At 44.7% G+C, this 288,358-nt stretch overlaps 10 protein-coding genes across 16 annotated transcripts; 5 read left to right on the top strand and 5 right to left on the bottom strand.

Annotated features, from left to right (window-relative positions):
* Positions 1-29,437: 29,437 nt before the first annotated feature.
* dctn4 (dynactin 4) lies at positions 29,438-40,641 on the bottom strand. Its single transcript, XM_036547956.1, has 13 exons — positions 40,499-40,641; positions 39,692-39,762; positions 38,263-38,441; positions 37,822-37,865; positions 37,410-37,517; positions 36,209-36,282; positions 35,610-35,722; positions 34,815-34,924; positions 34,156-34,229; positions 33,998-34,052; positions 32,501-32,608; positions 31,925-32,022; positions 29,438-31,567 (listed from the first exon to the last, which is right to left on the bottom strand). Exons 1-13 carry the CDS (start codon positions 40,631-40,633, stop codon positions 31,354-31,356), a joined length of 1,383 nt encoding a protein of 460 aa, XP_036403849.1. The 5' UTR covers positions 40,634-40,641; the 3' UTR covers positions 29,438-31,353.
* A 9,680-nt stretch (positions 40,642-50,321) lies between these two features.
* tnip1 (TNFAIP3 interacting protein 1) lies at positions 50,322-77,482 on the bottom strand. Of its 4 annotated transcripts, none has more exons than XM_036548855.1 (18): positions 77,441-77,482; positions 66,025-66,205; positions 64,935-65,084; positions 64,095-64,183; positions 63,733-63,792; positions 62,018-62,212; positions 60,971-61,065; positions 60,118-60,256; positions 58,618-58,731; positions 58,365-58,430; positions 57,086-57,217; positions 56,034-56,162; positions 55,449-55,580; positions 54,648-54,773; positions 52,079-52,159; positions 51,278-51,472; positions 51,044-51,128; positions 50,322-50,434 (listed from the first exon to the last, which is right to left on the bottom strand). In XM_036548855.1, exons 2-18 carry the CDS (start codon positions 66,167-66,169, stop codon positions 50,376-50,378), a joined length of 1,992 nt encoding a protein of 663 aa, XP_036404748.1. In that variant the 5' UTR covers positions 66,170-66,205; positions 77,441-77,482; the 3' UTR covers positions 50,322-50,375. The 4 variants fall into 4 exon arrangements, with proteins under 4 accessions (XP_036404748.1, XP_036404746.1, XP_036404750.1 ...); XM_036548853.1 differs by lacking the exon at positions 77,441-77,482 and adding an exon at positions 72,969-73,066; XM_036548857.1 differs by lacking the exon at positions 77,441-77,482 and adding an exon at positions 72,969-73,066 and having other exon boundaries at positions 58,618-58,710.
* A 6,134-nt stretch (positions 77,483-83,616) lies between these two features.
* anxa6 (annexin A6) lies at positions 83,617-101,536 on the bottom strand. The gene is made up of 25 exons (XM_036547854.1): positions 101,335-101,536; positions 99,262-99,311; positions 97,272-97,356; positions 96,178-96,272; positions 95,492-95,605; positions 95,267-95,357; positions 95,010-95,089; positions 94,708-94,764; positions 94,348-94,441; positions 93,742-93,837; positions 93,576-93,634; positions 93,052-93,174; positions 92,745-92,803; positions 91,988-92,066; positions 91,413-91,494; positions 91,049-91,143; positions 90,522-90,635; positions 90,322-90,412; positions 88,604-88,683; positions 88,349-88,402; positions 86,974-87,067; positions 86,715-86,810; positions 86,473-86,531; positions 85,018-85,140; positions 83,617-84,112 (listed from the first exon to the last, which is right to left on the bottom strand). The coding sequence occupies exons 2-25, from the start codon at positions 99,268-99,270 to the stop codon at positions 84,053-84,055; spliced, it is 1,989 nt and encodes a 662-aa protein (XP_036403747.1). The 5' UTR covers positions 99,271-99,311; positions 101,335-101,536; the 3' UTR covers positions 83,617-84,052.
* Positions 101,537-107,256: 5,720 nt separating this feature from the next.
* On the top strand, positions 107,257-114,436 carry LOC118791211 (cationic amino acid transporter 2-like). Its single transcript, XM_036548507.1, has 12 exons — positions 107,257-107,626; positions 108,076-108,231; positions 108,321-108,486; positions 108,616-108,752; positions 109,148-109,370; positions 110,154-110,290; positions 110,867-110,969; positions 111,132-111,256; positions 111,389-111,555; positions 112,381-112,489; positions 112,580-112,731; positions 114,389-114,436. The coding sequence occupies exons 1-12, from the start codon at positions 107,257-107,259 to the stop codon at positions 114,434-114,436; spliced, it is 1,893 nt and encodes a 630-aa protein (XP_036404400.1).
* Positions 114,437-114,739: 303 nt separating this feature from the next.
* Positions 114,740-118,591, top strand: LOC118791210 (platelet-derived growth factor receptor-like protein). The gene is made up of 6 exons (XM_036548506.1): positions 114,740-114,797; positions 115,321-115,636; positions 116,213-116,364; positions 117,009-117,302; positions 117,794-117,933; positions 118,373-118,591. The coding sequence occupies exons 1-6, from the start codon at positions 114,740-114,742 to the stop codon at positions 118,589-118,591; spliced, it is 1,179 nt and encodes a 392-aa protein (XP_036404399.1).
* A 2,454-nt stretch (positions 118,592-121,045) lies between these two features.
* n4bp3 (NEDD4 binding protein 3) lies at positions 121,046-162,505 on the top strand. 3 transcript variants are annotated; one of them, XM_036547857.1, is made up of 5 exons: positions 121,046-121,196; positions 154,429-154,893; positions 156,832-157,428; positions 159,026-159,289; positions 159,849-162,505. In XM_036547857.1, exons 2-5 carry the CDS (start codon positions 154,462-154,464, stop codon positions 160,380-160,382), a joined length of 1,827 nt encoding a protein of 608 aa, XP_036403750.1. In that variant the 5' UTR covers positions 121,046-121,196; positions 154,429-154,461; the 3' UTR covers positions 160,383-162,505. The 3 variants fall into 3 exon arrangements, with proteins under 3 accessions (XP_036403750.1, XP_036403748.1, XP_036403751.1); XM_036547855.1 differs by lacking the exon at positions 121,046-121,196 and adding an exon at positions 136,688-136,953; XM_036547858.1 differs by lacking the exon at positions 121,046-121,196 and adding an exon at positions 139,634-139,759.
* A 5,174-nt stretch (positions 162,506-167,679) lies between these two features.
* rmnd5b (required for meiotic nuclear division 5 homolog B) lies at positions 167,680-177,072 on the bottom strand. Of its 2 annotated transcripts, XM_036547860.1 has the most exons (11): positions 176,996-177,072; positions 173,944-174,039; positions 172,964-173,154; positions 171,620-171,762; positions 171,185-171,322; positions 170,952-171,052; positions 170,672-170,838; positions 170,400-170,565; positions 169,494-169,596; positions 168,782-168,936; positions 167,680-168,363 (listed from the first exon to the last, which is right to left on the bottom strand). In XM_036547860.1, exons 3-11 carry the CDS (start codon positions 173,100-173,102, stop codon positions 168,300-168,302), a joined length of 1,176 nt encoding a protein of 391 aa, XP_036403753.1. In that variant the 5' UTR covers positions 173,103-173,154; positions 173,944-174,039; positions 176,996-177,072; the 3' UTR covers positions 167,680-168,299. The 2 variants fall into 2 exon arrangements, with proteins under 2 accessions (XP_036403753.1, XP_036403752.1); XM_036547859.1 differs by lacking the exons at positions 167,680-168,363; positions 168,782-168,936 and having other exon boundaries at positions 169,552-170,565.
* A 1,466-nt stretch (positions 177,073-178,538) lies between these two features.
* LOC118791663 (ras-related protein Rab-24-like) lies at positions 178,539-187,592 on the top strand. The gene is made up of 10 exons (XM_036549122.1): positions 178,539-178,753; positions 179,816-179,861; positions 180,539-180,980; positions 181,234-181,302; positions 181,575-181,653; positions 182,738-182,805; positions 183,970-184,069; positions 184,356-184,406; positions 185,122-185,184; positions 185,741-187,592. Exons 3-10 carry the CDS (start codon positions 180,864-180,866, stop codon positions 185,803-185,805), a joined length of 612 nt encoding a protein of 203 aa, XP_036405015.1. The 5' UTR covers positions 178,539-178,753; positions 179,816-179,861; positions 180,539-180,863; the 3' UTR covers positions 185,806-187,592.
* Positions 187,593-191,974: 4,382 nt separating this feature from the next.
* nsd1a (nuclear receptor binding SET domain protein 1a) lies at positions 191,975-215,090 on the bottom strand. Its single transcript, XM_036548499.1, has 25 exons — positions 214,536-215,090; positions 212,894-213,798; positions 210,713-210,854; positions 209,777-209,949; positions 207,286-209,287; positions 206,956-207,077; positions 204,631-204,895; positions 204,039-204,130; positions 203,049-203,120; positions 202,712-202,772; positions 201,784-201,917; positions 201,510-201,602; positions 200,940-201,063; positions 199,990-200,190; positions 199,464-199,643; positions 198,636-198,792; positions 198,044-198,249; positions 197,801-197,913; positions 196,960-197,229; positions 196,387-196,503; positions 195,684-195,825; positions 195,221-195,327; positions 194,598-194,799; positions 192,301-192,878; positions 191,975-192,037 (listed from the first exon to the last, which is right to left on the bottom strand). Exons 2-25 carry the CDS (start codon positions 213,638-213,640, stop codon positions 191,975-191,977), a joined length of 6,363 nt encoding a protein of 2,120 aa, XP_036404392.1. The 5' UTR covers positions 213,641-213,798; positions 214,536-215,090.
* Positions 215,091-252,146: 37,056 nt separating this feature from the next.
* LOC118790619 (fibroblast growth factor receptor 4-like) lies at positions 252,147-270,564 on the top strand. Its single transcript, XM_036547592.1, has 23 exons — positions 252,147-252,758; positions 254,797-255,028; positions 258,418-258,599; positions 258,719-258,851; positions 259,091-259,281; positions 259,366-259,504; positions 259,757-259,801; positions 260,202-260,465; positions 260,581-260,697; positions 260,801-260,967; positions 262,155-262,278; positions 263,412-263,602; positions 263,688-263,826; positions 264,165-264,358; positions 264,461-264,606; positions 264,750-264,871; positions 265,027-265,137; positions 265,393-265,583; positions 266,715-266,837; positions 267,251-267,321; positions 267,718-267,855; positions 268,232-268,337; positions 268,723-270,564. The coding sequence occupies exons 2-23, from the start codon at positions 254,935-254,937 to the stop codon at positions 268,882-268,884; spliced, it is 3,150 nt and encodes a 1,049-aa protein (XP_036403485.1). The 5' UTR covers positions 252,147-252,758; positions 254,797-254,934; the 3' UTR covers positions 268,885-270,564.
* Positions 270,565-288,358: the final 17,794 nt, after the last annotated feature.

Here is a 288,358-nt window from a genome sequence, read left to right as displayed (position 1 = left end):
CATCTCCAGAATACTGCAGCTGTTTTGTGCAAGTAATCTCTGCTCAAGCCTCCTATATGGGGGTGGCCACACATTTCACCTGAGGGCTGGAATGGGATGTGGTCTATAAATGGCAAATTTTTCTGTATAAGGACAGGGATGCATTATGTTTCTCTTTCAGACATTTTGTTGCATATTGCAGCAGGCTTAATTTTAGATTTCCAAGGGGAGAAAATATATGCATTTATACATGTTTCTAACATGAAAGTTTATAACCTTCTACCTAGGAAGTACCTAATAAGTCTTTTCCTGTTCTTCATCAGAAGCTATTGAGCACTGGAATGACATCTTGTCTAATGTTTGCCTGGCTGCAGGATTTCCTGCAGTCTCATTTCAGAGATTGTCAGCAGATTTCAGATAATAATCAATCATTTATTCTCTCATGTGTGTTAAAACCATATTGCACACTCAACACGCCATCCACAAACAGAATTTTACAGTCGGATAGTTGTAATGTAAGAATCCATTTCCCGTTCAGTTAAACAACTAACCAGGAAATTGACAGGTCTTGTTGAAGGATCTATAAGAAAATCCATGAAAAGGGCCTTTCCCATGAAAACCTATTAACTTCGCAGATGTATCAGACCACACCTGCCATCCCACTGATTCTTTATGCATCACTTACTGTACATCTACCCTGTTTGCATTCACCTCCAGTGCTGAAAAAAAGATGGAGTTGTAATCTTGTGGTCTTGGTCTCAAGAGGTCTTGGTCTCGCTCTTGGTGTAGGGTCTTAGTCAAGAGTGTGGTCTCTTTCCAGCATGTTCCAGACAATGATCACTTACTTCCACCACTAGACTGTGGCATATCATTGCCACCATCCAGAATTAATTGCTTCCAAGCTTTTTTTGTTGTGTATACAAGTGGTTCTACTTGAAGATGACAGTGAAACATTTTGTTTATTGGACCCATTAACTGCAGGAAATTACATAAATTATGGTCTGGTAACACCCAGAATTTAGCTGAGTACAGTCATGAACCATCCATGATCCAGCATCCGCGTGATGAATAATCTATAGATAGCCAGCTATGTTAAAAATATATTGCCAAATACATTAGCTGAAGTTGTGGCAACAAAAAGGCTGGCAATACTCAAAATGAAGACATTGCAGATTTTTAGAAATTGCATGCTCAGATGGCTGCTCCCTCCTTAAATTTCAAGCTAACTGGAATAAGCAGCAATGTCTGAGATCAGCATCACGTAACTGAACAAGCTGTGTACGTAAACAAACCAGATTTTTTAACATAAATTAGAAATGAAGTGTCAGACTCTGGGTCTTGGTCTCAAGAGCACATAAACATGGCCTTTTGTCTGGATCTGGTCTTGACTCCAACTCTGGGTTAGAAACACTGATGCTGCCTTTCCTCAGGCAAACAGGAAGTCTAATGTAAACCAGCACTGATGTTCTATTGCAAGCTGCCGCTGTGGTAGAGCTCTGAACTGTAGCAGTGGAGGCAATGAGCAGTGATTAGCAGGCACAACATCAGACTTTCCTGGAATAATTTTTTACCAGAGACATTATTTCTTAAGCCACTGTGTTGGCCAACACAGCACTCATAAAACAGAAGCAGAAGTTACAGAAGTAATACATTTTTAAAAATTCAGGAGGACCAGGAACCAGCCTTAACAGAGTCATAGATCAAAGGAACTGCTTCAGCAAAAGCACCTGTTTTTAAGCATTTAAACATTACTGATTAGACAGGTGTGGCTCGTTACCCAGTGCATGGTCTTTACCCACACACATGCACACAATGACAATCACACTGATTGAAATGAAGTTGTCTAACAGAGATCTGCTACAGTTAATATGACAAATGGAAAACAGGGATCCTTAAAAAAATGCACATTAATTCTAAAACTCACGAAAACAAATACACATACAAATGTACAGAAAAACATGCTACTAACAACCTCAAATTTTTTTTTGTTAGTTTTAGTTTTATCTTAGCTTAGATTAGCACAGTTCTAGCCATCTTACATGGTATGGGACAAGTGTAATTCCTGTTTTGTGTTTTCCACAAATGCATTTCTGGCATTAAAGCCCTGGCTTGGGGCAAGTTTGTCAATGTGTGCACAATGTATCTCGTGTTATCAATATTAATACTATATAGCTGGCCTCTGTCCAGTTTTAAGAAACCCTGCACTGTAGGCATAATGTTCAGTTTATTAGCATTCAAACAGTGCTATAGCATTTCATGAAATGTGTTCTTTTAATAACACATTTCCCTGTAATATGTGATTGCAGCAATTATGTGTAATATAAGAGGGAAATGTCAGGATTCAGGAAAGAATAAAAATTCTGAGTCCACCGAGAGCATCGGATTATATATAAATGATGTGTCACCTTTTCACATCTGTTTACCATATTGCAGCCCACAGGGCCTGAAATAAACTTTTCCAGTCTTTCACATTCAACACTATGGGTGAAGAGGCCTGTGCGTATACATAAACATCCCGCTGAACCTCAACTTCTCCTTTCAACTAAATTGCTTTCCACCAGGCGTGATGCTGTCGAAAGAATGTTTGCTTTCAAGTAACCTGTTTCCCTAGTTCCTTCCAGGTGGTTCCAGTTAGCTGTTAAAAGCACTCTGACCAGCATTGTTGGACCAGTGGCAAACGTGAGATTAGATTTAGATGTCTTCAGCTTTTTTGTGAAAGATACAGGGCTTGAGCCACGACCAAATGGGGCGGTTCTTCTACTGCAGAAACAGTTCTGAGATGAAATATTATGAGGTCAACCTTTAGCTTCAGTACATGAAAGAATGGAGGCAGACGTGCGTGGGTGGTTTTATGCAGAGAAAAATGCTGGAATGATGGCCAAAATCACCGTTCCATTATAGTTCACTAGAATAAAAATGGATTCAAACAGTTTCCGTGACTGTGTAATTTATTGTATGGAAGTTAGCATACAGGAGTTAAATATGCAGCTCAATAGTTTCTTCACAGAGAAGGGGCTATCAAACTTTTTACCTTCACGTCAAACAACAAGGTTTGCACTAAGCAATTATACTAATTAATACTAATTATATGGTCATTAACCCCTGTTTAACTTCAGTTCAACCAGGTAGAGTTATTTTTCAGAGTAAAGTGATTTTTATTACGATTGAAATTGAGCACATTTTAACATGGGCTGCCCTGCAAGAATTTGAAGGAGAATGCTGTGTTTTTTTAATAATCAAAAAGATCTCATATAATGCTAGTTTTTCTTATTTGAAAATATGCGAAATGGATAAAAATACGTATCTCTTATTATGCTCATACCCACCCAAATCATACCCACCTCAAAATTTACCCCAAGAAAGGAAAAAAATTCCTGCATTGATGCGTACAGTGTGCTTTTTTGTACATAATTGTATATAAATCAGAATTAAGTTATCATTTATCTTATAAATCCACAAAACCTCTAATGTGCTTTCAATCTGTCAAATAGATATACAACCAATAATGGCTATGCCCTGGGATTTTGAAGTTGGTAACACCACAAATAACTGTATGTTACTTCGGTCACCCGAACATACTGTGTTCATTTGCCCATTACATATGGGCTCCAGACATTCTCAAGCATTTACTTCAGAGCGTTTGCTCGTTAGAAGATTAATTTCACTTGATTAAGAACTGTAGAGGGAATAGCTTTTATTTAGAAAACACATCTGGCCCATAGAATGCATTCTTTCCTTGTTTATTCTTGTTCCCTTTGTGAATCACTGACTCAAACAAATACAGAACAAAAAACTAAAAAATGAGCTAGAACTCTGGTAACAAATGAAGAAAATATATCAACCGCCACAACATGATGTAAACGGTCTCAAATTTGCTTGTACATTCCAAACACAATTTGCCCCCACAAGCAGACTTTTTTCACAGCATATGTGTCTTTCTCTCTCATCCATAAGATTAATTGCGGTGATACAAAAATATCTTTCTTCGCGAAGGATCCAAGTATAACATGACCTATCATGAAGTCTGTGACTAAAAACCCCGCCGTCAAACACGATCCCATCTACAACTCGATCTCCTGTAAGATCCTGTCCAGATGAGGCCCAGTTTCCCCTGGCCTCCGTCAGAGCAGTCCCCATAGACTGTAACGCAGCAGGGACAGTGGAGCGGCTCATTGTGCTCTGTGACTCAGACAGGGAACACCACGCCCACGGCTGAACAGGCCACAATGTGGGATCGGTTAGCGCAGCACTGACGGCAGTTCCTAAAATACGGATGACTTCAAAGCCTTGTCCGCTTGCCAGCCGCCCCCTGAATGATGTGCAGAGTAACTGAATCCTCTCTGTCCTCCCTCCAAACATTTTATCTTTCCCAGGTTCCTTCTCAGCCTTTTCACAGTCGGGCCGACATTGACGGTCCAGCGCCGGCCGTAGTCTGCTGTGAGGCACCGTTCCGATGCCGGGCGCGCTTTGTGAATGATTTTGTTGTTGTTCGTCTCCACGGACGCGGGCAAAGATGAAAGTTGTTTGACAAATAGCGCGCAGGTGCTACTTTTTGTGATCTCTGACATTTGAGACTGGCTTTTGAAATTGCTCCCCTGCGTCCCCAAATTCAGTGATTTGGACGATTAGAAGCTCACTCTGAGCGTCTGCTTGCCTTTCTTTCATCCTCACATCACAGGCGAAAGTCAGATTCCAGCTACAGAGGAGGACTCCTCGCAGGAAGATGCATTTGGAAAACATTACTCCCGTGTTTACATTTGCCTCATGCTGCAGCAATGGCGCGAGAGTGTCAGATCTGCGTTCGCGAAACACATGAACAACAGATGCAGAGAGAGAGCCTCCAGCAGCCAACGCCATGGGGTTTTCAACAGTGATTCCGCCCCAGACACTTTCTGTCCAGGAGCTCTCCTCGAAACAACACAAATTAGTGTGAAGTGATTAGAAGCCCGCCAGTACATCTGTCATATCTCAACACACCCTACTGTGCTGGTCTGTGGACTGCATTTAGTGACACAACAAACTGTGTAAAGGCCTGACATTTACATAAACTGTTACAAGTCAACACGAGAGCTGCCACCACCCCAGTGACAAAAGAGAGGATTTTCTTTTGCAGTTTTTTCTTTGTGTCTCCTCTTTCTTTTTTTCTACCGCTGCCAGTGAACCCTAGGGAGGCTTGGCCAGGAGTGAGGCCCTCTCTTGTAGATGGTGAGTTCACCGTTCACAGTACACTGGATCTGGCCATAAGGCACACACAGCCCCCCCACGGTCCCGGTGGATCAGGGGGGTTCTGGCTGGGTTTATATCCTGCCACTCATTAGTCCGACTTGGCTCGGCTGAGCGGGTCTGGGGGTCGACGCACAATGCCTCACTCTGTCTGTGGGATCCAGCCCAGTGGCTCCTGTGTGGTGGCAGATGTGGGGAGATTTGGGGGGTTTGGGGAGCGGGGCTAACATGATGAAACCAAAAAGTGTCACGTTACAACATTACAGCACAGTTACACCTTTATCGGGAAATTTCCAAAAACCTAACATGGCACTCTTGACTAGATCCTTTTGATTCCAATGAAAATTAAAAGCAAAAAGTGCAAAACGTTGGCCTGTGTGAATTAAAGTTCCCTACTGGTGTGCTGCTGTTGGCTTCCTTTTAGAAGTGGAATTTTGTTAGTGTTATCCTTTTTATTGCTGTTACTTGCTGGTTGTCGAAAGTGACACCCCCGATTACCAAGCCGAACCATGAAATTATTCAGGTCTACAGTTGAAAAGAACCCGTTTAACAAGGTGTTAAGGCTTCAGTCCTTGTGTAGCTGATTCTGTGTACTGTGGTTTGCGGTTTACAGGCATGTGCTACAGTTCCCCACCCAAATGGCTGTTAATCGTATTTATAGGCAAAAGCAAATAAAATGCAGAAGGAGCTGAGCTGTTTTCCGACCACCACACAGCTTTGCTCTCTTCCAGCCTTTTCTCAATGTTTGCTGTGTGTTATATTACAAAAGTCCGTAAACAGGGAACTTTGTGAGAAAATAGGGAAACATAGACATTCTCAACAGGAGACACATGCGAGTAAATGTCTTATCTGTCATATAACACAACGTCCCAGGGCAAATGGGTTTCACTGCATTTCTGTATAACTGCTGTCATCTGAAACAAAAAAACAAAGTGACTGTGAAAGAGAAGGTTCCAAGTCCTATAAAATTTTAGGGCTACATCAATGTACAGTATTCTCACAGTCAATGTTACAACACAAAATGCCAGAACATTTGTTAATACAGTCCAGACTTCCTTTCTTCTTTCCCCTCTTGCCTCTTCCCGGATTAAAATGCAAAACATCAGTTGAAAATGGTATAGTAGCCTAGCAAGTAAAAGAAATGCCATATGTTAACCTAGTTATTTCCACAAGCCCTTGCAATGATTCCAATACAGGAACTTCTTAAAGCACATCAGCAAATGCAAAAAGAAAGTCACCATGGTGCTTTTAGGTTACTAAAAAGTCAATGCAGCCCTACGTGGGAGCACTTCATAGAAGAGAACACAGCTTTGGTTCTGTGCAGTAGCAACAGCGGCTACACACTGTGATCTGGAAACAGATGTCAACAGTGTGTGTTGTCATGGCAATGCACCACTATCCCTCAGGCCAAGCAGACCAGTGACGGTCACATCGCTGTCCCCAAGGTCCTGGTGTCTAGGGTTACTAAGTCTGGCATGGCTCCTGCTTTCTGTCCCACCCTACATGCAGCTGCTTTATTTTTCTATTCGACATCTAATCAGGCCAAAGGTAAACAGGGTTAGTGAAAGGGGCGCAGGCACCAAAGATGAAAACCAGGCTGAGCTGTCACTGGTTACCCTGCCTGTAGCAATTTTTACTCATGATGTGCGTGTCCTGAAGTGTTAGGAACGGACAGGAGGAAGAAACTTGTCCATCGGGTAGAGCTTGCCACTTTCTAAAGCAGCTCCAGGTATGAAGACTTTCACAGTGACACGACACTGTCAGGCAATTAACTTCACATTGAAAGCTCTTCGGCCAGCAATATTAGCAGGTCAGATAAACAGAGTTGACCTGCCCCCTGCTCCCAGCAGACTTCTGTCTATCAGCACTCTCACCTCAGCAATTGGGAGGAACGGGACAGCCCAGCGCGGCGTAACTTCAGCATGCTCCTGGCAGGTCGTCCTATCAGCAAATGGTTTCACTGTATACACAGCCTCCAACAGGTGATTTGTCAAGCTGAGCCAACCAGTCAAAAAGCAACACAGCCCGGCCTTTCAGCAAACTCAGGGACTAATAGGAACAAATTGCAATTTATAGCATGTCAAAGCATACCCTGTCAGGTTTGAGCAAATGTGGTAAATGAGGCGGGAACCTTTCTTGAAAACTGGTGAAGTAATAACAGTTACATAGAAGAAGAAGGTAAGCAGCTGTTGGAAATTAAATACTACAGAGCTACAGGGAGCTTGTTTTTCCATTCTCCACCTTACAGCAGGACTACAGCAGTGGAAGCATAATGATTGAATTTTAGTCTTCTTCAGGCAACAATCAGGGAGGCCAAGCAGCACCCGCTGAATGTTACCTGAAAACCTTCAACAGAGGCTCCATGATTAAGTAGGGAATGACAGTGGACCGCAAGGCCTAAAGAGCGTGCTGCACTTTCACGTGATAAATGAGACTTCTCGGGTGCGTAACCACGTGCCACGACAATGAAAATGATAAACACCATCAGACATAAACATCAGGAAATCAGTTTTGCTCTGGTTGTGGGGCCCAGGTTTTCAGATTTCAGCATCATTAATTTTAAAATCAACATGTTCAAAATGAATCCCCTTCAGCATTTCAGTAAAATAAAATAGCTTCTACTTTCCAATGCCTGTATGTGAGACAAAAATTAACAAAAAAAAAAAACTTTGAACAAAAAATATTGTGTTTGAGAAAGAAGGAGCCGCTTTGATTTTTTTCCTCTACTGAGACAATATGTAGAATGTCTTGCATACATGTATTATTATTCTGAGAAGACTAATCTTATCTTGGAATATTATCTTGACAGAAATGTCTTGCTTGCACCGCAGTGCTGCCTGTGATGTGTTGTAATGAGAGGACCGAGCCCAGAGTGGATTGTATTCCCCTCTGTGACTCAGGGCGATACAGTGATGCCACGCCAGCCCTCCGCTCTTTAAAAAGAATTACTGGCCCACACTCCTCTAATCGCCCTTAATGCCTAATTAGTTTAATAGGTGCTCATTCCAAATAAGTGCTGCACTGGGAATACACATGGCCCTCTTCTTTCCTTCCCTGGCATCGTGCTGGGTTTTTCTTTTTTTTTTATTATTTTATTTAAGGAGAACGACGTCATTATTTCCATTCCGAGATCGAGATGGTAGTCGGGCTGCCCTGCTGGATGCTGTGAGATGCATACCCAAACCATGAGAATCACCCCTGTGAGAACCATCTGCAGTCCAGGTGGGAAAACATTTGACTGTGGGTTGAATATTGTAGTGTCAGGCTATCACCAAGTTTATCTCATGGAAATCTTTTTCAATTCACAGTGAAAAAAAGCACTAGTCTGATTTAGCGCTCTAGACGATTATGTAAACAGATATGCATTCTGTGTCAGTTACATCAGATGAAAAAGTGCGCAAGAGGAAGTTTGGTACCAGAAAAATGAGAGGCCAAAGTAAAATATATGTTTTCAGAAATGTGCTGTGAGGGTGTGGCACAAAAAAAACATGTATTTTAAAGCTATGCAGTTTTCATTCACTTTTAGCCTTTCTAGCAAAATGAGACTGGAGACATATTCAGCGGTTATTTCAGTCTGACGACCTCAACAGCATTGTGGGAGTCAATCCAACCAGAAACGGAATGAAAACCAAAAGCAACACGCGCTGGACGCCACAGTCTCAGACAATCGAGTCGATACAAGGGGGAGAGTGCACGCCAGGGAACGCAAACATGTTATTTCAGTTTTGAGGATCAAAGCGGTGGACAGTAACGATTTGTTCAGTATACAATCCAAGCTTGCACTTGCTTCCTGAATTCCACTCGGTAACCATTTTGCGTGCTTTCACAAAACCCAAACTAATTACAAACTACTCTGAGGTTGGATAACTGCTTTGGCTCCGAGATATTTCCCCTCATAAACCTGAAAACATTTATCCTGCATTTTCGCTGTTTGAAATCACCCAGATTAAACATTTTGTTGTTATGGTATAGGCCATTTAACCAAAAGAAAAATTCAAAGATATGGGCATCTGCCGAAAAGAAATAATAACAGAAAAGAATGTATTGTTTAAATAATTTTCATGGCTAGTGGTGTTTGTTACGAATTGGAATTGCTATGTGACACCAATGGGGTCAGAAGACCACAGCATGAGCATACTGTATCCAGATGTGAGCACTTGGTATTTTACTGTTTCTCCTTAAAAAGTAAGTAACTAAATAAACTGAATAATAAAAAAAAAAAAAAAAAAAAAAAAAATATATATATATATATATATATATATAGAGAGAGAGAGAGAGAGAGAGAGAGACAGCTACAAAAGATCAGTAAAAAAAATAAATAAATAAACAATTTTCATTGTTTTTGACTTGGGTGGATATGGAACAAGGGTGGACATGGCCGCAGTAATACTCATCTGTACACACTGATAAGAAAGATATGTACTGTACAACAAGATGCCCACAGCAGGGATTGGCAGCTACAAAGCAAATTAAAGGGAAATTCCATTGCTTCCCACTTAATTTATGTATTGTTCCTTACCTTGTTTGTAGTCGCAAGCCATGTCAAAGAACGCAACCATTTTAATAAAATATAAAATCAAATTTGATATGATACTCAATGATACCTCCCTTTCTTTCAAGCCCCATACAGCATTTCACCAGGTTGGACTTTCTCTTACACTGAATTCCTGTCAGAGAGGAGCTATGGGACATGGATGACAGGGGAGATGAGTTGGGATAACGGGTTTTCAAACTTATTGTCTTGTGAACCAGATGAGAATAACTCACATTTCTGCTATCCTCGCCCTTCAGTCATTACCAGCCTCTTCTGCGCCAGAAGGCCCAAAGGGAGCCCCCTGTCCTATGGCCGCGCTGATGTGCTTTCCTCCGTGAAGGACTGGAGTCAAGGCCAAGTTGAAGATCCCAGCAGACTTGTTCCTCTGTCATGTAAAGCTGAACTTTTTCACTGATAAGTGCCCTTAAAATTAATTTCAATCATCCTGGAATTTCTTGTCCAAGTTAACTAAAAGCTTAAATCATAATGTACCTTAAAAAGAAAATAATCTACCCACACAATAGTGGTTAAATATAGCAATGCTGTCATGCTAACATAACCCTCAGTGTGTCTGTAAGCATAGTGAGCATAATGTATCTACACCTTCTTATATGTTGTCATCAGCAGGTCAACTACACTTACTTATATGTTGTCATCAGCAGGTCAACTACAGTTACTTGTTAAAATAATGAATGTCTTGCATACTGTCTCTTTATTTAGAATAACAACTATGCTATTTTATCGATAAGGTGGCAAATGGCCATTTGTCGACCCCTGTATCTGACCTGGCTTTCTTGAGGCAGACTGGAGTTAAGATAACACCCTCCCTGCACAGGTTAATCTTTTTAGGTCAATGAGATAGATGGCGTCACTGCAAATCTGACTACAAGAAAAAAAATACACACGTCTGTGGTCTGTCACTAGGAAGCACTCCACTACGTTTCCTATGAAAGCACTGCTGTGTAAACATTGTCCTATCTGACGATCGCTGATCGAAGAGTAAGCGCACAGTAGAACATGTGAGGAATGCAGCATCAGCTTAACTCTGCGAGCTGCTGAAAGATGCGGAGCATCTGTCTGCACCGAGCTCGTAGCGTATGTACATACAGCCCAGACACGCGGTATTAGTTTATCTTAATCCTATCAGCGTTTTTCTGGTCGTGTCAGCAGAGCACGTCTTTGCGCCGGCGGCGGGGTCAGTGTTTGTGTTTTAATGATTACACTTTCAGGGCCTGTCACTGACTCTGGCCGTGCGGGACCCAGAGCTTCCACTGTCAGCATGACTCCAGCAGCTTCCGTTCGCCCGCCATCCTCAGATGCGTCCTGTTCAAAGACCCTGCCTCTACACTCCTCTAAGAGGGATAAACTGAGACTGGCAACCATGGCAGACACTGAGGATGAGGAGATGAGGAAAAGGCTTGTGTCCATTACATTACATTATATTACATGTATTTAGTAGCAGATGCTCTTGTCCAGAGCAACTTGCAGCACAGATGTATATCTGTTCATGCTGAATGAACAGCAGTGTCAGACCAAGCTAACAACACTCCCAGGCCAGTGAGTGTGAGCATAGCACTATTCAAAGGCTACCACAAGTTAACCTGTGCAACAGATTGATAAGATAAAAAAGAGGCCTCTTTTCTCATTTTATCAATCTGTTGTTCTTGGCAGAGCAATAGAAGTAAACCCGAGCCTTATATGACAAAACGCGAGTGAAAACTCTCTGCTCAGCGAATGGTTCCCTTCACACATCCTTTTTTGTGGTTCTCATTCGATGACCTCACCAGGCACAGGTTTGTTTAGGTTCCCCCGCCTCCTGCCCGCTGGGCCGTTGGTGCTCCGGGAACTCTGAGAGCAGCGGAGAGCCCCCCACGGGACGGGTCACACATTCCTCACACGCTATGTCATTCCGCTCGTCCGTCGGCAGCAGGTAGCAGGCCGCTCGCCAAAGCCTCCCCTAACTTCACGCTACGCTGCCTCCCTCCCGGGGCTCTGAACACGTGTGGAAACAGAGCATGGAGACGTGCAGACCGTGGCCTGAAGCCTCCCCTCTCGTCTTATTTGATTTATTTTTTTTAAATCTGTGATCCTCACCGTGGAAGTGTTTTAATTAACTTATTTGACCTTAACTTAAATGTAAGAAATGTAAAAAAATAGTTGGACTAGATGAAGGTAAGGAAAAAGCACCATAGCTGGGAGAGACTGAGCACCCTTCTCCCCCCAAGAGTCCCGTTACGGTGAGAGGAACCTCTTGTTACCCTTCAACCCCATCAGACTGACCATATGCCATTTGCTGTCTGCAGCCTGTCATATCTTACCAGTGCAAAGCTTTATCTGAAGATGCAGTCCCCCCCCTGTCTGAAAACTCCATTGTAGCTCCAGCACACGTGGCCGCAGGGAAACACTACCCATCCACAGGGACAGATTGATAATGGCTCCATTCCTGTTCTGACAGACGCACATTCACAGAGTCCGCCCGGCCATTACTGTCACACACTGCCACCTTTCATCTGTACGGTATCCCCCCCGAGGGGAGCACCAGGACCTTCCGCCCGGCGAACAATGCCCGCGTAAGAACACGAGATGCTTATGAAAACCAACCCGACGTGCCATGAGGCTGCCAGCTGAAAAAAGTTGTGCCCGGGGGTGTACCACAGGGGGGCGGAGTTCAGGGAGCCTCACAAGGGGGGCGTTAAGTTTGGTAGTCTGGCAGTTCCAGTTCCAGATCCAAGTTTGTGAGCAAGTTTGTGAGCAACGCGAAGACGTACATGTCAGACACTGAAATTAAATCTGTCCTCTTCAGGAAATATAACTGACCGACATTACCCATTCTCTCTTTTTTCTGTTTTCTTAAAAAGTCTTAGCAAGAGGTCAACATTTTGGTGGACTATTATTTATTACATATTTACAATTTCATTAAGGATCCTTGTTAATGTAAATTAAAGGAAATGGTCCCTTTGTGTATTTTGCACTTAATTTTTAATAAAGTTTCATTTCAATTCATTTCATACAGTATATTTTAATGAGGACCTACACATCTGCATTCTAGAAGACAAAGCTACATATATCCATTATCCACTAAAAGCGGTTATTAAAAATCAAACACTACTTTCATGAAATCAATTAATGGGGTTTATGTTTAATCTTCAGAGTGTTTGCTTTCATTATATTTATGGGCTGAAAATGTTTTGGGGATTATATCAGTTCGAGCAATTTTCATATGTTAGTAAAGTTAATGTCCAGACTAGATTCTTTTAAATCACATCCTTCTGGAAAGCCATGACGGTCATTTTTATGTGTTATTTTTCAACATTCTTACATTCGCTCCGGCATGTAAGTTTAAGCTGAACAAATTGGAAATTAATAGCATGGCAAGGCGCATGGATGGATGTATTATTACATCTAAATAGGATTAGGGAAAGATGTCTCTGTAATAGCACGTTATTCTTGGATTCTGAAAGGGAGCGATTATGCCTGACTTTCCTACCCAAGGAGGGCCCCCTGACATTGTAGAGCGGCACCAGGGTTTGGGGTCAGACCCACAACGCGGTTGAGAAAAGGCCACAGCCGAACGCAGGTGCTCCGAAGCTGTGCTGCGTTCCGTCACATTACACTGTGTAAACACCGGAGACCGTGAGGGGGGGGCGGTCCCCCAAACATTTGAATGACCTCAACTGTATTCCCCCCAAAGCTCGGCTGCGCAGCAGAGAAAAGAGCTCGCCGTTCATTGCAGGAAACCACTCTCCACGCCAGTGTCACGACTTCAGCATCAGTTTTATTAAAATGCTAAAAATGCGAGGGGAATGTTTGTAAACACGTCGGCTATTAATGAGCAAGCGATAAAAATATCCATTTGGAGCTGCTGAAGTAAACAGATCTTCTACTGTAAATATAACCTGCCTTCGTGTGATCCCAGTTGAGCTACTTCATTTACAAGCAAAACCTTCTCCAGCCATCTGGGCCTATCGAGTTGCGGCGCTGAATCAGAAAATGAATAGTTGCTGGTCAAAATAGCCTCTCTGCTGGGAGAGACCCTACGCTCTGCATGAAATCGGGGCTTATTTAGACAGCGGATGACCGCGTCAGGCCCGAGCGTGGAAATGTAAGAGGCCGTGGGGGCCTCCGGTCTCCAGGGGTGAGAGGGGTGCACCGGCCCACCTGGACAGTAGATTGGCGCGCTGGCGCGATTGGTCAGACCGCACTCCAGGGCCCGGGCTGAGGGGAGGGACCAGGCACCAGGGGCTCCGCTTTCATGACCTACTTTTGTGTGGCACGCTGGCAGACTTGCTTCTGGAGGTCTCTGGCGGTAAACTGGCCCTGCTCTCCCTCCAGGCTGCAGACCTCATGAGCTCAGTCGCGCTGGCCTTACTTTCCTGCTCTTTAATTAGCCAAAGAGTGGTCCAAAGAGAGCTGGTGAGAAGATGAGAGGAGAAGAGAGGGAGAGAGAGAGAGAAGGAGAGAGAGAGGGCAAAACAGGGAACGTGAGAGGTAGAAAGGGGAGAGAGAGAGAGAAGAAAAGAGAGAGAAGAAAAGAGTGCCTGACTTTTTTCACCGTAATTAAAAAAAGAACTTTGAGAAAAGGAAAAGGTGAGAAAGAGGTAGAGAAAGAGGGGGGGACTGGGTGACTGAGCACTTCTGAGCACAAGAAAGAGATGGAAGGGGAAAGAGAGACCAAAAACAAAGAAGGAGAGACGGAGAGAGGAGAGAGAAGCTGTTATTGTAAACACCAGAAGAAGGAGAAGGAATGCTTTGTTTCTTTTCTCTGAAGGTCATGTTTTGATAACTCTCCACATGCAATCATTTATGAGTTCACTGGTGAAACTGTAAAAAAACTTTTTTTTTTTAATAAAAGAACACGCTGAGAATGACTCGGACATTCATTGGCATGTGATCTTTTTAATTCCAACAATACCACAGGGAATTCAAAATAAGGCCTCAGGAGGCTGTAGCGCCAGGAGGCAACAGTTGTTTTTCTGAGTGTGCCTACAACAAGAATGAATGAATGCAAAGAAATAGTGTTTATGTTGAAATACTCCTATTGAAGTATTCAATTCAAGTGTTGCTGCCTCAAATATTGTCTCAAAGTTACTTATTATTCATACAATAAATACACAAATTTGGATAATTTAATATCTTTACAAAATGACGTATTACATCTACAAGGCCGAGGCCTGTACAGGACTGTATTTTCACCCACTCCACCCACACCCGCACCATGTCATCCTGCTCCAGCTGACACCCACACCGCATCACAATGATGTGATTTCCATTATCTAGTCATATACACCTGTGACCCTGCAGGCAATTTATGAAGTCTTCTGCATGGCCGAACCTCTCATTTCAAGTGAAACCCCCAGCAGTGCACAACTCCAGAGAAGACATCCTTAGCTGACCTTAAATCACTTTGAGGGGAATTTAAGCACGTATTCAAGGCACGCATTCAAAACTAAAAGTGTTATATTAGCAAGATGACTGATGCAGTCTAAAAGAAGTCTCAGAGCAGATCCCAGGCCGGAACCCCTAAGAGCAAGTCTACAGCAACAGTGGCAAGGAAGAACTCCCCTGCTAATCGGAGGAAACCAAACTCAAAGGGGGAGCCCATCTGCCTCTGGGCAGCACCAGGCAGTTGAATTAGGGGAGAGGTAGGGATGAAAGTCTGAGGAGAAGGGAAAGGTCAGGATGGTGGGACTACTGGCTGGACCAGGTGGCCAAGCACAGTCGCGCAGGTGAGGCATCTGAAGCTGGACCACAGGAGCCAGTGTGGTTTTTTTCATGCATCTAAAGTTCTGACAGGTGTAAGCAAGGAAGGGGAGATGAGAGAAGCCATTATTAGGGAGAGGTACACAGAGAGAAAGAGGATCGCCTAGATGAGCAAGACAGTCGACAAATGTAGCCTGCTTTCAATAAGGAAACCCTGACAGAATGAGGCTATGGCAGCATAACTTAGGGATGGCAGACAGGAGGCTGGCACAGTCATGAAGGCAGACCTGAGGCTGTCACCACCAGATTATGGCCATAACTGCTAAATACGGACTTACCATGACGTGATATAGTGACAGCACTGACGGCTCAGTCCATCAGAGACTCTATAGTTTGTGTCAGTCCTCCAACCCCTTTCCCTCAACTAAAAGAATTTTTGAAAAGTTTTAGGCCTAGGCTTGAAGACAGATTGAGAGTGTGCATCAAGAGGTGGTGTGAGACTGTTCATTTAAGTGAAGAACTCAGCAAGAGAAGGCTCAACCACCTGCAGTGCTTTTTGATACTCTTGGAATAACAAGCTAACCAGCACTTTGTGAACAAAGTGTTTGTAGGGGGTGATACAGAAAAATGAGATCTCTGAGATACAGAGGAGCAAGCCTAATTAAGGTTTAAAAGTACGAAGGAGTATCTTATAGCTGATTGGGAATTTAATGGGTAGCCAGTGAAGAGAAGCTAACACTAGGGATATGTGCTATATATCTATAAATTTGGATTTCTGAGGAAGATCTCAATAAAATCTCTCCAATCGGTGGTGTTTTTCTGTTTTGATATGATACCTATAAATAAGCATCATGGTTTGCTTTTTTGCAGGAGAAGGATGTCATAGTGATAATAAAACCCTTACTGACAGCTGAACAAATTAGGAAAACATCACTAAAACTAAACAAATTCATACCTCTATACAAATGAATTATTTTCTAAATTAGAGGAATATATTACAGTATGATGGGGAATACTAAAATGATGGTATCAAGAAGAATTATTAGTTTTGAGTTATAAAAATTAAAATCAAAAAGGTCATCTGTCTCATGGCTCCTGTAGACTTCGCCTCTGATTTCCCATAGCAGAGTAAATTTGTCCCATAACCGCAACTATCCGTCTAGGACTTGTGGGACCCACAAGCTCCACTCCCTTCACACGGCTCCGCTACAAGATTTAAACCCCCGTGGATCTTAAATTTGCGTTCTGAGAGAGTTATGGGACGCTTTACTACCTCGATATGTTGCGTTCTGATGAGAACAAAAGCATGGCTACCTGACTGCAGCGGTAAATCTGCAAGGCAGGTGGCCCCGGGGAGACCCGTCCCGCGCAGACCCGGGTCGGGTGGGTTTTTACTGCACGTCCTCAGCTGCCATTATGAAGGCCCGGCCCGTTTGATACGCCGCAGAGTCCAGCTGCCTGGAGGCTACTGCGGGGATGTTGTGCATCAATCTCGCGTCTAAGTGCAGCTTGTCAAAGTACATGTGGAGCAAAAAGAGGTACTTCGGCAGTGCAAGTGCAAATTTCCCCTGCAACCCTCGCAACTGTACAGCAGGCAACCCCTATGTAAGCTGACTGCAGCCCACGCGTTAACACGTTGAGTTCTGTTGCAGAGGTATTGTTAGTAACCTTGGTAGAGCTTAGCCCTGTTGAAATGTGTTAGATTCACTTGACAGCCCCATTTAGAGAGGCTTTGTTCAGGTTGTGGGGTGGAGGGTGGAGGGGGTTGGGGGTCGGAGGTTGGGGGCGTGGTAGCTGCAGAGGGAGGTCGCCCGGCGGCACCCCCTGGCTGCGAGACAGCTTCCATTTCAACATCCTCCCCGGGGAGTGCTTTGGGGAGGGAGGGGCAGGAGGTGGGTAACCCATGTGTTCCCCATTAACCACCTGTGCTCCTTTGTTGAGGAGGCGTTGACTTTGTCGGGACGTGCAAATCGTTTCCAGGCTGGAGAATACCCCCAATACTACCCCCCCCCCCCCCCCCCCCCACACACACACACACACACACACACACACACTCAACATCATGGCTTCTGTTATTAATATCCTTACACTTCCGTCAACTGTACATGTGAGACAAAATCCAAAAATTCCAGAGATCTGCTTCACATACGAAAATCTGTAGAATTTACATTTATAAAGAAAATTCGCTCTTTCAAAACTGAGCTTTCCACTTTCTGCAGACCCCTCTTCATATTCAAAATGTTTAGCGGACCTCCTTTCAATCTATCAAGACATATGAGCATTCTCTGCTGGTTACTTTTTAAATTACTATACTACATTTTACATAACTCACAGTAAAAATGGTAAATAAATCAGTCTTATGACTCACTTTGAACAACTCACTTGAAAAGACTGACCTCTCCACTTCACCTTTTTTCCTGGGGCACTGTAGTATTAAAGATAACTGATTAAATCCCTGTTGTCTCCCAGAAATACTACCACTAATGTACATCCTGTACAGCTTTCATTAAATATGCGTCAGCGTTGTGCCTTCCAGAAATAGATCCAGCGGCAACCTAGAGTGACCTACCAGCAACATCTTATTCATATATAACATTTAATGATGTGTTCTTTTGAGCAGACAATCCATTTTTGCTTTCATATAGGATATGAATGTTTCAGTCACATAACTGTATTTGTTAAAAAATATATTCAGACCTTCCAGCCAGCAAAGGCATCATTTTATACTGAATTAAAGCCAAATGAAAAAATAAGGAGAAAATGTGTGTCCGGGGTCTCATTTCACTGTCTCCCACGCAACAGATGAAGAACAAAATGAAAGCCTACAAATATTTGCTGCAGCAAGTATAAGCAATGGTAATAATGAATTTCATTTAGCTGCAATATTTACTGTATCAAACAAATATACAGGGCAAAATTAAGTGATCTGAATAAGCTTCCCAACACCTCTGAATTGGTGTCCCGGTGCTTGTCCCCCCTCCTGTCCTCCCTATACACAAAATCCTTGGTTCTGTTCTTTTTTTTCCCCATTTTTTTCAGCACGTATCTGAATTGACATCTCGACCTGGATGACAGACCGTCCATCCCAGCTAAGTCCTCTTCTCTGCAAGATCACTCTATACCCTTCAGCAGCATTACAGTGTCTGCCTTCCACAACATCAGTGGTGACAATGTACAACAAGCTGGCCTTGGAAATGTACATCATGGTGTTTCAGATTGTTTTGCATCTACAATATCTGAGGAATCCACCCCTTCCTCACCACACAGCTCTCCTCTTTGTGCCTACAGGATGTGGCCCCTGCAGTTTTCATTATATGACACTACTTAACCATGTCTTCTTACAGATACTGTAGGTATGCAACATCTATATTTATATATTTGTATAAGCACTTATCCTATTTTGATGAAATCATGACCAAAATACAACCAAAAAAGATTATAGGTTATAGACCATTGAGTGACTACTGGGCAAAAGCTACATACATTTTGGGATGGGAATTAAAATGAACAGCCATTCAATTAAAGTGAAATCTGTCCCCTTTTCTGCAGTTAGATGCTGTGGTTCACATTTGCTTGGTAGCAGGAAATGAGATTGGCACTGTAATCAATATCACTGCCTAAGTTCCTCTTTGAGGTATGGAAACAGGAAATTAAAGGGAACAGCGAGGTTTAAACAAAGGCCCAGGATGGCGCAGCTCTTGCCATGAGGGGTCTGAGCAGTGCAAGCCAGCAGAACTTTCCGGAGATATTATGGGATGTTTGCAAAAGCAGTAGCCATCATTCCTGACGCCTGTCCAGTGTGTGGGTACAGAATGAGCCGGACTCCCATGTACACATGCACACTGATGACATGTATCTGGTCAACAAACAATCGCTGTTGGCGAATCTGATTTCAGACTGAAATCAGGGATGAGTATCATCCCTACTGACACATCATACTGACCAACCATAAGACTATTATTAATCACAAATATGTAATTAGAATTTTCTAAATTCTTTTTTTGGATGTTGGGAGGGGGCTTACTACTCTTAAACGGGCTGTGGGAAAAGTGTTTAGCTGAAAGGGCTAAGTGCAAACACACACCAGGTCAATTGCACTTACAAGGCTGGTTTATAATGTCAAGCTCTTTTTCTGGGTTTATATTTCCTTTCAGAATCAGCTAATGTGCCTTTCAACAAGAACAGTGTAACAGATTCAGTATTTCACAGGAAAGCGTTCTGGTGAGAAACATTTATTGTTATTGTCATGGAGAATGCACCAGAGTATGTTCTGCTAAGGCGGATCAGTCTGGTTCCGCCATTACTGAGGCAGTTCTTCCAGCGCTATAAATACACTGGCAAAGTGCTGCATCCCAGCTGCATCTTATCCATCGCCCCACAGTTGGCTGAGTCAGGCCGGGCGTGTCCCCGTTTGATGTTACTCTCTAATATCGCAGTAAAATACAAACAGAGTGGTGTAATAAATCAGGAAAAAAATCTGTGAACTCCCCCCACAGGAACAGATGGTGGAAACATGTTCACAAAATCACGGACAGAAATATGGTCAATCGTGCAAAAACTGAATTTCCAGTCCCGAGAAAGCACGGTAAACAAATACTGCGTCTGACTGTAAACCTGTATCCTCTGCTTTCAACAGCACCGATAAATCCAGGACCGAAGCCTTCACTCAATCCAGCTCTCATTGGCCCTCGTTAAGTCAGTGAAAATCTACAGCTGAAAACCCTGCTGATACAGCAGATGGCCCGCCAACACCCAGAAGAAATGAGTCTTCCCCTCCGCCCCCAGATGTAAAAATGGACCATGTGCTCACTCCTAACCCTAGCTGGCCGTGTCGTTGTTGGTTTTGGGAAACCGTGTTTTTTTTTGTTTTTTTTCCCACTGTCTCATCATCCTTTCAGAAAGAAATATTATTCTCAAAGGTCCAGACAGGAATTGATGTCTTCCTAAATGGCTCAGGTTGCCAGCTGCCCACACTGTCCTCTCTGTGGACGCTTAGGTGGTTTCCCTGTCAGGAGGATGAAGTGAAGGGCAGAGTCATATTGTAGTGAGGAAGACAGACGTCACTGTGTTTATTTTCCGAGTTTCCTTTAAAATGACACAGTGATTCATTTGTCTCTCAACTCTCAATATACATAAAACATAACTTCTCTGCAAATATCTACCTTTGCAGTTCAGTTCAAAGCTGTGATCAGTGGCGGTAGATAGCTAGAAACTTTCTATTGTCTATTATGCAGAATGTTTATTTTTGTGGCTTTCTATTTTATTTCCCTATTTCTTGGTTTTTTTCTTAAAATAACATTGTCTGCCACTGAGTAATTTGTATAATTGTATTATTGTATTATCATGAATTACATAAGAGCTCATTAGGTTTCAGTGGGCACTTGGTTCTTTTTGCCTTCCAGCAGCTCCAAGTCACATAATATGCAATCCATAAACCTCAACAGAAATTTATCTGGTTGAAAAAATAAGAAGAATCACATAATGGATAAACATCTTATAATCTCTAATCACAAAACACTGTCATTATCTTTCAAGCATATGACCCACAAAGTATCAAACATCATCCTTCATCTAATGAAAGAAGTAATCAGACGACCACCCCCGTCATCCTTTCATTCGGAGCATTTCGACACAGACAGATGTCACACTGTGATGTGATACCCGTTGAAGATCAGCAAAGCTTCTCCAACAGGTGCCGCCTCAGGGAACAATCTCCACTTCATGAAAAGGAACCAAACACCGAAATTCCTGTCCCACTGTGACATTCAGCCCTGTTGGGTGTGCCACGCAGGACTGCACAACCAAATGGAAGGACACACAGAATGCTTGACCTCTGACCTCTTGGCTCAGATCCGCGATCTCCACTTCCTAAATGTAGGTTAAAGGTTGCCATTGTGGATAAAGCCTAAAGTACTCACGCGCTCACACGATGTGCGGTGCAGGCGAAAACACTTTCAGACACCTTAAACACATCAATGGGGGATAGCCTTTCAACGTGAGCTTGTTATTAGAGCAGATGACAAAACCAGGTCGCTGACTTGATCCGCGGGGCCAGAAATTGAACACGCGACTGAATGATCAAACGGTCCCAGGAGTTCATAAAATTCTGAAGACAAGAACCAAACCAAACAAGCATCAGGCCAAACGGGTCCCTCAGACACACTGCAGGGTGGAACAGTAAATGAGGAAAACACACCCATACATGGTGTGACTTGGGGGTGCTTTTCTGTAGACGTGCGGGTGTAATGTTACATTAAGACATCCATTGATTAAGCAGCTCTGTGCCAGCGGGCAGAACAGTTTCCGTTACATCTGCCCCTGAGGCTCCTCTTTCAGGAGGTGCGGAAAACTAGGGCCACAGCCGTGAGCCACAGTGGCCCAGAGCTTAGGAACCTCAGGTCAAAGGTTTAGGGAGGGAGGTAGGGTTCTTCAAGGTTCTGGACAGTCTTTTACTTTGAAAAAAGTTTTTATTATTATTATTATTAGTAGTAGTAGTAGTAGTAGTATTTTTATTAGTAGTAGTATTATTAGTATTACTATACTGACATTTTTATCCAGTGTAACTCTTACAGGGCTAATATGAGATGATGCATTACTGGGAGCAGCAGTCACAATACTAACAGATACAGATCTGGCAGACGATGGTTTCCATGGATCAGACAGAAAACCAGCACAAAAACAGAAGCAAGCAGCAGTGAAAACACAGAATGTCGAGCCTAACAATGATCTGTACCAGCGACGTTACCTAAATCTTCACAGCACTGAAGTGGTGCCAAGCAATGATCCAAACGATCTGTGCGTTCCAGGGGCCAGGTGTCCGTTTCGGTGCAGTGCGCAATGAGTCACACAGACGAAACGAGGACGTAAATAATAAATGGGGGAACAATAGCGGGGGCCATTTTCAGTCGGCAGAGCTCAGTCGCCCCTCTCTGAGTGTCCCTTTACACCCGCTCCTCCAAAGTCAACATTCCACCGAGGTGCTGTCGGGGTCTGGCGGATTTATCCCGGGTCTACAGTTTCACGGGTCCGGCCTGGGACCCCTACATCTGCGTGGATTCCTTCAGCTGCGCAGACACCATCAATTACCATTAATTAGCTGCATGACGCGCCGGTGACCAGAGAATGAAGCCGTCATTACCTACCTCCCCCAGCCCTCCACCCCCCTGCTCCCTCCCCCCCTCCCCCAGCTTGACCGAAAAGTATCGAACGAGAGGCATTGCACCACGTGTCCCAGCTGCGTTTCTCCGCTGGTTTCTTCGGGATCTGCAAGGAACTTGTGTAAGTCACTACACGCTCATGGACACAACAGATGTAGGAAAAATAAAGACTTCGCTCTGGGACCCAGCTGACATTCCCAATGAAGTGTCATAATGCATCTGCAAAAACACTGTGCATCTGTTTCTCCCATTACATATACTGTATATACATTTATAATTACACATACATTTCATCCAGCATTTTAATTGATACAGTGTAAGAGTATGCGTTCAACAGCACACGTATTTTGACAGTCCTATGTATATTCAGTTTCTCTGAATCTGTATTTCTATTATTTTCTGTTTGACACAGGGAGTGAGAAAGTGGTCTATACTGGCTGATGTTGAAATACACTACCTGTTGCAGATGATGTAAGCTCAGGAAATACCCTGCACTGAGGGAGATGGTGTATCTAATTTGCTCCCATAAATGTTCTGCCTTATACATACACATGTAACATGTAAACTCTGTTAGTGGATAAGACAGCACAGAGTAAATAAATAATGTAATGCAACACACCAATACATGACTCTCTGATTACAACCTATAAAACTACAACCACTACATTTTGCAGGTAACGAAGGAAACTATCCAACAAATTGGCACCCTCCTGACAGCACTGCATTTTAATGTATGATAATTTCTCACTGCCTTTGCACGTACAAGATTCATAGGCTGTATTTACAGACAACATGATTCACAGTATCTTGCAGCAGTGAGCATCAAACCTCTTTTGGCCTCATATGTGTGAAAAACTGAGAAAGTAGCTCCAGTAGCATTAATGGTGGCTAATAGCTGTTTCTTCTTCACACACCAAGCAATTACGAAACTGTAATGATTCCCACCTACGTTGTTCACAAAACATTAGAGTGCTATCAGAAAACACAACTGGTGCAATGATGAAAAAATTATAACACAGCCAAAGAAAGCAGTCAGCTGAGCTATTTAGAGCAGAATGCATCTTCCATTAAGTTTTTTACATGCTAGACATGGCAGTTGTGGCCTCCTTCGATCTGAAGCCAACCTAGTTGTTGTCTGCAAAACACTTGATCCTACATAAACTCAACCCCTACTAGCCACAAACCCACCATCAAAATTGGGGGGTCATTTGAAACTGAGAGTACAGATATTTTATACATACATTGTATATATAATAAACATACATTAAATAATAAGTAGTGTGTGTTCCTTTTAACAATGACATTTTTTGTATTTTTGTATTTTTTGTATCAACATTTTTCACATTACAGGAGGTTTCAGCTCACCCAGGAGCACTATACTGTTGAATTTAAACCCTTTGGACAGATACACTTCATCAGAGTCATGTTCCTACTGCATCTATGTGCAACATTCAACACTGTTGACCACCAGGTCTTCCAGCTGACTCACTTCCAGTCTGGGAACCAGTCTGTTCACCCCTGCCACAGCAAAGCCCAACACCTGTGCCTGATGAGCGGTACATGTTTCTGCTTCCCAGTGACCTAACAGCATAGAAGTATAACATACGGAATATTCCGATAGACCACCCACCACACTGTATTAAATCCTCCAGTGCTTGCCTGCCAGGCAGCAAGAAAGATGACTCCCCTTTATCTATAGGCTATGATCTAACCCTATACTATAGGGTTATAATCTACCCCTGTCAGACCTCCTTTCTCTGCAACTTCGAGCTGCCTAGTGAGTCCTCCCTTGTGGGGATGCATTTCCTCGTCACAGCTCCTCTCTCTTGTTCCCCAGTGGTGAAACGACCTTCAACAGTCAGAATAGCCAGAAGAGTCACTGTCCACCTGCTGGTAGACTTGAACCTATACCACCTGCAGGCCCTGTACTAACATCCAAAATGCCATGGGAGTCAATGGTGCACTTACTGATTGCTGTTGCAGCATTTTTATATTCTGCTCATTTTGTCATCCCATTTTCTCTGGCAATTGTGCGTGACAATATGTTGACTGTACCATTGATTAATACAATGACAGATTTTAATTATGTTGTATTTTGTGTAATTGTGTTTATGGGTTGTGCTCATATACCACTGTCAATCAGGCATTACAACGTGTACTAATGTGTAACTCAGTCTGGAAACGAGCGCCTGCTAAGTGACTGAATGTAAATGTAATGTTCACACACACACACACACACACACATATGTGTGCCCTGTGCACAGAGGTTGTACATAGAGCTTGTATTTCTGGGCCACATGTGTAATGTGTAATGGAAAAACCTGCTGCACAAACACCCCAAAGTTCCAGTCGGCAATAAACTCAGATTTTGTTTAATACCGGGCTGATTTACAGTGTGGTGAAGGCCTGCTTGCCACGTTGTTAATCACCGCTAAGGTCCAGTTGATAAACGGCCATGCACAGACCCTCAGAAAATTACAGGAATGCCAGGGATACACAGCTGAAACACCCTCCCAGTCCATCTGTGGCTCCTCCCATCCACCCTTACCAAAATATCACCTTTCACCTTTCACCTCTCACCTTTCATGCAAATGTGATATTTTATTGCCACCATTTACGAAACTTTATAAAGGCCATTTATCTTCCCATTAAGCCTGTTGCCCACAGACACTGTGAGGCCCGATAATATCATTGCTTTTGTTCTGTAGTAATATGTTACCAGTCCATTCACTAATAGAGTGGACAGCCTTTTAAATTAAATGCATACAGTTCCTTCTCTAATGAGAGACATGAAGGATGGCAAGACTGGGATGTTGTATGTGTGTAACTAATATTGCTGTGTTGTTTCTGTTCTCCCATAGTGAGTTATGACAAGCTTGTTAACCAGTGTTAGTTTAGCTGATGTCCCTAGGGGTGCTACTCCCCAAAACTGTCCCACTGACTTTGATTCACAATGTTCCCAGTGCTCCTACAGTTAAGTGGCGTTATTGGTGAAACCATACACCTAAAGTAATAGCTAGCTGAAGGCAACAATACTCTTGTCTCCGTAATGTCTCTCGGTGATATTACGAGAGCCCGTTTAACATTGCAACCGACGATAAGTGGAAGGTGTTTTCACAAAACATGACCTTAAGAGGCTTTAAAGCAAAATGATATGAACAGAGTTCATCTGTAGTTTACAAAATAATTCAAGTTCCAGGCCTCGTACGGGCCAAATCACTAGACTGGACTGAATTGTGTTTGTTCCTCTGGTAAAGTGGCTTTTCCCAGGCAGATCTGGATCTGTTTAATTTCCAAATGGCGGCGATCCGGCCGATCCTTGTTCATTTCCCAGCTCTGATCTACAGAAATAAGCAGATTTAATGGCCTTTTACGTCAACATGAAAACATCACCACTCACTGAGCTCTTTATTCAGTGATATTATCTATACTCAAACAGACGATAAACATACATAGGCTGCTTCTTGACTCTTCTTGGCTTCTTGAATTTCCTCTCTATCTCTGTTATACAATGCATTGTGTATACACTGATTTAATTTAACAACATAAGAGAAGATTCAGCTTAACTGGGTTAGGCCTACACTGTACAGTACATCCAGTGTATATAGAGTACCCCACAATATACAATTAGCATGCAGTATTTTACAATAAGCAGTGAAAGCCTAATATTGACATGTTTTTAGAGTTGACTTTGTGTAGTAATAGACCTCCTGTGTCCTGCCCTCTGTCTGTGTGTGTGCTTGTGGCTCCTGAATATTCAGCTGCCGCAGTTACTCTCACACGCATGGATTCACACGTTTCACAAATTTAAGACCTTTTCTTTTCTGGGGGCCCTGATTCATTTGCCGATTTCCAGGCAACGCTGTTTTGGGAAAATAACATCCAATAAAAACAGGAGCGCCAGTCGGGGATGTGCAATTACCCTTTACAGCAGGGCCTCCGAAAGGCGGCTAATGAAGGCCAACCTTCTTTTGAGTCAGATGTGGAAAGGAGGGTCTTTGAGAAACGCTGTCGAGCATTAGCTGTGGTGGCCAGCAGAGACCTCCATCTTCCCTGACTCCTGATTCACGGGGATTTGGAAGCAGGGTGGTCAGCCTTCAGCTATTTCCAGCTTTCAGGGGCTGAGGTTTGCCCAATTTCACATTGACTCATGCCACTGAAAGCCAAACAACATTTTGGAATTTCCCTTTTTTTCCTTTTTTGACTAATTAAATATACGTAATCGTCCTCCTTTTTTGTCTTTTTTTTACATGTAAGTTTCTTATCTTTAAGAAAAACATTTAGGTGCTAATGGTGTATTTATTATAATATTTTTAGAAGGTTATTAATGTCCAGTTAGGTCCAGGAGTGTGGTGGGAAGCTTCTGTCAAGTTCAGGAGGTGTCCTCAGTTTCTGAGGCATTTTGCATTCCATTCGTGATAGATTATACGTCTCCTGTCCAAGAATTCATTTCATAACTATTTGCTGAGTTAGGTAAAAAGCAATCAGGGACAACAGCAGCAGTGAGAGCCAACCCCTCAACCCCCCTCCTTCACTGATCAGAGATCAGGTGGAGTTACAGGAGAGAACACACACACAATGGAGCTCTTTCAGTACCTGGGCTAGCTTGAGGCACGGTCACTCTATCCTCAGATCACTCTCTGCGGTGAACACATTACCGTGCGAGCTGGTCCTCTATGAAGACCGCATGCAGAACAGCCTGCTTTCGTGTAGAGGTGTGGAAGCCCACCAGTAAGGTTCAAGATGAGCAGAACTGCATGGAAATCAAAGCCAAGAGGAGGATGAGAGGTTGGAGAAACCATCACATTTTTGCCTTGCAGTTCATACTGAAGCTGGATTGAAACAACAATGCTGCCTCGGTTCAGTGCTTACCTCATGTTCATTGTGCACAGTGCAATAGTTGTATATAAGTAATAGTTGTACGTATCCATAGCCTGCACTCTTGTATACTTTAACTCACGTTCATTGTGCAAGAGCTGTTCATATATACCTCGTTCATTCCATACTTATTCCATGTATCTGTCCTGCGCTACTGTTGTTATTGATTGTTGTCACTTTGACATGGTATGAAAGCGCCATCAGAGACACTGGAACCAAAGTCCAAGTCAAATTCCTTGTATTGATAGAAGTATGCTTGGCCAACAAAGTCTGATTCTCATTCTGATTCTGATTTAAGTCTCTGTTCGCAAAAGCCGAAAAAAAAAAAAAACTACCTGCTTCACAATGTGTTCTTAACTGTCAATTAAAGCATTCGAATAATGCCTGCATACGTGTCTTGTGCCTGCTATCCAGATGAGGCTGATGGATTTGTTTTGCCAATAGGGACTCCTGTCCAGAGCATTCAGCACTTGTCACAGGATGCATTAAATCAAATGTAACACATCTCAGAGTGCAGCGGAGCGCGGGGGGGGGGGGGGGTTGGGGTGATTTACTGCGCCCCGAAGCCTCGGCGTCTGCTCGCAGGGCACGGCATTTCAGTCGCTTTCAAGCACCTTAAAAAAAAAACTTTATTCAGCCTCCTCTGACACCAGAAGGAATGAACAGTTCTTTCCAGCAGTGCACCATGTTCCTCTTTTTGAACACACACCTGAATGAATTTCCCCACGTTTTCCTGTTCCAGAGCTGAACAAAGCACTCCTTTTAAATCGGAGCAGCGAAGGGCACTGCTTACATTTTACATTTACTTATTATGCAGATGCTTTTATCCAAAGCGATGTACAAAAGTGCATACAGTGAGTATAGCGACAATACGACAATATGTGTACAGTTCCACAATGAGACAGTAGTTCAAGAGGAAAGTCTGTTTGAGGACGCAGTACTAGCTAATTTATACAACTACAGGGTATAGGGCAACTAACAAGATCCAACTTCAAAACAGCGCAATGAGCGCCAGAGTAAAGGCGGTAACAAAAAAACTAAGAACACAAAACACACACAGCAAACTGGTATATTGTCAAGAACACTGAAGCGGTGGCAAACGACAAATATCCTTGGCAAGAAAAATTTGTCAGAGGCAGCTTTTGATATCAATGAAATGCTTATGTAGGTCTCAGTCTTGTTAAACTTACACTGGAAAGAATCATAAAAAACAATTCCCGCGGATGTATTTTTCTAGTGGCATGTAAGGGCTTTAGCCCCTTATATGTGGAGAGAGACACACAGCCGTGAAAGAGTACAGACTGCCCTTGCTGACAAAGTCAAACAAGGCAAATAATTTCAGCATATTCATTACGGAAACTATGTGAACAAAGTGTTTGTACAGCTCCTGATTAACGACACAACGACAGAATGGAGACCCTTGCCTGTTGTAATAAAGGTCAGCTTCTCGTGACAAGAAGCAAGTAAAGGAACAAGAGATGGACACAACAAGCGAAATGGTACATTCTCAGAGCCAAAATCAGAACATGGTCACTGTGACAGAAACAAAACTTAGCTTGCTTCTCATACCTGTTTTGCAAAGCATCTTTTGATATCATGGATATCACCTGGATACGGATATCACCTGACTACTAGTTTTACATATTGCAGATTGTATTCTGAATACTTCAGTCAAGGTACAACAGTGAATATGTCTAATCCTTTGACCTAGACAAGCTGATCTCTTCGCTTCCATCATCCAGTTTCTGAAAATTGTATATTACCACCACCCACTGGTCATAAACATAAGGCATACATACGAGCTACAGCAACATGGAGAATATTTAAATTGCACAACACTGCCACTGAGTGGTTGGGATCTTTAATTACATCTCCACATCTTGATATGGAGGATGCGAGTCTGAAATGTTCTCCATCTTAAAAAAACAAAAAAAAAAAGAAAGAAAAAACGAGACATGAGTGTGCGTTCAAAGTTTTATTGAGGTTGAGTTCTTGAAATTATAGATGCTGAAGAACAACCAGAAAGGCAAACACTACAGTACATATACGGCTTCAGCGAGAATGAGATTTTTTACACTAAGCAGGGTAGGAAAGGTAGCTGACACTGGACAAAGATTTTTTGTTTGTTTTTGTTCTCCTACAGTAGGTATATGGTAGTGCAACAAAGCTTCACAAATTCAACCCTTACATTTACTGGTACCAACATTGACCGGTAGATACTGAGCTCAGTCACTTTTACCTAATGACATGCTAAAACAAGTGTGGTCCAGGTCTACCCTCCTATCCCTGCACTAACCTGCTGGAGGGAGGGACTGAAGTGCCATATAGACCACCATCTTAGCATGGAGAGATAATTGAGCACCCACGCAAAAAACATATGCATACGAAAGAAAGCTCCACACAGCTTCACAATACACGGCAATCTGAGAGTTATCACAGCCACAGAAAACCGCCAGGTACTTCATAAATGGCCACTGAGCAGTATCCGTGACCGCCGCTAACCGTAAGTCAGCCCATTATATTGCCACCACCTGCTGGGCGGAGTGCAAACTGCAGTAATTGTTTCTGATACCTAAATGGCCGTTCGCAGACTTAATTCCAAGAATTCCAATTAAAGATGCACTGATTCAGCAAAAAGGTTATGAACATGTTATTTTTTCAATCAATTTTGATGCATCAGGCATCAGTCAATGTCATTCCTAATAACTTCCAGTGGAAATGTTACAATCATCCTTCTTAATGATGCCTTATTGCCATCAAAACATACATTTCAAGCCGAGATGTTAATATCCTTATATTTGGTTAACTATTAATGTCCATCTACCTATTAATGTTTAACTGTTTAGTGAAAATGCACAGAAGAAAAAAAAAAACTATTTTCCAGTTCAGGTATAACCAGCTCAAATCCCAATCACTCACACGAGTAATGCAGTAATGCACTAACAGATAATTAACTTTTCAAATGACTGTCAGCGCTTTAGCGAATATGAACAGAAGACTTACTGACAGTTAGCACACAGCACTCTGAGTGCAATGCTGTGTGGAACTGTGCCCCTGCGCATGTCAGCGTGTGCCCCATCCTCCTGTGAGAGACTATGTAGTTTATTTTCATCGCCTGACCTTTTGTGATATATGCGTAACTCGTCAGGCCAGGAATTATGTGAACGACTGGGTTCCTAGTATGGATGGAGCACGCGTTCAAGACCGTGGGGGACGACAGACAAGCTGGAGCCAAGATAGACAGTCACCTTGCAGGCTGACATTCTGTTGTTATTGTAGTGAATTGTGAGGTCGCCCAGATCAACAGGGATCTTGAACTGCCCAAAAAAGGAAAGACAAATACTTCTAGTCAATGCGGTGTGACGTGAAACCCTGGAGCCCACCCACAGCAAGTATTTTTCAGTCTTTGGGTGAGCTTGCAAAGCTACATTTTTATCAGTGTCATTCTGCTGATGATTTGCTCTATCCTCAAAAAAGGTGTGAATTAGTTTTTAAGTGCATAGCATTCTCAATTTCTTATTCATCCTTCACCTTTGAGAGGGGTTAACCAAATATGGTTATAACCATTATTCACATCCCTAACCTCAAAACAACAAAATACGCTAAATAACCAACTGCCTTCCACTGCCAGCATACTGTACACAACTAAATCAGTGAGGGAACGGCTGCCTTTGCACCTGAAAAGACCAAAAGCTCTTTCTACATGGCAGCTTGTGTGTAGTGATCAAAGGCATGCCAAAAACAATAGAGCTATTTTACTCTTATCTTCTTTCAGACAGATATCATCCCTCGGTTTGGTGCGTATATTTCAGGGGAGGGTACGTGAGGAGTATACAGCGGCTTGCGTGCAAATGTACTGTGAGCCAGCAGGGGGCGACGCTCTCAAGGAGCCAGGCGCCCGAGGCACAGCTCCACGTGGTGGCTCAGCCAGACCGCCTCGCAGGGGGCGCCGCCCTCCTGGCCGGGCCGCAGCGGGGCCGCCAGGTTCCGGAAGTCGTGGCGGATCTTGAAGGACACGACGACGTCGCCCTCCTCGCGCTGCGGGGTCACCCTGATGAAGAAGCCGATCTTGTTGGACTTCCTGAACGCCACCACACTGGAGGAGGAGAGAAAGGGTCTGAGACGTCCTCACTGCTTTCCACAGCTATGCCTCTGCGAACTTTACAGCAGGGTTGTCACTGTATGCATTCCATTACTGGCATTTAGCAGATTTCCCAGAGCGACGTACATAGGCTACATGTTACCCATTTATAGAGCTGGACATTTACTGAGACATTTCTAGGTTAAGTACCTTGCCCAAGGGTACAACAGCAGTGACCCAGAGGGGAATCGAACTGGTAACCTTTTGGTTACGAGTCCTGCACCATAGCACTATGCTACACTGCCCGCCCATCGCATGATCTACTGGTCATTATGGATACTGAAAGCATGGCACGCTGAGGCCTGCTCTTACTCTGGGTCGTCCTGGAAGTCGTGTGGCTCTGCCAGCTCATCGTACTCAGCTGCCGCGTCCTTCCCTGCCAGGACCAGCTCCTTCGAGGGCACCTGCACCTGAAACACAACCACGCACGCGCCGAGCTTCACCAAGCGACCTCAGGGCCCAGGGAGAACCACTATTTCTGTAACATAGGGGCCACATTAACATCATATTGCACTGGGAAATAAATGTGAGTGCGGCCTACAATCAGTGAGAGAACGGTCTAGAGACCTGACGGAAAAAACATTGAAATTTCCATTTGAAATACAGTCCCAGGCGGAGCAAACAGAACTGTAAACTGCTTCTTTTGGCATCAGACCAAGGACTTTACTGTCCATGTAGTTATGACGTATTTGGATCTGCAGCAGAGCCCAGATTTTAGAGTTTAAGATGAGGGTTTTAGGGAGCTCTGCTTTCCCAGGGATGTAAATTTGGGGCGGATGGCAGGGTCAGAAATGCTTGTGTAGAGTGCGTGCATGTATGCATGTGTATGTATATATGTATATGTGTGCGTGTGTGTGTGTATGCATGTTGGAGGGGCCGTCGCAGTACCTCAGCAGTGCTGTTGATGTTGTCCGGATCTCCCTCCTCGCAGCTCTGCAAGGTGACGTGGGTAATGTTCTCCACAGGGTTGGTAAGGGTCAGCAGCACCTGACTCTCCTATTCACAGTCAAGTGCCACATCAGTCATGTGACCTCCAACCTATTTCTGGCTTTTCAGCAGACAAGCAACTGGGTCTAATTGTTTGGATATCTCACTGCTCTCAATGGTGGAATAAAATCAAGCAGAACAGAAACATCTACACTCACTGAGCACTTTATTAGGAACACCTGTACACCTTCATATTCATGCAATTATCTAATCAGCCAATTGTGTGGCAGCAGTGCAATGCATAAAATCATGCAGATACAGGTCAGGAGCTTCACATCAACCATCAGAATGGGGAAAAAATATGATCTCAGTGATTTCGACCGTGGCATGATTGTTGGTGCCAGATGAACTGGTTTGAGTATTTCTGTAACTGCTGATCTCCTGGGACTTTCACGCACAACAGTCTTTAGAGTTTACTCAGAATGGTGTGAAAAACAAAAAACATCCAGTGAGCGGCAGTTCTGCAGATGGAAACGCCTTGTTGATGAGAGAGGTCAACGGAGAATGGCCAGACTGATTCGAGCTGACAGAAAGGCTACAGTAACTCAGATAACCACTCTGTACAATTGTGGTGAGCAGAAAAGCATCTCAGAATGCACAATACGTCGAACCTTGAGGCAGATGGGCTACAACAGCAGAAGACCATACTGGGTTCCACTTCTGTCAGCCACGAACAGAAAGCTGAGGCTGCAGTGGGCACAGGTTCACCAAAACTGGACAGGTGAAGACTGGAAAAACGTAGCCTGGTCTGAAGAATCTCGATTTCTGCTGAGGCACACAGATGGTAGGGTCAGAATTTGGCGCCAGCAGCATGAATCCATGGACCCAACCTGCCTTGTGTCAACAGTCCAGGCTGGTGGCGGTGGTGTAATGGTGTCTGAATCTGAATCCAATAGAACACCTTTGGGATGTCGTAGAACGGGAGATTCACAGCATGAATGTGCAGCTGACAAATCTGTAGAAATTGCGTGATGCAATCATGTCAACATGGACCAGAATCTCAAAGGAATGTTTCCAACATCTTGTGGAATCCATGCCACGAAGAATTGAGGCTGTTTTGAAACAAAGGGAGGCCCTACCCAGTATTTGTATAGTGTTCTTAATAAAGTGCTCAGTGAGTGTATATTCCTTCTTACAACACAAACAAATCCACAGCTCACATTCCTGCTTACCATGAGACCATGGACTTTACCAGGATTAGAAGGGGAGAAGGGATTTAACCTGACTGAGCCAGATTATAATCCACCTTTTTCATCAAAGCAATTTTCCCTGCTGGTTCCTTTAAAAACAAACTACACATATGTGAACATAACCTAAGTCAAAGTTGTTTTTTTTTTCCTTTATTTTTTAGCATGGACCTGTTTAAAAGTTTTTGCAAAAACACTTAAGTGGACTTGCCTTCTTGTATCGCAGGTTTGGAATGGACATGATTCTCACTTCTGGGATGTAGTTCCTGCGGGGGAGGAAAGATCTGTCCATCAGTATCGTGCAGGAGGAGCTGCTGCCAGGTGATGAAAAAGAACTACAGAGAGCGGCACATGAAAACCAATACTCACACTGCCACCAGCTGGATCTTGAATTTGATTGAGGATGGGTTGAATTCTGGCTTGCTCAAATTGTGCTCACATTTCTGGAAAAAGGGGGGATTGAAACAACAATTTAACTACACATTTTCACAGGAAAGAGTATCAATAAACAGAGAAATTTCACATCTAAGTTTAAATCTAATTTTAAAGCTGTATCTTCAAAACACACTGGACACAAAATTGTAACATCTTTCCCCTCCTGATATTGTTATCTAACTTCCAAAAGAGCACAGACAAAAGTCTATGTTCTTGGGTAAAACATCATTTCAAGGGCACCAGTATACCTGATGTATTAGAACATTATCCTTTCATAAATGCTACATAAGTCTATAAAAAAAAATCAGTGCCCTGTTACAGTAACTCAAAGGCCATCACAGAGCCAAAACAACTGACCCCAATTGTGCTCAGTTGTTACACACTGTACCAGTATGAATTACATTGTTTGCTCTGTCAACCTCCTAACCCAAATTAACAGAGTTTAAAAACTGACATATTAGCCATTTACACAACCAGGGTTGGTAATGTAAAAGCAGCATCACAGCTTCCTGGTGTGCAGCCCACTGCTCTAGGCACTATTCCACACCACTGCCATTAGCTGTACAGGAAGTGGACAGAGAGTAAAGACGCACCCGGCATCGCAGTGAGCGCTTGATCAGGAGCTGTTTATGTTTGGGGTGAAGCTGCAGCGCCCCCGGTGGCTGGAGGTCTGGCAGCAGCAGCCGCTGACGCAGAGTGGTCACTGCAGGACAGCCAGTCATGCAATCAATCAATCAAATCCAAACAAGTTTTATACTTATAACTATAACTCATTCTCAGTGTCTCCTAGACTCTGCAGTAAGCAAATCTAATTTCTTGATACAGCACTTTCAAAGGAAATGTTAGAGTTCTTCAGATATCATATTTCAAAAAAAGAACAGAAGGTACAGAGCATATAATTCAAAAGGAGGAGCAACGATGGTTTGGTTACAGAAAGAAAATCACGTACAATGGTAGCTGTAGATGCATGGTGATCAAACAGCACTTCATCTAAGACAGAGAGACGCCCTAAGGCAAGTCATTATAGTTATATATAGTACCATAAATAAATGATTTGTACTTGAAAGGACAACAACAATAATCCTCCTAACAGGATAAAATTTCCACTCCTTTAATGGCAAAGGAAGACAGATTTTAAGAGACAGTTCTCCTTTTCCATGGCTTGTCTGGGCAGACGTAAGCCAGATAAATATAAATATAAATATAAATATAAATATAAATATAAATATAATAAATATTTATTAACTACTGCTGTAGTTAACTAATGCAGTCTGGACAGGATGTCAGAAACACTACAGAGTGTTGAGGGAACAGTGCTTATGATTTTGGAAGACTGGGTTTTGAGCCCCTTCTCTTTCTCTCCCTTTCTCAGACAGCAGGGGCCCTACCTTCCGGCAGGTTGATGGGTCGTGTGTAGCAGTCCTCGGGGAGCGGCTCCACCTCATCCAGGGCCTGCGCCGGCTCAAACTTTATGTCCTTCTGCTCCTCTCCCTCCTTCAGACTGCCCGGGAAAGACAGAGCCTCAGCATCAGCCCCCAATTACCTCAGCCCACCTCTGACCCGTAGTGCCCCGTACCTCTGCATCTGCCCAGACCTGAGACTTACACTGAAACCAAGACTGATGCTGAAGCTGTTACACTCTGGGATTTGTTTCTATTTGTACAATTTGTACTATTTGTGCTGCCTTTTTAGGCAGCTGTATATTTGGAGATGTACTGTATTTATACAGTACATCTCCAAATAATGCCATGCAATGCCAAACCTAGACTGTATTCTCTAAAGCTCTGTAAGTCACCCTGGTAAGCCACTCTCTAAGATCAGATAAATACCTCACAGCCATTCTATCACCATCTGCATCGTTAAGGTTTTAAACCAAAGCTCCATCATGAGAATACCTCAACTAGATCACATTACTCGGAGGTAAAAACACTCATTTAAAGGAATCTATGCGCTGCTGTTAGAGAAACGGGAGAAGAATGGTACTCACGACAGGCCAGAGAGGCTCACAACAGGCGCTCCAGATCTCTGCCGCTGCAGCCTGGTGGTCAGGCCGTATTTCTCCTGTTAGAGTAAAGCAAACTTAATGAGCTATAAAACGCATACATTTATACACAGCTTCTCTCTGATCAAGGCAGACAAACTCCATGGGTGTCCTTAAATAAAACCGTGACAACCCATGCTGCAGTCCTAATGCGCAACACATGTGAAGCTTTACCCATGTCCTCTTCAGCTGGTCCCAGTTCAAACAGAATAACCCCATATTTTCAATTAGGAAGGGAACATCTTCAGAAGAATTTAAACCAGTTATACAAGCCCTTGACAATGACTGTGGCCTCCCTCTGTATGATAAGTAACCAGGCTTGATTAGTTACCCCGGTTTCACAAAACGCTCCGCTTTTCTGCAATATTAGCTCTCTATCCCTTCATCTCTGCCCCAAGGGGTCATGAAAGACCTATTGTACTCTAACCGCAGCGGAGGCATTCATGTGATTTGGGAGGTCATGGAGTTACAGGACCAGATGTGGGGAGTTACTGTTTAAAAGCTGAGAGTAAACAAGTCTAAGCTATTTTCTAGAGTCACTACCCGGGCAGTAATACACAGTGTTCACCAGCACTGCTAGCAATGAAACACAAGTGAGCACTGACATACATTAGCCAAAGACAAGACAGAGAGTGGGAGAGCAAGATGACATTATTGTTAGAGGCAAGGCAGACATTAAACAGCGGCCTGTAGAGAGCAACAGCCGCAGAAATGAATCGCTCACTAAGGATAAGAGCTTGAATGAGTCCGCTGGAACACACACAGAATAAAAACTAGCAGGAAAATCATTAAACACAACTCAAATGTCAGGCCACATATAGCAAGAATCAGGTGTACAGCAGGGGCAAAACATATTGGAAGGGTGAGCATGTGTACCTCACTTTCAGGAAACTGGTGCCGCTACAGCGCGATGACATTTTCAAACAAATGAGGGATGGGATTTAAAGTTCCACTCTCTGCTGTTTAATCACTAATCTCCACTGCGATCACCAATCCATTACTTGTATCAGTATTCCAATAGTTCTCAAAAAGGAAAAACATTTTCCTAAAAGAGACACAACTGTCCTGGCCACAGACGGGGGTGTCTGCTGTTGACAGCGTGGCAGTGGAACTTGCTGCCTGAGTGGGGAGGCGGGGGCGGGAGTACCGTGAATGCCAAGGGCATGAAGTTCCGTCGGCGGGCCAGCTTCTTGCGGTCCCGGTCCAGTTTCTCCCTCTGAGCCAGCTGCTGGTAGTACTCAATCAGCTTGCCGATCTGCGGAGAACACAGCAGCTGCTACTAAAAGAAATCCACTAAATGCTGATTCTGCTTAATGTTCCCAAATGTAGTTACCTGAGGACCCCAGCCTGTGAGGCAGTTTTTCATTTTGATAATTCTTATTTGTGTTATTTATATCCAGCTTGCTTTATATATATTATCTGACATTGTAATGAAAAACAAAGAAATGCAATTGAGGTGGCCTTTAATGACTTAATGATTATAGGACAGTAAGGAAAAATAGCCTTCCCAATGGCAAAACTATCTGGGGCAGATCAATAATGCACTAAGATGTACCCACCCGCTGTGTGTGAGGGCTCTCAGGCTCCTGCCAACCACCACTGGCTGTGGAGAGGGGGAGAGAGGCCAAGAAAGAAAGCGACGGAGAGAGGCCAAGAAAGAGAGAGAAGGAAATTCATTACTGACTGCAGTCTAAAACCTGGAATTAACATTGGTAACAAACTCATTAAAATACACCATGGGGACATGCTGAACCCAAGGTTAGAAAGAAATCTGCTGCATGATAAAAGACCAGGTCCAGCGATGATTAAATCTTAAAATCTGCAGAGAAATAATATCAACTGAAAGGCAAAAATCCATTGTAAGAAAAGTTTGCAGAGAACATAACAACCAGCTGCAACAATGAGCTCAAATAAACTGCCGTGTGAGTGGGTGTGAAAACAGCTGGAGAGTGAATGGGTGTCAGAGCACAGAGAGAGGGCCTGTGAGGGTACACACGCACCCACAGACTTGTCGGCCATGCCCACGTCACGCGAGGTCCAGCGGCAGAACCCGCAGGCCAGGTAGTAGGCCTTCTTCATGGTGGTCTTGGCAGGGTCGTCGGGCAGGGGCGCGGGGATGTTGGTGGCACGAGTGGACAGCGTGTGCATGCAGCATGGGCAGTCGAAGCAGTTGGCACACCTGGGGCAGGGTAAGAGCTCACACAGTCATCGCTGTTCACTGCTCTCCCCGTGAACAAAATCTAATTTAATCTAATCCCATCACATAAAATGTTTCCGGAGGGAGATACACATCAATCCACTGACCAGTTTTTTGTCTTTTTTTTAATCAATGTACAAAAATGTATTTTTTTATATGGGTCCAGACATTGTGTTTAGCAACTGTACCCTACTTCAGGAGACACCCATCTCAGTGAAAATATTAAAAAAAAAAAAACATACTGGTCCTGATACACCATTTGGGGATCTTGGGTACATCCATTTGGGTACATCACAGGGTTAATATTCCATTATTTTGACAAAGTGTACAAAAATAGCATTAAGCTTTGACATCTGAGAGCTGTTGAAAAAAGCTCAAGAAATCTGACATCACAGTATTGGTGGGTGTTAATTCTCTCCTGAAGGTGAGAAAAGACAACCTCTTCTCCAAGTAGAAAACTTGCATTTTCATGCCTACATGCAGTTCTGTCAAACCTTTCAAACGGGCAGGAAAATCCAAGTTAACAAGCCACTCAGATATACTTCCAGTGAAATATTATTGGAGAAGCATCTCCATTAACCTAACATGCAAAATACAGTACTTAAGCACCAGCAGCCCACTTTCTTTAAATGCAAAGATATGTGACATTTACATGTGTGCTTGCTGTTGTCCTTCAGAGTAGGAATGCTAATATAAATCCACCCAAAGTAAGCAGGTCACATTATTTACTACAAAAAGATATTAACTATTAGAAGTTAGAGCCAAGGGGGCACAGGTAGATATTTGCAGCTAGTTAATGAGGTGAGCTGTCTAGCATGACATAGCCTCTTTAGAAAGTGAGCCAACCCATTTCAAAGTAGTTCCCCTTATCGGTTTCATATTTTAAAAATGCACATTTGTTCTGCTGCACAAGTTTTATCTACTAATACGCTAGTCAGCTGTCTGCTGCACATCAACAGTGAAGTGTTAACATCTGTTAGAATATTAAAATATGCTAATGTTATTAGTTTTAAGTGTTCAAGCATCCTCAATTTAAAGTCTGTGCATCAACATCCTTCCAATTCAATGCTGCAACACTACAGCTAACAACAACCTTACAAGTAAGGTAAGGTTTCTTGCAGGTAAAGCAGTATTTGTCGAATTGCTGTGTGTGTAAACACTCATGTAATGTAGTGTCTAAAATAAGGTAACGACGTGAGGTAATTTCTGAACCTGTGACATGTCTTTCTCACCTGTTCTTTTTGAGCTTTGCTTCAGCTGAAGGCATATTCTCCAGGCAGCTGGGACAATAGTGGGAGTCCACCTGACCAAGGCAAAAGGACTCATTTGTTTCAAAAGGATTCCATTTCTTTCAAGTCTCAAAATCATAACAACAATAATATGTGCAAAGGCAGCCACATTCCGTCATTTCCTGTAATAATTTACGTTGATACATTTGCACTAATATTGAGTAATATTTTGCAATGTAATGCCAGCTAGTCTCATGCTCACCGACTTGCACAGTCGTCCATGGCGTGGTAGCTAACTTGCTAGCCAGCCATCTAGAACGTAACCGGTCTCCATGTTTACGTACAGTTTAGCTAGCTAGCTAGCTACAACTACAATCGATGACACTGTCAGGCAATAAGACGTTATCATAAAACATTTTTACAAAACTATTAGAGGTGGAAATTCCTATTAGCAAGTGTGCAATCACCATTTTATGCATTTCCTTTTTTTTTCTTACTAGCTACCATACCGTCTCCTGTGTTTACCAAGCCCGCCGCCAAGGTTGACAACGTCAGCCTTACTCAATCAGATGGAGGTACACTGACAAAAGTATTACATTAATCATAATTAATGATGCCAATCTGATGCCAATGTCATGATCACAACCGATGTGCATGTCTTGTATGTAGTTAAACTGCTGAGCAGACAAGTGCTAGCTAACTATGTAGCAGCGGGTATTTGAAACAGTATGTTGACACACCACGCCCTGGCGGTCTGGCGCTTCATCAATCCGGTGTCTTTAGCTGCATTTCACATTTGACAGACCTTACCTCGTGTGACACGCATTCCAGCGACCGCAATTCGCAGCAGTAGCGGCAGAAATAAAGAAGGGACAGCGGGGTGCGAATCCTCTTTTCGCCATTGACAAGGTAGAGCACTCTCTCCGGCTGCAGTATGGACGCCATCTTTACTGGGTAGGTCCTCCCAATGAAGCCACGTCACTAGGCTCCCCCCAAAAAACGCACAACACCGATCGCATATGTATGCTTTTTCCGACACGCACTGTTCTCTTATTGGTGTACACCCCGCAGTCTCCACGTCTGAGCCTATGAAGAAGACCGAGAGTTGTGTGCGAAGAAAAAAGCAACACATTTAGAGCAGTCTGTTTCATCATACGTCAAGGTTTTGCTTGCGACCAGACATTACAAAATTATAAAGTGCAAAAAGTGATCTCTCATTCATTTATTTTTAATTGGGTGAACAACCTGTTGATTAGCGAAGAACGTATTCCTAAAGTGCGTATTGAAATATGCGTCCATTTCCTTTATTTTTTTTTTTAAGTCATCCGTTAGCTATCTTAATATTCATGTATTGCCGAAAATGTCATTGCTTGAATCATATGAGCTAGCCTATATCGACAACATGTTGTGTGACATAGCCTGCTTGATAAGAATTCTTCGTTAAAATAAGAACTCTAGACTGGACCCATACAGTCATGTACAGTCCTCGAACCTATATGTGGGAGACGGTGTAGCCACACTAATACTTTTACACATCTGGCATGCTTTTAAGCCAATCACAACTCTTCTTCCGTCATCTTGAGAACTACTGTGAGGAGAAAACAAAAGTAGCGACAGAACTGAAGTAACTGGGCTGGGTTTTAATTATGCTTTAATCCCACTGAAATATTGTTGAAATATACAGGATTTTACATCGGGAGAAGTTTCACACGTCACGGTCACGAGGTGAGTTTTATTTTTACATATTTGGTTTGAAATCGGTCCTGTCCGCCTGTTGAAATAAGTTACGTGTCCATTATCTTTTTACAGATCAGTCAGAATCGTTTTATTCAACATTTATGAAAAAGCGGCATCTTAATTGCGCATAGTAACTTAAGAATTCAAATGAACTGTTTAGGAATACCCAGCCAATAAAATTAGCGCCTTCAAAATGTGATTTTTCGATGTTCCTATAATGCAACAGACCTGGTTCGCTTTACACAATAAATAGGCTACTCAGATTTCCAGAGATTCTTTCATGTAGCCTATTAATTGTGATAAAGTTCACCTCTACGTTAGTAAAACAGCAAAAACTTTCACCGCATCGAAAAATCACAGCAACGTCATTAGAAAAGAAAATATTCAAAGTTGCTTAAATTTCTCTAATTTGTGTTCACTTAGATCATTCGGACAGACTTCTGCACCACTGCAATGACGTTTAATTCACTGAACTATATTATACTATACTATAATATATGACTATATTAGCCTAAAACTTTAAGTTATTGATATTTAAAGGTCACTTCCTCGAAGATATATTTTTGCAAGCAAGATTATTTCCTGCAGTAAATCGCATTTGTAGTATGACTAATACATGTACATGTACTTGCTTTGCCTAGCATTTCATTAACAATGGAGTATGAAAAATACTATCACCGTGCATGTTTAATGTTTTGGCACATTTAGTGTGTGAGAGAGCGATCACCGAATTGTGCTTTCCATTTATCTCTGCGTTGACTTAAAAAAAAACGTTAATGTGAAGGATGGCAGCATGATATGCACCGCGTGCACATCGGTAGTTCATCAAACTGCAGAATTTCATTTCTGTAGTGACATGTCAGATCCAGTACTCATTCCCACCCAGTGTCCTCTGACGTCGTCCTGACGCACGTGGGGGATGAAATCATCGCCGATCAGCGTTCTGTGGGCTTCTTGGTGATGAGCATGTGGCTTCCTGAAACCCGAGGCCTCTTTGATATTAAAACCGCAGAATCAATAGCACGAAACGGGAAACGCGTTATATCACAAAGCTGATCGTTATGTTCTGTGTTTCAACCACTCCGTTTTTCTGTTATCATTTCCTTTTTAGATGCAGGACATTTTTTCACCGAGTGAAAGGTCGCCGAAGCACGTCCTGGAGATATGGGTTATTCTGCTCGTCATCCTGGCCACGATAATCGTCATGACTACCTTGTTGGCGGGGCCCGCCGTGTCCGTCATTATCTACAGGATTTGGACTAGCCCGGGCAGACATCAGCATTCCCGAAGTTCAGAGAGGACATAAGCATCATGCCTTTGATTCTCTCTGTCTGCAGGAGGAGAGCAAGGGTATGGGTGGTCCGGACTCCATAGAGCAGCTCCATAGAACCAGATGCGCAGAGTTCATTCTCCTGAAATGCATGGTGCCACGAGACTGGAGAGACGTTTTTCTGTCTCATTTAAATCCACAGTGACTGCTCGGTTTCATTGCCCCTTGTGTTGCAGAAAAGAAAAGTGTGGCAGTTGTGCTCCTTGGTTCAAATCAAGAATCATAAACTGTGTAAAGGGCATCACCACAGAGTCATGGTCATGGTACCCGCTGAGGTTACAAGGTAGAGCTTAATATGAGCCTCACTGCTGATCTGCAAACGGTACTGAATACATATACAGCATCAGTGGTGTTAATTATGTACAAGACAAAAATGGCAGCCTGTTATTCTCTATTCATTGACAGACAAGTGTGATGAATATTTATCACTGTATTCTTGTTGCAAAGAGGTACTGAGAAACTCGCATGAATGTCCTCACTTCCAGTTTCAGGCATATTAAGGGTCAGGGTTTTATAATTATGCATTTTATTTATCGATTACGTTTCTGAAATCCAGATGTGACAATATTATACAGTATTATACAGTATATTAACGGTTTGTTTTCTACTGGCATCATGTGCCTGGCATATACATTAATTATATATTTTGGTCTATTAATGAAAGAAAAAAATATGTTAACATTGTAAATTACGCTACCATTAAGGTAAGATGCATATAAGGTGCTAGTTCTTGAGTTCACACTAGAGGAGCAAGTAGCTAAATTATATATTTATATTTATACGTACATGTATATTTTATAAACACAACAGTAACTGGATATCATTCCAGTATCATTCAGGCAGTTATGCCAAATAGTACATTCACTAATTTAGTTATCAGTGGCCACATTGTAAGGTAGTTGTCTCTATCTGTGGAAAAAGGAGGATACTAATTACCGTAAATCAGCTTATTGGGAGAGAAAATTTGGTTCTCTGATGAATGTTCATTATCACCAAGGCATGAGAGAAGCAGACCAGCCACCACTCAGCCTTAAATAGGGGATTTACAATGATGTGTAATCCAGGCACATTATTAGTTAAGGCTGTTTTTTTGTGTTTCAAAAGTTCATCTCAGTCAGGCACCTTTTTAAATGTGATATTAAAAAAAGGTGGGTGTATATCGGGACTTATTTTTGCGATTGGTTTTACTTAAACATAGAAAATAACTGCTTTGTGCATGTGGGAAATGTTGCATTTTAGTATGACAAAAACATTTATTGTGGAGATTTATAATATTCTTATATACTGGTATATTTGTGGCTGCCTCCTCAAGAAACCCATTAAAACCTTTTCTCATATACTGAAGCTGTCATTTGGAAAGTTGTTTTTCTGAGCTCAGGAAACCTCTCTCCATTTTCTGTCTGTGCCCAAAGGAAGGGTCATTAGAACCCCTCTTTTATACTCTGAGGTGACCTCTGATGATTGTCTGACACCAAATCCATTTTGGCATTATGTGTCAGTCTATAGGAAACAGTGACTTGCTTGGCAATAGATGGAAATTTATGAAAAAAAGTTGTTTTGAACATCTCTTCCCTATCTACTGTTTCTACGAGGGACTCCACCCTCATCAAATGGTGAGTGCTTCCTTTGTCTCCTGAGCAAGAAACTGGCATCTGGTAAACAGAGTAGCTAGAATCTATGTAGGTGAGGATGGGAGAGTCCAAGTGAGACTTTACCAAGTTCTGGTCAGCATTCTTGTGTCAGTGAAGAATTAAGTTAGAGGAAATTTTAAGGAACATTAGCTTGAGTGAAAGAATTCTGAGCCAGGCCAAACCCAGAGCACTGCCTCTGAGTCCAATGAAGGAGAACCACATGCAACCACTCACAAGAGCCAGGCTTCCTGTTCAAAGAGGGGCAAAGAGCAAGGCATCCAGCCATGTCATGCTCCAGCCTACACACAAGTTAGAGATCCAGCCCTACCCAGCACACAGAGCAGGCCAAGCCAGAGATCCAACCTTAAGCACCATGCAGAGAGGGCCAAGCCAGAGATCCAGCCTTAACCACCATACAGAGAAGGCTAAGCCAGAAATCTAGCCCTACCCAGCACACAAAGAGGGCCAAACCAGAGATACAGCCTTAACCACCATACAGAGAAGGCTAAGCCAGAAATCTAGCCCTACCCAGCACACAGAGAGGGCCAAACCAGAGATACAGCCTTAACCACCATACAGAGAAGGCTAAGCCAGAAATCTAGCCCTACCCAGCACACAGAGAGGGCCAAACCAGAGATCCAGCCTTAACCAGCACAGACAAAGGGTCAAACCACATGCAACTTTCTGCTATGCTCAGCTGTGCAGGGACACTGACAAAGACAGAGTCCAACATAAATTTGAAATATCTCAGTGTCTTTAATTCCTATTCCCTCTTAATACTAAATACCAAACTAGTTTGTACTTTAAATTTAACATACATTACTTTCAGATATGTATAATTCTTCGTTTAAATATTTTTTAAATGTTTAGGTGAAATTCCTCCGCTCCAGTAATTTATAATTGTTTGTTTACAACCATTGCATCAATAAATACTTTGCTACATGAGGTGGTGTCTCCCATGCATAGAGAGCAATATTCAGTTTTTTTTTTTTTTTCCCATTCCCTGTAAAATGCTTTCATACTATCAACACTTGCATTTGTGTTAAAAGCACATTTTGTCAGGTGAATTTTTAGGAGATTTACATTTATTCATTTGGCATTTATTCAACACTTTTTTCCAAAGCAACATACAAGGCCATTGCAAGCAACACCAAGTGCTGATAACAAGGTAACCACAGGCAAAAAACAGTTGAAAACAACAGCTGAGGTTCAGTGCTAAGTTAACAGTCAGTGCACAGACAAGCGGAATATAGCATTAGTGCATTAGTTATTTAATGTAAAGTGCTAAAAGAGAAGTGCAGTTTTGGATGCAGTTCGGGTAGGACTGATGGTACGTGTGGAACAGCCTGAAGAGGTGGGTTTTCAGTCTTTGTCTGAAAATTGCAAAGACTGCAGTCCTGACCAATGTAGACAGCTCATTCTACCACTGTGGAGTCTGAGTAGAGTAGAGGTGTGACCAAGTAATGTGAAATTAAATAGGTGGTGCAGCCAAGGTAACTGAGGTAGCTGAGTTAGAACAATCTGGCTGGGCTGTTGGGTGAGGATAACAGACTGTAGGTATAGGGGAGCTGTACCTTAGCACCAGGGTTTTAACACCTGATGCGAGCAGCCATCAGTAACCAGTGTAATGAGAGGAGGTGATATGTGAATGTATTGCTTGTTTGAAGACCAGGCAAGCTGCAGCATGCTGGATCAGCTGCAGTGGTCTCGCAGCACAAGCTCGGAGGCCTGCCAGGAGGGAGCTGCAGTAGTCCAGATGAGGGATCATAAAAGCCTGGACTGGCAGTTGCATCGTGTAGGCAGTGAAGAGCAGACGGATTTGTCTTATACTGTAGAGGAGGAACTTGCACGATCTGCAGCAGCACTGATCCACACCCAGAATCAAATGTTCTATCTGATGTCACATTCAGGCAGTGAAGCGCTGAGGCTCGGAAGGAGAAAATAGCGGTCACAGAGTGTTAATTTCCACCATCTGCACCATCTCAAAGCACAGATATTACAGATATACCCCCTAAACACGACTACTTTGTTACTTTGAAAACTGCTGCTAGTTTTAAAATCATTAAACCCATATGCATGTACTGTTAGTACACGGAAAGTTCCAATGGACAGAAGTCCTATTTTCAGCTTTGATTTGCTCTGTTAGATATTATATGGGGAAAAAAGAGGAAAAACAGCACAGTGTAGCAACCAGTCTGATGTAATGTAGCTAGCAGCCATACTACCCTGCAACTCTCCGCCTGATAGCTGAGGCTCAGTAGGGGTGGTATTGGTGAGTGCTTGGATTGTGGGGACACTGTGCTGTAGGGGGTGCTGTCTTTCAGATCAGACATTAAACTGAGGTCCCGACTCCCCGTGGCCATTAAGGACCCCATGTATTATTAGTAGTAGTAGTAGTACATGCTTTAGTTTGTTCTGAATCCTGTAAGGTTTATAGGTTCTCTGCTGTGATACAGGACAACACTCTTGACTGTTAGTTTTATTCAGATTTTTTGCATATGCATATGCTTCTACCAGTAGTAAAAAGAATAAAGCAAAGGATAAGGTTCACAAAGACTGTGAATTCTATTCTTATATCAGAGTGCTATTGTTTAATGATACATTGTGGCATTATTACATTACTAAATCATTACACAATTTAATGTCACCAATACAATTGATGCCATGCTACAAAAAAGGGCTCATTACATCAGGAGACATTACTATGATATTCCATATGGGAGTACAATGTCTAAATGTGCTAACATAATAAAGGTTAATGCTTCCTTCAAAAAAATTCTGCCCTATTTTTGTCTGCATAAGAGGGCAATATCCACCAGGGAAAAAGTGTTATTGGCTGGGGAAAAGCACATTCTAAGCTCTGTCAACAGGAAATGCATGCTTATCTGGCAGGAACAGTAAACAGCCCTGTTCACACACACTGCAGGACTCTGCAGGGAGAGACTCTGGTGTTTTTCCTACTGCGCCTGCTGTGTTTTTTCAAGTGTTTTCAATGTGCTGAATGCTGCGTGCACTGGGCCAAACCCACCATGCAGAGAGCAGTTCCTCTGATATAAATATTATTCATGTGATTCCATCCTGTCTACAGAGGCTCACACAAAGTTACAGACACAGTGAAGAGTCTGCAACGAAATGAATTCTCCCTGGAGGACTCCCTGAAATGTGACTACATCATTACATAATAAAAAAAAAAGAAAAAGCTGCATAAGATGAGAACAGAATGTTTTTTAGGCTGGCACAGACCCTGTTGATCATCTATAGTCGTTATGTACTATATGAGAATTATCAGCAGATTATTCATTTTGGGGTTCGGATTGTCCTACAACTATGGCTGAATGAGATATGATCACCATAACTGGCGATGCCACCAGACATGATCAAACCACTAGGCTAATGCCGCCTGAGTAAATAACCTTTTACACCTACTCCGAAGAAACAGAAACTCATAACTCATCCCATTACTGAAGACTAATTAGCCTTGTCAGAAGACTAATTAGCCCTAAAGGCCAATACTTGCATCAGACGGAAAAGCCACACAGGTAAAGGGGTTTAAACTTGTCCTCCAGATCGCTGGATCCACCCCTTCCATTCCATCTTCACACTGAAATCACACTGTCAATGATCAAGAACAGTGAGCGAGTATTCTTTCACTCCCGTGCCTGTGAATGGCACACATAAAAAGCAGACTCCTCCCACTTACAGTACACATTCAAACCACCAAACCCCCATTCTGCGTCTCCCCTCCGCTGCGGTCTTTGGTTAATCGCCAAAGCAAACATATCCTCACACCTGGAAAAGATTCACTTCTGTTACATAAATCTTCCGATACCAGCAACATCAAAAGAACAAATGCAATTTCTCCCGCTGTCACTCTGCTTTCAGTTCATATCCAAGTTTTTACACCACACACTCTAAAATAGTTGTGTTGGGGTGGGACTGTATTTGAGTTCTCACTGTTTAATGTGTACTGCTGTATGAGCTGGACTTCCAAGAACAGGATGCCAAAACTGAGCTTTTGTATCCTTAAGCAGGGTGAAGTCCTTCAGTAAATATCAAGCTATATAAATTGATGAAATAAAAGTAAGCCATGTTTGCTTACCAGACACACATGTACATAATAGCTAAGGGATCATAAAACGGAACTGAATTAACTTTCAAATATATTTTCATTATTCTGAGTGATTTATGTACAGCCTATATTAATGTATTTGTATAAAATGAAAAAATGCAGAATATTTTCAGGGTTGGAATGCGGCAATCATCAGTTGCTTGGTGGAGGAATCATTCAGTCCTTCAAAGAGACTGTGCTTTGACTCCGTGCCCAGAGTCTGTTGTTCATACAAGCAGACGCCTGAGTGTAGAACTTTAAACGATCCAATCTAGACAGACAAACCTAAGGACAGAAGGAGTGAGAGCCCCACAGACGCCTGGAGCCCGAGCCCCCGCCCCAACGAACACAGCAGAAATGGATCATTCCACACCTGTTCCCATTCTCTCACTCCCTCCACCCACACACGAGTGCGATTTCGACAGGTGACATTTAAATTCCGCCACAGGCGATCTGCCATACCAGTCATTCAAATAATCAGAGCAGACATGTGAAAAGGGGACATTCCGAATATATTTATTATGCGATCAGGTTACAGGGTACAAAAAAAAGTGCCTCACGTAAAGTGTGTCATTCGACTACCAGCAAATCACAGCAAGAAACACTCCTTTATGACGATGGGTAACTGAAGATTATATTCATGCCGTGTAGTGGGCACAGGGCCCAAAATAATTTTTTCATCCAGTTACTGTCCGTTGGGTGTCCTACTCAGCATAAATGCCATACACTTTATATTCAAATACATTTGCCAGAGATTCATTTTAAATTCAGGGCAGAATCATTTTGGAATATTTTAATTTAACACACTGAGAAAGACATTAACAACAACATACAAAAACATAGCTTGTACAACATTTAGACAATGATAACACAATGTCGAAAACAGGTCATTTTTTGGACACAGTATGTACTTGTCAAGCCTATATTTTTGGTATGTGTAACCTTCAATTCACTTTGTACCAAACAACCCATTTAAGAGGGCAATTTCTGTCCATTAAACAGTTATGAGCAATAAAAGCCAAATGCTTTATTTTTAACATCCATGGAATTGAACAGATCACAATAACTATGTTACAATATGCAGATTCCAAAATGTAATCAGAAACACATTATACTTAGTAGACAGAATTACCCTTGCAATCACACAGACTGCAGTGTACTGTATGAACATTCTGTTTCAGCAAACTGCCTTCATGAGCATGTGATTACATATGTATTATTTACCCAACAATTACCCTAGCTCACTGATTCTCAATCCTGCTCCTGGGCCCCCCCTGCTCCACACGTTTTCCATTCTTCCCTGCTCTACCTACCTGACTGAACTCATCAGTGGCACTTTTGATTAGTTGAGCACACCTGATTTAATCAAGAGCATCACACTAATTTCAATCAGGTGTGTTTGGAGCAAGGATAGACAGAAGATATGCAGGACAGGGGGCCTCCAGGAGTAGGATTGAGAAACACTGCCCTAGCTCAAACTATCTATGTAATTGCTAAATTTGAATAACAATGTGTGCTTGCTTGGCAGCCACACACTGTTCCATTGCAGTTATACAGTACATTGTGTGATTACACAGGAATATCGTCTACTAAAGTATGACCATTTAATTTGAAAAAGAAAAAAAAAATAACTTTCAAATCCTTACATAGAATTCCATACAGCAGAGAATAACTACCTTACAAGATCAACCAGAAATGATCTATATTACAATAATATTCTTAATAAGTAAAACAGTACCTCACAAAGAGGTTTATAAAAGGTTAGCATAAACAATGTTACGTTACAATATCTATACAGTAGGAAAAAGTCTAGATTAACTCACACAATGCCAACCCGAACCTTAAGTGCCTGACGTTGCCCCGTGGCACAGCACAGTGGTATTAGTGCTTCCCGGGATCATTTTGTCGATCCCTCTTCCCGAACCCAGCAGCAGAAGGGTCTGTGGAGACACAGTTAAGCCACTGTTATAATGGCTGCAAACTGCTTTAACTTTAAACTTTATTTAAACCTGCGCAGTTCACATTCAAAAGATGCTGCACTCACTACGCCAGAAGACATTACTATGATATTCCATATGGGAGTACAATGTCTAAATGAGGTAACACAGTAAAGGAATTAACTAATTCCTAACACAATTAACATATATTAATCACATGTGCCTGTGTGTAACACACACACCAACATGTGTGTGTGTGTGTGTGTGTGTGTGTGCCCATGCATAGAGAGGGCTAGAAGGGTATAGAGAAACAGGTGTGTTGAATAAGCAACTGCTACCAAAGGGAACATCATCTCTAGTCATGGTGTAACACCACGGGTGTCGATCTCATCTTCAGCAAAGTGGCATAGACGCTGTCATTACCCTCTCAATGGCAGACACACACACACACTGCTAGAAGGGTATTGAGGGACAGGTGTGTTGAATAGACAACCGATAGCTAAGAATACGTCACTATAGTCAAGTGACTGAGCAATACAGTTGGTGCTCTCACGTGCCCAGGCCCAGAGAGTCTTCCCCAGACCGGCACAGACGCGGTCATTCTGGGCTCACCTGTGTTCTCTGGGGGGGGTCTCGCTGCCTCCCCAGGACCTCTCATGCCACGGGGCTGGGGGAAGGAAGACTGCCAGGGGAAGCCCTGAAGACAGAGAGCAAAAAAAAAGGGATGAGTGATGTGTTAGTGATTAATGCTGACTGTGAACACATGACAGACGTCTGCGTCATCCACAAAGGTGCCACTGAGCGCAAAGTGGGCGTGGGAGGCAGCTGAGAGCCGGCTGCTCTTACTGGCTGGAGGGGCTGGAAGTCCCGCCCGTGGGTAGCGCCGAGGTTGGGCATCCGGGGTGGAAAGTGGACGGGCCACGCCTCGAAGCCCTGGGGGGCCTGCGGGGCGGGGGGCACAAAGGGGCCACAGTACGGGGGGCTCAGCGGGCCGTTATTAGAGCTGGATGTGGGGTCAGAGGTACGTCGCTCATGTTGGCCCTAAAAAACACACATTGCATTGCATTGCATTACTTTACAGGCGCTTAGCAGACGCTCTTATCCAGAGAAACGTCCAGCACACATACCTACACATCACACATACAGCATAATTTTTATCAAAGGATTAGCTACATAGACATAAGACTGATTTAGTCTAAATCACTAAATCACATATATATATTATAATTTATCAGCACCTTTCCATTTTATGATGTGTACCTTATGCATAAATGGAATATTTGGATTTATATAAAATGAATGAAAAGATAAACAAGAGACAAAAGAGACCTCTGAAAGAGATAATTCTCCATATGACCTCAAGGTATCAATCACTGATGCTTTCCATACAGAAAACATTTTTATTGGACATTTGACAAAGACACCACAAGGGGGCGCTGCACAACAATATTTGCCACTCTATAATGCAAAAGCCCACCCTTCACAGAATATAATGGAGCACTGGGGGAAAAAAGGCTGCTCATCATTTTCTAACATTACAAAGAAGCAGGTCCACAACAGTTTGGACCTTGCTTCTTTTCTAAACGGGCCAGACACTGCCCAAGTGTTCTGGAAATGTAAGGGGCAATTTGTTTGAAGGCTGGGTACCTGTTTGAGGTGCATGTGCAGTCTCTCCAGCTTACACCTCTCTGTACGCTCTCTCTGACACTCGCTCTGTGTCTGATGCAGCTGAAGACCATAGACACAAATACACACACATACACACACAAAACGTAACCACGGACACAGACACAGATGAACCCATACCACACAGACGCATACAGACAGAGACGGACGGACAGAGAGACAAACACCCAGGGAAAAAGCAGACAGTTTTAGAAAGCACGCCCTTCCAGACTACAAACAGCAGTTACAAAACAAGGTTGCAACACAAAGCTTAAGTGTGAGGAAATTCAGGAGTGGTCAGAGGGAACAGATGGCAACCTGTGCTTAAAAAGGCATTTCTCCCCGAGCCCTTCAGCGCTCAGCTGACAGCTGTAAGTTCGGGCAAGGGCAGGCCGAAGAGCAACACTGAAATGTTTGTGCTGTCCTCACACAGGGAACTCCCTGCATCTCATGACAGAACAATTCACTGAGGCCCCGGGCTGGACTTTAACAAGAAACTCAACATGCCAGAGTGGCAGTAAACACACAAATCAAATATTCATATTAAAAAAATAAATAAATAATAACACAATCAACTCACACCATGAAGAAACTGCTTCTGAACTGAGTTATGGTAAAATACACTGGCTCACAAAACACATAAAACAAAACTTGTCTCTAAAAAACAATATACCATAAATTGACTCCAGGGGACAGATTCAAAACTATGCATTGTGAAGTCCACATCAGTGTTGCTTGCGGGAACCATGAAGAGAACTCACACTAACACTGCAAGCAGTGTAAGGGGTCCATATCAGTCATCAGATGACATAACTACCGCTGTTGTGCATAATTGGTCTTATTAATACTGCATACTCATTGCACACATACTGTAGGTGTGCGCTATTCATTATTGGGCCGATTCAGTCACGTGTAAACTCCACTTGAGTGCTTCCCAGAAACAGTTCCGTGGCTCCACTGCCACTACGCAAATCTGGACACGGGAACTTCACCAGGCTATGAGGAAGATGTGTGTTTGGGGCAGTGTCTGCCTGAAATGTCTCATTTATTGTGCAACTATGTGCCCTCCATCGTTACATTTTATCAGTCTACAGCCCCACACAATTGTCAATACGATTCTGAACATCTACATTCTTTAAACATGATATCACAGTCTCTGTGACATCTGAAACGTGTGGGCAGACAAAATGCATCAATGAGATACACGTCACGGATTGATGAACACACACACAAAAAAATTCTCCAGGGTGATCAGTTTATTTCCCTACCATGTGCTTATTAGTCACAACTACCACCACTATTGTATCTATACAGCCTAAAATACTGCCCCCAGTCACACGGTGCTCTACAAGAACAAATCACCATGTGACCTGCTCTATTTCCAAATTGGCAGAGCCTGTGAATAGGCATTTAGTGCTAAAATGGATGAGAAAAGAGGATGGGTCTGAAGGATAAAGCAAATGGTGATACCATACTGAGAGCTATGAACTATGCTACCACCTGTATTCCATCATTAGAGGTACATCCCTTGCCAAAAATTAGCCTTCATCCTCCCAACTGATACCCCTGGCTCATGGACTACACAGCCAGGACATTTTATCCAAAACTGCAATAACTAGCTAGTTGTACATAGAAGTATTATTTTTACTGTATACATACAGCAAAAAACTGCAAAATGGAAAAAAAAAAAAACTGTCATGGTAAAGGGCACAGTACCATGAAAGAGATGACAATTATCACAGAACAATTGGAATATGTCAGGCCATTTAGCTAACTAACCACTACCTCACTGATTCAGAACCAGTTACAGTTACAGTCCTCTCCATCAGTGTCCAGTGTGGGATGCTACAGCAGGGCTGCCTTCACAAAATTCCTCCACACTCAATTTTAAATCGACTATTTCATTTTAAGAGTTCAATAATTCAATAATAATTCAACTGAAATATTGTAGTTCATATGGCTAGTCTGTTTGTTGTATTTGCTGTAATTATCTTCTTGGTGAATTATGTGGAAGACAATCTGAACCAAGAACATGGTTGTTTTTTTCTTTTTTTTATTGTAACCGACATTTGTAACTTTTACCATTTTAAAGATTATTTTAGTTCCAGAACTGCTTTAATTTCTCTGAAATACACGTTCAGCTTTCATAAGGGAAGGTGCTAGCGCCTGGAGTTCTACAATGAGAACATGTGACTGTAACGGAACTCTGGGAGAACATGGACCAACCACCAGGGTCTTGCAAGGGAAGTGTGGTTTTCCAGGGTGAAATAAATTTATTCACTGTGAGTAACTTTGCACCTTACATTTTCAGACACCTACCTGCCCGCATGAGTGAAGCCTGACTACCAAAAAAACTGAAATCCACGTTTTTCAGAGACGCAAAGAAAAACCACTCAGCTAAGATAGAATGGCCCCTTGACAAAGAGAACGGCAGTGAAGACAACTGTTCCCTGGACCTAGTTTGTCATTGGTGTATTCAAGGAACAAATCATTTGGCTGCACAGCACCACCATCTAGAGCAATTGGCAAATAGTGTAAGACTGCTAGCAACCTGAGTGGTCAGATTGGTCATCTGACTCTGGAGCCTGTCCACCTGCCGCCTTAGGTCCTCCTTCTCCTCGTTCATCCGCTCCCTGTCGCTCCTCTCCTTCTGAAAGTCCTCCTCGAAGATCTTCACCTGGAGACAGGAAAGCTCGAGTGAAAAACTGACAGTTTCCCTCAGAGATAATCTCTGTTATGCCCAACCACGCTGAATCAACTCATGTTAGCTTAGCAGACACTCTCACCTAGGGAAGCTTGCATGGCTTTAATTTCTACCCACCTCTATGGATTGGACACCTTTCTGAAGCAATTCAGTCACTCAAAAATACTCTCAAGCACGTACCAGCACAGTTCCACCCAGGAGAACAAAGGGGGGGGGGGGGGGGTAGGCATGTCTCAGTGATGTTATCTGAGTGACTCAGAGGGTGCTGAGAGCAGTGTGACGAGGGGGCCCTGAGCAACTGTAACCCACCAAACCCTGAATAGAACAAAGCCGGTTGTTTTCCGCAACAACGGCCACCCCGTCATTGCAAAAGAAAAGCACAGCTTGTACTCATTTAGACAACCAAGCTGCTTTGGAGCCAACATGCCTGCATCCTGAGCAATTGCACCCTTTACCCAACCCTTTACCCTACGCCACAGCACAGCGGTTCTAAAAGCGCGGTCTGAGAGAACCAGTGCTTTGTGGGCAGCTTGTCTAACTATGGATGCTGTAAAGAAACGACAAGGAGACAGAACAGAAGGAGAGGACCTAGCCTACTCTTCTGCTGTGGTAATTCCAGCAAGTGAGCAGTTGGCCCGATGGTCCTACCTGCTCCTTCAACACAGCGATCTGGGTCAGCAACTCCTGGCGCCGGGCACCCCCAGAACCTTCCCCATGGTTACCAAACTGAGACTGCTGAGCATTCGTGGGGGAGTGCAGGTTCAGAGCTTCTTCCAGCGCCTACAAACACACACACACACACATACATACATACACACATCAGCACCTAAAGGCTGCAGAATTAAAATAAGAACACAGCCTAGTATTGTTCCAAGGCTATGAGTGCTTTACTGGGTATGGGGCGTAAGGACAGATGTGCTGCGTGGAAGTGTAGGCATGTACGCACTGGAGTGGAGGGGGCATAGGCATAAATGCACGACCTGGGGGCGTAGAGAGAAACACACCAACAGTGGGTGTAAGGGGCGTGGGCATGAACGCAGCCTGGGGACGTGGAGAGAGAGAGAGACACTGCAAGGGGGTGTAACGGGTGTGGGCATGGGCGTGCTGCCTGGGGGTGTAGGGAGGGACGCGCTGCCTGGGGGCGTAGGAAACATAGGCATTGTTGCAGTGCCCAGGGGCATACAGGGCGTAGGCACGCAACGCGCTCCCCGCGAGACAGCGCGGTGCTCGTACCCGATTGAGCCGCTGGATCTCCTTCTCCTGGTACTCCCTCTGCTTGCTGAGCGGAAGCAGCTGGTCCTGAAGGTAGCGCATCTTCTGCTTCAGCTCACACGTCTCTGCGGTCAGCAGCTCCTTCTCCCCCTACAACACACACCTGCTTTTACAACTCACGCACAGCAGAGATATATTCACAAGTCCGAGGCACAGTCAACTTCTGTGCAGGGGAAATGCGTGTTTTATGCGCCTTTTATAAGGCTTCTGTACACACATAACAACTTTAGCCCTGCTTCGGCCGTTTAACTGCACTTTGAACCTTTCCATGCGTTTACCGTAATTCTTGGGGAAACACTGTGGATGGACACTGGAGTCATACCTAGGCCTGGCACCTTTGACAGTTTTCTATTCTGGTGCAATGGGAAGTGATTTACAACTTTACAACGCATCACTGTGAGTGACCAATGAGTGACGAAATATCTGCAGAGTCCTGTGGTGGTGACACACACACTACGATTCCCCGATTTCAAAACTCACGGTGTGTGTCACCCTCGACTGCCCCAATTCTGCAATCTTAAGCCGCGTCGACCTGTCGTACGAGGGCTTGCGATTTCAAAAAAGCTGCCGCAAGTGTACTAGGCTTTATATGAGGGTTTAGATAGCGGCACTGCCAGGGACTTCCTCCTGTAGGGACAGTATACGGCATTATCAGAAGAGCGATAAGACGCGTGAAACCCTGGCAACAAGCCACTCCCGCCTTTGCAGGGAGATAACTGCCCAGGGTAATTCCTGTGGGAAACCAGAGACAATGCCAGTCAAAGTTGAATGACTTTGGTAAGGACTTTGGGAAAGTACTGAGCTTCCAGCTATTGAAGCTCAGGCCTTGCTGACTGATCAAGGAATGACAGGGCTAAATATGAAACCAAATAAAGCTGACGCACATGTAAAAACTTGCTGGGGTATAAAATCAGATCCCATGATGTAATGCTCTTTGAAGGACAGAGGGAGCATTCGGCACACACACTCGGGAGTGTGGTCAGAACAGAGAGCTGGCCCCGCCCCCCTCTCACCTGCAGGTTCTCGATTTTGGACTTGGCCAGCAGGAGCTTCTTGTCATAGTCCCGCTGTCTCTGCTCTCTCTCCGCCTCCAGCTCCCCCACAGCCTTCTGGGAGTCGGCCAGACGCTGCCTGAGGTCTGTGATCTGGAGGGGGGGACACCAAGGACCAGACCACCATCAGACCACCATCAGACACCGTGTGCGCCACTGGAGGGAAGATGAAAACTGCCCTGCCACCATGGACGAAAATGGCACCCTTCAAGACCTGATGCTGACAGATTCCTTTTAGTTCACAAGCAACATAACCAGTTGACGTGGTCTTGATGGCTCTCACCATTACATCATCATATGTTTCATGAATTTGAAAAAAAACATGTACCTAAATGAGCTGAATGGAAGTAATCACTCACATGAACACAGGTGCACACACACACACACACACACACACAACAGGTGCCCACATACAATTACGCACACACACACACACACACATACTCGCTCACACGCGCATACACGCAAATCTGATGAAAGATCGCTGTGATGATAAGGCATTGATTTCACATTTAGGATGCGGGCGGTGGGGGGGGGGGTGACAGGCCGTCTCTGCGCCCGGAGAGCTCTCGGCTCTGGCGGCGAGCTCCGCTCTGCCCTACACTGCTCTGCTGCTGTGTGGCGGCGGCGGAGGAAGCGCGGAGCGGGCGCAGCGCTGATGGCGGCGCTGCGAAACCCGGGCCTGCCCCGCGCCGAACCGCAGCAGGAAGGCAGAGGCCAGCGGCAGAGGTGAGGGAAATTCTGCGCGGGGCCCGACGGGGGCCCGCAGCGGGGGGGGGGGCGCGGTGTGGTTGCCTCGCTCGCAATCTTTGCCACCTGGGGAGATTGCGCCATTTCCACTCCCCGGGGTGGTGGGGGGGGGCGGAAACGCCGTTCGGGCTCGCCAGGGGCCTTAGCGACATACACCCTACATCAGCTGACCGGCCTCATCAGCCACCAAAAAACACCCAGGGCCGGTCTCCTGACCCTATAAAGGTCACAGCTACCTCAACATCCTGTGCAGATAAGCATCACGCAACCAAAACGCCTTTTGGTGCAGGGCACACCAAGATTTTGACGAGTCTCGCTTTTCTGCATGTGTACCATGGGGGTTATAACTGTACTAATCCAAAGAGAAAAGAGACACAAAACTTGTATACAGTGTTCTGACCCTGTGAGAAAGTGTGTGTCTGCGTCTGTGTGTGTGTGTATGTGTGTGAGAGTGTGAGTTTGAGTGTGTATGCATGTGATGCTGATTTACCTTCTGTTCAAACTGCAGCTTCATGGAGTTCCACTGTATGTCCCATTGTTTGTTCACCTCCAGGACCTGCGGTGCCCCCAAAAGGAGACACAGAATATTACAGTCCCTGGGGCTTGGTTCATGCAAAAAATGTTTTGAAGTTCCTACACAGTATTAGAAGATAAACATATGCATACCCACTCATACATGTATCATACATACACATATATGGACAAAACATCTCTTCATATGACAAAAAAGCTAGAAGACTCACATCCTTCCTCTGTTTCTCCAGCAGCTTAATCTTCTTCTCATACACTTCTGGGTCGCACGCCTTCAGTACGGTTTTCTCTGCCGTTTTGCAGCTCTGGATGAATGGGAAACAACACTAAAGATTTACTTCATAGGACTGCCAAGGACACATCGCCTAAAAGCCATTTAAACTTTAGGAACAGGATGCAGTGATACTTCAAGATCAGTTAGTGAGCCACCAGTGTTAGCTGACTGTAGAGACCGATAGCTAAGGTGAATTCTATATTTAAAAAGTATTGTAATTACATTACATTCACTCAGCAGACACTCTTATCCAGAGTGACTTCCAGCAGAAAAGAACAGAAGTGTATCCATTCAGACCAAGCTCAACACTCCCAGACCAGTGAGTGTGAGCAGAAAACTATTCAAGCCCTTCCGTAAGTTAACTTGTACAACCTGACTAGACAAGGGCAGCTGAGTACACTACCATACATCAGTCACTAGATCACTAATAATCAGCAGTAATTGTAAAAAATGCTGTTACGCTTCACGTAGGACATGTGATGAGGCAGTCATCGCTTACAATGGCAAGACTTGTTTTTCCTTTCCTGAATGAACACCTATTTACTTCCCACTGAGACGCAGGAATAACAGCACAATTTACCGCAAGCAGAGCGGTTTACAAGAATTTTCAGATGGGGAAACATGGAAAAAAAACCCTAAAGGTGCAGATTAGGAAGTGAGACCAGCTCTCGCTGCGCAGTAGCAGCACGGAGCTGCACGGTATGACTGATTTCGTGGTGAGGAGTGGAAACAGGGTCATTGTATTAGTTTTTTTTTTTTTTTTTTTAAATATAAAAAAAAGCCCTTTGCATACGGAGCTTGTGTTCACGGCACAGTAAAAGCGGTATTTTCTCTCAGCGCTGACTAATACGTAACATTAATAGCTATCTACGTCTCTCGAAGATGTAATGACTTTCGAGGCAGCTAGCTTCAGTTATTTTGGTCTCCTCTTCTAGTAACGTTTGAAGTGGAAGACAGCATACCTTTTCAGGAAGGTACAATAAGATACTGCTTGATCAGGATTTTATTTTTGAAGGATTTGATTTATTTTAAACTAATAATGACTAAGGACAACGTCATGCAGGATCCCAAGGCCCTCCCTTGTGAAAACTGGTGTAAAATATAATCCTCGGTTTTTCCTCATATTTTTAATTCGCAAGCAATGGAATACTGACCTATTAGTACAGATAAGTGATCTGCTTCTCAAACATCCTAATAATCAAATATTTGGTCTTATTCCTTATTTGACTCTCGACAGCGATGGTTCTGTTCTACTGATCGATGGATGGTGGTGATGAGGGGTCAAGCACAAACTGGATCCTACATCAGGCATAATCTAATCATAATTTGGATTCATTTCCACCAGCCATATGCTGGTTTCATGGGGTCCGGCGGGGAGGAAGTTTGGATCTGAAAAGGGAGTGAGTGTGGATGAGTCGCTGAAGGTGGACTGGCTTACCTGCTGAGCCACGGCCGCCTCCATCTTGGCTCCTGTGGGTTCCAGTTTCACAACCTCCTCCTTGACTTCCTGCTGCGGGCTTCCTGCTGTGGGCTCATCAGTGCCAGTGACCAGCCTCTTTAACTTTAGGTTCTCCTGCCTGTGACAAGCCAGTGGAATGAAACAGAAAGTGACCGATTACCAGAGCACACAGGGGGGCTGAAAACACCCAGAATCCTTTGGATTTACGATTTCATTTTGTGCAAACGATGCAGGGGCAAGGGCAGGGTGTGGAAAGACCCTGACATGCCAACTCAACAGGAAAACAAGAGGAACTCCCCGCACACCATATCCTCTGGTCTGCCCTTGAACCTTCTATATATGATGCGATCATAACCTCAGATTAGAAAATGGCCATCTGCCAAATAGTTTTGATACTCTGCTTTGCTGTATTAGTACACTCAAAACTAAGCTACTAAACTACAAAGGCAGCAGTGTAGCACAGAGGTAAGGAGCAGGACTCTTCACTTATTTAGAAGTTACTCTGGGTAAGAACGTCTGCTAAATGATGTACTGTAATGTAATATAATGTAACAAAAGGTTGCCAGTTCAAGTCCCCACTGTGGCACTGCCTCTGTACCCTTGGGCAAGTTACGTAACCCAGAACTGCCTCAGTAAATATCCAGCTGTATAAATTAGTAACATGTAAAAAATCATGTTAATATGTAAATCGCTCTGGATATGAGTGTTTACTATATGCCAATAATGTAATGAAATGTAATGTGATGTAAAGTACTGGCCAGCAGATACAGTTCTGCTGTTCAGTACAATACTGTGGGAGCATCACGTGCCAGCTGGACAGTTACTACGCTACCTGAGCAGCTCCAAGTCCTGATTTCTTAGTTGGAGGTCCTCTTCCATCTTCTTACGCAGCTCATTGTTCTCCTGTCGAAGCTGTTCACAAAGTGTCTGCAAAAACGGTACAGACAAAGCAACCGTCAGCAACAAAACTAAAAGGACACTTTTAGACTTTTAGACTAACACTAAGGACTAACCTTTAAGTATGAATAGCAAAATTTCTTTAAATCTGTATGACTTTAAAGTCATTCCAGCCAAACGGACATAATTCAGACTTTTTGTGTGCAATATACCCATCTTCATTACATGTACGGTATGTGTGTTGCTATTATAACCTGTTTTACCACATTACTCACAGTCTTGAATCAATCACGCTCCCCGCCCAGTTCTGACTGAGGTAGCTCTTTAATTCACACCACAGAACTGCAGGCAAAATGGCTCTCCAGGCCTCCACCACTTCAACACTGAAGAGGTATAATTACCTCAGAAGAATGTCGATAAGATAAGGATTTGATTGCAATGGATACAGAATTTTGAATAAAGCTAAAAAATAATCTTTTCATTTACAGTCATGCGCCGCTTAACGTCCATTCGGACAACATCCATTCGTATATACGTCCGTAGTCCCTTAAGGTTATAATAAAGTTTAAAAATCCCAATCGCAGAACGGGACGTAGCGGATGTAACCGGACGTAGTGAAGGCAACGCTTCCCACACGCAACACGTGTATCTCATGTCTCATGGAAATAAAGCGATTGCGCTGCCAGGCGTATAATGGTACCGCACATAATATACCACATACTGTATATACTATGGTGTTCACACAACATCCAAATCACATAACGTCCTATTTCACAGACCGTATCGTTGACGTAAAGCGACGCATGGCTTTATTTCATTCACACATTCATTCAAAAACAAATACAGCGTGTATGAACACAAATCACCGCCATACAGCAACATGATACAATCTTATGAAATGTGGTGTTAGCTTTGTCTTTACTACAGGGTAACGGCATTTACGAGAACTTCACCAATAACGCCGGACAGCAAAGCATCTCACCTGCAGGAGGGAGGTACGCTGCTCATTCTTCTGCACTTTGGAGGAGAGGCGGTTGAACTCCACGGCCATGCGGCCCAGGTGCGCCAGCAGCTGGTTGGGGTTGGACTCCTCGGAGAAGAGGCTGAAGGAGCTCTCTAGCCTCTGCAGTTGGCTGGCCAGCTCCAATGTCTCCTGGGGCAGCTGCAGCATCCCACCCTGCGGGACGGACAGAGAGCCCCGCGTCACCTGACACCTCCCTACCCACTCTTACAAGCCTCTGGACTGCATAACGTGACCTGCTCCACTTCAGCTCCACGTCACCCGACTTGCGTCAACCGCAAGCGCTAACTGTCTTTGGGGGTTGTCCCGAGCTCTTTCATATAGGTGCAGATATATCAAAACTACATGCATCAGCCACCATACACATGCTTTGACATTCAAAATAAGACCACGTCAATATATGGGTTGCCTTTTATTAGCTGTTTTTTTTAATGTTTTCTAAATATTGATGATTATTCTTCGAAAAAAGTTAAGGAATGACTCAAAACAAGGGGTCGCCTTCTGCTGAATCAACCTCAGTCGAGATAAAGTGATCTCTGAATCTGTCAGCTGAGGTATTTATGTCCTTGGTGTCGCACTCTGATTGGACAACGTAGAAATTGCTCAATGCTGACTCATAAAAGGTGTGTCATGGAACTCCGTTCTGTATGTACAGTGAGGGAGGGATCTTTGGCACATTCAGGTTTTTCCGAAAGATGCATTCCCTGAAGGGCGATCGTGTGAGACACCGGAGTTGGCCGGCTGCATTCCGGGGTTCCCCCATGACTCCCAAGATACCACATAACGAGTGTGCTGAGTCAGAGAGCAGGGATTTGCACAGTCATCTGAGGGGAGCACTCTGACATGCCGCTGTCGCTGACCTTGGGGGGGGGGGCATGAGGGTTGTGACGCAAAGCGAAACCCATCGCTCTCGTATGAAGTTCTCACGGTCTCACCAAGGGCCTCACGTCACACAACAGAGAGAGAGGAAAAAAAAAAAACATCAAGAGCTTCCTTTGACCCCCCCCCCACCATAACAAGGCGCTCGGGCAAAGCCTGACATGAGGTCAGCGTTTCCAAGAATTCAGAGCGTACGCGCCCTGCGTCAACATATAGCATGAGAACGCCCCATTTTCGCCAGAAATGGATCAACACCGCTGTTGAGTCATGTAAATTTGTCTTACACTTCAACGTAAGTTGGTAGAATGGGTACAATTTTTCACTGCACATATGTATGATATATATAGCTTCACGAACCTAAATGTTACATTTCTTTCTAATGCATATAAAAAAGAATTATTTGAAATTAATTACATGACTCATTTTGCTAAATTTAATCAAAACGCTTCCTAAATCCTGTCCTCTTGTACAACAGGGAAATGGGCTGATGTGAAGCCGTTAGATAAAATTATCATGAGTAACATAATTAGCTGGAGACACAATAAACCAGAGCGGGACAACCATGGTCATGGAGGGCTGGAGATGTTTCTCAGTTATGTTCTATTATTATTCTATTATTAACTCATTTTTAAAACCCCTGTTGTTAAGTCATCGTTAAAAGGCTGCAGTCTGTATGTGTAGGCTGTAAGTGTAGAGTACGTGTAGCTAGACTGTACTATCATAAACATCTGTCTCAAACTAGAGGTCACTGCAAACCCACACATGCAACTCATACACTGTCAAGCTGGCAAGCTTACCAACTTCGAGTCTCCAGACTTGTCATCCATGTTCACCACCTCAAACTCTGAAGAGCCCTCCTGTGATCACACAATAAGAGAAATTCTCACTAAATGTCACAACACCTTCTGCACCAGTCAAAACAGTGGCCTGAAAATAAACTCAATGACCCTACAAGACATTTATATTCTGGGTGGCATATATAGACTCAAGTGAGACAAAATATTAAAATATTTTAGAGGGTCAGGCCTCAGAATGATCATTTTCAGAAAACTATTCTTTTCCGCTTTGATGGTAAATGTCAGCAGCACATAAACAGACGAGTGAAACAGAATTCAGCCTACATGTTGTCCTTTTCCATGCTGAAGCCGGACACACTTACACTGGACTCAGGCTGGAGCGCTCTCCCTTCCACACATTCTTGAGACTCCGTCAGGTTTGCGCTGGACAGTCCAGGAGGTTTAGCCTGGGCTGAAGGGGTCAGATGTCAGTCACAATCGCATTAATGCGCAGGATAAGGTTCAGCAGGCCTGAGCCTGGAACACATGGCCTTGGTGCTTCACGGCACATCTCTCAGAATCACCTCTATGCCTAAACACCTGAGACACTCATTCCTGGTGCTCCACAGAATGTGTCTCAAAACCAAAACTATCCCTAAAGCAACACGAAGCAACACTGGCTCTCCGGGACCAGACTTACACAAAGGCAATTTATCTACTCTGTACTTTATTTTTCTACCCATATCTACCCATATACATATGGAACACAGACCAAGTATGTACTGTTTAAAGTGCAGTCACAGAAAATGATGAATCCCCAGACCTACAGTATTATCTTTCCCTTGTTTTTGCACTTTGGGGTTAGCGGGAATAATTGAGAAGTAGCATGACAGACTCCTTAAACCACACTGATTAAGTAATCTGACCAAATAATAGTGTTTTACTAAGAAGAACCAAATTTTTAAAGGAGTTACAGGCCAACAGTGGAGCTGCTCCACCCTTTATGATGTTAATGAAATCTCACTCTTCCATCATTGGGTATTAACTGTCCAATAAGATTTATATGTGTTTAGTGGGCAGTGCCAACAAAGGACTTTGATCAATCATTCTATCTTGTCAGCGCACAGCTGTTTAATGGCATGGGGGCTCAAGTATGAGCCAGACTTGTGGGAACGGGAGCAGCGGTTTTTCCCCTTTCCCCGGAGGCCGTGGCGGTGACGTACCCTGGACATCCGCCTGGACGGGCAGACCCGCGCACAGGCTGGGGGAAGAGGAGGCGGTGGAGGATCTCAGCGTCTCGTTGTCCCTCACCAGCTCCTCCACTCTCTGCCGCAGTTTGGAGGCCTCCAGCTGGGACTCCTCCAGCAGGTCTCCTGCGGACACAGGCACAGTCCCACTTACTATCGATACGGCATCCTGCATTTCACAGCACGACGCCTGACCCAGGCTGACCAAAGCGCGCAAGCCCTGGGGTTCGATTTCATGGGTGCGTCAGCGCATACTCCAAGACTAAATGTTGGTTTCGTGATTGATCAGCTATGGGTGTGGCAGTCATGGGGTAGGTAGCAGAAATCTGATTCCTGTCAATGTCCCTACCATAGCTGGAATGCAGCCAAGAACATTAATTTTTTTAATTCAAATTTGTTTTTCAACATTTGACATTTGTTCAAAGCCTATTTCAAAGGCTTGAGCTGCTGTTTTATTTTTTTAAGGAATACCCCCTTGTACTCTCTGGGAGGAACAGAAGAACACTCTGTTCGCTCCTACTTGTATGAAATAAAAGTGAAATGAAGAAACATACTGCCCGCCCTAAACACATTACAGCCAAAGGACACAGCGAAAGGTGACTCCTGGCCCACACTACAGGAAATCAGGACTATCCACATTCTTATTTTACAAACAGAACACAGCAGAAACTGTTAGAAGCCAGCTTCTCAGGGCTCACAACACAAAGGATGAAAGGCAGGCTAGGGTGTGAGGTTAAAAAAACACCAATAAACAAGGCTGGAGACAACACGGAAAATCACCTGACTGTACACAACAATCAGACACATGCCAAACTGGTCTGTTGTGTAATCCATTCAACAAGGCATGTGAGAGTGTATTTTGAGTGAATGATGAACAATTACTGAGGTATATTATCATTTTGGTTGCTGCTAAATAACTTTTAAACCTGTTCAGTGTATGGAGCACGCAAGTGTGTCTATGTGTAGAGTATATGTTTTTGTGGGGTGTGCTATGTGTGTGTGTTTGGTAGGGGGGGAAATGTGTGTTGTGTGTGTGTGTCCCTGCTCCAGGGACAAGCAGCAGTACCTAAGCTCTTCAGCCCCTTCATCCTCTCTCTCAGCACGCTGTTCTCCTCCACCAACTGCCTGTAGGTGGCGCTGCCCGCCTCTTCCTTAGCCAGCGCCTCGCTCCCACCCGGGTCATAGATCCGGAACGGACCCTTTCCTTCCATCAGGGTGGCTTCACTTACCAAACATGGCACCCTGTGCTGAGGACCAACACAGAGATGGACGCTCAACAGCAAGGTCGTTACCACATTACATTACAGTGCCATTATTACACCCTTTAACAGCCAGAGCACTTACCAATGACCACTGCCAATGTATGAGACACTGACATGAATACAATATCAAATAAAGAGATACCTTTAAAATGACAGTTGAGAAATAAAAAATGCAGTTAAATAAGTAAAAAAAAGAGTTTAAGGAGGAAAAAAAACAAAAGCAAAACAACACACAAACTGATAACTATGCAGTTTCAAAAGTTCGCACACAGCTACAAAGTGCACAAACAATATGCCACCTGCCTGACTATAAGACAAGAAAAACACCACGAAGTATGCCAACAAGTCAAAGATCAGAGGGGCAGGGTTCAGCCCTTTGACAACTGCTCGTCCAAAGTAAGTCTGAATTCCAGGAACTGCGACAGTGCTGCTGTGAGGCTCTCAGGATGCTTAGCGGAGCTGCTATCTGCGCCTCACAGTAGAACGAAGCTGAAGTGAGCTCTGATGTGAATCTCTGGAGTTCCTCCCACATGACAAAAGGTCCTGTCTCTCACTCTCGGTGCTGAGAACCTGCGGGGGCTCTCACTACCTGCAGATAAACCTCAAAAAAATTCCACTATAGTGGAAAGTCTGATATCACTTGATTACAAGCGGCTAATAGCGTACAGCTAGCCTATCCACCTGGCGTAAGAAATACAAAACCAGAGGCTTGTTATGATTCATCTCTACAGTGACAATGGCCAGGTTTGAGTATCGATACCCTCTCAGGACACAAATTTTTTAGTTGATGAAGCAGTAGCCTACTCAACCATGATATCAGTGACCAAACTGTCTAAACTGTTTACACATCACCACAGATGGTTACAGAGTCATTTAAGAACCAAAGATAATGCATTACTTGTGAGTGAATACTACACAATTTTGTTACATTTAGACATTACGCAAAGTCGCTGTGCTAACTTTCCACTGGGATAAACAGAATGTAAGATGTGTAACATTTAAAATTAAAGTCTTTAAAAATATCCTTCTTTTATGTAAGGAAGGCTTTACTTTCAGACTAGCTTTGAGCTGAAAGTGGAAAACTGAAACGCTGAATTGAACATCACCTCTGCATTCCTGACTATAAACACACCCTTGGGATGTGAGAAAACTATTTTAATGAGACCAACGCCTGCCTGCTAATTCTTTTTTTTTCCAGCGGGGTTGCAAAATGCAAATATGATAGAAGTTAGGTAACAATACTTTCAGCAGCCAAGAGAACAAGCAATTTACACAAGTAACGTAACCTGCTGATGGCAAAACATGAATAGCAAGTATGTCAAAGGAACACCGCGCTTCCGTACCGACCTGGAGGACATGGCTGTGAGCAATGATCTTCTCAATGTAAATGCAGGGTGAAGAGTAAGCTCACTGAAGTCAGGTCAGGGAAGAACACAGACCAAGAGTAAATGAAAGCAAAACCAAACCTTACCGTTCAATATAGTTTGTCACTGTCCAAGATAAGGGGAATCAACACACATGCAGACACCAGTCTGACAGGACTACACCAAACTTTATGCTAAAAAACAATCCCTGTTTCAAAGTGATGAAAACAATGAGCCTTTATGTGGGAACAGCTGAGGTAAAAAAAAAAAAAAAAAGACAAACTGCCCACTATTCTCAAGAAAAGGATTACTCCATTTAGTGGTTTTTATTATCAAAGCTTGGAATTGTTAGCAGTTCTGGCTTTACCGGACTCTACAATGATTGCAGCTAGGCCGGCGGAGGCCGTGACTCAGAGAAAGAGACAGACAAACTCATCTCTTATGACCTGTGCCTGAGTTTCCATTTCACTCATATCAGCGTCCAGGATCACCTCCATTTTCAGTTCTTTCCATGCTTCAGTGTCCCCAAGGGAATTTTGGACCATTTTTTCAGATACTCTCACTTTTCATTTCATTTTTTTGGGGTGGGGGGGAGGGGGAAGGGGAGGAATGGGGGGTGGGCAAAGGAAATAACCTAAAATTCATAGATGGTCTGCTGGCGGGTGGGGCATAGGGGCTACGAGTTACTGTGGTTTTAAATATGGTTAAATATGATGGGTATCCTCATACCAAATTTTTTTCGATGTTGTAATTTCCACAACTGGCACTTAAAAAATGTTTAATGAAAGTTCAATTTGCCACATGCAAAGTTCACTACATGACTCCATGGCTGGTGACTGACAGAAAATGGGAAGTTATCTGAACAGAAAGAGAATGACTGAGAACATAAGATGATGTTTAATGATTAGCACAGTTCATTCAGCCCAGCTACCCCCACATTCTGGAGTGTATCTAACGCCATGTAAAGCCCTGAGGGTCTCTACTTCCACAGTGATTTCTGGTTCCTCATTCCATACATTTTAAAACTTTAAAATTACATTTTCAAATTATTTCAAGCACCAGGAAGCCAAGTCAGAATATGTACCGGTGCCTTGCTCCCCAGTGTGTTTGACAAATGTGAGCCTAGGCACACGTTTACTAGCTGATCTCAGTTTTATCAAGTGCTCCTGGTCTAACAGTTACATGTTTGCACGTAGGAGCAGAGCAGATTTCAAGCACCAGCAGGTGTCTCAGTAGCAAAGGAAAAAAAACCTCTTTTTTTAAACCTGAAAATGTATTTGGAAGAACTTGACCGAGATGTCAGCAGTAAGCAGCTCTGTCCAACATGGGAAAATCCTACATTTCCCAATTTCCGATGTGGCCTATATAATTGTCGCTTGATGACGTGGAGCAAATAACTACTTGTGCATCCATACGGGAAATGTGATTAAGTACAATACAGTAACATTTTAAACACAAGCACCATCTGATAAAAAGCTGCAGTGGTTCTAAAACATCACGTAGCCATATGAGACACAGCATGCTCATTCATTCAGCACATCAGTTTAGATAAGATCTGAACTCAAGACATTTTCAAATGACAAGTCATTCCCTAAATGTTGTCACAGATGTTCTGAAGCTACCAGATATGGCATCCCCCCCACATTTTCCATCTTCAGCTTTTATCAAGGTAATAAAGCTCCCACAACAGGATATGCTGATAACTATTATCCACTCGATGACCAGCACTAGGATAGCCACACAGGCATACAAACCATGTGAATAATTATCACATATTTTACTCAAATGTAAGCTTGTCAAAACGCAGGCTAGCGCATGAACTGTCCTGCTAAAAACATATCTGTCTGATGGGAAGCCTACACTGGGCATTTCTCATGTTTTGCACACACTGCTGGAAAAACAAGCTGAATCTGCTCACCACTGCACAGGCATACAGGTCAACCCTTGGAAGTGCAGGACGGACCGGCAGATTCCTCTGTTTAACAGATTGGGCCAATCAGCGAGCTTTAGCTGCTGGCAAAGTAAACCTGTGCCAGGCAGCAATCAGTAATGTTTGCTGTTTTAATTTCATCGATCTCTAATGAGTTATATTCATACAAGTTCTTCTCCCAAATCATGTGGCTACAGAAAAACAAATTACCCAAAATGCATTACTGACCTTTGATAAGTGCTGAACAACAGGTTAATCTACTTAAAGATCACCACAAAGGGAGGCAGCTTCTCACAGTAAAGCAGTGTTTTAATTCCTGACTACACCAGAGAAGGTCACAAATGAAAGTTATTAACATATTTCAGAATTAAACGTCCCATTAGTTTAACAATTATTTGCATTACACTCAATGAGAGACACATGGAACGCATCTTATGAGGGTTCCAGATTATTGGTGTGTGATGACTTGAACTTTAACCACAAAGGTGCAAAAGGGAAACAGAATAGGAAGACAACAGGGGAAAGGTTTAACAGAGGAACTTCAGCAGACACAGCTCACAGCTTTGTACAACATGTGTTGCAAAACTGATGGTGCAACGGCACAGTCAACAGGACAACATTACTTGGCCATGCTGAGACTGTAAAATTCAAATACGCCTGCCATTTAGCTACTGTGCCTTTCCACATTATTTTATCAATGTAAAAAGTCTAAGCTAAATTCTGAAAATTATTTATATATATAAAACAAATATTTTAAAATGTATAAGAACACCCCTAAAAGATGTCAGTGACAACATATTTTTAGTACGAAAAAAGATGAACTTGTAATATTTCAATGTCAGTTATGAGGTATTTTGAAGACACTGAAGTAAAACAAAACCCCCAATACACAGGAAGAGCGTCCTCTTCCAACATCCTCTTCAAGGAGAATTCATTTGAGCATTCAGAATTTTGCCCACTTGTCATGTATTACAAAATAAACATTTAACTCTGCCAGTTAGAAACTGAGACCCAGATTTCTGAACTCCAAGAGACACTGGGATCTGCATGCACTGGCAGAAAACATCAACATAGCTCAGTGCTGTGGTTTTACGGTATAAAAACAGTGAAATGCTTTCTCAGCAGACCCATGTATTCCGGCTTCCTTCATTATAGCGAAGATCATTTCTTTAACAGGTAGCCTATATTCCAAGCTCTAAGGACGAAATTTAACGTGGCCGCAACAGACTGAGCCCGCTGTATTCCCAGCTCCGACCGTGCGTGACCTTATCAGAGAAAGTGCTCGCCCCGTGTTTGCCTTCTTTTGAATTCTTTTCGCCCGTCATTTACAATTCAAACAGAAGCATTTGAATGAGCCTGTTTACAGGGCTTTCCGCGCAGATATTTTTGGCCTCTGCCATTTGAATGTTTGACACGTCGATGCGAAAGACTGTCAAAAGAGTCGTCACTGCTGTGAAATGTGATTTCACACTCCCCCTTCAGAATATGGCTGGAGATATCAGTCTACAGCACATCTGTTACCTGTCCAGTCTCCTGCTTTGCATTTTTGCCAGTGTGGCTGATGCTATTTTGACAGTTTTGACAGAATAAACTCTGACACAGCTGGGATGCCAGCTGCAAACTACTCTGGAGTTCTATGCAAAACTGGCTTTGGGTGTTTAAAACCTGATCTTGAAAACAAAAGCCTATGTGTTTTTTTTTTTTTTTCAAACAATGAGTTTCCCGTAAAACTGGACGAAGACAACAGGAATTATATTATCCTATTGTGTTATCTTACATAACAGCAATCAGAAATTCCCTAAGACACAAAACTGTTCTGTATAGATGGGTATTCCTCTGTAAACAATATGCCGCACACACACGCACACACACACACACACATCCGCAGTATATCACACTTCAGAAGACTTTATGGCAAGATTTATTTTGAACTTGTTTTATGTCTAACCTAAGATCCCAGAGAGCTTGACAGAAAGACATCTGCTGTTATTAAAGTGTGGATCAATGAAGGCAACCATCTAAAAAATGTTTTGATGTGCATCCACTGAACCACATACTGTCCTTTAAATGACAGAAATATAAAGATGCTTTTCTGAAAATGTTACACATCTTCACACCCTGATTTTTGTCAGTCTCTCAGACAGCAATGACAGGTTGCTGCATGCAACACTGTCATCGTACATTGTAAATTGTGATTCACTGACAAGTGGGCATTGAATGAAATATTTCCAAATTTAGGTTGTGTGGCTAAACTCAAGGGTCTTTTTCATGAGCAAGGCTCTAAAGACCTGGGTGGGGACAGCCCAACCCTCAAGACCCCCTTAAGGTCAAAAGGTGGGAGAGAAATGGCACATGACAAAAATTGTAGACAGAAAGTGTGTTTTTACAGAAGCATGGATAACACCTTTGTCTGTTTGTGCGTGTGTATGCATATATACATACATACTCCTTGCTTGTATTGTACTCTATCTTAACTTGTAAGTCAGAGTGACAAACTGAAGTGTCAAATGAATAAATGTTAATGTAAATGTATTTAATTGAGGCAACATTTAAGATGCTAAACCACTCACCTTAAATAGGCTGTAAATTATTTGTTATCTCAACAAATTCTAAAACTTATGTCGGTGCACATTCACTATCAAAATACAGTAATGTAATATAATTGTGCCTCAACATATACACACAATATAACCTCATAAATCGGGACTGCTAAATGGAATTAGAAACTTGGGTCATCACAGCATCGTAGAAAACCAAGGCTGATGTGGATTATTTACTCAAATTAGTACAATATCTCAGCGACAACAGGTCGAATATAATATTAAAATGCGTTTATAATAAGATCTTCCTGACAAGCCAAGGGGACCTTTGTCCAAGGAACAATGGCATTTGATCGATGTAAATGTATAACAATGCCTGTTTATGCTAGACAGTTATCCAAGCTACACACACAGGCGCGCATACATCACATAAAACACACAACTGCACGGACAACGAGACATACACAAATATGCACACCTATGCTTGCACTAATGCCTAGTAACCGTAAACAACACGCTATCGAGCTACACAGCAACCTGCAAATAATGCACTGCTAGCCAGCTAGCCTATTTTCACGCAAGCCATTACCTCCTTCTACAGCCAATATAGATAGGTGACATTCTATGGGTGCTACCGTACTGCTATAGCCTTTACATCATACAGCACGGGTTATATCGATATAAATGTACTTAAATAATAAGAAAATATTCAGCCTATCATTACACCAGGATTTTCGTCTTACTAGCATTTGATCATGCAAACAGATAACGCTAGCAATACATCACACTTAGCATAAAGCTAACTGCACAGCTACCGTAGTTATCAAGCTACATCTTACAAAACATCTTAATTCAAACATACAAAAGAAACAAAAATATTGATTAAATTTCTTAATAATAATAAATATAAGTACCGTTCACCCAGGGAGACAGATTGGTCTTGTGTTCAGGCGGATTGCGGAAGTGGTGCTCCGTGTTGTAACACGGGAAATTCCACCTCGATGTAGCTAAACAGCTGTGGTTGACATCCGCGCAGCCCAATGCAGGGCGGAGGGGCGATCACTCCGAGCCACAGTCTTAAAGGGGAATGGAACCTTAAAATGCAGGGCGCTCGATCAGACCGGTCCGGTGGCTAGTTTTCATATATTATTACTGTACGACCTCGGTGGTAACTGAAATATTACTGGATGTAAAGTGTAGTTCTAGAACAGCAAATACATGTCGGGCCTTTGCAGTTTACAGTTGCTGCTGAAAAATCTAAGAAATAATCGGGGAACAATTACAAAAGTTATTCTCTCATCATTGTGTTAAATGGCTCATAACATCAAATTAATTAAGAAGAACAGAATTCACATTAAAACAGCCGACAGAATGTTACATTCAGCGACCTAGTCCGCTAGGGTATGGCACAATTGCTGAAAGATCATTCTCTGAGGGCAGGAAACGTAAGTTGAGGTATCTCATTTAAACAGTGCTGGAATCATTTACCGTATGCGAGATACTTCTTTTGAAGGCGAGCCACAAACAGAGACAATATGAATTGCCACACTTCATCAGAATAACAGCTGGAACCATGTCTCATGGTTAGATGCCTGTGATGACAGATTATTGAAATGACCCAACAGTAAACCACCTGGGTCAACACACAAATTGAACAAGCTTTGTTTCAAAGCAAACCTACCTAATGTTTCCGAAATGCTTTTGTGCAACTTTATACTGTGTTTTTCATCTTATCTAAAATTAACGATCTCTTTAAAACGTGTAGGGTAACATACAAATGTAAAATACAAGACAGAGTCCACAAAAATGCATATTAGTATAAAAATTGATACTAGCACACTGTATCCGAATTACTGCCACCAAAGCAAGTAATAACAAGTAATGCAGTAGAAATAAGAAGATAACAATAATTACAAATGATTTTTGATCATTATTACGGTTCATCGTCAACTGTAGATTAATGTAACTTGCCAGTGAGCTAGAATGTCAAACAATGAAAACTGGTTGAAAATAAAACTGTGTGTGCATCGATGTAGCTACCTAGCAAGTTAGCTCTCTAGCCAAAAAGTACTGAGCTCACTGTCTGGGGAAAAAAAGACCTAGCTGGATCGCTTGTTTACCATTTCACAATTTTTAATCCAAAACGGTAGAATACGGCTATGGCCTATAAGTGTGAGCAGCAAAACTACACCATGATTTTAAGACTTATGTTATCTTAACTTTTCTGTTGCGATTCATCATATTAGGAATGGTAAATTGGAATGTTAAGGATTGTTAAACTGGAAATTATATGGAAAGTATTTTAGACATGTTGCTGTTTAAGTTATATAGCTACGTTATTATTATATTTTGGTTAGGAGCAGCTACAGTAGTAAGCTTACATTCACAACCATGGCTGTCTTCTATTTTATGCCAGGAGCAAAAAATGACCTGCAGTAGGCTGCAATGACTAGATGCAGATGCTGGTTATTGAATATGGGGAGGGACCGATGAAAAAAGGTGTAAACTGGAGTCCTAGAGCATGATTGATTATGTAATGCAGCAATGAAACTATGATTGATACAACCTTGGGCAGTTATTGTGTCACCATATGATATCGCATGCAAATTTTGTATATAAAATTAGGTGGTTGGAATTAGACCTCGAGGTCAGTGTGGCACATATGTGATGATGTGATGATGTGATTTTTTTTCCTTTAGACTTCACTCGATAAAGCGCCCCCATATGTTTTTCAGGCTAGGCTGAAAAGTCCAATTATTGCATTGGTAAGACAAATTTATTGATGGTCTTTCAGTTTAGTGATGTAGCACAAGGCAAGACCACGCACAGCTCATGGTAGCAAATTAAAATGTAATGAAATATCATTACAAGGCGCAACACTAAATATCAAAGTGGATATCAGCTTATACTCATCACTGTTGATTGCTTGTCAATCAAGAGTTGTTTGACTACACAGTTAACAATTGTTTGATCACTTTCACAGACAACAGCTAGCTAGGTTGTCAATTCTATTACTATTAATGTGAAACAAACAAACACACACACACACAAACACAATTGCTCTAATATAAATAAAATTAGTCATGATAAAACTACAGTGTGAGTTATTAAACCTGCTGGCTACCTGCCACCAAAAATCTCTACTATGCTACTGTAGTAACTGCTATTTGCCAGACTAATTTCGTTAGAAGGTTAAATGCACACACGCCTTACATTCAATAGGACTCAAAGCAGGCCCCCGTAACTCTTAATAGTCAGTTGAACACAGCTGGATATCAGCAGGGGAAACTTCTAGATGATTGGCAGTAATCCAGAGAAAAGGGTGATATTCCAGTTTATAGATCATCTATGTCTATGGTCACAAGCCAATGAGTTTTTTAGCCATAAGCAAAATCATTAATGTGTCAGTTAATCATGTATTGTATTTTAAGTGATCTGTAATTAAAAAAACTACTAAAAAACGAGTTGAAATTTTAGTGAGCAATTTGACGGATTGATATTGCCATATATAAAAAATATAGTATGTTAAATGTGCCGATATGCAAATGTTGGAAAGCTACTTCATAACGGTAGGGTACACAAATGATAATAAGGCTGCTGCTGTAATACAGTAGCCAATATCACCGTTGGCCACCTGTGGAAAGGATTTGATGCAGTGAAGCAGCGTTGTACAGCACTACTGAGTAGAGTGAAGACAAGGAGAGCTCAGTTTGCCGTAGTCAACCTCAAGATAGCCTGGGGGCCAAGAATAACTGGAGAGCCATGCAAATGATAAACACCAAACAGAAGCGGCACTTCCTGACCATATCTCTGAAAGGTGTACACAAGGGGAGCTAGGAGACAGAGCGTAACAGTAAGCGTGATGGTAAAGTTCCAAAAAAAGAGGCCGGGGATCCCCTCTCTCTTTTTTGTATTTCCTGTTTGACACAGAGAAACGGTCGCACTTCCTCTCTGATTATTTCTATTTCTGACCCATCTGCTCTTTAAATGCTGCAATAATAGAGAATTCAAAACAATCAACATTTTTTTTCTGAAAGGAGAATGTGACAATTGGAATGGTTTTCGATCACATTTTCAATCATAAGCAACTGTGAGTATATCATCGCCAACAGTAATATACTATATAATTTATACCATATGAAAATTAAGCCAATATTAAACTCTTAATAGACTGCATCTTTATAACACACTTTAAATTTTGATAATGATCATGAGAAGTTTTTTATTTTTACTATCCTGTATCTAAACATGTAGATTAACGTTTCAAAGAAACCTGCATCCAGCCATGATGATAGTTCTGCCATTAAAGAGACATTAATATTTACTTTAAGTCTGTCACAAACAAGATCCTGGCATATACCACTACACAGCTCTGTAAATGTTTTCATCTGATGTCCCACATAGGCTGCCCACACTGGAGTTTCACTCCAGTCTCTACAACACATCAATAGTGACACCCTATGGTGACAACTACACAATGTATGTAAACATTTGCTTACAGTCAGGACTTCACGTTACTAGAACAAGTTATGTATTTTTTACTGACAAACCCACCACAGTTAATGAAATGATCTTTAAAACATGTTGCATGCTAGAGACATCCATTCATTTGTTGAAAAATATGTTGAAAATTTATGGGAAAATAAAAAAGCAAGTGTTGCAAATATCTGGAAAAACAGACATATTCAGAAAAAAGATATCTTTAGGCATAAAGACTGCATACACACAGATGAGACCAAAAAAAGTTTAACTAACATGTGGGCAAATGTTACCTGATTGGACAACAGGACAGCTGGACTTCTGATTATCAACTTCTTAACTATTTGATTAAACCACATTACAGCTGTATTTTAATTTTTTGTACACTTTTAAAAATAACTATTAAAGTATTTCAAATCGGTTGTGTTGAAGCCATACTCTCCTTTTAAACCATTTAGTTGTCCTAAATTAAAATGAATACTGTTTTTAGTGAATAATTACTCTGGTAAACTTTGATTTTGTACAATTGTTCATTTTTACAAAAGTTTAGATCTGCTTTGAGAAGTATTTGATAATAGCTTAAACAGAATAATAACATGCATCTATAACCATGGATGTGTAAAATGCATAAGTAATGTAAGTAGTGGCAGGGTGGGTGGGATTTCACCCTCCAAGTAGTTTTTCTTCCTTATTTATCACAAGCTTTCAGTAATATCTTAGGAACTTGATTATTTTCCCGCAGGTTATCTCAGTGGTTAGACCACTTGTATAAAACCAACATAATACACGCTTAAATTGTTCAAAAGCAGGCACCAGCTATCAAATCATGAATATGTACGTCAGGAAAGAAATCAAATGTGCACCAAAACATGAAGGATTTCAGTCTGAAAAGGAAGAACAAACTCACCTGCAGGATCACCTACATCTGTGTCCGAAAGACGACTTTCACAGAAGGTGAGAAGTAGGGGGAAAGATATTTAGCTGCTTTTTTTCATCTGGCTGGGGATTTCCCACACAGTGAAAGGCCCGGATATTTTCAGAGCGAGCGGACCTGGGAACTGTCCAAGAACTAAGTCTTTCTCAGAGAACATTACCAGGAAAAAAAATAACGAATCATATCTTGTAGCAATCATTTTTGGGAGTTTGTAAAAGCTTGCAAAACTTTGGAAAGATGCACATTACCTCATCTCACAACAGGCACTTAAAAAAGCTGGACACACAAGGGGTATTCTTTGAATCATCTGGTACCTCTAATGACAGAGATGTATGTAAATACTAATTATATACATGTAAATGCACTATCCCATTTTTTCTTTACTGGCATCTTTTTGCATATGACTCTGTGTATAAGCACATGATTTAGCACCAAAATAGACATGACAAACTCAATTTAGTTTGCATGCAGGACAAAGGTTGAGAATACAATACATGTTTGGAGCTTTTGAGCTTTTTAATCATAAAAACATGTTTATCTGAACATACACACACACGCATCCAAACACACACACACACAAACAGAAATAAATACATACACAGTAGACATGAAGGCATACAGAAATATTTTGAAATGTACTTTCAGTGTTTAGGGGTTACTAGGGTGGAAAAAATAATAATGAGCCTAATAAAATAGGTTTTAATAACATTAAAACAACCTAATAAAAAACTATTAGGTTGTTAAAAAATTCAAGATTATTACAGTGGCAAATGCTAGGCAAACCAAAGCTGATTTACTTGATAAGGTGCTGAATAAATGCTTGCATGGGGACAGGTTGTGCAAAATGTGATTTTTAAAAGATTCTGGGCTTCAAGAATCAATATTCCTTTTCACTTTATTAAGTGAACCATTACACCGCCAATGACATCTACGACACGTTTGATTGAGCATATGGCTTCATGCCTTATTATTCTGAAGACATAACAGTTTACTTCAAAGTCAGTGTTTCTGCTGCCTTTTAGGTAGGTTCTGTTCCGTCACCGAGCAGGAAGCTGTCGCAGAGTATGTCTGGGATTAAAGTCTGCTGTGGGGGATTTCCTGGCCTTGCTTTGTATTCATTCTCTCTCTCTCTCTGTATTTAACTCACAAATGGCTGCTCTTTTTCTCCCTGTCTCTCATACGCACACGCGCACACAAAAATACACACACACGCACGCGCACACAGACACACATCACACACTTATTTTATTTTTTTTTTTTAACACCTGCGCAGTGACTGAGACACTCCCTTTCAGATGAGGCGTTTATCTCAGGTTCTGTCTTCCTGTGGTCATTATTCCACGATCCCATGGGACTTCAAATAGCAGGACCCTGGTGAAGTTGACCAATCTGCGTCTCGTCATCTCCCTGGTAATGTTTCCATTTGCTCGTTTCAAAGACACTTCTACCCAGCGCAACCTATATAGCTGTTATGGCGAGCAGCGTCAAGCACAGATAACAAGGTAACCACAGGCAACACAACAGAGTCGAAAATAACACGACTGCGGTTCGGTGCTATGATGATACTCCAGTTAACATGTGAGTGAATGTAGACAGTTCATCAGTTATTGGATATGAGGGTCTGCAGGTTTTGGATAAGAGGTTTAAATGCACCCCCTCCACCTCAGCTGATGTGTTGAGAGTGTTCTAGCACATGTGGTTGCTGTGCATCACCCAGGTAGGGGCTACACATAGACAATTGTTTACAGCAAGTGCAATTCATGATCAAACGTACATAGGTTGTACAAGGCCTTTGCTATTGTTATACAGGCCTTTTATGCCCCAGATCTGCATGGAAACAAAACAGCATAATGGCACTTTCTTTATGAAGTGTGAGGATCTCCACGTTTCAGCGCAAATTCTTCCTTTGTCAGACATTGTGGGATGTCCTATGACAACCTCCCCATTTGTACATGTAATGTAATGTAATGTAATGTAGCTTTATTAGGAATAATTCATTAAAATGACCAGACTGACAGGAAGGACAATGCTCTGATGCCTTCCTACCACCTCCTTGGCCCAGCTGGCTAGAACACTCAGATCCCTCCTGGCCCCGAAGTGCCCTCTAAAGCATTGAACCCACTCCACTGCACACACAAGATACTGTAAGCAGTGCATGCCCTACAGGCTAAGGACACACTCCAGCAGGTAAGCTTTACGCTGCACAGCTACACTTTCCCCCACCAGCAGGTTTCCCCACGACACAGTTCCAGAACCAGACCAAGATCCCTCCCCTGCCACCTATCATTACCAATATGAAATATGAAAAACTACAAAATAGCTACAGTAGCTCACCTGTCTGCTGGATCAATGGACAGACAAACAGGACTTTCTGTGTCTTTGAAGCACTCGCGATAACCGCCGTTATCTCTGGATGCGCTGGGTCCCAGCTGATCAGTCAAAGGCCCACGTTCGATGTTTCTGCTACTTCATGTGAAACCATGTCACCGCGTCACCCGCACCTGTGGTTTTTTTGCCATGCGACCTCAGGCACTTCTGTGGCAGGAATACGGTAGTAGCATTCAGAAGTTTGCTTTTGGCTGGGAGTTCCCAAACTGCTAATCAAGTGGTGGATAGGAAGGGGCTGCGGTTGGTTGTAAGTGCGAGGATATGTGTGTGAAAAACACGTTATAACACCTTCTGTAGACATTTATACAGATCACACTAAGCACTTTAGTTTTTAGTTTGACCTGAATACTGTTATTTCTGAGACACACACACACACATATATGCAGCTACCCATTGCTTATTTCAAAAAGTGGGCTATGGACTATAGCAAAGTGTAAAAAGTATTTCCAATCACTTTCCATCTATTTCAACAGTGGATACAGTATGGAGGGAGATATGTGTCTTTACTCTCTTCCTCCTGCTTGGAGTACAAAACAGGCGCACCATATCTACAAGCCAATAAGCCAATCATACTTCAGCTACTGCATGTGATTAATCTGATTTGATTTTGTGCCATTGAGCTAACAGTCAAGAAGCAGCTTTGAGCTTTGACGTGTGGATGACATTGCAATGTACCAATTGTTCCATGAAAAAGAACATCAAATCGAAGAACTACGAGCATGTAAGAACACTAAAACCACTGAACATCGGCAACACTGAGAGCCTCTGAACACGAGTTGATTACCTAGGCTTTAGGAAGATATTACACTGCTTTAACTCTGAACCTATTTCATCTTAAGCAAGACATTGTGTATTAAATTATTACCTATATGCCTTGTACCTGTTTTAGCTACAGTCTAAACAATACATTCTCAGACTGTTTCAGCACTGATGTGCAGACCTATGGAGGCATTCACCATAATCTGAAAGATTGTAATCTAACAAAGAAAAAAAATCTGAATAAAAAACATGTCTGAAATATGCCTGTAGGTATCTGTTTGGTGGGCGACTGAATTCTATTAGCATACACATGACATGTCTCAAGGCCGGTAGCAAGTGACTTGACTTGAGTTACTTCCAGCACACAACTTGACTCAGCTCTAAACATTTGTGATTTGATGAAACTCTTCATTATCAAAAATGAATTCATCAGCAATCAAACACTGGCCTCAAGACGGAAAAATCCCTCCCTCCCATGAAGGAACTCAAATCTAAACGTGACCCGGGTTTCCGTATGTGTTTGGACACCAGCCAGGGGAGGAATTCTCACTCTACCAAAAAACCAGAAAGTCCACCATGACAGATGACAGTCACATGAGTGCAGACCGAGCTCAGGTGGTTACAGAGAGTGATAGCCAAGGGTTTTAGTCACTGAGAAAGGCTGGATTTCCACATTCCAGGCTTTGGAGAGGGTGACTCACGCTTCCTCATGGTACACATTCCAGGGCTTGCCACTCATTGGTACATGCTACCAGTCTGCTGACACAGCAGGCCTCTGCCCTCATAGCTATCCTGACAACAGCACACATCCACATAGGTCCTCTCCCTTACTGACACCCCTGTGGTGCTTTCCATTATAAGCAGGTGAAAGGAGACATTAACCTCTACAGACAGAGTAAATCACATGGCATGCATTCAGATGGAGAGACTGTCCTAAGGGGGTGAAAGTTTCTGACACCCAAGGCATAGTTTGTTCTGTCCCGAAGACCAAAAATTATTTGATTTAATTATTCCCTTAACCTTTTCAAGGGGTAAAAATGTTTGTTGTTTGTTACCATTGTGTGCATTTGACACAGTTGTATTCTTATTCTTCTCTGCAACAGAAGTTGGTAATGATGTTGACTTGAAGCACATCTTCAAAGCAGCCACCGCCCAGAGACAAAGACAGACCTGCACGTATCCGCTTACCTTTATGTTATCTGGATGGCTGAGTGCAGCACAGGATTGATATGGATTTAGCCATCCAGATAGTTAAAAGGTTGGTGAATCTGTACGTCTTATAACTGGGGAGACAGACATTTAAAAAATGCGTTGTTTGAGGACTACCAATTTAAGACATGAGAGAGGGCAGAAATAAGAACACCAAACCTGCTAAAGGAACAACACATCACATCATTTTCTGGTGGAGTTCCCCTTTCAGGTCTAAGCAACACATTATCTATATTTCTCTTGACCACAGAGATAACTAATCTAACACTCACAATCTCTTTGCAGAAACTACTATAGCAACATCTTCTCAAGATTGATTAATACTATGCATATAGCAACTTTGGAGAAGAGGTACTTCAATTTTTACCCTCCATTTATTGTCTGCCAAATCTTTTGAATGACAGAACAGATTCCTTCAGATCAATACACAGACACATCAACACAGAGAACCTGCCATACTTCACAAGTGCCTCTTTGTAGTGTATTGCGCATTAATCAGAAAATCAGTGTGAACCAATGGGCAGCTTTCATTGTCACTCCATTCAGTCACATTTTCCATAAACATGCCTCTTCTTCACGCGGTAAATCATTGTGTCGATGCTGTGAGCGTATCTTCCGACTTCATGTGGAAGGGACATGGAGTTTATAGATAAATTTTGGTCATGTAATTCTCTCGGTAACCCCCCCAGATCCTCTCAAGCGGACTGAGGTCAACGCAGCTTCCTGTTTCCCTGTGTGTGCATGACCCCGTCCCAGCACGGAAACCCAGTTCAGAGCAAGAAGCTGACAAAGCCAGCAGGGGTTCCCCAGCCCGACTGCGCGGCATGGCCCTGAAATGGACAACAAAGTCAAACAAAAGATCGTCCCACAAACATAACGCACAAAGAAGAGCGACGAGCTTCTTCCTCAACCACAACAAATGCCCCTGACGAAAACCATGGAAGCTAAGTGGAAGTTTATTCATGGAACAGAAAAACCGAACTCTAAACCAAGTGCCTGCGAGAAAATGCAGAAAATCAGTCCCCCACGGTTTGGCATTTTCACAATGCTGCAAAAAAAGATGAAAAGGAAACGGGCACTTTATAACCTACACTAACATAAACGTGCGCACGTATTTACGGTTACTGCAGTCTTTGAAGCAGCGTGTAGGGTTTTTCCTTTCTTATCCACGTCGCAATGTAATTAGGCTTGATCAATTATAAAACGACCTTGTTTATACTGGCGTCAACAGACCACTTGTATTATAACATATAATATATCCCTGGCACAGACATGAAAGGCCCTCTACAGTTAAACTCCCAGCACAGACATAATTACACCTTTGCTTTGATATCTTTGATAACTGCACACCCAAATTACAGTATTCAGGATAAATTTCAGAGACGGATAAATTCCATTTACATAGCAGCATCTAAACACCCAACACATTTAAGGAATTGACGGGGATACATTTGCTGTCTCAACAATGTTTCCACGTTTTCCAGTATATTTAAATAATAACAAGAATATTTCATTTGTGCTTAAGTCCAGAAATGAAATTCAGGGTGAAAATGCTGTTCTTTCTGGTTGGAAAAAAAAACTCAAGATTTGTTCCCAGTGGCTTCCATGAAAAATTATTTTGATCATTACATTCATTTAGGCACATCACGTTAGCAGTGCAATGCAATGAGGAATTTTTGGGAACGGCAATGAAAGGTCTTACAGGGCTGTACAGATCCTTGTGTTTTTACGGAAACATTACCTATAGAGATATTTAAGAAAATACAGTTTCAGAACAACACTGTGTGATGAATTCCATTTATTTTGTAGAGGGAAGGATAAAAAATTAGACATAACAACTTAGAGAGATAACCAGGAAGTGAAAACATACACAACTTTAGCAGTTCTTAGCTTCTGGAGAACCAGAATAGATATCTCAGCAAAGGATTTAACACTTTAAGGTAATGGCATCAGTTGTATGGGCTTTAGTTAAAAACAACAAAAAAACCTTCCCTTGCTCTCCCCTCCCATCCCTCTGCACTTCAATCTGGACATGCAGAGACTCTATATCCACCACAGGGATTAGGGGGGCAGAGCCTAGCTAGGGAGGATGGTGGGCAGGAGCCATTTGGCAGACGTGGTGTGGCAACAGCACAGGTAATGAAGAGCTCAGGGATCCTCGCTATCACTGTGGCGGGGTAGAAACGATGGATCACGTCACAGTTTCGGGGTCTTCCTTGGCACGGGAAGCTAGTCCTCCCCACCGCAAAGCAGGAGGAGGGCTTTGCGGTAGTCCCCTGAGGTGTCTCCCTGGAGGTGGAGGGGGAAACAACTGGTTCAACAGTGTCAATACAAATCATTGTCTTTTTAATAACAACAGTGTTATGTTATCCAGATCTGATTTAAAATGCTGGGTAAATGTGTCCTTTGGGGAAAACTGCGTGCATATGCATATGCATATGTGAATTTTATATATATATATATTTTTTTTTTTCTCCCCACTTTATGGCTATGTAAGAAAGGCAATCCTGCAAATTGTTTGTTGCTTCCTTGATTGATATAAATGTATGACAAACGTCAAAGGTGATTATGAGGAACTGGTTCTGTCACCACCACATAAATGTTGGTTACACCACAAACATGATTGTTCCTGTAACACCATGCATTATAAAGTCAGTTTTATGATTTCTGAAAGGAGCATGGAGCATGAGCATATCGGAAAGTAAACTGAAGTGCACAATAAATGACTGAAGTGCTGCTAAAATACAGGAAATCATTTGAAAGCTTTTTTGTGTCACAAGTGTAAAATGTGCGAACATTTCCAGTACAAAGAAAATATTTGTTTATGGTTGACTAGAAGGATGTAGAAGGCACATTAACTCTGTCACTGGCTGTTATTCTCCAACTTCAAAGACAACTTTGAGGAGGAAGCCAGCGGAGACCTGTTACAGAGCACTTCCTGTCACGGGCACCATCAGCCAATCGCATGCTGTCCTCAGAGAGGAAGTCATGCATGCGGGGGAAATTCCTGAACAGCTGAGCTGAAACCACCAGCCCGCCGCGCCCCCCTCCCCCCCCCTTCCCTCACACCCTGCATGAAGATGAAGTTTGACATTAAAGATGAGGTCGCACGCCCACTCAATCCTGAGCCATGTGTGATTTGCATTTATGCAATCTGTCTCCATAGGAACCTGACCAACACAACCCGCTGTTACCTGGATGAAGTCGTGCAGGGAGGCCTCGTGTGTGTCCTTGAACTCCTTGCGTATGTTGAAGAGGTCGATCTCGCTGCGAGACACCATGATTCGGATCAATGCACGGTCATCTGTGCCCAACCCCTGAGAAGCAGACAAGACGGTGCCATCAGACCCAGTGCACTAGGGGCCTCCAGAAGCTCCAGTCCTCACATGAAGACCATGAATGTGACAAGGTCGACTATCACAGGTGGCAGGAGAGCAGGAAAGGATGGCTCTTCCACCATTTTGAGCAGAACCAGTACACCATGTTTTACCATTGTAAACAGAACTAGAACAGCATGTTCAAACATTAGGAGCAGAGCAAGAGCAGCATATTCTACCATTTTAAGCACAATTAGAGCATTATGTTCTACTGCTGTAAACGGAGGTAGACCAATATATTTTACTGTTGTAAAGACACCCAGAATAGTATGTTCTAACCTTGTAAAAAGAACGAGAACAGAGTGTTCTACTATTGTAAACCAAACTACAGCAGTATGTTCCAACGTTATGAACAGAACTAGAGCAGTATATTGTAATGCTGTGAACAGAGCTACAGTAGTATGTTCTAATGTTGTGAACAGAGCTACAGCAGAGTGTGTAAATGTTGAGAAAAGAGCTACAGCAGTATTTGCTAATGTTATGAACAAAGCCAGAGCAGTATTTGCTAATGTTGTGAACAGAATTAGAGCTGTATGTTCTAATGTTGTGAACAGCAGTGCTACAGCAGTGGGCAGGCAGCTGTTCCACTTTCATAGGTGGAGCCAGAGCAGTCGTGGGTGGCTGTGAGAGCAGTGGCTTGTCTCCACCAGTCATGTTGACCTGTGGGTCGACATCCCCAGCTGACACCAGCCTGTCTCAAAAATAAGGTGCTTCCTCTTACATTTATTTTGACATGCATCCAGTTTCCTGCACTGCTGTAAACAACTAGGAGGAAGTCTGACCACTACCCTGCTGGAGGCTTACATGCATTTAGCTAGCTAGGAGCAAACACAGGTCAACTTGTTAAATGTAAATACACTACAGCATTAGGTGATCGTCAGTTCTCTTTTATCCAGCATACTAGGCCGCCACATTTGTCAGTTCTGTAAACACACCTGCATCTGACAAAAGTGGAATCACATCCTGGCTAGATCAAGCACTAGGAATCCAACTGTACCTAGGGTTACAAGCGACCTTCAGTGTTATTAAACGACAACAAATGCAAATGAGAGCAAGTGATTCAGATGGACATCAAGGACACAGAATTACATTTTTAGCCTTTCATGCTGAACTGTCATCCTCCCGGAAGGATGGCCGGCATTCTAACAGGTTGATGAACATAACCAGCTACACTGTTCTCACCTTCCTCCGCCCCCACCACCCCCAGTTTTGAAATGAAAAGCTAAACTTTAATATATCACACACATGCAGCAGCACACGGTCTTACAGTACCTTCATAGCTTTATAGAGACGGTCTGCGAAGTAGGACGGCTGATTCTTGACACTCCGCACTGTAAGAGATAAAAGTGAACACAGTTCAACTGATCATCAACACACCATCATAAGCCAGGGCACCTCAGCTGGTCCGAAGGTCCACAGGCCTTTTAAACTCCAAACCCAGTGTTCATATAGAAACATTCTAGCTTTCATTACCCACTAATACATGTTTGTAACGTCTATGAATTGGAACTTACCAATGGCATACATGGCATTCTTGACATCCCCAGACATCTCCTTCTTTATCACTTGCTCTATGTCCTTATTTGTGCATTTGACAAATTCTTGGAGGACTGCAAACACAATCACAAATCTTACATACAGCACATACTCAGACTGTACCATTAATTCTTGATAAAAAGTCTTTAATGAAAAAAAGGAAAAAAAATATGAAGCTGCAACACTTCCTCGTGCTCACTGAAACACAGGGAACGTTACTATTGGCCAGCAGCTTACCTCTGCGCAGGTGAGGGAAACTCCTGGTACACAGAATACTCATGAACTTCATCTCCATTTCGCTGGAGTCATCATTGCACGCATTACCAAGTTCCTAAGCACAACACGTTTTGACGGTGGTTTATTAATTTTTTCAGTGTCTTATACATCTTGATGCATGGCTCCAAAAGACAAAAGACAGTAGCACTAGACAAGCCAGAGTCAGCCCTGAAATGCATTCCTCTTACACTGAATCATGATCAATACAAATAAACAGTAATGTGGTTTACATTGCATCTTTGTTTTCACTAGTTGTTTTTGTCCTGTTGTAGCATTCATCAGTCAAAACAAGGGTAGCAGTTATACCAATAAACCAACAATAATCAAATCCAGTACTATACACAACCAAACACAAACAAAAATGCAATGTCACTTTGTAGAAACATCAATGTTTTTATTATAAGAAGCATAACCAAAATTTTCCTCTACTGGATCAAGGAAAATATTTCTCTATAATAAGTTCTGGAAGTTTTTGTTTTTTTGTTTATGGAAATTCACAGTACCTGTACAAACAGTACATGCTGAAAAGTGGAACGTACTTGACGTCACTGGGCCCATTGAGGTTAAAGAGTTCATGTAAAACTCACTACTGAAAACTGTGGTTTTATTTTCACAAGTCCAAGAAAGTTCTGCCTAAAAATGGTTTCCTGTTTCAACCACCCATCTGTGTTTGAAGGGCCTTCTATTCACACCATGTATGTACACAGACACATGCATGTACTGTATGTGTGTGTACATCCATGGTGTGAATAGAAGGCCCTTCAAACAGAGTTGGGCGGTTGAAACATATACTGTATATATATGAAATACAAACACATACACATGTAATGTGCGGAATGTGTGTGTGTATATACATATACACACACGCACACACACACACATATGCACACTATAACAATATAATCACACACACACGTCTCTGTGTGGGAGGTGGCAATGTGGCTAAGCCTGTGTAGGAGTGCACAGATGTGTAGTTCTCACTCTAAACCTGCAGAGCCATTCATCCAAACTCAAACAATTAAAAATGGCTAAACTGAAGACAATTCATTTACAAAAAGTCGAGTCTCAATCCGATCTAAACATATTGTGCTTTGACCTCCACTTCAGAAAAGCGATGATTCAGAGGGAATATTTATCGGTTTTGATGACAGAATGGGTAACAATAGAATACTGTGGGTTTGAAAGTCACAAAAAGAACTGTTTGCTTAAAATACCTTTATAAAACCCTATCAGCTTCCTATAATTCATCACTTAAGGACAAAGCACTGTGTGATTAGACTGAATATTGAGCTTGTCCAAGTAAACCCAAGTAAAGGTTTGGTGCCTGTATACTGACCTGAGCATCAGCAAGGGCCCTCTCAATGTCTGCTGGACCCTCCTCACGCGCCCCCTAGTGACAGAAAAGAGCAGTGGAAAAAGTGCAGGTAGGAAACTCAACGCTCTTGTGTACATCCAAACATATCACATGTCAGACAATTATATCATTCGATGAATCTTCATGGTGACGGTGACTTTGTGAGTCATTCTAGAAAAGCCAAATGTATCTGTAATAATGACTGCAGGTCCTGGGTTTTGTGTCAGGCGATGTTACCTGCACCATTGAGACGAGGATCCGGCAGAAGTGTCCGGACGTGTCTGAGTGGATGGCGTCCTCCAGGCTCTTCTTGTACGCTGTAAGTCACCAGAACAAGGACACATGAGGATCCAGACACAACAGCAGAATAACATGGCTCTGATACCAGTGAGGAGTGTCATAGCAACCTGGCCATCGTATGTACCACAATAAAATCACACATTAAAAAAACGCAACAGCTTTATTTAATAATATTACCTGTGCTATTCATTTTAATCAACTGTCATAAGAAGGGTACTTCCTCTAAAGCCTCATGGGGAGCAAAATTTGACATCATTCACTTTACATGACATTACGTTCATTTAGCAGACGCTCTTATCCAGAGCAACCTCCATCACAATGGAGCATAAATATATCCATTCAAGTTGAATGATGCAGACCAGGCTAACAACACTCCCAGACCAGTGAGTGTGAGCATAACACTATTCAAGCCCTACTACAAGTTGTGCAATCTGACTAGGCAAAGGAAGCCAAGTACACTATACAGGCAAAAGTATGCGGACATCCCTCCTAATTATTGAGTTCAGGGGTTTCAGCCACACTGACTGTTAACAGTTGCATAAAATCAAGCACATAGCCATGCAATCTCCATAGACAAACCTTGGAAGGAGAATGGGTCATACTGGAGAGCTCAGTGACTGATGAGTGGCACTGTCATAGGATGCCATCTTTGCCACAAGTCAGTTCGCGAAATTTCTGCCCTGCTAGATCTGCCCTGGTCAACTGTAAGTGCTATTATTGTCAAGTGGAAGTGTCTAGGAGCAACAACAGCTCAGCCACGAAGCAGTAGACCACACAGGGCCGCTGAGTGCTGAAGTGCGTAGCACGTAATAACCGCCTATCCTCTGTTGAATCACTCACTACAGAGTTCCAAACTGTCTCTAGCTGCAAAATCGGGAGCTTCATGAAACGGGTTTCCATGGCCGAGTACCGGCACATAAGTCTAACATCACTATGCGCAATGCCAATCAACAGCTGGAGTGGTGCAAAGCACGCCACCACTGGACTCTGGAGCAGTGGAAATACGTTCTCTGGAGTGATGAATCATGCTTCACTATCTGGCAGTCAGATGGACGAATCTGGGTTTGGCAGATGCCAGGAGGCCTGGTCAGGCCTGACCTCAACCCCACTGAACACCTTTGGGATGAATTAGAACGCCGATTGTGAGCCAGGCCTTCTCGTCCAACATCAGTGCCTGACCTCACAAATGCTCTTTTGGCTGAATGGGCACAAATTTCCACAGACACACTCCAAAATCTTGTGGAAAGCCTTCCCAGAGGAGTAGAGGCTGTTATAGCTGCAAAGGGGGAGCAACTCCATATTAATGCCCATGGTTTTGGAATGGGATGTCCAAAAAGCTCATTTAAGTGTGATGATCAGGTGTCCACATACTTTTGGCCATATAGTGTATACTACCATACATCAGTCACTAGAACACAGAATCTAAAATACATTGCAATACTACATGTAAAATAAAGCGTAAACACCTAAAATAAACAGCAACCACATAAAATATACAGATAAATGCACCTGAGTCCCTTGATGAGTTGCACTTGAGTCTCTTGATGTTGGCCAAAAGCAAGGGTATTTGATATCTTATTATAGTGTTGCTATATTTTGCTTGGATGAAGTGTAAAAGCTGCTGGTGCCCATGTGACCTGCACATTCTCCCTCACCTTCCTGATAGGCCGCGCACATAGCATGGATCTCCTGGTTGCTTCTCGTGACCAGGATCTCGATCAAAGCGTGCTCGTCTGTGCCAGCCCCCTGAGAGACAGAGAAGGTTGTGATTGGACAGAGAGCTAAAAATAATTTTTTTAAAAATTTGTGCTCAAACGGGGTTGATTGGAGCAGCTCTTCTGATGTAACCTCCTACCTCCATCGCCTTCCTCATCATTTTCGCATCGAATTCTGCTGGAGTCATCATCAGCCCGAGGATTAGACGACAGAGGTTCTTGGAGAGCTCTGATTTGAGGTCTGCCATGAGATCCTGTAGGAGGCCATATTCATCACCATCATCAAAATTATAAATAATAATAGATTAATAGATTATGATTATGATGCTCCTGATAATGACAGTTAAAATATTTTTTACTTCTATTATCATCATCACTATTGCTAATTACTAATTTAGCAGAAGCCATTATCCAGGGCGACTTGCAGCTTAGAGGGTGTATGCATGAACAAAATGTATACATTAACAGTATATGAACTTTATACAGTACCTAATGCCATGAACATAATGTAGTAACAAAATAAAATACACCACAAACATAAATGATAAAGCCTTAAGTCCCTTTCCTTTGTCATCTCCATCACATTTGTATTCACACTCATCGTTTCATATTTAAGACCTCCTGTCTGTGACACTGTGTGTTTCCCGTGCATGAAAGTGAACCTCACCCTCCCCAAATGGGACTTGAATGCCTGTCTGATCTGTTGTCTCTGTTCATTGGTCCTGTGAGTCAGGATTTCAATGATGGTGTCCTCATCAGTTCCTGGTGAAATGGAGAGAACCTTGTTACTACAACTCCACGAATCCAACATGAGCAACAGGTCTCCTGCATAACAATTTCAATAGGAAATAAACAGGTACTGAGTGGCACATTAGTGGTATGGCACAAACAATCACAGGCTGAGGAATCCTACATCCAAATCATACGTGTCACATGGACAAATTGATGTAAAAACGACTTCATAAAAATGTATTTTTAAAATATGAATTGCTCACAAAACAGGCCAGTTTTTCCTGTGAATCTTGACTCACCAAAGCCTTTCATGGCTTTCCTGAGTGCCTGAGCATCACTGCCGGGGTCAAAGTTTGTGGCGGGGTATATAGTTCCTCTTAGCTAAAAAGGAGAAAGACAAGGGAATACTTCTGTATTGTCCCCAATCAAGGGACAATACAGAAGCACACATATACACACACACAAAGGCACATACGCATGTACACACACACACACACACACACACACACAAAGACTAGTAGAGCTATCATGCCTGTACTGTGGCTATGAGACACAGCAGAAGATCTCAAAGACATCTGAATATCATATTAGCAGCAAGCAGATGTAGCCATTCCCAAATGCCAGGGCAGTTACACCATTACCCTCCATTCAGGAAAAATAAACAGAAACTAGTTTTGCTCCAGAGGATTCAGACTGGTATATCAAATGACACTCCGATGGTATCTGAAACACCACAAAGCATATGATACCACAGGAAGGGTGCAGAGAGGCACTTAGCAGAGGAATAACAGCTCATACTCAAACACAGTGAGGACAGGCCACTTTAAGGGGCCTCTACGACAAGCCAGGCAATCAGGCTGAAGAGAAAGCAAACCTGCACTTTGGTCATGGCACTGATTTCCCACATCTTGTAGGCTATCTGTGCTGCTTCAGGGAAGAACTCTCCAGCTAGGCTGAAACACCAATCAAAACAGTCGCTGGTGAGTAACACAGCTACAGCAAATAGGAACGCTCCCCTTGAGGACCTGGGAAATTCTGAAATGCAACCACAAGTTCCTTCAAAATATTCTCATAGATCAGTTCCTGGAATGTTTGAAATTGTTGTCATCATTCCATACCCTATTTTAATATAATACTTAGGGTATGGATAACACTGATAGCAATCAATATTGTAATTCATATTGACACCATCAAACTTGTGTTGGAAATCGTACAACCAGCTTTTTGTTACCTTCTAGGCTGTTGTGCATTTTGTTCTTAGTTGTTTGTACTTGCCTATTTGCTATCATTTTTCTGCGCTTGCTTTGTAAGTCATTCAGGTTAATGGCAAATCAATATATAAATGTCGACAGCGTAGGCCCAAGGACAAAATCATATTCCGCTCAACTTGCACAGTTTAATCCTCAAAATGTACATTTCTGTAAACCCAAGTCAAATGATATGCACCGATTTAATTAAACTAAAATCTTAAGAGTTTTAACTGTTTCCAAAAAAAAAAAAACAAAAAAACAAAACAACTTAATCCGTTGTGCTGGGCCGCACAGACTGACTGTCCAGCGCCACACAGTGTCAGAAAATGCAATGTCCCCCCCTGCTGGCTGCAACATGGCAGCACCATCGATTCAACTTACTCATCGTCGCCCCCGCAGAGCTTGAGTAGTGTCCTCTTGTATTCACCTGAGGTGTCGTCCTGTTGGGGAGGAGCACACAACAAGAGTTGTCTGAGCCCCACTGACTATAATGATCACAGACGAAAACAGGGAAACACACCTGAACGATGCTGAACAGTGAGGTACACCTTAATACTGCTGCACGGGAAAACACACTTTAATTGTGCTGCACAAGAAAACACACCTTAATTGTGTTGTATAGGGAAACACAACTTAATGATGCTGTACAGGGAAACACAGCTGAATCGTGCTGAAGAGGGAAACATACCTTAATCATGTTGTACAGGGACTTCTCGTACTGGAGACGAAAGCACTCCCTGATGTCAAGCATGTCTATCTCAGAGCGTGAGATCATTATGCGGATCAGAGTGTTATCAGCTGTGCCCAGGCCCTGTAGAAAGAGGGCCACAGTCACACAAGGGTATGGTCACACAGGGGTAGGGTCACACAAGGCTATGGTCACACAGTGGGACAGGCACACAGGGGTAGAATCACACAGTGGGACAGTCACACAGGGGTAGAATCACACCGGGGTGGAGTCACACAGTGGTATGGTCACACAGCGGGACAGTCACACAGGGATACGGTCGTATAAAACTAGAGTCACATGAAGGTACAGTCACACAAGGTATGGTCACACAGTGAAAAGATCACACAGGGGTATGGCCACACAGCAGGATGGTAACACAGGGGTCACCCAGGCACGTGAAGCGCTATGGCGCAGGTGTGCACCTTACAACCCGGATGTCACAGCTCTCGCACACACCTGCTGATCAAAGCATCTGCATTTACCTTCATCGATTTGTAGAGGCATTTGGCAAAGAACATGGGAACACTCCGAATGCACTGCACTGTGAGAGACAGAGACGCAAGAGAGGCAGACTGCAGTCAGCCCTGATATAACACGCGGTGAGGAGCCAATGTCATTCATGATGACGCTGTAAACAGGCTCTCTTACCCACGGCCAGCATGAGTCTCTCAAAGTCACCTGAGAGCTCGCTCTTGATGCTGTCCTCTATGGACTTATCTGTGATCTTCTGGTATTCATCGAACACTGAAAGACAAGTGTCACAAGGCTTTCTACCTCACTGTGTATCACCACATGTCACCACTTCATGTGGGCACTTCATTGAGAAGATGCCGCCAGTGTCCAAGGTCATTACCATTTCATAAAGTATTTAACATCCATCATCATACCACAATATAATCAAAATTATAAGACTGAAGTGAGAATGGGAGATTTCAGTCCTGGAGGACTAGAGTCTTACAGGTTTTTTAATCATGATTTGATGTGCCATTACTCAAGGATTGACTTCAATTAAACAATTAAAAGATATCTGGGACAAATGCCAGCAGACCCTGTGTCCCTCCAGGACTGAACACTCCAGGCAAAACTGTAGTGATTAGGCAGAACAGAAATGCAGTGCAGTTCAGGACTGGGGAATGGGGGGGGGGGGGGGGGGGCAGTGAGAGTCACTGAAGAGACAAGGTTCTTTGTATGAATTTCTTATTTCAGTGTTCTATTAATTTAAATGTTAAAGTGCACACTGTATCTCTCACGCACCCATCTGAAGGTGGTAGACGCTGCGGTTGCCAAGCAACATGATGAACTTGGCCTCATCGGTGCCCCACTGCTCCTCTCCAGCCGCGTACAGCTCCTGCGGGGGCACAGAGAAACCCAGGGAGGGGGTATGGGTATTTCGAACTACACTGACCATCCAGACCCCTGTGCCTTCTAAACAACACGCAGGGCTGAACCGATTGGTTATCCGATACGCGGCCCACTGCCGTGCGGGTCGGCCCGTCAGCTGTTGCAGGAGCTGAGGGAGTTGAGCCTGTGACACGCTTCTCTGCTGCAGTGTCATGTGACCAAGGACCCAGCTGAGATGGCCAGATTCTCCCTCGGTTGGACACGCATACTCACCCTGGCATCCTCCTCCACCAGATCCGCGTTCACGACGCCGCTTTCATCTCTCGACCCCTGCCAGGACAAGCCCTCAGTCAAAACCACACATTATCACACACGCAAAAAATGCAGCGTTCTCCGCTCCTTAATCGTTAACATATAATGAAGACACTGCAACCAATTTACTGATGGAGCACAATGAATTACCCATGGTGGCCTAATAAAATCCAGACAGGAATTCAATTGTAACACCGGACTATAACTTGACTGTTTGGCTGCCATGACCTCTTGGTGAACTTTGCTCACATCCTCACACTGACCTGGAGCAAAACCACCAGCATCTTCTTAAAGTGGCCCGAGGTGTCTCCGACGATGTCCGCCTCTATGTCCCTGCCATACGCTGTGACATAAAAATGGGGTCTTTATCTAAATGCAGCAAGGCGGTGTTTGTCTAAATGCAGGAGCATTTGAACAGACTGACTTTATCCAGGAAGAGAGGTCACTGGCGCTGCTCCTCCCAGTCTGTATTAGCTCTCCAGGGAACTCATTCATAAGTCTGGTACAGATGAATACTTACCGTCTTTGTATGCGGCCACCAAGTCGTGGATCTGTTTGTTGGTTCTGGAGGCCAGGATTTCAATCAGGCATTTCTCATTTGTGCCCACACCCTTTAAGTGAAAAAAGGTTAAAGAAACATGTGATAGTAATTGGTCAAGCAAACAGACTTTTATTAAAATCTGTGTGAAATGCACACAGGGGTGGACTGGCTTGAATGCTGCTTCCCGCTTCCACAGTCTCTCACCTTGACCGCATCCTTGATTTCTTTGGCATCATGATAAGCTGGAGGTCTCATTAGGCAGACAATCAGGCGCTCAAACTTGCCAGTCAGCTCATATTTCAGATCCGCAATCAGGTCCTAGAGAGACAATAAAACATTTTTTAAATGCTGGTTGTTTTTTATTATACTAATGAACGTACTTTAGCCTGATACTCTTCAAAAACACCTAAAAGCAGAATTAGAAAAAAGATTTGTAAATGTGCTTCAGTTTGATGCACTTCACAATAAAAACACTATTGACCATCCTTTGCATGTACCAAGCAATCACACGTAGCATATCATCGTCAAAACATCATGACCATATTGCGCTTTTTGCTGCAATCTTCAAATTCAATTTAGAGCATCACATTCTTAGTTTTTTACTAGCTGTTAACCATTTCCAGGAATATGAGCACATGCACTGTATGCTTGCCTTTGAAACAATGCTTGAAATGGAAAACCTCTTTTCAACTTAACAAGGGCAACAGAGACTAAAACCTCTCCTTTGGAGAGAGTTGAAAACGTATACCATACTCATTTGGCACAGCATGACAGCATGACACAGTATAAACTTGTAAGTGTACACATTAGGACCTCGGGTCTGAGTGAATTAATGAAGTACAAACAGAAAAAGAAGAAAGAGGTCTTTGCGTTATTGAGGCTCCCTGTACCTTCCCGTAGAGAGATTTGTATGCAGCTATGATCTCCTGCCTCTGTGCATTGCTTCTGGAGGTGATCAGATCCAAAATGGTCTCCTTGTCACTGCCTGGAGGGGTAAGAGACATGAACAAAGAAAAGAACTCTCTTAGCTCTACAGAACGCAGCACGTGCTTGTAGGAGCAAATTGCCTTTGGTTTCCCATCTGTCTCAATTAACGTTAAGAGGGCAGCTTTGAAGTTTCTCAATACTGTACAGCACATATCCAGTCACCTCCCATGAGTGACTTTAATCAGAAGGATGTATAGCAGATCACCAATGTGGTGTACAGCTATTTATTGATGAATAACACCCAAAAAGACTACGTAACAATTCTACATTAAGACCACTGAACAATCCCATGGCTGAGTCATAGGAGCACACAGTGATTGACATCACTTCACACCATGCCCAGGTGAGAAAGTTTGCACTGATATAGCACATCTATTTGCATTAGATCCAGCACTAGCTCACAGGGGAGCAGACTGAATAGACTGAAGACTCATAGCTGTTTTTGTCACCCAATGCCCATGTTTTGGATAGTTGTGTTGCATTATATTACATTATTGGAATTTAGCAGATGCTCTTAGCCAGAGCGACTTATATAGGATACATTTTTTTACATGTTACCTATTTATACAGTTGGATATTTTACTGACGCAATTCTGGGTTAAGTACCTTCCCCAAGGGTACAAGAGCAGTGCCCCTTTCGGGTAACAGCCCTGCTCTCTACTACTATGCTACACTGCTGGGGCACTGTTCTGTGGTACTGTGGGTATTATATTTTTTAGACTTTTAATTTTTTTCTTTTGGTTACAGGTGCTGCTCCTTTCCAATATGCTACACGGCTACCCTATAGGTGCTAAGTGTTAAGCGTTAAGTGGTAAGTGTTGAGATCTTTATCTCAAAAAATAAAGGACCCATCACTGACATGGCACTGATTTGCTAGGTATTCTCAGGGTATGAGCAGCCACAATTAACAATGGCGACATAATTTAGTACTATTTTGATGTCGCTTTACTGCGGCTGATGCCTCGTCCATGAGATATACAATCTGATTGGCACTCACCAATGCCCTTCATGGCATTGTACAGAGCCTCTGCATCGCTCTGCGCATTGAAGTCCGGAAAGGCCGTCACCGTGCCTCGGAAACCCTGTCGGAGAAACAAGGAGAACACCCAGTGCAGTGTCTTCAGTTCTACTACTGCTGCAAAATACGATTAGGTATTTATTCTGCAGATGCACTTATCCAGGGCAATTTACAGATTATAAACTACATAACATATACTGTACATATACATCAAAATACTGTGTACAATATGAATACAGAGATCAGTGTGATATATCCTGTTGCATACATCCAGCTAAAATAATTCAATTCTAATAAGCAGACAGTAAATTATAAATTATGATAGAGCAAAATATTTATTTCATGTGGACTAAACATTGCACAGAAACAACACAGTCACAAAATGGTCGAATTGGTTTCAGCTGAGGTTCAGCACCAGTGTTAACATACTGATCCTTGTACGTGTCATTTCCTGTTGGACCTGCATGATCCGCGAGGGGGCTGGGTGCAGTTCCTGGAGCTGTGACAGGGGCTGACAGCTGACACCTGTCCCTCTAGCTGCCTTCGGCAAGCCAGGATCGGCTACCCCTCCTCACCCCATACCCTAACTCTGACAATTCGGTAAGCGCAAAAAAGGCGGCTGCTCCAGGAGCAGTGTTTGGTGTTTGGAATCTGCCCACATGTCTATGACAGTGCCAGGTGTCCTGTTATAGCTATACACATTATCCCAGAAGCACATGCCTCTTTCCTGCTCCACAGCGTCTTGAGGCTGGACTTCAGGGAACTGCACACTTCTATATACACCTCTCCCAGACTGCCCTGCCTACTGCAGACCACTCCCTATGACCTCATCAGTCTTGAGTCTCTTTAACGTTGTTGTCTCCTTATACAACACATTATCAGCATTTAGTAGACGCTCTTATCCAAAGTGACTTACATATGTCACAGTTTTTTACATGTTATCCATTTTTAGAGCTGGACATTTACTGAGGCAATTCTGGATTAAGTACCTTGCCCAAGGGCACAACAGCAGTGGCCCAGTGAGGAATCAAACCAGCAAGCTTTTGATTACAAGCCCTGCACCCTACCACTATCCTACACTGCCGCCCCCTTGCACAGCGTTACTTCTTAATTACAAAGGCAGCCTGCAAGCTGCAGTTTCCGCTTGCCAAAGGGCATGCGGCCAGACAGCTATATCCTCCCCAAAGAGCACTGCTCCCTGCACATGCTCAGACGCCATCTCTCAGAGCCCAGCAGTCAGTGGGACAGCTGAGAGGCCCACTCCCATTGACTGCTAGGCAACAGACATTTCATAACCAAACACTGCATCTGTGCAAGGGGACAGAGTACCTACATGTGTGGAACATCAGAGCCATGTGCTTTATTATAAGTAAACCTGATTAGGCCCTGATCAACAAAATTGTTAACATTAACAATAAACTCATTGTTGGTGCCCAGTGCCATCTTGAAAGATGGCAGCAGATGGAGTGACGGAGAAGGACAATGAGTTAGAATAACTACAATAGGTACATCATGGCAGCAGTTTACATTACATGGCAGCTCGCCATCTGTCCCAGTCTGCTACTTTGGACAATGCATCATTCAGGGCTTCTTTTTTCAATGAGTACATGATTAGCAGATCCAAGTCCCCAAGGGAACCAACAGCACCCCACCCGATCAGGTTTACACCTGATGAACACACACGAATGGGCCGGCAGCTACAGCTTAATAATCAATTCTAACCCGACTCCTCACCCATCTTTATATCCTTTACACCATCCTTCAGCATTTACTGTATTGTACTATACATTATTCTTCACACACAAATCACTATTTAGTTGGGAGAAATACTCAGACAGAATTTCATACATATGTTTTTTTTGTACTGTGTATATTTTGCATCTTCCCATTTAGTATTACACATCAGTAGTTCAAATCATCCTGAAATAGGGTGTACAGAGATCATAAAATCAATTATCTATTCACTTACCTTTACCATAGCTGCTGTTCTGTATGTCTGTCACAGAAAAGAACTTTAACCTGCAGGGGTGAGGAGGAAAAAAATGAGGACGAGGTAAAACATACAACACAACTACAGAGGGTTTCCATTTCAGGTACGGATAAATGCAGAGGGAGCAACCCTTCTTTATGTAAAATGTGTTCATTTTATTGACAATAAAGACTAGTCAGAAAAATCAATGGGATATCAATGAGACAGCATTCTATGGGAGACCACATGACTGGCACAATAACGTAATCTAAACCTAATGATTCAAGTACTATCCTGATTCTGTCCTGTCAACATTATTCTCCTCTGCAGACCTGGGCCGGAGGAACATGGCACATAAAGTGGATGGAGGCAATACTGCAGAGCCCCATCCCCCAGCACACTGCATACCAGGTGAAACAGTGCTAATGTATAATACATATAATTTCAGTTTTTATTAAAGCTAAGTCTCTACAGAAGTTCAAACCGAGTAAAAATGATTTCCATGTCCTACTTAAATGGGAAGGTTTGTAGAAGATGTAAGCAACAATTCTTTTTTTTTCTCAGGTCTGGTCTTCTAGACTGAAAGGTTTAGAGGACAGGAAAGTGTCGTAAGTGACAACAAGTATCACAATGATGTGAACCATACTGTCCCCGAGTGTGGGCGTTTCTCAACATGGACATAACCCACCCCTCACCCACAGTGCCCAGCCTACTTCCATTCACACAGGGTGAATTCAAATATTTCACACATAAAGGCTCCACCTCTTGATCTCTGTTCACCTCTGGATTGAAAACCAATGAGAGAATCTAAACCTTCCGTACATAAAATGTGTTTATTTTAGTGACATTAGAGATAAGGCAGAAAAATTGGAAGTCAGCGAAAACAGCCCTGCTAGCATACAACACATGCATACCAACTACAGCAGCAGATAAAGAACTGGTAAAGTCATTAGAACACAGACACTTTCCAGTAAAAGCTGTTCACCCAGAGAGAACATTCCAAGCTGACACACTAGTGGAAACCTTGCCTTGGCTACAGGCCTAGCACTGAGCAGCACAACGCTCTCTCCACAAGTCACTTTTCAGGATTCGGAAACCTTCCTTATAAGTATATAACGTTGCTTCTGTCCTCCGGGTTAAATACATTCAGTAATGCAAGTTATTAAGCCTTTAGGTTCTTAATGCCTCTCAATGCCTTTTGGCGTGACTCACTCCCACGAGTACAAATCATATTGTCCAAGATTAAATAAATAAATAAATAAATAAATAAATTTGCTCAACCCGGATGCTGTAATTCATCAGATTAGCTGTAGTTGGTATGACTATCAAGACAGAGACACAGAGTAGGAGAGAAATTTTTCCAGTCGTACTCCTCTCCAGAATATATGCCTCCAGAAGAAATGTGGTCTTCATTTTGACACTTTTTAAAATCTTATTTGCATTTTCTTTCGGCTACATATCAAGAAAGGTTGGGTCGTATAAATTATACCGGTATTTTATAGAATGTGCACTTTCAGTTTGAGAGCATGCTTAAATGCATGGCAGAAGGGAGGAGGTCAAGTGCCACACCCCGGAGTCTCTAGAGAGTGTCTACATGAAAGATGCTGCAGAAATTAAATATTCAATTTGTCATTTCTCCAGTTCATTCTTTCTTACTTCCACAACTGTTGAAGCATGAAATATGCTCGCATCCTAAGACTGCTCTAATATGCATTCACGCAACAAAAAAATAAATGATCTCAACTTACGAATGGACAGGTTGTTTGCAGTTCAGAGGCCGAAAGTAGTCTTTAAAGTTAATATTTGAAGAGGTCCTATGGTCTCTCTGCCTCTAGTACTCACAGTCAGACACGTCCAACATGTTTTAAATAAGAACCGCGGGCAGAAACACAACGTTACACATGCATTTCTGCGTTTGTACAAATAGCGGTGCTTATAAAAAGAAACATCTTTATGACAGGTTTTGTGCTGATTCATAGTGCTTACATAGCTTTAATTTTATTTTAGGTGCGTTATACAGATGTTATTAGTAGCTGTCATAATTTTAAACATCTAAAACCCGCTAACACTTACCTATTTATATACTGATCCCCCTCCTGACTCTGGAGATTTTACTGTAGTCTGGACGTCCCGGAGTTTTCTCTGTTTCTGGAAGACACCAACTTCCCTGCACAGCTGCTGTATCTCTCTCTCAGGCTGTGTGACGTATGCATGCAGTATCCGATGCTTCACAGTCTCGCGTTTATTTTATAAACGGACGGAGGTTGTGGAGCCGTAATCCACGCCGTTACTATATTTTCCTTCTTTAACGTTGATTAATGTTAACGGTTGCAATGTGATGTAGCCCTTTTCCCATCAACGACGTTGCGTCGTCGTAGAATCTGTCATACGTGCCTTGCTTTGAGACACGGTGGCGTTATTTGGCTAGCTTTCATGATTTTTTCTTGCGTTCATAAATTAATATACATTACTCGTCGATGAAAACAGAATTGTCCCTAATGGTTGTCAAAATACAGACTATTTAGCAATCCCAAGAATATGCAAGAGCCAACAAATTGCATTAAAATGAGCATAAAAATAATTATGTGCGGCAACCTCTGAGACTTTTTTGTCTAGTAATTGTGCTCCTCATAATCCCACCAGCCTCACGTGCCTCATAAATGACCACTGTTTTCTCTCATTTTCCTGCAGTTTTTCATAATTTTAGGTCTTATTGTAATAGTTTAGACATGACATTGTGCTAGGCAACTTTAAGTAAAAATTTACACCCCAAGTCTAAAACTGCTGGAGTTTGTAGGTCTCTTGTAAATTGTTGTTAGCTGTAATTAAATCCCACACTTCTGGAGGTGAACCATAGTTTTAAGAAATTAACTCAAGTAAGTATTGCTATTTTTCTACTTTATTATAGCTTGGGGGAAAAAAGGCTTGGTTGTGTCAACAACTGAGAGACTGAACTGAAAAGCAGGAGGACTAGAATCCACCCACCTTTATGAAAGGGGAAAACGGGGACAGAGAACCTTGTGTTCGTGCGAGACATTTGGGTAGTTCTATTCCTGTCCCCCTTGCGCCTGGCCATTCCTGTAAAGGGGTGAGGAATTTTGGATTGGAATTGAATGGGTGGAGGGGGTGGCGGAGGTGGAGCCAGTGTAACTGTGCCTCCCTCCCACCGCACTTACAGAAACACCCGGGACTCTGAGGCCAGCAGCCTTTGATGGCTGTGCCCAGAAATGGAAAAGAGCGCTTTCCCCCTGTCAGGGACTTTCTTTTACATAAATCCTAGCTGCCTCAGGAAGTCAGCTGTTTTCCTCTGGCACCCAGCTCTCATTAGGCAGTCAGACTTTGATCTGTCTCATACACATTGCTACCTCCAGGAGGAGGGTGATGGGGTTTCCCCATCTCCCACAATTGCATTGTGTATCTTTTCCAGAAGCCTTTTTTAACTGCCAGTGGGATTCTGGTGGCAGAACTCTAGTGGCTTGTATCAGTAAAATATTTTTTCCCATTGTTCAATAACCACAAACTTTGAATCAGGTCTGTCTGGATGTACCCCCCCCCCCCCCCCAGCAAAGTTTTCATATTAGAGCAAACAGCCATTTGAAATGAAGTATGAAGCAAGGGATCATTCCTTTACGGCCACTTCTCATTCCAAGCACACGGTTTTTGTGCAGCTACAGGGAGCGCAGCCCTGCATCTTCACTATTGGTGGAGTGCTGGTCCGGGTACCCTGCAGTCTCACTGCTGGTGTCTAGCTACAGGAAACATTGCTACAGGGAGTGCAGGCCTGCATGCCTGCTGCTGGTGCCCAGCCACAGTGAGCACAGCTACAGGGAGTGCAGCCCTGTAGGCTCACTGTTGATATGGGCCCTGTGTCTCCCCAATAGGCTCACTGTATGAAGCAAAAGCCTCTAGGTTCAGAAAGCATCTGGCTGCATACAATCACTAACTCCAACCCTAATGCTAACCTGAAACATCATGGTTGACAACATTATGATCCTTCAGTCAATTACTCTTTTGACTGACAAATAACCATTGGAAGTAACTATGCGATAATTTACAACAATTAATTATTGTATTTTATTGCTTTTATTATTATAAATATTATACATTCAATCAAGAGTTAATAATTATTTCAGATACAGCAAAGGATAAAAGGTTGTCATGTGCCTCTCTCTGCTGCAAGAAAAGTGTACTGCAGCTTCAAAAATTCTGGTTTATTGCTGTATAGATGTTAAATTAATCTATGAATTCTCTTACTGCAGCACTTCACAGAATTCCACAAGACTTGCACCCCAGAGAACAGAGGGAATATTAAGGGAATGTATGCTACAGTGGACTGCTAGGGTCCTATAATAGAATACTGTCTCACAGCCTGTAACATAAAAATAGGCTATGACTCAAAACCGTGTTATACACAAGGTGGGAAGGTGGTAAATATAACTATCACAATTACAACTAAATTTAGTGATATCATTGAATGGTTACTTTGAAGACTGCTTGAAACGGGCAATGCATGAGAGGGACCACCTACAATAGTAAAGCAGCAAAAAGTTGCCTTCCTACATGGGCCCCTGACAGCTTCTGGGCCCTGGTGCACGAGTCTTTGCACATAGAGGCTGATGGGTAGTGTAGTTCTGAAATTGTTAAGTATGTTTTGCAATATTTGTCCAAGAACTCCACTTCCCATCAGCTCCTCTGCAAAATATAAACGTTAGTAAGCAGCTGAGCAGACAACTCCAGGTTGAAGGCTGAAGGCTCCGGCTGAAAGCTGGAGCTGGGGACAGAGACCTGGGAAAACCAAGTTGCTCTTGGGTATGGTGATGATCTTCCAGCAGGGGGCATGCTTTCTTCTTCTGTAAGTAGAAGAGCAATTCCCTGGTGCAGTGGTGAGAATTAAACATGTCCTTTATTCAAAATGACAAGATTTTCCGCCAGTGTGCTAGCCATCTAATAATTTCCCAGGTTTGCTGGCTCAATATATTGCCTCACCACTGCCAGTGTTCTCCCTCCATATGACTCTTGCACAACACCCAGGTGGACAGTACGCAAAAGGTAGTGACTGAGATAAGTTTCCCCCTCCCTACCACGTATATTCATTATTTATGAAATATATAATAGCTAATCAGTGCCATCAGGTATACGATTAATGTGATTACAGAGGAGAACATGGATATCTCTGTCAAAGCTGCCTTTCAGTATTACTGTATATTACACATATATTATATAACTGGTTTGTAGGATATCTACAATGTCATGAACCTATTGTGCTCTCTCAGCAAGCTGACATTCATCCTATCTAAAAACAAGCTCAGTACACATTGATAACAACGGCAAGTGCAAACACTGGAGGTGCTTGACATGGAAAAACATGGTGAATTTCTAAGAAAACGAAAGTGCACTGGCAGATTAGACAGGTTTTTCTCTACATTGTTTCATGACAACAACATTTATGTTCTCCATACCTGTGTATCACATGCCAGCAGGTTCACATCTGGCTCCCTTTTACCTGTTTGCTTTGTGGCTCATTCTTGCAACACAAAACCATTCTGACAAGTAGCCCCCAAACCTCAGCTATGGGATCCACTGCAAGAAGCCTTTTTTCAATGTATTGGAAGTTGAACAGGTACATCACACCTGTTGTTGTCATTATCAATAATAATAATAGTATTAGTAGTAGTTGAAGTCGCACCAGCAGTAGTGGCAGTGTTAGCAAATGCAGTGTTAGCAAATGCTAAACATCCACTTGCAAATGCAGGCTAAGTAATTGTGAAAATGCCAAAAAACAAGCAAAAAGGGCGAATGTGAATTGTGTTTTTACAGTTAGGTTTTCAATATCCATCAACATAATTGGATACATCAGTATAATTCCTATGGGGAGTCTGTGGAAATCAGTGTTCGGACTGGGTGAACTGGTCGGAAATCAATGTCCTTGGATGTATGCCTGAGGATCACAATGATTAAATTTTCACATAAAAAAAGTAAAATAAATAAATAAATAAATACAATCTGACCATGAAATCCTGGTCTGTGTGCGCATTGGGTTCATGTCTGCTCAATTTTTTTTTTTTAATGAGTCCTTGATTTACAATTATCAGACAAAATGGTCCAGTAAGAATTTTGATGATCCTATAGAATCTTAAGCCGGGTATTACAGCAAATTGGCTTGTTCTATAGGACAGCATTATAAAGGCTAGCTCATTGTAATAGAGGAATAACAATATCAATATAAGAACGTCAAGACTAAATTGCACATGTATTCTTCCTAACCCACAACACCCATATTATGTTGCAGTCACTATATGAGTCAAGATCTGGGCTTAGATTTTGATTTGAATGTATTGTGTGAGACATATATTGTGCAGGGAATTCTTCTGACAGTACTCGAAAGTACTCGTATGAAGTCTCTTCATATGGAGAGAGTCTTTGGTGCAAGTGCGTGCAGGCACAGACGAAACCATCAGCATTACTATATCAGAGAGTTGATAAAACTGTTTGCTTCATCGTGGGGGGATTAAATGAGAAATGTAATTTAAGGTGGAACTCATGCGATCAAAATTCTTTTCCTCTGGACCAACACAGACGTGTAGTGTACTTCAGCAAAGGTACGTGCGGGACCATGTGAATTTTCTCCAATATTCCAGTTTTCTCAGCTGAAGAGTCACAGCACACCAGACAGGTGAAGTAAGAGTGCATGTTACAACACTAGTGTGAAGAAGAGCATGATCACTGTTGATCGCGCTGGGCTATCCCTCTTTTGCAGGGTTGCATGTCCCTGTCATGTACCCTGTCTGTTCTGCCCACCATGTGGTGGACTTAGCTTCTGTCACAGAGTGTGCAGACTGAAAATCTAACCTTACCTTACTTTTTAACCCGAAGTCTGCATTACAGCACTGCATATTATACATTGACGTTACTTACATTACTGACAATTTGATTATATATTGCCACTCTGTATTGTCAGTATGGTACTAATTAGTGTAGCACTGTGGGACATATTGACACTTTTATCGAAATCTAGTCTGACTTTTTATGTATGTGCTGTTGTTCACGTGGGCTTGTTGTAAGTGCTTATACACTTTTGATTTGTGTGTCACTCTAGATAAGGAAACATGCCACATGAAATGTAATATGGTTTAAAAGGAACATTAATGAAAGATAAATTGATCTCCAAGACACCCAAATTATCTTCTCTAGCAGATGTCATATCTCTCCTGTTCTAAAAAATGTTTAATAATGCTTCTTTATTTTGTGTGAGACAAGTGAAATTCATTGACACAGTTTTGTAAGAAGTTATATCTGATTGACAGATGACTGGTTCATTGATGCTGTTGTAACGGTTGGCCTTTTATTTGTCCTGTGTCTTGAAGAGTTTGTTAAAAGTTTAGAACTGCGCGGAAAGTTTGAAAGTTGTACTTCTACCACTTTTTTTTTTTTTTTTTTTTTTTGGGGGGGGGGGGTGTTGGGGTGTTACTTCTCTTTTGTCCCTGCAAGTATAACAAGAATCGTGACAGAAACCAACAAGTGGGCTGTTATTGTATTTCTAGCATTTTTTATTAAACACTGAGGTGCACCACAACTCCACGGAGGTCTCGTCGTTTCTTTTATTGTTTTAATGCCCACGTACATGCTAATGGAGTCATACGGTTTACCTAAACCTCCTCACCTCGGCCCCATTACTGGGGTGGTAGCGAGGACTCCCTGGCTAACAAAAACTGTCACACTGTGTTTTCTTTGCAGCTGTAATCTGTTTATTGATGCTGTGTTTTTCTCTGGGGAGAAAATAAGACATAAGTTTATTTGACACACTGCCTTTCTCTGGAGCTCTGACATGGTCGATCCATTGACTCTGTGTGTTCCTCTGGAGCTCTGATGTGATTGGCTCTGTGTTCCCATATGTTCCTCTGGAGCTGTGACATAGCTGGTTTATTGATGCTATATGATCGTGTGAAGCATGTTTATGTTATGTGATTGGCTCATTGACACTGTGTGCTTCGTAGAATGTTGGGCTCCACTGTGCTATCCTTTTTCCGGGGGCTGACCCGCAGGAAGCCCCTGGAGCCAGAGGGGGAGGTGTCCAGCTTCCGCCGCTGCCTGGCCACTGTGGACCTGGTGGCCCTGGGGGTGGGCAGTACCCTGGGGGCGGGGGTGTATGTGCTGTCGGGGGAGGTGGCCAGGGACATATCCGGCCCCAGCATCATCATCTCCTTCTTCATCGCCGCAATGGCCTCCATTTTCGCCGGGCTGTGCTACTCGGAGTTCGGCTCCCGGGTTCCCAAGACAGGCTCCGCCTACCTCTACAGCTACGTGACTGTAGGGGAGGTGTGGGCGTTCATCACAGGATGGAACTTACTCCTGTCCTACGTCATTGGTAAGCATGGAGTAAAGACCACGCAGCCTCATACTGGGAGGGATATCTCTCACAAAGTGAACCATGGATCTCTATATCACATCAAAGCCATTTTGTACTGAAAGGTGAAAGTTTAGCCTTCTACAGAAGAAACTGAGATACACTACAAAGCATTAGCAAGGAGCTGGTAAGGCAAGGAGCAAGTAGCTGGTAAGGCTACAAAGGTGACAGGTCAATTCACCACTGGGACACTGCTGTTGTACCCTTGGGCAAGGTACTTAACCCTGAATTGCCTCAATAAAATCCAGCTGTGTAAATGGGTAACATAAAAAAAATAAACGAAATTGTAATCTATGTAAGTCACTCTGGAAAAGAGCATCTGCTAAATGCCAATAACGTAATGTAAATAACTATTTGTCATTGAATTAATCAAAAAATTTGATGGATTTCAATGTGTCCTCTCTATTTAGGTGCATCAAGTGTGGCGCGGGCCTGGAGTGGCACGTTTGACAATCTAATAGGAAATGTTATTGCAAACTACTTCAGCAAACATGCGGCTATGGGTTTGCCGGGGCTGGCCGCTTACCCAGACGTCTTTGCAGCTGCCCTCATCATGCTCTTAGCAGGCAAGTAGTTTTCGTGTCCCCCCTTTATTAGGGTTGTACCATTCACTGGTCCCCATTCACTCATCCCCAGTGATTTCCCACCTCTGAAGGTCTGCTGGCGTTTGGAGTGAAGGAGTCCACAACTGTTAATAAGATCTTCACCAGCATCAACATCTTGGTGCTGCTGTTTGTCATCATCTCTGGGTGCATCAAAGGCAACCTTGACAACTGGCACATCAGTGAGGCCACCATCCTGAATGCCACAGCACATACCGAGTATGTGCTACAGACCGAATAGTTGAAAATCTGTTGGGGGGAGGGGGGATTGCACTGCAATGTTCTGCTAAGCTCGGCAGTGTTAGTTATCAGTACTTTTGTAACCATGCTTGTCTCAATTCCATTCAGAAACATTTCCTCAACCATGAATCTGACGAGTGAGTATGGGACTGGCGGATTCTTCCCTTACGGATTTGAAGGAACTTTAGCTGGAGCGGCAACCTGTTTCTATGCCTTTGTTGGGTTTGACTGCATTGCCACTACAGGTGACTCACTGTTCTGTAAAGTTGAGTGCACAGTCAGAGGGAATGTGTTTGCACACACACAATCCTGCCATATCCTATACAGAGAGATTCTAAAAAAATATTGCTACGACAACAGACATTCTTTTGTTTTGTGCCTAACCTATTTTAGACTTGCGAGTAGATGAGTGAATAGGGTTCTTTGAACATTTATGAGTAGATTAAAAGCAATGGATGTGCCCATCTCTTAAGATGCACAGTCCGTAGGGCTTAAGAGATGCCTCTCAACCTGCAGCTGAATGACACACAAAATGGTGATTCAAGTTTTCCATCTAAATGGCTACAGTCATCTGTCATGGCTGAAACATTGGAGCATGTGCATTCCTACGCGTAAGCCGTCTCAACATCGCCCCCTCCAGGTGAGGAGGTGAAGAACCCCCAGAGGTCCATCCCCCTGGCCATCGTGTCCTCTCTGCTCATCTGCTTCCTGGCATACTTTGGCGTGTCAGCGGCCCTCACCCTTATGATGCCCTACTACCTGCTGGACATCCACAGCCCCCTGCCCATGGCCTTCACCTACATTGGCTGGGGTGCCGCCAAATACGCGGTTGCCGTAGGGTCCCTCTGCGCCCTCTCCACCAGGTGAACTGAGGATGGCTGGAAACAAGAGAAAAAACACAATGCAATAAAATAAAAGTAATGCAGCGCGTGTGGTTAGAGGTAGAAGGACAAATGGCTAGTGTGTGATTAGAGGTAATTAGGTAAATGTGAAGTGAATCATTAGTTATACTAAAATGTATGTCTTGAGTGTAATTACAGATAGTGAGATACATGTGTAGTTAGGGATAATGAGCAAACGTATAGTGTGTACTTATAGGTAAGAAGATAAATGTGTGGTGTGTGAGTATAGGTAATGGGCTAAATGTGTGGTGTATGAGTACTGGTAATGGGCTAAATGTGTGGTGTGGGAGTACGGGTAATGGGCTAAATGTGTGGTGTGTTATTAGAGGTGGCTGGATAAACATAAAGAGAGTAATTTGGTGTACTGAAATAAATGCATAGGGTGTGATAAAGGGTAATGAGATAAAAGTAATGTGTGGTGAAGGTTACAAGATACAGTATGTGTATATTGTGTGATTCTTTTTAAAAATATAAATGTGCATGAGATTAAAGGTAACAGCACAATTAGCCATATGGAAATCAAATATATTCTAATATATTCAGAAATATGTTGTTCAGTCCAAGAATATACTGCAAATACATTTAAAATATATTAACGCAAAGCAGAAATATATTGCATTTTACATTATCAGTATACTTCTAGAAGTAGAAGATCTTGCTGAAAAATGTATTCTCTAATGATGAGTTTTTTGTATGGATATAGAATGTATGACTACAGTTAATCTCCCTCTTATGGCTCTACAGTCTACTTGGTTCCATGTTCCCAATGCCACGAGTCATATTTGCCATGGCCAGGGATGGACTGCTCTTCAAGTCCCTTAAGACTGTCAACTCTCGGCAGAGTCCTGCAGTGGCCACACTGTCCTCTGGCACTGTGGCAGGTAAGGTACATCGGCCGTGTACCTCACATGTAATCACCCCTCAGATGTGGAGAGAGGAGCCCATCTGTATGCACAGCTACCTATTGTTTCTCAGCAGTAGGAGACAGGGCTTTCTCCTGGCATGACCCTAAATTATAGAGCAGGGTTCCATCTGCAGTCAGAAGGGATAGAGGAAGATTGCCCGGGAAAACCTGCTTGCTGCTGACCTGTCAACAGTATGTTTATGTGCACTGATTAATCAAAGACCAGTGCTCTGCTGTGATAATGGGGATACTGTGCAGTTGGCGTTGCCTTCCTTCAGTTATTTAAAATGTTAAAATCGGGTCCCAGATGTGATCTCCAATGAGCCCATAACCAGTAGGGTCCTAGCTGGATTTTAGCCACAGGTTTTATGTGTACTCTAATATCTGAATCATCTTTTGTAAAATGGATATACAACCCCCCCCCCCCCCCCAACTAGTTACCTAGGTCTATCACTTTATATGTGAAATTAGATCTTAATTGGCCTTCATTGTTGTATTTTCATAGCTGAAACCTCAACGATTCTGAACACATAAAACCTAATTTATTTTTCAGCGATCATGGCCCTCTTGTTTGACTTGAAGGCTTTGGTCAACATGATGTCCATCGGGACTCTATTTGCCTACACGCTAGTGGCTATTTGCATTCTCATTCTTAGGTGAGCATTGCACATGCATGCTGCTGAATTCAGAGTCAAAACAAGTGCTTTCTTATTCACAAATATGACAAACAGAGATTGCATATGGGTTCATGAATTGGTTCCTGAGCAGGTATTTCATGTGTCACAATGTTTTCACAGTAATTTTCTCCACTCTTACAGGTACCAAGCAGAACCCTCTGAAGACTGCAAACCTGAAACAGTCCCCAAAATGAGCTTTTTAAAACCTCCCTCATACCCAACTGCAGAAACCTCTAAAACTGTCTCAACATTTACAATGATAATCAGTAAGTGAACGAGTTCCATTAACACTGCCTCCTTCTGTGGCTCCTGATCTGAGTGACGTTAGTCACGTATCACAGGTCTCAGAACAGCAGGACCTCGTTTGAGAACGTGTCGTGTTTGCCCCTGTTTTGCAGTCGTCCTGGTGATCGCTCTGACCGTCATCACGACGAAGGGCATGGGATCGTTGCTGCGCAAAGAGGTGTGGAGTCTGCTGTGCGTTGCTCTGATCCTCCTGGGGGTGGCGCTCCTTACCCTGCTCATCTGGAGGCTGCCTCAGAGTCCCACCAGGGCTGCTTTCATGGTGAGACCGGCCCCTGCCAACCCCTCACCCCCTTCACTCACCGTCACTCCTCCAGATATGAATCATGTAATTAGGAATATTTGGTACATATAATTGGCAGACATCCTTATCAAGAGGGACCTGCAGAGCATTTCAGCATGCACTGCACAACATAAATACCAAATAAGTAAGTGCATTACATGCATGCATTGAAAATGTGTGTGTAAATTTCTGTCTACCAATGCTGATTCTATATTGTAACCATGTGATGTTTAACAGCAACAGATTTCAGAGAAATAAAAGTAAAGCATTGTCATGTCATATTATATCATATCATATCACATATCATAATGCAACCCACAGCTTCCAACAGCCTAGAATGAAGCATTGAGCTCTGTTATCCCATTAAAACAGAAATTCACTAACCCAGTTCTACGCAGCAATGGCTTCAATGTTATAGTGCCAGCAAGTGGTTCATCAGCACCATATGGGTCGGGTGGCAGAGACCAAAACATTCTGAACAATTACAATGAAATTCCACTTTGCTGCTTGACTGCCTAATCATAACCCTAATCTTAACAATAACAACAGAGTACCTTGCACCTTCAGTGTTTGTCCTCCTGACAAATTGCATGCGAACCTCACCAATGTGAATCGTTTTTTGTATTCGTAATGTTTTTGGACATCAGTACTTCAAAGCAGCAGTCAAGCGTGCTTCAGATGATGACGTCAACTAAATGTATTAATGAGACAAGAACGCAGTCTGGGTCGTGTCCCCAGGGCCTTGTTACTGTCATACCTGATGCTATAAGGTGCATACACTGAGCCAGCCTCCCATGCCCACAGGTACCCTTTCTGCCAGCACTGCCTATTGTCAGCGTCTTTGTAAACATTTACCTGATGGTCCAGCTGGGACCGGACACCTGGATCCGCTACGCCGTTTGGATGGCAGTGGGTAAGAGGCGGAGGCTGAAAGAATTCTGCTCATATCGGGGGCTGCTGATTTCGGGATTCTGTAAACACTTGCTGTTCTCCCTTCCCGCAGGACTCCTCATATACTTCGGTTACGGGGTCCGGCACAGCGTGCAGAAACAGCGTCTGCTCTGCGCGCAGAACCCATTCGACATTCAGACCGTCAAGACCGCCCCAGAGGGGGGCGGGGTCAGCACTGAGGAGGGCGGAGCCAAAGCTGAAGGGGTAGATCCAAAGGAGAAAGTTCTTGAGACAAAGGAATCAAAGGAAGTCCAGATTTTACATTCATAGATTCAGAAAAATAAATTTACAGCCTTTTCTGGCAAGTTTTTTAAACGGGTACAGTAAAACAGAAAGTATGTTATTGTATTGTATTCAATACAGTATTATAATATAATGTTTTCTGTTTCATAGGATCTAAAATTAGTAAAATTACCAAGATAATAAACAGCATTAGAACAGCACTTGGTTCTAGGTATGCAATATACCAGACATCATTGTACAGAGAAAGAAATGAGCATGTCTTTTATCAAGGTGTCTGATTCTTGCTGTTTAATGGATTTCAAAGTGTTTTAATATTACATTCTTCTCTGCTGTCAAACTACTTTAAAATGACTTAAAACTGCACTCTTTTATGTATTCTTCATGCATTTATATAGAAATTATATGAAATTGGTATGCAATAAAATATGGGGTGATGTTACTGTAGAACTGGTGATTGAACAAAATATTTTAAAAAAGGGAATAGTTCATAAAGAACGTTACTATTACTGTCACAAAAAGGATACCTTTGTGATATCAGTTATCAAAAATGGGCTTCCATGAGCTTGTGGTTATAGTCTCAATGGGAGAATTTCTCTTGGATCACATTTGCCACCAGCAACCTATATACTAATATTCCACTATTTTCTTCAGTTGTGTCAGCCAACTATGAATTTTTCTTTTTGTATTATTTAAACATAAAAATGAGAAAAAATTAAGTAACATTACTTGTACAGTGAACCAGCTGTATCAACCAATTTCTTACTTTTCGCCAGGATAAGTTGGCATATCTTTTATAACACAAACTCATGCCTGAATAAAATTCAGAAATGAACTCTTAAATTACAAGTGTATTTCTTAACAGGTGAAGCAATGTGCACACAGATCTGAATTAAGAAATTGCTGAAGTTGTTGACACGGTGTGATTATTTCTGTGCGTGGATCAACAAAACCCAGACATGACAGGACCAGACAGAACTGGGACTGGTACAGGACTAATACCAGAATGCTGGAGACACAAAGAACAATGGGTCTGTTCACAGATAGTTACCTCTGTCACATCAATCAGAGCTTAGCCAGTTTATCTCTTGGAATTTTGGCACACAACAGTATGTCCAGTAGTATCTAACCTAAGTTTGAGAAGGTACACAGCACATCAATACAGAATGTTGCAAAGTCTTAAAGCATAGAAATTGCATTGCAATTTTCATGTTATTCTTAATTGAAGCTATCTCTCTACACAGAAATGCTACGTCTTTAAAATGAGAAGGATCTGATATCAAGTCCACACAGTTCAAAAATGTCTGTAATTTTCCGTTGTTTGTGCAAAAGGCAGCCAAGCAAAGCTATGGTAACACTTCTAATAAAGAAACAATATTCTAACAATACATTCTTGATGGATTCTGCTTTGTAATGCAAGACTTTATATCTTGTTCCTGGAGCAACTACAATAGGAGAGGAAGGAGAGCATGCATAATTACTGGCGATGTTTTCAAGACTAGGGTCTGAATCTCTACCCGCCATGAGGAGAGAAATGTGCTGCCTGAGCAGGCCGAGCTCTGGGCTCCGTCACACAGCAGACGGACCCCTCCAGCTAGATAAACACTCCGTGCTGTTTCAGAGGGCGGGGCTGGTCGCCTTGGCCCGTGATTGGCAGGCCGACCACTGAATGGGCCCTTTGAGGTTGGGCGAGAGGAATTTGGGGTGTCGCCGCCGCTGTCCCACGTGAAGGAATTCGCATGAGACTGGGTAACAGCTGACCACTTGATCTGCATGCACCTCCCCCCACCCATCCGCCGCCGACCCACCTCCATCCACCTTTTCCCCCCACAGTTGCAGTTGGGTCCCCTGCTGAACCTTGAGCAGCTCTGTGATCTTTCACTGAAGAACTGGTCCAAGCACCAGCCACTGAGACCCATATTTCGTAGGCAAACAGACCCTTCATATAAAGTGTGGTGTTAACTTTTCAGCAATGAAGTGGGGGCTGGTGCTCAGTGCAGTTATCGTCACTGGTTTTCTCTTGGAGTTTGGTGAGTTCACTTTACTTCTATGTTCAGTGTTAGAATAACTTTTCCTGACTGGACAGTAATAAGGCTAGGCTGACACTTTCCAGAGGCACATTGTAAGAGGTGAACAACTTACAGTAACTGTATTAGAACATAACTTTGATCATGTGCAGATTTAATCACACCTCAAATACCATTAACTTTTTGTTGAGCTACCACTGCTATGGACTTAGCTACTCCTGCTACTTTCACTGTGTATTTAGTACTGCAGGCCCATAGTTTTAGATATTCATTTTGAGTTTATTATACTGAAATAATTCAGATAACTTTATGTCTCTGTGTGCCTTGTATAAAGTATTTATTTTCTGTTGTTAAACTGTTATCATATTATGCAAAACTAAAGTGTACAGGCTGTTGGAGACTCTTAGCAGACTGATATCTAAGCAGACTGCAGTGTCTGCAGCTGTACTGAGATCAGTGCTAGTGAGAGGAGTGGATTTCTGAGCGCTGTGGGTATGTGCTTGAGCTTCTTTATGCATCTGTACAGGACTCTGTCAGAAGAAGGACAGAGACACCGGGGAGGTGACAGAGAAGAACACCAAAGCAAAGCCTAAGGCGGAGAAGAGCATGGCGAAGAAGATCAAAACCTCACCTCCTAAACCGAAAGTCAGAGCCTCCCCGGAGCCCCCTCCCCCTGCTGCTCAGGCCTCCCTCACGCAGGTGCTGGACAAGGGCAAGTTCCACAAGGTGGGGGACACCCTGAGCGTCCCAGCGGGAAACACCCTGGAGCTGAGGTGTAAGGGCAAGCCCGTGCAGTGGGCCGTCCCGTACTACCTGGAGGAGGAGGATGAGGGCCGGCTTAGGTAACCCCCAACAACAAGTGGGGAATGCAATGTGTTTTGAACTCCGTGTTTTAGTCTCTGATGGATGGAAGTATACTTAGCTTCTTTTGCCTAGTCAGGTTGCACAAGTTAATTTGTGGTAGGGCTTGAATAGTGTTATGCTCACACTCACTGGTCTGGGAGTGTTGTTTAACCTGGTCTGACACTATGGCTCATTCAATTTGAATTGATACACTTATGTTCTATTGTGCTGGAAGTCTCTCTGGCTAAGAGCATCTGCTAAATGAATGTATTGTAATTTAATGTCAATTAATGCAATTCATATTTCACTTTGGCTGTAGAGTGTAGGTAACTGGATGTGTAACCAAGAGATTTCAGATTGAATTTGGCCTGGCTGCTGTAGCTTTGAGTAAATGTCCACTTGTACAAACAAGCAAGATGCCAGAAGTGTGCTGAAGTACTTTTTGACAGCACACAAATTTAATGCAGTGATTAGCATTGACTGAGATTTTGAAGTAGCACAGCTCCTGTAATGGGCAGTGAAGTGTTTGTTCGGCGTTGCCACGGTCACGCCATCCTTCCCGTTCCCCATTGCAGGATGGTCCAGCATGACCGGTATGGCTCTCTGATCCTGGCCAACTCCACAGGGGCTGACACAGGGGAGTACACCTGCTACCCGATGTACTGCGAGGACAAGGACTGCCGCAAGGAGTATGACCGTGCGATCAAGGTGTTCGTTTTCTTTCCTGGTAAAGCTCTCTCTCTCTTTCTCTCTCTCTTTTGTAAAGAAAAACACGTGAAAGTGGAAGTGCTGAATGCCTTACAGTCCTCCCTGTGGACATTTCTGTTGCAGAACTAGATTTAAAATAAGAACAGATTTTGCTTTTCTTTCTGAAAAAAGTAGAAAGTGGGAAGTTAGTTAGAAAACTAGTGTTTTGAGTGTCATAACCATGTTCCTCCCAGTAAAAAAATTCAACCAAACGTCAGCTTTCCTCTGGTTTTCCTATTCTGACATCTAGTGGACAGTTGTATTAGTGATAATATACTCCTCCAAACCTGGCTTCAGCTCAATTTAAGAACACTCTAACTCGATTGATCTGTGTGACTATGTGCTCTGTTCAATGTAATCACAATGCACTTCTTAAATGGAAAATTCTGAGTGTTACATTTATATGCCCATAACAGAAAATTGTGGCAAGTTAAGAATAAGCATATTGTGTTTATTTTGAATAGAATCCATATAGACTAGGATTAGTGCTTGACATTGAACTTAAGGCATTTCTGTCTATGTATGTATATGCGGGAATCTTTAATGAGCTGAGGGATAAATGTGAAGATGTGTGAAGACAGCAATCCTGAGAGGACCTTCTGTGCTGTCTTCTCCACTTCCCAGACCCCCAGGAGCTGTTCGTACCTTCGGATGACTACTATGAGGTCGTACAGCTACGTACCAACAGGCCAACCACCCTGCCCTGCCAGGTGACCTCCCCGCTGGCCACGGTGACCCTGCACAGGGAGTTCCCCCCGGAGGACATGAGGGTGGACGGAACGGAGATCTCCTTCGACATGAAGCGGGGCTTCACCATCCACCGGCCCCGTCCCCACCATGCCGGCACCTTCTACTGCATGGCCAGTCACGGGGGCCTGAGGCAGAGCTCCACCAAGTACATCCTCATCTACGTGAACTGTGAGCACCCTGCCAAAGCGCCTCCCAACCCGCCGCCCTTGGGCCTCTTGAGGCTGCAGAGGGGGCTAGGTGTCTTTGCACCTGGGGTCCCAGCCACTCAAAACCAGAGCCTCGGATTGGTTGGGGAAGCCCAGCACACTGAATAAAAAGTGGTTCAATCTGATTTGCTGATTTAGAGTCTACAACCTGCACGATTATTGGGTCTCAAGGACCAGGAATGCCCGATGGCAGTGAAAATAAACAGAAAAAAAACCTGTGTGAAAGAATAATATTTCCATTGTAGGCTGTTTTGAGCTAGTGCAATTTAGTCTGTTTAGTTGGATAATGGTTATATTTCAGCCAAACTATTAAAATACTACAGAAAAGGAGAGACTACTACGGCACAACCATCCTCCTCCTACTGTAAATTACACAAGCAGCTGCCTTCTTACAAGTTCTTGGCAGTCACTGTGTCGATGTTAATAAGTACTAAATGCTTTTTTCTATGTTAGACCCCATCGCCCCCCCATCTCCTGTGATTCAAGCTTCAGCCAGTTCGGTTCGCCTTGGTGAGAATCTGCAGGTCACCTGCTCTGTGTTAGGAGAGGCTGATGTTGTCATCGATTTCACCTGGGAATACCCTGGACAAAAGGTAAACCATGTAAACACAATGATGTCATTACAGTGATACGCAGGAAGGAAAGACAGCTTACAGGGCGTACATTTCCCGAGGATGTGGTGTAATGGACAATGATCATCGCTTCATTGCAATCTAATTATTCTATTAACCACGCTGTGGGTTTATTTAATTAGCAGTGAACCAGTTTGTCATGTCTGTTAAATATAATGTTTATGATATTATATGATTTATTGCCTTGCAGATGTAATTAACCAGGGTATCCTGCATAGTATTTATGTATTTAACATTATAATCAATTTAGATATGTGGAAATTTTGTGGAAGCTATATAGTGTAAGCACTTCAGAAAGCATACAATGAAAGTGCTGCACTTTCTGAACTCAACTCAACTTGCAACATTCTGGTTACAAGCCTAACAAGTCCCTATAACTCTTTGCACTGATCTATTCCAGATCGGCAGGCCTCTCTACACCCAGGACAGCGTGCGTCCTGTGAGGGTCGGTGGCCAGGCCCGCCAGCAGTCCGAAACAGTTCTGCTGGTGGACGGGGTGAGGGATGTGGATGAGGGTACCTACACCTGCACCGCACACAACCTGGAGGGTGCCCGCTCCGTGTCCACCACCGTCAAGGTGCTGCCAGCCCACACCACCCCCCGACCCCGGAAACCCTGAGGTGTACCTGACCCGAAAAAGGGTAGACACTCCAGTTCGATCCACCTTCAACTAAGCCAGAGATGAGCGCCCCAGGACTCATACACAGTACACAGTATTGATGAAGACCCTGCAGCAATATCACAGACAGCAATGTGATGTAGGCATAGTTCAGCAATGATACAGAGAAAAGGCACAGGGAAATACTGGTGAATACAGTGTGAATTTTCTTGTATGAAATGATTGAAGTCTGAACGGGTATGAGGGCTATTCTGTTCTATTGGTTATTCTGTTCTTTATACGTTATTATATTTTCATTTGTAAATCTATTTTTAGTTTTTATATGATGCTTTTTGTTTGTCTTTTCACTTATCTATTTAAGCTAAATATTTACTGTCATGTCCACTACAAATGGAATTCAGATAGATATTTTATATCCCGTTTACAGTGTTTCATATTACGTTTTTTTTAGTTTTTTTTTTTAATGAACTACACCTTGGTCTTTGTAATATGAATATGTTTTACTGACTGTGGCTCTGTCTTTTAGATAAATGAATGTAAAGAAGTCAAAAGTGAGAAAATGAGATGATGGTCCAATCTGATGTCATTGCTGATTAGAGTGCTCTTACAGTGTAGGACTCCTTCCCCACATACATGCTTATCATTCATGTACTTTTATTTTGGCTCTCTGTGATATGTGGGTATGTTGAAGGGAAAGGTTGTCCTTCCAGTGGGAATAAAAAGGTAGTGACGAAACTTGTAATGACAGTCAGATTTTAAATGTGGTTGGTGAACAGTGGCAGCTAGCGGCTGAAGCTTAGTTTAGTTGTCTGGGCCTTTTGAGCAGACAGTATTCCTGGATGACAGTGGTTGTGATGCCGATTGTGAAAATCTTGTTCCTGTGTCACAAACTGTTTGGTTACGCCAACCGTTTGCGGGTTTTCTGGCCCCATTTTTTATCATGCTTTTTTATATTGTTTTTTCCAGTGCTCACAAATTAGTGTATAAATACAATTAAAAACTGAATTACACGTGGAACACCAGAGTTACTCCTGAAGAGTGCCACGCGCCCTCCAACACGTAAAAGAGATGTGGCCTGTTCAGCAGAAGTCAAAGTTACTCCTTCCCCTGGTTGAATCCTTTGGCTCCCTATGGGTCCAGCAATGGATCTGCCTCCAAAAATGCCATGTTTTCTTTATCCATTCAGTACATTTACATTCACACTCAGACAGGTGAGAACCCACGCTTGTCGTGGTTAGTAAATAACTGGCAGTTACTTATAGCTTATACCCATACCTATAGCTGTTACCCATAGCTTCAGGGACGGGCAGTTGAGTGAAGGTAAGTTCATAATAGATTTGAAGTGCAAATTTTCACACTTTTCAATGTTATACATCCAGCTTGAGGTAACCATATCAGTCTTACCTAGGTGTTGTGAAACAGGATTAGCCTGCCAATGTGAGTTGGGCTTGTTTAACCTACATAACTTGTCGTAATTCTGAGTTATTTAAGATATGTTTGGGAAATCTCTTGCGTGCTAATAAGATTGTCACTAGTTGTTGATAAGTATGTTTTTTTCCTCTTAAAGTGTATGTAGGAACCAGTAATCAAACTTAAATTTAATAATCAGATCATGACTGTTCACAAACAACCGTCTCAGAGTCAAAATTTTAAACCTCCCACCCTCACCTGTACTGTGACTACACACCCTCACAGCTGTCCCACTCAGTAATGTGATCAAAAAGACACATTTTAGAGGGCATTCAGAGAAGGAGAATCAGATCCTTCAGAGAGGGAATTAGGCTGATTAGAATTAAAGCAGCAAAGGGGGGTTGGGGGTAAGGAAATGGAAATGGGGGGGGGGGGGGGGGGAAGAGGAGAAAGGGTGGAGGGAAGAAGGTGATACGGTAGGAGAGGAAGACAGGAAGATTGAATCTGATCCACCATAGACAGGCACAGGCAGATAGCTCCAGAGATAAATTAGAAGCATTTAATGCTGGCGTCCCAGAGGGAAATGGATGGCACAGTTGTGTCAACTGTGTTGCCAAAGTGAGACACCTTATATTGAGAGGTTAAAGATGAAAAATTTGACACAGAACACGGGGAGGAATGTTGTCTTATTCCTTAATAGGATAACATTCGTTGAAAGCTACACACATTGTGAATTAAAAGGGAATTAACTTATGACATTTGGTCGGTTTGGTGTAATCCTTGTAATTCAAACAATATATTTTACTGAGCAACACTAATAATACATTTCTAATCTGGGGTCGATTACTCGCTTGTATTTATTCAGTTGCTGTTCCGTTTGATGGCGCTATTGAGCTTCAATCAAGATTCCAACTCCTGTTGCAAGGAAGGAAGGTTGGGTCGGGAATTGCGCTATTGTGTTGTGCGCAGTTCAAATCACAGAGAGGGAAAAGAGAGACAGTGGGAGCAGTGCAGTGCTGCGAGAGCTGGGGGAAGAAGCATCGGCGAAGTCCTGCTGGTTTGAGCTAGGAATACATTAGCTAGTTTAAATTAGCTCATATAACGTGTTTTGCTTGCAAAGTAGCCAACGTTTGCTTGAATCCAAGGACTGCGTTTTCTGTTGTGTGCGAAGATACCGTTGCGTTTTGGAGAGATGGTAAGCATTATTTACCTTCCGAGTTTACAATTAGCTGGTAACTGTTTAAAATACAGCAATCGGCAGATGCTGGACTAGGTTCGCAGGCTGATTGTGCTATTTTGTTGTACCTCACTAGCTAGATAAGTTTCCACTATCAAGAGTGACATTTCTCTTTGTATTCCCGTTTGTATTTTTATATTTATATTTATATTTTATCAGTGAAAAGTGGTGAACTCGAGACAGTTGCTTTTGGGAATCGAACCAAATCTGTACAGGTGGTGTTAGGTGGTGTGGTGCAATTACTGATAGCTAACTAGCTAACTGTACGAGTTGCTCTCATTAACTGGCGAACTGAATGTATGGCGGGTGGCTATAGTGAGCCAGCCAGCTAAGATGTTGGAATCTGATATCTTGCTACCAGTAATGCGTGTGTTATCATTGCACAGTTCTGCAATTCACATAACGCTATCTAGTAAGTTGTTAGTGATGTAATTACACATGCGTGGCTGTATCTGCATGAAAGTTGCAGAGGCGGCGATAGAGCACATTACTGTGACTGTGGTTAGTCGCTTTCAATAAGGCAGCTAAGCTAGCTAAGTTACCACAGTTTCTAGCCGTCCTGGTATGGCAGCTAATGTTCGTGGTTGCAGTGACACCAGCTGACACGACAATGAACTTGAAAGCGACTATGCGTTATTTTTGTTGACATTTTCTGCAAGCTGGACACGATTGTATAGAAAATAGACGAAAAACGTTATTTGTTATTACATTACTTGCTTGTGTAAACAGGTTGCACTCGTTGAACACCAGTCCTTTTGTAAAATACGCATCTCTCTCTCTGTGTGTGCGTGTGTGTGAGAGAGAGAGAGAGAGAGAGTGAGTTGTACCACTCTGTTCAGTCGGATCATCGGAAATCTTGGGGGTTATTCCTGAAAACACATCTACCACCAAGGAAGTGTTTATGCGATGTCATTTTTCACCGAGAGCCACAGTTACCTGTCCTGTTGCACATATAACATCAGTGCACCTTAGCCACGGCACAATATGTCTTAGCTAACGCAAAGGAAAAACACGTATAAGATAAGGAAGCAATTATGCAAATGCGGTTGTATTGTTTTGTTGATACTATATCGGGACCGAGGTTCTGTATTGTTTTCGTCCTTTGTTTAAATTGCGTTTGCAACTCCCCATGGGCTTTGGGAAGCAAAGACCCCCCACCTGACTCCCCCCTACCTTCCTCCCGACGATTTTAGAAGAACCGGATTGTTTTTCTGTTGTAACATGTAAGGGGATGTTGAGTAAAACCCATTTATGTCCGGCCGTGAGCATGTGGAAATATATGAACCCAATGCAGTTTTATAAAAAACTAAAATTATTTTAAAAGAACTGCTCAGAGTTAGAATAGTGGTTACCAGTTGTAATGAAATGGACTTAGCCATGTGCCTTCCAGTTTGCAATTTACTGAAGAGAACCTCTTGTTTCAAGGTAATTGATGTTAGCTGGCATACACAGACAGTGAGGAAAAGTGTGTAAATGCGTGTTTCCTGTTAGTCTAATTATCTTTGTGGGTTAACTTTTTTTTTTAAGCGAATGTTGGAGAACCACCAGGGTTGTTCTGGCTGGATGAGTGAGATTCATACCTAGAAAGTTTGAGTGTTTGTGGTAAACATTGTACTTCAGTGTATTCTAGATGCAAGTGTGAAACCATGTCAAGCATTGGATTCTGGATCACAAGACCTGCAGGGGCTCTTGTGCCTTTTCGCTTGACTTTTGCACGCTTAGTTGCTAACAAAATATGCCGTTGACATTCCACTGGAGTCATATACATGATTCCCGCTGGGCAGTGTGTTACCATTTGTGGCAGGACTGAAACATTCAGAAGAACATTTGAAGATACTTAGGATCATTATTGTCCCCTAACAACTGTGTCTTCATGAAAATGTGCTGAGAGTTGTGACATGGTAAGTGTTAGTGGTGGGTTTGAATGCAGGTGAGGAGATGCAACTGAGGTGAGAAGCTTTGAAGTCTGATGCATATACTGCTGTTTGCCAGTACTGTCATTAACAGTAATGCTGCAACAGAGGTCAGCGCCTTGGAGACGTAATTTCCTGACGCATTGCTGATGTTCCCGTAGCATGGGAATTCAGTCAGTGGAGTCCCACTTACAGCTATGTGTCGCTTAACGTCCACGATACGGTCTGTGAAATAGGACGTTATGTGATTTGGATGTTGTGTGAACAACATATTATGTACAGTATATGGTATACTATGTACTGTACCATTGTAAGTCTGGCAGCACAATCACTTTATTTCCATGAGACATGAGATACATGTGTTGTGTGTGGGAAGCGTTGCCTTCGCTACGTCTGGTTACATCCGCTATGTCACGTTCTGTGATTGGGATTTTATATATTATTTATTATTTATTATAACCTTATGGGACTGCGGACGTATATGCGAATGGACGTTGTCTGAATGGACTTTAAGTGGCACATGACTGTAGTACCACCGCTTCTTTCTCTGACACGTCCTTGGTGGGCCCACCCTGAAGTCAAGCTGGTGGAGTGACCCTGGGGTGGGGGAGGGGCTCCGGTAATGGTGGGGAAAGCATTTCGGCTGACAGAGTTCACCCTGCCTCTTAGTGTTGTGCAGCTGGGCCCCGTCCCCCTGGGGGTCTGTCAGGAAGGACGCGGGATCGATTCTCCTCCCCGCCCGTCACAGGAAGGCAGTGTATATGACCAACCAGTGGCTCTCAAAATACACCCCCCGGCTCCTCACCCTGTCTTTCCTCCTGTGTTTTTTTTTCTCTTTGCAATTATCTCACTCTCTCTTTCTGTCCTTGTATTTCTGTTCAGTCTCTTAGCTCTTTCTAATTCTCTCTCTTCCTCTCTCTCTCTACATTACATTACATTAATTTAGCAGACATTCTTATCCAGAGCAACTTCCAGCACAATGGCACACAAGTTTATCCATTCAAGTTGAATGAGCAACACTGTCAGACCAAGCTAACAACACTCCCAGATCAGCGAGTGTGAGCGGAACTCTAAACAAAAACTTTCTACTGTTGTCTTTGTCTGAGTCTTTCTCTACTTCTGTGTCTGTTTCTCTGTGTCACGTACGGTACCTGTTGGCGTTTGGTGTGTGTGTTTGTGTGTGTGGGGCAGCGGGTGTCCTCTTCCAGCCTCCACAGGAAGCGGTGCTCCGGCGCACCTGGAGGCCGAGTCCTCTGCGGAAATGAGCGCACGCAGACAGGCGGGGTTTGTAATTTCCCCCGAGGGGGGGAAAGCGGGAAGATGAGTAACGCGGGAGGGGAGTGTCGATTAAACAGGGCCCCGTAAAGTGCTGCGTCGTCACTTTGCTGAGCTCAGAACATCGTCAGCTTCCAGCCTGCGCTGTTTGGCTGTCTAGGGAAGTCCCCCGTGATTGACGCTCCTGGTCGAAACATTGGGTGAGTTATATGGGGGGGGGGGGTTTGGCTCTCAGATGTTCTTGGCCCCCTGCACGAAGAAGTGGGGGGTTTGGGGGGGGGTGGAGCTCTATTGTTTAAACATTTCTCAAAAGTTCTAAATCTTTGTTGGGCTCATGCCTCACGGTTCAGCCTGGGTAATCTGTCTCGGGCTCAGGGTGTTTGCGGTTACATCACAGTCTGTCCACGTTTTCCTCTGAGCAAGCCAGAGCAGTCATTTGCCCAGGAAAGACGTTGGCAGATCTGCTGTAGTGTACAACTTGGAGAGGAGGAGGGAGGGACTGCTTGAATTGAGGTTTGTAATTCTACAAGGGGGGGAGTGTTTGGAAAAAAGATGCCTGAAAAGCTGTCTGGTCTGGTCCTGTAGCCATGACGCAGATGCCTTCGCAGCTGGCTAGGGGAGCGTTTGTACCTGCGTTTATTGCAGCTGATTCAGGCCACCACGCTCAGTGGATGCGACCCAGGGCATCCATTTTTAGAGTTGCGGTGATTCATTTAAGCACCGCATCACAATCCGCAACAGCTTCTAACAATTCTCCTGAGCGCAACGCTTTCCTGTACGGCGGGAATGTGTAAATAGGCGGTAAGGAGCTGCCTTTTCACCTGTGGAGGGCCGAGTTTGCATACGGATGCGGGTCGCTCTTCAGTTCTCTCACCCACTCGCATGTCCACGGGTCCCCTCTGTGGAAACAACATCCCTCCCCCCCATAGAAATCTCCTTGAGGGGATGTTTGGAAGAGGGGTGTGCTGTTGTGAAGCTTGTGACTCCCCAGTAGTGTAGGTGGAGTGAGTGAAGATTACACATGCTGAAGTCAGCCTCGTAGAGCCCCTCAACCGTGCTTCCTGATACTGTTTATTTACAGTCGTGTCTTCCAACATGTGTTTATGGCCCAGGCGGTGCTGTTTGGGAGAGCTGAAGATTGCAGTGTGAATTGGGAGTGAATTGAGATAATTGGCATTCTTCAGGTGAGGCCCTTGTCGTGTCGTCTCCTCGACAGTAGTGTTTTAGTTCACCCAGTGGACATTTAAGTGAGGCTGGCAGAGCTGGCATGTCTTCATTTGGGTGTATCTAATGTTGTCTGCCTCCACCCCCACCTCACCCCAGCTCCTCCTCCACTCCTGGTGGTCCCCAGGGCTTAGGGGGTTAAGTGCTGTCCACTTCCTCATTGAAATGTATGCGGCTTGTCATAGATTTCTGGAACGGGGGGAGGGGCTCCTACTCCAGACGGATCCTGAGCCACTTTCTTTTGATGCCCAAGGGAGGGGTGGGGGGGGGGGGGGGGGGGGCTACCACATTCTCCCCCACTGCCCAGCGGTAACCCTGGAAACCAGAGGTCCCCGTGAGACCGACGACCTGCCTGATTGAAGCCCATTGTGGGGCTGACCTCACAGAGGATGGCCAGGGCAGCCCAGAGCTGAGGGTCATTTCGGGGCTTTTAGACTGAGAAGGCAGAATGGCTAATGTTGTGCGTGTCCTCTCTGAGTCCCACTGACCGCTTGCTTCACCTGCTCGTTTTCAGCAGGTGCCGGGAATAGGAACAGTTAGGAAGCTGCGTTGTCTAGTAATTGACATAAAGTGGAAGGAAAAAAATGAAAAGCCTTAAAAGTAGTACTCATATTTACCCTTTCTGCTGTCCCACAGAACAGTGCCACAGCAGTGTAGCATAGTGGTAAGCAGCAGGGCTTGTAACCGAAAGGTTGCCGGCTTGATTCCCCGTCACAGCACTGCTGCTGTACCCACAGGCAAGGTATTTAACCCAGAAATGACTCAGTAAATATCCAGCTGTATGAATGGATGACATGTAAAAAAAAATGTAGTGTAGTGTCCTGCCATGCTGGTGAGTGGTTATGTTCATGGTCAATATGACTGTGGAGTGTTTGTTACTGCTAGGACCACTAATAGTCTGCATGTGGATTTCTGAGCCTCTGAAGCCTGAAGCTTTTTGTCGCTGCTATGAAATCGCCCAGCTTGGTTTGACCTTGGCTGTAACGCTTTTCAGTTTCCGCCTAAAATTCCACCACTGCTCATGGAGCAGTTCACAGACCTGCCCTGAGATCACTTTACCTTACGTGATTCTGGCAAACAATGCAACAAAAATTGCAGGTATTTTAAAGCTAATTGCCTCTTGGCAGAATTTGGATAGGAGCCGTGAGAGAATCTGTGACTCGAATGTAGGGACTGCTAGGTGTCAGTCACATAGCAGTGCTCAATCAGAGCGCCCCCGTCCTCGCCCCTGTCCTGTCTCACGCAGATGGGGAACCTCCCTGTCCTGCCTCTTCCTGATACTGCACAGTGCATATGCAGTCCTTGGGTGTGATGTCACTGACAGGGAGGCTTTCTATGCCTGCCTGAGCCTGCCTGTTTGCCCTGTTCATCCTTATGTGTGGTGCACATAAAAAACAAAGCCATTCTCCACCTGTTGTAGTGAGAAGGTGCCCTGCAGCGCGGGTGCCACAGCAGGTGTGATCCATCCCTTGCTAAGCTGAACCAACCGCCTGGTCGACTGACAGACCAAAGGACCGCAGTGCCGATCCCCACACCCCCATTTATCAGCTCAATGGAGCCCTGGGTCAGCTCTGTCAGAGCGGAACTTCCACGGTCACTAAGAATAGCCCAGGATTAAAACCCTGCGGCTTTCCTGCCCTGATCTGAGACCAGCGTGGCCGTGCGTGTCTGAGGAACGGCAGATGGCCGACCCGGGTGAAGTCCCCGGTTAAGATTCTGATCGCTAAAGGGGCTTTCCCCCAGAGAGAGGAGCTAAAGCACGCTCTAATCGCCCGGGAGGCTGGCACCCCGCGGAGCTCTGAAGGGGAAAGTCTCCTGACCGCTCCGGGTTAATCGGGGTGTCCCCACCGGGTCACTCACCCACTGCCGGGTTTCACACCCCTTTCTCTGTTTTTACAAAGAGGAGAAGGTCTGTTTTGTCATTAACGGCTTGATGCATTGAGGCTGAGCAGTTAAAAGTCCCTGCACCAGTCAATGAAGAGGCTTTGCCCTGTGTCCAAAGCATGACACATTATGAGGGGCAGCAGTGTGGTGTAGTGGCAAGGAGCAGGGCTCCTAACTGAAAGATTGCTGGTTCAATTACCCAGTAGGGCACTGCTGTTGTACCCTTGGGCAAGGTACCTAATCTACAATTACCTCAGTAAAATATCCAGCTATATAAATGGATAAAATTGTAACCTATGTAAGTTGCTCTGGATAACAGCAGCTGCTAAATGACAATAATGTAATGTAGTGTAATGAATATGTCATTCAGGGATATATTGGCATTTTGGCTGGAAAGAAAGCATGGTTTCATTGTCATTATTGATCATGATGGGGGATATGTCAAATATGGTAAAATGCAATTCCCAAATGTACTGCAGGCTATATTTTCACTCTCCTTGTACATTATCAGCTGTTCGGCCCACTGTTTGTGATGGTTTTGCAGACGAGCTGCCCCTGTCACTGAGGTTAAGCGCAGGGGTGTGTGATTGTGTCAGAAGCAGAGGATGTGAAAGCGCTGTATAGTCCTGCCCCAGTTCAGTGAAAATATCAGTGCAATGCCGCAGTAAGCATCGCAGCCTGGCATTCATTGCAGTGAGACGGCTTGCCTCCGGACTGTTGCGGCAAACTTCTTAATGATGTGGGAAGGTTATGGTTACCCGTGGGAGTGAGGCAGTTTTGGATTTTTGAAGTGTAGCAATGCAACCCAAAGCATGGGGTGTTAGTAAATGGATGTCAGCCGAATCCCTCCTCATCGGAGTCTGTGGCCGGGCCGCGCCCTGCCCTTGTTGTCCACAGCTTTTAGGACTCTGGGGCTTTGGGACAGGCTGAGGAACCGGCCTCAGCAGCTGCTCCACGGGACCCCCCCCCCCCCCCTACTTTTCCGTCGGGACAGGCTGGGGGCTGGCAGAGAGGTTAATTGGTGCGATGAATGTCAGTGTGCACGGAGGCTCAAAATCAACAGAGCTGTGCTCGCCAACAGCTGCTGCTGTCACAGAGGGTCTGGAGTAGCCCCCCCCACCCCTCCACCTCACCCCACCTCTGCCCCATTAGCGCCGCGAATCAAAACACCAACACGCCGCGTTAATGGGGTGATTTAGGAGGGCCACGGTGGGCCGCCCCTCCTCTGTCTAGCGCGGGGAGGGGAGGGGAGAGGGGGGAGTCGCCCTCCTTGCTGAACCTGGGCTGCCCCATTGGTGCTCTTAGCAGGGTGAAAACAGAATTATTAATAGGACATGCATGGGGGGTTCAATGGGTCTGTTAGAAAGTATGAATAAAACCTTATACTCTGAATGCGCAACTTCCTGCTTGGAAAAAAAAAAAACGTTTAAAACCGGGAAAGTGGTTGTCATTAATATTACTGACTTTTGTACACAGATTTAGATCGGAGAGTATTTATAGGTGGACAGATAATGTGCCTTATATTTCCGATCCGAGAAGCCTTTCCCTTAATCCTTTGGCAGCGGGACGCCAGTGTAATTTCGCCCGGGCGTCTGTTGAGCCCCGGCCTATAGGACACTTTTGTAATGGCTGTGTTTGCGTCTCTGAATCAGTCAGAGCCAGTGGTTTGGTCATATTTATTTATAGACTTCTCTTTGTGCTATACAGAGGGCTGTGTTGAGTGGGGGGAAACTGGAAAGGTTTCCCGAAAAAGGCTTATTGACAGCATGGTCACGTTCCCGTCTCTCCTGCTGTAGGTCACACACCTGAAGCAGGTTATGGAGGAGAAATGTGTTGTTTCATGGTCATGTCAACCCTACCAGGGTGGGAATGTGTTCATTAGCTAAGCGGACCAAGCTATGGAATAGAAATGGGTGAACTGTGCGATTCTGGCGTGGAAGCACAATTCCACAAGCGTGGCTGTCAGAAATGAGTTTTGACAGATGAATTTTGGTTGGGGAGACATGGTTGGCCATCTCCGTCATTGCAGCAGTGGGGAGGGGGCAGGAGCCTTCTTCTGTCCTCAGGAAACTGGTCGGTCTGTCTGTCTGCCATCCACAATCAGCCCCTTATGCTGTACCCTGCTTCTGCCTGAAGCAGGGGATTGTGGGAGATCCTTGGAAGAACAATGGATGTCTTCAGGCAGAGTGCTGGCCCTTCAGCTGGGGTCAGGGTGGTGGGGGGGGGTCTGCGTGTGTGGAAGGGAGGGGCAGTCTTGCACTGCAGCCTTTGTCTGCATAAATGCCACATGCCCTAGGGACAGGCAGGAATAGTCTGTCAGCCATTGTTCCTGGAAAAACCAAAGAGCCTTTCCTGATGGTAAACATTGTTTAGGGCTGGAAGCATTTCAAATTGAGTGGAAAGTCCAGCCCCAGGATAACATGGCAGAGTAACCCCCTGGAACAGGTTCAGACAGCAGGTGCATGGGCTGCCACTGTTTTTCCCGAAACTGCAATTGGTGCACCATTGCAGTGAGTGTGCACCATCACCGTTCACTGTACTGATGTTCAGGACCCCACACTGAATGCAGCTGTGAGCACCAGATATAATCATCTGTTTTGCAGTGAACACAAGATGGGTATATTTAGTTAGTAATCTAGGTTAATGCACATAGGCATTTGGGGCTGCTGCTGAAACTTTGTGCGGCTTTAATCTCAAGGACTGTTGCATTGCGGTACAAGAGGGTGTGAGTCAAACTCTCACACTGTTACAGTGTGTCATTGTTGCTTTATATAGCCCAAGTGGCTGCCTTCTCAAATTACCAAAATAGTACTGTTGGGAACAAGATTCTGTGATGCGCCGGCCCTCTCTTTATCACAGTATCGACGCTGCCGCTTTTGAGGGGACGGGGAGGGAACACGATCCGACCCGCTCAGAGCGGAGAGCGGGTCACACTAGCCGCTGACTCCCAAGCACCAATCAGTGGGCCGGAGTGATCTGCGGCTGATTGGAGAGGGTCAGAGAGGGAGCGGGCCGGAGTGACCTGCCTCCAACTTGACAGGGCCAATGATCACAGCTGTATTTGTTCTCAGGGCACGTTACTACTCTACTACTACCAAAACCACTGCGGCCTTCTAGAAAGCGTGGAAGCACAGTGTGAGTCAGGGTTTAGTGATGTCTCCAGGAGGCCAGGGGTCACAGTCTGCAGCTTTTCATGTATTCCAGTGATTTTTTTTTTTTACATTTTCCTTTTCTACCCAACTACTCACAAATACCAGTTCAACATGTACCTTGCTCCACCACTGCAACCCACCCAAGCAGGAGCAAAAGGCAAGGTGCGTCCAGTTCCTTCATTCACAGGTGTGCCAGTGCCACTGCTTTTCACACTACAAGTCCCAGAGTACACCTGGAGGCAGATGCTGAGTAGAGATTAGGTGCATCTCCCCAATATTATGAATGGTGCTTTAAGTGCTTGCAGGTGTCAAAGTGAATCTCAAGGTTCCAGTGTTCATATGAGCTAACCCTGGCCAATCTACTCACCCCTGTCCCAGGGGGAATGAAACCAATTTGTTCTGCCGTTGTTGGTTCCCGACCATTAATCAAAATAACCATGCACAGATAATGCTAGAGAAAATATACAGCATTATTAGCTTAGCACAAAGCTGTTAACAGTATTGTACACAAGCGTTTATGTTGGCATGGGGCAGCTTTGCTTGTAGGCTAATCAATTATATCAATAACCAATCAATAATTCAATCACTCGCTTAGTCTCACACACTGACTCAGTCTCACTCTCACACAAAGATAAACCTGTTTAAATCCCTGCTCTCTGAGCTGTGTGATACTGAAAGGAATTTGCGTATGGGTGTGGAGGGGCCGGGTGTAAAGTGTGATCTCATTGTCTGTCTTAGGGGGTTCCAATACCCTTCCTACAGAAAATCCTTGGCACAGTGATGTGAGAATTATTAGTGTGATGAAGCTTGCTGACTGTGCCCTGAAACCCTGTCATTAAGTGATTTATTAAGGATGATAGTTCCCTAAGGTATGCAGCTCTTAAGTAAACTGTGAAACTGCCTCTTCTTCCCAGGGGTCAGGTGTTGTGTGGAGGGAACAGAAGTTTAAAATGGGATGTTGTAATTAGCTTTTGCACATTTTGTCATTGTCTAGTTAAGCCAGACCACACAAGTAAAAACCACATAACTCACAACCGTGATGTGTGCGTGTGCGTGTGCGTGTGTGTGCGTGTGTGTGTGTGTCTCTGTCTCTGTATGCATGCATGTTAGCATGTGTGTGAGTGGTATGCATATGTGTGCATGTGTGGGTTAGCGTGTATGTATGTTTCTGTGTGTGTGTGTGTATTAATGTGTGCAGGTGTGCATGCATGCTAGCATGTGTGTGTATGACAGCATCTCTGTGATGGGATGAGAGCAGTGAAAGTGAAACCAGGCTGTGAAAGGGAAGCTCCCTGGGGGCTGTAAAGTGAGACAGACTCCCCCTGTCTCTCTCTCCCTGTCCTCAGGGCAGGGGGTGGGGGTGGTGCTCAGCATTCTGCTGGAGACTGTGGAGCTGTGTTAATGCGTGTGCTCAGCTGGATCCCTGCTGTGAGCTCAGTTTCTCTGCTGTAGCCCATGGGTGGCCATAATCTCCTTTCATCTCCACTTGCAGCTTTATGCAGAGTTATTCGTTTGTTTTACACCTTTCATGAAGCCAGCCTGGATTGATTTGGCAGTCCTCCGCCCAGGGCCTGCTGTCAGAGAGAGGGGTGCAGCTGTGACCAGGGCATGCTGTCAGAGAGGGGTGCAGTACTGACCAGGACACTTTGTCAGAGAGAGGCGTGCAGTAGTGATCAGGGTGTGCTGTCAGTGAGAGGAGTGCAGTACTGCAGTGCATCAGTGTAGCATAGTGGCATAGATCAGGGCACTTAGCTGAAAAGTTGCCGGTTCACTTCCCTTAACCTGGAATTGCCTCAGTAAATATACAGCTGTATAAATGGATGACACGTATATAATGTAATGTAGTGATCGCGGGGGGCATCGGAGAGAGGGGGGTGCTGCCTTATCAAGAGGAGTTATAAGCAATTCGGCAGGACCCGTGGACTCTGGTACTAGATGTCACATTAATGCCAACATAGTCACATTGGCTGATTAGAAGTGAGATTTACCCCACACTTCCTGGATAATTAGTGTCTCTCCTGGAGAGGATGTTACCATGTAGACATGCCTATGTACCAAATGCCTACAGCTACTCATCAGAAGAAAAACAATGCAAGTGTAAAGAAGAACTGAAATCTACTTATAGAAGGAGCAGCAATTGTCACATGCTGTAGACACGATAGTGGACATAGCTTCATCGACCAGCAGCGCTAACAAACTAGTAAACAGCAACAACAGATGGCAGCATGATGATAACGCTGGCCATGCGTGCGTGTGACACATTTGGAGGCTGCCCCCGAGCAGCGCTGCTCTCTGTAGCCTGCGAGCCCTCCGCCCACTCGCAGGGGCTGAAGTGAGCGAAAACATAACCGAATCAAAACATTTTTTTTTTTCAGACGTTTCGACATTTCAAACGCGTTCGAGTTCGCGTTAATCCGCTCTTCGCTTTCCCAACAGCCCTTGTGCTGCCAGCGGCTCTGCGGCTCAGTCCTCGGTTCACCCCTTTTTTATCGCCGGCGTTTCGCCTCACGTGCCGGCGTGCGTTTTTCCCTCAAGACAGCTGCTTGCTGTCACGGAGCGGTACGTGGAGGCAGACGGCGGACATGTGACAGACCACTGCGGGAGACCACTGGAGGTGAAGCTGTATGCTGTGTAAAAAAAAAAAATCACGTTTGATCAAAACTGTGGTTAACAAGCCCACAGCCACCGAAGGACTGAGCCACTGAATTGAACGGAATTGTTTTAGTAAATATTCAGCCGTATGTAAAAATTTAAGCTGGGTACATCACTCTGGATGTGGGCTAAACAAATATATAACACAAAGTAGAAATGTTGGGAGGGCTGCTTTCATTTGAAGGAAGTGCTTTACCCCTCTGATCTTCATGGTAAATTTACATCTTTCTCACAGGATACTAACAGGGATATAGACCGCACCCTGTCCCCCTTGCTAAAAATGGCTCTGTACAGCACATACATCCACCCCTTTGACAAGCATGTCTGCTTACGTGTGTCAAGTCTTTATCACAGTTGGGTTGTCTGTTCTGGAAGCGCGATGTTGCAGAGAGCCCAAGGGCACACATACTGTTATGACAAAAAAATGTGTAGTTTAAAAAAGACGAAGCAGCTTGCACAAACGGAGTTCGCAGGAGTGCATCAGGAAGATTTGTCCTGAGGCCAAAGGCACGCCACCGGCCCACGTCAGAGCCAGCGATTGTGGGTTTGGTTTCCGTAAATACGGGTGTTTTGCCGCATCGTTCCGCTTGCAGCCTCCCGTGAAGGGCTCAGTTGCCGTTCCGTGGAAGCGCTCGGGCCGGCAGGGAAGTGAAGCAATTGCGAGTGAACGGAGCGGAGTGCTGCGCAGTTCTCCCGGCAGGCAGAGACTCGCCGCTCTCCGCATTCCCCGCCATTACCCCCCCCTCGCCCCCCGTCCGGGAACCGCTCCCGCCTGCCAGCTGGGACGGGAGAGAGAGAATTTGGAGAATTTGGCGGTGACGGAGAACGCCCTCGGGGAGCGGGGAGCGCGCCTCTGCTCCTCCCGAGCGAGCTGACGACGATCGCCGCGGCCGCTGAGTCACGGGTCGCTTCCCGCCGATCCAGCAGCTGGAGTGTGCGGATTGTGACGCGCTTCAGTAGTCATAGTTTCACCTCCGGACTGTGACTCTACATGTTTTTAGAATGGGGAGCGATACGAAAGGATAGGAAATGGCAGTAAATCATTAAGGGCAGGGGGCAGGCGGGGTCACTGGCCGCGCTGGAAAAGGCAGAATCCAGGCTACCTGATACGTGTTGCCTAATGGTCCGTGGAGACAATGCAGACCTGCATTCCTGGAGTCGGCCATCAGGCGTACCGTCAGGTCGGACCGCAAGGTTCAGGCGTTTCTGGACGTGTTGGCTGCAGCGTCATAAATATCCCATGGCGGGAAAAATGCATGGCTGCCTTCACTGGTCCCCCTTTGATGTTGAGCTGTGTTGGCACAGCAGTGGCGGTCCATGTTGGTGAGCTTGGTCAGTAACAGCGGGCTGACCACTGGCCGACCGTGGGTACCACAGTGCGGTCCCCTCCGTGGCAGTTGGGGGCCGGCACCAGAGGTTAGGATATCATCCCCTGGTACTGAAATCTGTGGCCCCAGTCACATGGGGGGAGGCTATTGACTTCTTCACAGCTTAACGGAAAAGTAAGCCTCTCTTTTATTCAGCTCTGGGATTTGAGCGTCTCCTGCCAGGGTTATGTAATATAATAAGAAAGTAAGAGTGAGACTAAGCCTTTGTGTCTGGAGGTTTGGAGAGGCAGGAATACTTTGTGTTTGCTACGCACATCCTGTCGTCTGCTTCTCGTTCCCTCTATGCCCGATGGCTAGCGCGCAGCTTCCATTGCAGTGCAATAGGCTGTAGAGGGTAAAGGCAGAACTGCTGCGATTGCGTCCCGCTTTGAGCAGGTTTGCGATAGCGTGCAGTGCTCCGGTGCTGGCTGCTCTCCACGCATCGTACCCTGGCTTTGTTGACAGAACCTGGGAAACCGGTCCGGCGGTGAGTCCTGAAAAGCCCTGTGTTTGAGGAAGCTGCTCGGCGGGGGGGTAACCGGAGACTCTGGGGCCCCCGGAGAACCGCCCTTGTCCCCAAAGACTGCTGCTTTTCATGGCTGGGGCTGAGCAGTCGGGCAGGTTCAATGGTGCCGTGCTCGCACAAAAAGTACTGCTTCACACACGCCACCAGAAACACCAGTCTCGAAACACACACACACACATACACACACCTGCCTAAATGCCTGTTGTTCTGTCTCTCTATATGTATATATATATCTAGCAAAATTCTCTATATGTCACTGGGTGCCCAGTAGCTGAGATAGGTAGCAGGCTATGAAATAGCAGTGGCACTGTGTCGTTGTGGTTTTTCCCTGGTTGTGATTGGAGGGACTGGCAAACAAGCAGCCAGAGTTGTGAAATGACTGCCTCTTACCCTCTGGAGCGGGCTCCATGTTTGGACTGTGGATGGTCCGGATCAGAAGTTTGTTTGCATCCCTTACTAATAGGGACAAATCAGGACATGTAGTGATGAACTGGCCTTTAATAAAAGACATGCATCATGTTTGCATTATCATTTCATTACATATCTGTTACAGGGCTTCACGTGATTCTGCAGTCTGTTATAATGGTTTAGACCTTTTTAATGAAAAATGGAGCAGGAATGCATATGGTTTTATATATATGTGTATAATGTATATTTTTCTCATTTAGAAATCTGCCACAGGTGCTTTTGTATTTATATTTATATTTGTGTTTGTCTGCGTGCAAATACAGTCTGCTGAAATGATTTTATATGAAAATTACAACAGCTGGGACCATTATTTACTTGTTCTTGGAGTGGTATTCTTATTTTTTTTAAAAACTATTGGCAGATTGAGATAATGTACATTAAGACCATTACCATTTGCCTTCATTATTTATATTAAATAATGACTCCAGCCTGAATTTATCTGTCCAATAGTGAAGATATTTTAAGCATTGCTTAAAGTTGATAAACAAACAGAATGATAAATAAGTGGTACAACAAATGGTACATTGTTCACTCACATCTTTCCCAGTCTGTTATAGTGTTGGAAAGATACACTGCCAAACCGCATGCTCCTAAAGAATGATTAAGACTGTGACCCGCCCACCCACCAGACTGACCTTTGCAGGGACAGAAATGGACGTGGCATTCAGATTGTACTTCTGATACGGGCCAGCGTGGCTCGTTTGCAATCGAAATCAATAACGCCGACACCAGGCTCACGTGCGACCACGAGCTGGTGTCAGGCTAACCGAGAAGCCGCGTTTAACAATGCCCTGCCGTGCCGCCACCCTCCAGGAAATGCGCATGCAAATATGCGGTTTTGGTCTTTGGCGCAGCAGTGCGCTACTCTGGACGCGCTCGTGGGTTTGTTTGTGTTCGGTTGCCTGCAGTTGCTCTGCCCTGCGTTTCACTTCTTCTCCTCCCTCCCGCCCTCTGTCTCTCTCTCTCTCTCTCTCCCCTGAACAGGACACTATTGTTCGCTGTTGGCAGTTGGGCAGACACGCTCCTCATTTGGAATTCCTCTCCTCTGATGGGAGCTGATAGGGTGGCCAGGGCACGATAACGAGATGTCTGGGATTTTTTGCAGATGGTAGAAAAAAAAAAAGACCCGCGCAAGGGGAAAGCGACAGCACACCAAAGAGCTGGCAGTGACAGAGGAGCGTGTGCGTGCGCATGCGGGGGGCCCCATCACAGTAGCGACTCTTTCAGCACCGCGAGAAAGGATTCACCCCACCTGTAAGTGCCTCTCTCAGCCAGCGCTCTCCTCTTCCAACAGCCTGCCTCTCTCTCTCTCTCTCTCGCTCTGCCCGACCCGGGCAGATACGCGTTCCGCTCTGCGTCGAACGGGAAAGCAGTCAGATAGGTAGAGGCAGAAACGAGAAACTCGAAGGCGCGAGATGTAAGACTTTGTCGAGTGAGAGGCCCGCTGTTTTTGCTGGTGATTTTTGTGGGGGTTATTTAGGAAACGTAGGAGGTGTTTAGTGGTGTTTAGTGTTCTGAGAGAGGGACTGCAGCGTGTGAGTGGTGCTGTTGTGGCATGGGGGCAGAGAGAGAGTGTATTTCGGTTCGGGTCGGCTTCTCCAAAGAGAAGAGCGGCCCTGTGGGTCATGGGGAGCCTGTCCGCTTCTGAGGGGGGGGGGTGGGGGTTGACAGCCAGCTGGTTAGGGCCCACAGCTCTGCCTCCTCCTCCAGTCAGTGTTAATGGTGACAAGTGCATTGTGTGGAAAATAGGCAATAAACACAGGGCATTAAAAAGCGCCCCGTGAGCGTGTTTTCCTGGGGTGCCGTGGGGTGAGTCGTCCCATTACGAGGTGAGCGGATCCTGTAAATCGCCTCGCTCTGTGCCCAGAATTAAAAAGAGTGGCGTGTTGCCAGATTCACCCCTGCACCCGTGGTCCGCTTAGAGATTTGGCAGCCGCCTCGGACCGGTGAAAACCCTGAGCACGCCTCCGCTGCAGCGGGAAGGCTTCAGGGCTCCGCCACGCGCTCCCGCACCGCGCCTCAGATCAGGGCGAAACACCTTGCTCAGTGCGTTTTATCATCTGGGGGAAGCATGCTGGAGTGTTGCGCTGAAGCGAGTGACCTAAGGCAGTAGAGTCACTGAAGTTACAAAGTCATGGCTGATTTCATTTGGAGGCGTGTGATTTGGTGAATCACCTCCTGGAGGAGCTTTAACTTCATTTTGAATGACATTGAGATCATCAGGATTTGGAGGGAAGTCTTTAATGTGGGTGACAGTGTGGTTGACATGGCCATGGTAAATGTTTATTTGCTTTAGGACTTAACACACTATTATTATTAGTAGTAGTGCTAGAGTAGTATTGTTGTTGTTGTTCCTATGGAATACATCCTCAAATACATACATTGAAGCAAAGTCATTGCAAAATTGGTTTTGTTTTTGTGGAAAAGAAATATCTCCCCCCTGCTTTCTCCACTGTAATGAAATTACTGTAGTGGACGGTTTTGATGGTGTTTGCTTCTCAGTAATTTGGTTATCTTTTTAAAACAATGAGCTGTGTGTTGCTACCTTTGGCTGATTCATAACTGTTTCTGAGTTCCAGCAAATTAGCGTAGCATTATCAGAATAGTGTTAGTAATCTGAGATCTGTTCTGCTTAAGTTGTAATTATTCATTTTAATATTTTGTGCAATTCCTTCTAGATGTGACCAAAAATATCAATGGTAACTATGGTAACTATTCAAAAGTCCCCCCAAAAATGTGATCAGTTGAGTTTATTCTTGCGGTCGGAAGCTTGGTTGCACTTTTGTTTATTGTTACTCTGTATTACTTAGAAAAAGCTGTAATACAAAATGGGTCTCTTGAGCCTAACGTCAGGGTAAAATTTAAAAGCTTGCTTTTGTAAAGGATTTTTTTTTTTATTTTCAGTGGCAATGATTACTTGAAATAGGGAAATGGGAAGGCCAATAGAAACATGAAGTAACAGGAAGCTTCTCTTTTCCCAATAATAATAACAGTAATATTAACAACCGCAATAACTTCACCATCGTTTCTTTTCATAATTAACTTTACAGAAACAATATCAAACATCAGTAGTAATATCTGAAGATGAACCCTGCTTTAAACTTTTGAAGTGGATGTGTGATTACCCTGAATGAAGATATATCAGTTTATGAGATGGAAATAGTGAAAAAGGAATGAAATTAACACTTGCACTCATGCTTCTGGAAAATGTATATTTCATCATTCTCTAGCTGTTTGCATTTCAGAATGATGAAGACTTGACTTTTTCAGCAAAAATTTCACAGCCAACCAAAGGACACTCATTCAACCATCAATTGCAATGTCACTGTTTATGAGAGGCAGGGAATGAGTTTCCTTGGTAGCGCTACACATTTGCATGTAGTATGGTAAATGTGAGCACTCATACACTTTGTCAGTAGCTCTCAAATTTCAGGCCTGGCACCGTGTCATGCCTGTGATGTGCTGGGGAAAAACAGAACCGTTGGCATTTTCTGTGTAATTGTCATAATAGCCTTCTTCAAGACACAAAACTAAACTTTAAACTGCATGACTTGTTGCATTACATTATTGGGATTCAGCAGACACTCTTATCCAGAGCGATTTACATAGGTTACAGTTTTTTTCCTGTTATCCATTTATACAGCTGGATATTTACTGAGGCAGTTGTGGGTTACGTGCCTTGCCCAAGGGTACAACAGCAGTGCCCTAGCGGGGAATCAAACCAGCAACCTTCCAGTTACAAGCCCTGCTCCTTACCACTGTGCAACCCCCATGTTTTCAGCTTTCCTTATGTAAGGTGTCCCTTTTGACGAAAGAAAAATAACTAACTGGTAGTTAGGGCATAAGAACATAAGGAAGTTTAATTCCAGAAAAATCTGGCCCGTCCACCTTTTTTTACATGTTAACCTGTACCCGAGAGTGAATCTGACATTGAGGAAGTGAATGCCTTGAAACCTGCTTTCACTCATAAACATTAAGGGGTCTGAAGTGACAGGTAGAATTAGGCAGGCGGAGGAATTTGTGAAAGCGTATGAGGTTATATGACAATGGAGTCGCATGGGTAAGTACAATCTTTTGTTGTTTACCGCAGTTCTTGCGCAACCCTGTTGTTCTTCTGTGCTTAGCGGGGTCGTAGGTAGCCGTGGAAAAACTGAAAAAGTGCGTTCTCACGCGGGGTGCTTCGGAACCTCAGAGATAAGCCCGTGTTGCCACTGAAGGCTGAAAACTGCCGAGCTGGTAGAAACCCACTTCGCGGAGGCGAAACGGTTGCTTGAAAAAGTCACCGGAGAGGAATATCAAGAGTTTCAGCCCGCTTTGATTTCGCTGATACCTGTCTCTGGCCGTGGCGGTTGGCCTGTTACAGAGGTGTGTTTATCTAAACACAGCGTAGATGTGGATCAGTGTAATCACAGAACGCTGACTCTTGTGTGAACCGCACCAGTAACAATGGGCCTTTCATGGCAGTCATTGCCTGTTTCATTAAGATCAGTAAGGCTGCGCACTTTGTTCTTCCTTCTGACCTACCTTTGATTTTTATCGTAAAGACCTCATTATGGTAGTGCTTACCAACCTCAAACTCTTGCTATTGAATGTGATGAGGTCCTTTGTTCGATCTGTACAATATCTCCATTACGTCTTCATTTCTCCAGCACAGATGTTCAGCTTTTAGTTCAGTTGGTCTGCGCAGTGCTTCTGATGTGCTGTATCTGTCTGTCTGGGTACAACACGTGCCGTTCAATCTGGCCTTTCTCCACCTCCCCGTTCCTGTTCCCGCCGCTGCGGAGGTTATATTAATTATTCCCTAGGCGGAAATGTCTGGAATGTGATTGTGTACTGTCCCCCTCCAAAAAAAAAAGCACTTTTTCTGTGAAGTCAAGGTCCGCTCACTCCCAGCCCTGCAGATATGGCAGTGGGACGAAACCGCAAGAGCTGATCCCAGCGCTCTGAAGGTGAGAACAGGGCAAACAGAAAACAGGGAGAGCCGCTGGATGTGTTTTTTTTTGGTGTTTGAGTCTGGACATCTAGTGTGAAGAACCTCTTTTTTTCCCTCCTTATTGGATGTCCATTCACAGAAGGGGAAAGTTTCGAACATTGTTTTTCGGGCTGTGTTTTTGTCCTTTAAGACAAGAGACGCAGCACTTCCAGCCACAGGTAAGTGAGTGGCATGACAGTGATGCACAGCATTTATTGAACTGGTGTTACCGCTCTGCTGTGTCACTGACATCTCCGTCTATGAGGTAATCTATCGCTACACTGCGTGCCGGTAAAATTACAGTCAGACACTTCGCAAGATTGATTCTGGAGGGTTATTGCCTCAGCCACTTAACATATTACTTTTTGTCTGGCTGCACAGGCTTGGAGTGTACATTAGAGAATTTCCTGAACTTCTGCCAAGATGGAAATGGATCGTGTTATACGCTCTTCATCTTATTAATTATATGGTACTCTTACGGCTGGCCCCTCATGCGCTGGTACGGCTCCCTTGATTATATCTGAGCCGTTGGTCTTTTTTTGGTGGGTTTTAAGCAGGTTTTTGGTCTTTCGAGCATCGCGCGGCGACCGGCTGTAATCTGTGAGACCTCAATCCCACATCAGCGGGGAAGGGTGTGCGTGCCCAGGGTTCAACCTCTTTGCAGATCTGTAAATCTGAGGGATTTTATAGCCTGGCTCTTCAGCAAAAGGGCTTGCACAGTTCAGCGGCCGGTTTAGCAGGCTTTAGCATGCGCGGGATTAAAACGGAAGATTCACTTGCCTCTGGATGCGCAAAAGTGCTCAGTCATTGCTGGGCTGTTAGCGGATGTGGGCCTGGTGAGCGAGCATCAGCGGGCGTCTTCCCCTGAGTCTCACATTGACTGGGAGCATAGGCTGATGCCCTGGAAGTCAGGCCCTGATTGGCCACTGCGGCTGAAAGGCACTGATGTGCATCCTGGTCATGCTGGCCAGGCTTCTTGATTGGCAGAGCTTTAGGATAATCATGGGAAAGTGAGGGCTTTATGGAAGCTACCACGCACTGTCAGTCGCTGACTTCCTGAACTAATTAAAAGATTTTGCGGTGCATAGCAAAGCACTGAGGTTCAAATCAGTGAACACTGAGAAAACATGTTAGCTTCTCCCATTTTGGGGTTCATGATGCATCGCTCTCCCAGTATCTGATAGCATCCTAGAGTTGCATCAGGAACAGCCTTTACATCTGTTAATTAATCATATTTTTTTCTATTTGAACGGATACACTTATGTTCTGTTGTGCTGGAAGTCGCTCTAGATTAAAGTGTCTGCTAAATGAATGTAATGTAATGTAGCCTTATTACTGTTAAGATCAAGGACAAATATCAGTATGATTTTTTTTTTTTTTTCATTTCTCATCTGAAATCTCCAAAAGTCCCTGCTGAAGGCTTTTTGCACGCTGGTTGTATGGCAAAAAGATGAGATTAAAGTGTGGTCAGTGGACCCTGCACAGGGGATGTTTTTGTCTGCTGAGTGCTTGTCCTATTTGTCCTGCTAAGGTGTGGCGATGAGAAACAGTCTGTTCCTCCCTCGGTTTTGTTTGTGCGTTTGAAAACCTCTGCTCTGCTGTATCAGCACTTTAAGCCTGTATTTACACAGTCGTCTAACAGAAAAGCAGGAGCAGGGGTGTTGAGTAGCAAGCTGCTTGACATGAGAGAAAGCCCAGCAAAGCAAAGAAATGAGTTTGGTTTCCACACACTGAGGAGGAGGGGACCCTCCAGTGAGCCCTGTTGGGCTGTCGGTGTGGTACAGGTTGGGTCTGTGTCAGAGGGGTGGTGTGGTGGCAGCTATGAGGGTAGGCAGGTAGCTTCTGTAGGGTCATTAGAGCTCAGGGCACCCCCAAACACCGCTACAGTGAAGAGACCAGCAAGTCTGCTAATCACAGGCCTGCTCACATATGCGTGGCACATACAAGCAGACACATATGTATGTACATGCATGCACACACAGGCACACTTTCACTGATGTAAACAAATGCGCACAGACACACACACACATAGCACATTCACAGTCTAAGGGCCAGATTTACTTCAGGTAGTGTGCACAACTTTTTCTGATCAGTTTTAATGGCCTGTACTAAGAACTGTTTCTCAGGGACAGAGTCACTGTGTCACTGTACCGCATGGGTGCTCTGCCAAATTCGACAATGGGGTGTTTCTTTAGAGAGCCTGAGAGTGATCACCTGGCTTATGTAACCGGCCTGAGTAAATCGGTCGTTTGCTCCGCGGCGACCGCCACTGCGTCCGGCTCGGCTTGTTGCGTATAGAGCCTGTCACCTGAGAAAACGTGGCCCTTGAGTTTGCAGCTCATTACCACGCCCTGAACGGCAGCCCCGGGGTCTGAGCGCCTTGCGTGGTCTCAGGTAGGACTGCAGGTGTTTTTCCTGAACGGAGGCTGCAAATGCGCGCCGTCGCGGGACAGCGCCTGCTCCCCTCAGAGCGGGGAGACCGTGGGCGGACCGCAGACCTGTAATAGAACAGGAGATGAAAGGAGTGTGTGATCCACCTTCCCCTGAATGGAGGGCTGCTCTTTAATTGGGCCCTCGGAGCAGAAAGTAAAATCAATAGTTTCGCATCAGAACCTGAAAAAGGGGGGAAAAAAGAGGCCCCCTCTAATTATGTCGTGCGCCGTGTGCTGCTTCAGTGCAGGTATGTTCCGCTGGGACGATCTCCCACAAAGCACACAGCCACAGCAGGCTCTTATTATTCAAGGAGCTGCATCCAAACAGTAAAACACAAGCCCTTCAGTCAGCACTCGGCATGTCAGGCTTGGGATTGCAGAAATCCGAATGACACATTGACAGTAATGAATATTCTTGCATGGGCCAGTTTGAGTGGAATATATGTTCTGTGTGTGCTATGTGCTTGTGCTGTATAGTGTGCTATGTGTATGTGTTGATTTTGTGTATTGTGTGCCCTCTAACATCCCCCTTGAGCTGTGTGTACATTTGTGAATTTTTGTGCGTTGTATGTACTGTGCAATGTGTGTCTGCATCTGTTAATCTGTGTGTGTGTGCCTTTATGAATTTGAGTGTGTCTGTATTTGTGTGTGCGTTCATGCAGTTCTGTCGGTGCTGAATGGCACCAGCGTGTTAATAGTAGTGTTCTCCATTGTACTGGGTCTCTGTTTGGTAATATGGTGGATTTAGAATCATAATAAGCCCACCCTGTATAGCTGTTCAGAAGTGCCTGAGGTCCTGCTCGTTATTGACAGAGACATATATGCCGCAAAATTACTCAGCAATATGCTTGTGGAGAAGGCTTTGTTCACTATCCATAAAGTGATTAGAGCCTCATCATCTTGTTCGCGCTAGCCCAGGGGTGTGTTCTTTGTAATAGCTGTGAGCATTTACGGCAAGCAGAAAGATAGGTCTCGTAGCCGTAATGAGTGGCTCTTTAGTGTTTAAAAGCCATGCACGTAGCACTCTTACCCTGGGGCTAAATTGGCTTTATTCATTACCTGCCGATTCCTAATTAGCAGGCTGCATGACAGTGCCGCCCTCCTCCTGTCTCATGTCGGCTGTGCACTATATATTACATGTCTGGAACCTGGAACCTTCTATTCATTTTTGAAAAGAACGGATTTTGTTTGGAAAAGTAGCCAGTTCCATTTTTTTTTTTCATTTTTTCATCTCTATCTTTTCCATCTTTCATCTTATTTTTGACAGTTTGTTGTTTTTGCTACTTTCTCCAATTTACTAACATTTGGATGTATTTATAAATAAGAATTTTCAAAAATTCTCTACAAAGAACGGCTTCTTTTCAGTTGACTTTCTGCAAAATATTGAACAAAAACGGATGAACTTACAGTGAGCTTATAGATGTCTGTGTATATTTCCTGAGAACATTTGTAAGGATTTTTAGGTCGTGGAGGTGCTGTCACTCTTACGCCTTGCTGCTTTCATTTTGAGATGCATTTCGGGAAGCTTTCAGCTTTTAAAAATCCAAGGGAAAAAGCAAGGCTACCGCGCTAAGTGCGCTATAAAAAAATGTCAAGCAGTGTTGCTGTTTTCTTTTTGCTAATTTAGATTTCTGTCGGGCATTACTCTCTGCGTGGTGTATGGGCGAGGCGCGAAGGCCGCTTTTGTTTTCTTGAAGAACTTTAAACTGACCTTTAACGCTGACTGGGAAAGAATGTGGTCCCTTCTCTGGCTCTGAGTGCCTCGCGGTTTCGCAGCTCGACTAACTCGACTGAATAACATCAGGCGCTGCTTCGGAGGTGCTTCATCGCGTCACGTGATTCGACCGCCCCTTCTCCTTCTCTCTGTTCTTGAAAGAACCTCGGATCCCCAGCCCTTTTGCAATTTTAGAGCCGGGTTTCCCTCCCGAAAGCCGGAATAAATTGGCCGACCCTCCCTGTGCCTGGGGAGCCTCTCTGTGCCCCCCCTCCCGCCGCGCCTGTGCCCCCGGGAGGCTTGCATTGAGGTGCCAGGGCTTTGAAATTCCCCGGTCGCCCCGGGTCAGTGGCCCTCAATGCGCAGAGGAAGGCTTTTAATGACACTCCTTTCACTCCGCCTTTCTTTCGGGACCGGGATTAGCCCGTCCTGTGTTTGCTTTGTGAAATTACCATCGGACCCGCAGTCAGGGGCTCGGCGCGGGACTTTCTGTCTGATCGCTTTTCGCTTTCCCGGCGTGTATTGAGAGAGATTTATCGTTTAGGGCTAGCTGTGTAAACTCCCTTTCTGTTTGGGGTGTGACGTTGTGACAGGCGTGCCTCGTGTGCCACCATATTTATCTCTTCCAGCCGATGCAGTCATGCAGTTTATCAGTGTTTTTGCAACACTTCCCGCCTAGTCTCAATGCACTGTTTGTCTGTATTCTGCTGTGTTTTGAATCTGCTTTAAGCTTCTCCGTAGCTGGGAAAGCCCCCACATTCTCCATTATATTGAGTGTCGGTTGCCTGCTGCCCTTGTTATCACTGCCGACCCGGAACCAGGGTAGTGTTAGCTGGAGCCAGAGCCGGCTGATCCCGGTACAGCACGGTTGCTTTTCCATTGCATTACCCATATCAAGAGCTGTGTGACACCACACTGAAGCTGGCGTCCGGCCAGAAAGAGGCGACCGCCTGGACTTTGCCTGCGAGGCTGAGGTTTTTTCAGAACAAAACTCCATGCTACTCCTGTCTAGCAGGCTAGTTTGTGGGAGCGGTGATGGAATGGTGTTGTGCTTACATCCTCAGTGTGGTCGTGTAATTTACTGACTGCTTGCAGAATCAGACATCCTCCATAAGTCATTTGCTTTTCAGATGCCCTAATTCTGGGTGAATTGCCTGTTTTACATATCTATTTATAAGGCCGCATATTTACTGAAGCAAGGGTGCGGCAGTAAGCCCTTCTGGGAATCAAACCTGCTGCCTCTTTAAGGTTGCATACCCAGCTCCTTAACCAGTGCACCGGTGCTCCCGTTCCACAGGCCAGAGCCACAGACATTGTAGCTCTGTCATGCCCTTAGTGAGGTATATACTCGGACCACTGGCCGTGTTCATTCCGATGTTAGTGAAATGTTAGTGACAGTTACTTAATACCAGCCCTGACTGATTGTGCAGCCACAGTTACAGTGGTCTGCAAACTTGTCGTCACTTTGAATTCCTACAGAATGATGAAGGAACAGGTTGACCAATGAGTAGATGCGTGTGATTTATAGTGATGTGAGTCTGTGCTGTTCTCAGTCAGTATGGCTCTCTGAAGCCTGTCTCTCAGATAGCATGGATGTTGGACACATCAGTTAAAGTCACTCCTGGAAAGAGCAGTCTACAGTGGTGGAAGGTGTACAAGGGATCTTCCAGAAAATCAGAGGATGGGATATCCAGCATGTACAGCAGTTGTGTGCGTGTGTGTGTGTGTGCGTGTGTGTGTGTGTGTGTGTGTCTGCGCACGTGCGTGTGACACAGTGTATACACCACCGCTCTCTCTGATGTGGAACCACATGCCCAACTCTCAGCCCGAGTGAGTCAGGCGATCTCTCACGTGTGCGTCGGTTTCAGGAGCACTCCGGAAACCTGTGACTGACGATAGGGGTGAAGCGTGCGCACCTGAGCGCCTCGCTGAAGCGCCGCGCTGTCCTCCCCGCACCCGAGCGGCAGAAAAAACGTGAGGCAGCTTGTCCGTGTCCTCCGTTCCCCTCCCACCGAGCAGCTGTGTGTCATTACCGGACCTGAGCCGCAGCTCTCTGTGAAAGAGGCGTGGGCTGAGGTGCAGCTGAAGCGGGGCTGGCTGTGTCTACACAGGTGTCCGGCTCCCGAAGACTAACATGAATCTGCTCATTTCCAGGGAGTGCGGGGGGTGGTGGTGGTGGTGGTGAGGGGCCCTTGAGAGCTGTAATTTTATTGTCATGATTGCCTGTGTGTCAGCGTTAACAGTTCATGAGGACGAGTCCGTGCGTGTGTGTGAAAACATGGCTGGAATGTAGAATATCTTCTTTTTCTCTCCCTCTCTCTTTCTTCCATGTCCTCTCCTGCCTCTCTCTGTCTCTTTTTCCGTGTCCCTCATTCTCTTTCTTAATTCAGTTTAGTATCATTTATTGGTATGACATGAATTTGGTCAATGTAGCCCACTGGTGCAGAGAGTTACTGAAATACGGTTTCTGAAATATGGTTTCCCTGTTTTTGAGTATTTTTCGCTATGTAGGACAGAGCACATCCCTCTGTCTCCCCCTCCTGTCTCACAGTGACCATGCATACCTTTTTCTGTGGGCAACCGTTTCTGTAGCTGTCTTGTGAAATCACTAGGGTGTGGTCATGGAGCCTGTACTTGATTCTGTCTCTCACTCCCCCAACTCTTCTGTCTCTCTCTCCGTCTCTTCAGCTTGTTCTCTCTCTCTCTCCCTTTCTCTGTCTCTTTCCCCCTCTCTCTCCGCTGCACGTGCTGGTGGCGGGTGCACAGCGGTGACCTCTCCTTCAGAAGTGCAGGGATGTGGGTGTTGAAATGGGTTGTCGCCAGGACTGAAGTGGGCTCGGCTATGGGCGGGGGGGGGGGGGGGGGGGTCGGCAGCTGGAAAAATTCCACACAGGCCTGTGGAGGGAGGTACGGAGAGAGAGACCTGAGAGAGAGGGTTATAGAGAGGGATAGAGAGAAGTAGAGAGCCCAGAGAGAGAGAGGGAAAGAGCCAGGGGAGAGAGGTAGAAAGAAAGAGGGAGGGAGAGAGATGGAGAGAGTGAAAGGCAGTAGATGGACAAAGAGAGACCCACGAGACAAGAAGAGACTTAAAGTCCAGAGAGAGAGAGAGATCCCACAGAGGGGCCGATAGCCCAGAGAGAGAGCTCAGAGTGCATCCACAGATCAAGCTTCTCCAGCCCTTGCAGACTCCAGGTGCTTCCATGACAGTGATAGTCTGAAGGGGCCTCAGCAGAGTGCAGGACAGGGGAGTTAGCATCTCACGGTCACAGAAACCCGCATGCATAACAACAAAAACGGGCAACGGGGTCACGCTAAGGGCTGTGGTCGGGCAGTGCTGGGAGAACATTGCGTTTCAGGAGGAAGAATGTGGAATTGTCAGAGAGGGGTTTGTGAGTTCACCCAGCGCCCAGAGTGGGAGGAACAGGACAGAGCTTGAGTCAGCATGAGGGCAGAGCAGGACCTAAGTGCTGTTTATGCAGAATGCAGAAGCCCAAACCTCCCTCCGAAAACAGCTTTAATGAAAGCTCTGCTGTAATTAAAGGTGCTGTGACCTCTCTGCATGAGTGTGTGAGTTGCTTCCACTGGCTTCGAGGAGTGATAGACTGATCACACTGCTCCAGTTGGACAGCAGCACTGTTGCACTACATTTACATTTATTCATTTGGCAGATGCTTTTGTCCAAAGCGACTTACAAATGAGGCAAAGTACAACACAAGCAAACAGGCATGTAAGGAGTCAACAATATTAGAAGCGCCGCATGACCAAGTTTCAGTAGTTGGCCAGACAAAGTACAAGCTAGCTGGTAGAGATACAAGTGCGTGAAACCACAGATTTGATTTTTTTAAGGAAAACAAAGATTAAGACATAAGGAAGTGCTTTAGGTGGTAGTGTGTCAGGTGTTCAGGTGAGCGCAAAAGAGCTGTGCCTTCAGATGTTTCTTGAACACAGTGAGGTACTCAGCAGATCAGATGTGTGGAAAGTTCATTCCACCATCAAGGGAAAACGGAGGAGAAAGTGGACTAGAGTGAAGGACAGTGAAGGGCAGGAAGCAGGCAGGTAACAGCACCGCTGCAGGCCTGAGAGACGTGTGCATTTCCTTAAAAAAGACGTTTCTCCACCTCCCTAAAGACGTGGGCCTGGAATACAAAGCGTGGTTAAACATTACTCCACCGAACTGAAGGCTGAAATAAACCTTGAGTCCAGGAGGTATTTTTCCATTGTGTAATTCATTACTTTTTTTTTTTTCCAAGGGCTCCGGCTTGACATGGTATATTTCTGAGTAAATACACTATCGATTGCTTCTGCCCTGGCAGCTGTTCAGACTGGATAAAATGTTTGAAAGGAATTTGTTTTTAGGAGATTAAAAGCACGCTTTAAAGAAAAAATGGCATCTGTGTTGTGTCAAGGCCAGTAACATCTGAAAAACAAGATCTGCGTTCAGTAAAAAAGGTCCAAGCAGGAAATGATAGGAAGAATGGTGCATTAAAAACACAAAAAAAGAGCTGAAAAGGGAGAATACATTACCACTACCCTAAAGCATCTATTTTAAGGTTTCTGAGTAAATTCCTGCTGCTGGTTTGCATACATTCATTTTTTCTTCCGCTGTAGTTGAGTGATCGCTATGAAAGTATGATCTTATCTGGCATGAGAGCATGCATATTCTTTCTGTTTGGGTGATGTTCAGAAGCATAAATATTATTACTTATTTACGTAGAAAGAAGTATGATTTCACACCTTGCACCGAGTGTATCCATTTTTCCGAGCGGAGTTTCTCTCGGAGCAGTAGCGGTATCTTGCTCGAGAGCTCGACAGCAGTGCTTTACATGGGATTCAAACCCAAGAGCCTGAGGTTCAGAGTGCAGTGCCCCAGTGTCTAGGGCTGCACGATATAGCCATCGCTATCTATCAAATAGCTGTTTTTAGCACAATAACCGCTATCCCTGCTACGTGGCGTTAGGTTTCTTCCCGTGTATTTTTCCCATTAGTCATACCTGATGCGGGAGCAGTGTGAGGCCCTGCGCATCACACTCCTCTTGTGCTGTCCCTCTAGCCCCAGTGTGGGATCCCTCTTTCTTTATCCACGAAGCTCCACTGATATCCAGAACAGTATGGGTGGGTCAACAGTGGCTACTTCCTGGGCTGGCGAGACCAGTGACTCTGCCATTATCAGCCAATTAGAATGACCAGATGTAAGAGGAAGGAGCTTGTAAGGGTGGCTTATTATCAGCTAGAGGGGAGACCCCTTGCTCTGATTGGATCCTTTTTCCGTGTTTTGCCCTGCATGTGCGGGGGCCTTGTGGGAAACGCGGTCTCAGCCTCATGAATAAAACCATGAAATGTGTTTGATGTGGCCGGGCAGAGGCCTTGGTAGTGGAGAGAGGCGCTTACTCTGTTAATCTCTCTCCCCCTTCTGTGTAATTGCTCTGCCCGCGGAGGCCATCAGTGGAAGTGCTTAAATAATGTTGATTATTTTGGACAGCGGAGCCGGAGATGGAGAGGTGCTTCTGCTGCAGCAGGCATGCACATCTGTCCCTGTGGCGTTAGCCCTGCTGAACGAGTAGTCTGTGTAACATGAAGACATCATTAAGGTTCAGCTCTGTTTAAAGAGGCAGGGGGCTCTCGTGGCTCAGACAGTAAAGGCACTTGTTGTAAGTGCAGAAGTTCAGAACCAGTCATCTGCCAACAGATGAACGGAGGAGGAGCCCCCAGCAGCAGAACATACTGGCTTCATTCTCTCGGGGATAGGAGTGCGTAGAGTGGGTAGATTTAGCTTGTCAGACACTCTTTAGCAGTATGAAACAGCATGAGGACATTTATCCGTAACTTCTGTTCTACTAGCGGTGCAAAGCCGTCACAGACATTATTCATAATAAAAGAAATTTTGGTGAAGTCATTCAATGTGAATCTGTAGCTCTAAAGGTTAGAGCAGGTTATAAGATGCTCTGTCTAACTCTGCTGCTTCTAATGTTGCAGGGGAATTCTTCTCTGCGGGATGGAAGAGTGAGCTTATTTTTCTCTGCACAGCAGCGATAGGGTAGTGTTTTTTTTCATGTGCTGCAGAATGCCTCGATGCCTCAAAGCGTCAACAAAGCCTATTAATTCTCTTTCGCACAGAGTTCAGTTTGCCTTCATTTGCCAGCCAGAAGAGCTGTGTCGCAAACAGCGTGTTTCTTGTTTGTCGTCTTTGTGTGTCTTCCAAGGAAATGGCAGGTATGTTGATTCAGATACCCCCAAACAGCTGACCCAGTCCTGCACAATCACTTTCTCGGTGCATTTCCTGCAGCCGGAGCCGTGTCACATGATGTCACATACCGAACGTTGGCATCTGCCCAAGCTGAGACAGCTGCCTGGAGTTAGCCTGCAGTCCAAGGGTGTTTTTCCACTAAAAAATATCCGGCGTATATTACTCCTGTCTACCTCTGCTTGTTTGCCGTGATGTACTCCCTCCGATATCTCTGAACTCCAGTAAATGTAGCTTGCGTGTTCCAAGCAATTCGGCTCACTTTGTTTTAAAGTGCATAGATTTTCACAGTGGAAGAACTCCAGGCTACATCTTAATGCTTCCGACAGTGAGGATAAGCCCAGCTGACAGCATGACTTCTTCATATCACCCCCGAGTCATCTCATTACATTACTTATATTCTTACCCAGGGGGACTTGCATAGGTTACATGTCACATGATCCATTTCTACAGCTGCAGATGTACCGGAGCAGTTCAGGTTAAGAACAATGCTTGAGGTTTATAGCAGCAGTACCCCGCGTGGGAAGTGAACCTGCAACCTTCTGTTTTGAACTCAAGTTTAACGTTATACTACACCGGTGCCTAGATCTTCTGCAGTCATGGATAAAAAAATGCACCTGAATCAGATAGCTGGGGGTCATTGTATGTCATTTCCTTGTGTGGTTTCAGTGCAAATGAAAGAGAATTCTTTTGAGTGTATCTGTCTGTGTCTTCCCATGTAACACGTAGTTAATTCCAAAGACAGTTGTTTTTGATTTGCTTGATGAATAAGTCACCTTTTCCAACAAGGAAACAAAATGCAAAAGAGTGATGCACACTGACACATGGTGGCAGAGATTCTTTTTTCAGTGAAGTTAACCTTGATTAAATCTTAGACCTGTCAACAGCTGCATTGAGAGGTTTCCCTTTGAATGGTGTGTCTGAAGCTGGATGTGCAGTGGAATCTTTAGGAGGCTGTGCAGTGGGAGCTTGTAGTACGAGCTGTGCCGTAGGAGGCTGTGCAGTGAGAGTTGTGCACTGGGAGCTGTAGGAGGCTGTGTAGAGTTAGCTGCTGTGGCACTGCCGATTGAGCAGATTCTGATTAAACAGAGCAGATTCGTAGCTGTGGACCAGATTGGCTTCTTCACGCTCCTCCAAGTATCTGCTGCTGGGCATGACTCTGAGAGGAAAGACAGACTTGTTTTCTCAGACAGATTGCACACCAGGCGGTGTGGAGTTACTGGCTCTGTGTCACTGAACCACTGTTCAGGGGACAATAACTCATTCATAAAAATGTATGTTGTTTTATGGTCTGTTCATGCATATGTATACGTGCACATGTGCGTAAGTGTTTGTAATCCCCAAAATGGTGACGTCACAGTCAAAGTATGGTGTTCTTTGGCAATGTGAGGTGGCAGGGTGGGCGAAGATTATGGAGAAAGGAGGTCATTCATCAATTATTCATATAAATATATTTGTTATAGCCCATTTTATATGTAAATTCCTACAAAATGTAGAGTCCATTTTTCAGAGAAAATCAGAAAAAAATGAAAACATAGAGCCAAGGAAAATGAGGTGGAGAAACATATCCATCAGTTGAGTGTTATGTCTGAGATTGTTAGGTGGCTGGAAGGATGAGCATTGGTGGATTGCTGTGTTTCCCAATCTCAGTACTGTGTGTGAAACCCTGTTTATGCTGGTTTTCATTCCAGATGAGCGCTCACTTATTTTGTTTAATTGAGCTCTTACCTAAACACTCCTCTTTAATTGATTAAGTACATACATACATGCATGGCATAAATGCTAAATGACAATAATGTAATGTCATGCTGGCCATCCAACAGTGGGCGGGGCAAGGGTGACAATGAGGGTGATCTAACCATGCAGGAGAGGGCGGGGGGCCGTGGGAGAGGGTGAGAGATTGGAGGAGAGGGAAGCGGGGAGAGGAGGTAAGGAAGGAGGAGCGGGATGCGGGAGGCAGGGAGGGGAGGGGCGGAGAGTGAAGAGCGAGGATGGCATTAGAGGCCTTGGCTCCGAACGGCAGTCGCGTGTTTGAATGCACGAGGGATTAGCCTGGGACCCGGTAATGTGCTCACGCCTGGCAGATGGCTCTCTCTTTAGAGTTTATCTGGGCCGAAGTGCGAAGGATACAGATAGCAAGAAAACAGAAAGCCCAGAGAGAGGGCAGCGCAGAGCGTGCACAGGTACAGGGCGCTGTGGTGGCCTGGTTCTCAGTGAGGGCAGAGCAGCTGGCTGTGTGTGCTGACCGCCTCCCTCACTGCATGGGGCTCTCTGTGGGGCTGCCAGAATGGGAACAGCGGCTGTTCGTAGCCCCCCCCCTCTTCTCTACCCCTCCCCTCCCCACCCCACCCCATTCCAGTCTAAATCTGGAGACGTGTCCCAGTTTGGACATTTCAGTATGGCTTCTTTGGCGAGTTCTGTTTTTCCCGCTATAATCCACAGCAGAACATGAATTAAACCGGCGCTACTCTGAATTAGATATCCCCTGAATCTCCCAAAGCGCTTTCCTCTGGTTGCCAGGGAATTGGGATTTACGGCAGGGGCAGAAGAGTGGCAGTTATATAAAGGGCTTATAAACCGTGAATCTACATGCGGCCTTGCTTCCTCTGCCAGTGCCCGGCTCTACAGAAGGGCTACACACTGGAGTCAGTGGGAAGTGTAACTCCCCAATCATTTTTCACGTATAAAAACCTCCATTAGCTGATAAATTAATTTGGTGCCCTCACCGGTTCAGGACATTTTTAGAGAGATTTTTCAGGTGTTCTAATCAGAGCTGTGTGCGATTGTAAAGTGCAGTTGTGGAGAGGCGTTAAATTCTGTCAGCATTAATTCGGTTAAACCCCCTCGTTATTATTGCCAGCAGAGACAGACAGCTGTTGAGTCTGAGTCAGCTGTCCCAGGCGCGGTGTTCTCAGGGCCAGCACTGATTATAACAGCGAAAGTCCTGCCGCTGCGGAAAAAGGAAGCGGCGGATCGTTAAAACAGGTCACCTGTGCTGAAAACGAACGCTTTATGAAAAAAAAATTGACAGGAGGAAGTCGGTGGGAATTCATGGCAACAAAGTGATTTGGAAAGACAAGCTGTAATAACAGAGGAGGGTTAGGAAAATGACAGCCAGAGAGTCGGGGATTATTAACGGCCCGCGTGGTGACATATGGAGCATGGTCAGACACGTTTTTCATTCACGGTGCCCAGCAGACTGCTGATGAGTGCGAAATGCAATCATTTGAATTTGCCTGTTTTTTGAAAACAGGAATACGCCCCGTGACTGCAAACCAGTTTACAAACAGGCCCACCAGACAGATTACTGGTGGTCGAGGTGTGAATGTCCTGTAAAATCACGGCGCCGCCGTTTCTCTCTGTTTCCCAGAATTCCCTGCGGGGACACCGGACTCCGTGACCCATGGCCACAGCCCAGACCCTGCCTGTGACCTGCACTCCCCGCGAGCGTTTCGGAGAGCCCTACCCCGCCGCCCCGCCCCCGGAGCCGCCCCGCTGCAGCATGGGCAGTGTCGGCAGCCTGGTGGAGAAGCCGGACGTGTCCTCCGAGCGGCTGAGGAGCGGGCGCGCGGGGATGCCGCCGGCCGGCCTCCGGCAGCAGGACGGCCTGCTGAGGAAGGGCTTCACCCAGCGCGAGCTGCTCAACTACCTGAACATCAGCAAGAAGGAGCCCAAGGCCGGCAAGCACATCTTCTCCTCCATCTCCTCCATCAACTCCATCAAGAGGGAGCACGGCCACGAGGAGGAGAACATCTACACCAAGGTCTACCACAAGGACGGCAAAGACCTGAACCTGGGCAAGAACTCGCTGCCCATTCCGGGAAAGTATGAGAAGGTACGTCACAGCCGGACTCCAGGCTGGGGTCAGATTACAGCGAAGGACTGCGGCCTATAAGAATGTACATTTTTAATTATACAGTATTTCATATTTCATGAACACAGGATTATCTTCTGTCACATTTCTTCATAAAATAGGAAAATATTTGGTGATGAAAAGTGAAACAAAAAAGTTAAAAATGAGACAAGGAGAGAGAGTGAATATTCTATGTCCTTAATTAGATAAATATATGAATATCTTGTAATGAGCAATATTTCTTTTAGGTTTTTGTTTTTATCATTTTGAGTTAACGAGATCCTAGCCCCCCCACAGAGAAAATAATGCTTAGTTTTTGGGGAGCATTAACCAGTGAGGGGGTCACTGTCCAGATACACAGGATTTTTTTACTTAATACTTTACTTAATACATACAGCCTACAATATAGAAATGACAGCATCAATAAAATGTTTCATGTCCTTCTCCTAGGTTGTTTTATGCAAATGTTGAGAGAGGTCATTTTCACTCCCCTGTAAAAACAGGTTTATACCTGCCTGTGATTTACTGACGTAGGATAATTAATTTGGTGTCCGTTATGGCTTAATGGGCAGATGAAATGGATCAGATAGAGTAGGAAGGAGGAGGGTCGTCAGTGGCTCATTCATATGCAGTGAGAATTAATATACCTCACACCTCAGACGCAGCCACCGGCCTGTGGAACAGCGCTGACACCTCCCTGTAATGGAACAGTGCTTTGGCCATGTCTCATATTTAGTTCTCTTTGAATTGGCAGATTGAATTGGTTCTCTGAATTCCTGTATTTCGTAGCATGTATTCGGCTGAGATTGTTAATCATGTTGTAGTCGTTGTGGTAGTAAGGGCTTGGCGGTGCTGATCATTTTAATCTCCACACACGAACACCCGTCTGCAGGGTCCTTGCGCTCCTACCTTTTCAATCAGGCATTCCCCAGGCCTGCAACGGCAACGCGCCATTAACATGGCCAATCGCAATGGGACATAAATAACCTGCTGGCACCCGCTTTCAGCTTCAAGGCTGTAAATGAAATACTGGCACAAAGGGAAATGTCTGTAGGGAACCAGTACCATTCCCCAAGGGAATGGGTGGAGAGGGGAGCATTTGCAATGCACTCTCATAAGGGAAGGTTATGAATGGGGAGTGTCAGTGGCTTTGGGGGTGACTGTAAGAGCTAAAGCTTTGTGGGTAACTGTGAGAGCTAAAGCCTTGGGGCTGACTGTAGGGTCTATGGCTGTAGGGGTGAATGTATGAGTTGTGGCTTAGAGCTATGGGTGTGGCAGTGCAGTTCTCATACCAACCCCCCCAAAGGTGAACCATTCTGCAGATGCACTATGAAACAATCATCCTGTCCATGTCAACATTTATTTTCATGTACAATTTGGACGGGGCTCACTGTTTGTGTCACTTATTTATTGATTGACCAATTGATTCACCAAGCACTCTTATCAAAGCGAACTGAACGAGGGTTCGGAATTTCAGTGCAGAATGTGAGCATGTTCAGCCAACATTTACAGGGAGGCCGAGACAGCCATCTTAACCTGTTTACACAAATCCCTAAGTAACCTCAGTATAAATCATTAGCATGCTGTCTGCTGTGAAAAAGGCAGACAGGGTACTCCAGACTGGGGCAGAGTAGGACACAGCTAGACATTAAGCCATTGCAGTCACTTTATATTGTTAATTACGCTGTTTAATTTTAGAGGGATTAATGACATTTTTTATCTACAGAAATAAAAGTTTCATGTACATGTAATACTGCCAGAAATTGACAATCGGCATCCATTCCCGGCAGTTGCCTGTGTTGCATACTAAAAAGAGCAAATTCCTGTGAACAAGTTGTTAACCTGAACTTCCACAGCTGTGCACAGTGTTGCTTCCTGACCTTTCATGCAATATTTCATGCGTCTTTCCTTCTTCTACAGTCTCGGTTCAGGCCCTCAGCCTTCAAGCCGGTCACCCCTAAGAACTTCAGCTCCATGCAGAACCTGTACCCGGCCAAGGCGGAGGAGCTGGACAACGGCTTGTCCAACGGCCTGCAGGTGTCCTACGCCAAGGTGGCCTCCACGGCGGTGTCCAGCTCGTCCTCTTCCTCCTCGCCCTCGCGCCAGGCGCCAGGCGGGGGCAGGGCGCTGCCGGCGGCCCGGGGGCTGAGCCAGGAGGAGGAGAACATGTCCGACTCGGGCCACAACTCCATGAACAGCCTCCCGCCGTACCGGCCGCCCTTCCGGCCGCACCTGGGCCAGATCAGCGCCTCCATGGGCCACATCAACCACATCGGCTCACTGGACCGGGCCTCCACCAGCACGGAGGCGTCGTGCCCCGGCTCGGCCACGCCGGGCCTGGGCCTGGGCCTGGGACGGCCGCCGGCGGCGTACGGCAGTGAGGCGCCGCCGCCCTACGAGCTGTCGCACTCGCTGGAGGACGTGGTGCGCGACCTGGAGGACCGGCTGCTGGAGAAGGAGCACGAGCTGAAGCAGATGAGGAGGAACCTGGACGAGAGCGAGGGCGCCATCGCGCAGGTCAGCCCCCAGCCTCCATCATTACACTCACATTTACATTCATTCATTCAGCGGGCGCTTTTATCCAAAGCAACATACACAAGTGAGAGCCATACACAGAGTCATAAGATTAGAAGCGCTGCATGACCAAGTTTCAGACAAGGTACAAGCTAGCTGGTAGACTGGTAAGTTAATCAAACGTTAAACCAGCCGTTTATTTTTAAAGGAAAACGGAGTTCAGGACATAACAAATTGCTTTAGCTGGTAGCGATTCATGTGTTCAGGTGAGTGCGGAAGAGCTGTGTCTTCAGACGTTTCTTAAAAATAGTGAGGGATTCGGGAGAACAGATGAAGTGCGGAAGGTCATTGCACCATTGGGGGACAACGGCAGAGAAAGTTCTAGATGAAGTGCGGAAGGTCATTGCACCATTGGGGGACAACGGCAGAGAAAGTTCTAGATAGCGAAAATCATCAGGTACTCTCAAGGAAAGGTTCAGGACAGTAAGACGAAAGTACCCATCCACCTCTGTGTACTGGGCGTTCATTGCATACGTGGAGTTGTATCTGCCGCTGGTAAGGTACAGCCAAAACACTGAGGCACAGTTTACATTATGCCGATCGGATTTCCTTCAGTATCGGCCAGGACAATGCACGCACGAGAGGTTTGGCCCGCTTGTGGCGGGGGGGGGGGGGTAGGGGCAGGTGACGAGAGCGTGGTTATTTACAGCCCGGCAGGTTAGGCGAGGCATTCAGGAGACTACAATGCATCTACCTCACAGGTCATCTCTTTCCCAGAGTACTGGCAAACGTAGTGAAAGCCGGCTTGTATACACAACAGGATGGAGTTTTTGTTTTGTCCTGGTCTCCCACACATGCAGTTTATCCGGTTTTACCTGAGATGTTACCTTCTCAGACAATAAAACCCGGATGAGGAGCCTGTCTGCAGTATTGTCATTCTTTCTTGGACTTTATAAAAGGGCAGCCTGTTCAAATAAAGTCTGAATGGCGGCCGTTGTAATTTATGAGGGAGGGCTTGTTTAGAAGTGAGGGACATGTTTCTGCATGGATTGGCAGGACTCTTCTCTGGGAACCCAGGATATTTTTTTATCTTCTTTGTTCTGTGTACAGAATGTGAATGTGTACTTAAGTAGAATTTGTCGATGTATAACATAAATTTTGTTGACATTGTGGCCAATTTAATATTTCCGTTTAGAGCATTCAGTGTTGTTTTGTGGTTTTATCCGCTTTGTCCATTTTCCTGTATGTTTTTGTACGTTTTTAATTTTTTAAAGAAAGCTACAATCTTTCAGCTGTTGAGTTGGCTTCGATCTGAGAGTCTCAGAACCATTTGGGCCAGGGGGCCGTTTCTGGGGAGACATGGTTGATGAATAGGGCTGTGTATTTGTGGGACTTGTTGTCTTCCTTGTTTAAGTAGGACCAGAACTTCGTGGGTCTTTTGATTTGAACATCAATATGAAATTGTCCCAGTTCAGTCCAGTGCGGGTTTTATTTGGAGCATTCCTGTGGACCTGCAGGATAGTTTTACAAACTTCTTGCAGGGTTTCTGTCTCTTTTTTCCAGGAGTATGACTGCCTCTGTTTCTCCCCCTCTCTCTCAGGTGTTTGAGGGGAAGCAGAGGCTGTGGGAGAAGGAGGTGGAGGAGCTGAAGCGGCTCTATGCCGCCAAGCTGCGGCAGGTATCCCAGCATGCACAGCGCTCCCAGCGCTCCCTGCAGCTGCAGCTGTTCAAGGCCCAGCAGGAGCGGCGCCGCCTGCAGGAGGACCTGGAGGCCCTGCAGGCCCAGAGCCAGGCCCTCAGGGGCCACTGTGCCGGCTCCCACAGCCAGGACCACAACCCTCAGCTGGAGGAGACGCAGTGGGAGGTGAGCCAGAGCATTGGGGGGGGAGAGCGGGGAGAGAGAGGATGCCATTTGGGGTCTACAGTTGAAACGTCATTTAGCAGACACTCTTATCCAGAGCAACTGTAACATAGGTTACAGTTTTTTTACATTCAACCCAGGCTGGGTGCTTTTTACAATGTCATGCTGCACAGATTTACTTAGGTTTCTGGTTATTTGATTGACTAATGTAGTGGGCCCTGTGAATGGGTCCTGCCATCCAGTCGATTTAAAGATCAGGGAGTATTAGCATTACATCACATTATTGGCATTTAGCAGACACTCTTATCTCTCATCTACAGTGATTAAACATACAGTAGCTTACAATTTTTTACACATTACCCGTTTATACAGCTGGATATTTACTGAGACAATTCTGGGTTAAGTACCTTGCCCAAGGGTACAGCATCAGTGTCCCAGCGGGGATCGAACCGGCAACCTTTCGGTTACGAGTCCTGCTTCTTAGCACTGTGCCACACTGCTGCACGCACAGGGAGCAGCGGTGTAAATGCAGTGGTGTAACCCCCTTCCCCCGTCCGCGCAGGTGTGCCAGAAGTCGGGCGAGATCTCCCTGCTGAAGCAGCAGCTGCGGGACGCGCAGGCCGAGGTGGCGCAGAAGCTGAGCGAGATCTTCCACCTGAAGACGCAGCTGCGCGAGACGCGGGGCGAGCTGCGCGACAGGGACAGCCAGATCCAGCTGCTGCAGCTGGCCCTGCAGGGGGCGCCGCGGGCCGAGGAGGCGGGCGGGGGCGGGGCCGGGGGCGGGGCCGGGGCCGGCGCGGAGGAGCGCCTGCGGGCCGAGCTGCTGCTGGAGCGGCGGCAGAGTGAGGCGCAGGCGTCCTCCTTCGAGGCGGAGCGGCGCACCTGGCAGACGGAGAAGGAGAAGGTGATCCGCTACCAGAAGGAGCTGCAGGCCAGCTACCTGGAGATGTACCACAAGAACCAGGCCCTGGAGAGGGAGCTGCAGGAGCTCAGGGATGTCGGGGGCGGAGGGGGCGACGAGGAGGGGGCGGACGGGGAGGACCGACTGCCCCCCGGCCTGCCCTGGATCGAGAGGATCGAGTCCTCCGAAATCTGACTTTGGCCTCGGACACGCGGGGCGAGGCCGAGCCAGCCGAGAGGGATACTGTTTAAAACCAAACAGTAAGCAAGATACTCTCTGTACATCGGTCACACACAGAAAACATCCCCACACCAACCTATAAACATCCCCTCAAAGGTTGTCTGTAATAATATGGAATTACACCTGTTACGTGATTGTGATTTTTTTGTAGACTAATCAGTGCCGATGCGTGTGTGAGGTACTGTGTTGGCAGAGTGTGCACAGACCGCGGACGCGTCGGTAGGATAAAGACTATTTTTAAGCCTCACAGAGGCTGATGGCCCCCATCATTCTCTCTGGTATTTTGGGGAAATATAAGGCCCGCCAGCAGACAAGTCTCTGGGATTGTTCCTAGAACGCTGAATTACTGTGTCTGGCCATATCATTTGGCCTGGCAATGACACCCACCAAATAATTCTTTCTGAGGTTAAAAACTAAGCAAAGGAGAAATCAATTTCATTCTGTTCAGGTAGGCTCTGTTATTATCTAAAGGCCGTATAATATATTGTTTCCCTGTTCTTTCGAGCAGTGACTTCATACCTTCCGATGTCTAACCTGCTCAGTGGGGATTTACCTGTATTAGTGTTTTCTTTTCAGCTAATAGATTCCTGTAAGATCTATTTCATATGATAAGGCGGGTCTCTGTTGCACTGTTGGCATGCAAGAACAATAAGGAAAGAAACTGATATCTGCTGCAGGGTTTGTAGCTACTAAATTCCTGTGCGATCTTCTCCGGAGCCAGCATGTTTCAGCTTTAGGTTTGCCACACAAGACCTTGTACCTGACCCCTCTCGAACCCTTGCCCTCTATCCAGTTCTGCACCCTCTCATGCCTGCACGTTATTGTACCTCAACCCTCTCGAACCCACGACCTCTCATACCCACGCCCTCTCCTACCCCAGTGTTCTCACAATGAGAGCTTTCGTACCAGCAGAGGAGGATTGTGGGAAATGAGCAGTAGAGCAGGTATTGAGGACGCTGAACCTGCAGCGTGGTTTCCTTCATCTTCGGTTGACTGTGCTGCAGTCGATACACGAAGGAGCACCTCTGTGGCTATAAACGGAGCAGCATTAATGAGGGCCTCCCACAGGAGCTCGGCCATCCGAGCACGGCGCACTGCGCTCCGGACTGACAGCTGTGACTGCCGAATGTCCCACGCGCAGAGTGCATCCTCGGGACACGGCGTCCTCCAGCTGACTGCGCTTCCCGGCGAGTGACCTCTCTCGCGGCGGGAGGACTCACTCTGACATTGTGCTGAGGAGAGTCACGGGGGTGGGACTCGTCCTGACGCTCAGCTGAGGAGAGTCACGGAGCGGGGACTCGCTCTGACGTTCGGCTGAGGAGAGTCACAGACGGCTCGCTCCAACATTCAGCTGAGGAGAGACAAGGGACCACTTCCACTCGACTCAGTCCAAAGAAAGGGGAAACATACTGTGACTTACGGACCAACTACTGAAATGAATTCTACAAGTGTATCATATGTTGATTAATCCTAAATTTCGATATGTATTTATACATTTATCAAGACGTTTGTGTACAGGAAACTGAAGATTAGTTTCTACCTTATTTGAATATGATTTTTATTAGCGTTTGCGTTTGCATTGAGTTTCAGATATGCTAACTGTCAAGAGGAGAGTGCTTCGTTTCTGTTCAGATTCATGTCTGGTGCAATGGCTCCTTTCCTCTCTTTGTTGCTCCTGTTGTGAAACTGCCCCCTCATTAATAACTGAAGGTATTTGGTGTGGAATGTGGCCTGCGAATGCTCTTACAGCTCGGTTAAAGACTTCACAAAACGCATTTCCATCACTAAAGGCATTTGCTGCACGATCCGCATTCCTTCCTGGGCGCTGTTTTGTCAGCAGGCAAGTCGAGGAGCTGCTGACAATGGCTGAAAAGACCTGCTGTAAAGAAAAAAAAAAGGAAGAATACTTAACCTGAAACGCGCTGAACGTTTCCCTCATTGGGCCCATCGGACGCGGGCTGCGACTGCGGTCGAGACGGTCGAGACTGAAGCGGTCGTTTTGCCCTTTTCCTCATTCCTCCCTGTTAAGACTACTGTCTCCGCTCTGCCACTGTAACGGTGGGTGGAGAAAGCGTATTGCGACACGTTTTGAATTTAATTAAAAGGCTTAATCCTTGATCTGAACTGTGGTATGGTTGATTTCGATTCTTTGATTGGCTAAATATTGGGAATCTGAACCTATGGCATCTACGCCAATCAGAAAGTGTTAATTAAAATGAGCTTATGGACACTTTAGTCTTTGTAGACATGACATCACATTGAAAGATGGCAGGTTAGTTTGGGCATTTTGTGCCAAATGCTAATTCCACAGTAACATTGACCTGTATGCACTTTGCACTCAGTAACACATAATCGTTGATATCCAGTGATTTATACTGATGCCAGAGTGAGTCATCAGACTGACTGCTTTCTCTCACTTCTTTGGAATTTGCTGGTTTTGGAGGAGACCATTGCGTTGGAATCCCTCCTTTCAGACCTGCACCATGATGGAGATTGAGGAGGTGCCCAGCCATTCAACTCAACAACACTTGCCCGTCTGTAGAGTTAAAGTAACACCACATTAGTATTGTGAGAATGTTTTATTAACTGGTAAGTCCCTCTCTGTCAGGGTGAAGTCTGTTTACTTAGTGGGATGGGGGTCTCGCTACATTGCACTGACCACACCCTTGTGAAAGGGTAGTAAAATCAAGGAGAGTTTCGCAAGAACAACTCTACGACTCAAATGAGCTGACCAGAGATCAGTGCCCTTGTCATCACAGGTGTATTCACTGTGACTGAATGAGCTGGTCTCGGAACAGCTCCTGACCTGAGTTGTGCCCCAACAGTCAGTGGAGCTGTGTGAATTTGGGTAATGGCTGAAACATTAGCAGCACTGGGAGTGCATTCTGTCTAAAATTGTACTTTACGGCCCCTGTATAGTGGGCATTTTAAGAGATATGCCTTTGGAGATATGCCTTTCAGGTTTCCTCCCCGGATCCTTATCTGGGGCTCCGCCCCCTCACTCCCTTTTCTCTGGGCTTCTTGCATACCTCTCCGCCGATGTTTGGACATTGGGGTCAGAGGTCAACGCCGCTGAGCTTTGTGGAAACACAGGAGAGCCTTTATTTGCCCAAGGAACAGGTGTTTCCATGGAAACTGTCAAAGGTAGAGCCAAAGGGAGTGTCCGGGCCGGGCCGGCCTGTGGCGCGCACGCACGCACGCACGCACGCAGCCTGCACACAAAGGCAGCGTTCCTCTCTGTTCTGCCCTCGCACGGTTCCTTTCATGTCCTAATTCTACATGATGGGAACGCTGATCAAACACTCTTCAGTGAGCCCGGCTCTGTTTACTCAAAGGGGAACGGGACACTGGCAGGGGTGGGGTCGTTACCCGTGCGCTCCACTTTCTGATTTTTTCTGAGTGTTCTTCCACCTGACGTAGAGAAAGCAGGGAGGGACCACCAGGTGTCTGTCTCTCTCTGTCTGTCGTTATCTGGCGATAAATGAAGGTGCAGCCTGGAACCTTTTCAAGTGTAGGTCTGGGAGTTTCTAAGTGGCAGGACTGAAGCGTCCTGTGCTTTCAGGCTGAAAAAATCAAAACTTCCCCGAGGGCAACGTTTCCGATCAACAAATAAGCGCGCCGCACCCCTCTCCAAACTGCGGCTAATCGCTCATTGATTTTCCTTAAGGATCAGTCCGGCCGTCTGCTCTCTAAGCCTGGGTGAAACGGGGCAACTGTCACACAAGCTCTCTCCCTCTGATCTTCTCTCCCCCTCTCCCCCTCCCTCCTTCCTTCCCTCTTTCGTTGAGTGCAGGATCTGCTCGAGGGGGGGCTCTGCCTGCAGCAGTACAGATATTTAAAGCAGGGGAAAGGAACATGTTTCAGCTGCTGCTGCTGCAGATAACTCTGCAGTGCTGTATTTAGCCACGGTGCACGTTTGGGGAAAACACAACCCCATTTTTACCACAATACAGAACTGCTTAGCCTGTGGGCATCTGGCAGCATCGCTCTTGTTTTTTTTTTTTTTTTGAACCCACTCCCCCCTTACATACAAGGAACAACCATAAGGTAAAGAAAAAGAAAAAAATTGTTTCAGGGTCTATGTATATGGGCATTTGTTTTGCGTTCAGGGATTGATTATTCATAGAATTATCTAACAAACAGGTTTCCTGGTTTTAAGCCGTTTGAGGTCGAGTGATCTGTGATTCATGAAGCCTGAGACCCATCTGTGACTCATTAGCAGTGTCCCACTCCATCCCGGGACAGTACGCAGAATTTACACTGTAGACCAGATAGATGATGTCCTCTCAAAATGTGACCAGCTGATTCAAATTAGCTTGAAAAATAAAAAAAGGGGTAAACATGCCTTGTGCTTTTCAGTGCAATGAGGGGGAACGTTCCACATTTAGTGTTGGAATTCACTTACAAATGGACCTTACAATAGCTGGACAGCATATGAGCCAGCTGGAATACATACTTTAGCAGGCTGTGTCCAGACAGCCCGGTCAGGCGGTTCTGAGACAGGCGCATTTTTGGACCCGCTCAGATGTGCACTTAAAGAGGGGGGCCGTGCAGAGACCTCTGCAGTCTGCTGCCATCGACATACCCGATACCTCATTTTCAGTTACTTAATACTGATCAATACCAGCTAAAAGCACTTCTCCTGTCATTCCAGCACCTGTTTACCCACAGTATACCGAAGCTTATGTTTCCCTATAATAACACGCTGCACCCAGGGAATTCAGTATGTGATTACTTCGATTCATCTTCGCAGTGACATGCAATCATAAAGTGCTGTTTCATGCAACTGACTGTGTTTGTGGATTTCTCAATATATATATGAATAAACATATATATGATACATGTCCAATAAAGGGCAGAAATCGACAGTTTACTTATTAGGTCCAGGTCTATCATTCATTACACGGGGCTATGGAAACCAATATTATACTGCCCTCTAGTGGCAAAAAGCATGAAGTGATTACATCTGCACTTTAAAGAGTCAAGTGAGCAGTACTTGAAGCATGCTTTGAAGAAACCATCAAAGTCAAAATTAAAACAATTTACTATTCAAATGTAAAGATGTAATTATAAATATTCTTCACCTTCAGTGAAGAATTATTACTACTTAATACTTCAACAACTATTGAGATAAAAAGTGTGTGCAAAATTTGTGGTGGCATTCTGTGGAAGGATTTTCCCAATGAATGAATAATTGTTACAAATTCATTTAACAAGGTACAGTAGAAGCTCCCTTTTGAATAAAAACACCTTTATTTTGAAGTACAAAGTTTTATTTTAAGATGCAGGTGTAAAATGAAACTTACTGTACTAGTAAAGGATACATTATTTACAATAAAAATTGCATGAACATAAATGTTAGCGGGAAAATGCAGATGTCTAACTCAGGAGCCGCTGTGGGTGTCCTGCAGCAGGGAAAAATGAAGGCCTTCCTCACATCCAGGCGAGCACACGGCGTGGTAACAGATTGTCTAAGTGATCGAACCAAGCGAAAAATCTAAAAAGACACAGGCGACAGACCACACACTAGACACGCGCATGCTCACACACGCCTAAACGAACGGCACCATCGATCTTTCCGTTCTTCCCGCTGCGTAAAAGCAGGACAGCGTGTGGCCGGTGTTGCTGCTGCTCAGAAGCAGCCGGGAAGGCCTGAACTCCTAAGCCCCAGGTTAGCAGGCTCGCCTTGTTCCTTCCGCGCCTGGCCGTGAGGTTGCGACAGCGTCAGTGAGGTTAGCGCGGTAACCGGGACGGAGTGGGAGTGTGGGGGCGGAGTGCGGGCAAGTCTCGCCACATGCACAAACGCCCCCTCGCACGGACCAGAATTTCACACGCACCTGCCCTATTCTGCACCCACGGTGAGCGCGGCTCGGCGCGTACAACAGCAGCGGCCTGTGAGGAAGAGACAGCCCGAAAGCTGAAGAAACTTCACAATCGCATAAAGCCACCAAAAAGGGGTTCTGGGAAATTAGAAGTTGATAAGTGTGTTTTCTTCCTCCCCCATTCCTTGCTCACAGGGTGCCGCTGGTGCTCACACTGGACAACGTGTCTACGCGATGGGTGTCCGAGCGTCAGAGGTGGAGAGCGGGTAGGGAACAGAACCACACCGCTGGGACAGACCACGGAGGTAATTATATCTCGGAAGGAGAGGCCGAAAGAGGTTATTCCTTAAAAAGGAGAGGAAGGCTTGGATTTCAGTCACTGCCCTTGCGGAGAGGGAAGCTGAGGGACAGCAGTCACCTTCCCTGTCCTATGTCCTACTTTAACCTGCTGACTGAGGAAGCGTGTCTGCTACACCAAGCCTTCCTCTCGTGCGAGAGGATGGACCGACCCCACTGCTGGGCGAACAGTAAACCGCGCACGCCCCGAACCACAGCGCAGATCGCCCTGAGAGAAACGGAACACAGAAGCGGACAACCAGAGAGGCCGGGAGGGAGCGGGCATTCCGTGGCGGCCACGGCGAAAGTGATGAGCGAGGCAAGACCGCGGTCGTCACGAGCCAAAGCGGAGGAGCTCATTTGAGCTCAGAAAGAGGAAAGACGTTCCCGTGAGCTCGCCCGGTTCAGGCGCGAACGATGCAACAGCCCACCGATGCTCAACCACTGCCCCCAAACCCACCTCGACACGAGCCCCTGCCGCCGAGGAACAGCCGGGACTGTTCAGCAGGGAGCCAGGCCTGGAACAGCAAGCAGGTGGGCCGTAGGAGGCCTCTGGGAAAACCCAAAATCCATGACAATGCTTAAAAAAAAAAAAAAAAAAACACGTGATCCTGTTCTCTGATGCCTTACTGAATGCTGAACATTCAAATGATTTGATGATATAAATTGTATCCATTTTTTTTTTTACTATAATACAAAAGATGAAATTCTACCAACGGAAAATACATCACATTTAACAGTAGTACATTTTTTTTTTCTTATGAAATACTTGTTCAACACACACAGAACAAGAAACATAGCTTCAAACATTCTCAGCTCGGAAATGTTCGCTAACTCGGCTGATCCCAAAAACAGGTCCAAGAAGTCACCCTCCACCTCATATCTGTAATTGCAGTGATAGTTTTTCCCAACATCAGGTCAAACCGTCAAGACTTTTCTGTCTTGACTGTTGGGGAACAGATGAAAAATTAAGCTGGTCTTTTTTTTTTTTTCTTGTTCGTGTGCATGCATATGTGTGCACGGGTTTGTGTGTGTGTGTGTGTTCGTGCATGCATGTGTGCATGTGTGTGCGTATTTATTATATCTTCAGTTAATTTTTTTTTCCTTTTTATGAGACAGCTTGTTTTAACTACCTCACCACAAAGCATAAAACTATCATATCTATCAATATAAGTTATATGAGGATATAGTATGGCGTAGCTGCCACTTTTTATAATTGATAGATGTAGATTAACTCCATATATAGAACATTTACCAAGTTTAAATATTGGCCTTTAACAAGCAGCGGGTCCTCGCATGGTTGAGGGTCAGCATCCGTCCAAAACCTTTCAGCTAAATTTTCACCGAACGGAAGGAGGACAGAGAAGGAGCGGTCATGGGAGACTAAACAACCTCCGATATTAAAGTTAAAACAGCTAAAAAAAAAAAAAAAAAAAAAAAAAAATACATATTTCTTAAAAAAGCCTATGGTACCAGGCAGTACTGGATGAGAGTGATGATGATCCTATGTGAGGTACACTTATTGACTCGGTCTACGGGCACATTGCTATCATCGGAAAGTCTCTGTAAACTAACGGCGTGTGAGGCGGGGCTCCCATGGAGGCGGAGCCCCCGACCCCCCGACCGCCCTGCGCGCGGACCTCCCCGCGCCCCCCAAGGGCGGGTCCCGAAACACGGCTCCGGAGGATTCCACTTCCTGTCTCCCGGAACGACGTCAAAAGAAGATCTGCTTCGCGTCTGAGGGATCCTGCTCCATGGGGCAGTACGGACACTTCAGTCTGGGAAAGAAAGGAACGAGGAGGGAGGGGGAGGGAGAGAGAGATAGAGGGAGGGAGGGGGAGGGAGATTTGTGTTTCCAACCCAAGGTAAAAGTTTAACCAAAACATTCCACTTAAATGGCTTTGAATCTCTTTTAAGGTTGTAAACCATGTTTGTCACCGTGGCTGTGTATCCATTAAGAATGTAGAATAATCAACTGCACGCAGAACATTACATTATACTCCTGATGTGAGAAGATCAAAATACTGGGGAAAACAAAGACAACCAAAATCCACATTTGCAGAACAGAGACACAGGGAGAAGGAGTGAGAGAGAGACACAGAGAGACTGACAGAGAGAGAGTGAGACAGACAAAGAGTCTGACAGAGAGAGAGAGAGAGAGAGAGAGAGAGGAAGGATGGGACCTTGCTTCCTTACTTGCCGGCGTTGGTGAGCTTGTTGAGGGCATCGCGGGAGATGACGTGCCCACAGATCAGCTTCATGGGAGGGTTGCTCTCTGAGGTCTGCTGTCTGAGGATCGGGCAGGCGAACACTGAGTGGTACCAGCACTTCTTCCCCAGGTCAATCTCAATCTAAAGCACCGAGCCAGACGGTCAGAGGTCAGAGGTCGCTCCATCACAGTAAGCAGTAAGCACCCCATACGATTACAGTGAGATACATTAGCATTCCCAGTGCTGACATTACTTCTTATCACAGCAGTTTCATTTTAGCAGACATTCTTATCCAGAGTGACTTATACAGGTTACAATTCTTACATGTTATCCATTTATACAGCCGGATATTTACCGAGGCATTTCTGCGTTAAGTACCTTGCCTGAGGGTACAGCAGCAGTGTCCCAGCGCGGGCTCGAACCGGCAACCTTTCGGTTACGAGCCCTGCTCCTCACCACTATGCTTCACTGCCACCCCACTCAAACTAGCAAAGTACATTAGGATCACAAACCTCAACAGAAATCCTCCTGCTGTTCTATACATCTCCAGCACAGCCATTCGCCTCTAGTATCGCACATCTACTCACTGCCATCTGATATTCAGTGACCATTTGCTTGTTTACTGCGCTGGCGGTACAGAGCGCTGTGGTCTTAAACCCGATCCGTCAGAGGTAAGCCGTAGAAACACAGGGACTCACGGGCAGCTCGTCTTTATGCGTCCACACCCCACTGCACTGTCTCTGCTCAATGACCTGTTTAATATTCATGAGCACGGGCAGGGCCATGCAGCCGGAGGCGAAGCTGACACAGGGAGAGAGGGAGAGAGAGCATGACTAAGCACACAGGAGAACAGCAGAAAGTACTGCGCGTACATCCTTCAACACAAAATCTAAGACATAACCACCTCCACCTACAGAAACTTTTTAACTGTCACACTGACATTTCCCTCAGAAAATAAACCGGGAGAGAACTGACAGAGAGAGTGCTGACAAAAAAAGGATTGTACTTATCGCATTCTGTCAATAACGTGTTGGTAGAGGGAGTGCAGAGAGAACTTGGGTTTGTTTATTCAGTGCAGTACATGTCCATAGTGCACGTACAATGCTGGGAAAAGCACGATGTCCAAGACTATCTCACTGTTGTGTGTGAAATGTCTTTAGAGGGTTCATTCAGTAACTTCTGCAGAGTTTATCTTAGTCAATTTGAAACAAAATGGGAAAATTTACAATTTTTTATATTTAATGTGGCAGTAAATTCAGTGTAAATGTTACCCATATTAGAGGAGGAATTTAAAAGCCCATATCATCGGAAAAATTAGAGTTATATATGCAACTGCTGCGGCTGTTAGATACCCCACTCTGCACATGTTGTGGTATAAAGTGTTTGCGTGTATGCATGTGTGTGTCCGAGTGTGTTTGTGTGTCTGAATGTGTTTGTGAGTGTAGTGAGTGTGTTTGTGTATCAATGTATGCGCATGAGGTAAGTGCATTTGTGTGTGTGTGTGTGTGTGTGTGTGTGTGTGTGTGTGTGTGTGTGTGTGTGCGTGTGCGTGCACGCGTGTCCGAGCGCGCGTCAGCAGGAGACGGGAGCGGCCCCTCCCTGACCTGACGCTGAGGGGCGACTCCACAGACAGCCCCAGCAGGGCGCAGGCGTCCCGCGTGAAGATGCTGCAGATCTCCGCCCACTGGTTGGTCTCCAGGAGGCTGCGGTAGGGCGAGTTCTCGATGCCGTGGCGCAGGTACACCAGGCTGCCCATGAGGATCTGTATATCTGCGGGGGGCCAGCGGAGCGCGGTCATTCTCCACACACAGTCCTAAAAGCGTCTCTGTTCTGGGTCCGTGCGGTAGAGGAAAAGGGAGCTTCTCCCGGGACTCACCCCTCTGGTGCTGCGAGGCGAAGGGCTGGAAGTGCCGGGCGTACTGCAGCGCCTCCAGCTGGTTGCCCATGCCCCCGTTCAGCAGGCTGATGAAGTAGAGGCGGTGCAGCTTGAACTCCAGGGTGCTGTTCAGGTCCAGGAGACGCTGCCGATTGGCTACGGCCCACCTGCACAACCCAACCCAACCCACCCCGACACACAGAGAGACACACCTTCAGGAAAGGTCTTCGCACACGACCTCAGCACAGCGCACAGAGAAGGAGAGTGCAATTGCACGTACTCTAAAGCTGGCCTCAGGTCCTGCATTCTCAAAGCCTCTAGAATGCGATTCAGCTCCAGGAATGGCTGCTTCAAGCTCATATCAATGACCACCCCAGACTCCTGTGGGACAAGACAACACACCATTATCGGTGCAGGCAGAGGGCTAGAGCTCTGTGCAGACGCATCTATGAATGAAGCTGTGGTGACATTGACACTGAAACTTCAGGCTGTGACAGCGCAGCGGTGACGCACCTGACACAGGTCCTCTGCCACGCTGAGCATACCCTGCCGGTACAGGTGCTCTACGATGGTCTCGCTCAGGTACTTCTGCCGCTCCGGGGAGTCCCACACCGTCTCAGCCACCACCGCGCTCACCTCCGCGTCGAAGTTCTGACCAACAACGAAGCGAGAAAAGGTCACTTCACAGAGGCAACCAAAGCAGGCCATCCAAAGACTGCTCAAAGGTGAAAGGGAGAGGTAGGAGGGGTCCCGTTAACCCTGGAAAGGGTCAGCACTAGCTCATGCCATCAGTGCCACTGACTTGACCCAATCACAGTGAGCTGCTGCCTAACACAACGTCATTTCATTGGTTGAGTCAGGGAACGGCAGAGCACGGCCGATCCCCCCATTACGGGACTCTCCCTTCACTCGGGAGAGGGATAGCACAGGGGCAGTAGCGTCACCCACCCGGTCGATGGCCTTGCCCACTTTGGACACGCTGCCGTGGATGTCCTTGTGCCGGGACGCCAGCATCTGCACCGTGTCTTTGATGTTCTTGCAGCACTGGGCCATGGACTGCGAGAGGACGGACAGGTCCGCATCCTGGACACCTACGCGGCAGGAAGAGCAGCTGTTCACTCCGCGCGGCCTCCCCGGGCCGCCGTTACATAAAGGCGCAATGAATCACTCCACGCCCTGTATGAGCAATCACGGCCTGGAACGCCTCACAAACCGCAACGGGGCCACTTCTCCCACTCTTCTATTTTGGGCAAAGAGGCTTGAGCACATACTCTGAAAAAAGTTCATTCTGAAAACAGGGTCATTTTCTGAACTTTTCTTACAATTCTCTAACCACTGTTCCTTTATTTAAAAATATATGTACATTTATATACACATTGTATGTGATTTTATATATATACATATATATACACACACACACACACACTAAATAAGTCTGACTCTGTGTGTGTGTGTGTGCGTGTGTGTGTTTGTGTGTGTTTGTGTCCCTGATGTCCTCTGCACGTACAATCAAAACTGGTTACCACGAAAGGTAAAAATAGCACAAAAGAAAAAGCCCATCTTGCTGGCATAACGTGACGTCCGTGTGAAAGACGCGTAATCAGTGCACCCGTTCACCCTCGCACCTGCAACGTGACCACAGCCCTTTTCAGAGAATGCAGAAATATGAGAAACAGCAGCTGAGGTGATACTCCCTTTCACAGGCTGCAACGCTGTGCCTGTTTCAAAGTGTTCTGCTGATGAAAGGTGCATGGATTCAATCTAGATAGTGTGAAGACTGCTCTCATGAGAAATGACTCTCGCTGTCCTATCTGGACTACATCAAGATACTTGCCAAGAAAGCAAGTGTTCTTAAATGGATACATTTAGTGGGAGACTACGCTTAAACTCCTCTCTCCTTCCCCCCATCTTAACGTGAATAGTGGTAAGCTTTTTTTACATGACAGTTGCTTAGCAGATGCTTTCATCCACAGCAACTTACATATTTTACTATTTTTACATGTTATCTATACAGCTGGATATCTACTGAGGCAATTCAGGTTAAACAACTTGCCCAAGGCTACAACAGCAGTGCCCCAGTGGGGAACTGATCCAGGAACCTTTGGGTTATAAGTCTTTTTCTCTACTAATACCCCACACTACAACCCAACCACAGTGTGTGTTAAGACCAATAACTAATCTTACTATTTAGTCAGTAAAAAATCCCTTCCTCAAGACTACTTAGCCAGATGTGCGTGTTTGTGGTGGAATTATTTTAAAGCACCCCCCTCCCCCCCGGAATCCGGGCCTTACCGAAGGTGACCAGCTGCCCCCGCAGCTCGCAGACGTATCGCAGCAGCTCGTCCAGGCTCTCCTCGGACAGGTGGCCGTACATGACGAACCGGTGGAGCACCTTCTCCAGCTCGCGCTCCACGCACGCGCACTGCTCCATGGCGGCAGGAAGGGCGAGCGACCCGTTGCACCTCGACCCCCCGGGGGCAAGACTGCGGGAGAGTGAGAGAGCCCGCGGGGTCGGGAGTCAGGGCCGCGGCGCGCAGCGGGTCAGGACACGAGCGCCCGCCGAGATGCCAGCGGCAAGTGAGGCCGCTCAAACCGCGTGGTGCAAACACCTGTAGTCGCCTTACTCCTTTTAACTGCCAATGCCTGATAAATTACCTAAGAAGGACTGAAAGACGTCTGCACCATAAATATGCCTGCTGGGTTTCATTACATTACATCACATTACTGGCATTTAGCAGACGCTCTTATCCAGAGCAACTTACATTAGATACACTTTTTCCAATGTTATCCATTTATACAGCTGGATGTTTACTGAGGCAACTGTGGGTTAAGTACCTTGCCCAAGGGTACAGCAGCAGTGTCCAAGTGGGGAATTGAACCGGCAACCTTTCTTGCTCCTTAACCACTACGCTACACTGCCGTCCATTTCTATAAGCCAATATCTGCTCGTTGTCTCTACAAGAGCATTTCAGCACTATCAATAATCATACAAAACAGACAAATCACACACAGATTTAATTTATGATGAGTGTAAGGCAGTTGGAGGTCTACATTTACAGCAACGAGGCCGAGTGCTGTTCATGTACAATTGGTGCAGTATGCAGAGTCCCAAGTGCCAAGTCTAAAGGGCACATGCGTAACAATTCATCAAGGGACCAGCGAAACGTACCGCACTCGAGCATAAAGGGCGACACTGTACGTCTGGGACATGTCATACCTCAGCTGGCCAATCTAATAAGTACGGTTTTATCTTATTAGTGTGATTGAGTTACCGTGATTTCCCCTCCCGACTGTCCACAGCTTCTGCTCAGCAATGCAGGGGCGTGTCGGCTGCAGACCTGTACCAACGGGGGGGGCCCTCTGCCAAACTGCAGGGAAGATGACACAGGCAGTCAGACAATGGCACTTGACAACAGACAACAGAGGTGGGGAGATGCATTAAACTGGACACCCAGCCAAAGAGAAAAAGGTGTGTGTGTGTGTATTTTATATATTTCCAAAAAAAAAACACACACATATACACACATTGTTTTCATATGACTTATCATTTTTGTAAATCATCAGTGAGTGTTCCTATTTGCCACACTGTATGAGCTGGCTACTGCAGAATCACTGACTAAGCACACAACCTACTAGCTATTTCTTTCCATTTATCATGTGTCTGTTGTTTGTCATGGTAAGTTCTGCAGATGGGTCAATAAACATTCCCGGAAAAAAAAAAAATGTTGAGGAGAAACAGACACTTAACTGCATGATTCTGCAAAGAACAAGACAGCTCACTACGGCCGGAGAGGTGAGCTAGGTCGGAAGACTGCATTCACTGTGGGACTGTGACTGAATCATTACCACACATGAGTGTGTAATGAGACCAGAAAGTAAAACTACCGTACATTTTGTGTAGAGGGTGTGTTCGTGGATCGTTTTACTTTGAGAACCAAGCTGATATATTAGCCTGCCTAGCTCCCTGTTATTTTTAAACCACAAAATAACACATAAAATGGACACAATGAGCCATTATCAGTTATGAAAGCATGCCACATCCAGAGCTCCGCAATAATAACATTTAACAACACCTCAACAAATGAAGTCAATCTTAAAAACAGTAAGATGTAAATTTTATAGATAAAAACTGCTGACATGCAACGAAAGGACTCAGAGGTACTAATTTTCCAAATGGGGGGGTGGGGCTTGGTGGGTTGGTGGAGGAGGGAGCTTGATTTGTAATGACATCCCACAAATCGTGTTCAGTCAATGGCAGTCCTGCTGGCCTTTGATCCACTTCCTGACTGAAAGAGACCAACAACAACCCCCCGTACCTTTTCACTGTGTGTGGACTCTACCTTTTCAATCCCCCTGAGGTATTCATGGCTAATAATTTAGTGCCAATATGCAGACCATTTTGACCCAATTTTTAATTTTATTTGCCTAGTATTTGCCCATTTCTGGAACTCTTCTCATTGTTGTATTTTTTTTTTTTTTTGCGGCTTTGAAACAATGCCCGTCCCCTCAGAATTCTGTATCAGCAAATTTGACTATTTTTGCAATAATGTCCTTATCAGGGTGATTTATATGAGCAAAAAGGACACAATACTGATCCCAGGAGTACTTCCGTTTCTATAACACCCCGATTGGGGTCTTTCCCGTTATTACTCAATGAATTTTGAATTTTTTCATCCACATGGAGACAGCTCCTACAGATTTCAGTTCTCTCAGGCTGTAGGCCTACATTATCATCATCCGATCATGTCCGAGCAGGGTGTGGTTTGTGAAAAGTGCCCCCAAGGATCACCGTTTTCCATTTACATACATGACCTTGAAAGGGACACTAGTACCAAAATAGGTGTACTTGCAGTTAACATGAAACTCAAGCATAAAGCAAACTGTTTGGAAGGTCCTAACATTAGTTAAGAAGACTTCAACAGAACTGGGCAGCCACCAGGCAAATAAAACTGACAATAACCAGATGTAATCATCCACATGTGTGCAATACCAATCTAAGTTAGATTTATTTTACGGGAGGTACACAATCACTATGCACTCTGCAATATTAAGAGACTTGGGACACAGATAACCCACATCTATTTTGATACAGACACACTGTCAAAATTGCCCAAAGCAATAAAAATGGCAAATTCGTTTCTGGGATTCAAAGTAAAGCAAAAGTATTGAGTATGACTCAAAGGAGGCTTTATTGAATGTTAATAATTTCGTCAGACCACGTTAAAAAAACTGTATCCAGTCTCGAGCGCCACACTTTAACAAGGAATATTAGATATGAATTATGAAGACTGACGTAAGACAATCTCTTTAGTGTAAGAAAAAAAGAGGGTCGGGGGAAATTCAATGAAGGTTTCAACCCTTTAAAGGGAAGTGATAAGCTCTTTCAAAAGTTCAGTCAGCAGAGCAACAGGGCAGACGTAGAAATTACAGACAGGTACGTACAGGTGCCTAAACTTCACACTGCCACTAGGACATTTTTCAGAGTCATGTAAATACACGTTGACAGGATATGTTTGACAATAATAGCTGGCTAAATTAAGAGCACAGAAAATATATCAGCCAGCTAGCAGGCTATGTAAAAAGCCATCTGATAGTTTATTGTTAGCTCGCTAAAGCTAGCCAGCTATCCAAGACTACAACCCCCCCCCCCCCCCCCCCCCCCAATGTTCACCCAAGTTAACACAAGCAAGATAACTACATTCAATGCTATGGGACAACTGCGTTTTCATTCAAACGGTATTTTCCGACTGAAAGCCGTTTTGATTTGAGGCCTGCCTACCTATCTACAGCTAAGCTAGTTACACAGATAAAATCGCCAGTAGACTGGTTATCTGTTGGAATGTCACGTAGCTATTGTTTGAATGCTGTCAGCTAGGTAGCCACAGTCAGCGATCAAATTATGCACAGCCACCTACTAGCTACACAGGACGGTGGTGATTGTAGGTGACGGTAAACCAGACACCGCAGACGGACGATCATCTCCCTTAACGGTGACGAGCTAGCTTGTGTACTAGGTTGCAACGTCGATAAAATAGATAAAATACTCGCTTTCTGCGAAAACATCTTTAGCCACAACTTACGAGACGACACAAACAAGCTAGCCAGATAGCCAGCTAGCTGACTGCAAGCTACAGTGCAACCAAGATAAACAGACAAACATTAGTTAGCTTGCTAGCTCGAGAGGTGCTCAAACGCTCTACCAAAAACAACAAATCGTGTGACATAGATAAAATCGTTGTTTTCTGTGTATAGGTCTGCCGTACATCTCTGATCATAACAGTGAGTTTATAATGCAGCACAAAAATAAATATAAATAACATTTACCTGCCGTCTCGACACTTTTCAACCGGCTGTCTCTTTAACAGTACTTCCTGTGAAAATACGGACCTCCACTCGGGTCCAAACCGCGCATGCCCAGACATCCGGATGTTACGAAAATAAATATGTTAGCGCTGGGGACCAGTGGTCATCAGTAGTGGTTTTATTTTCTGACCACAGCAGGATGTCAAGATGACCATACTGATGTAATCCAGTTAAGATCCACAAAATGTAACCAAAATGTCAGCCGCAGACACCCCTATTTGGCTGGCTTCATTGTAGTATGTGGACATACTGCACGAAGTGAAGCGCATGTATTCCACACGCACAGTCAGAAAATATCTTTGACCGCGTTTTCACGCAGTTCAATTTAGATGACAAGGAATGTGTTTTAAAGTTTGGCCACATTGTTGTGCCTTGACTGTCGTTTCTGGTCTAACAAAATTATTTTGAATTTTATATAATATCTAGGAAAGAACCATGAATGCATGTTTCACTAGGGTTGAGACTGTGGGTCTCAGCTGTGAGCAGAGGGTATAACGTACTGAATGACATCACCTACAACCATATTCTCTTGGCATTGTACATTTTTATTGCTACCAAAACCATGTAACTTCAAAAAAAACATAATTTACACTCTTGCTAAAATGTAGCCACTTCCACACCTCAATGCATGATGCCCGGGAGGAACAATACCCTCAACATCATATATGCCAAAATTGCAGCTGAATTTTCAGTCCCACACATATGTGCAAAAACTGTTACAATCAGCAATTTTTCCAAAGAAAGATCTGCCAGCCCTGATACTGAGCACAGCCAATACAAAACAACATCTTTTCTGTTCCTAGATCTTAACACAATTAGGCCTGTTGCAACCAGGTCCTGGTAATGATACTGTGTCCTTATGGGATAGCTAGCAGTGTTTTCCCAACCCTGGCTCTGATCCATGTATGGAGACTTTCATTTCAAATGAGCTCTTAATTAATTTGGTTTGTTTGACCTATTAAATGACGTTATCTTAAATTGAAACATCAACATTTTATCTGCTGTACAGTCTTTATGAAATAAATGTCTTGTTGTACACGTGTCTGAGCTGACGTAAATATATATTAAAGTTTGTTAGTCAACATTTTGCCAATATCTACTCCGTGAACAAATTTGAGTCAGCTGTCTCAAACCATCTTAAGATGTATATCCCATTGCTCTAGGCCAAACTGAGCATCAAATTACATTTATTAAAGATCTGCCTGCATCAATGATGTTTAAACAGGCACCTTAAGTAACACTTTTGCTTGCATCCTTCGGTTAGAACAGCAACCTTGCAAAGGCCAATATTTGAAAGAAGTAAATGCAAATAATACAACACTTGCTAGGCAGATAAATGATATGAAATCCATTTGATTATTAAATTAATGACTGCACCAACACAATGGCTAGTTCAACTAGAGAGATCGAAAAGCACATGGTGTACCTCCGGACATTTATTATAAATCTGTTTCGGCACTCTCCTATGATCTACATCATTTCCTGTTGAACAGTACTGACCGTGGTCTTGCCATGGTCATCTTGCAAAAACACAAACCTGTGTGGTCGTCAGACTGCAATACACACTGCAAGTTAGCCAACGTGAGACAATTCAGATGCGACCAACACAGGCGATGCCTCCTCAGACTGGAATATATTGTGGAATTCTCGCTTTGCAACAGCGAGCTAGCAGGTGAAACTGTAGACGATTTCCAAACCTATGGGAACTACGATCTTAGGGTAAGCACTATTATTTTTCTTTCTGGACATCACATCAGCCTACAGATGTGATTTCCATTATTGAAAAATGACAACCCCCCTGTTAGCCAGCTGGTCTAGAATGTGAGTTTCTGAGGTAGCGAGCTAGCTGGCTAGCTTGGGTGTGTCAGTTACGCATCATTTGCAAGTGGGGTTTGCTAGCTCATTCTTGCGATGTCTTGTTTGTCTGTTTACATAAATCCATCTGCATGCCACTAAGATAGAGGCAAACCTTACCTATCAATGCAACAGTTAGTCCCATAATCATGTCATTAGCTAGTTAGTAATCTAAACTGATGTTAGCAGTTACAAGGGATATGGATGAGCCACTACGCATAACTGTTAATTAGCTTTAATATCGGTACCTAGCAGACGTTGGACACATGGAGGGTATAGCCAGTAAGTAAGTCATATAATAAACACAATAATCCATTTATCTTGTCAGCCAAACGAGAAGTTAGCCAGCGGAATATACACCAAGACACGTGAATCTAACGTTAGCTAACTAGATCTAGCTTGCTTAATTTTATAGCTGAATAAACCTTTCCTGACCCCGTGATGTGACAGACCAGTTAGCCTGCTAGCTAGGAGTTGTGGTCATCATAACTGAACTGCACGGTTCGCTTTATAGCTACATAGCCTGCACACACATGTAGCTGGCTAGCAAACAATTTTCTATTTGCTGATTTGACAGGGATAGAATTAACTCAAATTTACCTTTTCCTTGTAATTGTAAACCCGACATACTACTGTTCTCAAAAATGTTTGTCTGACGTTACACAAGGTTAGTGACCACGACTTTTTTGTTGCAGAATTCCCAAATCAGTTCTTTCTAGCTTTTATTTGGAAAATCTGGACCAGTTTAGTTTTGAAGCCAAAGTCCATCCCAATTTAGTAGTCCTGGAAGGGTCGGGATGGAGACGTAAACAGCTTTGTAGTGACAGCCCTTACAATGGCCTGGCCTAGTTACTTGCATGATGTGTTTCACGTGTTCATCTCATACTTCACTAAGCAATACAGTGACACACGCTGCTTACATTGCAGAAAAAAGTGATGTCCCCAAGACATGTTGGTGCCACCAGCACTCTAGGTAAGCCAAGCCGGATTCATTACTCTCATACTCTTAATAAGCATGTTATATGAACACACATGCAAGCTATTACGTGCTATATATAGTTCATGTGTTACGATAGCTACAACGAGCCCAGGCTCTATAGTGATTTTAATACAATAAGCAGGCTGTTGTGGAAGTGCTGGATGTGTTATGGCACCAGGCAGCGCTGTCAATGTGTTCTGTCACCTATTGATGTGCCCCGCAGCAATGCTCGGGATGGCTGTTTTATTCTTCTTAAGACTTCCTCTCTTACTAGATCTGATATCGTAATTTGATTAGCTGACTCACATTGTACCATTTTGCAATTAATTAAGTCTGATGCTTTTTTCAAAGGCAAACAAGCTAGCATCCTCATTGTAACTCCAAAATGGATGTAAATGCTACACCTTTTTTACCATCTTTGAAAATTTATCTCACAGATGCCCTTACCCAAGATGTTCTGCGCAGCATTTATATTTTATCCAAATCTACAGCTGAATATTTCTCAAAGCAATACAAGTTAGGTTAATCGACAAAGGATATGATAGCACTGCCTTATCTGGGATTTGAACCTGAAATAATCTGATTACAAGCTGTCTTCCTTTAATACTATAGCACATAGTCACCATTTTGCGATGGAGAAAACAACGTTTTCTCTCCTTATCTCTCTGCAGCATTGTGAGCTGTGACTTGAAATCACGGGGAGAGCCCGCTCAGCAGCTCAGGCTCTTCCTCTGACTCCACCATTTTCAAACCCAGGAACCTGGCCCTTCCTAGTGACTGTGCTGCTCTCAGACCCAGCAACCTGCCCCTGCCCTGTGACTTTACCTCTCTGTGATGCAACAACCTTGCCTGCCCCTCTGATTGGGCCTCTTCCAGTCCCAGCAGCGCAGCCCCTCTGTACAACAACCTGGCCAATCCCTTTTCCTCTCCTGGTCCTTCGCCTTTAGCTCCTCCCCCCGACTCCTCCCACATCTACTCTGTAGGCCTCTGTTCACAATGAGCGCCCAGCGTGTGGATGCCAAGGTAGTCCTGCTGGGTAAGGAGTCTGTGGGGAAGACGAGCCTTGTGGAGAGGTATGTGCACAACCGCTTCCTGGTTGGACCATATCAAAACGTGAGTACTGTTTCTCTCAGCAGGATATTAGGACATGCAATGTGCTCTGCCTTTTCACTGACACTGGTACCCGTGCTCTGTCCAGATCAATGTACCAACACGGATTTTGTTAGCTTCAGCTGTTCCTGTCTGCTGCTCTTGTTTTTTGGTGGTCAAACCAGTTCCCGCTAAAACTGCTCCATAAAATAAGAAAACAGTCACATAGATGGCTCACTGTGTTAGTTTGGCACTTAACAAGCTAATTTTCCAACAGACAATCGGAGCAGCCTTTGTTGCCAAGCCCATTCAGGTGGGAGACAAAGTGTTAACTCTGGGAATCTGGGTAAGTGCTGATGTCATAATCCAGAGGGATGGACCTCTGCTTTGGTTTATGACATCGTAAACATTGTATGTCAGTTTGTCTCTGAGAATACGTATACGGTAATATGACAGTGTCTGATGATAAATTACAGTCAGTACAGTAGTCAGATGTTAAAGTTGATGGTTGCAGTGGTGAGGTGCAGCGTTCCCTCATTCTGTCCTCCTCTGCTGTAAAGCCTGTCTTGCGGGAGCAGAGCTCTGTGACTGCTGCACGCTCTCATATTCCTGTCCTAGGACACGGCCGGAGCCGAGCGCTATGAAGCCATGAGCAGGATCTACTACAGGGGAGCGCGGGCCGCTATCGTGTGCTATGGTAAACGCCGCATCTGCTCACATAGAAGCTTGTGCTGTGGAGCTGCACCGAGGCAGCAATCCTCAGCATTTTTTCCTGGAGGGCTGCAGTCCTGCAGATTTGGTTTCTCATTTTCATAGTCTACATCTTGCATTAATGCCTGTAAGATGTTGACATGCGTTGAAATGACCTTTTGAATAGTCGCAAGAAACACCCAGGTTTGTGGCTGCTGTACTGAGACTTTCAGGCTGTGCATTCGTATTAATTGCCGTGGCTTTTTGTGCTTAACGTTTGAATAACTAAACAAGGTTTCATTGACTCTTACACAATGTTGTCTTTAATTTGAGTCAGTGTTTTCTGTCTCCTCCGTGTTAGCATAGGAGAAATACTTCTTGTTCATTAATTAAACATTAAAGACAAAGCACTATGGTGCTTTTATGAATGTCTTCTTTTAATGTCATTAACGACAGCATGGAATGGATATAGTGCAGCTCCATTCACACCTCTCTGCAGGAATGTGGCGGTGTGAAATGAAATGATGTCATAGCTGTGTTCCAGCGTGCCATGACTCAGTAGACCCGCGCTGGTCAGAGCGAACACAGACACAGGTGCTATATTCAGAGCAGGGGATGTGCTTCACAGAGCAGTGTGAGGAGCAGAAGTTATGAGTGGCCATTTGCAAGCCGTACATTCCAGGTGAAGGGAAGATCTAAACCTTTCTACAAACACGTCCTCAAATGGTTTTTCTGTTTGTTTTGCTTCTGAAATGGCAATAGTCATCTGCTTCTCTTGGTGGGGGTGGTGGTATTACATTGTAAATAAGCCCATGCGTGACTAGAGCTAACTAAATGATTCAGTTTTTCACAAGGAGCCGCCAACATTTCTGGTTCCCATCAGTGTGGAAAATGGCAGTAATTATGAATCGACCTGTTGTTAGACTCATCCAGTTCTGAGTACTTAAACTGCCATTGGGAAATGTCATTCTTACTGGTGATTATCTAATTTACAATCCATAATTTCATACTTCAGTTTCGTTTGTACTCCTATTACCCAGTGCTACTGCTCACATTGAAAATGAGTACGTGTCTTCTGATCCGCTCGTCAGATCTGACAGACAGCAGCAGCTTTGTGCGGTTGAAGTTCTGGGTGAAGGAGCTGCAGAACTGTGAGCAAGTGAGTCTGAACGCATTTACTGTACCTGTGCTGTGCTCCACCTTTACCTGTCCGAACACATCTGCTTCACCTGTGTGATACTCCACCTCCCCCTGTCTGAACACACCTGCTTTACCTGTGTGATACTCCACCTATCTCTGTCTGAATGAACCTGCTTCATCTGTGCTGTGCTCCACCACTCCCTGTCCGAATGAACCTGCTTCATCTGTGCTGTGCTCCACCTCTCCCTGTCCGAATGAACCTGCTTCATCTGTGCTGTGCTCCACCTCTCCCTGTCCGAATGAACCTGCTTCATCTGTGCTGTGCTCCACCTCTCCCTGTCCGAATGAACCTGCTTCATCTGTGCTGTGCTCCACCACTCCCTGTCCGAATGAACCTGCTTCATCTGTGCTGTGCTCCACCTCTCCCTGTCTGAACACACTCACTCCACCTTTGCAATGCTCCACTTTCTCCCCGTGGTGGGTACATACAGCATAGCACAGGTGGTCACAGCTCTTTTGAGGGCTGCAGTGTCAGCAGAATTTCATTCCAAAAAGGCACTAAGCAAAGCTGATCAGCCATTTACTGTCTCAGCTGAAGTGATTTAGCCTCCCTGTCCAGTTGCGAGCGCTGGTGAGTTAGAGAACACAAGTAGTGCAGTCCTTCAGGACACCATCTGAAAGCTCTGGTTGAGCTCCAGTGCTACATACAGTATGTATGAGCACAGCTTCTTGGCAGCCTAATGGGAAACACACCTCCAGATTTAGCTGAGCTTTTCTCCACTACTGAAGGTTCCATCCACCCCTGTAAACATCTCACCACCATTTAACACTGGAACATCACATATAGATATTTTATATTAATGTGCTTTTCCCCATGGTTTAATATTAGAGTGTTCTATGAATGCCAAGTTTTTACATTCACACAGTCTAACTCTGACCCCTGCCCCCCAACCACTGTATGACATCTCAGCTTTTTTGTGTGAACAGTGTTCTGTTGCACAGATATCTGCTTTTATTCATGTTTTCAGTCAGGAAAATTTCTTTGTGTCTGTGAGTGCAGAAGCAGAGATCTGTAGGAGTGCTACTGTCCAACAGCATGTTTGGTAACTGGGTGAATACCTTTGAGCATCAGCATTCTGTATGTGTTGTCAACTGTATGCGTTGTCTCTGTCCCCAATTCAAGCAATGCAAGATATATCTATGTGGCACAAAGAGTGACCTCGTCGAGGCTGACCGCAGCATACGGCAAGTGGACTACCATGATGCCCTGGATTATGCTGACGGTAATGCCACAGCACCGCTTTTAAAAACACCGGTAACCTCATTATGACACAAAACCACTATTAAACTGAGCATCAGTTATTATCGAACGTATGATTAAATGAAATGCATCATCATTATGCTTTGTTGAAGCAAACCTAACCTATCAAGCTCACTACAGACTTGGAGAATTCCTTTTGTTGATTTCTGCCATAGCATAGTTGGCGTGCATGTTGACAAAAACAACATTGGCTTTGTCTGCTTTCGCTGCGGCAGCGCAGAAAACGTGTATTTTTGTTTCACCTGCAGAAGTAAAGGCTGACCTGTTTGAGACCTCCAGTAAGATGGGTCGGAATGTCGGTGAGTGGCACAATGACCGTCCTTCTTTTCTCCAGTCACGTCTGTCAAAGCAACCATTTAGGATCCCGTGCTGCTAAAAGGGGCGCAGTGTGGCATCGTGGTAAGCAGCAGGACACCTAACTGAAAGGTTGCTGGTTCAATTCCCCGCTAGGGCACTGCTGCTTTACCCTTGGGCAAGGTACTTAACCCAGGTTTGCCTCCGTAAATATCCAGTTGTATAAATGATAGCGTAAAAAAAACTGTAACCTATGTAAGTCGCTCTGGATTTGAGCGTTTGCTAAATGCCAGTAATGTAATGTAATGTAATGTAATGCTAAAGCTCAGATCTTTAAATCATGTGGATGGCAGGATCCATTCACAGAGCCTACTACATTAGCCAATCAAATAACCAGAAACGTAAGTAAATCTGTGCTGCATGACATTCTGAAAAGGACTCTCTGTACAGTCACATTTCAGGAGTTCTGCATCCCCCCGGCAGCTCGTCTGCCTCAGCTCGAGTTGATGAAGTGTCATGCGGTTCACAGATCGCTCCCCCTGAGGCTACATTTGCTTTTCCTTTTTCTCTGTCCTCCTGAGCCTCAGTTCACTGAAGCACCCAGTGAACTCCTTTTGCCCTCTGTGAACATAAGCATTTAATCAGCTGCGTTTCAGTGTCTCAGTAGACGTAGACTGTGAGTGAATAGGCTGTGAATTCTCTGATGCCTTTGCATTACAGACGAGCTCTTTCAGAAGGTAGCGGAGGACTTCTACAACAGCACAGCCTTTCAGGTCATGACTGGTAAAAACTGCTTATTTTTCTCTCCTTCTTTTGGCTTCCATCCCATAGAGTGATAATTCACAATTTCGTTAATTCACAAAGGCCTGAACAATGACTTTTCACTGCAGCACCACAATGAAGGGAACACAAGGACTTTCGCTATCTTGTCTCTGTGTGGTTTATTTATCTGTCCCAGTGGAGGCACTTCAACGTCATCGTTTTAATTATGACAAATGGATGAGGTTACATTAAATAATTGTGATCGTAAAAAAGATATTGAAAATTGACATAACTTAAAATCAGTGTAATATTTTGTTATATCATCTTAAAAAACCTCACAAAGCCAGAGCTACTACTTGAGATGCAAAAGCACCAGCTGCCTGTGTGGGATCCCTATACAGAATAGTGTTATTGTTGGTTGTTCAGAACAAAGAAGAATGGGTATAGGATGATCAAATAAATGTAAGTGTCCAGTCTTTCTTATTTGTTGTTCACCGGTTGCCACTGTAACCACTGACTGATGTAATTGGTGTGGCGTGACTACGCTCGGGTCTGATTGGTTGACGTTGCGTTGCAGAGGAGAGGGAGCTGGAGCTCGGTCAGCGGAAGGGCTCCTTCTTCTTCTCCTGCTGCCGCCACTGACCGGGGCCACCGGTCAGCCTGCAAGGCCTTCAGGTTCTTACCCGAAACTGTGCACCCCCCTGCCCGGCTCCACACCTGGAGGATGGGAGCTTTCACAGCTGCGCCATGCAGCTGCAAGGGAACAGACATGCGACAAATGGGACCGCGTTCCTCCCCAGACACACTGGATCTGAACACTGGGTGCGCTGGCGGGTTCGCTTTACCTTCAAACACTCATCTCCGTGTGGTCTGTGTCACACGTCCCAACGGTATGGAATTCGGGTCAGCAAATTCCGAGGAGACAACACTGAAGTCAACATCACTGTTCAATTTGAACATTGTTATCAGAATTGTCTCTGACCTCACTCTATTTTTGTGTGTGTTAAATTTCCCCTCTTGCACTGAAATTGATATTGCCAATGCAACTGTGGCCTCTTACCGTGGAAAGCCTTTTAAGAAAAAAAAAATAACATTCACTCAAATTGACTCAGATGCACCATTTGGGAAAACTCAGTAATTTGGCATAGAGCCTCGCTGTTATGTTCATCAGCTCTGCTGAAATTCTTTCATTCTGTGGCACAAGACCATCAGCTCATTTCATCTTCGCAACGTGTACTACGTTTTTTTAATTTCAGACTTGAAAGGATAGCAAGAACACTGGAAAAGCTGCTGTAGATATGATAGTAGAGAACAGAATGGAATGATGGGAGTTTTAAAGGAACAAATGTGCCTTTAAACTAAACATGTGAGTTTAGAACTATTAATTTTGACCTGCGTTTATTACTAAAATGCCTGTCGGTTTACAACTTCAAGTGAAATGATATTAATGAGGTTGCAAGTGTATTTTTAGAAGACGTCTTTAACACCAGTTACACTCGAAAGTAAAAACTGGACGATGAAGGTTAGTTTTGAAGTTAATTGAATGTTATGTGTTAATGTTTACAGCTCCCTGTCCCTGTTGGATTATGTATTTGCTGAAGACTTGCTTTTTTCTTGATTGGCATGATTTTCATCTTCATTTAGCTACTTTGGAAGGGAGCACTGTTCCCACATTGTAGAAGCAGACATATGGATGAAAACTTTGTTGAGCCTCAAGTGATCTTGTGCAATGTTAAATTCTGTGTAGGAAAACGTATTTAGTCCGAATTGTTTGTGTTACCTGCTGTAACTTGTAAGACATGAATAACATCACCACACCTGCGGAAGGAGTCACCAGTTCGTTTTTTCCTTACACTTAAATTTCCAGCACTCTGCATGGTGTATGGACCATATAGCATGCGTTAAGAGCTACCACTGGCACAGCTCACGCTCATTCTGCCTTCAGCCAGTCCGGAACCATCTCCCAAAGGCTGCTTGTCAGATGGAGGTTTTGCAAGACCGCATGCTTGTTTCAGAGAAACAAAGTACAACTTTCATTTGTATTCTCCTTCAGCTTGTATCCACACTTGTCCACTATGCCTCCATGCTTCGTTACTGAACAGATGAGCATGTAAATTGTCCATCTTGACGCTAGTGAACGTACAGCTTCCATGCTTACAACCTCCATTACTTTGTGCTTCATTAAATGAATATTTATTGTAGTATTTCCTGTAATTTCCTGCAATTATTATCCATTTTTCATGCTGACGGGTATCTACCTGCACCCCATCTCATACTGAACTTTCTTGTTCAATATATGCTGTGTGGGGGCACAGAGATTAAGGTTACATCTTCAGTCCCCTCCTCCTTAGCCTTTGCCATTAACTAAATAGGGTGGGACAAAGAGAAATGTTTTTGTGATTCTGATTTTTTTTTACTTCTGGATCTTTGTTCCTTTGTTGATGACCCCTAACACACACCCACAGTGGCTGCTAAACTCAAGGGTGATGTTGCAAGCGGGCTGTGAGAAGATAGTCACGCCACTCGATTTCAGACATACCTTTAGGTAGTTGTGACTGTAGTGTCCCAGGACACCAAGACAGTGTCACAGACATCCCTCTGGGAGGTGCGGTTGCTGTGGTAACTGCATGACCTGTAGGACTGAACAGTACGAACCGTCTTGGGCAGTAACAGCACAGCACTGGAGCTGAGGTACAGATTTGGATCAGGAACAGTTATTTCCGTCTGAATCATCAGACCAGCCCCATGCTGTTCAGGCACCAGCCCAGCTTTAAGTCTGACGGCCTGCCAAAACTTGTGTTTCAAATGAAGGGAACAGCTCCCATAACCTTACTCCTGAGCAGAATGGGGAAACCAGAGTTTAACGGTATCATAATAAATCATGTGAATCCAAGAAAGAAATATAGCATTCATGAAGCTTATAGTTCATTATAAATGAACGGTGTAGGTCACTGTTCAGCCTTTCCTAGTCAGAAAAGTGCTAGTACTTCCAAACACGCATTATCACAGCAGTAAAGAACAGCACAGTCTACCTTTGAAACTTTAATTACAGTTTTCTTTAATATGTACAAAGGACTACAGTACAGAATTCAGGATTCTTCTCAAGGCAGCAGTTTTTTTCCATTAGTTAGTTTTCATTAGATTTACTCTCTGCTGAACAGACCACTACTACTGTCTGGATGTGTTTTGGGAGGAGGGGGGCATATAAATGCAGAGGGCTTCAGACAGATTTTTCAAGTACAACAAAAAAGGACATGTAAAAACCATAAAAGCAAACACTAGAAAAATTCTGTTACACGTATTAAATATCTATATATAAACACAGAGAGCAGTGAAGTGTGGCTGGACTGGTTGTTTAAAAGAACATTTGCAAACAGGTGAAATGCCTGATGGGAAATGGCTCAGTAGCTCCACCTACCATTACACCACACGATGGAACCAAACTCAAAGTAAGCGCAGTAACAAAGTACATTGCCCAACACAGACCCCCAACACAGAGCTGCAGCTCCTCGTGGTGGAAGATGACAGAGGCAACGTGGACAGTGTCGAGTCAGTGGGCTTAATTTTAGGAACTGACATTTTGATGACATTAGACACATAATAGCACCTCAAAAGCCCACGTAGCCATTCCACGAGCTTCTCAAGACCACGGACTGTGCTGCAGCTCTACTTGTATTTTCTGGTTTTACTGTGACGCGCGCTCTGCTTTTTTTGGTGGCATCTTACTTCACAGCTAATGGCCAAAAAGACAGTGATAGTGGTTCAGCTGCAGATTTATTCCACAACTTACCACTGAGCGAATACAAGCCTCTAAGTTTAGGTATGACAAATCAGGAGTGAGGGTTAACATAGGCTTCAGGCCTAAGGGAGAGGATTAGGAGGCCGGATAAAATTGAAAAGCAGAGAATTTCAGCTTCCTCCAATCATGTTGACCCCCTTGCTCCCTGTGATATTTCTCCCACACAAACATTTGACGCTTAGGTTAAATTCCTGTTATGGGGAGCGGAGTTATTGTTGCTTGTTCACGCTCCCTGCTTCAGGTAAAGATATATTCCAGGTAAGCAAACAGCAGAGTGCAGAGCACTCTTTCCCCTACCGACCCAGCCAATCCAAAAGACAATTTGGTTTTGCGATAACTACATTCCACAAGACCTTTGATACAGTACACTTTCTGTGAAATCCTCCTGTTTCAGACATGCCCAAGTGCACGCTTCACACCAGAACATCCACTATGCCATGTCACTATGAAACTCAGGTTAAAAATGGAGTCCACTCTCCATACCTGGAAAACTCAGTCAGGATGAGAAGGTTTCTACCACCTTCCTCCACAGCCTGCAGGCCTTTCCTGTCAGCAGTCAGAACTGCTTTACTGCAGTCCTGTAATGGAAGAGAATGTGCGTCATCCTTCAGTTTAAAACTAATATGACAATGCAGTGTAAGTACCCTTTACCGGAATCCCCGTTCGTCCAGCCCTCTGCTGCCTTGTCACGAAGTGGACGAATGTCATCTTCTTTGAGTGGATTTGAGGGACCAGAGTAACAGAGGCATCAAAGAGACAGACCCCACAGCTCCACTTCAAGCACACACACACACACACACACACACACACACACACACACGTCACATTCAGTCATCTCAGCTAACGAAACTTGCAGACACAAAAGGAACCAGGTCCTGTGTTTTTTTCTTCAGAGTTCTAAGTTCAAACATTGTTAAAATGTGATCTGGAAGTCAGCACAAAAAAAGAAACTTAAAAAAAATGTCCAAGTTCCAAGGGGGTAACTGACACTTGGGGTTGGGGTGGGGGGGGGGGGGGGTCCAGTGATCCACCATACTGTGACACACATCAGATACCCAGGTTTCTACTGAACTGTACTGAGACTGACGGACAGAGAACAGAAAGAGGGCCAGCCACAAACCACACCTGCCCTCTCCTTTTTGTGCGTTACGAGTGTTGATATACATTTTTTTGTACAGAATATTACACTGCCAAGGTAGGAAACTCACCAAACAAAGTGGGAACACACTGGCGCTTTAACATTCAGGGTCCTGCCGTCAGTGCGTCTGCACTGCAGTCAGCGGCATGGGGACATCCGAGCGGAAGGGGGGCTGTGGTGGCCGAGATTCAGTTGAAGCCGGGGACGATGAACCTACTGCCAGAGAGGCTGCAGTGCAGAGCAGGACAGACTCAGCAAGGTAACAGTAACATCCTCAAAACGCAAAGGGTCTGTCTGATGGGCCACCAGTCTGACGAAAATTGCATGAGCTTAGCTTGTGCACCAGCAGGGGGCAGCAGAAACCTCAGAGTCAGTCACAGGCAACACAAGCTTACCACAAGGTGGATCCATGTGGTAAACCTCTCGTTTGTCCATTCAGAATAAAACCAATACACTTGGTGATTAACTGCAGTGACCTTTGAAACACCTCAAAAAAGCCATAAGAACAATCAAAGCATGGTTAAAAAAGAATTGAAAGAAAAATATTGTGTAAAATACTAACTTGCACAAGGTATAGGTGAATGATTAGAATTAGAATAATGTAGTTACACTGTATGTGGCTAAAGGCATGTGCCACTCTGGATGGCTGTAAGAGCAGACCGGGATGGAGGTCCGGTAGTCGTGATTAGACACTTTGTGAGGCCGAGACTAGGACGAGAGAGGGCCTTTCTACACCTCTGCCACTCCATCCTCAAAAGTGACGCACTCTGGAGCTAGAAACTATTCAAATACGATTAAAAACACCATTATGCCAAAAAACGATCTTTCCGAGATATGTCGGTGACCCTAGGCTACATCCAAACCAAAGGCTACGAGAAGAGCAAGCCATGGGGGATTCTTTCAGCAACAGCATCAGCAGCAGGCCTGATTTAACCTCACCGTGAATTAGTTCACCATCCACCAGGTGGCACCACCTGTCCTACGACCAACTGACATCTTTGGCTTTTCACATTACATCTGATTGGTCAGTTTTGGCCCAGCAAAGAAAAATCAAACCAAGTCCATGTCAGTGAGAGAACATTAAGAAATGCAGCACATCTTCAAACATCTCCAATGATATTGACAAAAATCTCTCCCTTGCTCTGGTTTGTGGCTTTGATGTGCGTCAGATGAAGACGGGTTCGTGGAGTATTTTGATGGCTGTAGTCGGAGATAAACTGAAAAACCGCTACATTAATGCAGGCTGTGTGCGTTGCACCTTTTTCTACAGGTCCTGCCTACATTACAGAATTACACACTTTCACAGTAAGCCAAAACAAATCCAGCCAAGTCTGGACACACTTATTCATAGCAGTAAGAACTTGACAATGGTAGTTATCTTATCAGTAAAACACCTTTTAATGTAGGGCTCTCAGTTTGGTAGACCTCTCTCTCGGGCCCAGTTCACTGGTGGATTCAGAGATACCATCCTTGCTGTGGATGCTATAAGTTTTTGTTGGTCACCTTAGCGTTGACACCACGTTTCCGCTCCGCTAAGACGGTGTTGGTTGGTTGGTCGATTTTGGCCGTACTGAAGGGTTTTCGGCATTTCGTGTAGACGTATTTTCAGAGGAGAAGACGATTAAATGTAAACAAGTTCAAGAAAAAAAAAAACAACTGGACATACAAACAATAAAACAGCACCAGACACGACTAATGTCCAAACATGAGGACCTCAGAGTGCACTGAGAAGCCTCAATAGCAGCAACTCCACTCGCTCATGTAGATCACTTAACAGCAGGGCAGAGAGGTGCTCTGGGGAACCTCTGCTGGACTTCAGCAGTTTCTTATCACCCTGCAAGAACCATGTGAAACAGTTGCATGCACACATAAGTTCAGTTTGCGCTTGGCTGGGCTATCATCCGGGTGATCCAGCCTTGCTGCCGCCCCCTGGTGGCCTGGTTGTGTGAAACGTGAGGTCACCTCACTCTGTGTCCTTCAGCTCCGTGCTGTTGGCGTCGTCCTCCATCTCAAACACGTCGTCGTCTTCCTCCTCCTCCTCCTCCTCCTCCTCTTCTTCCACCTCAAACCCCTCCTCCTCTCCATCCAAGCCCTCCTCCTCATCCTCCAGCCCCTCCCCCTCCACAGCCCCCTCGGCGTCACCGTCTTCAAACCCTTCCTCATCCTCTCCCTCCTCCTCTTCCTCCTCTTCCTCCTCCACCTCTGCAAACTCCTCCCCATCCTCATCCAGAGCCTCCTCCTCCTCTTCCTCCTCTTCCTCCTCCTCCTCCAGCGCCTCCTCATCTTCCTCCAGGTCTTCGGCGCCCTGCTCCACCTCTTTTGGTCCCTCCTCCTTGCTCTCCGCCTCCTCCTTTTTGATGGGCTTGCCCTGGGCAGTGGGGGGGAGCTGAGCAGCAGTGTCTGACATGTACAGGGGGGGCGGGGCAGGGCCGCGGGCGGGGAAGATGGGCGCAGGCATCGGTTTGGGGGCAGGCTGGCCGGTCCCGGCGGCAGGGGCGGGGGTGGCGGCGCCGGCGGTGAGGGGGGGCAGCTGCGGCAGGGCCCCGCCCGGGCCCCTCGGGGCGGCCTTTTCGGGCACGTACTCGCGGATCTCGCCGGGCTCCAGCGGGTCGGGCCCGCACGGGTCGTGCTCGCTGCAGGACAGCCGGCCGTCCAGCTTGGAGATGAAGAGCATGCCCTCCCGGTGCTGGCGGCAGAAGGAGCTCGGGCACATCTCGCAGAAGGAGGCCGCCTCGCTCCCGCACACATCGCACTGGTGCCACGGGCACTCCCAGCGTCCTGAAACACACGGGCAGGCCCCAATCAGAACAGAACCAAAACTGTACAACCACACCCCCCAGCCTGTGCTGGTCAGATGCCTACATACACAGCCGCACAAGTGAATAAAGAAGTGTTCATCCAATACATACAGTACGAGTCAACAGTTTGGACACACCTGATTAAAACAGTGGTAAACATGCATTCAGGGAGATTTTGATCTAAAGACTTATGCTTGTATGCTTATATGCTTGAAATTTGTTTCTTCGACAAATATAAATAGTGACATTGATGCCTATGTATGAATTCTATCCCAAAAAAAATTAACTAAAAAATATTTTTTGGCTACTTTGAAGAATTAAAGTAGCCAAAAAATACTGTACCGCATTATTCCATTTGTGTTATTTCATAGTTTTGATGTCTTTACTATTACGATTACTACTACTTTCCTACCATTCTAAAATTTGGAAAATAGTAAAAACAAAGAAAAACCTTTCTATGAGCCTTAATGAACCCTACATTCATTAATTAGGTAACTAGTCTCAATGAAAAACAAATCTGAGCTGCAATGAGCACCACATTTGTACCACAGTCAGCATGGCAACCACTATGGAGCACTATTTCAGGTTACTGGCAGGACTTGAATGAGGGACTAGAGCACTTGTTACTAAGAGTGAATCACCTGGTTGGGTTGTACTGACTGACCATGACAATGTGGAGGCCCTATGAACTGAATGGCAGACTGACCCTGAGGTATGGAACAGGTGTGTGGGGCGAACTCAAGCCCTTTGAAAGTCTCAAAAGGCAACCGCCTGCCTTCAGACCTCTGCATACCTTTAACACAACAACTTTGTCTTCTTATTATGTGAACATACAGGTGTCAATTTCAAAATGTCAATTTCTGCAAAATGTCGATTTCAATTCTGCAAACAGTGCAGGGTTATGATGGTAGTGGTGTTTGTAACCGTGAAAAAAGAATGACACCTCTTTTCTGCCTTCGATTCAGTCTCAGTCTCTGAGTTGTGGCTGTGGGGCGATACTCATTATTGGAGACATTATGAAGAAGGCCTTCAAATGATACTGCAGACACTACACTCAAGTGACATCTTTAATGGAAACTCTGGTATGATGTCTCTCACACATTGATCACTTTTTAAGATTTAATAATGTAATGCTGACACCGCTAAGGTTTAGACAGTCATGCCAATTTTTTATAGAACCACAGAAGGGGGACATGTGCTCCTTAGGACAGCAATAGATGTGTATAAGTTAAGGCTGCAACCATGTGGCAACTGACTGTCCCATCTGAATGGGGTCACTCCTTTCAAACACGATCCCTGTCTGTACTGGTCCCTCAGTGGTGGAATGACCTCCCCACAGTGGTCACCTGCTGCTTGTCATACTTGCTGTTTATTTTAGGCATAGTTTTGCGATGCGTTTGGGATGCGGTGTTCTAGTGACTGATATATGGTACTATACTTGGCTTCCCTCGTCTCATCAGGTTGCACAAGTTAACTTGGGGTTGAGCTTGAATAGTGTTTTGCTCACACTCACTAATCTGGGAGTGTCGTTAGCCTGGTCTAATACTGTTGCTTATTCAACTTTAGTTGATACACTTATGTTCCATTGGGCTGAAAGACACCCTGGATGAGACCGTCTGCTGAATGAATGTAATGTAATTTAATGTAAAGGCACACACGAACCAAAAAGACCCTCTTGTAGGTAAGTACGTGGACTGACCTGCAGGCCTCTTGGACAGGTTGAGACAGTCTGCGTGGTAGACTTTGGGACAGCCGGGCTTCTTGCAGGACACGATCTGCCCCCCGTCCCCACAGCTGAAGCACTCATCCTCACGCTCCCTCAGCACCTCCAGCTTGTTCTTCCTCTTCACCGGAACCTTCTTCTTCAGCTTGCGGGCCTTGTCCTCCGCTGAGGGCTGGTTCTGAGGACAGAGAGCCCAGGCAAGTTGAAACGCACAGACACACGCACTCACCGTTTCAGTGACAGAAAAAAAACTGGTATCCATACAGCTGCAGAGATTATTTTTCACATTACGAGTCCCACAGTGCGCCACAGTGAAGCATTGTGAGACTCGCAGTGTGGGAAAAATAATCTCCGCAGGCAAATCGCAGAGGTTATTTGTCACGCTGCAAGGCCCACATTGCACCACAGTGAAGAAAATATAATGCTGAAATATACCAATGGCCAACCATATTTTCAACACATTTATAGAGCTAAAAAATATATTGTCTGAAAAATATTCTCAATTTATTATTTTTTTGTACAGGTCCTCAGATCTGAAGAACTCAGCCAGAGAAGGAGTCAAGACTATTGATCAGCCATCCAGCCCGCCCGATCCTCACCTTGGGTCTGTCTCCCAGGAAGCCGCTGCAGTTCGGAGCTCCACACTTGCACACAGTCTTCCCATTGCCCAGACACTCCAGGTTATAGTTGAAGGTGAGCTCCACACCTGAAGGAGGGGGACACATTTATGATGAGAGATGGCAACACAGACAAGTCTGGACCACTGGACCGATATTTGCACAATACCAATTTCATTGATAAAAATGGATTAATGGATACTAATGGATTACTGATTGGTACATTACATTGCGTTCATTTAGCAGATGCTTTTAATCAGAGTGACTTCCAGCACAACAGCATATAAGTATATCAATTCAAGTTGAATGAGCAATAATTCTTTAATTATTCAATTCTATGAAGGTTATTCTATGGTAACCCTCACAGAACCACCTAACCCAAAATGATTTACTGGTCCAAAGAGGAGGTTACCATTAGCCTGACTGCACTCTGAAGGTGTCTCACCTGCAGGGATGTCCACCAGGGCGAAGAGTCCCACCCGCGTGTCCCCGTTCACCGTCCACTTCTGCGTCTCGCAGTTGGGCTGGCAGCTGTGGTTCATGAAGCGGGCCTGGTTCCCCTTGGGCCCGGCGTCGATTATCCGGTCCTACAGGCACAAACAGGCAACAACTGCCATTAGAGAAACTCTGTGCTAAAAGATCGTTGGCCAGCACAGCTTTGTGGGTTTCAAGCTAGCATACTACTTTTGAGCTCTTGAGATATACGCAAAGCTAAAATTGCTTCACTTCAGAAAAATATACAGTACCAGTCAGACACACCTACTCATAGAAGGGTTTTTTCTTGATTTGTACTACTGTCCACATTTTAGAATAATAGTAAATACATCAAAACTATGAAATAACACAAATAGAATAATGCAGTGAACAAAAAGTGTTAAACAAATCAACACTCTTATATTCTACATTCTTCAAAATAGCCAAAAAATATTTTACATTTTATGGAAAGAAACAGCAGCAAGGAAACAAACTGGCAATCGTTCAGTCATTTAAGCAGAAATCTTTAGATCAAAATGTCTTTGAATACATGTTTCCCTTATGACATGCATCAAACTTTTTACTGGTACTGTATAAAAAAATAAACCTGATTATTCATTTGCATAAATGCAGTGTTTTCCCACACGGCTGTCTGCAGTGAGACTCAGCCCCACCTTGTCCAGGGTCAGCATGTAGAAGTTGCAGATGTCGTTCTCCTGAGCATGCTTAATCCTCGCCCGGCACTCCTCCTCATCGATCACCTCGCCCACGTACTCGTTCACAAACTCGCCCTGAGAGCGCAAAGCCAGAAAACAGCTCAGAGGGGCCCGCTATGGGGCACCAAACCAACACAGGACACAAGGGTAGAACAGGGACAGAATACAAACAGGACGAGGGATATTGTTTGTCTTGAATCTCTTTTCATAACTTAAGTGTCGGATATCTGGAAGCAGTCTTGTTGCCCTTCTCTTTACTTTTCTGAGCGCCTCTGCATCCTTAATGCGTTGCTTGAACCGGAGACAGCACTCCAAATGTGGTCTGGCAAAGGTATTGTGTAACATTATCCATTTTGTGCTCAACACAGGGCAACTGGCAGCAGTGTAGCTTCACCCGCATGTGACTGGACAACACCAGAGTATGCCAGCTGAATCCCAGTATCAGTACATGACTAGAAAACAGCACAGAGTGCCCCCATTCTGACTGTCATTGAGAGTTCCTCTGTGAGAGATAGCGAGCGGGACGCTAACCTTTTTGATGTCGGTGACGCTGCGCAGGCCCCAGCCCCGGGCCAGCGTGCGGAAGATCTCCACCGGGGTGTACTGACGCTTGGTGAAGCACTGGTTCTGGCAGCGCTCGCCCGCCGGGCACACCTGCGGGTGGCACTCGTACATCAGCATGCGGTTGATGCACTCCGAGTCCATGCCGCACGGGTTCTCGTCCGTCGCCTTGCAGTTGCAGCGCGGGATCTCCGACAGGTCGGCCGTGATGATCTGCACCTTCCCTATTGGCCGGTTCACCTGGGATCGAGGATAACGGCCAGTCATGTGTGAGCGCTCAGTTCAATAAGCAAGTATTTAATCCTAGACACTTATGGTACCAGTCAAAGTTTGAACACAACTTTCTTTATTTATACTATTTTCCACATTTTAGAATAACAGTAAAGGCATCAAAACTATGAAATAACACAAATGGAATTATGCAGTGACACAAAAAAGAGTACAAATCATAACTCTCTTATATTTTAGATTCTTTAAAGTAGCCAAAAAATATTTTTAAATAAAAAAATGTTTTTAAAAACAACAAATTTCAAGCATTTAAGTTCAAGCCTTTAGAAAAAAAATGTCTTTGAATGTTATGTTTCCCATTATCTTAATCAGGCATGTCAAAATGTTTGACTGGTACTGTATCTTAATTATGGTGATTCCGCATTTAAGTCAAACAGAAAGAGTTTGAAGTACAAATATATGGCAATATATGGCAAATGTCATCTTTCCATGAAATGTTGTTCAAAAAACAGTTTGCAGGAGGGTGTTTTCGTCTTTTGTTTCCACCAGCTTTTTCTGGTTTTCTGGAAGGTGAAGACAGTACCTTTATGTGTCTGTATGGTGGAGGTTTCTTGTCATTTCTCCTGTCTTCCTGGAGCTGCCTCATCTCCTTCTCCGCCTGCAGTTCCTGGAACCTTTGTGCTGCTTCATGCAGAGCTGGTGAGAGATAAACACTGTGACCCCCCTGAGAAAAGCAATTCTGGGAAATGTAGTCCACGCCTACTACCTATAATGCTACCTTTAAGGTATGCACTAGAGCAGACCTCAATAATGCATGAGCCAGTACCTTTCTTGTAGATGGCGTCCGTGCCCTTCCCCATCTTGTCCTTGTTGTTGGCGTCTCCCTCCATGTAAGGGAAGACCCGGGCCTGGTAGGTCCACAGGTAATCCTTGGACCCGAAAAAGTGCACAGGGAACTCCCCCACGTCGTGTCTCATGCGCTGGATGTTCTCGGGAATGCTTTTGGGGTGACTCACCTCTGCGGGCCACCACCTGAAACGCAAGAGCGGCGGACAAAAGGGTGAAGCCAGGGACAGAGTCCAGTCTCCCAAGCTGGGGGCCTGACTGTTGTACCCTCGAGCAAAGCACTTCATATGAATGGATTCAGTCAATAAATATTTGCCAGGAAAACAAATAATTAATTAATAAGTAATATTACATTACATTATTTTAACATGAATTTCATATAGTTAATATGACATTTAATATCAAGCAGAGGGCAGTAAACTAAACCATTAATGTGGGTAAAGTGAACAGTTAAAGTGAAACATCATCACTTTAATTGACAGAAAAGAACGATACTCTCTACATTGGTGAGAATTAAAAGGTCTAAACTCTTACAGCTCCTTAAACAAAAGGGACTCTTTAACCATTCGGACCTGTATCTGCCCACTTTGACCCAGAGCACGTCCTTGTAGTGAGGCTTCTTCCCGGCCCGGCAGTCGTTGCAGAACCAGCTGCCCTCGGGCATGTCTATGTTCAGACACTCGCGGTGGAAAGCCGCAGGACAGGACTCGCAGCACAGGAGACTGCCCCCTGCAGAGAGACCGCGGTAACGCAACGACAGGGCTTTAAAAACACCATAAATTACATCACATTACGTTCATTTATCAGATGCTCTTATCCAGGGCGACTTCCACCACAATAGAACAGAAGTGTGTCTATTAAAGTTGAATGAGCCACAGTGTCAGGCCAGGCTTAACAACGCTCCCAGACCAGTGAGTGTGAGCATAACACTATTCAAGCCCTACCACAAGTTAACTTGCGCAACCTGACTAGACAAGGGAAGTCAAGCATATTTCTACACACCAGCCACTAGATCACATAATCAAAAACAGATCACAATACTAGACATAAAATAAACAGCAAATGCAGCAGTGTGGCACAGTGGTAAGAAGCAGGACTCGTAACCGAAAGGTTGCCGGTTCAATCCCCGCTGGGACACTGCTGCTGTACCCTTGGGCAAGGTACCTAACCCACAATTGCCTTAGTAAATATCCAGATGTATAAGTGGAGAGTAAAGAGTAAAGAGCTGTAACCTATGTAAGTCGCTTTGGATAAAAGCGTCTGCCAAATGAATAAATGTAAATGTGTTAGGGGGCAGGGATTGAGGTGGAATACTTTTCTCAACACATTTACATTTGAAATGACAGGACCATTTCTCCTGGGGTGTCAGGAGAGGGGGACGTTGGAGAGTTGGCACCGACCTTCAGAGCAGACGAAGCACCAGCTGACGTTGATGTGCTCGTGGTTTCGGCAGCCCCGCCGGGGGGTGAAGTGGTTGGGGCACAGGAAGCTGTTGTTGGCCAGGACGACGCTGCCGGCCGCCATGCAGTAGTCGTTGGCGTGGTATGCAACAGGGCAGCGCACGCAGCGGGTCAGACGGCCTGCGGGAGGAGGAGGAGGGACGGGTTACACAGTCCTCACTGCGGCAGCGCTTACAGCAGCCTTTCCCTAACCCGAAAGCTGAAGCAATGGCCATGGCTGCTGGAATATCACTACATTACTTTACATTCACTGAGCAGACACCTCAGAGCGACTTCCAGCACAATAGAACATAAGTGTGTCCATTCAAGTTAAAAGAGCAACAGTGTCAGACCATGGTAACAACACTCCCCAGACCAGTGAGTGTGAGCTTAACACTATTCAAGCCCTACCCACTATCAGCCGGCTACGTCTTATGGACAGAAGTGTTCGGGGCAGCGGGGGTGCGGGGGTGCGGGGGTAACCCACCTTTGGAGACGGAGGGGTTGTTGGGGTTGGTGATGTAGCAGGACAGGCAGACGTGGAGCGAGCAGCGGAAGCCGCGGCCCTGGGGGGCGGTGGGCGCGTGCTTGGCGATGCACTCGCCGTGGTAGAACTTCCCGCACACCGGGATCATGCAGCGCTTCACGTCCGAGCCGGGCTTCTTGCACACAAAGCAGGTGTGCACACCTGCAACGGGCCGCACAGAGCATTCACCGCTTACAGCTTCCTGTGTGTGTGTGTGTATATATATACATTCTGCCCAGATGCACTGACTCCAGATCAGTTTTAGCTCTACCCGTGATTCGACAGCCCTACATCACCCCACTGACAGATGGGGTGGTTCCCACAATGTAAAGTTATCACCTTTATGGTATAACTAATTGGCAAAAAGCCATTAATTGGGGTGGGCACCAAATTATTCACAGACTCTTGGTGGTACCTCTTTAGTTCTTATTTCACACACAGTGTATATTCTGGTCTGTTCTGGTTTCACATAAACCGCTTTTGCACTGTGCAGCTAGAACCAGGCTAGCGCGAGCTCGAAAACGATTGCTCTCTGCATTGACCTCATCCAGAACTATGCTCGTACTGTACTGAATGCTGGCATCTTCCTAGATCAAGCCTTGGACTGTGGCTGAAGTCAAGGCAGGTTCTTTCTTGTCAAGGCTTTCACTACCTTTGCCGTGACCAGCGACAGCGACATGCTCTTCTCTACCTTCCGTGCAGATGGAAACCACAGAGTTACACAACTGCTAGACTTGGCCCCCAGCTCTCGAATAAGCGAATAAGTAGGCCAGTGTCAGTGACGCCAGCAAGCTGAGCTGACACAGGGCTAGCACCACAAAAAAAAACTGAGAACCATCAGCCTTACTCAAACTAGCCAGCCTGGCTCGAGCTCCACGGCAGAAATAGATATCGGAGTTAGGAAGCCTCACCTGTGGTGCACTCGTTGCAGATGAAGCGGCCCTGCGGCGTCTGGGTCAGGCTGATGCACTGCAGGTGGAACGCTCCGCAGCACTGACCCTCACAGAGCAGGAGCTCTCCCGTCTTCTCGCACACCTGTGGGGGGGGGTTGAGAGGACGCCGGTCACACCTACGTTCCGCTGACATTAACACAAACGCTGGTCCCAGACCCTTCTGGTTTCCCCCCCCCGTCAAATCTAAATCGCGCAGTTAGTGCAAATTGTAATTCTATAGTCATACAAGCGATCAAGTGCCGAAATTACACATGATCCCAGACCAGTGAGTGCGAGCGTAACACCGTTCAAGCCCCACCACAAGTTCATTTGTGCAACCGCACAAGGCAACAGAAGCCAAGTATACTCTGATACATGAGTTACCAGAACACAGAATCCAAAATACATCACAATACTAGACATAAAATAAACATCAAATCCTAGAGGTAGCACCTAGAGGTAGCAGGTGTTTTTTTTTTGGGGGGGGGGGGGGGGGGGGGCACTGAGGTGGTAACAGAGCCAAGCGCTGCAGAGGAGCAACTCCCTCACCTGACAGACGTTCTCTTTCATGGAGGCCGCGCCCCCTCTCTCCCCGGGAGGTCTCTTGCTGAGGGAGAGCCCTCCATCGGCCAGCGAGGGCTCCTTCAGAGAGAGCAAACCGTCAGATGAAAAGCCCTGAGGAGTAACCGTACCCGGCGTCATACAACCGTCATGATCGTGTGTATTAAAAGGAAAACGATCCCTCTAAGTGCAGTTATCTGCTCAGGTCCCCTCCCTGCAGTATCACACCCAGGCAGTTTTCGACGAGACCCCGTAAGCTGACCTCCGAGTCGAGCGCGCCCTCGCCGTTGGCATGGAGATCGCCGTCGCCTCCCTCTCCATCCATGGTGGTGTCGCAGCTGGCCCCTCCCTCCAGGCTCTTCCGGCGGGGGGAGGGGGAGGAGCTCTCCTGTTTATCTGAAAGAGGATGGACAGGTCACACAGATTTACCTTTACCAGTCAAAAGTTTGGACGCACCTACTCATAGAAAGTTTGCTCTTTATTTTTACTATTTTCCACATTTTAAAATACTACAAAGACATGAAATAACACAATAAAACAAATGGGATTATGCAGTGACCAAAAAGCGTTAAACAAATCACAACGAATCAATTTTTTGGAAAGAAGTTCATACATAGATTAATATAAATAGTGAAGTTGATGACCTAAGAAACATATTTCAAGCATTTAAACATAAAACTTTAGATCAAAATTTCTTTGAATGCATGTTTCCCATTATCTTAATCAGGTATGTCCAAACTTTTGACTGGTTCTGTATAAATGTAAATGTAAATGTAAATGTCCTGTAGAAGATATTCCAAAATCATGTGACAGATGAACTACTAACATCTTTAAATCATCATATGCCAATCATAACTCTCATATAGAAAATTTTGATACCATTTAGTTGAAATATTTCAAAAACTGCTGCCAAGATCCGACATTTCTGTCTCTACACCACTGCCGTGCAAGATTTGTTTGCCCGTTGTATATGTGTCTGACCAGAAGGGGCACTTTGCAAAATGGAGAGAGAGCCCCCACGAGCTGGACGCGGATCAGATTTCTCTGTAATCTTGACCTTAACTTCCCCTCCCCTGCACAAACACCACCCATCTCCTCTACAGCCCCAGGGAGAACCCCGAACTCTGACAAGCCAGGGACTGGACCTTTAAAATCGGCACAGAGCGCCGGTCCTGACCCGCTTCACTTACCCGAGCAGGGAGCGTGGCATGACAAGGCGGATACAGGCACTTCTTTCTTCGCGCATTTCACCTGCAACACAGAGAGTCCCGGTGAGTTCTGCGCCCGCCGAGCTGCCTCACCCTGCCGGTCGAACGGTGATGCGAAATGGGAAACGGCAGCAAACAAACAAGAGGGGGCTGTGGAGGGTTTATGAGGCGGGAAGGTGAGGCTCTGTGAGGTGTGCTGTGAGGGCCCGCCACCCCCGCGTCAGCTTTGCGAGGCGCGCGGTCTGGGGCGGAGCGGCCCCCCCCTTCTCTCCTCCTCTTCTCCCCCCCCGCCGCGTCCCGCGCGCGCCCACACCCTCACCTCCGGCAGCACTTCCTGATTGTCCTGGCTCTTCCACTCCTCCCCTGTCCATCTAGCTGGCTCCCTACACTCCTGATCCGACCAACAGGAGGGAGAAACGAGACAGATGGGAATACAAACATAAAACCCACTTTTTACTACACAAACTCCTCAAAGGCAGACTGCGCAGCCATGATGACTACAAGTCCAGAGCAAACACGTGTTTAATGGAAGCGCAGGGGTTCTTTTGATAAATTTATTAAAAACTATCAACACATAATATTTTAATCATACTGAGAACATCATACTGCCCAACAGGAGATCAACTATGAGGATTAACAGATATGATTAAATAAGCCTCTACAACTTCTCCCTTTTTTTTTGCCAAGAAGACAGAAATGGAGGTATCAAGGACAAGGAACAGTCTGTGCAGGAGATTTCAACTTCCCCAAATAGAGACAGCCTTTCCCAGGTAACCTACTAACCCACTACTATTGCAATTGTTATCGCCTTGCTATGTATTGTACTTGATTCCAAGAGATACATCACTTGTAATGAGTAGAATGCTGGCAGTATCAATCAATGATGCAATCAAATGATTTGGTACATGCTTCTAATAGGATTTTTTTTTTAATTAAAACTCTTCATTGGCAAGGGAAAATGCCACTGCAGTGTCAACCTGTCTACCTGAATGAGTTGGGAAAATGGAGGCCTGCTTCCATTCTATGAGCTTTAAGACAGTGGACCTGATATGCTGATATTCAATTCTCTTTCTTCCCTGTCCCCACACGTCTTTCCTGAACATCTACAGAGGTTCAGATGTGGTGCTCTCATTAGAATGGCCATGGCACGACAGTGTTTTTACAATGGAAATGCGATGGGTTCAGTCATGACCGCCAGTGATGCATAACAGACATGCAACAGCAAAAGAATGACAGCACGAGGTCCAAGTTTTGAAACACTTAAGTGTCTTGGTTAAAGACTGTCTGGACTGTCAAACTCTCGCAATACCTTCTTCTTTGGGACTGTAATAGGCTCTGCCTCTATGGCAGACTCCAAGATCTTCTTGGTTGGTTTCCTCTGTCTCTTTCTCTCATGGTTTTCTGTTGGAAGAGAGGAGTAAGGTACCTTCATGAATTTTCTTGCCCTAATTTGCTGGGGACTAGGCCAGGTGTGACCTCCAGGAAAGTTGTTTTTCTTTAACATAAGGTTCCAGTGAAACGTTTGGACACATTTTTCTCTCTTTATTTTTACTATTTTCCACATTTTAGAATAATAGGAAAGATGTCATAACTATGAAATAACACAAATGGAATTATGCAATAACCAAGTGTTATAAACAAATCAAAACTGTTATATTTTAGATTCTTTAAGATCATTTAAAAAATCTGGCTTTTTTTTTTAAATAAATTCACACATAGGCATCAACTTCATGATTAATATTTGTCAAAGAAACAAATTTCAAGTATTTAGGCATAAGTCTTTAGATCAAAATGTCTTTGAATGCATGTTTCCCTTTATCTTAATCAGGTGTGTTCAAACTTTTGACTGGTACTGCATGTGCATTTAAATTAATAATAATAAAAAAAAAAACTTTTCTTACCAGATACCACAGAATGATCAATTTTCCCTAATTCCCCCACACCCGAAGGCGAAGGCGCTTCAGGGGGTGGGGTTAGTGTATCTACGGGAGGGGGGTGGCCATCTTGGGGAGGAGTCTGTTCCAAGACTGCCGGGTCTTGTGCAACAAGAGCCTTTAATTGCTCCTCGGGGGGCGGAGTTTGCAGCTCCGGCAGCGAGCTTATCAGGTCCTGCATGATCTTCCCTGACGCCAGCTGCTCCGTTCTGCCGCTGTTTGGCTGGGGTTCCTGAGGGAGAACAGTATGAAGAAAGCAGTTTTTGAATACCAATAATAAATATTAGTGTTACATTAACTGGTATATTAACACTGTTTTTTCATGCAATGTGAATGCCCCCAAAAGAACTGCTGCCTTTTAAAATCTGAAACTGTCTCCCAAGGTGCTCTCACCTTGATCAGTCCAGTTTAGGACCCAAAAATGGGTCATTATTTTAAATGGAACATAAAAGCCATTTGTGACTCAGTGTCTTAAGAACCACAGACAATGACAACTTGCATGCAGGTCAGACACCAGTGGAATTTCACCGGTTTTACCCATTTTTGTCAAAATGTTGGAACTGATTGAACTGACTGATTGTTGATAATTGACATTACATTATAGGCCAAAGCTTACAGGCAAGAGCTTTCAAATGTTTAAGGGTTAGAACCTTAACTTCCAGGAATATGACGGGCAGGGAGGGCGTGATCAAGTGGCAGACAATCATAAAACCACTGAAGTTCAGTGCTATCCTCATTGTGGTACTTTGGACATTTTTTTTTTCTTTCTCATTCCTATTTTAGTTTGTTGTTCTGTGCAGAGAAGCCATGATGAGGAATTGCCATAGATTTTGATTTAGATTTTATAGCGGCCTCGACCTAAAATAAACTCCTGCTGACCATGACAATCCCTCCAAATTCCCAAGCTAACACACTTGACAGTTGCTTTACATCACGTTATTGTTTATTAGCAGCCGCTCTTATTCAGGGTGACCTGCATAGGTTACAATTTTACCCATGTTATCAATTTATACAGCTGGATATTGTTGATTAAGTACCTTGCCCAAGGGTAAAAGGGAAGTGCCCCAGCAGAGCATCGAACCAGCAACCTTTCGGTTACGAGCCCTGCTCCTTCCCACTATGACTGCTTATAAATGCTTATTTTAAACATTTAATATTCATCAAATGTTAATGTGGGCGGTGTTACTTGACACACACAACTCTTTTGTGAGAGGGTGGGGTCGATGAGTCTTAAAGATGGAATACCTGAATGCTAATTTACTTGCACCACGCTGTATGTACAGTGGCTTTCAACATATAGGACAGCTAAAGGAAATAGCTTCCACACGCTGCACCGAATCTTTGCACCAATATTTTGTATAAAGCCAGTTAAAGAAGCAACCTCTTGCAAAATGTACCCTGTATACATAGCTGTGGAGGCAAATCTCTGAGTCCTGCCCTGCATACAACTTTTAGCCACCAATGGTGTATGGTAAGCTCCAGTGGAGAATCATAAAAGTTGTTTTTAGTTGTCACATCATCTGTATAGAGCCCAGACAAGGGCAGAACCTTCACCTGAAATGCTTTTTTTTTCTTCAGAGGAACATCAAAGCATACCAATGTGATGTCAGATATCTATGGAAATTTGTTTCAGCTGCTCTCAGGAGCGAATGAGTTTAATGCCATTTCTATACTTTTTTTCCAAAAATGATAGAATTCCAATTTCACTGGAGTCTGTCTTTATGTGACGCAACTGGCCTTATGATAAGCAGACAGCATCAAAAGCTTATGCCTCCAGCGTGTTTGCAAGTGTCTAAATGAGGAGCAATTATTCTTATCAGACATTACAATATCAATCACGATCACTTCCTTCTAAGAGCATTCAGAAGGAATTTCGCTGCCAATGAACACATCTGGCAGGAAAAAGCCATCACATTAAAACAGTAATAATGAATTCAATCTTGAGCCCTGACATTCTTCTGAATTAGCTAAACATTTTACGATGGTTTTACTTTTCAACAAATGTATGTCACCCATGCTGTTACACAGAAGTTAGATTCAACGTTACTTTGAACTTAGTAAGTCACAATGACCACTAGTGAAATTCAACACAAATGCTTTGAGTACCATGGTAAAGCATGACTGCGAACACAAAAAGGACTGAGATCCCAATGCTAACTGAACTGAACTGAAAAAGAAAATGACACCTCACCCCCAGAGACCTCATCCTGCTATGTGAGCACAAGCAGCAAAGAGGTTCTTTTCCTTTCTCTGACATCACAGTGCACAGGGTTGCGAGTTTGGTTCACTTACCGTTACAGAAGACTCTGTGCTCTTCTTCGGCTTCTTCTTCACAGAGTAAATCTTGTCGTATTCTTCGGTCCATTCTATCAGTCTTTTACTCGGCTTTCTGAGGCGTTTGTTTTCTGAATGTGCTGTGGAAGAGACGTTTAACAACGACATAAAAAAAACGAAGCACTCGAGATCCTGACAATGAAATCTTAGTTCAAACAGTTACCCTCACAGGAAAAAAAAAAAAAAAAGTTTCATATCATTCGATCTTCGTTTTCCTCCACGAAAATCCCACCTTACCTGCTGGGACTTCCCTCCCCTCAGAAGCAGCTGGAGATTGAGCGTGCACACCTGTGTCGTTCTTTGGATGAGAAGGCCTGGAGGGGTCTTGAGCTTGTCCCGGGACAACTGCGCGGGCACCGCTTAGTCCTGAAGGCACCTCCGTGGGGGGCTCCCCTCCCCTGCCGAACCCCTCCGGACTCTCCCCTGCGGCCCCGCCCTGCTCCTGCCTCTGCCAGCGCTTCTTCGGGGCCACGTCGTTGACCCTGCTCTGGCCGCACCCCTCCGGGAGGGCACCGTGGCCGCTGGTGGGGTCTCCGCCCGCCCTCCCGTCGTGCGCGAGGTCCCGCCCGTAGGCATGCTCGGCCAGCTCCAGGGGCACGCTGTTGGCGCCCGCCCTCTTGGCCTCCGGGGGGCGCGGCTTTTTGGGCCGCACGCTTTTCGAGGGTGAGAAAACGGGATCGCCCTCGTATTTGGAGAGCTTCTTCTTCGGGGCGGGCCTGGGCCTCACCCTCTTGGGTCTCGGCCGCGGGCACTTGGAATCTGCCGCTTTTCCCCGCTGACCGTTTCGCACCCTGGTCGTTGCAGTCCAGTCCTGCTCGTAAAGACCGGGACCCTGTCCGCCCGCTGGTTCCTCCCCCGGGAGGGGAGGCATCAGAGAGGGTTCCTCCTTCATCAGCGCCCGGCTGGGGCCCTTTGTGCCCGCCCCCATCATCAGAGGGGTGCCGTGCCGCTCTCTGATGTCGTGCACGTCCTTCAGCAGCATCAGGAAGGTGCTGAACTGGAATTTTGAATCCGGCCGGAAGGTAACAGGCTTGCCTGGAGCGCCGTCTTCGTTCATCAGGGACTTGAAGGTTATTTCCTTGATGTCTTGGAAGGCGTCCATTGGGGAGAGGGGAGGCGAGGAGGAGTAACAGGAGGAGATATCCGACAGGCCGCCCTCTTTTTTCACGTGCAGAGAAGCACCGGAGGAACCAGGGATCCAGCAGTCCTCCTCTTCGGCCTTAATCAGTGCTCCGTTGGGGACGCTGTCTTTCTGGGGCTTCGTAGCCGTGTATTTCAGGAGCGGTGTGTCTCGGGGAGAGCCAGGGATTGTGGGAGGTGTAGTCTCATTGGTCGGAAAAGCGCCAGCTGAGGATTGTGGGTTTGCCCGCTGGGGGCCGTGTGACGATTCCAATGCATCAGGGGGAGACCTAGCAGCAACAGCATCGTCTTGCTCCACCTCCGGTTTGGCGAATGGGGGCTCTGCGTTTCGGCTGCGCAGTCCGCTGCGGAGGACCCTCTCCCTGCGATCCTCCTGCTCCTGGCTCCTCAGCGCCCTGGTCATCAGCCGGCTGCTGGCCGGGAGGCAGGCCGAGTGCTCGTCCACGGGCTTCCGGGACAGGTTGTGCAGGTCCAGCAGCTCCGGGGGACTAAAACTCTCCTGCTTTATGTTCTCCATACTTACAGTCCCATCACTGAAGAGGAGATCATCAAAACTGTGCTCAGAGTCCAACAAAGCTGGAGTTCTGCCCTCCCTGTTCGACCACACGGCCTTCCCGTTAGTCCCCGATTGCTTCTTTTTTGCCGCTTTCCCAGCAGGCAACGCTGTTGGTCTGTTGTCCTGCTTTGAGGTCTTCTCAGAAGGTTTGGGGCAAAGGATCTTGGGTACGGAATCAAGGTCAGAGTAGGGGTTGTCCCTGGGCTCCTTCTCAAGCTGACCGGCTGCGGCAGGCACATTGTGGGGTCTCTTCGTCGCGCCGCCTGCTTTCTTGGAGATTGGTCCATCGTTTTTAGCGACCGGCGTTTTGGACGCGCCGCCCGACTTACTTCTAACGCGCGGTTTCTTGGTCCCGCTGTCCTTCGTTCGCGGGGGCTCGTTCGGGGGCGGCGCTTTCCCGTTGGAGAGGTGAGCGGGTGAGGGGGGCGCGGCGGGGCGGGACGGAGTGTCTGTGACCTGATCCTCTGTGACTGGGGCGCTCGGACTCTTCTTCTCAGCAGGTGCAACTGGAAGCGCTTTCTTCAGGGCCTCGGGAAGCAGCGCTTCAGCTTCCAGCACACTGACTCTCCAATCCTCCAGAAAACGTTTTGCTATCTAAAGAATGACAGCAAGCAGGCAAAAATGACAACTTTCTCTTCAATCATGCGGAGCATTATTCTGGTTCAAGAGCTGAAGTGTTGCTCAACAATACCAAGAAAGAAGTAAAAAAGTAAAAAGGCAGTCATACAAACTAAAAACAATGCTTGTATTGGTTACCCTGTATTTGAAGGTTAAGTAATTGTCTGTACTTTGGGATTTGGTTGGGTTGAGTTACATTCTATACAAGAAGTAAATACAACACAAAGAATTACGTAACTTATTTGTTTAATAACTGACTGTTAGCTCTACACCTAGCAGTTTTAAATATTATTTGATGATAAATTTTATTTGTCAAGGTAAACACATTTAAATTTACATTTTGTATATTGATTATTTTTGCCACGGTTGCCCTCCGAGTCAGAGTATCAGAAACTGGCTATATTGGCGGTTTATCCAGGTAAGGATTCTTGTTCCGGTGAGTTTGTAGAGGAGGTCTGTGGTTACCGTGTACTTGTAGTTTTTGTCCTTCTGTCTCCCTCTCCTTCGCAGCACAGGGAGCTGCTCAAATTGGTGGCCCCCTGCGAAGGAACAGGTGGCCTTCCCAGGGACCCAGGCCTGGTCCACCGTCTCTCCAAAGGTCCTCAGAAAGTACTGCCGGCAGGGCCTTCGGCTGGGCTCTGTGACGAAGCAAGCGCATCAGAGTCATACACACACACACACGCAACAGCCTCTACCGCAGAGTCACACACTCACCATACAGTCAAACCCAAACCACCCTCTCCACTACAGAGACAGACACACACCAGTTGTGCACACACCACAGGGTCTACCACAGAATCAGAAACACACCACAGGGTTTGACATAGAATCAGACAAACACACCGCAGGGTCTACCATAGGATCAGACACACACCTCTGTCTCTAGTGCCAGCAGATACATACCACAGTCTACACCACACACCATAAAGTCAGACACAGCCCACAGGGTCCACCAAAGAGAGACTATCAAAAGACACAGCCCACAGGGTCCACCAGAGAGAGACTAACAAAATCCACAGTGTTACATGTTGCCTGCATGCAACAGTCAAAACAGGTGGCCAAACTGTATCCAGATAAACAAAGAGAAAGTCTCTGATTGGATGTACCATTTATAAATCAACCCTGTAAGAGCCACTAACATGGGAGCTAATATCTAAACGCCTTCCCTGCGGGTGAATTCTTAACGTCTCTCCCAGAAGAGCACTTTTAAAGCAGCAGTCCACCCCTAACATCCCATTAGGAAGAGGGGCTCTTTATGAGACCACTGGGCATGTGCAGAAGCCCGCAGGGGGAAAGGAAAAGCAAGCCTCCGGCAAAGTCACAGGCATTGCGGCATCGCTGGAGAAATGCGAAGGAAGCAAAGGAGTCCATGTCAGGTCAGGATAATGAGCAAAGACCCACCTTTCATTCGAGTGTAGGTTCCATCCAGCGGGTCATTGATCACCTGGCAGGGCCACCAGGGTCTGCGGTTGAATTTGGCCCACACCAGGTCCCCCACGGAGTACTTCACCTCTGGGGGGGCCTTCTTCCTTGGACTAGTGGGCTACAAGCAAACAGGGGACAAGACAATGCAGAGCAATATTACACTACATATAACCACAGCAGCCAGTCCATCTAATCTTCCACCACCTGCTGAACTCAACTGCTTTAAGGTACCACAATCATATATTTTCCAAAATGACATATATACTAGTCAGGGTGCACAAGTTGTGGCAGGGCTTGAATAGTGTTATGCTCACACTCACTGGTCTGGCAGTATTGTTAGCCTGGTCTGAAACTGTTGCTCATTCAGCTTGACACTTATGTTCTATTGTGTTGGAAGTCGCTCTGAATAAGAGCATCTGCTAAATGCATATTAGGTAATGTAACGTAATTTAAACACTTCCTCCAGTTGGATTAGGCATTCCCTTTCATGACGAAGTCAAAGTGCATGATCTGAGAATAAGTGATGAAAATAGCTAAATTGAATACTGAATTTAACCAATCCATCTGAGCATGCATTGACACACGTATTTGTGTGCATATTGATTACTTTAAACATAAACAAATGATTCTCTATTAAAATTCAATTATAACAGTCAAGAATGTTATAAGAATGTTATAATTATAACTGGGCAAACACAGTTAACCTTCATGACACAATCTGGTTCAAAATTAGGAGCATAATTCTGCTCTGGTCCACATGGTAAAGCAAGATTAGTTGGTGGGAGGACATATCCAACTGAGACTTCCAAATCCATTACTAAAATTACTGAAGATTATGAACTAATTATGGCTGATTACCTCCTGTAATAATGCATTAATGAATGTAAAGAACTGAATGAAACAAGTCATATTCTTCCTTTGTAAATCATGGTCTAGTTATTAAACTTATCCAAGTTCATGACTCTTCTTCAAAGGTTTGGGTAGAAGGGCATCCACAGCTGCTCAAGCAGAATATCACCAATATTATGAAATGTTCCTCAAAGTCCAGCACTCTACCCCTTCATGCTTTTTCACATTCTCCAACAAGAGCAGCAATCCATTTTGGTCATGTTTTTGAGTCAAATGACGGACGGTTGATATTCCACTTTCAAATCAGACTAAAAAAATCACTACTTCTCAGAAGATGGTGCAATGACACACGAGCCTCCAGCATGAAACGAATGGACTCTGGAGAGGGCCATAAGCTTGATACAGTCCATAAAACACACTGCTGCTCTGTCCAAGCAGCAATTTTTAAGAGGTTCATTAAGGACAGCACAAACGTTCAGCCAGTACATCCATGACTGATGAAAACACCATACTGCGCCACTCTGAATCCCAACAATTTATCATTAGAACACTATCCCTGTGATCTAGAGCGCAAAATGTTGTCACTGTCTATATCTCAACAGGGCAATCCGACTGTTTACTAGCAGGACTCACGGCAACAAAGGCAGAAAACTGGTCAATGACTCCTTTTAAAATGCATCTATTTTTTTTGTCTGTGAAATTCGAGAAACCAAGTTTGTCATCTTGAGAACAGCTATCCCACTGCAGGTTAAATTCAACTGACAAACGAGCGGTTGCAGATTCAGCCAAATTAATCAAATATCAACACGGCACGCGCATGAAAATCTTAAAAGAAACAAACACAAACAAACCACTGGGACTGACAGAACACCCCGCAGTGTTCAAATGACCCACACTATGACCAGCGAATAAACACTTTGCCCACAGGGATAGACAGTTTTTATCACTATCTAACAGATACTTTATATTACATTTGACTTTACAGTGTTATCGTTTTAATCTGTGCAACATGAGTCTGACTACAATTTCTCCTCTACACCTCTCCTCTGGTTATTGTAATTATTATATTGTTCCCAAGTCTTCACCAGTTTCTTTTTTTTTTTTTTACAAACATTTTAGAAATAAATGTTTTCACAGACACATCCACATGCCATCCTTAGTGATTGTTTATGCTTAGTTTATGCTTAGCATTCTTAGTACATGTATCAATTTCCACCTAACTGAAGCAATTATTGTAAAAACTGGCAACCCTTGATTGAGTGGGGCTGTGCAAATGGGGAAGGATGGGAGCTCAGAGAGGTAGCTTACAGGGTTGGCAGAAGTGCCGCAGTGGTCAGCCATGGCTTGGGACGGGTCACTGCTGTAGCCCAACGTGGGCAACTCGCAATCGCTGTCCGAGTACTCATCTGAAACCTCCGCCTCATCCACCGGGGCCATGAACTTGGTACCGGGCACCGAGGAGCACTCTTCTACAGGTAGGCCTGGCCCCGCTAGCTTCTGACCCACCACACCGCGGCTGTCAGGGTCTGGTTTGCTGGCGTTAAAATCCACCCTAGCGCTACAGTGGGCGCTGGGGTCTTTGAAATTACTCTTGCAGTCTTTCTTTGATGCATGTTTCAGGAATCCCATCCCATGTTCTTCTTCTTCCTCCTCCACCTCCTCTTCTTCACTGTCTTCATTGTCAAAGAGGGTGGACTCAAAGTGCAGGGTCCCGTTCGACATGGGAGTCGACTGGTTCAGGCAGAAGTCCGGAGCGGGCGGGGGGAAGCCGTTCCTATCCAAGTCCTGGCCGGGCAAATAGGCGCCTGTCTCACTTTTGCCAGGCATCGGGCACATGTGGGCCAGGGTGGTCCCGAAGTCACTGCCCCCCATCAACTTCTGAGAGTGCAGATCCCCCCGACCCTGAGGGTCTCTTTCCGGCAAACCCAGGTCAGGCCCGGAAACCATGGAGGTCAGGTGCTGGAGTCTTCTCAGGGGGCTGTAGCACGTCGTATCCTGTTGATTGTACGCAAACGACGATGTGGCTTTCAGGGCAGGTGTGGATGACAGATGCATGGCACGCGGCGGGTCTAGTCCAAGCTGGGCACTGCTCCGGTTTCCGCAAGATGCGAGAAGGCCGTCCGGCACCAGAAACTCCCGGCGATTAGCGCAGCATTCCAAGGCATCCCTGATGGACAATTCACACGACTAATTCACGCCGACATGGTTCCATCCTGACAACACAAAAGCACATACAGTTCATCAACACATAAACCAAAGCATCCTTTGGGACAGTATGCGACTGTGATATATGATCTTCATACAAGTTCACTTCTTGGGAAGAAAACGTAGAGGTCTAAATAATACCATTTCAGGCAAAACCCGAGCGTCGCAACAATGCTGTTCGGTATCTTAAGGGAAATGTATGCGATGTCTATACTGCCGACCCACTGGTATCTGAAAATGAATGTATCGAACTTCGCCGTCATTAAATTTGTATTAAACCAATCACTCGCATTTATTCGGTTTCTTCATCAGTCCGCCAAAAAAGCGTGAAATTGCACCATATCGCTTAAAAACTATTCGCATCCTTACCTTACTAACGTGTGCTAGCCAGCTAGATGGCTACCTTCCGCCAGCCGGTCACGTTACGGGCAGTAACATGTAGACTTGGATACAAAAAATGACGTATCGTGCTGCACTGTCTTCAGTCAAAGTAAAGTTGAAATTCATTATTTACAAAGTAGACGGTAATTCGGTCTGGTGATGGGTTAGACATGAAATGCATTCACAAAAATGGCAACGCTTCCCGTCAACATCAAGCCTGAGTCCTCAGGCAGCGAGCTACTGTACTGAACGACCATACCAACTACACTCGCTAGTTCACACACATGCAGACACAGACACATAGAAAATCACAATATATGACACGTTAAAATCTCCGGACGTTCGAAATCCGCCGAAATCTTACCATTTACATCTCGGTCACAACAAAACCAAGTGAAACCGTCTTAAATTTGGACATATTGCGTGATTTTTTTCCGATTTGTGAGAACGGATCTGCAAAATCCCAGCCGCCGCAACACCACTAGGCCAGGACCTTGTGCTCATTCTCTTTACTTTATTGCTCGACCGGCGGTCCCTTCAAAAAATAAAAATTCACCTATTCATTAGCAAGTCAGATCCTCTCCATTTTGGCGAAGTAGCTAACAATAAAAGTTCATGATTCACAAGAACGTAGTTAACATTTAAGGTTTCATATTGCATAAATGATTGTTTCCTTTCTGCCGACCTGCCCCTGGTTACATTGAAACAAGCCCTGACTGTGCCTGACTAACCAATCGCCTCTGCCTCCCATCCCCCAGTCTGTATATCACGATACTCGGCTCACAATAATGCACTAGGAGAAAACCTCAGAGAACTCTATGAGTCTTAGCTATAATAAGCGTGACCTGTCATTTTTTTGTCCTCGTTTCACCCTAAGAAATGCCTATTAATAGCGTTCTTTAATGTCCTTTCACATTATACAGATTATTTTATCCAGGTAAAAACATCTACAACGCTGTTATCAAGCGCGCCATTTGTTCCCCCATACCAACAAAGGCGTAACTTCCTCTATTCTGGGTTACAGCAGTAATCAAGAACATTTAGATAAAAAAGAGACCTCCAAGTTAGAAAATATATCGGGAAGGTGAAGATTTCACGATGCCGTCACGTGTTGTGAGGGCGAATTACAACGGCAGGCTGCAAACTAAGACCTTGCAAAATGGAGTCGGTGTTTGTACATTTACATAAACAGGCCACAATGTGTTAAGTTCGTGTCGTTAAAAGTCCCAGTTTATCGCATAACAGTTCCTTTTATTAGAAAACAGAGATAGGCACAACATTTTTGGCAACACAGATCTGATCCGGCGCTCTGTGCAGGAAAAAGGACTTATCAAGCTTTAAACAGCTAACCAGACATTTTATCGTTGTGTATTTTGCGTTTACCATGACTCATATTACCCGGGGATGTTTACTGCGAGCTAAAATAACGCGTCAGAATGAAAGATGGGGTGCATTTATGCCTCCACCGTTATTTCAGCCCCACTTTCTGCATTGGAAATTCCTCACATCCCTTTGTTATTCATATTACTATGTGTTTAATTTATCGGCAGTCTGTGAAGGGAGGGGGGAAGTGGAGGGTTATTACTCGTTTGATTGGTGACAGATGTCAATAGGCTATTACTAGCTAGTAAGTCACTGCTAGTACTAAAGTAAAAGTAAAATAAGACCTGTAAGACTTTATTTCATTAGGCTACATGTTTTAGACAAAGAATATTTATTTGGACTAGGGCAATATTACCTGGCACGGGCTGTTTAAATGCGTGTGGTATCGAATGGTAAACGCTGCAATATATTAAATAATTATATTTCATGCGCTAGCATTCCAGATTAAAGCCATTCGAAGTGTTTTCTTTCGCTCGTAAACGGGAAGTACGGGGATGATCAGACAGAAGAACGCGATTCTTCTGATGGGGGGTTTTGTGGAGATAAAATGTCCTAGAGTCAGTGGCCGCGTTCTTAGCCTGCCTGCCGGGTTGGAGAACAGCACCGCCCCACGCAGCCTGCTCCACATTCACGGCAGGCTTGGCCTGCTGCGAATAAAGTCAGACAGCGTTCCGACCTAGCGTATTCAAGGGGAGACTTTTTTTGTATTGGCATCGACAAAAGTGTAATAAGCATATGTAGTGTGTTCTTGTATGTGCAAGTTTCAACCGAACTATGAGAGTATCTCGCCTCTTAACTTGAGACGAGCCAATTCACTGGCCTAAAATGACGCACGCATTTCATGTAAGCGTGTTCAAAAGAAATTAGAAAACGCTTTGAGCGAAATGCGTTAAGTTTACCCATAGATTACGGTCGTGCGAATATTTGATTTTGGAACTGGTACACGTGGTATAATAAATAAATTTTCCCAATGGAATCAGTATCTAAATGAGTTTCTGTTGTTCAAAGAATGAGAGCCATGGAACGTTTTGTTGTGAGAATGCGCTATGGTCGAAATGGCTGCTTTTGAAACAACAGATCATGTCATCAAAACTCGGACATTTCCTTTTGGGTATATCGTAGGGGCAAGGAATCGTTGAATATTGTTTAGATTGCACGTGTTATTTATGCAACTCGTCTTTTATCACCTCGTTTGATGTATAGCAAGAGTTACCACGTGAAAGTGAAAATGCTAAGGGAAAGCAATGGTATTTCGGTTGTCAGAACATCCTGCGTCAGGAACGACATTTGCAGCTCACACTATTCTTGACTGTAACATTCAAAAACGTAAGGGGGAAGAGAAATAGAATGGTTAGTTAATTGATACACAGGCAAGAGTCTTCCTTTGCTGATAAAAAAAAAACATTAAATATTGATGTGCTTGTGTGAAGCTGGCATATTTATGCCTCCTACAAGAGCACCCCAGAATACATTCTGTAAGTGTTAAATGGGTAAGTATTAACAGTTGTGTCCCTTATTCAAGCCAATACACTGCTTCTTGGCATTTATAATTTTGTACAAATTCTTGAAGCATCCTCGATGAGGGACAGATATGCCATGGTTATGGTTATGGTTATGGTTAGGGTTAGGGTTGGGGGGGGGGGGGGGGCAGAAGAACAGTCAGCAGCTGAAAATTAATCTTGAGGAAAGAATATTTTCCTCCGAAACAGCTCACTTTAATCCTTACATATGCTAGGGTGACCATATGTCTTCTTTTTCCTGGACATGTCCTCTTTTTGGGACCTAAAAAAACATTTTTTAGGTCCCAAAGAGAGGACATGTCCAGGAAAAAGAGGATGTACGGTCACCCTAACATATACACACCACAACTGGCTTCAAACACACATCTTGGGAGTACTAAACAATAGACCATGCAGTTTGTTTCTCACTTTTGAATGGAGTTTTCTCTGTGAGGAGCAGCTATTTTGGGGAAATGTCTGAATGAAATCCACATTTGCCTTAAATTTTTATGAAAGTTCGACTGATTCCCTTTCACTTTGAGTGTAAAACCTGCTAAGGAAACTCGGCCATTAAACACATCCACAGACATAACAGAAGTAAGCACACTCAAACACATTCTCTGTGTTCAGTCATTAGCATGCGCATTCTGTTTCACACAAGTTGCATCTGTACCATTCCAACAGCGTTGGCTTGGGTATCCCTGTAAAGAAAATGCAGTTCCATCTGGGCAACATTAGAGAGTTTACAGTGACGCTAGTGCACCTGTCCTTGTGCTCCATGTCAGCAATGTGATCTAATGTATTTATAAGCACATGAGACTACTCAGGAGGTTATGCCTTGATTCTTGGTCCCTCCGTCCTTTCTGCTTTGTGACCTCTCTGACCCTGTGCACATGTTTTCGTGTCTGTGACCTGACGGCCTGCGAACTGTGACCATCTCACCCCTGGACCTCTCTGGTTTGCAGCCCCCTTACTTTTATGCTCATGTTACACTGCCCCCATCTGAACACTTGCTGTACCTGCATTCAGATCCTTATTGTATGCTACACGCACCAGCTGCCATCTTTGCCTGTGGTACTTAGCGTTTGCATGTCCAACTAAGGAGAGCACTTTATTCCTCCACTCCTCAATGGCACAATTGGATTTAAAGCATAGTTCATTCAGGTGTGCTTCTGAAGGGGGGGGGGGGTGTAGTGGGCGGGGGTAACTGTGACACCATCATGTGATTTTACGAGCCTCCTGCAGCAGGAAAAGACCTAGAAGCATGCATGCTTAGTGTATGTGAGGATGCGCGTGCGTATGCGTGTCTGTATGGGTGCATCAGTGTGAGCTGGGAATGCAGCCGTTTACTCACATTTTTGTGCTTTTTCCTCCTCCTAGCAGCTGAAGCTGAGAGTGCATCTGATTCTTGGAGCTCGTCATTCAGGAACTGGGCCGGCGCTGTTTGCTCAGTGATCTTTCCCCTCCCTTCTTGTGTATTATTCATGAGCCACAGTGCTTATTGGCCAGTGGCTTGACATAGGGAGCTCTTAATCCCACCCACACACTGAAATATTCCTGAGATCCACAAATTGTGCTCCAATTCATCTTGATGCCACTAATCCTGTCATTGATTAAAAGTTTTGGTTGAAAACATTTCAACATTAAGGTGTCAAGTACGCTCACTTTACAAGTCTTATATTAGTAGTAATATCATGGTAAGATAATGGTATGAGAATAGGTGCATAAAGATACATATTTATCATTTTATTAACAATATTTAGACACAATGATTAAGTAAGGTTGACTAAATTCATATCCATTTAAAATTTAAACAGATAATGCGGTGGAACATGGCAGTGTTTGGAAAACATTACTACTACATTACATTATTGACATTTAGCAGACACTCTTACCCACAGCAACCTACATTAGTTACAGGTTCTTTACAATGTTAACCATTTATACAGCTGGAAATTTACTGAGGCAATTGTGGGTTGGGGTTAGGTACCTTGCCCAAGGGTACAGTAGCAGTGTCCTAACAGGGAATCAAACCAGCAACGTTTTGGTTATGAGTTCTGCTCTTTAACCACTATGTTACACTGTCACCCACACTTCACTTATTATTATTATTATTATTCATTGTTAAGTACCTTGTGTTACACTATATGGACAAAGGTATTTGGACGCCTGACCATTACATTGTAATGACATTGTATTCAAAAACATATACTTTAATATGGAGTTGGTCCCCCTTTTGCAGCTATAACAGCTTCCACTCTTCTTGGAAGGCTTTCCACAAGATTTTGGAGTGTTTCTGTGGGAATTTGTGCACATTCATTCTGTAGAGCATTTATGAGGCCAGGCACTGATGTTGGACGAGAAGGCCTGGCTCGCAATCTCCGTTCCAGTTCATCCCAAAGGTGCTCGATGGGGTTGAGGTCAGGGCTCTGTGCGGGGCAGTCATGTTCTTCCACACTGAACTCATCAAACCACGTCTTTATAGTCCTTGCTTTGTGCACTGGGGCACAGTCATGTTGGAATAGAAAAGGGCCTTCCCCAAACTGTTGCCACAAAGTTAGAAGCATAGCATTGTCCAAAATGTCTTGGTATGCTGAAGCATTAAGATTGCCGTTCACTGGAGATAAGGGGCCTACCCCAAACCCTGAAAAACAGGTGTGGCCAAATACTTTTATCCATATAGTGTATTTTCCAGATTTGCATGTATCATCACACAGGAATTGCAGTTTCTCCCTAACATTTACAAATTGAGCATAAATAAATCACATGAACCAAAAGGAGATACATGCACAGTTCAGTTTTCTGCATAGCCATGTGCTTACTGAATACAGTTTGGCAGTCTTTAGCTCTGAGTACAAACAGAGGTGTGTAATTTCTGCTAATACCATACTCACAGCTTCTGTGACATGCCTTGTCTATGTGAAGAGCTCCCTCTTCTGGTTAATATTGACTACTGTGCATTGTCAAGTTGCATGAGATCACGGATGTTTCTGTGGGTAAAGCTGACATCTCTGATAACTTAAGACAGTTTGGGTAAGGCATTTACTGACATCAGATTACATTACATTGCATTACATTACATTCATGTAGCAGACACACTTATCCAGAGCGACTCCAGTACAGTAGAACAGAATTGTATCCATTCAAGTTGAATGAGCAACAGTATCAGACGAGGCTGTCAACAATCCCAGACCAATGCTAGATCATTTATGATCAGTTGGTGTGATAACGTATTGGAGATGCTGAAAGAAATAATCAATAAGGTTACATCAATGGTTTATACATAGAAGATAGAAGTTTCAAAATCCACACATGCAGCTGCGCAGCAATGTATAAACACCCCAGCAGGTTTGCAGCCATAGACCAAATGTCTATGAGGTACGTTGAGGTAGAGGCTGCAGAGTTAATTCCAGGGCGTCTGTCCATGCATTGTATTCAGTGGAACAGTTTTTTTGTTTAGTTGTGTTTTGAGTTTTGCCACTGAATGCTTTGTTGAACTTGAGAAAAATTTTAAAGGTTCCTGAAAACTGGGGGAAAAAATAGAAAAGGGCCCTGTTTGCTGTTGCTGTGTAATTTAAGGTCAGATAAAGTAACATGGTGAAACATTGACAGGTGTAAGATTACTGTTGTGATATAGGTTGAACAGAGCTGTAACTTGTCCATACAATCCAGAAAAGGTCAAGATTAAGTAATCTGTGTTCTCAAGGATTTACAGGGGGTAGACAAAATAATGGAAACATTAAATGAAGAAAGACTTTTGTCTTGAAATAACTAAATCACTAAAATCACTAAAATAAAAGAAGTCTACACATTTGATTCATAATAATGTCAATGCTAATTACATTTACATTTACATTTATTTATTTAGCAGACGCTTTTATCCAAAGCGACTTACAAAAATGCATACAGTAGGTACAGCGACAGTACGGGGACAGGATGTGTACAGTTCCACAATGAGACAGTTCTCAGCTGAGAGCAAGGTCTGTTTGAGGACGCAGTACTATCAGATTTTTACAATTACAGCCTAAAGGGCAACTAGTACGATATACTTTCGAACGGCAAACTTCAACAACTTCAAACGGCCCAATGAGCGTCAGGGTAAAGGCGGCAACAAGAGACAAAATTTAAAAGCACAATTTAAAAAAGCACAGCAATTTACGACAGCACTGATGGGCGGGGGGGGGCAGCAATTGTGTGCTGGGTCAGTCCAGGTAGAGTCTGAAGAGGTGCGTCTTCAGGCCCCGTCTGAAGGACTGGGGTGAAGGAGCTGTCCGTAGCGAGACCGGGAGTTCGTTCCACCACTGGGGAGCGATGTAGGCGAAACGCCGATGTCTGGCAGAACGAGCACCTCCTGCCTTGACCATGCAGGGAGCAAGGCGTCCAGTTGCTGCTGAGCGTAGGGGTCGGGCTGGTGTGTAGGGCAGGATGAGTTCTTGGAGGTAGGCAGGGGCTGTCCTGTTGACTGCAGAGAAGGCGAGGGTCAGGGTCTTGAATCTGATCCTGGCAGCGACAGGAAGCCAGTGGAGGGATTTCAGCAGGGGAGTAACATGGGAGAATTTGGGGAGGTTGAAGATCAGTCGGGCAGCTGCATTCTGGATGAGCTGGAGAGGGTGGGTGGTGCATGCTGGGAGGCCTGCAAGGAGAGCGTTGCAGTAGTCCAGTCGAGGAAGAACTGTGGCCTGGATAAGGAGCTGCGTCGCGTATGTGGTTAGGAACGGGCGAATCCTCCTGATGTTGTGGAGGAGGAATCGGCAGGTCCGTGACGTGCGAGCAATGTACTCCTTGAAGTCCAGGTTACTGTCGAGGGTGATGCCCAAGCTCTTTGCTGTCCGAGAGGATGGTATTGTGGTGCCATCGAAGGTGATGGAAAGGTCATGCAGGGGGGAAGGGCCGGCTGGGATGAAGAGGAGATCCGTTTTACTGAGGTTCAGCTTCAGGTGGTGGGATGTCATCCATTTGGAGATGTCAGCCAGGCATGCAGAGATTCTTTCGTTGACCTGGGGGGTAGAGGGAGGGAAAGAGAAAAAGAGTTGGATGTCGTCAGCATAGCAGTGATAGGAGAAACCATGCGATTTGATAACTGAGCCAAGAGAGTTAATATAAATTGAGAAGAGTAGGGGTCCCAGTACTGAACCCTGTGGGACTCCTGTAGTGAGGGGGGTGGGTGCAGAGGTGGAGCCTTTCCAGTAGATCTGGGAAGATCTACCAGTCAGTCAGTAATTACCAATATGTTTCTGTTATAAAAGGTTTTTTTAAAATCAGCACTTTAAAATTATTTAATGTGTCAACGTGAACAGTGTCAAAAATTATGACAACAAGGATTGTGAAACAAGGAAAAAAATCAGGAAAGAGGAACAGTGGTCACAAGTTGAAGCTCAGAGAGAGAGAGGGACACTTGAAAGGATAGTTGCTAAAAACCACAAAACAACAACCTCAAAAATTACCACAAAACTGAATCTACATCTTTGTGTCCCAGTCTCAACAAAAACTGCATGTTGTGAGCTTCACAAAGCTGATATTTATGGCTGTAACTGTGGCCAACATGAAACAAATCCTGGACTTCTAAGCAGTGGAAGAAATTAATATTGTCTGATGAGTTGTCTTTGGCTCTTTTTCCTGCATCTGGATGGTTCATGTTTGGAGAAAGCCAAAAGAAGCCTGTAATCCACAATGTCTGTTCCCAGCTGTTAAACATGATGGTAGATCTATTAGGTATGAGCGGCCATGTCATGGAATTCACTGGGTCTGATTATTACACTGTATAGTAGAACTAGGGCAAGCCAATGAATTATGGATGACCAAGGAATATGAAGCCAATTTAGCAACCAAGTGCATCCATTGGTGCAAACATTGCTTCTGCAGAATGTTCCCATATTCCAAGATGGTAACGTCCCCAATACACCCTACTAAACAGGTTCAATAGTCGTTTCATGAACACCGGGATGAAATTAAACACCTTCCATGGTCATCTCAATAATCAGATGTTAACAACATTGAGCCTTCATGGAAAGTTCTGGAATGTAGATTGCAGAACAGATTTCTACCTCCACCCCTCAAAGAACTAAAAGCTTTCCTTCTTGAAGAATGGTCCAATATCCCAATAGAAACAGTTCAAAACTTGTTTAAAAGCATTCCAAAAACTGCATCTCCTCTGAAAGCAAGGGGCAGCACAACTTCTAATTAGTTAATGAACCTTTTATATTATTTGCTGTTCCAATTATGATGTCTACCCCCTCTAGGCAGTCATTGGGGAAATAAAGGGACCCTAATTCTTTTTAAATGAATGCATTTTTTTTTATGTAATTGGAAACTGGTGTGAAAATACAAACAACCTTGATCCTTGCTTGGAAGCAAGAAAAGTTTTGAAAGTAACTGCATCACAACTGCACTTCAGGACTGCTCATGCAGGAACCAGATGAACGAAAGCAGGCATTAGCAGCACACTAAAGGGAAATTTGGTGCGTCTGAATTATTGTAAAACGTCACCACCACTGTCATACAACAGCATTCTAATATGCTTTGTAGCAACTGCAAAGTTCAAATTGCAACCCACCGGAGAGGCCATGATGTTGACCCCTGTCGATAGTTTTCAATGAGCTTATGACTTTCAGTGGTCTTGTGGGGACCTGTGCGCGGGTGGTAGGACTGAAATGTTAAGCATTAAAAAATGATGAAACCCTTCTTGACCAGATCCTAAAGACGCATCGGTACCGTTGAGCCAATCAGAGCTTCTAAGGACACTCAGAGGCACTAATGACATTATATTATGGGAAGGGGGGACTGTTTCGCCACTGCGAAGTGAGGAGAGCTGAACACGTGACAGTGCTGTATTGTGTCCTTAGTCCTTAGTGGGGCTCAGAGTTGTTTGGTTAAAAATACAGCCATTTCGATCGATGAAAGAAAAAGGTTGCATGATACGCCTTTTCTAGTGCCACAGTGAATTTGATATGTGACATGCTGAATGTGAGTTGCAGTGCAGCCTTCTTCCGCAGTGTCATGGTTTAAGGAAATTACAAATAATGTTTGAGAGGTTGATCCATATTTTATTATTTAGTTATTATGTTTTTGTACTTTTCAGATGATACTAAATTAATGTGGGTTAAGTGTCCCACATTTAGGACAAAATGTTGTCCCTAAAACTTAAGCCCACCGTATTTTATTAAAATATCAGGTGCCCTAGTTCACTGATTTTAATAGATCTAGTCACTGAAAATTAGCATAAGCCTAATGTGTGTATCATAAGTTTGAGTGCATGAATCAATCCCCCCCCCCCCCCATAAGATCAGAATGATCAGAGTTTTTGGATAGAAGTAATGCAGATACTGTACCAAACATGCATTCCCCTTACAACACATCACATTACATTGCATTACTTCATTTAGCAGACTCTTTTACCCAGAGTGACTTCCAAATAAGTGCGTCACTATGCTAAGAGTAGTTATCGCAAAGTATTACAAGAGGTCAGTAAGATACGTTAAGTGCTAAGCTAGTTTTTTTTTTTTTTTTTTTGTGAAAATAGCAATCGATAGGATAGGTAGACATAGATAGAGAGGAAGGCAGGCTGGAGATACGACTTGAAAAGATGAGTTTTATGTTTTTTCTTGAAGGCGTCAAGGGAGTTTGTTGTCCGAATCTCAGCAGGAAGCTCAGTACTGAGAAGAGGCAGGTTCGAGGGATGCCACCCTTGTACTTCGGGACACAGAGGTGAGCGCAGCATTTTTGTAGGCTTGTAGGCCTTGATATGTCCTGTATGTATTGGAGGGCTGACCCGTTAAGTCCCTTAAAGGTTTTGAACTTGATCCTTGCTGTAACCGGTAGCCAGTGGACTCAAGGAGAGCTGAATTTGGATTGCTGCATTCTGGATAAGCTACAGCGGTCGGATGATATATACACCGAGAGGCCAGCAAGCAGTGAGTTGCAGTAGTCTTACCAGTAGGTAGCCTACTTGTCAGCTGGGACCTGGGAACTTACTTTTGCTATGAACTCTGTGGCTGGAGGTTGGATTGGGCTGTCAAACTGTCGATATTATTAAGCCCTCAAAGAAAAATCAGTGGATGGTCAAGTTCCAGGTCTTTGTTTTATGCGCATTGAAGAAGAGGGAATGTGGCCTTTGACCTTAAGTTTGTTCAGAAGGAGTTTACAGGATTTTATGTGCACTTTGCTTGACATGCATATGTCTTAGTAATGAAGAGATATCAGTTCTCAGAAATCCCATTTATGTACTTAGTGACCTCACGGACAGTGGTAGAGATGCCAAAGCAGGGGTCAAACACTAAATGCATTATAGCTTTGGGTCTTGAGGTGTGATTGTAGTACATTGTGCACATTCCTTGAAATGAGTGAGTATGCATGGAGTATTTCCAACCCTTGTGCATTAATTTGTGGGAAAATCTCCTATTATGCCCAACCTGTCTCTTGCAATTTGCTGTACTTTTATATTTTAAATGCTTTGCCTGAAGTGTCCACTAGGGTTCACTACAACTGCTGTCTTCCTCGATCTTCACATGCTGCCTGCCCCTGTTGGGAATAGTGATGATCTGCATTTACTCAAAAGCTCTATCAATAATATATCATTTAAGATGATTGATGGGAGGTTGAAGCCTCATGAGCCCCATAATGGGTGGAGCCACTATGTGCTGTCAATTATTACATTGTTTGATCCAATCAAAAACTTCACTCAAAAGTCTAAGGTTTTACATATCAGGTGAAACAACTTTTTTATTTATATTATGCTCTCTCTTTAAATGGAATGAGTATCTTTATATATGATGGCATTCTCTTTCAGCAAGCTTGCTCCAGCGGGTAGAGGGCAGAGTGTTATCTGTCAGTATTAGCTCCAGACTGAGGCTAGTCTTAGTTTCAGGTGACAGCAGCCTCCACAAAAACGCAGATCCAGTTCCATAATAACATTTTGTGAGCAGATTCCTGAGTCCAAATCAGGATCAGAATAATCTTTACCATATCTCAAAGTTTTTTTTTTTTTTTAAAAACTGCAATGTCAAGATTTAAATCTTCATCAGGTAGTAAAATACATCTCCAGAGTTTTGAAAAACCAGCTCCAAATGTGTCCATATGTGAAATTGGGAACAGGACAATAGTCCCCTCCATGTGCTCTAGATTGATGGTGGGAATTCATTATTATTATTATTATTATTATTATTATTAGTAGTAGTAGTAGTAGTAGTCGTAATAGTATTTTTATTGTGTGCTTTTGATCTACCATAATTCTGTGTCCCACTACCATCACAGATTAAACACAGACACTCATAAAACCATATGCACATGTCTCTTCATCTGCAACTAACAAGAGTTTCCAACACTAGCTGAAATAAATTCCTGTAAAATAAAAAACACTTTTTATGAATTCAGAATAAAAGTTCCACAATGAGAATTTGCAGTACCTGTGTCTGCTGCCAGGGGTCAGCATTTCCTGAAAAGTATACAGGTCAAAATTCTACATGGCAAACACATTTCAAATCATTTCAAGTACACTAAAATAAAGTGTGGAGTGGAACACATGATAGTGAAAACACTCATATATCCTAGTATATGGATGCCACTGTGCACAATACATAAAGATAAGGATGTAATTTTAAATAATAAGAACAATATATAAATTATGAGAGCAAGCTATTTAGCCTGCCCTGGGTCATCATTTTGCCTAGTCTAGAATGCAGCTAAGACTGTTTAAAGTCAGATCTTGAACTGTTAAAGCATCTCTGCTTCTACCAGGTGTCCTGGTAAACTGCTCTGTTAATGCAGTACTACACACATTAATAACACTGTGTGGAAAAAGGTTCTGTAGTATAAGTATGAATTTTACCTTTAATCTCCACCTATGCCCTCTTGTACTGCTGACAGACCTAATCTTATAGCTTTTATAATCCGCTTTTTAAATCCTGTTTAAAGTCTTGTTTCATTTTGAATGGAAAGTGATGAGGGTTGGAGGAAACAAAATTCCTTCATCGTGATTGCACACCTCTGTGTACACATACACATCACTAGGTGGCGCTAGGAAATATCTCACAAACATGTCCACTCAGCTTTTCCGCAGGTGCGATTTATGAAGCAGGATTTAGATCAGACATTAATAGTGCAGTTTTTTTTTAACTGTATTTTCTTAGAATGCTGTACCCATGTGTGAATGTTTACATGTAGTGCAGTTTATTGTTTGCTCAGGCTGTGTAATCATTTTTGAAAGACAGTGATAAATTTTCCCTCTTTTCTTTTTCTGGTCTTCATTTATTTCACGCTCAACAGCAAAGCCTTTAAACAAAACAAGATACAGAAGGGCAGGATCATCTCGAGTCCATGGTCTGCGGACTTTTTTGGGCCCGACAAATAACACTCCTTCAGAGCCCTCGAGGAGATTCTCACCATCATCAATAGCAATACTTTTATTACAGGCTTGGTTTGTCACCACTTCAGTCATGTCCCCTCAGAAGTGATTAAAAACTCTATTAGAAACAGGCACGCACACACATACACACACAAATACGGAGTGAAAAGAAGAGGAAGTCCTCGGGGCCTTTGGTAGCGCCTATTCGGCGGGCCCTCTCATGTGAGTGGGAGAGAAAAGGAGCGACTTGAATGGCGCGCATATGAAAACAGCGGCAGAAAGCGGGAGCTGGAGTGGCCATTCTGTGAGCGAGCGGGGTCGCGCGGGGACCGGGGCCCGCCGGTTAATGAGAAATTCCTGGGGATTTAAAGGGGAGCAGAGGTCTTAATTTTCTCACTCGCCGCACAGACCCCCACAATAACCGGGCGACGCGGGCTCCCCCTGTGCCGGGCCTGGAAAGGGGGGGTTGGTGGTAAAAACTCCATTCAGAGACCTGCTGGATTATGCATATGAGCGTGCGGGGGCTGGGGTGGGGTTGTCGGGGGGGGGGGGGGGGGGGGGGGGGGTTTGCAGCAGACGTCCCCTCAGTGAGCAGGGCCGCACAATGGGGGGAGATGATGTCCTCTCAGAATGTCTAATTAGGAGAGGGGGGCTGCAAGGACTACTCCTTCCTCACGGTCTCCACATCCCAGGTTAACAACAACCACCCCCCCCCCCCCACCCCCACCCCAGTGTTTTGGACACACTTCACTGTGCTTGGGACAGCTGAGGTGGCACTCCCCAGGTGCCGAGCCATGAATGGATGGGTGCCACCCCACTTTAGTCTCTGTAGTGTTGTGTGCATATACGGAAAACATGCTTATGAAAAAAAAAATCAAAGCTGGACTAGTTCAGTAATCAGTTACCTGTGTCTCTCACTCATAAATCATGGACATTCATTCACACTTATCTTGTTAATGTCTGAGGAGACGGGGCTTGGAAACAGCCGTAATGCATCAGGGATAAAAGTGGATAAAAGAGGAGCCATATAAACTGACCCAGAAGCCTCCGGTACGAGAAGGTTCAGCCTCTTTCACTTCGGCTGGACTCGCTGTGCACCTGCCTGTTCTGGCGTGGTAGAGCTGACTGTGAAAAGCAGCTCCACTGGGTTTTTTGCCATTCCTTGGCCAGAACTGATAGAGCCGTCATGTCTTCCAGCGTCTTTTCATTGGAGAAGAAGCCCTGGGTTCGTGCTCACATCAGCTGATCCAGGGCTGTCCTGCGTGCCCCTAATCCGGACCCCAACCATTGTGCGAAAAAGATGGCCCAGGGTCAGTGACTCAGGGCAGAATCGACCGACACGAACTCGCGCTCTCTTTGTATAACCTTCAGTATAGGACCACAGATGTCTGATAAGTCAATTGCAGTCTGATGCGCCAGCTTTAAGTTCTACTGTGAAGAGTTCGATATGCAATATCAATGCCTCCATTACATTATGTTTTCCCTTGAAAATTGCATTCTACTGTATATCAATAATTATATAACTATGATAATCGGAGCTGTGGGTGTTTTCCAGAGGCTAGAATCATTTTAAAAGTGCAGCAGTCCAAGCTTTTATGAGTGCATATCCACATGAGATTACAAAAACAAGTCCATCCTGAGCTACTCTGACTCAGCTGACATCTGCTGGCCAGACTCTAGCATTAGTTCTCCAAGCTTTACATTACATCGCAGCCATTTAGCAAAAACTCTCATCCAGAGTGACTTACATACCGTAGATCACAGTTTTATCAATTTATACAGTTGGATATTTTCTGAAGCAATTGTAGGTTGTTGTAGGCACCTTGCCCAAGGGTACAACAGCAGTGCACTAGAGGGGAATCAAACCAGCAACCTTGTGGTTACGAGCTCTGCTCCTTACCACAATGCCACACTGTTATCCAAAACTAGATTGATCAGTTTGCTCAGTAACAAAGTGCATTACATGATATCTCTGCAACAGAATATATTATATTGAGAATAATGAGAATATATAAATACGCGAATGTTATCTTATTTGAAAGGAAGATGGGAATTGTTTACTTTGTCCTCTGGCACTCAGTATTCTGTTGGGAATGTTTTTGAATATACAGCTGAAAAACCTGCAAGGTAACCATGTCATAAAAGACAGAAACAAGTTCAACAGAGCCCGTATTCAATATTTTGATATTTAATATTTTAGCATCAAAATGTTTTATTTTTATTCTTTACATGGTCAGGTTGGTGCTGGGTGTGACGAAAATGTAGAGGTAAGTAAACAAACCAATGTTTGCCTTTGAAACAAAGCACTTTCTCACACCTAGCAATGAAGTGCACAGCGCAAGGCCATTGAGGGTTTAGTAAGGCAGTAAAAGTGCCTCTTAGTTCTCCTCAATCAGCAGGAAGAGAGCTCTCTCTCTGGCCTGGGTTGAATGTGGTGGAATGACCCCAGCAGCTTCGACAACAGATATCTTATTTATTCATCTGGCACATTTTTCCAGTCATATTTCAGAAAAAAAATTGCTGGCGAGTTAGATTCTCTTGGAGCAATGACCATTCAATTAGCTTATTTGGAGGAGGGGGATGGTTGGGGGGAGGAGGGGCGGTTCCAGACATGTTTAATTTGCATTCAGGCCTGGACAACTGGACAATGGCTGGCCCATTCATATGCAAAAGTGGAGTAAATGAAGCGAGGCGGGTTTTTTTGCGGCCAGCGCCTCAGCTGGCGATTGAAGGGCCCCGGGGCGTGACGAGGACCGTGGCCATGAAATGGTTTTATAAAAAAGGCCACCACTGGCCTCCTCATTGAGATGTCAGTCTGAGCAGCATCTGTGTGACATGAAGCCTGTCATTGGCCGGGCGTGCTCCACAGGTGTGCCTTATTGTTGGGGGTGGTGGGGGGGACGGGGGCAGAGTATGTGACCTAATGCCGAGCAGCCCTCCCGCACCCTCCTTGTTTGGCTGCCACAAAGAGGCCCTGTGCCTCTCGCTATCCTGATAGCTCTAAGCTTTAAGAGGACTGTATGTAGGACCAGTTGGGTGTGCGGACTCACCTTAAATGTTGACAGCTAAGAGACAATAAAATCATCAGTCACTCAGGGACTGGTCTGGCCAGTGATGCTGCGGTCAACTTACATAGCTGGGGCAACATCTCCCATGGTAAGGAGGTTGTAGATTCAATGTTGTCATGGTAATAGGAGGGTCTGTCTATCACCATCATCTACTGATCGGAAATCTTTAGTCCTTCTGTATATCTGTTACAAAAAGAGAGTTATTTTGCAAGAAAGAGAGTAAGAGAGAGTAGAAGATGGGGGGGGGGGGGTACAGGGGGAAAAAGTATGGAGCATGGAAAAAAGAAAGACAGATGTTGAGGCACAGTGAGACAGCTAAAAACACCTGTGATCCATGTTCACCAGCTGACGTCACCCTTCAGAATAATGCTTTCTCTGATGCCTGCTGGCCAAGGTCAGGGAAGGCTGATTTAATTTTGGAAAGTTCAATGTGAATTTGCCACCACTGTGCCTGGTTCCCTGTCATGAGGCTTGGGCAACCAGTCGAATGCGCTTCCTATAATGGATTCAGTCCCCCATTGTACCCTGAGTCCTTCTCACTCTCCAATTGGTCTGCAATACTCCAGACCAATACCCTTCTATGAGTGTGTAACACTACTGGAAGTGAGCCATGGTATCACTCAGTCACTCTGTGTGGGCCTGCAGAATGTCAGTATTGAGTGGGGGCACTGCTCACTACTATAGATATGGTTCACTGCTCTTACTTCTGGCTTTATGTACCTTTCAGAGAGACTGTTACCTCTGTTTCTCTCTCTCTCTCTGTAGGTCTTTCCCTCTGACACCCCACTATCTGCTGATACCCCCTGACTGTGGGACTACAGTCCTCTCAGCTCTGACGTGCAGGGAAAGGCTTTTTCTCCTTTCTCCATTTACCAGAAATGGAAATGCCTTCTCTCAGCCCTTCTGTGCAGGTTTTAGGTCCAGATGAATTCATTATTTTCTTTCCTTCAAATGTTTACTCTAAATGATATAGAGGGCAGTTTAACCTTAGCGTGATCGTAATGGCAAAAGGAAAATGATCCCTTTTTTAAGCAAATGTCAGTATTTAAAGCAAACCTAAATTCCACCTCCTGTAATTTTAAGAGCTCGCTGCTGCTCTCCTCGGTTCGGCTTCATGACCGTACCGCTTGTGAGCTACTGAGTCCATTACAGAGGGGGTTTGTGGTGTCTCACTGGAGGTTATGAAAGTTAAATATTGTGAGTGACAAAAGCTTGTAATATGACATGTGGAAAGGCTTTGGTTTCGGGCACTGCCACAAAGAACACAGTGTTTTCTCCCAACGCCACTTAAAACAGACTTATCTGTATTTTTAGACGATTAGAGCCCTTTTGGGGGAAGGTTGTTTGTTTAGACTGGAGGGAAAGCAAGGAGGTGTGTGTGCAAGGAATGTAACCGTAGCTCCGAAAAAGTTGCCCCTTCCACCCTCCACAGTGCTTTGGTACCCTCTCGCTGTACCCCCTCATACCTCACAGCGCATTACTCCATACCCCTTCATACTTCACAGTGCATTAATCTGCTACCCTTCTACCCTCACAGTACATTTCTCTGTAGTCACTACTCTCAGTCTCCTCTCTACCGCCACCATCACTTAACAGGAGACAGGGAAATGTCTGTTTGATTCATTTCAGTCCTGAAGCTCAGAGCAGAAGTAAACAGTTTAAATGGACCCTGCGAGTGTGAACTTCTTGACTGGCTTTTCATTGCTGCAAGGTTGTAATGAGCTTCACACCAAAGAACAGTGTTCCCAAGAACTCAGACAGCCATTGGCTGTTCCTGGTCCATGTTTGAGTCTCATGAGAACTGGACACTGGAGAGTAAGATGGAGATTCAGGGCCCCTGTGTGAGTCCTCTCTGGTGGGAAACAAGCGTCTATTCAAAGTTTTTATTTCCATGTTTGCAAACTGGGCCTTTTTCAAACCCAGAATTCTTGTAAATCATTTCTGGGTTTAAGTGTGAGCTATAAATTGTTCAGTTAACCACACTTCAATTGCTTTTACAGCTCTCCACCTTCCACCCATGTGACTTCGTGGAGATACGTGTTATTGTTACCCCACTGTTTATATGAATATGTGGTTGTGTGTAAGAAAGAGAGAGTGCACGCCCATATGTGTGCGTGTTAGTAGGTTTGTGTGTGTCTCCAAAGAATGCCACCAGTTTACTGAAATCAGACCACCGTAACAGTGTGATTGCAAGGCCACATAGACTCTGCCACCCACTGTTCACCATCTCTTCACCCAGTCTCAACCCCCATTGGCTCTTCATGAGAGCCCGCCACAGGGGGAAGGCTGGCTGAGGAGGTGGAGCTAAAGCCTTCATTTACATTACATTATTGTAAGTTAGTAGATGCTCGTACACAGCGCAACGTACATAGTAGGTTACTACTATGTTACAATTTTAAGTTACAATTTTATCAGTTCATACAGCTGAATACTTACTGGGGCTTTTGTGGGTTAAGTACCTTGCCCAAGGGCACAACAGCAGTGCCCTAGTGGGGAATCGAACCAGCAACCTTTCAGCTAGGAGTCCTGCTCCTTACCGCACCACACTACTACCCTAAGACTAGGGGCTCTCACCGTAGATCCTTAGCCACACTCTGTTGCATATGCAGTTTATGTAAACTCCTCAATGTCAAGTTAAGATCCCTAATCTTAACTGTAATGTTGACCCTAACCCTAAATGTTCTTGTGTTGGTTCCTTTCAGTGATTTTAATGTGGTCAGAATGCTTACGCTGATAAACATCTTACTGCATGTATATCTGAACACTTGGTATGGTCAATTTCCTGAAGCTTGAATTATTAGAACAGGCACAGGAACACTTTGCAAAAGGACCTGCAACAACCTGCTAACCTGAATACAATATTCTATTCATATAGCGCAGTCTGATATATTTCGGATCCTTGCTTCCTGGCCTTAAGTTAACAGTTACTGAGGTAATTTCTGAAGGCTTCCAGCATTCTCCAGCCACTTTGCTTTGCATCCGAAAGCCTCGGCCCATTCACAGCTGTGACATAAGAACCGTATGTCTGTGCTTAACTAGACCCTTATTTAAACATGGGACCATGTGTCTTTACAATGCCAGGCCCATACTGAAACGGGGAACCATGTGTCTTTGTAGTAGTAATTGTCTTGACCACATGTCCGTGTGAGCGCAGACATTGGGAATGGCCGGGGTTCGATGACTGTGAGTGTGAGCTTGAGTGCTTTGCTGATAGCAGTGTGGGAATGATCGCTCCTCCCGCACATGGGAGAGCTGATATACGTGGGCCAGTGGCTCTGTGAACCTCCCCGTCACCCCTGACCTCTGACCCCGATCTCTTCCACAGAGGGTCAGCTATTCACTGTCCCTCTCCTTCCCTTTATCCCTCCCCTCTTCTCTTTTTCATTAACTTCTGTATTTCTTTAACCTTCTAATAACACTGCAGGAGTGGGCTTGATCCGGTAAAGACACCCCCCCAGCTGAAACAACCCTGCCCGCTCAGTTAGGAAAGATAAGGTTTCACAGCCAGACGGACTTTCAGGGAGTTACAGAAGGCATCAAGCACAGCTAAAGCCCGGGATTGGCTCTGTTATCAATCCAAAATTAACGGCTGCATGGTCTATTCATGCAGTGGTGCGCTCTCGGCAATTCAAACAGACAGCGTCCCCGTGAAAGACCCCCTTGTGTTGGGGTGGCTTGGAGTTCAGAGCTGCCGTACGCATGGAGGTGCAGTGCTCTGAGGAAATGGACTGAGATGAAAAGTGCATTCATGACTGTTCATATGCCATCAGATCTCACACAACGCCGGCCTCAAGCCCTTTGGAGGTTCACAAGCCGTTTTTTTCAGTAATTCAAACAGAATAATTTGCTTGCTGAATAGATGACAGGGTGATTAAAGTTTGCTTATCCACCTACATAACCGGGTACTTAAACAATTCAGGTCCAACACCTCATATAAGTGCCCACCTGCATTGCTCCAGCCAATATTCAAACTTGCCCCTTCTAACAGCAGTGTTCACTGGCCTTTTTCTATACGCAATGCTGCGCACCATGGACATTATAAGAAGGTTGCAGCAATTCCACAATCTCACAATTAAGTGGGCACAGACAGAATTTCCAAAAAAAAAAACAAAAAGCAGCTCTTGACAGTGTCACAGTGTCACTTACTTCAGCTAAGCGGCAATGTTTTGGTGAATTCACCCCTTCTCTCAACTTGATGAAGTGGTTTATAAAATCTGTGAGCTGTGCATTGAATGCAACCGCGGAGATCCTGGTGAGCGCTTCGGTTACTGATTTACTAACCAATCGCATCAGAAAACCAGGGTATCACTGCCACAAAAGGGACAGGAGACGTTTGGACTATGTGTGTGAAAGCAGTGGTTTAGAAACCAAAGAGAACACTGTCAAAATGATTGAACTGGGCTACAAACTGAAGAGACAATTGAAATAAAAGCCAGATCAGCTATTAATGACCACACTGATGTAAAATAAATCCACTGAGCCGCTAACCTTCACTGTCACCGGATATCTTAAACCTTCGAAAAGAGAAGAACAGCTTCAAAATTCTTGGTACTTCTTTGCCATGAAAATGACATGGGGAGATTAACCACCAGTATCTTGCAGCATTAAATTACAGACTGTTCATATGTTGCAAAGGTCGTCCTCCATGCCACGCTGCTATTTTCCAGGGCTGTGGTGTAGTTTACATCAGCAGCGAGGTTTAAGTGGCCCTGTTCACTAGTATCAACAATCTTGTTTTAATTAAGAGAAAATGTTGGAGACAGTCTTGCTTTCAACAGACTGGTCTACAGCAGTGGAGTTATAAAAATCTCAAAATCTACTACCAGTCTTTCAGTTCTTCTGCAAAATAGAAGGATATCCACAGAGAGCTTTCACAGACTTTGAGTCTGGTGAGACAACTCAAAACTGGGCGGCTAAAGACAGGGCTGAGGACACAGCCTCCAGTGACAGTGTCAGTGGCTATGATACCCCCTCCACCCCCTTCCCTCCATCACTGTGCCACCCTTCTACTTTCCCTTACACGCTCACCTTATCTCTGTCACTTTCAAGGATTTAACCATTTAGGCAGGCTTTCTTAGTATGACAGAAGTTATCCAATGTTGCTAAACCTTGTAGAACATCAGTCAATAAGACCAACCCTCCACACATTAAAATAAAACAAAGAATCAAAAATAAGAGAATAATATTGATAATATAAATTTCTGTTGCTCCCTCTTGCTCTCTCTCATTCCCTCTCACCCTCTCTCTATCTCTCTCTGACTCCCTCTATATCTCCATGTCCCTCAAACTCCCCCTCACCCCGCATTTCTGATCTGAGGGAGGAGAGAGGTCACTGAGAAGGACACAGCGATAACCACATTTCCATCTATCCCTCCTTTATCTCTCTCCCTCGCTCTGGAAGTGGCTGGTCGTGGGTCTTTCTCACTCACATAATTACGCTGGGCTGCATAAATCTGTAATGCTCTCGTCCAGTGGTCAGAAATGCTGGGGACGAACCTCTGGCTATTGAAAGCTTACTCTGGACAGTTCCATGTTCACTTCTGATGAAGAAGAGTTTGCAGAGAGAAGCAAGGTTTCATTCAAACAAACACAGATAGAGGCCCAAAGGTCACACACGGAGCAGGGAAGATAGCATCCCCACCTCAGCAGTCTTGATACGGGTCCTTTATGCAATGGCCTGCAACCAGCAGGACAATCACTGAATCAGTGCTGCTCTGATACAACACTACAATGCATCACAGACAACTAGCTACCAGGCTGGTACTGCGTTACAGGAAACTAACAATCAAGACTTGTGCCGCATCAAACCAGCTATCAGGACAGGCGATGCACCAAACACATACAGCTCTCAGGGCATGCAGTGCATCTTCACTGTCATTTCACTCACTAGCATCTCATCACACTCTCCACCTCCCCTGCCCAACCAGTGGCTGGAAAGGGTTAGATGTTAAGACAGCCAGGGCATTCAGAGAGGAAAGGATGACTCCATGCTGCTCCACTCCGTCCTCTCTGCGTTCTACGGCTGCTTTCCCGTTAGAGCCTGCCATCTTCTGATGTGTCACCTCGGTGCAAAACAAAATGTAAGAAATTTGTGTGGTTTCACGTCAGCAAAATGCCATCCATTTGCTTCCCTCGAGATTTGTGACACTGTTTATATGTTGAACCAGAATTCCTGAGATGCGAAAAACATGCCACTCAGAATTGAGCCCTTCCAAACAGCTCACTGAAGGCAGGCTGAATGTTTTGAAAAAAAAAAAACAAAACAAATGGAACCACCAATACCAAAAAATAGAAGAATAACTTCACAAATTGCATATGCTCTGCTTCATACATCCAGTCTTGAGCGATACTATAAGGACACATTGCATGTTATTGGAACACCAATGCTAAATGACAGGAGCTGTAGTCTAGTTCAGTAGTGAGCAACTACGCATGCCTCATACCTTTTTGTGGTTTGCTGAAAAAAATTTACAGTGAGTCAGTAAAATCTTTTGACACAAATCTTTGGGGAAAAAGAATGAAGAAAGCAAAGGGCAGGGGACCACTTCTCACTCAGGATACTCCAGATTTCCTTTGCTAATCTAGCTACTTGTGTGGGGGGAGGGAGGCTAATGACTTCTCAGGTTTTACATTAACTCCAGTATCTGCATCCTCAGCACAAACAGAGGAGTATTCAAACGCTCCGCGCAAAATGTGAGAGTGCTCCTCACGAAGGGGAGCGGGGACTGGAGTGAGGCCCGTGTGACACGGCGCATCTGAGGAAACGCGCCTTTCACCCGGAAACGGCGGACGCAGCAAGTTTATGAGCTGCTCACTGAGGTAGAGAGAGTCCTTTCACTGCTCATTTGGTTTGTGTGTTTGCAGAGGCGAGAGCAGTCGCACGTCTCAAAGAGACAATAAAATTTAATGCAAACAGTGAGGCGCACAAGATATGTACACTTTTTAACAAAAGTCTTTCTATGTATATGATCCATTTAATGTCTACATAAAAATGACTTGTACATTGCCCACACACACACACACACACACACACACAGACATGTATATATACAGTGTGTGTTTGTGTGTCTGTGTGTATCTGTGTGCATGTGTATATTATATGTGTTTGTGTGTGTGTGTGTGTGTGTGTGTGTGTGTGTGTGTGTGTGTGTGTGTGCGTGTGTGTGTGTATGTGTGTGTGGTTGGACCACATTCGGCGCCTGTCCAGAGGGAAGGGTCACACAGCTCAGCTAATTTAGAGTGTTGAAGTGGAGGGTGTTTGGCTCTGTGTGAAGCCCAGCGAGAGTACACTCAAGCCCCTTCATTTCTCCAAACCCTTCCCAGAAACATATCATTTTCTTTAATTGCAGGAATATCACAGAGACCTCAGCCACAGTGGCCAGGGCTGCTTTTTAATAATGAAAAGGGCTTTGCGCAGAATCGCATGTTTACGGTTTGTGGTGTTCATTTTTGAAATTTTCGGGAAATACTTTGACACTCAAAAGTGAACTTCTGTCAACTCCACTGACAGGACTAAACACATTAAAAGCACGTATAACATATGGTTTCGTTGCAAGTTTTATATTTAAGCTATGTTTTCAGAGGTTGGCTAAATGTTTTTTTTTTTATTAATAGAAGTGGTCTGTTTTTTTGCTCAAAAGCACATCTCCATGTTGCTCTCTTTCTCTGTCCCTCTTTTTGTCTCTCTGTCTGGTTTTCTCTCTGTCCCTGTTCTTCTGTCTCTTGCTATCAGGTGTGAAGGCCTTGATAATCTGCCCGTTAGTGTGATGAACGGTGCTCTCTCTGTCCTCCTTGCACATAGCGGTTGCGCTGTGTCGAACCCTGCATTTTCTGCACAAAGGCAGCTTTGAGACGTGGTTCCCCTCCTCCCTCACAGGCAAAAACCATGAGGTAACAGAGACACTTCTGGGGAAGGGTGTGTGTGTGTGTGTGTGTGTGTGTGTGTGTGTGTGTGTGTGTGTGTGTGTGCGCGCGTGTGAGGGGGCTGTGTGGGGGAAGAGCTCAAATGAAGAGATAGGCCTTTAAACTGACACTGGTTAAGAGGAATGTGAAGGTGAAAGTTGGGGTGAGGGGGTCTGTGTCGGCAGGAAGAAATTTGGGGTGATAGGTTAGCACAGGGAGAAAAAATGATCCAGATGACAGCCATGTCAGTTGACTGTGTTTACTGTGCACAAAATTGGTCAATTTTGTAGTTGTAGTGGTTGCAGTGTACAACTATCCTGAAGTGAACGCTAGAACTTACATTCTAGTAAGTTCTAGGCTAACATTAGTGCTGTGCTACCATTAAGTGCTGTGTTAGCATTAGCGCTGCTGTTTCTTTAGAATGCCATTAAGAACACTGCTCTGGAATGGCATTGAAGTTCTGTAAGTGAAGATTTACTGTTTCACTTAGTGTTGGACTTGTCATGCTACAGTTATTGAGGTTATAAATTATGTAAATTATTTAGGACAAAAAAGAAGTCTACAGACAGGGTCACATTTTTTGACTGGAAAACAAGCTAACATGCTTGGCCTCATTGGGGAATTGCACTGAAAGTGTGGGAACCATCTAAGGGGTGTCTGTGTAGTAAAACACTGGACAATATCAAAACCAAACAAAACAAGACGGTCATTTTTCTGTAACATTCAGGCCACAGGAAGCCCCCCAAGCGGCAATGAAAAACAAAAAAAGCATAAATCACAGTTTCTAAGCTGAGCTTCCCCTGCAATTAGTTTCTCCCATGACAATTGCAGTTTTTCCCCAACTATTTTAATTACTGACAATTAAAATTCTTCCATATTTCATCTCTTCCAGAGTTCCCCCTCACTCTACTCTTTTCTCCTCCCGGGTTGAGGTTTCAAGGCTTTTAATTTCAGTGGCAGTGTGTGTGTGTGTGTGTGTGTGTATACGTGTGTGTGTGTGTGTGTGTGTGTGTGTGTACGCACGTGTGTTTGCGAGTATGTGTGAGCACGCAATTTTCTGTGGATGTATGTGTGCGTGAGCACGTCTGTGTGTGTGTGTGTGTGTGTGTGTGTGTGTGCACATATGTGTGGGTGTGTTTGGAGGCCGTTTTCCAGACCAGGGAAAGACAGTGCAATCTGAAAGCAGTTAGCCTTGCCTCCCCACATCCTCCTCACGGCCTCTCTGTGCCAGCTCCGATACTGTACTACCAATTTCCTTTATCTTAACTTCCTGCCAAGGGCCAGTCCTGTGCCACCATCCCAAAGGCGCCAAACCACTGAGTAGAGAGGAGCAGGAACAGAGGGAGCTCAGGGACATGTGTGCTTCCTGAAGGGCAGAGGAAGGAGGGACCCACACTTTACTGCCCTCATAATGATAGAACAGAAAGGTCAGTGTAATCTGAGGGCGGCGGTGCCTCCCCCAGCCATACTTCCCTGTTATGTAAATCCATCCTCACCCACATTCGAAGAATAGAAGCCATGGATTTATTTAACCTATTTCGTTTATTTAATGCTGTAATAACCTCATAATTACAGTCATACTTTTCACAGCGCAACGTGCTGGAGCCAGCAGTAAGCCCATACTGTCTGCGGAGTCAGTGACATGGATTGCTGACTTTGGGGCTTGGGGGGGGGGGGGGGGCAGGGAGGCAGGTCGAGGGTGGAATGCTGGTGTTCACCAGTCATTCTCACTGTTTTCCGTCCTCTGTGTGTGTGTGTGTATGTGTGTGTGTGTTTCTGTGTGTGTTGGTTGGAGTCTGTGTGTGTGTTTCTGTGTGTGTTGGTTGGAGTGTGTGTGTGTGTGCGTGTGTGTGTTTCTTTGTGTGTTGGTTGGAGTCTGTGTGTGTGTGTGTGTCTGTGTGTTGGTTGGTGTGTGAGTGTGTGTGTTTCTGTGTGTGTTGGTTGGTGTGTGTGTGTGTGTGTGTGTGTGTGTGTGTGTGTGTGTGACAGAGCAGGGGGGTGTGGGGTGGGTGGGCAGGGCGGGGTGGTGGGGGCTGTGGTTAAGGCACTCTCCAGTAGAGACAGTCTGACTGCGACTTTCTGCTTGTGGCATTTCAAGACAGATTCCTGCTGACCATATACTGGCTCGGTAACACCCGCCAGAAAATCTGCTGAATAAATGAAAGTCTTTTCTTCTCCCTCTCCCTCACTCTCTCAGTGGTTCGAAGGATGAATGAAGTGATCCTTTCTTTAAACCGAGTCGATCCGCGATGGAACATAGCCTTGTGCTTCACATTCACACCGACACAGGGCTGAACAGACACTCACCTCTGCAATTACCTACACGTGTCAAATCACAACTTTTCTCAGATTTAAGAGACAGTGGGCTCACAGATCATTATCATTTCAGCTGCCTGAAAAAGGAACCTGTTTACTGGGACAAACCGATATGTTACAGTGTCCTTCTCTTCTCTTTCTCTCGTATTTCACATGTTTACATCTGAAGGAGCAACCTCTCCCTCAGTTTTCGAGCCATACAGCTGTAGGGTGGAGTAGGGTCATGTATCACAAACCGCTAAAAAATCAAACGTTACAGAGATCAAATTATATGTACAGTACTGTGGTAAGAACAAAACATTTCTGGCAGGACAAAAAATGGAAACATGAACCCTAATGGTTAAAGACACCCTTTCCTAAAATTTTTGAATGAGGGATTAAATGTATTTCAATACTCCAACATGTAACAATGACCAGGGGCCAAGCACCAAACTGCTGCCTTTAGTCTTGACTGGTGTCAAAAGTGTGATGAGTGAAAAATATCTCACAATTTTAAAAGCTCACAATTTTAAACTACGTAATTTGTTTTACATATAGTTTTTGAAATACATTAAAAATTCAACATTGCTCTACCATATCCCATAATATCCACAGAATTTGCATTTTGAGACATCCCATAGACCTATATGAAAGTACAAAATTTCATCAAATTCAACCATGATATTACAATTCAGCATAAAAATATGTTTCAAATGGCTTGGCCCATTGTTTTGCACATACCAGTTTCATTCAGAATGTATACTCTGAGGCTTAATATACCAAGAAAGGTTTTCATGAAGATTTCCAAGTTTTTTTTTCATAATCATAAATTGCTGAGAACATACTTCAAGCATCCATGTTTTTTATGCTCTGTTCAAAAATGGCCTGTCTGTACAAGTTTGACTATGACCACCATAATTATGGCAGGTAGACATATTTGTAGTTTGGCTTATGTGCATATTTACATGCAAATGTAACAACTGAATTGACTTGTAGTGGCCATGTTTTTCATGTCTTTTCAGTTATTCTTACACAGTTCAGGTTTTGGTACATGGTTTGCAGAAACAACAGTGTGCTGATAGGCCGAACGGATCATATAAGGAGTTGACGTTCAGGTGCTTAGCAGATGGCTTCCAAATAATGTGACTTAAGCCTCTTATCCTTCTTGGATATAGTGTTGCTAAGGAGAGAAATGTACTCATGAAGTTTCAGCTCTTTACAACCTTTGCAAAAATATGTTACGTATCAGCCACACTTAAATATTGAGGACACTTCCCACAGTGTTCAACAAGACTGAAAGGATTAGTTAGTCTTTGATCAACTTTGTAGGACTAATAGTCGTTTGAAAATCACATCTGTTCAAAAGTGGAGAAAATTTCACCGCCTGTGTAAATGAATTGACATGTAGCTCTCATGTTCTCATTAGGAGTAGAATTTTTTTTTTTATTTAACATTTACCACTCCTTTGAAATGGAGCATACACCACAAGTCCTGCGTACAAAATTTCATGTCACCTTGAACTATGCTCCATGAGAAGACAAAAAGAATCTTTTAACATGATTGAAAAATTGTTGAAAGTGGTCGATTTCCAATTGCTTGTGGCGTCTGTGTTTTCACTGTGTCAAAAGAGGAACAGCATTCGTGTATGGTCCACATTACGCACACACCAAATTTGAGAATCTTTCCATGTCATTTTTACTCTAAAGTACTGTTTATTTGGCATGGCTACACATGGAATGCAATACAACAACGCATTCAGATGAGCTGAAATGGAACCCTTATTGTTTGTGCTGTTGCTTATATTGCTACTCTTATTTATGGCTCAAACACAGAACCATACTATCCAGTAACGGTGCACACGCCACTCTCCCTCATGTCATGTTGCTTGCAGAAAATCCCCTAACCGAATTACACATTGCATAAACAAGCGGCTTACCTTAGTTTTCTACATTTCAGTTTGATGAACACATGCAGCCCAAAACTAGAGAAAGGAAATCATCAAGTTTAAAATAAAAGATAACCATAATGTTGTTGCTGTAAATATAGCAGTTGAATTTCTGTCTGCCAACTGTTGGTGAGTGTGCTGCCTGTAGCTACTTTCCCAGAGACCCCGGAGGCTTTGGACTGAGAGGCTGCCGCTTCGCTGGTTAAACAGTTTTGTTTGTCTTTCAAAATTGTAGGGCAGCGAATTTCAGACTATTTAAGCAAGAACCTCCTCGTTACAATTGGTTATAGAGCCTATTATGCAGTGGGAATGAAAAGACTGGGATACATTTAGTCTGCTGTTCTTCAAAACAAACAGATGGCAACAAGACCAGATCAATGCTGTCCGTCAGCAGTCATGTGTTGCTATGAGCTGTGATTTTGCACTTTCTCTCTCCAACATCACTAACCCTTCCCCCTTGTCATTGTGCCTGTGATTGCTAATGCCATACAAAAATGACCAAGACGTGAGTCGATCATTCCCACCTTTGGTTATAACACCCAACATAAGGAAGCAGAGAGAGAAACAGAGCCTTATGGTCCGAATAGATTTCTAAACCCCACAGACCCACAGACACGGCTCTCTTTCCTCTTCTGAGTGGTACCTTCATCTATGAGAGATGCTACTGTATGAGCCAGGAAGCACTTACCCTGATTTCTATCATAAGAGTAGTAAGGACTCAATTAGCGCCTTCTTTTATACAGTGTGCCCTGGTGAAAACCGGTTTCTGTAGTCAAATCCACTGTGTTTGAATGAACCAACAACACCGCAGCTCCACAGTCACACAATACCACATCACCACAGTACCACAGCCACACAGAACCGCAGTGCCACATCAAGACAACACCACAGCCACACAGAACCACAGCATCACAACACCCAGGAACCATAGCCTCACAGTACCACAGTACCACGCTTCCACAGCACCACAATTCCACAGCCACACAGAGCATACGTACCATTGCACCATAGCTACACAGTACCATGCCACAGCACCACATTCAAATGGAGTGTGCAATTCCTTTTTGTCTTAGCAGAAATATAGAGTGCAGTTTGTGGTGTTCAGAGAAAACATTGCCTGATCACCCTTAACTTTCTCATTTCAGTGGATGAGAGTGAACTGCATTAGGCACATCATCAAGCTTTGGCTTGCAAAAATAGGTTTTGTTTAGTCTATTCTATACACTCTCTTTTATGTTATACTTGTAAGCAAAGCATAAACTATAGAACATTGATACAATTGTGTCATATGCGCCATAGTGACTCTTCAGACTCCAGTGATCCACAGTGGCCAGTAAGTATTCTGTGTTCTATGGGGTTAGACAATGTTCTGGGATTTACAGAACCAGAGAGCATTCTGTGCTCTGCAGGATGGCTACATGTCCTATAGGTCCAGAAGATATTCCCTGTTCTACGGGGCGAGAGTGTATTATTTGTTCTCTGTGGCAGGAGTGTTCTGTGTTCTATGTGTTGAAAGATGCTGTGTGCTGTGTCTTAAAAGGCAAGAGATTGTTTCACCTAACAATGCAGCTGTTCTGTTTAAGGCCCATTGATTGTAGCGTCTCTCAAAGCAAACACACCTCCCCAGAGGACCACACAGGGTGTATCTGCAAGCTAACAAACACATCTCACTGTTTTCGCTCAGCGCAGAGAAGTGGAGACACTACTGGTAACCTTTTAGACTCTACTCTGTCCTCTGGCAGTGAAACCTCAAGGGGTTAAAGTCAGCATTGAAAAGCAAATAGGAAATACTCTTAAGAGATGAAGTAATTTCCCAGCATTTTTGCAATCATATTTAATGTAGTTAATCAGATGTGGATGCTGAATGTGATATCTAATCCTTGATTTACCCAGAACAGGCAACTCAAATGTCAGCCGTGTTTCGTAATCTTGGCCAGACGAGTTCATATCATTTACATGTCTTTACAAGAACACAGTACTTCTCCACATTTAAGAGGCAAGGGAACAACTGATAAGATAAAGGCATAACTAAAACAAGAGAAAAACAAACCACACAGAAAGAACCTTTATAATAAGAACCTTTAGAATAAGAAAAATGAGATTGGAAGATTCCTAATCCCACTGCTGCTCTTGGACAATATTAATGAATGCAGTATCTCTCTGTGTCCCTGTGTATCATGGGATGCAGTGCGCTGGACCTATTGGTGTAGAGGGCCTCATTGATTCAGGCCTATTGAACCCCATTGTTGTGCTAATCAGGCACAGATGGGGACGCCTATGAACTCCTTTGCTGTCAGAGAGTGGGTCCTCTTTGAAGAACACCACACGCAAGGTCTGAAGTGTCACCTGAAGGAGGAATCTTTTGTTTTTCTCAGATGTCAAAGGCCGCAGGCTGTCGGACTGGGTCATCACTGGCCCCAGAGATAGACGTGACCTTTCATCGCTGACAGTCTGGGGTTAAAATCGGCAAGAACGTGCATGTTTAAAAGACAAGCATGAGCAGTTTTTAGAGTATCACTAAATATTAACCAGCTACACATATTAATAAATGCAACCAGTTAATATATCTTCATATATCTGTGGCTCATGCTTTTATCACTTATCATTATGAAAATTTACTCATATATGTAGCCGAGTTGAAAGCGAATTCTGAATTCTGAAAAAGAATTCAGAATTTCAGAAAGTATTTTGATCAATTCCCAGCTATCCTGGTGCACTAATATAGTCTCAAGGCTGGTGTCTCAAGATATTGCCATTATTCTACCTGCAGTTCATTCTTCAGAAACAATGGCAATAAAATTGGGATCATCACCCCAAAGTAATAGTGTGGTATAAACCAACAGGAGCTCAGCTGGACTCACAGAGCTTTAATGGTCATTGGTCTATCTCCCAGTTTAGAGACTGTTTCCTCATTACTGGCATCCCCTTTTCCAGTGACCTTTTAAATGTCATGCAGACTCGCTGTGGCTGTGGACACTATCCTCTGTATTAATGCTGCTACTGATACTGATACTGAGAGGTGTCTATGTTCTAGCTGCCTTCAGAGAATGTGATCAAGTCCTGATTATTTCAGGAACATGTCAGATTGACCCTAGAGTGTCATGGCCTTGTAGGAAAACACTAATCTCGCCATATACAACCTGTTTATGTTCCAGCCACATTTGACAGGAAGGTCTCGGCGCTTTTGCAACACATTATCAGTGAAAATAAGTGCCTCTCCTGGAAGAAGACAGTTCAATCAGTGCACAAACAAAGCGGCCTTAGCCCTCAGATCAGAGGCCTGATCTGTGGGGTGGATCTGCTGGATTACTGACTAGCTGGTAGCCAGGGAGAGGGGGAGGGTCCATTATCAAGAGGCAGCATTGACAGACCCGAATTAAACTGGTGTTAAATTCTCCAACAAGACACTGAGTGGAGAAAGTCAGAGAAAAACACATTGTGCACTGATACGAGCAGGACCATCAGCACCATGCGCAGATCAGATAAAGTACATCAGACTGCATGGCACTCACAGTAAAGGTGTACTCCCAGCTCCTTCCAAAAGGAAGTTTGTCGATGACTGATCAAACTTGGAAAGACGCGCTGCCATCGCCATCCAGGCAAGGCCGGTGACCTCAGACACGTTGCGGTGTTGGCCCGCTCTCTCGCAGAGGAAGCATGCGCTCGGCTTTCTGTTTATGTTCTCTGATGAACAGATCGGAGGCACCGGCCCAATGTAAGCCGCAGAAGGGGTTAGATATGGAAATCCAAGAGGGCAAAAAAAAAAAAAAAAAAAAACCTCACTGTAAAAAACATGAAAGTTGTGTGCTGCAGCACTCCTCCGCAGCGTAATTATACCTTCGGTATGATCGTTTTACAGTCATGGCCACGCAGCTTTGCATTCCCTCTCTGGCTCTGTGTCCCTGCAAAGCTCGGACGCATATGCATATCAGAATCAACGTGCTTTCAGCAGTCTTGATATCATGCTCTTTTCCATTTTCACCAAACCAACGGGGAAAATATTAACCTTCAAAACGAAGGCAAGGCAGATTAAGCCCCATCCAGGCTGACCCGATCCAGACATCACCACCTTTTAAGAATAAGAATAAGAAATACTTTATTAATCCTGAAGGAAATTTTAGTGTCACAACTGCACCGTCCAGCACACGTCAAAAACAACAAAAGAATAAATTGAATAAAATAAAGAGAGAGGTATAAAATACAACAAATAGAAAGATGTTTGTGCAATTATGTGTTGTGCAGTACTTCTGTAGTTGTCATATAATAAATAAATGAGAATAGTGAGATAGAGAAGTTATCATCCTTGTGCTATGATTATATACAAGGATGATAATTTTTATGCTTTGTTTGAATCTGTTTTAGTGCCTGTGTATCTGAAGTTACCAGTGCAAATGACCTACATATGCTGCCACATTAAAAAAATCCATTGCCAATTAACTGAAAAAAAAAAAAACTTCATAATAATAAGAACAATCTGATGAAGAACTTTGTGTAACAGGGGAAATTGTAACACATCTTAAGGTTGTAATAAACAAGCATTGTTCTTTATGACCCTGCATAATGTATCTCCACAGAAGGGTAGCACAAAATGATGGAGTAGGGTATCATTGCCTGTGACAATATAGCAGTAAACACATTCGCTCAGGTGTGAAGGGTTCATTAGTCCTCTTTATTCTGACGTGTGTCATTACAGAAGGTGAAACTGCCTGTTATGGGGATTGCACCACCAGGACAATGGGTTGCCGTCTTAATGAGTTGTTACGCTCCCCTAATTAACCCCTCCCCCCAAACCTTGTCTTTTGGGGTTGAGGGGATTTGAGGTATTCCCCACTTGAAGGAAATCTTGGGGGATGGAGGTAAACAGATATTTTGTGAGTGAGAACTCTTGAAAAATTAGCTTGAGATAGCTCCAAACTCATATTAATATATGTGGAAATATATGCAAACCTTTTAACACATGAAACCACATGTTAACTTATACCTGCCTTCACAGGAATGAATCAATATTTACCTTTTTGTGATTGAATAATGTTGCTTTCCTTTAAAAAACAGGTTGATAAGAATGAGAATTCAGTTTTTGTTGGGACATCACCCACATCTCATCCAGCTCAATTAGTTTCAGTCAAATGAAGAAAAAAATCCTAATTCGCTGGAATGAACATGAGAGGGTTCAGGGAAGGTTCAGTGAGTACTGGGACACGGCTGCACCTCTGGAAGCCTGAGCAAAGAAGACAATACAAAAAAAAGAGAGAGGAGAGAAGAGAAGGAACAGGCAAGAGACATGACAGCTGTGATATCCATCTTTATAAAAACAGCTCCTCTTTCTCTCTCCCTCTCTATGTTTTCAGATGCAGCCCCTGCTCGCACTACAAAGTTGACCTCTCCGTCTTTTCACTGTCAGGTCCCTCCTGGGTAATAATTAACCCAAACAGAAGACAATAGCCCCTGATCCAGCAAGCAGTGGAGTTAATGAGTGACCCCTCCACATCTCCACCACCGCGTTCACGCCCGCCCGGCCGCATATTCCCACAGGTTTTAGCCCACAGGGGAGTCTCTGGCTGGCGCTGTCAAAGGGATCTGAAATCTAAACACAAACTGGAGTCCGCGTGGGGCTGACGCTGACAAACACATGAGGCATCCCTCTATCTGGCAACGGTGTGAAAGGCATGCAGGGAATTGTGAAAGCGTGGCAGAGAGATAGGAGGAGCACAGGACCCAGAAGGAGACACTACTGACCTAAAGACTTATTTCACAACGGGCATCGTCAGCAGCTTGGTTTCTGGTTAATCACATCATAGCTTACAAAAGCCTAAACACCAGTGCGTGAGACAAAGTCCGAGAAACAAAAATATAGCTCAAACCCACAAACGAGGCAGTTTTATTATTGTGAAATATACATTATTGTAAAACCAATGCGTGGCCCCTCTTTGGCAAGAGAAGAACTGACGTGCAACATTAAATCTCTTCGCTTGAGTCCAGCGTGGTCCCCCCCCCCCCCTTGTGTCCTCCGCGCTGCGGTCATTGTCATTCGTACTACAGAGAAGACACTCTGTTGCCACAACAACTCGCCGCTTGTCTGCCCAATTTGAATATTCCGCCGTGAAAGGCCGCTTCTCCTCTCCAGACACACCCTGTCCCAAGGGGCGATTAAAATTTTAAATACAGTACGGAACAGGACAGGGGGAAAGCACGGTATTGGAAAAGCCTGGTGTCACCTTACATCTCTCCCTCACGTCCTGTGCCCAGCGCTGCATTCCTCGCGTGTCTGGAGTTTATTGCCTTATCCGAAAAAACAGCCATTCACACCCTCACTTCCCCTCCAAACCGTGGCTTATTTACGGGGCGGACGGACTGAACCAGAACGCCGGGCGCCGCGGCGGAGCGCAGCTCCAGCTCTGAGCCTCCCTTTGTAAGGGAGCAGCTCTGGACATGTTAATATGGTGTTGCATTTCTCAGTGAGACGCGAGACGGCGGTAACCCGAGCCCAGGGGTCGGTCTCCGCGGCGGTTAAAGGGTTACAGCGAGATTCCTTTTTGTTTGCATTGTTTTCCCCGCGTATGCAGGGGAGCTGGTCCATCTGCAGCTAATTAACACAACAATTAGGTTCAATAACATTGTATCAACATCAACACAGGCCTTGCGTAACGAAGCTCATGCTGCCTGCTCTGGCCCTGACAGCAGCAAGGCCCCGAGTGCTCCGTTCCCTTACTGTAAACTGCCCTGTTTATCCAACACAAACTCCCATCATCCTTTGCAGTCACTTCAGTCCATCAAAAGAATGACAGCGGTGTTCATCTTGTGTTGCTTGCATCACAGGTTATGATGAATGCCCTAAGAGGGCAGACGTGCTCAGCCTGGTCTTCTATATGACTTCCATTTATCCTTCATGTATTTGAACAGTATACCTGGTATGGTTTTCCCTCTGACCTCCGCCTTACTGAAGCCCAGTTATCAGAAAATAATGGGTTGTGAGTCATGCATGTGAGACAAGGACAGCAACCCTGTGCCCACCTCATCAAAAGGCTGTTTAATTATTTTCTTGTCATTTAATGTTGACGAACGAGAACTTTGAGACTGAAATTTAAGAGCAAACAGATAAGCAATAGCTGCAATACAGGGCTTACTGCTTCTCTTCCGTCATGACTGTTAGTCCTGTCCATGTTGATACAATTCGTTCTAAGACTCAGAAGCCTTAAGAATGGAGGGAATAATGCGTACGGTGATGGTTAAGCTGGGGAGGCAAAGCTTAGCAGAGATGGGTCCCTTTGAGAGGCGAGGTTAGGAGTGGATAGGGAGAGACACAGGGGGACTCCAGATAATAAGTTCTAATGGGGCATTGAGATTCAGCCGACTCCCTCAAAGGGGGCGACCCGGGGATAAGGGAGCGGGGGCTGATTAGGACGTGCTTCAATGCGGGCCGGGTGAGGCGAACGGAGAGGCGATTGTGTGGGGGGGAAAGTCCTCCTTTGTGGTGTGGAATGCCGGCGTGTTTTTGAAGGGGAGGCAGAGCTGGAGATGCGGAGGGGGGGCGGTGGGTGGGTGAAAGGGAGAGGGCTTAACTTGAGGAGATCTCTTAGTCCTGTCCCACAAAGTTTCGGCACGCACGCCTGCTCCCGCTGCGCCGGCATGGAGGGTTGCCAGGCAGCGGACATGCTCCGGCACCGTGAGGCATGACACTCGCTCTGTCGAGGGACAGCGCGGTGGCTCTCTCTCTCCTTTCCCTGCGCCGCGAAACACTGGCGGCCCCGTTTCACACAGAGAGTTATCTCAATAACATGTTCTCAGACCCCAAGAGAGCGGCACTCTAATTTTGGGCTCCAGGTTAATTTGTTCTGCTAGCGGGTTCACGTCCAGATCTCTAAAATAGCCCATCTTGTTCATTCGGTGGTTTGTTTTGTGTGATTTTACTGATGGAATTGACATGCCCTGCGGCACCAAGGAGTTTGTTTTAGCTCAGAATTGTGCACTTAATAAAAAGCTGAACAATAATCAAGTCAATAAAGGCCCATTTTGAATAGTGAAGTAATTCACAGGGGAAATGTATGACTGAGTACTTCAGTCTTCCCTTCATCTGTTCTGTTTGGCATAATTTGACTGGTTGGAAGGAAATACACTGCTTAGAAGAGCATTGGATTGGAAACTGGATTAACTGTAGAACTCCATACAGTCTGAAATACCCAGATCCTGCCTGTGCTGAGAGATCTGGCTCTGAAGACCAGGGGAGATCTGGCTCTGATGACCAGGTTCTAAGGTAAATAAGAGGAACCCTCAGGGCACGTAGGCCTGGTCTTCAGAGGCACAGACAGCCCGACAGCATCTAATGCACAGCTCTGACTGTAACCCATGTAAGTCACTCTGAATAAGGGTGTCTGCTAAATCCCAGTAATGTAATAATAATGTCTTCAGACAGGCATGACGTGTCTACAACTCCACTCTGTCTGTTAATGAAACAGAACTTTTAAGACTTTATTTGCTTGATGTAGCTGGCCAAAATTACCGGACATGAAATTTACAAATATAACTGAATGTCAAATTTGTATATGTTGCCAAAGCATATACATAACAGCAAAAACTCTATTCATGTATTCAGACACACACACACACACACACACACACACACACATTTGAAGTACTGACTGTAAATATATTTTGACACATTAATTTCCGAACCCATGTTTGCAGTGCTTTGCCTTAGAGCCAGCAGTAGTCACCATTCATGCTGCAGACAGAACTCTCTGGGAGAATCCATCTCCCTTGCGTTAAGGCTTAAGGTTAAATCCATTTCACATGAATGGTCGTATGATAGACCGTTTTTTTCAAACACAGAACAAAACCACCCCCTTGAACCTACCCGGCATATTTTAAAAGGAAAAGATCAAATGTTCAACTAATTTCTCTCTTTTATAACTCAATTATGAAGTTATGGGTGGGCAGGGGATAAAAACGTATATGACAGATAGTAATGTCTTCATAAATGCGTCTGACGTCACAGTATTTTCAGTTCATTTTCCAGTGTTACAACGGTTTAATTCAATGACTCCCAACAACTGCATTACACTTAGATTGTTATGGTAGAATTGTATCATCAATATCCAATCACTATTCATATTATTTTAATAATGTAAAACACGTTTTGACAGCGAAAGTAAAAAAGTAAAAAGGCTGAATTGGGAATATTCTACTTCGTACGTTATGAATTTACAGTTTACATTTCTAAACCAAAATACAGAGATAGTGGATCACTAGAACATCATTAAATGTTTACTAAACCGAGGTAATATTTTCAGTGAGCCTTGGTCCCATTGTGTAAACAGATTAAGTGCAAAATTTGTTACTGGGGGGGCTGCCTCGAGGGATTTTTTTGGGGAGGGGAGGGGTGTAACACAGTCATACCCCCCCCCCCCCCCCCCCCCCCCCCCCCCCCCCCCCCCCCCCCCCCCCCCCCCCCCCCCCCCCCCCCCCCCCCCCCCCCCCCCCCCCCCCCCCCCCCCCCCCCCCCCCCCCCTTTCTCTCTTTCATTTGAACCCATTGTTGTGACTCTCGTGCTCACGGCCCGCGGTGGGATTGGCAGTAAAATGCTCGGAGCAGCTTCGCTGTGAAACCGGAGAGACGCTAATTGAGATCTCTAAATGCTTGGGGTTCCTGCTGGACACGCCATACGAGCGCAAACAGCGAGCTGGACAGAAGAGCGGTGCCGGGACTCCACATCTGTTGCGCTGTCGCTGCGACGGCGTTGCTGAAGTTTTAATACGCTTCGGCCACATCACAAGGACCCAGTACCACATTGCGGATATTTTTTTAATTTCTTCTGAAAGAAAGACGAAATGTTTGCCTTCTCTACACCCGATGGAATGAAATCGCCATAGAATATCAATGCAGTGTCTTTCTTTGCCTGGATTTAGCACTTTTTCATAGCGAACTCGCACTTTTCAGTCCGCAGCTCCAGGGACTCGAGGTTTTATTCCGCGGCTGAGGCATAAGAAGAGGAGTGTTATTCTTGAGTTGGACTTTGCGCAAAGTAATAAGGATCAAGTCTTTCGTGTTCCGTGGGCAGCTGGTGCTATTTTTCTTTGGACTAATTTAGAACTGTACCAAGAAGTTTATTTCTCGTCCTCCAGGAGCGAAGCACCTTCTGAGGAAATAATCGGGAATGACAGTGGGTATTCCATCTTTTCTTTCACTTAGAATGAACTAGGGATGTTTTATTTACTAAACCGAACCAAGGATCCGTCTTTAACAGAAAAGAAGGTAGCGTGCTTAGCACTGGGTGAAAGGGACACTTTTACAACTCCGATATGGAAAAGGGGTCAGAATAACATTGTCATTACCGAATGATCATTCACAGCTTCATTCACTAGGCCAATCAAAATTACATGGAACAAAAAGTTTTTTTTTCGTATAGCTTTGCATGTTTTTAGGTACGTGTATGATAGTTGATACGACATTGCATAAAAATGGATCCTGTGGTGAAATTACATTTGTGGACAGTGATATGTTTCAGAAATAACGTAAAATAACTTAGACAAAGTAACTAAATATATAGAAACGTTTATTTGAATCTATAGACCATACCTTATCAACTGGAAGTATTTTTATTAAATACAAACAATATATAAACATCACTGTAAAAACAAACGGTTAAGGTGGTTTTTTCCTTGGGGAAAAGTGACAGCACAAACCGACCCAATTATAACAATTTTATTTTACGATCATTTAAGTAAGGGGGGTGGGGTATAATTGAACATTTTTAATTCATTCATTTATTTAAAATGTGTATCATTCTGAACATGGTTAAAAAGAAAAAATGCTGTGATTATGTTGGCTATAACGCGCGAGGAAACTGGCTAATGCGTAGGCCGTAAATACGGTGTAAATACACTCTGGCAAGAAAAATAACGTTATTTCATTGCCACTCTAATTGAACTCTTAAAAAGAGGTTTTCATTTCGGTGTTTGCTGGATAAGAGCGTTTGCCAAATGAATAAATATCAACTTAAATTTCGCATTTGGACAGAATTTAATTTGATGTTGGCGTCTTATGTGTAAACACGGGGGGAGGTTGCTTTTAAAATTAAATTAAATTAATAGTTGACGTATCTTCTGTTCAACCCTGAACAGCGCTGCGCACCGATCTGTTCAGCTTCGATGTCATTGTCGTTATTGGAACGAACCAACAATATTCTCTGTTGTAACTTAAAGACGTCGGCATGGGTAGTGGTAGTAACAGGAGAGCTGGCTCTATGACACGCCGCGTTCATGGTGTGCGCTGTAATCTATCAATATTAAGTACTCACGGGTTTTGAAGGAAATTCAAACTGTACTTTGAGGGCGATCTTAATACCCAGACATATGTCTTAGAATTAGCAAACATTTTTAAAAACACTTGTTAACGTGCGCAATTGACACTTTAGTTTACATCTCATTGTGAAAATATGTAAATACCACTTCCTTTGCTTTGGTAAATCGTCTCCTTAAAACGCACTTCATGATTGCATGTGTCAGCGTTTAATTCTTGTAACGATTGCTTCTGCTTTTCATTGCACTAACCGCTTCAGGCGTATAGTCGACAGAAAAACTGTCCTGTTGATGTTGCGGGATCTTTGTAAATCTGTATGAATGGACGGCAGGATGGGGTGGAGCATTTGAGGGCTGTGTATCAGATTCAGATCCTCAAAGGTTATAAGAAAGATAGTGATGCTGCTGATGATTATCTTGACAATAATGGAAATTGTGGGCTGGCTTTGACTCCAACTTTAATTTAGAACACCACCAATTTGACATATAGGTAGGCATGGGGGAGCAGGGGTACTGTGGTGTTACATTAAAGTGTGGGGTCTCTGTCGTCCATCCTGTCATCCAAAATGAGCCCACGCATAATACTTTACCAGCAAAGCTTTATTCTCCTATAGCAGTGCATTAGGAGTACACATTGAGGCTCATGTGTTCAGGCAGAGGGAATGGGGGAAAGTGAAAACTGTACCACAGGGACTTGGCAGTCAGGGAATTTGTGGTTGAAAAGAGATACACATGAGGCCTTTTGTTTAAGAAAGGCTATTATTTTTACGTTTCCATCCTGTATTAAAAAGCATATCAACTCAATATTTTTGACCATAACCGTGCCAAGGGAGCCCCAGGAAACGGTATGTGGAAATTTTGAAAGCTGTGCGCAATTAACGTGATTATTGTTTTTCGTAGGTGTCGTGTTACTGGGCCGTACGTTGAGCTTGCCAATGGCGGGACGCAGAGTCTGAGGCCGGCGGAAGGCTGTGGGGTGCCGCCCCCCTTCGTTTTTCCTTCGCTACGAGGCGCAGGCCCGACCTGCCGACCCGCACCATGACCCCTGTCCTCATACTCAGCCTGCTGCTCATCATCCTGGCTGATGGAGTGGTGGTCAGGCCAGAGTCACCAGAGGAAGGCAGAGTGACAGGTAGGACCCCTCTCTGTTGTGCAGGCGAGCTCAGAGGATGCAAAGAGCAAGCCGGTGGCTGTAGGGAAAAACCCTGCATTCAGAACATTGCAGGTTCATCTCTCGGATGGGAAGCTGCAGTTGAAACTTTGGGCAAGGTGTTTACCCTGAACTGCCTCCGCAAACTGAAAATAAAAACCATGCAAATAAACCGGGCTAAGGCTCTGACACTAGTCTGACACTGTTGTTCATTCAATTTGGATGGGAACAGTTCTGCTCTTTTGTGCTGGAAGTCGCCCTGAATAAGAGCGTCTGCTCAATGAATGTAACGTAAAGCAACATAAACCTCGATAAGGGCATCTTCTGATCGCATACGTGATTTTTGTGTTGGCAGCAGCCTTCAGACTGAATAACCTTGCCAAAGGTCTGCTTTACATGGGACGTTCAAGCAGAAGGCGAACAGGTGAAATAGCATCATTTATCTTAACGCTCGTCAAAATCTGGTATCATCCTGCCAAGTAAAACACTCATGTATTTGTTCAAAGGATCCCACACAATAACAAATTCACACATTTTGTTTAGCAATTTTTTGGATGTCCTCCATGTTTAGCACATAATCAACACATTGCATCACATGTTTGTGATTTAGCTACGGGGGGGCGGAAACGGGATCCGGAATGCACTCTGACAGGAACAGGGAGTGATGTAATCTTTTTGGAAGAGAAAGCTCCGCTGGTGTTTTGTGTCGTAAACTGTGCTACTTAGCCCTTTTAGAACTTTCAGAACCCCCAGGCACGGAAGAATAAATCTCTATGGCTGGGTGCCAGCATGAGGGGTGGGATAGGGGATGGGGGGGGGGGGGGGCTCCCATTGATACCTCAGGGCTGTATTACATCAAGACTAGTTCTGTTGCTGGGGTCAGTGGGACTTGACCAGTCAATGTAACAGGGCAGTCGGATATGGGGCTTAAATAGTGTTGTGCTCACAGTCACTGGTCTGGGAGTGTTGCTAGCTTGGTTTGACACTGTTGCTCATTCAACTTGAATGGATACCCTCATGTTCTATTGTGCTGGAAGTGGATCTGGATAAGATTGTCTGCTAAATGCATGTAACGTAATGCAATGTAAGCGAACAGGAAATTTTAACTGGATCTGTCTTACATGTAGAGTCCTGAATGACCACAGAGCATTCCTGAGCAAATCAGGAAGATGTGAGGGACACACAGGGCATAAGTGTTGTGTATTTTGGGGTGGGGTACCATTTAAACTGCTGCGCCAGACAGTAGATAGAGGTAGAGGAGTCACTTTGCTTAGATTGACAAACAATTGGCTGGATGAGAAGAGGAGCAGAGGAGGAGAGGAGCTGGTAAACTTGACTGTAAATAAAAACACAATATAACTAAAAAGTCATTTTGGCTGAATTGGTAAGTCACAGAGACTGAGTTGGAATTAAAATATCTGACAGTTTGTCCAAACTAACTTGCTAACTGTTGAGCTTAATTTGATGTAATAGAGCCCTAACACCTACTGTATACACACACACACACACACACACACACACACACACACTCTACCACTGTTACCTGAGGCGGTTATTTATTCTGCTGTGAGAAAATGATCTGAGCAGATTGACTACCATTTCTCTAACAATGTGCCCTCTCTTACATAGTGGGGTTACATTGCTGTACAATTCACACTTATGTTAACAGATGGAGGTGCTGGTTCCATTCTTTTTGTCTGCATGAGGAAAAACAGGTGGTTACAGGTGACCAACACTGGAACATTTTGTGAAACTTTCACTCCACGTAATGTATACAAACATCCAGCAAGCATCACGCATAAATGTGAATAACAAGCGTCACCCCCCTGGTTGCCACAGAGAGAGCTTACCGGGGTGAATGCTGATGCCCTGCTGTGGCAGAGCTTGAGCGGCCCACAGGGGCCCCACAATGCACCACTGAACACCTGCCAGAAGAAATTAAGGTCACGTAATGACCATAATAATTCAGGAGGGGAAAAGCCACCTTGGAAAATTCCAACAGACGATGATAAAAAATAAAAAAAAAACTCTTAGGCCACAGAGATGAAGTTGTTCAGGACGGAGTCACAGATTTTTTTTCACACGCACCGCCCCTGGGACACGCCTCTGCTGTGTTTCTGCTCCGAACTCCGGAGGATGTGGCTGATTTAACATGATCGGGTCTCCCGCGTTTTTGTCTCTGGGGCTTTCTGAGTTTTCCTTTCACGCCCGTGGGGAGCTGTGCACTACATAGTTATTACTGTCACGATTAATGCTGTTGTATTGTTTTAGAGGAAACATAGTCTCAGCGTAAGTGCTGTTTTGGTGTGTCACCAGGAAGAGGCGGGCTTTCGATGAACAAAAAACAAAACATGCGCAGGACAGACCCCCCTGTTCATCGTCCTTTCGGTGAGAACGATCATCTCTGAACGATGGCCGTCGGGCAACGTAAAACCGTGGCTCTGTTCCAAGAAAAAAAAAAACACGCAAGAGGCCAGCAGATTTAGGAGGCGTGTTGATGAGTTAGAGAGAGGCGCGACCCCGATACAAAGTGTCAGTTAATCACGGGCCTGTTGTCTTACTTAAACGCGGCCTTTGTTTGTGCCCGCCCCCACTCAGCAGGTGTTGTTGTGGTGAGAGTTCACACCATAGCTAAAGGTCAAAGACGGGTCACAGCTCACGCTCACCTCTCACTGCTTCATTATAGTGTTTATGTGCGCTGGTGTGATGTGGCCCGCTGAGCTCACAGAGAGGGGGCACCCACCGTCCCCACCCCGTCCCCCCCATGCATGTAGAGAAAGGCGCTCTATAAATATCGCACCTTGCCTAGCCCCCACACTCACAGGACATCAAACGGAAATTCTTATGGGGGCTTAATTGCTTTTTAAAAACAAACTGATCCAGACTATCCAAATCCTGACTCTAAACAGATGACATAAAGGAAACTGGGGTATGCCGTGAAAAAATGGGCCGAGATGCTTGTCTTTGTGTTTAAATAAACTTCAGCGAGTCCCAGTCAGACAGAAAGGGGGAAAAAGTGAAAAGAGAAGGGAAAGCAAAGGAAGAGAGAAGGAGCGCAGGGTGTTGTGCTCAGGAGGAACTAACCGACTTCCAGCATAAGACCCACAGGAAGTAATTAGACTGGAAATTTGCCTGAAATGGTATTTTTTTCTGCAGTGTAGCGTGCGTGTGCTTGAACGGATCATTAAGGACCAGGACCTGTTAAACCCACTAATCATGGCACATTATCGGCAGTCTGCATTAGAGGAAAAAAAAAATAGAAGAAGAATGTGGGCTTTCAGTGAACCATTTGAGAGTAGAGCTAATTTTCTGAGTAACTGTTTCTGAAAAAAAAATGTATTTTTTCCCATGTCACTCCTGTGTTTCTTTAGAGCTTAGAGTCTCCCATGCTGTTCTCCAAAGTGGGCATCCCAAAAACGCCGCAGTGCTGGTGGGGGGCAAGGCCCGCCTCATCTGCATGGGGTATGGGACCAAAGCTGCTCGACTCCAGTGGCTGAAGAGAGACTACACCCATGTTGGGCCAGACGGCCAAGCTGACCTCATACCTCTGACGGTAAGAGAGAGTCACTTCATGTCCACTCTGGAATACCTCAGTGCTGTATGTCGTTTTTATGTCGTCAGTGTTGTTGTCGTCACGGTCACTGGTAGCCATTGTCTGTTTGAACCGAGCAGCCTGGCCGCGGGAGCGAATCAAACGTCCTGACTCTGAGGGAAGTGTTGTCGGGGGACGCAGGGGAGTACGTCTGCCAGGCCGAGAGCTTGCAGGGACGGACATCCGTCTCCGCCTGGCTGTGGGTCCTGCCAGGTACGCCGGTTAGAGCACCTTTGTGTGCCTGCACCCTGTGTTCTGTGTCTATATCTCTGCCAGGCACACAGCTTTAACCTTTTAAAGGTTATTAGCAGTTATTTACAGCTTGTCTCTCTGAAGAGCCCCTCTGTGAGCGGCGCTCCGCGGTGTTTGCGCCACACTGCGGACTCTGTTCCTGCACAGAGGGCCTCTTGACTGGGTCTGAGGGCTCATTCTCTCCCCCGTCCCGTTTCCAGAGCGCTCCCCGCACCGGCCCATCCTGCAGGCTGGCCTGCCGGCCAACACCGCCGCCGTGGTGGGCAGCGACGTGCACTTCTACTGCAAGGTGTACAGTGACGCCCAGCCCCACATCCAGTGGCTGAAGCACATCGAGAGGAACGGCAGCCGCTACGGGCCCGACGGCGCCCCCTACATCCAGGTCTTGAAGGTACGAGATGCGGACCTCCTCTTCCTCTTCCTCTCTCAGATTGCGGTTTCGTGTTGTAACTGATTCTTGATGTGTTTAACACAGATGGGCAGCCTGAACATGTCAGAGATGGAGGTTCTCACCCTGTCCAATGTCACCATGGAGGATGCCGGGGAGTACACCTGTTTGGCTAGAAACTCCATTGGCTCCTCCAACCAGTCTGCCTGGCTCTCTGTCCTACCAGGTATGAGTGAAAATTGCTTTGTTTGTTTGTTTTCTTATTGACAAAAGAGCCTGCCTTTTTACATTAGCTTTGCAGATGTTTCATCCAGAGCGAGTTACATAGCTTACGTACCTCTTTAATGGGTCTTCTATTTATTTTTAGAAAATCTTAACATTTTAAAGCATTTCTTAAATTTTTAAAAATGTCTTCTGCTTTCTGTATTTGAGAAAAAAAACAGTTATATTTACAGTTTTAATCTCCTGTCATCTGCAGAGCCCTTCACTGAAAGACCTAAACGGTCTTCGTCTGACTCAGCAGGTAAGCATGGCCCTTTTGAGGGGGGAGTCTGAGATCTGTGTGTGCTCTCACGGTCTACTGGCAGGACGTTGCCAGGAGAGTCCGTCCTGTCCTCCAGGTCTCATTGTATCAGCCTGGTTTCTGTGCCACCGCAACATTTTAATTATGGTCTGTCAGCTTGTCAGGCTCACTCTCAGCCTTGGTTGGGTGGGTCGTGGCGGTGGGGGAGTGGGGGGTGGTGGTGGTGGTTTTATTGTCATGGAAACCTCTCTTTATTTGCCAGAGCGAAAGGGATGGGGGCAAGAGTTACAAGGTCACGCTCGGCAGGGAAGGACAGTTCTGATTTTTGCCTGCTCTGGCTACTGTCATACGAGCTAAGACACAGTGCGGTGATATCGGTGCGGTTTTGCTTTTCTCCCAGATATCTACGAGGGCCACTCGGGGGAGACCACAGAGCGCCTGCTGCTGGTGCCTGGAGATCTCCTCAAACTCAGTTGTGACAGCAACCACACCGGGCCCGTCCTCTGGTACAGGGGCAACGTCCGGGTCCAGCACAGTGCCCGGGTGCAGATCCGCTCCAGGGTAATGGAGATCACGGACGTGGCGTACGAGGACTCGGGCCTGTACACGTGCGTGCTGCGCAGCACCAGAGCTCCCCTGCGGACCTTCGCCATCACCGTCGTGGGTGAGAGAGCAGCACGCAGTTCGGCATGCGTAGAGCCGCACTGTATCTCTCTGTTTCAAATAACGTGCTGTATTTCAAATAAGGTGAAATGTTTTTTTTTCCCTCTGTTCCTCAGACTCGTTAGGCTCGGGTGACGATGAGGACGACGACGACAACAACGACGACGATGAGGATCGCGGTGGGGAGGACGCAGCGTCCGAGATGGAGGACGAGCAGGTCTATTTGACCAGAGGTCAGTCTCTGGAGCGTACAGCTGTTTCGTCATAGACTGTTGTATGACCCCCTCATAGAATGGGCGATGACCTTAACGGCGCTGTCCCTCGGGTCTGTCCCAGGACCCTACTGGACGCACACTCAGCGCATGGATAAGAAGCTGTACGCTGTTCCCGCCGGAAACACGGTGAAGTTCCGCTGTCCTGCCGCCGGCAGCCCTCTGCCCACCATACGCTGGCTGAGAAACAACAGGGACTTCCGCGGAGAGCACCGTATCGGGGGCATTAAGGTGAGCACAGTCTCTATTTGGCTGCTGGTCTCTCAGTCTGTCAGTGACTGCCACAGTGTTTCACTGGCTACTGGTCTCTCAGGCCTTCTCTACACAATAGAATTGCATTTGACTGCAATGTTGAAAAGAGGTTATTAAGCTGGTTGTTGAAACCATGGTGAAGTGTCCAGGGTGACATTTAATAACAGGAATTATTAATCATGTTTTCTGTTCAAAAGCACCTCATTCAGAAAATTGTATCCCACCCTGTTCTAGCATTGAAAGAATATGTTAACAAGTAATTTCACACATGGCAGCAGAATACCTAATCTAGATGGCTAGCAGGCATTTTTGATGCTGCCAAGATAGCGGCATTAAGCAGCTGGATTCAGCCAGTTTGCTAGCAGTTATTTGTTTTGTGTTGAGTGGGAATGACCACCATTAATGCGAGGAATGCTGATGTTAGTGTTAAAAGTCATTAATGTTCGCCAGCTTTAAACATCACCTTACAAGCGAATACAAGCAGATTTCAACTGATGATAAATTCAGCTAATTTTGTTTGTACTTTTATGCTGAGCGTTATGGGATATTAGACGATCTTCAGGAAAGTTGGCAAATGTGGCCATGAGTTTAAACTGTTTTCAAACCCATCTCCACAGATGGATTCAATTACCAGTTTCCTTATACTGTTATGAACTGTACTGTGGATGCATTTTAAGTCAGAGTGGTCATAGGCGTGTTTTCAGCAGTTCCTAAACACAAGTGTGGCCTCAGTGGCTGTTGGTCTCAGTAATAATGTGGAGTGTATGGGGTAAAGGATAATATTTCAGGGAGCGGGCAGGCGCCAGTTTTTTTCCGCTGTTTTACTGCACAAGCGTCGCTTGTTCAATACCCTTAATATGCTAAAATGGCCACCAATGACCCAGGAGAGAGGCAGGCCCAGATTCCAGTGGGAACTGCCTTTATATGGGCCTATTTACATTTAGGGTTTTCAGGAGACGCTATCAGTGCCTATCTGTGTTTCCCCAGACCAACGTTATCATCATCTTTAAGACTAACGAGAATCAGGAGGACAGGGAACCATTATGGGGGTTGTGTTGGTGTTGATTCAGTTTCCATGGAAACTCGGAAACACACGTCAGGAAGATTGATTGTCACGTGGATTTGAATTGTTTTTGTTGTCGTTCTCTCCTTTTTTCCGGGGGCAGCTGCGGCATCAGCACTGGAGCCTGGTTATGGAGAGCGTGGTCCCGTCGGACCGGGGCAACTACACTTGTGTGGTGGAGAACAAGTACGGCTCCATCACGCATACCTACCTCCTGGATGTACTGGGTAAGGAAGGCCTTCCTCGCACAGAGAGAGCCTTCACCGCTCCTACACAGCGTCTTTCACACACGCGCTCAGCAGCCTGACTGGCCCATTAAATTCCGCTTGACCATATTTATATATATATATGAAAAAAAATGAAACGAGAAGGAAAGGCAAACAAACTTCAGATAGACCCGTGAAAGGCGTGGCACACAGGGCACAGGAATTCACCCGGAGCTTCAGATGTTTGCAGAGATATCTGAGATTGGGTTGAGGAATGGGGGGACGCAAACACTGGTGCATTGTGGGAAGGCCGCTCTTGGCACCAGAGTGTCTAGACCCCGTTCTTTCCACTGTAGAAATGGAACCAGACATGCGCTTCCTGAAACCTGACTGGACCAGTGCAGTGCGATTGTTTTTCTGTTGCCTTAACCTCAGCCAGGGCTAAGCACATGTCATGCTGCACACTGGTGTTTGCCTTGATCAAAACATCTGGCTTGACTTCGTCTGTAGTCCAAGGATGAGGTTTGCCTGAATAAAAATAGACACCATATTGCTTCTATCTGTCTCAGTAGGAAAAATCTGCAGTGTAAAAAATGCAAGATTTCAGTCCACAGGATCTTGATTTCAACAAGTATCATGATAGATGTGTAGTAGGGCTTAACAGGGCAAAATCGGGAGCTAAAGTCTTAACGTGTGCTGGAGGCTGGACTTCAAAGTGCTCCACTGTGTCTGCACAGGTACAGACTCCCCTAATGGAGGCAATTAGTGCTGGTCCAGCTTGCTGCTTAAATGCTGCTTATCTCTCAGTCCCGTGGCCCGTCTGATCAGATTGTCACCCACGATTAACATGCTCCCTTTGTGTGCTTTTGCGCCCATTATTGCAAAGAATGAACTGCAGGGGCCAAAAAGCCTTGTCTGTTTGTTACAGATGGAATAAACAGGATCACGGTGACTGGTTAGAATGCCTTTGTATCTGCTGCCTGTAATCTACCTTGGCAGCTGCTGGATGCAGATTATTTAGAGCTCCACTCTCTGAAGAGCCCCTCTGTGAGCAGCGCTCCGCGGTGTTTGCGCCACACTGCGGACTCTGTTCCTGCACAGAGGGCCTCTTGACTGGGTCTGAGGGCTCATTCTCTCCCCCGTCCCGTTTCCAGAGCGCTCCCCGCACCGGCCCATCCTGCAGGCCGGCCTGCCGGCCAACACCACCGCCGTGGTGGGCAGCGACGTACGCTTCTACTGCAAGGTGTACAGTGACGCCCAGCCCCACATCCAGTGGCTGAAGCACATCGAGAGGAACGGCAGCCGATACGGGCCCGATGGCGCCCCCTATGTGCAGGTCTTGAAGGTACGAGATGCAGACTTCCCTCCTCTCTCAGATTACGGTTTAAGGGTTTGGTGTTGTCGCTCATCTGTGATGTGCTTTCCTGCAGACGGGCAGCCTGAACATGTCGGACGTGGAAGTTCTCTTCCTGTCCAATGTTACCATGGAGGACGCTGGAGAGTACACCTGTTTGGCTGGAAACTCCATTGGCTTCTCCCACCAGTCTGCCTGGCTCACTGTGCTGCCAGGTAAACTCTGACTCCGGGGGCAATGCAGTGGCTGATAGACATGCTCTACCACATAGTGAGCACTGCAAATATAATTGCCTAGACGAATCATTTGAAGATTATGAAAAATAGTGATAAATTATTTAAGATACTGATTTCTTTTATATATCATTTTGCTCTAGTTGTTTTGTTTTACTTAAAAAATAACTTGAAAATTAACATAATGTGTTTGCAAAAAAATGGGTAACACACAAACAAAATTTCATACCTTTAAAAGAAAACACTTCATCCTAGAGTTGTTGTAAATGAAGAACTGCTTGTGAGTGTGAGCACCCCTCTTGTTTTGCCATCCTCCACAGAAGAAGAGTTATTGGGCTCTCTGGATGTGATGGAGACCAAGTACACTGACATCATCATCTACGCCTGCGGTTGCCTGGCGCTCGTGATGGCCGCGGTCATCGTGGTCCTGTGCCGCATGCAGGCTACTGCTGCCAGGGAGCCCTTCCACGTCCTTCCCGTGCAGAAGCTCTCCAAGTTCCCCCTGCACAGACAGGTTAGAGGGGCCTCCGGTCAGCGCGTCGCAGCGGGTGAGTTTCACTGGTGTCCTTGGAGGCATGGAGGCGGCTAACGCTGCCTCTCTGTGGCTCTCTTCCAGTACTCCGTGGACTCTGACTCGTCCGGGAAGTCGAGCGCCTCCCTGGTGCGTGTCGCGCGCCTCTCCTCCAGCTGCTCCCCGGCGCTGGCGGGAGTCATGGAGATCGAGCTGCCATACGACCCCAATTGGGAGTTCAACCGAGAGAGGTGGGTCTAATCACATTGCACCAATCAGGTGCAAGACTTTCTCACTGCGTCTCTCTGATGTTTTGCGGCTGCATTGCTAACGTGCTAACTTCAGACAGAACCCTTTTGCAGTGCCGTGACCCCCTCTCTCCTCTCTCCTCCAGTCTGACCCTGGGGAAGCTGCTTGGGGAAGGTTGCTTCGGACAGGTGGTCAGGGCGGAGGCCTATGGAATTAACAAGAGCCGCCCAGATGAGGTGACCACTGTGGCAGTCAAGATGCTGAAAGGTAAAGGGCTCAAACATAAACCCATGCAAAAGTCTACCAACCATTTTAACTGAAGGTGATACAGTCACAACTGAATCAATACCAAACAAAACACAACCAGAGACTTTCAACTAACTGAAGTGTGCATGCTCCTGCCACTTTGTCTTGCTGTCCAGACGATGCCACAGACAAAGACCTGGCCGACCTCATCTCTGAGATGGAGCTCATGAAGGTGATGGACAAACACAAGAACATCATCAACCTGCTGGGCGTGTGCACACAGAATGGTGAGCCCTGACCCCAGATCAGCTTCTTCAGATAGTTGTCGGAAGATTGCAGTAGATTTGAATAAATGTAGCTTGAATCAATGGCCTGCTAGTCCCTCTCTGTTTGGTTCCTTTGTGTAACTCGGATCTTGGTCTGAGACTGTTGCTCATTTAACTGAATGGATACACTTATGTTCTATTGTGCTGGAAGTAGCTCTGGATAAGTGTCTGCTAAATGCAGGTAATGTAATGTAATGTAATCATGTGACCTTGCAGGGCCGCTCTACGTGCTGGTGGAGTACGCCTCCAAAGGCAGCCTGCGTGAGTACTTGCGGGCGCGGCGTCCTCCCGGCATGGACTACACCTTTGACAGGACCAAGGTGCCTGAGGAGCAGCTCACCTTTAAGGACCTGCTGTCCTGCGCCTACCAGGTGGCACGGGGCATGGAGTACCTGGCCTCTAAGAGGGTACGTGCCCTGCTGCTTCCCCCCCATATACTTTGTCCTTAGTCTCTGCACTGTAGCCTCATTTCTTAGCCGGATTAGGCCTGCCCCACTCAGCCAAGTTGTTAGTGCCAATGTTGTCTTCCGTATTGCTGCTGCTGCATGTAACTGGCTCCTTGCTACATGATTGCCTGGGCTAAGTTTGATCTCCCTTTCACAGTTGTTCAATTCTCCTGAACTGGCATTTATGGTATAGCCCATAGACCTGTCCCAAAGTCGCTTGAGCTCCATGACAGTGTTGACACACTATGTAACAATTGCACCGATCGGAAGTGAATTGTCAGAAATAAAGTTTAGTTTTGGAGCTGGGTTACATGCACTGGTGACTGCCCTGAAGCTAACTGAGACAGGTATGCACGGACTACTGCTAATTGCAGGGAGGAGCATTACTGGAGGCCGATTTGTCCCTTAGGTAATGGGAAACACCGACCGCTTGTTGACTTAATGGGGAATGCTGGGACAGGAATACCACCAATTACATTTTATGGCCTGATCCACTGTGTCTCAGTGGGTCGTAAATTCACCAATGAGCAGGGCCTGCCATCCCGGCCGCTGAGGGAGGGGCTTCCTCCCGGCCCTCCGAGTTCCCCGAAAATGAAAACTGTCTGAAAGCCTTCCAGCGTGTGCCACAAACCAGGGCTTTCATCTCGTTCCTCCTCCAAATACTGGTGCTATTTAAAATCACGACCCAAATAAACTTAATGACATCCATCCAGTCTGGCTATGGGGTTTTTGTCTTGTTTTTCCACCGACCACAAATCTACAGAGGGCCGGTTTAATTTCAGTATTTGCTAAATTTTCACGCTGCATGTTGACTCAGACTGTCTGTTATTTATATTATACCCCCGAAAATGGAAGAGCAATAATTTTATCTCTTCTCTGTCATCCTGTTTTTCCGTGGATTTCCACCACAGCTGTAATGAAAAGCAGGCCTTATTTCAGCCTCAGGAATATTGAGTCACAATAAGCCGGGGGAAGGGCCCAGAAATCCAAGAAAACATGGATTTTTGTTATTATATCATTGCTGGTAGAGCTTTAAAATGGAGGAACCAAGTCGTCATGATTTTAACGGGCCTTTTTTGTTTTTTCAAACAGTGCATCCACAGGGATTTGGCAGCAAGGAACGTCCTTGTCACAGAGGATAACGTCATGAAGATTGCTGACTTTGGCCTGGCGAGGGGCGTGCACAACATTGATTACTACAAGAAAACCACCAACGTGAGTACTCTCTCCTTTGTTCTCTCTGTGAGTACTCTCTCCTTTGGTCTCTCTCTCTCTGAGCACTCTCTCCTTTCGTCTGTATCTCTGTCAGTACTCTTTCCTTTTTTCTGTCTCTGTTTGAGTGCTCTCTCCTTTGGACTCACTCTTTCTGCTCTCACTCTCTTTTCCTACTCTCTCCATGCGGGCTGCATTGTGTGGCTTTGCCCGTCTCCAAGAAACACTGCTACAAGTTCATTCCAGGATGTGGCTCTTCTGATTGGTAGACAGAGTGTGCAGTAATCCACTATCTTCACAGTAATCCTCTGTCTGTGCAGTAACACATTGTCTGCATGGTAATCCACTGTCTGTATAGGAAACCCGCTGTATGAAGTAATCTGTCTGCTCAGAGCTCTCTGTTGTTCCGTTTTCAGGGGCGTCTGCCAGTAAAATGGATGGCACCAGAAGCCTTGTTTGACAGAGTCTATACACATCAGAGTGACGTGTAAGTCCCATTGATCGCCTGCTGCGATTTGGCCCGATCTGTCTAACAAAATTTGGCTTGTTCCTTGAAAGGCTGGAGACAGCACCACAATGGCTTAATGTGAACGTAGACACAAAAGCAGAACAAATTGTCCCATTTGCAGATATGTAAAGCCTTCCAGCTCTTACTAAAAGCAATATATGGAAGGAATTCACAAATGGTTTTGGCCTGGGTTTTGATGTGTGTGTGTGAGTGTGTGTGTGGTTGTGTGTGTGTATGAGTGTGTGTATGAGTGTTATGTGTGAATTAGAGTGTGATGGCTGTCTGCTCTCAGTAATGGCTGTTAGGAACATGCTACCTGCATTTTTAGGGGTCTTGTGGTTCTCATTTCCCCCCCTTTCTTCTCCGCATCTGCAGATGGTCTTTTGGGGTCCTGATGTGGGAGATTTTCACCCTGGGGGGCTCACCGTACCCCGGAATCCCTGTTGAGGAGCTCTTTAAGTTGCTGAAAGAGGGACATCGAATGGACAAACCCTCCAATTGCACACACGAGCTGTAAGTACAGACACACAACACACCCATACATGCATGCATGCATGTACAAACACACACACACACAAACACACACAGGCATGCATGCACACGCACACACACCCACACAAACCCCTTAGGATCCTTGCTATTTGACCCACATTTGTCTCACATAAGAGCATATGATGACGAGAACATTTGTCTCACATGACTGTGCCCATACATTTGACAAATAGTAGTCTGTCTTACATGGTTGTTTGAGTACAGCGTGAGAAATACTGATATGTGTACTATCATAGCTGAGCAGTGCCTGGGATCTCACGGACCTGATACAGCTGGGGTGTGACGAATGACACGTACATTGTGAGTTTTGGTACTGACCAGTCTATGTGTCCTCTAGCTACATGAAGATGAGAGAGTGCTGGCATGCGGTTCCAACCCAGAGGCCCACCTTCAAGCAGCTGGTTGAGGAGCTGGACCGGCTGCTGCTGTCTGTCTCTGACGAGGTGAGTGACTGTCTACCACCAGCCTGTCAGCTTATTGGTCAAGATTCATTGGTTGTGTGGAGTTGCCAATGAATAAAAATAGTTTCGATAATGTGTACATTAAATTACATTATTGGCATTTTGCAGACATTCTTATCCAGGGCGACTTACATAGGTTACAATTTGTTATGTTACCCATATATACAGCTGGATATTTACTGTGGTAATTATGTGTTAAGTACCTTGCCTAAGGGTACAACAGCAGTGCCCCAGCAGGGAATCAAACCAGCAACTCTTTGGCTATGAGACCTACTCCTTGCCACTATGGTTCAAACACGAAAAACACTAAAATAACACCCGCACTGTGTCTCATGGTCCTGAAAACCGGTTGTTTCTTCTCGCCCAGTACCTGGACCTGGCCACGCCCTTTGAGCAGTACTCCCCCTCCTGTGAAGACACCTCTGGATCCTGCTCCTCTGACAATGACTCGGTTTTTACCCACGATGCCCTGTCACCCGACCCCTGTCTCCTTGGCTACCGCGAGGTGCAGAACAGGGCTCGGACCTGAGAGGACACAGAGACCCGGGATGATCCCACCGAGGGTTGGGGCTTAACATGGCACTATGTGAAGGACCTGAGTTTCCAGAACAGACGGGCGTGAATTGGGGGGGGGTGTTAGGGCAGGACGTTCTGGCAATGCTTCTAAGAATTCGGGGCTCAGGGCATGGCACTCTGACACCTGGCAATGAAAATGGCCGCTTTGTGTTTTCAGCTTGTCCCAAACAAAGACCATCCATCTGTTCAGCTGGATACTCTTGGTTGCCATGGGGACAGATCAGATATGGGGGATGGGCCCAGTGTACAAACTCATATATGTAAAAGGAGCTGCCCCAGAACCAGACCACAGACAACCTGGAGATGGACAACACAAGTAGAGAAAATATATTTATATAAGCAGAAGCTAGCGTTGTGAAATACAGATAGGCTTAGAGGATTTGGATGTTTATCTTTGAAAGACCCTTAAAAAGCTGATAAGACAGCCTGAAATGTATGTACGAAATCCTTCAGACATAAATATAGATATATAGATTCTTTTACAAAACAGTATTTAAAATGGTCTTAAATCTCAGGATATCGTATGTTAAATTGCTATTATGGCCGTAAGTGCCTGCATTTCTGTAAATATATTAAGTAATAAAATATGTTTATGTACATCTCAAAGGAAAAATAAGACAAGCTACCATTTATAAATTATTTGAACTGGTATGAGATGAAGGCATTGCAACAAGTCCAGTTCTGACTGTATATTTTTGCTATTGCTACGCATTTGAAGATCAGTATTTTATAATTAGAGAGTGTTTCTCAATGTTGTTATATACCTTTGAAAGCCCTTATTAAAGAAGTGGAGTAAAAGAATTAATCAGGACACAGATCTGATCATTCACAGGCATATCATCATGGGACCCCACTTTTTAGAGAGTATAGCTGCTGCTGGAAATACTGTATGAATAAAGCCCAGAACTGAGTCTGAAACCAGGAGACTGAATTAATATTTATCCTCTTTTGTTTATTATGATGTTTTGAATGATGCCATCAGTGTTCAGGAGAAATGCGGAGTCTATGGAGAGCTGTGACCCTGTGCTGATGTAAAGGTTGTGATAAGTTTGTGTGCTGCCTGTTGGGCTCCAGAAAACTGCCTGTGTTCTAATATGTCTTAAGTGCATCAACACTCATGCTGCCCTTCTGGGAAACTCCTGGGGGATTTTCCTTTATGGGACACAGATCATTGCCAAAGCAGGTAAAGGTATGCAGTTCTCACAGATAGTTGTAGGTATGCCCCTTAGTTTTGGTATTTCTGGTCTTTGTTGGATATTATTTAAACTTGAAGGCAAAACTTGTGGGCAATGAATGTGATTTGCTTTCCAGCAGGGCTAAGGTTAGGTTGCATTATGGTTTCCTTCTGTTGTGGTTAAGGTGTGAAATTACTTCAGAGTGTCAGTTGTTAGCAGGGGTTGTACTTCACATATCTCTTGTATTTTAAACTTTTATTTCTCTCTCATGTTGGCTCAACAACCAAGCACTAGGGTGTTTATTCTGTAAATCCCATGCAATAATTCAAGCTATGGCCTTCTACCGAAATGACGGTTTACACGGTGTACCTGATTTTCCTTGGACACAAACAAATCTAGTTGGCTACGCATACATATCTAATTTATTTGTTTATTGTTTTTGTTTTTATATAAAATAAAGTGTAATTTAAAGGATTTTTTTTGTTCATTCATTGGTATGGAGTTAATTGCTGTTGGCCAGGTAACAATGTGCTGTTATTTTAAGATTTCTGTTAATTGAGGCCACATTTAGTCTTTTTTCTGGATTCCTAGAAAACGGTTCTTTAAATACCTTTTTACAACCAGTGGAATTCAAAACACTTTCCAATTATCCGTAACACTGAAGGCTGAGATAAGCAGAAACAAACCATATCTGAACTTATCAGCATTCATCTCCTCCATCTCCTGTTTGTCTTTGAAGAGAGACGGAGAGGAGAGAGAGAGAGAGAGAGAGAGAGAGAGAGAGAGAGAGCGAGCAGGCCTCACTACTTCTTGCTATCTCCTGCGGAGTCCAGTCCTCTTTAGACAGCCCACCACTGATCACAGAAAGCCCTCCTTTCAAGTGTGCGGCTCGTGCCTGTGTTCGACAAGGTTTATCTTTCAGGGGGGTCAAGGATTGCGGCTGCACATTTGGTGTGGTTTATCTTTCATGGGGTTAGGGATTGCAGCCACGCGTTTGGCGCGGCTTATCTTTCGCAGGGTAACAGATCATGGGCCATTCGTTTTGCAGCGGTTTATCTGTCAGGGGCTGGGAATCGTGGCCCCGTGTTCAGCCTATCCATATGGGGTCAGGAATCTTGGTCGTGCGTTTGGCGTGTTTTAGTTATCTGGGAGAGACTGCAGTGAGAGGAAGGTCGTGCATGCAGTCTCTGGCTGCCTGAGCCTCACACTGTGTACTCTCTGCCATGTAGAGAGATAAGAGGGGCCCGGCCTTACCAGTGCTGACCTCACCTTCTCATTTCTAAAGATGTCATTCATGTTCCTGTTCTTCCCCCTACGCCATAAAGTCAGCCTGAAGGCTATGTCTGCTGTTTCTCAGTTGACCCATAGTGACACCAGAGCTGGATGATTAGCTGCAGATGGGTCCTGTCAGGTGATCGGTTAGCTTGAGGAGCTGGCATTGACTCACTAAATATTGCTGCTCTGAATCCATTATGTTACATTATGTTACATTCATTTAGCAGACCCTCTTATCCAGAGCGACTTCCAGCACAATAGAACAAGCCAGAGTGTGGAGGACATAAAAATGTAAAATGATGTTTGACAACTGTCAGCACAAATTGCTTTGCTTTATTGCTTGTTTTCAAACCCTTTCTGAAATCCTGTTGTGGAGTTCTTCAAAAATGAATCTCTCCAGTCCAGACTCCAGTCCTGAGTGAGGTCATAAGACTTCAGCCTCAGTCCTGGGTTTTCAGTCACTCACAGTAAAGCAGAAGATCCTGACCAAAACCCTAGAATCCCATGGAGAAACCCATGTTCTGTGCTCAGTAGCTAGGAGTGAGGAGGGGAGAGATTGCCATGATGGAGCTTGGGAGATTCTTCCCTTGTGGTGACACTGACATCTGTGTTCCAGCCACCTCTGTCGTAACCCACATATAGCTGTGGGACAGAGAGCACGTCAAGACCAGCGGTGGTATCACGCCTTGTTTTTCCCAGTGTACCCAGCTGTGGGCTCATAGCTGTGTGCTGGCAGTCAGGAAATGGGTGCGTGCGAGGGAGGAGACCTTGAGTGCGAATAGCTGCTGTTAAATGAGGGGTGTCAATCTCAGCATAAACATCTGTACCGCAGGGCTGCTCCATAGAGAGGTGCAGGCTATGCCTCGCGTCACATCACCAAACAAAGCGGATAGTTACAGTATGTTACAATGCAGGTAACTCTCACTGAACCAAAGTTAGGCTTTAATATCTGACTTACACTTGACTTGTTTTTTTTTTCTGATAGTGGCTGTCTTGCAGTACTAAAAAATGTGCTCTTCTATTTCCTTTGAAGTGGTGCTTGAGCTGGTGTCAGTACAGTCTTCTTTTGTCCTTTTAGTCCCTGATGACAGAGCTGTAACAGTGACGGTAATGAACTCTTCTCCCATGGCTATGTCCTCCCATCTCCTCCAGGTTCAAATGAAAAAGAGAAGTGACATTCCTTCAGGTCAGAAGATTGTCTTCTCAAGACTCAATATCAGAGTCTCCCAGCCTCCAGTCTTAGTAAACACCTCAACCAATCATATTTCAGCTCCTTTAGGGATCATGATCAAATAGCTGCAGCAAGGAAGCTGTTGGAAGCTTTTTTTTTAATTTCCCTTTTCACTGCCTTTGTCAAACATACTGATATGTGATAAATATTATAAAATGCCTGATTCTATGTGCAGTCTGCAACTTGTGAATTCACACAACTATAACTACATACAACTATATTAAACTCATCTCAGTGTGGGTTTTGTTGTTGGCTTCTAAGACGGTGGAACTTTTGTTTGAAAAATGTCAGTGAGCAGTAAGAGATGAAAACGAAGCAGAGGCTTCCTGTTGTGACTTCGGAGCACATGGTTGGTATCTTGATTAACAGCAGTAGGTACCATTGTGTGGGGACCAACTCAGCTCTTTCCCCAAAGTACTTCCCTCATTGCTGTGCTTAATGATTTCCTTTTTCCTCACACTCTCCTTCACCTGATGATAGAAGGCAGATATCCTGTACATATCCTATTTAAAATACAAGCTCTAGTTGTCCATACACCTCAAAGGGAAGGGGTCAACACCACCGAGGTGTATACATCCTCACTGGTCTGTGAGTGTTGTTAGCCTGGTCTGACGCTGTTGCTCATTTAACTTGAATGGATACACTTATGTTCTACTGTGCTGGAAGTCGCTCTGGAGAAGAGCGTCTGCTAAATGCATGTAATGTAATGTAATGTACATCCTGTGTATGACACCTACAGTAGTGCTTTTATCACTACAAGAGCTGGCAATTGAACTTCAGTTTTAGATGATGTCATGTGCTGTGATGGCCTGGTGTCTAAGGTCGCAACTCTGTGGCATCCTCTGCACACAAAAACAGGGATGTGAACTTTAATGTTTGGGAGAGAGTGGCCCTGGAGCGGGACAGGAAGAAACAGAACGAGAGACAGGGATGTTATAAACAAAGTACAAACACAGGCAATGCTATCGTGTGTCTTATGGGGCAGGGGAAGGCCACAGAGCGCAACGGGTCACTGGCGAAAAATATCACTTTGCTCCAAACCATAAATCCCCCTTGGAATTCCTTATGTTAAAAAAAGAGGTATTACTGTGGTAAACTGCACACGTATCTGAGCGTGCACAGCTGTGATTGATTTCAGGGCTACTTTGGACAAACAAACAAAGTACTTACACAAAGCCACATAGCTGTAATGAATTTCAGTTGAGTTAGTCTCTGAAAGTCAAAAAAAGGAGTCATTATTTGCTGTTTTGGTTTAGGAAGTGGCGCTGTGCTGTGCCTTTTTTTTTAACAGCTCTGCCAAATGTGACCTGATGACAGATTGCTGCTGAGTGGGCGACAGCATTGTTTAAGTGAAATAACGTGTCCATGTGCGATACCTCCAAGCTCATTATACACTCAGACTGGTGCCACCCCTCCCCACATCTCCCACAGACAGGAAACAAAAAGGAATTATGTGTCGGATACAGAAATACATGCAAACAACATTATTATGTGCAGCCGCGGGGACTTATCACTGCTCTCATTGTTCAAAATCGCATGCTGCAGGGCACCTTTCCAAATTCTGCAGGGTTTATCGGTGTTAGATAGTGCTCTGCCATCTAGCCCGCAGAGCTTAATCTGGTAAACAGCACATAAATATCTTATCTGTCTCCTCTCCTGCCCGCCGCGTCTTGAGTCCAGGAAGTTTGTGGCTCGCGGAGTTTACTCGAAGGCCCGCGGATAAGCGCTCGGTGTCTGGAGATAGGGGGCGCGTGGGGTCATCCCGCGAACAATGACGCCTTTAGAACGTGCACAGGTGCTGCCAAGTACACTCCTGCCTTCCCTCCAGGGGCAAATGGGGTGAGAACCGTGCAACGGCGGGTTCACTCTGACCCCCCTCCCCACCCCCCGTTCCCCGTCTCTCGCTCATTACGTAAAACTTGTGGCACTATAGTGCAATCAACAAGAGCGTTTATTTTAAAAAATTACATGGGGGTTAGTGGGGGGCGCAGTCACCCATGACTGGCTGGATGATGCTTCTCTGAAAAGGACGCAGTTTTTTAAAGGATTGAACAGTAAGACCTGTTCATACTATCTGTATTGGCTATCTGCATTGACTGCCAGCCCCATATTTATTTTATCAGTAATGGAAAGCACTGTGATGGTGCCTCAACGCCAAATGGTCCTGACTCTCTAAAAAACAGCATTCATTTGGGAACTTATTTCTGACATTGTACGGCTGAAGTTAAAGGAAACGTCAACTTATCTTTCTGTAGATCAAGTGTGGAAAGAAAAGTTTTATTTTTTTTAATTGCTTTTTGGATTTCCAGCCAGCCAAACACAAACGGCAGACCTCACAGTATTCTTCAAATATGCACATTCACTGAGCTGTGCTTCTTAAAATTATAAAAAAAAAACTTGATCTTAAATCATTTGGATCAGACCGTAGCAGAAGTGGGAAGACCTATAATCAGCCTACATCCCTGCTACAAACATCAGCTCCTGTCAGACGGTACAGCTCATTGACTTCATTTTGGACGGAAAGGTCTGTTCGGTTAAAAAGAAGTCACAAGCAGCGTTCCTCTATGATAGCTGTATACCCTGAAACTTTAACCTACTCAAGGACAGTAAGTTAAAAATGATAGGAGAGTAAGTAAATGGTTAAAATTTCAATTCTGATGAACATGAAGGTCTTATGGGACTGATCCCCTCATGCGTTTTTTATGTATCAAATCTTACTTTATATCTGCAGTGATCTGAAGCTCATTTGTAAACTTCAAATTTAATGGCTTAATGCACTTATGTCTCTACCAGCTAGCTTGTACCTTGTCTGGCCAACTATTGAAACTTGGTCATGCAACACTTCTAATATTGTGACTCCTTGTATGGCTTTTGCTTGTGTTGTACTCTGCCTCACTTGTAAGTCACTTTGGATAAAATGAATAAATGTAAATGTAAATTTATATGCTTGTGGATCCCTAATATGGTCTGATACTACAGTAACATTATTTTTTGGATGCTGTGCCAGGCATTGCTTTTTACTGTTGGGGTGCCCAGCCCCCCACACGACTCTGCCGCCTTTGCAGGTAATTGACAGGAAGGCATTATCAGTCCGATTGTTGCGCAAATCCCGCTCTTCCTCCGGAGCTCTGCACTGACACAAAACAGGAAGCCGGGATTAGCGGGGGCACGCACATCTCGGATTGAGCAACGCTCTCTGACTCATCGTGCCCCAGACACCTACCCCACACAGAACGTCCAGAACGCTGCTTACAGGACATGTAAACAGCATGGGACAGGGACAGAGCTCCCTCTGAAAAAGCATGTGGGAGGTAAATGACCTCACACCTATCTATTCGCCTTGTCAAAGGACAGAGGTGCCAAGCAAATGTAGCACTGTGCCTGTTCAGAGTCCAGCCAAAGTTTGCTGCCTCTATTTTGTATGCTTTTATTTTGTTAATAAATTACATGGTACTGCTACATGGCAGTGTAACATAGTGGCAAGGAGTAGGACTCATAGCCAAAGGGTTTCTGGTTCGATTCCCTGCTGGGACACTGATATTGTACCCTTGGGCAAGGTACTTAACCCAGCATGGCCTCAGTACATATTCAGCTGTATGAATGGGTAACATGTAAAAATTGTAACCTATGTAAGTCCGTCTGGATAAGAGTGCCTGCTAAATGACAATAATGTAATGTAAATTAACAGCATTTATCTAAGGGCTTGCCTGTGGATAGTGCAGTACTGTGCTGAATGAATTGCACTGATACACTCTACAGAGAGCAGCTTTCTGGAGCAGGGGGGAGCAGAGTACTCGCCGGGGCGCTGGGCTGGCTCAGTCTGCATGCGCTCTCTCACTCTCTCAGCCCTGCCCAGCCCTGCACAGAAGCACTCCCTGCTTTTGTTCTCCGTGAACCACTGCACTAGGCTAATTCACTGCATTGGGTCGTTTGCTGTTACACAGACTGGGGTCATGCCTCAGTCTGGCCTGCTCTGGTGTTGTGGCACCTTTGGGTCTGTGTCCCGAAACATAGTCCCTTGTCTCTCCTCAGACGGTGACTCTCACCGCCCACCTCATCACAGGTGTGTCTCCCCACACTACGGAATGTTCTTTGACACGGTCCACAGTGGAGGTATTTTGGTTCATGTAAACACGTTCAAGTTTAGTTTTTTTCAGCACTTTGAACACTCGATTCGCTCGATTCCCACAGCTCCAAGGTCTTCAGTCGCGTCCTGCGTTAAATTTACGTCCCTGGTTTTCCTCCATAACTTTGACACAGTTCTTGTTTTCGGAGAAAACAAAACAGGATTAAGCTTTGGTCGCTGCGATATAAACAACAAGCAGTAATCATATGCAGCCTTGCCAGTAACTCAGAGAAAGAGCCAGAACCACAACTCCACAGCGGAAAAAGTCAAGCAATTATGAAGTAACTTTTTTTCCCTAAACAAAATTGTGGTTATATGTTCCAGGGCACTGAAAGTGCACATTGCCATTAAAACAGCTTGACCACTTAACAATTTTCAGCAAGATATCCACTGTAATGATAAGCAAATAAAATTCTCTTCCTTGTGTCCTCATGCAGAGTATTGAGGTTTCAAGTATGTCCATGTCCAAATTACTAGACTATTACTAGACCATTTCCAGTTCCATTGCTAGACCTATCATACATACATATCTGTTTGAATACAGGCCTTTCTAACTTAAGATGAAAAATATTAAGAAAATGAGTGATCATGTGTAATATTATATTACAACACCAGTACCACTCAACCGGTGCACGTGTGTGCAAGCACACACATACACATGTGTGTGCGATAACAGAAAGTTATGTAAATACACGTCACCCAGCTCTGAAGTGCCTTTTTTGGCAAGGCGCTTTTCTTGAGCGGAGGCAGAGGTTCCAAACCATCCTGTGTGATTTCCGACAATAACCGGTAGCCCACACTGGCTTCATTCCACCCAGGACTGAGGTTGGGAGCTTGTGGTGCACTGTGGGACTTGTAGTGTGAAAAAATAGCCAGTGGTTGTGTGTATGTGTGCCTGAGGATTGGCTTCGTCTCCCTTCGGCATTCATAAACAACAGCCGCAGTGAGACGAGCCTGATGTGCAGTTGATGTTTCAAAAAAGGTTTGTACAAAGACAAAGGCACAAAAAGTACATGTCACTTGAAAGCGTTCTTCTCGACCAGCGTGTGATATTAAAGGTGACGCGGCCCAGCGACCAGACTTTGCTCCCTCAGTATTCATGTGAAACGTCTTAGAAATGGCGTGAGAACCTGCCATGGCGGGTGGAAAGTCGCTCACTAACGCAGAGCAGCACATTTTCCCTTTCTCCTGCAGCGTGTTCTTATTCAGACGCTCTCAGGGTCTCACCTCGCACAGAATTATCGATGGAGACAATCTCCTGCATTCAATCAACGTTAGTCTTTAACTTTGACTCACAACTAAATGCAGATGTTTTTTTTTTTTTATTTTTCCCTGCAAAAACACAGTTTGGCGAGTTCAGCCATCACTAACACGGATGAGATGCATGTTTGTGTTGAAAACAAGCTAAGCTTGCATTTGATTTTAAGTCAAATGTTGGCCGAGGTCAGGGGAATGTTTTGGCTTTGGATTTGTGTCTTGTCATCTTCCTAGAGAATGTGCTTTACAGTGAATCCAGCCTGAAGAAGTGGCTGGATCATCATTCTATCCATCCTGTTCCTTGCTAGAGCCCTTGATCCTGGTGTGCCCTCAGCATTCTCTATTAGGCCTTCCACGTGGCTGATCTGAGCAGTCTGCTGATCACGTTCTGCCAAATTCTCCTCAAGTTAAGAAGAGAGACTTACACACTCTTTTAAACGCTTCATCCACCTGTTTAACCACCCCACATCAGCCTTGCACAGAAACAATGCCATTCCGGCCGACCAGACCCTCTTCACACATTGTGCTCAGGGAAAACCAAAACTTCAGATGAATCTATTCTGACATCTGATTTAACATTTATGGGCCCATTTTGAATTGAATTTGTTGACTTGACAACTTTTCTTTCCTCTGTTCTTTTTAGTCAGTCAAGCTGCCCAGTTTCAGTGCAGCTGTGAGCATTATAGTGTACAGATAGGGATAAAGGCCATTCCCTCCTTTTGTATGAACATCCTAAAGCCTAAAATTCAAACGCGCCCCCCCCCCCCCACCCCCCCACAACAGGGCCCTCAGTTCCAGAACACATTTTTTTTTTCACTCCTCTCTTGTTTTGTCTTTTTCTTCCGGGGACAGGAGGAACGGATTAAGCGGGACACCGCTTCCTCAGGAAGTGGCGCGGTGCAGTCGGCATTGCCGGGACGGCTGTTTGCGTTAATCTGCGCAGGGGAAGTGAGCCACAAAAAGCGCACGAGGGGCTCCGGACCGCAGGGGGGGGGCGGCCGGCCCACAGAAGATCAGGAAGCAAAACGCCGCCCCGTCAAGCGGCTCCGCGCTTGTGTCCCGCCACACAACGGGGACGAGGGGAGGGAGCCGGCCAATTGCACGGCGGCATCTTGTTTTCAAAAGGAGTCTCTCTCTTCTCTACCCAATTTCACAGCTGGATGGAGAACTTCAATGGAGACACTGACACGGGGGTGGGGGTGTGAGGGGGTTCGATGGACAGCGAGCCAAACTAGCGTGCCAAAGCCTGGATTTCCTGGCTCAGGGCACAAAAGTCACACAATGCAGAGTGAAACTGCTTTTTTTGCCAGGAATCAAGACCTGATCTTCTTTAAAGGGGGCCAGGCTTTCTGATTGGTGTGAGTCTGTAATGCCCACCTAGTGCACCTGACAGGGGCCTGGTTTTCTCTGGCAGCTTCATATAAACTGCATAGTGTTGTAATACGTCTGTTCTTATTTGTAAGATGTGAGGCTGTGGTTCCGGTTCTGGAGTGGAGAGGGATGTTGGGAACATAACAAAAGTAGCATTCATGACCCACGTGGGCTAAAAATCTGTAAGTACAGTCCCTGGGTGACAGGCTAAAGTACTACCCTGCATTTACCAACCTGTTCATCACAAGCACACACACGCACACACACACACACACAGACCCGCGCGCACATACCTGACGTACCGCCACTTAGGAAACAGGCATGTGAATTAGTAGAGTAAACTGCAGTCCACGCTGGCTGAGAGTCCTTCAGATTGGGCCCTTTTGGGACAGAGGTGATGACATGCCTCCCCTTGCCACCTCTCTCCCTTTGGCTGTAGTTGCTGGCAGCAGCCCACAGCCTGCGCGGAGGCGGTCGGCACGCTGCCCTGTCTGCCAACATGCAGGTATTTACACTAGTCCTGGGGAAACGTTACCCAAACTGTACTTTCCCTCCATTTTGCACCATTACCCGCCTCGCCTTGTGCCAAAGCGAGAAATGATGGGGTGACCTCACAGAGAGAAATGCGCCTTCTGAGACAACCTGACAGCCCCTCTACCGCCTCTCTCTGCTGCTCTCTCTCTCTCTCTCTCGCAGCTCTCACTCGGCTCCCGGCGGATTCCGACGGCGGCGGCTGACAGTTGCGGAACAGACTGCGGGAAAGAGACGTTTTTCTTTTCTTGTGTCCCTGTCATTTGCAAGCTAGAATGAAATGGGGAGATTGCACAACATCTGGTGGAGCTTCTGTCCCCGGCTTCAACTGGAGCAGTGAGAGGGAAGGGGAAGAGACAGCAATGAAAAAGGGGGGAACATCAAGCATCTTCTCTTCAGTCTGAAATGCTAACACATTCATGAGTTTTTTGGCAACCTTTTGGTTACAAGTCTTGCACCTTACCAAAATGCTACACTGTGTCCCAGGATTATTTGGTCCTGTTATGTTATGTCCCAAATGGTCATTTTTCTCTGCGGTAATTAGCCCGGAGCAGTACAGTGACAATGACCCAGGCCTAGCAGCGTGGCAGGAGAGTCTCCGTTCCCCACAACACCCGTGAAAGTGTCCCAGACAGACCACCTCCTCTCTCTTTCGCCATCCCCCCGCCTCCCCTCCTCCCTCAGCCCTTGACCCCTGCACATTCCGGGGTGACACGGGTCTCTGAAGCCCCCCCTGGCACCCCCCACATCCTGCCGGCTCATGCAGAAACGTAAACAGTGACCGTTTGCTGGTCCTTGGTGGCCGTCTCAACGGCTGATTCACGGGAGGGAGAGCGCTGCTTCGAGCTCCTCTTCCTCCTTCGCTTCTCATAATAAGGTGTCGGGTGGCGTCCTGACTCCTGCCCCCTTCCTGACCCCATGTGCCCCGATGCTTCCTGTCCTCTGATGTTCGACAGTTTCCAAGGAAACTGAGAGGGCATCAGCTGTGCCACAGATTAAAAAAAAAAAGATCTTTCACTCTGACTGTGTGTTTGTTACAGATCTGGGAATTAGTGTGAATATACCTCCCTTTCCAGACCTCAACCCATACATTGGATGTCTTTAAAAACTGTCATAAATTAACAGCACCATAACTCCCCCTGTCTTCACCCTATCATTGACTGCTTTTTTTTGCCCCACCCGCGCACCCCTGACTGAGAGCAATACCCAGAATGTGATGACAGCATGATTAATCCATTAAATCATGCAGCCATAAGGAGACAGAGGAAGATGGGTTTCTATGCACATTCATGCATCATAATGAAATTCACATGTGTGCATGGCTGTGTACAAGCTATCTATATGTAGCATTATTGACAGCTGATCGGTGATCTTGGCTGATTGGAGGCTGAACAGCATGGGAGACAGGTGTAGGAAAGGATGTCCGTCTTGTCACACTCCTCTTTGAATGGCCCCCCCAAAACCTGCTCTGTGGGAAGTTTTTGCAGATAATAAACATTTACGCAAATTCATTTTAGCACTAGAAGCAACTTCAATGCATCAGTGTTTATACAATCCACTGGACAAATGTACCAAGGAAACTTATTTAATTGAAATTGAGATGTTCACGTGTTTGGATTCGTATTCACCACTCATGACATGTTTAACTTGGTGCTTTTCCTTTTACTTATCCGACTGACGTGAGCTCAGCCAGCATTCTGAAAGAAGCTGTCTGTCTGCTCCAGAGTCATGGAGAGAGTGAGGCCATATTCCCATGTGAAAATCAGCGGTTGTTTTCAGACTCTGAGGGTAATGCCATTGTGTGAGTTCCCACGTCGTTCCGTTTAAGAGCAAATTCACTAAACCGCTGTTCGATTACAATGTGGTCCGTGTGATGCATGACACATCATCTTAGGGATGAAGTAAACACAAGGAACCACTGCAGAATCTGTACCACAGTGATTCACCAAACCTATGAAATATCTCCTTATTTTTCTGTCACCACACCAACTCTTCCCACAGTTGCTTTCTGCATTTTTATTCTCAGATGATGGACACAATGACAGCTATCGCCCTGGTCCATCTGGTCTTAATGAGAGTGTTAAACTGGCTCTCATCCTAATTATCAAACTAACAGAAAACAGTTGTGGGACAAATGCGGTCCTGGGGAGGTGTCAGATTTGACCCCGTCTCAGTAACATACTGAATCCAACAGGGCTCTGTGTCGGGTCCAGTTCAATTGTCATTTACACACTGCCTCTTGGCCTCAGTGCTGTTCTGATAAAGGTTATTGTGGTAGATATTTAGAATGGTTTTAAATCACCTCTGACATTTGAATCAGTTCAAAGTGCAACAGAAATGCAGGAGATGGGAGAGAAGTGACTATTCCGTTTGGATTATGGGCACATGTATGAGCCTGCACTAAGACTACTATTATAGATGTCCAAACTGGTACAGAGGGGTTTTCATTTGCGTGTTTTGAATTAAATGGTCTTCAAATGGTCCATAGATTCTGTGCACAGATCTGGACTTGCTTTAGAGTTCAGGATGCATTAAGTCTGTGTGTTATATTTTCTGTAGGTAAGCATTGGGATTTGAGTACACATTCCATTGGGTGTGCATTGTCTGTTAGATTTGGCTGTGTGTTAGATTTGGGTGTGTATTTTCATGCCGAACTGAAAACCTTATGTTTCATAACCACACTTCCCATCTGGGACAAACTTCAGAAATACAAGGCAAAATGACAAAGTGGAATTAAATAAAGGAAAAGAGAATTCCTGTGGGTTTTAATGCTTCTTGGCAAGCAGTGAAAGAATGAAAGAAACCTTCATTCATATTATATTCTAGTGCATCTCGATCCACTAGGCTATGCCAGATCATGACAAGCACAAACGTGCATGGCACCATCGCCTCACCAAACAACATGCAAATGTGTTGAGAGTTAGTTTTCTGAGTTACCTGTCCTATTCGCATACAGAGACAACTGGTTGTCAAAGCCGCTCAATGATGCAATTATCTGTAATATTACAGGTGTTTCACAGACTTCACCAGTATACAGATAACTCCCTTCTACCAGAATGTGTTTGGCTAAGCTTTGGATTAAACAAAATTTTGCTTGAAAAATTTAATACATTATAGTCCTATGGTTTATTAGATGATGTTTTGACTCATGAACACTTTCTCCGAAATGGAAGAAAATCCCATCCATGAAAACTGGGGAAAATTGTTGTAAACTGGGAAAAGGTGTGTTATGGCAAGTGGCATATACTTGCAAAGTTTCAGGGATGTATCATTCATGGTTTCATTTACTGAGATTTTTTGTAATGACAAAATTTGGCTGACACCACATGTTGTAAGGCATATAGATGATTTAAGTGAAACACATCGTTTAGATTTTTTAAACATTCTAGACCGGATACCAGAACTTTTCAGAAGAACAACATCTAAAAATACAGTTGCCATGCTCTTTAGACAGTGGTATGTTTGATACAGGCTGCAGATGGTGATGGACATATCCTTATCATATTAGAAGCAAGATACACGTGAAAATAAATTAATCGAAAATGTCCACAAAAATGAAATAAAAATGATATAAATATAAGGTAAACATATTAATTTAATTTCACTCATGTATTTATTAATTTTTGTGGCCATTTATTAATTTATGTATGTTAAAATGTCTTTATTTACTTTAATTTTTTTCCATGCTCACTGATACTTGTACTGGTATATTTTTAAATTTAGGTTTCTTCCTTCATAGGCTCCAGCTAGGGGTGAACAAAGAGAGCTGGAGCTGGAATACACTGACCTCTAGTGATGGCTTTGGGAAGTCACAATGTGTAAGTCTTTTTGAGTGAATCCGTAATGATTATTTGAAAATTTTCATTATTTAAAGCAAGGAATACACAGAAAAGCCACATTTTACTTTTTTGAAGAGCACATGAATATGATCTTAAAGTTGTTATTTGCTTCACTACTGAGTTGCAGAAAGCAAAAAGTGAAATTCATAACTCACTCACTTCATCATTATCATACATCAGAATTATTCTGAAATGTGAATGAAACAAATTTCTTAATGGTAAAATCTCTACTTAAATGGTAAAATGGATGTGCCAACTTTCTAGAAAATCTGAGAGGATCATGCCAAAGTCAGCCCCATTTCACAGGCAATGATCCATTTGTGATATAAATTGTGAGGCATATATCAACAACATACATAACAAGACATGCAGATATCAGGGAAAGTTGTGTGGCTGCCTCAGATATGGAACACAATCTGTTCCTGCAACCTTCCAATATTCCTGCCTGAAATTATTTGTAATGATGAAATGATTTTCTGTTGAAGCAGTCAGTGGAATTGTTTGCTGTAGTTCATTGTCACATTTCAAGCTTTTACAGCCTTTCCATGTTTTCAGACAGTCTACACTGTAGTTATAGTAAATGTGTGCAGGAACATACAAGTTAAGATATGCAGTAATATACTTAAGTTGAACTAACTGAAAATAACCATGTTATGGTCATGAGCAGATGGTTACTGTAAAGAATATACTGACCAGACTCCCTGTCTGTACTAAGATTTTAATGAAATAGGACTTCACCCAAGTGGTATGTGTTTACTTTATACCCGCACCTAAAACCTGGAATTGAACCAGCAATATTTCAGTTACAAGTTGTCCTCCTATGCTACACTGCTGCCCTGGCAGTTTACATCAATGTAAACACAGGTTTTCAGCAGATTGCCATTCTGTTGTATAAAACATGATATGGGAGTAATTTATTTGATAATGTTTTTTACAAAACAGCATTATCTAATTAGTAAAATCATTTTGCAAGTCTGCTTTGCCTCAGATAAATGAACTAAACGGAGCACCAGCTGGTGGAGGAGCTAATTCAGCACGGTGGCCAGCTATACAGATTTTCAGGATGGGTACAGTACTGCATATTTCTTTCATTTACAGCTGTTGGGGTACGGAACCTATCCTGAGTGAATGTGCTTAATTTTGGCCTCAGCCAGCATTTTAGCAGCCGTGAAAACATAACAGAACAACAGAAAGCATTGTGCTGACTGCATACAGGGGAAGAGTGGGAGTGCACAGCTCTGTAAGGAGGCCAGTTTTAGACATTTTTGCAGACTTGTGTGGGATTTTATAACAACATCATTGCACTTGGTTGACTCTGCCATCTATGTTGCTGTGTGGTTGTTGTGTTCATCCCAGTGTTCTAATGGCACTTTGACTTTTTTGCTATTCGATGATGCGGCATAAATGTTGTTGGCTGTCATGACACTGAAATCCTGGTGAAGGTTTTCTGTATCAACACACAGTCTTTTGGTTGGTTAGGAGCTTCATTGGCTTGTTAATTAGCTAACAAGCTTTCATGCACAACACGGATATCTAAGAGCAGAAAAAGACTTGCAATTGGTTAAAGTGACCAATGGTGACGAGTGTAAATGTGGGGGCTGCGGCATTATTGATAATCTAATGTGGCAAGAAAAGAAGAGGAAGAAAAAGAAGGTTATGAAGAAAGTGGAAAAAATGTTAGGCATATATTGCGTTGCCATTGAGATTTTATGCAAATGCTGTATGTTTAAATGAGGTTAGATGGCACGGAATTTGATGCTCGTAATGGTCGTTGGGGTTATTTCTGTAGAAATATTGAAAAACAGCCTAGCACTTGGTACTGTGTAGGTATGGGGTATGCCCTTCCAGCTTGTAACTTGGCAATGATGTACCTGCCATCCTTATAAAACGGCACGGTTTTGGAGTTAATGTAGTTTCATAAGAGTATTTTTTGTTTTAGAGACCTTCTTTCCAATGTAGGCTGGCCCTGGATCACCAAAACTTTGAGAACTCTTAGGTAAGAGCATCTCACTGAAACCCTCCACAAAAAGTGATCCCCTTAAACCCAGACAAAAACAGGTAGCAGCACGAAGAATTTCGAAAACACCTTAAACGGTGCAGTGACTGGGAACATGATACCCTGCTTTGAATAACCATGTTACACAACCACCCCAAAAGAGATCAGTTTGCCAGCAAACAATTTCAGTTATGCATTCAAAACATCAGCGTTCAGATCAAACTAAAATTTAAAGACAATAAAAAAGAGAAACACAGAAATAGTCGGACGAGCAAGGGCCCTGAAATAACACAAACATCTCTAGGGGAAGATAAATTTAATGAAGAAAGGAATCAGTTGAGGTTTGGAAGTCATTCTGGAAATAATAAAGCAACCAAAAAAAAAAAAAAAAACACCCACAAAAAAAAAATCTATAAATAAATAAATAAATTGCTGGTCGGAAATGGCACCATAGGGTACCACTGAAAAATTGAATGTATAAAATTACTATAGCTATTTAAGATATATTTTGAGAATTATCTAACTTACTTTCATGCACAATAAAAAAATGGTGTACATCTAGTTTGTTGAAGTGTCAGTGTTGATACATACACCATCTAGATAGGGAAGAGCGATGATGGAAAGTATTGCTAGAGGTACTGGATGATTTGTGATGGTTAACATGTAAAGGAGACTTTGGAGGAAGAAGAAATCAACAAAAAAATGCAAAATTTATCCTTTTATCCATATTTATCCATATTATGTCATCCTTGATACTTTTTTGAGAGCTCTGGGTCATTGTGGTGGTTTTGGCAGTATATGAAAAACCTTTGGGTATTGTATCAGTTTGGCGACATACCACCAATCCATAACAACCAGTTTTTCTGGAGCTTTTTTTTTTTAAATCTGCAGTTGTAAAGTTTTTATGTTGTAATTTGTAGCTGTCAGCTAAATCCAAGACAAACGTAGACGTCCTCAGAAATGTTTACCAGTTACTACCACTAGGTGGCGGAATAATGTCAGCTTTTGGTTAGAAAGTTTACGTGAGGAACGGTTTTTGCTGGATTAATTCTCCACTGACCAACGCTGATTTGTCTCAACAGCAGGAGGGATCAGGCAATATTCAAGTGTAGCATTATGAATGCTGTCGGGAAACACTGAGATTTTTATGTATAAGAATCCATACATTTATAAGAATTCCTAAGAATCCCTACATAGAAAAAATAAGCAGGTATTTTCGGAAATTGCACCTGACAACAGTTATGGTTCTACTTCCTGCTACAGCTCTATTTGTGTGGAATCTACTATCCTCCGCATTTTATAATGTCGATGGTTGCATGATAGCTGTTATGTTGGCTCATAGGATTTTAGTGGAGTTGGGTGAATCATTGCCTTCCTGCTCTTCCAATTTAATCATGTCACTGGAGAGGAAATTAACACCTGCGATCCACACCAAGAACATTGCTCTGCTGGAAGCAGGTTCCACACATCTGAGAAAGAACAAAGAAAAGGAACTAATTGCTAACTACCAGCATGCCAGTCTTTCCTCTTTCATGTCTGAAAGATTTGCATAGCTCTTGCATTGATGTGTCTGTCTGATGCATGAACTGTGGTTGGTTTTGCAGAGATTTATACCATGTGTTTATCTTCTATGGGTGACTATTTTGCAGTCACCCATAGAAGATGCAGCCCATAGGGGTCATTTCAGGTAAAGCAGTCTCACTCATTTAGAGCTTGACTCTCATGTACCCCATCACTGGCGCCACCCTGAGGCTGAACCCAGAACTGCACAGAGATACTCCTCAAGTGGGTATTGTGAGAACGGTCTAAGGGTTCCTCGGGAATGTCACCCTCCTTGAGATTGTACAGCCCAGGGATATTAGCACAGGTACAACTGTACAACAAACAGATGCAGAGGAATCATTCTGGCTGCCGTGTGCTGTAGGTAAAACACTAAGGACTACCGTAGTACCAATAAAGGTGGTCCACTTTTTAACAGCAATATAAAACCTAACTGATTTTTTTTTTCTGGTGCACAGATCACATAAAGACACAAGAAAATAACATGTAAAATCTTTTTGGTTTTATCAATCACCCAAAAACATTTTGTTGGTGCAGGGTGTGTCCATGGTGAGCATTTCATTGTTCAAAGTTAAAACACAGCTAGAGATTAGGTTCACAGATTGTTTTAATGCATGCCTTTCTGCTAGCTCAATGCACTAACTAATAATCACTGATCGGCGACAAGACACCGGAATCAGACACTTCAGATAACAGGTTTCTCCTTCTCTCCAAGCATCTCCCCAGTGGCTAAAGCACGGCTTTCTGTGCTTGCTTTCTGCAGCCCTACAACCACAGAGACTGTTTGCACTGCACTTATTTAAACAGTGTTGTACTCTTTTCTCCTTTTGCTGGGAAATTGACATTTTCACACATTAACTGTTTCATTACCAAATGAGGACAAATCAGACATATGCACCACCAGTGCTGGAGGGGAGTGTTTGCTTTGTGCCAAGGCTTGTTCTGTACCTGCGTGTGTACGTAGGTAATGTACATTACATTGCATTGCAGTCATTTAGCAGATGCTCTTATCCAGAGCGACTTACACAGGTCACAATTTTTCCATGTTATCCATTTATATAACAGG

Source organism: Megalops cyprinoides, chromosome 16 (genome assembly GCF_013368585.1).
Source record: "Megalops cyprinoides isolate fMegCyp1 chromosome 16, fMegCyp1.pri, whole genome shotgun sequence".
In the NCBI taxonomy this organism is placed as follows: domain Eukaryota; kingdom Metazoa; phylum Chordata; class Actinopteri; order Elopiformes; family Megalopidae; genus Megalops; species Megalops cyprinoides.
Note: the sequence above shows the minus strand (reverse complement) of the source record. Positions and strands in the feature narration are given on the sequence as shown.

Coding starts and splice junctions, on each gene's coding strand:
- n4bp3 (XM_036547857.1), top strand. CDS start 154,462: ATGGCCACAGCCCAGACCCTGCCTGTGACCTGCACTCCCCGCGAGCGT. Junction 157,429..159,025: donor GCGAGGGCGCCATCGCGCAG/GTCAGCCCCCAG, acceptor CCTCTCTCTCAG/GTGTTTGAGGGGAAGCAGAG. Junction 159,290..159,848: donor TGGAGGAGACGCAGTGGGAG/GTGAGCCAGAGC, acceptor CCGTCCGCGCAG/GTGTGCCAGAAGTCGGGCGA.
- LOC118791211 (XM_036548507.1), top strand. CDS start 107,257: ATGTTGGGCTCCACTGTGCTATCCTTTTTCCGGGGGCTGACCCGCAGG. Junction 107,627..108,075: donor ACTCCTGTCCTACGTCATTG/GTAAGCATGGAG, acceptor CTCTCTATTTAG/GTGCATCAAGTGTGGCGCGG. Junction 111,257..111,388: donor AACATTTACAATGATAATCA/GTAAGTGAACGA, acceptor CCTGTTTTGCAG/TCGTCCTGGTGATCGCTCTG.
- anxa6 (XM_036547854.1), bottom strand. Junction 91,144..91,412: donor GAAAGCCATGAAAGGCTTTG/GTGAGTCAAGAT, acceptor CCATTTCACCAG/GAACTGATGAGGACACCATC. Junction 87,068..88,348: donor GGGCCCTTGCTGATGCTCAG/GTCAGTATACAG, acceptor TGTTGTGCTTAG/GAACTTGGTAATGCGTGCAA.
- nsd1a (XM_036548499.1), bottom strand. CDS start 213,640: ATGCATCTGTCATCCACACCTGCCCTGAAAGCCACATCGTCGTTTGCG. Junction 192,879..194,597: donor CCTGTCCAAGAGGCCTGCAG/GTCAGTCCACGT, acceptor CGTGTGTTTCAG/GACGCTGGGAGTGCCCGTGG. Junction 192,038..192,300: donor ATGGGGAGGAGTTTGCAGAG/GTGGAGGAGGAA, acceptor TCACACAACCAG/GCCACCAGGGGGCGGCAGCA.
- rmnd5b (XM_036547859.1), bottom strand. CDS start 173,102: ATGGAGCAGTGCGCGTGCGTGGAGCGCGAGCTGGAGAAGGTGCTCCAC. Junction 171,763..172,963: donor GGGGCAGCTGGTCACCTTCG/GTAAGGCCCGGA, acceptor CCTGCCGCGTAG/GTGTCCAGGATGCGGACCTG. Junction 170,839..170,951: donor GACCTGAGGCCAGCTTTAGA/GTACGTGCAATT, acceptor TGGGTTGTGCAG/GTGGGCCGTAGCCAATCGGC.
- LOC118790619 (XM_036547592.1), top strand. CDS start 254,935: ATGACCCCTGTCCTCATACTCAGCCTGCTGCTCATCATCCTGGCTGAT. Junction 259,282..259,365: donor CCTACATCCAGGTCTTGAAG/GTACGAGATGCG, acceptor TGTTTAACACAG/ATGGGCAGCCTGAACATGTC. Junction 259,802..260,201: donor GTCTTCGTCTGACTCAGCAG/GTAAGCATGGCC, acceptor CTTTTCTCCCAG/ATATCTACGAGGGCCACTCG.
- dctn4 (XM_036547956.1), bottom strand. CDS start 40,633: ATGGCGTCCATACTGCAGCCGGAGAGAGTGCTCTACCTTGTCAATGGC. Junction 32,609..33,997: donor CAAACCTGCGATACAAGAAG/GCAAGTCCACTT, acceptor GACTGTGAATAG/GAGAGTCAGGTGCTGCTGAC. Junction 32,023..32,500: donor ACATCAACAGCACTGCTGAG/GTACTGCGACGG, acceptor GTTGTGTTTCAG/GTGCAGGTGCCCTCGAAGGA.
- LOC118791210 (XM_036548506.1), top strand. CDS start 114,740: ATGAAGTGGGGGCTGGTGCTCAGTGCAGTTATCGTCACTGGTTTTCTC. Junction 117,303..117,793: donor CATCCTCATCTACGTGAACT/GTGAGCACCCTG, acceptor TTTCTATGTTAG/ACCCCATCGCCCCCCCATCT. Junction 117,934..118,372: donor GGGAATACCCTGGACAAAAG/GTAAACCATGTA, acceptor GATCTATTCCAG/ATCGGCAGGCCTCTCTACAC.
- tnip1 (XM_036548855.1), bottom strand. CDS start 66,169: ATGGAAGGAAAGGGTCCGTTCCGGATCTATGACCCGGGTGGGAGCGAG. Junction 54,774..55,448: donor TCGCTGTGTTGAAGGAGCAG/GTAGGACCATCG, acceptor TCCTGTCTCCAG/GTGAAGATCTTCGAGGAGGA. Junction 51,473..52,078: donor TGCACATGCACCTCAAACAG/GTACCCAGCCTT, acceptor TGTGTTTTTTAG/GGCCAACATGAGCGACGTAC.
- LOC118791663 (XM_036549122.1), top strand. CDS start 180,864: ATGAGCGCCCAGCGTGTGGATGCCAAGGTAGTCCTGCTGGGTAAGGAG. Junction 181,654..182,737: donor GGCCGCTATCGTGTGCTATG/GTAAACGCCGCA, acceptor TCCGCTCGTCAG/ATCTGACAGACAGCAGCAGC. Junction 184,070..184,355: donor TGCCCTGGATTATGCTGACG/GTAATGCCACAG, acceptor TTTCACCTGCAG/AAGTAAAGGCTGACCTGTTT.